Source organism: Somniosus microcephalus, chromosome 10 (genome assembly GCF_052327205.1).
Source record: "Somniosus microcephalus isolate GS21.2 chromosome 10, FLI_Smic_1.0, whole genome shotgun sequence".
NCBI classification, from domain to species: Eukaryota; Metazoa; Chordata; class Chondrichthyes; order Squaliformes; family Somniosidae; genus Somniosus; species Somniosus microcephalus.
Window position 1 is genome coordinate 187698177 of NC_140996.1, and position 288358 is coordinate 187986534.

Genomic DNA, 288358 nt, shown 5'->3' on the forward strand with positions numbered 1-288358 from the left:
TCGCCGCTGCTTTAATTCAGGTCCGGTCTCGGGCCGCTCTTTATCCTCTCACCGCTGCCGCTGCTTTAATTTGGGTCCGCTCTCGGGCTGCTCTTTATCCTCTCGCCGCTGCCTGATACAATCCTAAAGGAATTTTGACTAATCATAGCAATTACTCTCTATCAATTAGTCTACAACAGGCCCAGATATGACATGAGGAAAACTTCAGTGGTGGAGAGCTTTAGGAACCATGGTCTAGAAATTGGGTGGTTTACCACCACCCGTTAATGCCATAATCGGACGGAAAAATGGAGGCAGCCGCTCTTCCGCCAGCTGGCAGTGGCCTCCATTTTGGGGTGGCCAGCAGTGCTGTCAATAGCAGCGATCATGAAAATCATTGTAATGAAGTGAATCGTGATGTCAGTGAGTGTGCAACGCTCACTTGACGCCCGATCTGCGAGTTTGGACTTCGCCGCTCCTCTTACCAGCATGCTGAGCAAGCATTGAGAAACAGGAAGGAGGCTCCAGCAGCAATATTTAAAGGAATCATCAGCAATCACTTACACCTGACATGTTTCTGCAGTTTGCCTGGCTCTGTGCAACTTTCTGCAACTCCACCAGCTTTATTAACTTCGTTCAAGGTTCTAAGGTAACAGGGAGAGTTGTGCAAGTGGAGAATGCCTTCATTATTATTTCCAGGCTTCTACTCACAACATTTGCTCACAGTCACTGGGGATCTACTGGCAGTCCTCCCCAAGTTCGAGTATCTTCGGGAGAGGGAGCGGAGGCAGCAAAGACGAGAAGATACGGAGGGGTAGGAGGAGGAGGACAGCATCGGCGGGAATCCTGAGCGGCAGCAGCGGGGCTATAAAAGTCCCAGAGACCACGTAAGGCCTCAGTGCGTCGGCGGGAATCTCGAGCGGCAGCAGCGGGGCTATAAAAGTCCCAGAGACCAGGTAAGGCCTCAGTGCGTCGGCGGGAATCTCGAGCGGCAGCAGCGGGGCTATAAAAGTCCCAGAGACCAGGTAAGGCCTCAGTGCGTCGGCGGGAATCCTGAGCGGCAGCAGCGGGGCTATAAAAGTCCCAGAGACCAGGTAAGGCCTCACAGCGTCGGCGGGAATCTCGAGCGGCAGCAGCGGGGCTATAAAAGTCCTAGAGACCAGGTAAGGCCTCACAGCGTCGGCGGGAATCCTGAGCGGCAGCAGCGGGGCTATAAAAGTCCCAGAGACCAGGTAAGGCCTCACAGCGTCGGCGGGAATCCTGAGCGGCAGCAGCGGGGCTATAAAAGTCCCAGAGACCAGGTAAGGCCTCAGTGCGTCGGCGGGAATCCTGAGCGGCAGCAGCAGGGCTATAAAAGTCCCAGAGACCAGGTAAGGCCTCAGTGCGTCGGCGGGAATCCTGAGCGGCAGCAGCGGGGCTATAAAAGTCCCAGAGACCAGGTAAGGCCTCAGTGCGTCGGCGGGAATCCTGAGCGGCAGCAGCGGGGCTATAAAAGTCCCAGAGACCAGGTAAGGCCTCAGTGCGTCAGTGGGAATCCTGAGCGAGCGGCAGCAGCGGGGCTATAAAAGTCCCAGAGACCAGGTAAGGCCTCACAGCGTCGGCGGGAATCTCGAGCGGCAGCAGCGGGGCTATAAAAGTCCCAGAGACCAGGTAAGGCCTCACAGCGTCGGCGGGAATCCTGAGCGGCAGCAGCGGGGCTATAAAAGTCCCAGAGACCAGGTAAGGCCTCACAGCGTCGGCGGGAATCCTGAGCGGCAGCAGCGGGGCTATAAAAGTCCCAGAGACCAGGTAAGGCCTCACAGCGTCGGCGGGAATCCTGAGCGGCAGCAGCGGGGCTATAAAAGTCCCAGAGACCAGGTAAGGCCTCAGTGCGTCGGCGGGAATCCTGAGCGGCAGCAGCGGGGCTATAAAAGTCCCAGAGACCAGGTAAGGCCTCAGTGCGTCGGCGGGAATCCTGAGCGGCAGCAGCGGGGCTATAAAAGTCCCAGAGACCAGGTAAGGCCTCAGTGCGTCGGTGGGAATCCTGAGCGAGCGGCAGCAGCGGGGCTATAAAAGTCCCAGAGACCAGGTAAGGCCTCAGTGCGTCGGCGGGAATCCTGAGCGGCAGCAGCGGGGCTATAAAAGTCCCAGAGACCAGGTAAGGCCTCAGTGCGTCGGCGGGAATCCTGAGCGAGCGGCAGCAGTGGGGCTATAAAAGTCCCAGAGACCAGGTAAGGCCTCAGTGCGTCGGCGGGAATCCTGAGCGGCAGCAGCGGGGCTATAAAAGTCCCAGAGACCAGGTAAGGCCTCAGTGCGTCAGTGGGAATCCTGAGCGAGCGGCAGCAGCGGGGCTATAAAAGTCCCAGAGACCAGGTAAGGCCTCACAGCGTCGGCGGGAATCTCGAGCGGCAGCAGCGGGGCTATAAAAGTCCCAGAGACCAGGTAAGGCCTCACAGCGTCGGCGGGAATCCTGAGCGGCAGCAGCGGGGCTATAAAAGTCCCAGAGACCAGGTAAGGCCTCACAGCGTCGGCGGGAATCCTGAGCGGCAGCAGCGGGGCTATAAAAGTCCCAGAGACCAGGTAAGGCCTCACAGCGTCGGCGGGAATCCTGAGCGGCAGCAGCGGGGCTATAAAAGTCCCAGAGACCAGGTAAGGCCTCAGTGCGTCGGCGGGAATCCTGAGCGGCAGCAGCGGGGCTATAAAAGTCCCAGAGACCAGGTAAGGCCTCAGTGCGTCGGCGGGAATCCTGAGCGGCAGCAGCGGGGCTATAAAAGTCCCAGAGACCAGGTAAGGCCTCAGTGCGTCGGTGGGAATCCTGAGCGAGCGGCAGCAGCGGGGCTATAAAAGTCCCAGAGACCAGGTAAGGCCTCAGTGCGTCGGCGGGAATCCTGAGCGGCAGCAGCGGGGCTATAAAAGTCCCAGAGACCAGGTAAGGCCTCAGTGCGTCGGCGGGAATCCTGAGCGAGCGGCAGCAGTGGGGCTATAAAAGTCCCAGAGACCAGGTAAGGCCTCAGTGCGTCGGCGGGAACTCAGCGGCAGCAGTGGGGCTATAAAAGTCCCAGAGACCAGGTAAGGCGTACCAGTCTCCAGTCTGGGAACTCGGAGGGAAGGAGAGAGGTAAAAAGTGATCCAAGTGTGACGTCACCAGAAAGCGGGTAAGTGATTGGTTGGTAAGTATTTCTCCCTTTTTAAGCTTAAATCTCTTTGGTTTATAGTTTCTAAGGTGTGATATTCACCATCTAGAATCGGGGCAGAGGGTATTTAAGAATAATATTAATAAATTTAATAAATTACATAGAATGGGAGATCAGGCGATGTGTTGCTGCTGCAATATGTGGGAGCTGGTGAACACCATTGATGCTCACGGTGATCACATTTGCAGTAAGTGTTGGCTGCTCGAGGAACTCCGGCTCCGTGTTGAAGAGCTGGAGTCCGAGCTTCAAACACTGAGACACATCAGGGAGGGGGAGAGTTACCTGGACTCTGTGTATCACGAGGTATTCACACCAATTAGATTAATTAATTCAGATGTAGTCCGTGGCCAGGGTCAGGATGGTGTGTCTAGAAGTGAGGCAGGTACGGGGATCCAGGAGGTAGTGTTGGAGGAGCCGCAGCCCTTGCACTTGTCCAACAGGTTCAAGGCTCTTACTCCCTGTGAGGACGGGAACAGGGACTGCGGGGAGGATGAGCAACCTGACCACAGCACCGTGGAGCAGGGGGCCATTCAAGTGGGGGGAGTTAAAAGAAATGTTGTAGTGGTAGGGGATAGTATCGTTAGGGGGATAGATAGAGTTCTTTGCAGCCGAGAGCGAGAGTCCCGAAGGCTGTGTTGCCTGCCCGGTGCCAGGGTTAAGGACATCGCCTCTGGACTGGAGAGAAACTTGGAGTGGGAGGGGGAGGATCCAGTTGTCGTGGTCCATGTTGGTACCAACGACATAGATAGGACAAGGAAGGAGGTTCTGCTGAGGGAGTTTGAGCAGCTAGGGGTCAAATTAAAAAGCAGAACCACAAGGGTAATAATCTCTGGATTATTACCTGAGCCATGAGTGAATTTGGCTAGGACAAATAAAATTAGAGAGTTAAATGCGTGGCTCAAAGACTGGTGTGGGAGAAATGGGTTTTGCTTCCTGGGACACTGGCACCAGTACTGGGGCAGGAGGGAGCTGTTCCGTTGGGACGGGTTTCACTTGGCCAGTACTGGGACTAGAGTCCTGCCGGATCATATAACTAGGGCTGTAGAGAGGGCTTTAAACTAACTAGTGAGGTGGAGGTTCCTGGAGAGCAAATAATAAAAACGACAACAGAGAAGGTCATAGACTTAGGTAGCAGTGGGGAAATTAAAAACCAGAGCGTGTCAGGAAGGGGCAGAAGGTATGGAGTAAAAGGTAAAGTAATAAAAAGGGCAAAAGCAGGAACTAAGTGTCACAAAACATATTTGAAAGTTCTCTATCTGAATGCACGTAGCATTCGTAACAAAATAGACGAGTTAATGGCACAAATAACTATATATGGGTATGATCTTGTGGCCATTACAGAAACATGGCTGCAGGGTGACAATGCCTGGGAATTAAACATACCAGGTTATTTAACGATCAGGAAGGACAGGCAGGAAGGAAGGGGAGGTGGGGTGGCTATGTTAATAAAGGAAGGAATCACTGTAATACAGAGAAATGATATTGGGTCAAAAGATCAGGATAATGAAACAGTTTGGGTGGAGGTAAGGAACAATAAGGGGAAAAAAACACTAGTGGGCGTAGTCTATAGGCCTCCGAACAGTGGCAACTCTGTTGGACGGAGTATCAATCAGGAAATAGTTGAGGCTTGTAATAAGGGAACATCTATAATTATGGGGGATTTTAACTATCATATTAATTGGACAAATCAAATTGGGCAGGGCTGCCTTGAGGATGAGTTCATTGAGTGTATTAGGGATGGGTTTCTTGAGCAGTATGTAACTGAACCGACCAGGGGGCAAGCAACCTTAGATCTGGTCCTGTGTAACGAGACAGGATTAATTAAAAATGTCCTAGTAAAGGATCCCCTTGGAATGAGTGACCATAACATGGTTGAATTCCATATTCAATTAGAGGGTGAGAAGGTTGGATCTCAAACAAGCGTGCTAAGCTTGAATAAACGAGACTATGAAGGTATGAGAGCGGAATTGAGTAGAGTGGATTGGGAAAATAGATTAAAGGGTAAGACGATACATGATCAGTGGTGTACATTTAAGGAGTTATTTTACAACTTCCAAAAAATATATATTCCACTGAGAAGAAAAGGGTGTAAAAGAAAAGACAGCCATCCGTGGCTAAGTAAAGAAATTAAGGATAGTGTTCTACTAAAAACAAGGGCATATAAGGTAGCCAAATCTAGTGGGAGGATAGAGGATTGGGAAAACTTTAAAAGATAGCAACAAATAACAAAAAGATTGATTAAGAAAGGGAAGATAGATTATGAAAGTAAATTAGCAAAAAATATAAAAACAGATAGTAAGAGTTTTTATAGTTATATAAAAAGAAAAAGGGTGGCTAAAGTAAATGCTGGTCCCTTAGAGGATGAGACCGGGAAATTAATGGTGGGAAATATGGAGATAGCAAAAACACTGAATGAATATTTTACATCAGTCTTTACAGTAGAAGACACTAAGAATATCCCAACACTGGACAAACAGGGGGCTAAAGGGGGGGAGGAGCTAAACACGATCAAAATCACTAAGGAAGTGGTACTCGGTAAAATAATGGGACTCAAGGCGGATAAATCACCTGGACCTGATGGCTTACATCCTAGGGTCTTGAGGGAAGTGGCGGTAGGGATTGTGGATGCATTGGTAATAATTTTCCAAAACTCCCTGGACTCGGCAAAGGTCCCGGCAGACTGGAAAACTGCTAATGTAACACCCTTATTTAAAAAGGGCAGTAGACAGAAGGCTGGAAACTATAGACCGGTTAGCCTAACATCTGTGGTAGGTAAAATTTTGGAGTCCATTATTAAGGAGACAGTAACAGGACATTTGGATAATCATAATTTAATAGGACAAAGTCAGCATGGTTTTATGAAGGGGAAGTCATGTTTGACAAATTTGCTGGAGTTCTTTGAGGAAGTAACGTATAGGGTGGATAAAGGGCAACCAGTGGATGTAGTGTATTTAGACTTCCAAAAGGCATTTGACAAGGTGCCACACAAAAGATTATTGCTTAAGATAAAAAATCACGGGATTAGGGGTAATATTCTGGCATGGATAGAGGATTGGCTATCTAACAGAAGGCAGAGAGTTGGGATAAATGGTTCATTCTCAGACTGGCAATCAGTAACTAGTGGTGTTCCGCAGGGGTCAGTGCTGGGTCCCCAACTCTTTACAATCTATATTAACGATTTGGAGGAGGGGACCGAGTGTAACATATCAAAGTTTGCAGATGATACTAAGATGGGAGGGAAAGTAGTGAGTGAGGAGGACATAAAAAACCTGCAAGGGGACATCGACAGGCTAAGTAAGTGGGCAGAAATTTGGCAGATGGAATACAATACTGGAAAGTGTGAGGTTATGCACTTTGGCAGGAAAAATCGTAGAGCAAGTTATTATCTTAATGGCAAGAAACTGGAAAGTACTGAAGTACAAAGGGATCTGGGGGTCCTGGTGCACGAATCTCAAAAGGTTAGTATGCAGGTGCAGCAAGTGATTAAGAAGGCCAATGGAATGTTGGCTTTCATTGCTAGGGGGATAGAATATAAAAATAGGGAGGTATTGCTTCAGTTGTACAAGGTATTGGTGAGACCGCACCTGGAATACTGCGTACAGTTTTGGTGTCCATACTTAAGAAAGGACATACTTGCTCTCGAGTCAGTACGAAGATGGTTCACTCGGTTAATCCCGGGGATGAGGGGATGGACATATGAGGAGAGGTTGAGTAGATTGGGACTCTACTCATTGGAGTTCAGAAGAATGAGAGGCGATCTTATTGAAACATATAAGATTGTGAAGGGGTTGGATCGGGTGGATGCGGGGAAGATGTTCCCGATGGGTGAAACTAGAATTAGGGGGCATAGTCTTAGAATAAGGGGCTGCTCTTTCAAAACTGAGATGAGGAGGAACTACTTCACTCAGAGGGTGGTAGGTCCATGGAATATGCTGCCCCAAAAAGCTGTAGAAGCTACATCATTACATAAATTTAAAACAGAAATAGACAGTTTCCTAGAAGTAAAGGGAATTAAGGGTTACGGGGAGCGGGCAGGAATTTGGACATGAGTCTAGGTTCGGATCAGTCATGGCCCTGTGGGTAGCGGAGCGGGCCCAGGGGCCGTGTAGCCTGATCCTGCTCCTATTTCGTGTGTCTAATTCTGTTAGATTCAGGAGATGGTTCTGTGATAGTGGATTGGCGGTTAGGATCAGATCAGCCATGATCTTATTGAATGGCGGAGCAGGCTCGAGGGGCCGATTGGCCTACTCCTGCTCCTATTTCTTATGTTCTTATGTTCAACAGGAGGCCTTACCCACCTGGGGTCTTCCGAGAGCACTTCTCTTATATCCATTTAAGCGAGGAGCAGTGTATCCCCTAGTGGCTGCAGCATGGCTGGTGGAAGGCAGCTGAGCTTCAATGGGGGAGATTTCAGATGGCCTTGCAGGAGAACCTTGAGCAGCTCTGGCCCTAGGGGGCCCGGCTGCAGACTGCACCACCTTGGCATAGGCGGCAGCAGTCTGGGCTGGCTGGCTGAGAGGCAGCGGCAAGGGCAATGGCAGAATGGCAGTGGTGGGAACAGGAATGTTGTCATCTTGAGAGAGGACAGCAGGGTCCTGCTCCACTGACCCACTGCCACTCCCCTGGGGCAGTGCCTCAGCGTTCCTAGCAATCTGTTGCAGCACAGATTGCTGGGCTACAGCGACACCTTGCAAGCCCCGGTCGACAGTGGTAAACCCAACCATAATGGCAGCAGTCAGAGCTTGGGTGGCATCAAGCTGAGACTGCATGAGGGTGGTCTGCGTTTCCACTGCAGCACTAAGACATTGGGTCACTTCCGCCTGTGCTGCAATGGCATCCATGACATCACCCATCACACGCACCATCACGTTTGCGTCGACACAGTCCCTTCGGGAGTCTTCCATTATTTCCAGCCTGGAAATCCTGGGCTCCAAGCTCCTCCACACTCCTTGACATTGCCATGAGGCTCTCTGGTAGGCTTGCCATTGCACCTATCAATTCGGTGTGCATGCCCATACTCGTCATCTGAAGGCCATCCCATCGAGGTCCTCATCTGAGTCCTGTGCAGCAGAACTCATGCGCGAACTCGCCCTCCGGGGCGCTGGCCCCCCGAGCTATTCTTTCTTCCGGTGTTGCTGCAGCCCACTCGTGCCCGGTGCCTCACTCTGTGCAGATCCCACTACTACACTAGCCTCTAAAGTACACGTAGTGCCAGTTTTTGAGCTGGTGTCTGCGAGTGACAGATGCCGTGATGCACTGTCTTCTTCTTCCTCTTCTTCTCCCCCCTCACTCTCTTGCATCAACTCGGGGACAGGCTGCTCTGTTGCTTGTTGGTGATTATCTGAAAGCAGAAAGGCACAACAGTCGGGTTATGGTGGGCGGGGCGGGGCAGGCCGAAGCAAGATATGTATGTATACAGCACCAGCAGCTTGAAAGTGAGAAGAGATTGTGGGATGAGGAGGAAGTGGGATGTGAGAAGAAGGATTAGGAATGACCATACCGTTGTTGTCCCCAAGAGGTTTAACCTCGCCGGTTGCCATGGCCTCTATGATCTGCCGCCCAATGATCTGCAGAATTCTCTTCTCCAGCAGGCTGAGGTCCTGGATATCGGCATGCCCCCCGCCTGTCTTCTACTGCTCCCTCTGATTGTGAGCCACCTTGGCCTGCAAGGCAAAAAAGTGTGAGTGAGTGTGGTACAAAATGTTTGGGTGATGTCCCTGCCATAGTTGAATAGCTGTCAGTGTGTGCGAAGTGTGGGATGTGGGTATGAGTGCTGCAGCAATGGTAAGGTTGTGAAGGTGAAGTGAAGCTATGATTGTGAGGTTTGAGTGGTGATAGGTAGAAATTGTTAGGAGGTGAGTGCTGGGGGTGTGGTGCATTGAGCAGTGTGTGAAGCTTGTAGTGCAGATGGTGAGATATGGCATTTGCTGAACCCTTCACTCACCTTGACCACCCGTGTGAGGTCACTAAACTTCTTTCGGCACTGAATGGCTGACCTTGGCACCACAGTGCTGACCATCACATGTGCGGCTATCGCCTGCCACATCATTCGGGAGGTGTATGGCGAGGTCTTCCTGCCAGTCTGGGGGAAGAGGACAGCCCGCCTCCTCTCCAAGGCCACAGCCAGTGCCTCCAGAGCTGTGTCCAAAAATCTCCTGGCTCTCTCCCTATGAGGACGCTCTGCCATTGCTTTTGAGCTCCTTACTCTCTTCCTTCTTCTTAAACATAACATAAGAGGTAGGAGCAGGAGTAGGCCATACGGCCCCTCGTGCCTGCTCCGCCATTCAATAGGATCATGGCTGATCCGAACCTAGACTCACGTCCACTTCACTGCTCGCTCCCCGTAACCCCTAATTCCCTTATCAGCTAGGAAACTGTCTATCTCCATTTTAAATTTATTTAATGTTGCAGCTTCCACAGCTCTCTGAGGTAGCAAATTCCATAGATTTACTACCCTCGGAGTGAAGAAGTTTCTCCTCATCTCAGTTTTGAAAGGGCAGCCCCTTATTCTAAGATTATGCCCCCTAGTTCTAGTCTCACCCATCAGTGGAAACATCCTCACTGCATCCACCCGATCAAGCCCCTTCACAATCTTATATGTTTCGAGAAGATCGCCTCTCATTCTTCTGAATTCCAATGAGCAGAGGCCCAACCTACTCAACCTTCCCTCATAAGTCAACCCCCTCATCTCCGGAATCAACCGACTGACCCTTCTCTGAACTGCCTTGAGAGCAGTTCTTGAACCAGCTGCAGTTGGAACTGCCTCGACAATGAGGTGCTGTAGCATCAATGCACCTCCCCTTTAAGTACTGAATAAAGCCTGTGCCACACATGACTGGGAATTAGACTGGCCCTGATATTGGTCCACCTGTTGCGCGTTAAGCCAATGAGCTGCAGCTTTTAGCGCTGAAATCATGACTATAATCATGTTAATGAGGAGTGAGCATGAATTTTGCGTGCTAACTAGACCATTTTGCAGTGGTGCAGCTTAACATCATTAGGCCTTAACACTGTCCATTTTGTGACTATATCCAATTTCTAGGCCTATAGGTCCAAAGTCACCTTTTTCCTCCCCAGGAATGCTACATTTAGCACGTCATGTTGCAAATTACTCATATACCGTTCCCCAAATTATGTTTTGAAAGAAAACTATCTGCTAAGTGCCGAAACAGCTTTGCATCCTGAAAATTATTGCCTTCCGACACTAACAGGAGGGCATGACTGGCACAAAGAAACTACCAAGGCAGAATTTATTATTTATTTATTTTTTAAAAACCTCGAGGAACAATTCACTCCCTGCTGGAGTGAGACTCCACAGCTTCATGGCTCGCTTTCTGGACCTCCACAGTTGAGTGTCAAGTCAGGATCATGAATCATGTCATCAACGGGGTCCTTACAACCTGAATTACCAGGCCTAAATAGCTGCGGCGAGATTAGTTTGCATTAACAGCGTAAATACAGCAATTTCATGACATGCAATTTATTTCAATGGAGTGATCACCCATGATGCCAGAAGAGGTGGGGTCGAAGTAAGGGAATTCCCATGCGAGGAGTTTCCTTGCCCTCAGCCTTGACCTCTCTAACGCCAAGAGATCTAGACACTGGGATGAACCCAGCATACAGATCTACTTAGCAGCTGAAGTGGAGCACACTGGGAGGTTGGGAGAGTCCAGGCTTCGGACCTGGACTGGACCCCATTAAAAAAAGTGACTCCCTCAGTTATATAAAGGGGCCTGAAAATTTGTACTGGTGATGCCGGCTGCCGGGAGAGCAGCTAGTAAGCACTACTTTCCTGCCCCCACCCCCCCAGTGCCTTTAGTAGCACGGGCACTTCCCGCTAGCATTTAAATTAGGTCACCATGCCTGATTCTGGGTACTCTGGTGGGGTGAGGTGCAGAGGTCACCAGCGCCTGCTTTGCTACCCTTCCATTGGCAGAATGGGGATGAGGATTTTTTTTCTATTAATAACTAATTACCATTTATAACTGTTTATATGCTTATTTAAACTACATACTTAAAAGTGGACTATCATACAAAGGCTCTTGGTGTAGCACTCTTAAGGGATTTATGAACATACAATTTAATGTTACTACATTATCATAATGTAAAAATGTTTCCAATATGACCCAAGAGTAGCTAATACTATTAATTAATACTGTTGTTAAATATCATATAGCTATTGTCTGAATAAATTAGTATCACATTGCTAAGTAATAAGCATTGCGAAGTATAATATCTTCAGATGAGTCATATGCCATCTTATCAGTTAATTCACGATACTGTACCATGCTTAAACATTCCCACACAATCATAATCTGGATATCGCTTCCTGTTGCCAAGTCCTCAGTAAGATTCTTTGTCACTTGAAAAATTACAACTTGCATTTATATAGTGACTTTAATGCAGCAAAACATCCTAAACTGAAAGTGCTGTTGAAAAGGTAGGTTTTAAGGAGGGTTTTAAAGGGAGGGAGAGCTGTAGCAAGGCAGAGGAATTTGGGGAAAGAATGCCAGAGTGTGGGAGAAAGAGCTCTGAAAGCTGTTTCATTGATGGTAGAGTAGTAGGAAGGGAGACACAGCAGACCAGAGTTGTAACACTGGAGGATACAGGTAGCGACATGGGCTGGAGAAGGTTGCAGAAGTAGGGAAGATAGAGACCATGGAAGATTTGAAGAAGATGAGGATAAGGATTTTTAAATCAATGTGTCGAGGAACAGGGTGCCAATGGAAGTTTACAAAGATTGTGGAGATAGGTGAGTTGGACAGAATGTAGCTGGAGGAGTTCTGGATTAGTTGGAGATTAGGTTGGGTGAAGCTCAAGAAGTCACTCTCTCTGTGATTCAACCAATAGGGAACAGACAATTGAAATACAAAGATCTGGATAGGTTGGGAAAGTGGGTTGACGACTTGCAAATGCATTTAATGAGGACAGATGTAAGGTACTGAGACTGGGGATATAAATTAAATGGCTATAGGCTACAGGGCACAACACAAGAGAGTGATCTAGGGGTATTGTTGGATAGTTCACTGAAACTAACATCGCAGGGTGCAGCAACAGTAAGGAAACCTAACCAGGTCTTGGGACATACAGCCAGAGAGATGGAGCACAAATCCAGGAGGCTATAATGAGTCTGTAAAAGGCACTGGTACAGCAACACCTGGAATAATATGTATAATTCAGGACACTTTACTAGAGTAAGGATATCTGGGCATTGGAAGCAAAGCAGAATAGGGTAGCCAAATGAATGTCCATCAAGGCATCTGGGCTCCGAGGAGAGGTTCAAGAATCTGGGATTGTTCCCTCTGGAGAAGAGAAGGCTCAGAGGAGAGATCAGTCAACTATTTGAAATCCTTATGGGAAAAGATAAATTGAACCCCGATAATATTACCAAAAACTCTGGAACTGAGGATAATGACTCAAGCTTAGAAGAGGAAAGGTGCACTGACAGTCAGATTGAACTACTTTGCACAGTAGGTGATGACCATGTGGAACAAATTGCCCAGGGTGACAGTTGAAGTACATAGTTTAGAAAATCTAAAGGGGAGTTGGATGGGCCTTTGAAGGAGAGGGTGATGTAGGAGAAATGCTCCATGAATTGTATTAAATGTGTCCTCAGAATGGATTCAGTAGTCAGAAGAAGAAAAGGGTGAATGCTAATTAAACACTGAAGGTGTATACAAACAAAATATTCCTCATCAGGGATAGAAAATAAGCAATTAAAACCATAGGCCTGGAGGCAGCTTGTGGGAGACATAAATATGTGCTCCCTTATGTGGACCTGTGTGATGCCCTCTGTTAGCAAAGACTTGAGAAGCTGAGGACAGAATGCATGATCCAGTGGTGGTGCTTTGTTGATTTGGAGGTCATCAAGTGTACCAACAGTGTGAGGTATTTAACGCCAGAAGGGCTGAACTCTTCTAACACATGTCACTCAGATTGGTCAATAGAAATGAGATTTATTTGGAAATTAAGGATATACACGATGGTGTTTCTGACACAGAAATATTTAGTCCTCAGTCTTTAGTTTAGTTATAGTCCTTTTAGTAATTATTGTCGTAGTCGTTGCAGTGGAATGGTAAGAGTTCTTTTCCTAGTATATGTAATTTGGTGTCTCTATAAAATTGGAAATTGCTTCTCTGACAGGGAGTGAAAGGTTACAGAAGTTAAGATTGCATGACTATAATGGCCAGATACAAGCAGAGATAAGTCTGTCACTTAGATGTACTCATTTTCCTGAGAGCAAAAGAAGTGAGATTTAAGCCAACTAGTCCAGATAACAGCCATCAGCGTGGAAGGTGAATTTCCCCAGGAACAGAGGATCCAGGAGGAATGGATAGCACCTCTATCAATAAAGGATTATCACCCTGACATCTCAGCAGGCTAACATAACTTTCCAGGAGAAAGGCGAGGCATCCTGAAGATCATCATCGCCAGCTCATAAGGACAAGGTCTTATAAGTCCTGGAAACATTGCTAACTATGAGCATATAACTTTAAATCTATTTAATAGACTGGCAATCTAATGTTGTTAACTTGTGAGCTATCTAAGGAGTCTAATTCTAAATGAATCATACTAATTTATTTCAATCACAGGCTCTGGTCTCAATTAATTTATAGTCAGCAAGCAGGAGAAATGTGAAATTATCCACTTTGGTAGGAAAAATAGAAAAGCGGAGTATTTTTTAAATGGTGAGAGATTGGGAAATGTTGGTGTTTGGAGGGACCTGGGTGTCCTTGTACATGAATCACTGAAAGTTAACATGCAGGTACAGCAAGCAATTGGGAAAGCAAATGGTATGTTGGCCTGTATTACAAGAAGATTTGAGTAGAAGAGTAAAGACATCTTACTGCAATTATATAGGGCCCTGGTGAGACCACATCTGTAGTATTGTGTACAGCTTTGGTATCCTTAGCTAAGGAAGGATATGCTTACCATAGAGGAAGTGCAACAAAGGTTCACCAGACTGGTTCCTGGGATGGGGGGATTGTCCTATGAGGAGAGATTGAGTAGACTAGGCCTATATTCTCTAGAGTTTAGAAGAATGAGAGGTGATCGCATTGAAACATACACAATTCTTACGGGGCTTGACAGGGTAGATGAAGGAAAGATGTTTCCCCTGGCTGGGGAGTCTAGAACCAGGGGTCGCAGTCTCAAAATAAGTGGTCAGTCATTTAGGACTGAGATGAGGAGAAATTCTTCACTCAGAGGGTGGTGAATCCTTGGAATTCTCTACCCCAGAGGACTGTGGAGGCTCAGTCATTGAGTATATTCAAGACAAAGATCGATAGATTTTTGAATATTAAGGGAATCAAGGGATATGGGGATAGTTCAGGAAAGTGGAGATGAGGTAGAAGATCAGCCAAATGGCCTACTCCTGCTCCTATTTCTTATGCTCTTAATGCTGAATTACTGTGATGTAACTGAACTGCCTTTGTTATCATTCCTACTTATTTCGTCATTTAACTCTATCTACTAATTATTTGTCTACACAATGTTTACGTTTAAGTGTTGCTAACCATGATTCTAAGGTTAATAAACAATTGTCAGCTCATGAGTTTGTTGTCCGATTTCTTCTATGATAATTAACAAGAAAGCATTAATTCATGCACTCAGTAACTTGTGTGGATCCTAATGGGAGGTTGTTAGTGTTAATGCTAATAGAAGCCAATCTACTTGATGCAAGTCAAGTTTAGGTATTGTTAACTCCTCGGCATAGACTGGGTGGTAAACTCTAGACGGTTCCTTGATAAGCAGTTACGGTGAAGGGATTAAGGATTCATCTGGTGAATATTGATGATTACTCTTGTCAGGCTATTGATCCCAGTGTTCTTACGCTAATTGAGAAATATTAAGTTTTGTGACCGACTATAGTCCTACATAGTCTTTTCAGGTCCTGTTTTTTCCTATGTCCCTATGAGACGTGCTATGTATATTGGGGTAGGAAAGACTAGACGAGAACCTTAGTTTCATGAAGGTGCACTATAGAGGAGAAACAGTGGAGAGGAATGATGCCATTGACTTGTCGAAAGCCAAAAAGAGGTACAGGAGCACATGAAAAAATATCGTTGGTGACTTTGTTTGGCATGGTCTGTGTTGGGACAGGATGGAAATCAGACCAAAGGTAATCAAACAGGGAGTATTATAATACATTAAATATGTTTTAGTATATAAATTCATTGTGCTTTACACCATATATTTCATCATTGCAAGTGAAGAATACAAACAGTTCCGTGGGGCTTTCACAACAAGTTGGCCTTACCCTAGAATTACAATTTCAGAAGATAGTTTCATTAATAGTTTGTGACTCACCCTGTTATTCTGCTCTGCTGAACCTCATCAACAGATACAATAGGACTTTCATGCACTTGCAGTTTGTTATCACAGTTAAGATCTTGCATAAATCAGATGTATTCAGTGACTAATTATATTCCCATAATACACTTTATCCTTCTTAGGCAGTCCCTCGAAACCGAGGATGACTTGCTTCCACATTAAAAATGACTTTGCAGGTGACTGATGAGTCCAATGCGGAACCTACAGTCTCTGTCACAGGTGGGGCAGGCGATGGTTGAAGGGGCGGGTGGGTGGGGTGCTTGGGTTGACGTGCGCTCCTTGTGCTGCCTGCACTTGGCTTCCGCTTGCTCCCGGCGAAGAGACTCGAGGTGTTCAGCGCCTTCCCGGGTGCGTCTCCTCCACTTTGTGTGGTCTTGGGCCAGGGATTCCCAGGTGTTGATGGATGTTACACTTTTTCAAGGAGGCTTTGAGGGTGTCCTTGAAGTGTTTCCTCTGCCCACCTGGGGTTCTCTTGATGTGCCGGAACTCCGAGTAGAGCGCTTGTTTTGGGAGTCTTGTATCGGGCATGCGGACAATGTGACCCATCCATCGGAGCTGATTGAGCGTGGTCAAAGCTTCGATGCTGGGGATGTTGGCCTGAGCAAGAACACTGACATTGGTGCGCCTATCCTGCCAATGGATTTGCAGGATCTTGCAGAGGCAGCGTTGGTGGTACCTCTCCAGTGCTTTGAGGTGCCTGCTGTACATGGTCCATGTCTCTGAGGCATACAGCAGGGCGGGTATCACTGCTGCTCTGTAGACCATGAGCTTAGTGCCGGGTTTGAGGTCCTGGTCTTCAAACACTCTCTTCCTCAGGTGACCGAAGGCTGCACTGGCACACTGAAGGCGGTGTTGGACTTTATAGAGCACAGGGGACATCTTCCATTAACAACTTATATTAATATAGCCCCTTCAACATTTAAATTGTCCCAAGGGACTTCACAGATAGGTGTGCTCTTTTTGATGCACACTAAACCAAATAAACTTTAACTAAATTTAAAACATTAAAGGAAACTTAAAAAATTCAATTAAAATTTGGTTGGCTGGGGTGATGATGCACTCCAGTCCCTGCAGTACCCACCGGTCACAGAAGGCCTCGAGTGTGCTGGCGGACACTGCGTGCTCCACCTCCAGGGCCACCCGGGCGCGAACGTGGCCGCGGAAGAGAGGCAGGCAGTCAGGCTGAACAACTCCCTCAACCACCCGCTGCCTGGACCAGTTGATGTCCACTTTGGCCAGGCCCAGGAGCAGTCCTATGAGGAGGTCCCCTGACCTGCCCGCTCCCCTCCGCACCGGGTGACCAAAGATCAGGAGCGTGGGACTGAAGTGCAGCCAGAAATCGAGGAGCAACCCCTTCAAATAATGGGAGAGGGGCTGCAGCCTCTCACATTCGATATATACATGGAACACGGACTCCTCCAGGTCACAGAAAAGGCAGGCAGCCTGGAAGTCCGTGAACCTAGTTAAACCCTTATTGTACGGGACTGCCCCGTGCAACAACCTCCAGGCCAAGTCCCCAATAGATAAAGGGAGGACTCCCGCGTAGAGAGCCCTCCATTGGGGACCCCTGCCTCCACCGGATGGCAAGCACAGATAGGTGTAAGGGAAGTGGAACTGAGCCAGTAATTGAGAGATTAGAAGGAGCGACTGCAAGCTTGGTCAAAGTAGTCCAAGGGAAAAATAATCAAGAAGTGATGAGGTTTGGGGAAGGAATTTTTAAAGTGAGGGGAAATGTAACTCTTCCCGCTTGGCGGGAACAGAAAGGGCAAGCAGTTGAAATGGAACGGTTCCATTTCTGTCAATTTCCCATTTTAATGCCACTGGTTTTGGTGATGGATGAGGCGTCCGCCAGACTCAGGCAGAAGCCTCACATGTAAATACTAATCAAGGTCCTATGATGTCTATAGGACCCCGATGGCAGGTAAACCATAGCGGCTCTCCCACTTGGCACCAGCTGGTCTGCCGACAGAACAGGCCCTTCAAGGTAAGTGTATAACTTTGCTTTGTAAGGCCAGGAGGAGTAGGAGTGCTTCTCTGGGCCCCACAAAAAGTCTAGGCCTCCCCTGCCCCAGGTTCTCCTCTCCCCATCCACAAGACCCTGCTGAACACCCCCACCCCTACCCTGTGATTTACTTGCATGCCAGCAAGCCTTGCTATAGTGCCATGGGTGAGCAGCTGACTGGTGATGTGTAGATGAAGCCCGGGAGTTAAAATCTCTCAGGCCTGAAATTTCTGGTAGTGGCTGGTCAGCAATTATAGCCCCGATTATAACTCGGCTGAAAATAGGGTGGGTAGGATGAGCAGAAAGCTTCCATAATGTCGCCAGCATGAGGCCCGGGTTATTTTAACCCCCAGGCCTTATTTTAATATGATTGACAGCCGATCATGTCAAGAAACGCACCCACTCTCCACGCAATTTCCAACACTCCTCCTGTTTAAAGCAGGAATGCCTCTCTCAAAGTGAGGTTGCGGTCCCTGCTTTCAGATTTTGTTCTTACATTGTGGACACATTTCTGGTAGGCCTAAAGAGTTGGAGGGTTTCCGCCAGGTTTTCTAATGCCTTCTTGTGGAAGAGGTCAGGACAAGGAGGAAGGTCCTGTTCCCCAGTATCTGCAGGAGCACCCCTACGGCCACTATTCAGCAGGCCTGGAGAGAGCTGGCTGACGGGGTGCTGTGCTAGCACGGACCCTAAGACCTGGCTTCAGTAAAAGAAGAAAAAAAAGACTTGCATTTACATATTGCCTTTCGCCGGATGTCCCAAAGCGCTTTGCAGCCAATGAAGTACTTTTTGAAGTGTAATCACAGTTGTAATGTAGGAAATGCAGCAGTCAATTTATGCACAGAAAGTTCCCAAAAACAGCAATGTGATAATGACCAGATAATCTGCTTTTGTTATGTTGATTCAGGGATAAATATTGGCCAGGACACCGGGGATAACTCCCCTACTCTTCTTTGAAATAGTGCCATGGGATCTTTTACATCCACCTGAGGGAGCAGACGGTGCCTCGGTTTAACATCTCATCTGAAAGACAGCACCTCCAACAGCGCTGGACACCCTCAGCACTGAACTGGAATATCAGCCTAGATTTTTGTGCTCAAGTCTCTGGAGTGGAACTTGAACCCACGACCTTCAGGACCCGCAGGCAAGAGCACTACCCACTGAACCACAGCTGACACTAAAGCTGACACAGTGTAGGAAGAGGTTCGACGATCTCACAAGACAGTGAGAACAGCTTTACATCTCTCCATCTCTCTCTCAACAACACCTGGCAACACTCCTTTCAACCCCCCTTCCGTCCACCTAAAACTCACCTCTAGGACCCAGACAGCTCAAGGCTCTGCAACCAATAATGGGCAAAAAGAGGTGGAGATGCCAAAAAGCCTAGAGTCAGAGGAACGGAGAATTTGGGGGGCCCAGTAAGGCTGGAGGAGATTGCAGAGATTGGGTGGGGCGAGGCCAGAGGCATTTATAAATAAGCACTTTTTAAAAAATTTAATGCTCCGGGCAACGGGAGGCCATTATAAATCAATGAGGACAGAGTAGATGAATGAGTGTGACTCAGTACAGCACAGGATATTTGTAGTAGAGTTTTGGACAAGTTTGAGTTTATGAAGAGTAAAGCTTGTGAGGCCAGCAAGGAGAACATTGGAGTAGTCTTTGGGTGATGAAAACATGTGTAAGTTTTCAGTAGGAGCTTAGGCAGGGGCAGAAGTGGGCAATGCTGTGAAGGTGGAAGTAAGTTGTTTTTGTGCTGGCGAGGATCTGGGGTACGAAGCTCAGCTCCAGGTCGATGGGATTCCAAGACTGCAAACAGGCTGGTTCAGACTAAGACAGTGGCCAGGGAGGGACAGGGTGGAATAAGTGGTAAGAAAGCGGAGTTTGTGACAGGCTGACCTTGTCAGCCATCTCTGTCCAGGCCTGTTGAATAGTGGTCCTAGGGATGCTCTTGCAGATGCTGGGGAACAGGATCTTCCTCCTTGCCCTGACCTCCTCCACAAGGAGGCATTAGAAAACCTGGGGGGAGCCCTCTGACTCCTTAACCCTACTAGAAATGTATCCAGTGTTGGAACAAAATCTGAAAGCAGGGGCTGCAACCTCACTTTAAAAGATGCACTCCTGCTTTAAATATTTTATAATGGAATTTATAATGGGGAATGAGGAAATGGCAGGGAAATTAAATAAATACTTTGTTTCTGTCTTCACGGAGGAAAAAACAAAAAACCTCCCAGAAATACAAGAAAACCAAGGGTGTGGCGAGAATGAGGAACTTAAAGAAATTATTAGTAAAAAACAGCACTAGCAAAATTAATGGGACTAAAAGTCGATAAATCCCAAGGACCAGATGACCTACATCCTAGGGTTTTGAAAGAGGAGGCCATTGGAATAGTGGATGCATTGGTTGTCATCTTCCAAAATTCTATAGATTCTGGAACAGTTCCTGCAGATTGGAGGATAGCAAATGTAACCCCGCTATTTAAGAAAGGAGGGAGAGAGAAAACAGGAAACTACAGACCTGTTAGTCTCTCATCAGTAGTTAGGAAAATGCTGGAATCTATTATAAAGGATGCAATAACTGGGCACTTAGAAACTAATAGTAAGATTGGGCAGAGTCAACATGTATTTATGAATGGGAAATCCTGTTTGACAAACCTATTGGAGTTCTTTGAGGATGTAATTAGTGGAGTAGACAAAGAGGAACCAGTAGATGTGGTGTATCTGGATTTTCAGAAAGCCTTCGATAAGATTCCACACAAAAGGTTGGTGAACAAAATTAGGGCACATGGAATTGGGGGTAATATACTAGCATGGATTGAGAATTGGTTAACAGACAGAAAACAAAGATTAAGGATAAACAGGTCTTTTTCAGGATGGCAGGCTGTGACTAGTGGGGTACCTCAAGGATCGGTGCTTGGGCCCCAGCTATTCACAATCTATATCAATGATTTAGATGGGGGGACTAAATGTAACATTTCCAAATTTGCTGATGACACAAAGCTAGGTGGCAGTGTCAATTGTGAAGAGGATGAGAAGCGGCTTCAAGGGGATCTCGACAGGCTCAGTGAGTGGGTGAGAACATGGCAGATGGATTATAATGTGGATAAATGTGAAGTTATCCACTTTGGTAGAAAAAACAGAAAGGCTGAGTATTTCCTAAATGGTGAAAGATTGGGGAATGCAGATGCTCAAAGGGACCTGGGTGTCCTTGTACATGAGTCACTGAAAGTGAATGTGTAGGTGCAGCAAGCCATTAGGAAGGCAAATGGTATGCTGGCCTTCATTACAAGAGGATTTGAGTACAGGAGTAAAGAAGTCTTACTCCAATTATATAGGGCCTTGGTGAGACCACACCTGGAGTACTGTGTATAATTTTGGACTCCTTATCTAAGGAAGGATATACTTGCCATAGAGGGAGTGCAACGAAGGTTCACGAGATTGATTCCTGGGATGGCGGGACTGTCGTATGAGAAGAGATTGAGTAAACTAGGCCTGTATTCTCTTGAATTCAAAAGAATGAGAGGGGATCTCATTGAAGCATACAAAATTATTACAGGGCTTGATAGGGTGGATGCTGGGAGAATGTTTCCCTTGGCTGGGAAGTCTAGAACCAGGGGCCACAACCTCTCAACCATTCAGGACTGAGATGAGAAGAAATTTCTTCACACAGAGGGTGGTGAATCTTTGGAATTCTCTACCCCAGAGGGCTGTGAAGGCTCAGCCACTGGTATATTCAAAACAGAAGTCGATAGATTTCTGACTAGTAAAGGCATCAAGGGTTCCTGGGACTAGGGACAGGGTCACTGGCAAGGCTTGGAAACTAAGCAGAGCCTGGCCTGGTTAGTACCTGGAGGGGTAACCATCAGGGAAGACCAGGTACGGAAGGAGCCCCGAGGAGGGGTGGTTGGTGAGAAGGTCACGGAAGGAGGAGCGACTGGTGAGCAGGCCCAGGCATTGGGCTGAAGATTGTCAGACAGGAGGAATGGTGGAAATGGAATGGCAGTGTGCACCGACGCAGCAGCTTTGCTTCTCCCAGTCATGGGAGCTTGCAAGATCACATTTTGTTGTTCATGTACTTGTGCAATGACAATAAAGTTGAATTATTATTATTATTATTATCTGGTGATAGGGCCGGTGAATGGAATTGAGGCAGAAGATCAGCCATGATCTCATTGAGTGGCGGAGCAGGCTCGAAGGGCCGAATGGCCTACTCCTGCTCCTATTTCTTATGTTCTTATATGTAAATAAAAGGACTGCCGGAAATTGCGTGGAGAAAGTGAGGCAAGGTGATGGCTCGGTCTTTCTAATGTTGAGCTGGAGGAAGTGATGGCTCATCCAAGACTGAATGCTAGGCAAGCAGTCGAGGGGTCAAAAAAGGTGGTCAATGCATACATGTGGCAGCTGATCCTGTTCCTGCAGTTGAGGGATGGTATATTGATGAGGAAGGGGGGATGGCCAAGGATAGATCCTTGGGGAACTCTGAAGATAACATTGCAAGGGAGGAAAGTGAGGCCATTGCTGATGATGCACGTTCAAATAGATAGGAATGAAACCAATCAATGGCAGTTCCATGATGCTGAACAACAGGATGGAGGATGGAGCAGTCAACCATGGTGAATACTGCAGAAAGGTTAAGGGGGAAGAGGAGAGATAATGTACTTCAAAAACAAACAGTCACAGAGGATGTAGTTTATGGCTTTGGTAAGGCCAGCAATTATAGCCCTGATTTTAACTGGGGGGCGGGGGGCGCAATTAGTGTGGGTGGGATGAGCAGAAAACCTCGATAACATCATCAGCATGAGGCCCGGGTGATTTTAAAACACAGGGTTCATTTTAATATGATTGACAGCCTGCCCATCTGATTGCGTCAAGTCCAGTTTCTCCACACAATTTCCAGCAGTCCTTCTATTTAAAGCAGGAATGCATCTCTTAAAGTGAGGTTGCAGCCCCTGATCTCAGATTTTGTTCCAACACTGTGAACACATTTCTGGTAGGACTAAGGAGTCGGAGGGCTTCCCCCAGGTTCTGACGAAGGTCTTCGACCTGAAACGTTAACTCCGTTTCTTTCTCCATGGATGCTGCCCTGGCCTGCTGAGTTTTTCCAGCGTTTTCTGTTGTTATTTCGGATTTCCAGCATCCGCAGTGTTTTGCTATGGTAGTGTATGGATTAGCCCTGGCGAACAGGGCACCACATGAAAAAAGAAAAAGAAACCATGACCTGCTTAATGCAGCGATGCACTGCAGACTGGGAGATACAGGAGATGTGCCCTGTAGCAGACTGGAGCCAATGGCAAAGAAAGGCTATGGTGACTTTGACAGCCACTGCAAAGCATGGCCCCCTAATCCAGCAGGCAGCATGTCTTGTTGCAGGAGGCTGTAGAGGTCTGCAACAGCCTGCCTGGAGAAGTGCAGCCTCCTGATGCAGCGCTGTTCGGAGAGATCTAACAAACTCACTCTTGGCCTGTACACGCTGTGTGCTGGGTATGGTTTCTTACGGGCACCCCTCCCCAACCACCTCACCTGCTGTCTTCTAATAGGCACAGCCACAACTGGTCGCTGAGGCTCCTCTTCCTCCAATTGGTCCTCAATCCAAATGAAACTAGCAATAATAGTACCCATGCAAGCAGATAAAACTTACTGAGGGTAAGTAAAGCAAAAATCATGAGAAAGAAATGAGAAACTCTCCTCACAATCCAACCATCACAATGGCACACCGAATGCTGCCTTAAATGTTATTTCAGAAGTTCTGACAGACCAATCCTACTAGGTTTTATGCAGGGTTGGGAACTGGGCGGGACTTCCACGTTAAAATGGCATCAGGGTCTTAATTGCCTCATAGTACCTCGATTTGCACGTCTCAAGAAGGGTTCGACCCGAAACGTCAACTCAAATTTTTCTCCACGGATGTTGCCTGACCTGCTGAGTTTTTCCAGCATTTTCTGTTGTTATTTCATGAGGCCCCTGCCTGCCTCTGGCGAGCGCCTCGGCCAACGCAGGAAACGGAACCATGCTGATGGCGGTGGCCGAGGGCGGCGGGTTAGAATCGGCCCTTCTATTTCCAAGACAGTTAATCGGTCACTTAGACTAACAATAGAAGAGAGGTTAAAGAGACATTAGCACATTGTCCTTTCACCTCTGGGACCAGGGTTTGAGTTTAACTCAATTGATGGGGATACAAGTTCCATTTCTCTTCTGAGGGTTAAGGTCTTAATTAACATGAGTTCAAGCAATGTCGACCCAGTGCCCAGGGATACACATTCCAACACGACACCAAATTTGGTTCCTCAGCCCAACAGCTCTCAAGCTCTTAAGAAGCACAAAAAAAATTAACATCCAAATGAACAAATTTAGAAACAGCAAGATATGTTTCAAAATTGTAACAAATTTTGGAATGTACATGCGTTTCTAAACTGCTCAGGCTTCACTTCTGATTAACGATGTCCTCCAAATCCGCTGCGGCATTACAACTCTGTAAAGTATCTGATCCTATATTTAACAACATGTGAGATTGTTTTTCTTTCGTGTTATTGAGATAGCTGGTAAATACCCAACTAATGTCTTGATGTTATTTGATGCAGTATCTGAAAGGACAGGTCGAAATACCTTCCAGACTGTGCCTGCGGAACATTCTGTAACATTTGACCAATCAGTCCACTACAATTATGATGTTCTCAAGACTTTAAAGATGTCACCCGAACTGCATCTTCGAGAGAATCGAAGAAGCCCTTTCTGTTGTGAATGAACCACACGTCATTGGTACCACCGTGTTAACCTTAATTTAAATAAAAAGACTTTCAATTAAATAGAAAGAACTGGATCCAGTGCACCTTTAAGGAGGATCTACAATTAGCAGCTGCACATTTCAGTGGGCACCTTATAGTAGCGACATTTCTTTTCTCGTTACGTTTCTTCATCTCAGATGTAGCAGATAGTGTTTGATTTCCCTAGAATGCTTTAATTCCCTGTGTATTTTTGAATGTATGATCCAGCTTTGCGCCTGGTAGTAAACTCGGGGAAGCGGTATTTTAATCCGAAGTGTGGTGGTGAAAGGAGGTGTTTAAATGACAGCAAGGCATTGATTCGGCTCAAACTAATCTTTAACAAGCAGCCGCAGAGTCGTGGTCAGATAGCACGCCCTGTCACTACTGTTTCCTTCTCTCTGTTAAAGTAACGGAGACTTTCCGACTGCTATTCAACGTCCGGTGCAGTTAGCGCGCAGTCACTTCTGGAAATCGCAGAACTGTAAGAAAAGTGGCCAGACCATGAAACTTGAACACGCTTTCCCGGGGCAGCGGGGAGCTGCGGATTAAAGGGAGAGTGCCTGGACACTCCGGAGGTGCATTGGTTCAGCACGAACAACTCCAATATTCAGCAGACAAATCTCCCCCAACCTCCGGCTGATTCCTCGGGTCTGTCCCCGAGTTGTTTGAAAGCCCCTGTGCAGCTCCCGGGATTCAACAGGCAGTCTGACTGAAATCTGCACCAAAAACTTACACTTTCATGATTTCCCGTCACTTTCTTTTTTTTTTAAAAGGGATCTTTTTTGGGAAAGTTCGAATGACGCACGGGCACATCAGGAAGAAGATGACACGACTCTCCGTGACATTTCCTTCGATGCGTACAAAATAAAAAACAGTAGATTGTACCATTTCCGAATGTGTACCTGAGAGGAACAGAACAGAACAAACACCAGGAGCCTGTATGTTCGCACGCTGCTGCGTCTCTTGAATTAGCAGAACTCTTCGGGGTATTTAGTGGGCAGTATTATCAGCTGCTCTCTCTCTCTCTCTCTCTCGCTCGCTCGCTTTCTCTCTGCCCCCAGGCTGTTGGTTCAGAGCAGTCAGTGGGTAATTATTAATAGATGTCCCTGGATGGAGGTGCCCGTGCTTTGATGAGCCTTACGATAAACCTGTGCGAGTGTAATGTGGGCATGTTACGTGTGTCATAGCAAAGAGCTCCCTTTCCCAGCCAGATCACCCTGCACATAGACCACAGCACTAATCCAGCCATGTCTACCACGCAGCGGGCAACAGCATGAAGCCACCAGCGCTTTCACTTCTCATCCTTTGCCCATGGTTAGTGTCTCTGAATGGGGATCCTGGGGCAGGAGAGGGGACCTGGGCCAGGTTTGCCAGCCTGCCCTACCCGGATGACAACCTGTTCCTGCATGACACTTTCCCCGAGGGCTTCATGTGGTCTGTGGGGACATCAGCTTACCAGACAGAAGGTGGTTGGCAGCAGGATGAAAGAGGACCGTCGGTCTGGGATACCTTCACCCACAAGCAACTCAGTGCCAACGGGGATGTGGCCAGTGACAGTTATCACAACGTAGAGAGGGATATTTCTGCCATCCAAACTTTGGGTGTCACACACTATCGATTCTCCATCGCCTGGTCCAGGATCTTTCCAGATGGTCTGGTCTCAAGTCGCAATGAAGCTGGGCTGAGGCACTACATCCACTTGATCCAAAGACTCCGAGATGTAGGTGTTGAGCCCATGGTGACTCTGTATCATTGGGATCTGCCCCAGGCTCTCCAGGACATGTATGGAGGTTGGATCAATGAAACCTTGGTGGATCGCTTTAGTGAATATGCAGAGTTCTGTTTCAAGGCTTTAGGAGACCGAGTGAAGTATTGGATCACCATAGACAACCCCTACGCACTGGCTTGGCACGGTTACGGCACGGGCAAGCTTGCTCCTGGTGTCCACGGAGCCCCAAATGTACCATACATAGTGGCACATAATCTGATTAAGGTAAGGCGCTCCATTAAACTGAATGATGCCTCGGAATCGGTATTAGATATAGCCCTGGACACACCATGTTTAACAGGGAATACCAAATCCTAATAGGATGCGATCTGATTTGAAGAAAAGTTGATCACAAAAGGAAGCCAACTTTTATCAGAGTTAAAACTATCTGTTAAGCTGATCGTTGGAAGGAAGCAGCCCACGGTACCGAGTAACTACATGGACAGATACTTCTGTATTTTGTCTTTTTTTAATTTTGGCCGTAAAACGTAAGATAGTTTAAACTGACAGCTCGGATATGTTCAACTGAACTCTGGCAAAGAGAAAATAAGTTTCTCCGTGAGGAGTTTTGAATCAGACATTTGATTTATTTGCGTAAATCTATGTGATCGAGTTTAGCTCTAAAGTGATTTGTAAACGATTACTCTATCTCCCCTTGCACAAAATAAAACCAAATGATGGCGTGTCACTTATTTTGCTTATCTTCATAAAAGTAATAAAAATACTTCTCCTAAACTCAATATCCGCAGCAAGCTGGATGGGTGGAATAGTCCAATGGAAATGTATTACCTAGCTGGGTGAATTAATCCTTAAACAGAAAGCTATAAGCTGCAAACATGACACAGCCGCTGAATTAAACTTCAGAAAGATGATAATTACAAACGGACGCAATATTACATAGGGAAGAATTAGAGCATAAACAGTTGGAAGGATAAACAGATATAAACACTGCATAGAATAATGAATTCACTCTAATGCACAGAAAACGATAGATAGTTAGAAAAGTATTACAAAAATCATCATTTGAATGAAAACAAAGACATAAAGAAATATACTTTGGCAGGAAAAATCGTAGAGCAAGTTATTATCTTAATGGCAAGAAACTGGAAAGTACTGAAGTACAAAGGGATCTGGGGGTCATGGTGCACGAAACTCAAAAGGTTAGTATGCAGGTGCAGCAAGTGATTAAGAAGGCCAATGGAATGTTGGCTTTCATTGCTAGGGGGATAGAATATAAAAATAGGGAGGTATTGCTTCAGTTGTACAAGGTATTGGTGAGACCGCACCTGGAATACTGCATACAGTTTTGGTGTCCATACTTAAGAAAAGACATACTTGCTCTCGAGTCAGTACAAAGAAGGTTCACTCGGTTAATCCCGGGGATGAGGGGATGGACATATGAGGAGAGGTTAAGTAGATTGGGACTCTACTCATTGGAGTTCAGAAGAATGAGAGGCGATCTTATTGAAACATATAAGATTGTGAAGGGGTTGGATCGGGTGGATGCGGGGAGGATGTTCCCGATGATGGGTGAAACTAGAACTAGGGGGCATAGTCTTAGAATAAGGGGCTGCTCTTTCAAAACTGAGATGAGGAGAAACTACTTCACTCAGAGGGTGGTAGGTCCATGGAATATGCTGCCCCAAAAAGCTGTAGAAGCTACATCATTACATAAATTTAAAACAGAAATAGACAGTTTCCTAGAAGTAAAGGGAATAAAGGGTTATGGGGAACGGGCAGGAATTTGGACATGAGTCTAGGTTCGGATCGGTCATGGCCCTGTGGGTAGCGGAGCGGGCCCAGGGGCCATGTAGCCTGATCCTGCTCCTATTTCATGTGTCTAATTCTGTTAGATTCAGGAGATGGTTCAGTGATAGTAGATTGATGGTTAGGATCAGATCAGCCATGATCTTATTGAATGGCGGAGCAGGCTCGAGGGGCCGATTGGCCTACTCCTGCTCCTATTTCTTATGTTCTTATGTTAACTCTCACATGGATGAAAGGATAGACCGACAGAAACATATTACACACATCAATTAACTTTTATGGGACCGCAGTGGCATTTCTATAAGAAAATAATACAACACACTTGATTTAAACTATTTATTTCACTGTGATCTCAATATCACAAAATATGTGGCATAAGTGAGGTAAACTGCTTCTGAACAGTAGATTATGCACAAATGAACCAGGTGCCATTGTGCTGGATATCCCACTTATCCATTGGTTTGTAGTTATTGTATATCATTTATCTTTCAATGCACTCTAGGCAGGTATGGACCTTTCAGTATCAAATGTTCTTTGTTGCTTTCAAGGTATAATATATAGAGAACCATTGCACAAATCTCTAATATTGAATATTATAAGGGCACTGGCATAGAACAGCTACTGCTTTCGCATTGGTTACTGTTTTGACTGATACAGGACAGGCAGGCCTGAGTTACATTGTCAGTTTGTTGTCACTTCTTACTCAGAGACAGTGGGATGCTTGCACTAAAGCAAAACACTGCAGATGATGGAAATCTGACATAAAAGCAGAAAATGCTGGAAATACTCAGCAGGTCAGGCAGCATCTGTGGAGAGAGAAACAGAGTTAACATTTCAGGTTGACGATCTTTCATCAGAACTGGAAAAAGTTAGAGATGTAACAGATTTTAAGCAAGTGCAGAGGCAGGGAAAGGGGGAGGGGAGGAAAGAACTAAAGGGAAGGTCTGAGCTAGGGTGGAAGGCAGGAGAGACTAAATGACAAAAGGGATGATGGTGCAAGGACAAAGGGGGTGGTAATGGGACAAGTAAAGAACAGAAGATGGGTGTAGCAGAACCATTACCAGCACCTGCTGTTTCACCTGGAAGGAATGTTTGGGACCCTGGATGGTGGGAATGGAGGAAGTGAAAGGGCAGGTGTTGCATCTTCTGCACTTGCAATAGAATTACATTTCTAAGTCCTACCCCAGAGACTTAAGTACAAGGTCTAGGCTGAAACTCCGCTGCTGTACTGAGAGAGTGCTGCGCTGTTGGAGGTGCTGGATGAGATGTTAAACCCAGGCCCTGTCTGCTCTCTCAGGTGGACGCAAAAGATTCCATGGCACTATTTCGAAGAAGAGCAGGAGAGTTATCCCCGGTGTCCTAGCCAATATTTATCCCTCAATCAACATAACAAAAACAGATTATCTGGTCATTATCACATTGCCATTTGTGGGAGTTTGCTGTGCCAGTCTGGGTTTGCAGCAGGTGGTGAGAGAACCAACACTAGGGAAAAACATACTTGACCTTGTCCTCACCAATCTGTCTGCATGACATTATTGGTAGGAGTGACCTCTGCACAGTCATTGTGGAGACGAAGTCCAGTCTTCACACTGAGGACACCCTCCATCGTGTTGTGTGGCACAGACCATGCTAAATGGGATAGATTCAGAACACATCCAGCAGCTCAAAACTCGGCATCCATAAGGCGCTGTGGACCATCAGCAGCAGAATTGTATTCCATCACAATCTGTATCATCATGGCCCAGCATATCCCTCACTCTACCATTATCATCAAGGCCGGGGACCAACCCTGGTTCAATGAGAAGTGTAGAAGAGCATGCCAGGAGTAGTACCAGGTGTACCTAAAAATGAGCTAAACAGCGGAAGCAGCATGCTATAGATAGAGCTTAGTGATCGCACACCAATGGATCAGATCAAAGCTCTGCACTCCTGCCACATCCAGTTGTGAATGGTGGTGGACAATTAACTAACAGGCTCCATGAACATCCCCACCCTAAATGATGTCGGAGCACAGCACGTAATGATAATTATGATATAATTGGGATTACGGAGACATGGCTCCAGGGTGACCAAGGCTGGGAATTCAACATCCAGGGGTATTCAATATTCAGGAAAGACAGGCAAAAAGGGAAAGGAGGTGGGGTAGCATTGCTTGTTAAAGAGGAGATTAACACAATAGTAAGGAAGGATATTAGCTCTGAGGATGTGGAATCTGTATGGGTAGAGCTGAGAAATACCAAGGGGCAGAAAACGTTAGTGGGAGTTGTATACAGACTCCCAAACAGTAATGCTGAGGTTGGGGATGGCATTAAATGGGAAATTAGAGATGCATGCAATAAGGGCACAGCAGTTATCATGGGTGACTTTAATCTACATATAGATTAGGCTAACCAAATTAGTAATAACACTGTGGAGGAGGAATTCCTGGAGTGTATACGGGATGGTTTCCTGAACCAATATGTCGAGGAACCAACTAGAGATTAGGCAAGCTTAAGACTGGGTATTATGTAAAGAGAAAGGATTAATTAGCAATCTTGTTGTGCGAGGCCCCTTGGCACAGGGCGATCATAATATGATAGAATTCTTCATTAAGATGGAGAGTGAAGTATTTGACTCAGAGACTAGGGTCCTGAATTTAAATAAAGGAAACTACGATGGTATGAGGCGTGAGTTGGCTAGGATGGATTGGGGAACGTTACTTAAAGGGTTGATGGTGGATAGGCAATGGCAAACATTTAAAGATCGCATGGATGAACTACAGAATTTGTTCATCCCTGTTTGGCATAAAAATAAAACAAAAAAGGTGACTCAACCGTGACTAACAAGGGAAATTGGGGGTAGCATAAGATCCAAGGAGAGGACATATAAATTGTCCAGAAAAAGCAACAAACCTGAGGACTGGGAGCAGTTTAGGATTCAGCAAAGGAGGACAAAGGGATTAATTAAGAGGGGGAAAATAGAGTATGAGAGTAAGCTCTCAGGGAACATAAAAACTGACTGTAAAAGCTTCTATAGATATGTGAAGAGAAAAAGATTGGTGAAGTCAAGCGTAGGTCCCTTGCAGTCAGAACCAGGGGAATTTATAATGGGGAACAAAGAAATGGCTGACCAATTAAATACATACTTTGGTTCTGTCTTCAGAAAGGAGGACACAAATAACCTCCCAGAGATGTCGGGGAACATAGGGTCTAATGAGAGGGAGGAACTGAATGAAATCAGTATTTGTAGGTGTGGTAAACCACTGCTATTGTTGTTCACCGTTGTTGTTGTTGTTGCACACTGTTGTATCTATGCATGCCTCAGCATGCCTCTGCTGGCTCCGCCCCTGGCTCCACCCACAGGCCCAGGTATAAAGGTGACTGCTCTGCAGCCCCCTGCCTTCTTGGAACCCAGTCAACCACGAGAGGCATGCTCTGTTCTTTGCTAATAAAAGCCTTTTAGTTACTCTCCTAACTCTCCGTCTTTTATGAGTAATTGATAGCGCATCAATTTTATTAGCAAAAACAAAATGTTGGCACCAAACGCTGAGCAGCAGGCTGCTGCACCAAATGCTGAGCAGCAGGCTGCTGCACCAAACGCTGAGCAGCAGGCATTGCAGCAAACGACGGCACCAAACGCTGAGCAGCAGGCGCTGCTGCATGCCCTCAGACCAACATGCCCGGACCTAGACCCTCAAGAGGCGGGTTTGTCTACCAAGTTCGCACAGTGGCTGCGTTGCTTCGAAGCTTACCTGGAAGCCTCAGCCGTGACACTAGATGGAAACAAACTAAAAATCCTGGCCTCCAAGGTGGGCCACCAAGTCTACACGCTCATCCAGGACGCGACTACCTACACGGCGGCTATCGATCTGCTAAAAGGACAATACACACGCCCGGTAAATACGGTTTATGCCAGACACCTCCTGAGATACCGCAAACAGCAGTCCAGGGAATCGGTGGAGGCATTCCTACGGGCACTACAGATACTCGGCCGAGCCTGCGATTGTAAAGAGGTATCGGCGGCGACACACGCGGAGGGACTTATCCGAGATGCCTTCGTTGCGGGCCTCAAATCCGACTACTCCCAGCAGAGACTGCTGGAGAAGGGCGAAATCGACCTGAAGAAGGCAGTGTCCCTCGCGCTCTCGCTAGACGCGGCCCACCGGAATATGGACGCATTCTCCCCTAACCGCTCCGCACCGTGGACGCCGCAACCTTGGGTCATGGGACCGCCACCCCCGGCACCAACTGCTGCAGTGATGTCCAAGGGCCCGAAATGTTACTTTTGTGGCCAGGCAAAACACCACAGAGCACGCTGCCCGGCGAAAAACGCTACCTGCTCTGGCTGCGGGAAGAAAGGACACTACGTCAGCACCTGCAAAGGTAAAACCGCTAACGCCAGCAGCACCGCGTGTGAACCGTGGGGGCAGCCATCTTGTCCGCCATCTTGGACACCTCCAGCCGCGTGGGGATCGGGATCATGGGCGCAGCCATTTTGTCCGCCATCTTGGACGCCTCCAACTCCAATCGCGGGTGACCCGGACTCAACCACCGCCTCGTCTGACGACCACAGCGACTCGCTCGACCATACGCTGGCCTCCGTGACGCTGGACCAATCTCTCCCTCACCAACTGTCCAGGTCCATGATGGACATTACGGTAAACGGCCGCGCCACTACCTGCCTTTTCGACAGTGGGAGCACGGAGAGCTTCATCCACCCCGACACGGTGCGCAGTTACTCTCTCCCGGTCCTGCCAACGCGCCATCGGATCTCTATGGCTTCCAAATCCCATTCAGCAGACGTCGGTGGCTACTGTGTAGTGACCCTTTCAGTAAGGGGCACAGAATACAAAAATGTTAAACTTCTTGTCCTGCCCCATCTCTGCGCTGCCGTTCTACTGGGGTTGGATTTTCAGTGCCACCTTAAAAGTGTCACATTAGCGTACGGCGGACCCCTCCCCCCACTCACAGTCTGCAGCCAGCAGCTTTTAAATCGCCCGCCGCACACCATTTGCAGCCTCTCCACGCTTAAAGTCCCCCCCCCCTTGTTCACTAACCTCACCCGCGACTGTAAGCCCATCGCTACCAAAAGCAGGCGGTGCAGTGCCGGGGATAGGAGCTTCATTAAATCCGAAGTAGCAAGACTCCTGAAGGAAGGGATTATTGAGGGTAACACTAGCCCATGGCGAGCACAAGTGGTGGTAGTGAAGACTGGCGAAAAACAGCGCCTAGTTATTGACTACAGCCAGACGATCAATCGCTACACCCAGTTAGATGCATACCCGGAGTCATCGGCCCCGACCCCGACAGAATGCGCCCCCTTATGGAGCTCCCCCTCCCCCACTGCCAAAAAGCACTGAAGAGATGCCTAGGGTTTTTCTCTTACTATGCTCAGTGGGTGCCCAACTATGCGGGCAAAGCCAGACCCCTCATCAAGTCCACCTCCTTCCCCCTGACAGCAGAGGCATGTGCAGCCTTCACTCTCATAAAAAAAGATATTGCGAAGGCCACAATGCACGCAGTGGATGAGTCCATCCCTTTCCAAGTGGAGAGCGATGCATCCGACTTCGCCCTAGCTGCAACCCTTAACCAGGCGGGGAGACCCGTGGCCTTTTTCTCAAGGACCCTCCAGGGCCCCGAGATTCAACATTCCTCTGTCGAAAAGGAGGCCCAGGCCATTGTGGAAGCGGTGCGACATTGGAGGCATTACCTGGCCGGAAAACAATTTACCCTGCTCACTGACCAGCGTTCAGTAGCTTTTATGTTTAATAATAATCAGAGGGGCAAAATCAAGAACGACAAGATCTTGAGGTGGAGAATTGAACTCTCCACCTACAATTACGATATCTTGTACCGGCCCGGGAAACTCAATGAGCCCCCAGATGCCCTATCACGTGGTACATGCGCCAATGCGCAGGTCGATAGACTGCAGACCCTCCACAATGACCTCTGCCACCCGGGGGTCACCAGGTTCTTCCATTTCATCAAATCCCGTAACCTGCCCTACTCCATCGAGGAGGTCAGGACCATGACCAGGAACTGCCAAATCTGTGCCGAGTGCAAACCGCATTTTTATAGGCCAGACAGAGCAAGCCTGATCAAGGCCACTCGCCCCTTCGAGCGCCTGAGCGTCGATTTTAAAGGGCCCCTCCCCTCCTCTGACCACAACGTGTACTTCCTCAACATAATTGATGAGTACTCCCGTTTCCCGTTTGCCATCCCGTGCCCGGACATGACCAGTACCACGGTCATTAAATGTCTGAATGACCTTTTCGCCTTGTTCGGCTTCCCTAGCTATATCCATAGCGACCGGGGCTCATCCTTTATGAGCGACGAACTCCATCAGTACCTGCTCACGAGAGGTATTGCTACAAGCAGAACCACCAGCTACAACCCCCGGGGGAACGGCCAGGTGGAAAGAGAGAACGCGACGGTTTGGAAGGCCGTCCTCTTAAACTTAAAATCTAAGGGCCTTCCAACCTCTCGCTGGCAGGAGGTCCTCCCTGCGGCGCTCCACTCCATTCGGTCACTGCTTTGTACGGCCACCAATGCCACCCCCCATGAAAAAATGTTCACTTTCCCCAGGAAGTCCACATCGGGGACCTCGCTACCGACATGGCTGACGTCTCCAGGACCCGTCCTACTGCGGAAGCATGTGTGGTCCCATAAAATGGACCCCCTGGTCGAGAGGGTGAGCCTCCTCCACGCCAACCCCCAGTATGCTTACGTGGCGTACCCGGACGGGTGGGAGGACACAGTCTCCATACGAGACCTCGCACCTTCGGGTGCCCCTGAAACACTACCATTGCGGGAGGACACAGTCTCCATACGAGACCTCGCACCTTCGGGTGCCCCTGAAACACTACCATTGCCATCCACCACTACCCACAACCCAACCCCAGTAGACGGCATGCCGCAGCCCCAGGACCCGTCATTGACCACCCAACCACTCAATGAGACGCCAGATTCAACGTTGGATGCTGCACCATCACCGCCGCCACCACGACGATCAGGACGGCATACAAGGCCACCTGATAGACTTACTTACATGAACCTTTAGTACACTTCACCCCGCCGGACTCAATTTTAAACAAGGGGTGAATGTGGTAAACCACTGTTATTGTTGTTCACCGTTGTTGTTGTTGTTGCACACTGTTGTATCTATGCATGCCTCAGCATGCCTCTGCTGGCTCCGCCCCTGGCTCCACCCACAGGCCCAGGTATAAAGGTGACTGCTCTGCAGCCCCCTGCCTTCTTGGAACCCAGTCAACCACGAGAGGCATGCTCTGTTCTTTGCTAATAAAAGCCTTTTAGTTACTCTCCTAACTCTCCGTCTTTTATGAGTAATTGATAGCGCATCAGTAGGGAAATGGTGTTGGGGAAATTGATGGGATTGAAGGCCGACAAATCTCCAGGGCCTGATAAGCTACATCCTAGGGTACTTAAGGAAGTGGCCCTAGAAATAGTAGATGCATTGCTGGTCATCTTCCAAAATTCTATAGACTCTGGAACAGTTCCCATGGATTGGAGGGTAACTAATGTAACCCCACTATTCAAAAAAGGTGGTAGAGAGAAAACGGGGAATTATAGATCGGTAAGCCTGACATTGGTAGTGGGGAAAATGCTAGAGTCCATTATAAAAGATGTAATAGCAGAGCACTTGGAAAACAGTGACAGGATCGGACAAAGTCAACATGGATTTACAAAAGGTAAATCGTGCTTGACTAATCTCCTGGAAATTTTTGAGGATGTAACTGGTAGAATAGATAAGAGAGAACCAGTGGACGTGGTGTATTTGGACTTTCAGAAGGCTTTCGATAAGGTCCCGCATAAGAGATTAGTGTGTAAAGTTAATGCACATGGGATTGGGGGTAAGGTATTGACTTGGATAGAGAACTGGTTGGCAGAGAGGAAGCAAAGAGTTGGAATAAACGGGTCTTTCTCCGAGTGGCAGGCAGTGACTAGTGGGGTACCGCAGGGATCGGTGCTAGAACCCCAGCTATTCACAATATGTATTAATGATCTAGATGAGGGAACTAGATGTAATAGCTCCAAGTTTGCAGATGACACAAAGCTGGGTGGGCGTGTGTGCTGTGAGGAGGATGCCGAGAAACTCCAATATGATTTGGACAGGTTGGGTGATTGGGCAGAAGCATGGCAGATGCAGTATAGTGTGGATAAATGCGAGATTATCCACTTTGGTGGCAAAAGCAGGAAGGCAGATTATTATCTGAATGGCAATAGATTGGGAGAAGGGGAAGTGCAATGAGACCTGGGTGTCCTTGTGCACCAGTCGCTGAAGGTAAGCATGCAGGTGCAGCAGGCGGTTAAGAAGGCAAATGGTATGTTGGCCTCCATAGTGAGAGGATTCGAGTACAGGAGCAAGGATGTCTTGCTGCAGTTGTACAGGGCCTTGGTGAGACCACACCTTGAGTATTATGTGCAGTTTTGGTCACCTTATCTGAGGAAGGATGTTCTTGCCATGGAGGGAGTGCAGCGATGATTCACCAGACTGACACTGGAATGGCAGGAATGACGTATAGGAGAGCTTGGGTCGATTGGGCTTATACTCGCTGGAGTTTAGAAGAATGAGAGGGGATCTCATTGAAACTTATAAAATTCTAAAAGGACTAGACAGACTATATGCAGGAAGGATGTTCCCGATGGCGGGGGAGTCCAGAACCAGGGGTCACAGTCTAAAGATAAAGGGTAAGCCATTTAGGACAGAGATGAGGAGGAATTTCTTCACCCAGAGAGCGGTGAACCTGTGGAATTCTCAACCACAGAAGGCAGTTGAGGCCAATTCATTAAATATATTCAAGAAGGATTGAGATATATTTCTTAAGGCTAAAGGGATCAAGGGATATGGGGAAAAAGCAGGGACAGGGTACTGAATTTGGATGATCAGCCATAATCTCATTAAATGGCGGAGCAGGCTCGAGGGGCCGAATGGCCTACTCCTGCTCCTATCTTCTATGTTTCTATGTTTCTATATAAGTGCAAAAGACTAGGCTGAAGCGTTTGTAACCACCTCCAGCCAGAAGTGTCGAGTGGATGATCCATCTCCTCCCTCTGAGGTCCCCACCATGACAGAAGCCAGTCTTCAGCCAATCCGATTCACTCCACGTGATATCAAGAAACAGCTGAGCACCCTGGATACAGCAAAGGCTATGGGCCCCGAAAACATCTTGGCTGTTGTGCTGAAGACGTGTGTTCCAGAGCTAGCTGCGCCTCTAGCCAAGCTATTCCACCACAGCTATAACACTGGCATCTAATTGACAAAGTGGAAAATTGTCCAGGTATGTCCTTTCCACCAAAAGCAGAACAAATCCAATCCGGCCAATTACTGCCCCATCAGCCTACTCTCAATCATCAGCAAAGTGATGGAAGGGGTCATCAAAAGTGCTATCAAGTGGGTCTTACTTACCAATAATCTGCTCAACGATGCTCAGTTTTATTTCCGCCAGGACCACTCAGCTCCAGACCTCATTACAGCCTTGCTCCAAACATGGACAAAAGAGCTGAATTCCAGAGGTGAGATGAGAGTGACTGTCCTTGATATCAAGGCAGCATTTGACCGAGTGTGGCACCAAGGAGCCCTAGTAAAATTGAAGTCAATGGGAATCAGGAGGAAACATTTCCACTGGCAGGAGTCATACCTAGTACAAAGGAAGATGGTTCAATCACAGAAATCACAGAAACCCCACAGTGCAGATAGAGGCCATTTCAGCCCATCGAGCCTGCACCGACACATATCCCACCCGATCCCCGTAACCCCTACACCAACACATATCCCACCCTATCCCCGTAACCCCACGTATTTAATCCCCCTAACACTAAGGGTCAATTTATCATAGCCAATCAACCTAACCCGCACATCTTTGGACTGTGGGAGGAAACCGGAGCACCCGGAGGAAACCCACGCAAACACGGGGAGAATGTGCAAACTCCACACAGACAGTCGCCCGAGGCCGGATTCGAACCCGGGTCCCTGGCGCTGTGAGGCAACAGTGCTAACCACTATGCCACCGTGCTGCCATCATCACAGGTCAATCATCACAGCCCAAGGACATTGCTGCAGGAGTTCCTCAGGGCAGAGTCCTAGGCCCAACCATCTTCAGCTGCTTCATCAATGACCTTCCCTCCATTATAAGGTCTGAAGTGGGGAGGGATGTTCGCTGATGATTGCACAGTGTTCAGTTCCATTCGCAACTCCCCAGATAATGAAGTCATCTGTGCGCACATGCAGGAAACCTGGACAACAGTCAGGCTTGGGCTGATAAGTGGCAAGTTACATTCACGCCACACAAGTGCCAGACAATTACTATCTCCAACAAGAGAGAGACTAACCACCTCCCCTTGACTTTCATTGTCATTACCATCATCGAATACCCCAAAATCAACATCCTGGGGATCACTATTGACCAGAAACTTAACTGGACCAGCCACATAAATACTGTGGCTCCAAGAGCAGGTCAGAGGCTGGGTATTCTATGGCGAGTGACTCACCTCCTGACTCCGCAAAGCCTTTCCACCATCTACAAGGTACAAGTCAGGAGTGTGATGGAATACTCCCCACTTGCCTGGATGAGTGCAGCTCCAACAACACTCAAGAAACTTGACACCATCCAGGACAAAGCAGCTTGCTTGATTGGCAGCCCATCCACCACCTTAAATCTTGGGCCGGATATCCTGATCCCTATGGGTGGGTATGCGCTGTGTACCCACCCGTAGGAACATCGGAAATGCCAGTTTTAGGCATGCACTGCGCATGCGCTGGAAACCGGCATTTCCGATCTGTCAAGAAAGCTCTTGACAGATCCTCTGGCTGCCCGGGAGAAGGGCCTCTGCTGGCGGATAGTTCCGCTTTTTGGAGATCTTCCGCCCGCAGAAAACCCTTACAATTCTTGCGCCTGGTAAAAGCAGGCGTAAGACCTGCCTTTGCCAGGATAAGAGTTGAAAAAAGTATTTTTTTTTAATTTCCACTGATTTATCATTTAAAAATACTTTAAAAAAAGGTAAGTTTATTTTTAGCCCCATAAAAAACTTTATTATTTTTTTGAAAAATTTAAAGTTTTGTTTAAAATAGTTAATTTATTGTACTTTCAAGTCATTTTAAAAATGTGATTTAAAAAAATGTATTTAAAGTTTTACTATGTTTTGGGAGTGATCTCCATTCATATATTTGACAGGTCTTCCTGTCAAATGTGTGAAGGGAGATTCCCTTCTTTGATTGGCTCCCCATGGCCCACGTGATCCCAGGGATGCTGCGAACTACCTGCGCCTCTGGGATACGTGGGCCCTGCACACCTGCAGTTTGGAGAGGCCCAGCATCGGAACTGTGCGCCTCCCGGAAGCCCTCAATTAAGGGCGCAGATTTTTCCAGATCGCAGGCCTCCGCCCGCGGGAGGCCTGCAATCGGAAAATACGGGCCCTTCACTCCCTCCACTACTAGTGCACCGTGGCCACAGTGTGTACCATCTACAAGTTGCACTGCAGCAACTTACCAAGGCTTATTCAACAGCACCTCCCAAACCCGCAACCTCTTTCACCTAGAAGGACAGCGGGTGCATGGGAACACCAAGTTCCCCTCCAAGTCACACATCATCCTGACTTGGAAATATATCGCCGTTCCTTCATTGTCACTAGGTCAACATCCTGGAACTCCCCACCTAACAGCACTGTGGGAGTATCTTCACCACAGGGGCTGCAGCAGTTCAAGAAGGCGGTTCACCACCACCTTCTCAAGGGCAATTAGGGATGGGTAATAAATGCTGGCCTTGCCAGTGACACCCACATCCCATGAACAAATAAAAAAACATAAAATCCTGGGATTTTCTCATCTGTATTGTTCAGCTACCCACTGGGGAAACTTGTTGAACCATTGGGGGAGCATGGTGTATTTACTATTTTGTAAATATTTTACCAGCATGCTTGCAGTACTCAGACTTTAGATACTGGTGCAGGTAAATGCAAATTACAAATAAAAGTATTAAATCACGATGGGAAAGAAGCATTCATGTCAAGGCTGCCTGATGGCTACCAAAGATAGATCGGACTTATAGATAAGCCCTAAATTATTATTCAGTTAACTTATTACTAAAAACCTTTATTTTATTAATTAGGTTAGTTTAGTTGGGCTAAAGTTCATTCCATTTCATTGAAATACAAACTCTATCAGAGAAATATCAAGTTTTGATAGTCATGCTTCCTGTTGCTATACACCTTTCTTTTCCCATTAGTATGTTGTATGCTGTGCCCTTGACCGAATGGAACTCTGCTACTTAGATATTTCGTTTATGATCCACACATTTGGAAAATAAAGCAATAACTTCTCATCCAACCTTTAAGGTAGTAATCACATGATTATTTGTTTGAAGGCTAGACTGTCCTCTCAATTTAAGTAAATAAATAAACCAAGCAATCTGTCACAAACTCCACTGGTACTGCAGTATGGTATCTGTATATAATATATCACTACATAATAAAGACTGTTGATTTTCCATGAAATGCTATTTATTCATTGTTTCATCTATTGAGCAATGAAGGTAGTAATTCAGTTTGACTGTTTATCTTTCATTTATTGTTGGTTACATTTTCCTTTGTCTATGTACTCAGTCTGAGAAATAATTAGTGTTTTGAATTCAAAGGCTACTGACTGTTCTCATAAATTGACATATTGCAGAACCTTTACTGCTTTGCATCTGCCTGTCACAAAATGCGTTCACAAAGAGCTTAGTGATGAGCTGGTTCATATGGTGGAGCAACAGTTTCAGAATACACTGCTGTAACAGTGCTTCAACCTTCCTAGGTTTAGAAGTACAAAAAAACAGTAATGTTGCAACCTCTGATAACACACGTCTAAATTTTACACAATGTTACAAAGTTCTTTAATTAATACTCTATTTCCTTTCAACCTAAAGTCGACAGCAGTGTTAGTGACTAAGATGTTCAACAGTTCCAATCCCCACTTTATCTAATTTTCACCTTTCTTGAAATTAGAATGTTAAAGGCATTTGTTTATTTTTTAAACTTAAACTTAACCTTTAAAAAGTATAAGCTAATTTCACCCCCCTCCTGAAAAATGTTTTAAGGTTTCTAGTTTTACTGTTTTCCTGCTTTAACAATGGACATGCATATGTTGTTCAAAATTACACTTGTAGTATTTGTTTCAAGACTGTTAGATTGCTACTGAACATAAAGTAGGTGGTGGTAAATTGAACTCTGTTGCTTGGAGCAATCTTGCATTAATTGCAAACATAGGTAACCTCACAGCTTTTAATAAAGGTTACTTATTGCTCTGACACTTCCTCCTACCTCCACCTGGACCATGACCCCACTACCAAACATCAAGCCATCGTTTCCAAGACTGTCACTGACCTCATCTCCTCTGGACATCTTCCCTCCACAGCTGTCAACCTCATAGTCACCTAACCCTGCACAACCCGCTTCTACCTCCTTCCCAAGATCCACAAACAGGGCTGCCCTGGTAAACCCATCGTTTCAGCCTGTTCTTGCCCCACGGAACTTATCTCTTCCTATCTCGAATCTATTTTTTCTCCCCTTGTCCAGTCTCTTCACACCTACATTCACGACTCTTCCGACGTCCTCCGCCACTTTAACAGTTTCCAGTTTCCTGGCCCCAACCACCTCCATTTCACAATGGACGTCCAATCCCTCTACACCTCCATCCCCCACCAGGATGACCTTCGGGCGCTCCATTTCTTCTTTGAATAGAGGCCCAACCAGTCCCCATCCACCACCACCCTCCTCCACCTGGCTGAACTTGGTCTCACAATGAACAACTTCTCCTTTGACTCCACTCACTTCCTCCAAATTAAAGGTGTTGCTATGGGAACCCGCATGGGTCCTAGTTATGCCTGCCTTTTCATGGGATTTCCAGTCCTGCTCGGGTCCCCTCCCTCACCTCTTTTTCCAGTACATTGATGACTGTATTGATGCCGTTTCTTGCTGTCGCCCTGAACTAGAAAATTCCATTCACTTTGCTTCCAATTTCCACCCTTCTCTCACCTTCACATGGTCCATCTCCGACTCTTCCCTTCCCCACCTCAACTTCTTTGTCTCTATTTCTGGGGTTAGGCTATCGACAAACATCCACCATAAGCCCACTGACTCCCACAGCTACCTGGACTACACTTCCTCACACCCCGCTTCCTGTAAGGACTCTATTTCATTCTCCCAGTTTCTCCGTCTCCGCCGCATCTGTTCTGACGATGGCATCTTCCATACTAGTGCTTCTGATATATCTTTTTCCTCAACTGAGAATTCCCCTCTACCATGGTTGACTTGGCCCTCGACCACGTCCATTCCATTTCCCGCATTTCTGCTCTCACCCCTTCCCCTCCCTCGCAGAACCACGATAGGGTTCCCCTTGTCCTCACCTTTCACACCAGCAGCCTCCACATTCAACAGATCATCCTCCGCCATTACCGCCAACTCCAGCGGGATCCCACCACCAAACACATCTTCCCCCCCCTCCCTTTTCAGCATTCTGAAGGGACCGCTCCCTCCGCAACAACCTGGTCCACTCCCCAATTACCCCCAACAGCTCCTCCCTCCTCACGGTACCTTCCCGTGCAAGCACAGGCGATGCAACACCTGCCATTTTAACACCACCCTTCCCACTGTCCAGGGCCCCAAACACTCCTTCCAGGTGAAATAGCGATTTACTTGTACTTCTTGCAAATTAGTATACTGTATTCGCTGCTCATGATGCGGTCTCCTCTACACTGGGGAGACCAAATGCAGATTGGGTGAGCACTTTGCAGAACACCTCCGTTCAGTCCGTAAGGGTGACTCCGAGCTTCTGGTTGCCTGTCACTTTAATTCTCTGCTCCACTCCCACTCTGACCTCACCGTCCTCGGTCTCTTACACTGTTCCAATGAAGCTCAACGTAAGTTCGAGGAACAGCACCTCATCTTTCAATCAGGCACTTTACATCTTTCTGGACTCAACACTGAGTTCAACCATATCCTCTGCCCCTATTTTTTCAGATAGCCGCTGTTGATGATTCTGCCATCCCCATTTGCAGCATTTAATCACTCTTGCCTTCCACCCTATCACAGACTGCCCCTTTTGTTCTTTCCTCCCATCCCCCCTTTCCCTGTCTCTGCACCTGCTTAAAACCTGTTACATCTCTAACTTTTTTCAGTTCTGACGAAGGGTCACAGACCTGAAATGTTAACTCTGTTTCTCTTTCCACGAATGCTGTCTGACCTGCTGAGTGTTTCCAGCATTTGCTGTTGTTATTTCAGATTTCCAGCATCCGCAGTATTTTGATATTGGCCCAGAAATTCGGGTCGGGGGCTTCCCGCGGGTGTAAGCCCCTGAACTGCACTTACCTTGCGCGCCGGCAGTTGAGCTGTAGGGCCCCGTGGAATTCCGCTCCAGGGCCTGGCCCAGCTGCCGGCGCGCTGTGCTTGTGTGTCCCAGGGGCGTAGTTAGTGCAATGCGTCCCCTGGGATCACGTGGGCCATGGGCAGCCAATCAGAGGAGGGAAAAGCCCATTCATAAGATTGACAGGAAGACCTGTCAAAACTTATAAATACTACGGGCCCCAAAATAGCAGTAAACCTTCAAATAATTTTTTTTTTTTAAATCACACTTTTTAAATAAACTATAAATTACATTAAATAACTATTTTAAACAATAATTTTAATTTTTGAAAAAAGTAATTTTATAATCTAACGGGGCTAAAAATAAACTTACCTTGGCTTTAAAGTATTTAAAAATAATAAACCTGTGGAAAAAATGTTTTAATTTTAATTAATTGACCACTTACCTTGTAAAAAGCAGGCCTTACGCCTGCTTTTTAAATGTGTAAATCCTGCAGGCTTAACCTCGCGTGAAAACCTGCAAAAAAAACGTAAGTTTGATGTGCACGCGCAGCCTCTCCTGCGCGCGCGTTCGACCTCTGAACCCCTTCGTTCAGAGGATCGGAAGTGCCGGTTTCCCGCGCATGCGCAGTGCATGCAGAAAACCGGCACTTCCATTCGGCCTACAGGTGAGTACCCCGTGCGTACTCACCCGTGGAGACCCGAATTTCTGGGCTATTGTGTTATTTATTGCTCTATGCTTACTGCATTTAAGTATCAGCCTTGGCTCAGTGACAGTACTTGCATCTCTGAGTTGGAAGGTTGGCTCAGAGGTACCGCTGTTATCACTGATTAAGAAAGTTGTGAATTCAAAATCCCACTCCAGGATTTGCATATGTCATCTAGGCTGTCGCTTACCTAGAAACATAGAAGATAGGAGCAGGAGTAGGGCATTCGGCCCGTTGAGCCTGTTCCGCCATTTAATGAGATCATGGCTGATCATCCAAATTCAGTACCCTGTCCCTGCTTTCTCCCCATATCCCTTGATCCCTTTAGCCTTAAGAAATATATCTAACTCCTTCTTGAATATATTTAATGAATTGGCCTCAACTGCCTTCTGTGGTAGAGAATTCCACAGGTTCACCACTCTCTGGGTGAAGAAATTCCTCCTCATCTCAGTCCTAAATGGCTTACCCCTTAACATTTGACTGTGACCCCTGGTTCTGGACTACCCCGCCATCGGAAACATCCTTCCTGCATATAGTCTGTCTAGTCCTGTTAGAATTTTATAAGTTTAAATGAGATTCCCCTCTCATTCTTCTAAACTCTAGCGAATACAAGCCCAATCGACCCAATCTCTCTTCATACGTCATTCCTGCCATCCCAGGTATCAGTCTGGTGAATCTTCACTGCACTCCCTCCATGGCAAGAACATCTTTCCTCAGATAAGGCAACCAAAACTGCACATAATACTCAAGGTGTGGTCTCACCAAGGCCCTGTACAACTGCAGCAAGACATCCTTGCTCCTGTACTCGAGTCCTCTCGCTATGAAGGCCAAAATACCATTTGCCTTCTTAACCGCCTGCTGCACCTGCATGCTTACCTTCAGCGACTGGTGCACAAGGACACCCAGGTCTCGTTGCATTTTCCCTTTTCCCAATCTATTGCCATTCAGATAATAATCTGCCTTCCTGTTTTGCCACCAAAGTGGATAATCTCGCATTTACCCACATTATACTGCATCTGCCATGCATCTGTCCAATCACCCAACCTGTCCAAATCATACTGGAGTTTCTCTGCATCCTCTTCACAGCACACACGCCCACCCAGCTTTGTGTCGTCTGCAAACTTAGAGATATTACATCTAGTTCCCTCGTCTAGATCATTAATATACATTGTGAATAACTGGGGTCCTAGCACCGATCCCTGTGGTACCCCACTAGTCACTGCCTGCCACTCGGAAAAAGACCCGTTTATTCCAACTCTTTGCTTCCTGTCTGCCAACCAGTTCTCTATCCAAGTCAGTACCTTACCCCCAATCCCATGTGCTTTAACTTTGTACGCTAATCTCTTATGCGGGACCTTATCGAAAGCCTTCTGAAAGTCCAAATACACCACATCCACTGGTTCTCCCTTATCTACCAGTTACGTCCTCAAAAATTCCAGTAAATTAGTCAAGCATGATTTACCTTTTGTAAATCCATGTTGACTTTGTCCAATCCTGTCACTGTTTTCCAAGTACTCTGCTATTACATCTTTTATAATGGACTCTAGCATTTTCCCCACTACCGGTGTCAGGCTTACCGGACTATAATTCCCCGTTTTCTCTCTACCACCTTTTTTAAATAGTGGGGTTACATTAGTTACCCTCCAATCCATGGGAACTGTTCCAGAGTCTATAGAATTTTGGAAGATGACCAGCAATGCATCTACTATTTCTAGGGCCACTTCCTTAAGTACCCTAGGATGCAGATTATCAGGCCCTGGGGATTTATCAGCCTTCAATCCTGTCAATTTCCCTAACACCATTTCCCTACAAATACTGATTTCATTCAGTTCCTCCCTCTCATTAGATCCTATGTTCCCCGACATCTCTGTGAGGTTATTTGTGTCCTCCTTTGTGAAGACAGAACCATTTCTTTGTTCCCCATTATAAATTCCCCTGATTCTGACTGCAAGGGACCTACGCTTGATTTCACCAATCTTTTTCTCTTCACATATCTATAGAAGCTTTTACAGTCAGTTTTTATGTTCCCTGAGAGCTTACTCTCATACTCTATTTTCCCCCTCTTAACTAATCCCTTTGTCCTCCTTTGCTGAATCCTAAATTGTTCCCAATCCTCAGGTTTGCTGTTTTTTCTGGCCAATTTATATGTCCTCTCCTTGGATCTTATGCTATCCCTAATTTCCCTTGTTAGCCACGGTTGAGTCACCTTTTTATTTTTATTTTTATGCCAAACAGGGATGAACAAATTCTGTAGTCCATCCATGCGGTCTTTAAATGTTTGCCATTGCCTATCCACCGTCAACCCTTTAAGTAACGTTCCCCAATCCATCCTAGCCAGCTCGCGCCTCATACCATCGTAGCTTCCTTTATTTAAATTCAGGACCCTAGTCTCTGAGTCAACTACTTCACTCTTCATATTAATGAAGAATTCTATCATATTATGATTGCTCCTCCCCAAGGGGCCTCGCACAACAAGATTGCTAATTAATCCTTTCTCATTACATAATACCCAGCCTAAGATGGCGTGATCTCTAGTTGGTTCCTCGACATATTGGTTCAGGAAACCATCCCGTATACACTCTAGGAATTCCTCCTCCACAGTATTGTTACTAATTTGATTAGCCCAATCTATATGTAGATTAAAGTCACCCATGATAACTGCTGTGCCCTTATTGCACGCATCTCTAATTTCCCATTTAATGCCATCCCCAACCTCAGCATTACTGTTTGGGGGTCTGTATACAACTCCCACTAACGTTTTCTGCCCCTTGGTATTTCTCAGCTCTACCCATACAGATTCCACATCATCAGAGCTAATATCCTTCCTTACTATTGTGTTAATCTCCTCTTTAACCAGCAATGCTACCCGCCTCCTTTTCCTTTTTGCCTGTCTTTCCTGAATATTGAATAACCCTAACCCTAACTCTGGATGTTGAATTCCCAGCCTTGGTCACCCTTGAGCCATGTCTCCATAACCCCAATTATATCATATCCATTTACATGTATTTGCGCAGCTAATTCATCCGCCTTATTATGAATGCTCCTCGCATTAAGACACAAAGCCTTCAGGCTTGTTTTTTTAACACTCTTAGACCTTTTAGAATTATTATTTACTGTGGCCATGTTTGATTTACACCCTTGATTTCTCTGACTGCCACTTTTGCTTTTCACCTTCCTGTCTTTTGCTTCTATCCTTGCTTCTCTTTCCTCTTTCTCCCTGCACAGGTTCCTAACCCCCTGCCATTTTAGTTTAAACCCTCTTCAACAACACTAGCAAACACTCCCCCTTGGACATTGATCCCAGTCCTGCCCAGGTTAGCAAACCGTCCAGTTTGTACTGGTCCCACCTCCCCCAGAACCAGTTGCACTGTCCCAGGAATTTGAATCCCTCCCCCTTGCACCATTCCTCTAGCCATGTATTCATCTGAAATATCCTTGTATTTCTACTCTGACTAGCATGTGGCACTGGTAGCAATCCTGAGATTACTACCTTTGAGGTCCTATTTTTTAATTTACCTCCTAACTCCCTATATTCAGCTTTTAGGACCTCATCCCAATTTTTACCTATATCGTTGGTACCAATGTGCACCATGACAACTGGCTGTTCACCCTCCCCCTCCAGAATGCCCTGCAGCTGCTTAGAGACATCCTTGACCCTTGCACCAGGGAGGCAACATACCATCCTGGAGTCTCGTTAGTAGCTGCAGAAACGCCTATCTATTCGCCTTAAAATAGAATCCCCTATCACTATAGCTCTCCTGTTCTTTTTCCTCCCGTCCTGTGCAGCAGAACCACCCATGGTGCCAGGAAGTTGGCTGCTGCTGCCTTCCCCCGATAAGCCATCTCCCTCAACAATATCCAAAGCGGTATATCTGTTTGAGAGGGGGATGGCCACAGGGGACCCCTGCACTACCCACCTGCGCTTAGTACTCTGCCTGGCGGTCACCCATTCCCTTCCTGCCTGTGCCGCCTTTACCTGCGGTGTGACCAACTGATCAAATGTGCTATCCACGACGTCCTCAGCATCACAAATGCTCCAGTATGTATCCATTCACAGCTCCAGTGCCGCAATGCGGTCTGGCAGTAGCTGCAGCTGGATACACTTCCCTGATTTCCCACATAGTCCAAAGATGTGCGGGTTAGGTTGATTGGCTATGATAAATTGACCCTTAGTGTTAGGGGGATTAAATATGTGGGGTTACAAGGATAGGGTGGGATATGTGTTGGTGTAGGGGTTACGGGGATCAGGTGGGATATGTGTCAGTGCAGGCTCGATGGGCCGAAATGGCCTCTATCTGCACTGTGGGGTTTCTGTGATTCTGTGATAGTGCAGGAGGAGCATGCCACGGGGCCGAGCTATGCTGCCATGACTTACCCTTTAATTAATTCAAATTAAATTAAATCAAATCAATACCACTAATTACACTACAATTAAATGATATACTCAAGGGCCCTTGTTTCCTAGCACTCCCCGCTACACAACAGAGACCTTAGAAACTATAACCACAAAAATTAAGACCATCTAAACTTTATAAACTATTAACCTTAACTGTCAAACTATAGAGTAGTATAAATACTCACCTGGCCATACTCACCCAATCAGCTGCCTCCTCTTGCCCGCGTCACTTTGAATTGTGACGTGGCTCTGGAACATTGCCGCCGGTCTGCGAGATTGGTAATCTGCTGAAAAAAACCTGCAAAAGTGAGTTTAAATACTCACTGTACTCTCCTGCTGCTCCTGACATCGGCCTCTTCCTACATTGCTAGTACTGAAGGGGTGCTGTATTGTCAGAGATGCTGCCTTTTGGAAGAGATGGTAAACCAAGTCCCTGTCTGTCCATTCAGGTGGATGTAAAAAAAACAATGAAATATTTGAAATTGAGAAAAACTGCAACAAAAAGTTGTATTTATAAAGCACCTTTAATGTAGTAAAACATCCCAAGGCGCTTCACAGGACCATTATCAAACAAAATTTGACAATGAGCCACATAAGGTGATATTAGGGCAGATGACCAAAAGTTTGGTCAAAGAGGTATGTTTTAAAGAAGGAGAGAGAGGTAGAAAGGCAGAGAGATTTAGGGAGGCAATTCCAGAGCTTAGGGCCTTGGCAGCATGGTCGCCAATGGTGGAGCAATTAAAATCGGGGATGCTCCAAGAGGCCAGAATTGGAGGAGTGCAGGTATCTCAGAGGGTTGTAGGGCTGGAGGAGGCTACAGAGATAGGGAGGGATGAGGGCATGGAGGGATTTGAAAACAAGGATGAGAATTTTTAAATCGAGTCATTGCTTAACCGGGAACCAATGTAGGTCAGCGAGCACAGGAGTGATGGGTGAACGGGACTTGGTGTGAATTAGGATACAGGCAGCAGAGTTTTGGATGATCTGAAGTTTACGGAGGATAGAAGATGGGAGGCCGGCCAGGAGTGCATTGGAGTAGTCAAGTCTAGTTGTAACAAAGGCATGGATGAGGGTTTCAGTAGCAGATGGGCTGAGGCAGGGACAGAGTCGGGCGATGTTACGGAGGTGGAAGTAGGCTGTCTTAGTGTTGGTGTGGATATGTGGTCAGTAGCTTATCTCGGGGTCAAATATGCCACCAAGGTTGTGAACAGTCTGGTTCAGCCTCAGACAGTTGACAGGGAGAGGGATGGAGTCTGTAGCTAGGGAACAGAGTTTGTGGCGGGGACCGAAGATAATGGCTTCGGCCTTCCCAATATTTAGTTAGAGGAAATTTCTGCTCATCGGGTACTCGATGTCGGACAAACATTGTGACAATTTAGAGACAGTGGAGGGGTTGAGAGAGGTGGTGGTGAGGTAGAGCTGGGTGTCATCAGCGTACATGTGGAAACTGATGCTGTGCTTTCAGATGATGTCGCCAAGGAGCAGCATGTAGATGAGAAATAGGAGGGGGCCAAGGATAGATCCTTGGGTGGGGGTCCTGGCTAATATTTCTCTCTTAACAAACAAGATGAAAAACAGATTAACGGTTCATTTATCTCATTGCTGTTTGTCGGACCTTGCTGTGTGCAAATTGCCTGCTGCATTTGCCTACAAGGTGTCAGCCACAGCTCAGTTGGTAGCACCCTTGCCTCCGAGTCGGAAGGTTGTGGGTTCTAAGTCCCGCTCCAGAGACTTAAGTACAAGATCTAGGCTGAAACTCCGCTGCTGTACTAAGAGAGTGCTGCGCTGTTGGAGGTGTTGAATGAGATGTTAAACCAAGGCTACGTTTGCTCTCTCAGGTGGACCTGAAAGATCCCATGACACTATTTAAAAAGAAGAGCAGGGGAGTTCTCCTCGGTGCCTTGGCCAATATTTCTCCCTCAACCAACATCACCAGAGCAGAGTATCTGCTCATTATCACATTGCTGTTTGTGGGAGCTTGCTGTGTGCAAATTGGCTGCCACGTTGCCTACATTACAACAATGACTACATTTCAAAAAAACTTCATTGGCTGTGAAGCACTTTGGGACATCCTGAGGTCACGTAGGCGCTATATAAATGCAAGTTCTTTCTTTTCATAACAGTGATGACTACAGTCCAAAAGTAATTGATTGGCTGTAAAGGACTTTGGAATGAAAGGTGCTATATAAATGCAAGTTCATGCTTAAAAGGAATTTTGGTTTGGAAGCACTATACTAATACACCTATACTAAGTGATAACAATAACCAAATACAGAATAAGGAATATTGGTAATGACATAAGGACATCCATTGGAAAACATTTATGTTACTTAAAACCTTCTTACCCAATAGCTCAATTAGACTGCAATCAGCTAGCTTATGATAAGAGACCTGTTAATAGTGTCAAGGTTGATATATACTCTTTTATAGTATTGTTTGTTTTTCATGGTCCGGACACCATTTATACTGCTTCAAAGGGTAGGTCTAAAAATATCTAATTAATTGAAAAATAAAAAATAGAGCTCCAGTAACCAATGGTTCTGCTTTTCTGAATGAGATCTTCAATATTACTATGCTGAAACTAACATTACAGCACCAAATGGAGGTATAAGAACATAAGAGACCCTGGAGCACAAAAGGACATTCAGCCTATTGTTGTGTATGTACCTTTAAGAGAAGAACTGATTCTATGCTGCAGTACCGGCAGTGACCACCCCTGTATATAAAGCCATAGCAGGCTTCTGTACTTCAGTCTTGAATTACTCTCTGTTCAGTAAATACCTGTTTTATTGCTCTCCTGCAGTCTGAGTATTATTGATCCTCGGGCACTACACTGGCGACAGGCAGGTTTGAACTCACCTGCAGTACTGCATCACCTCACGGGGATCTTTTCCCTGAAGAGAAGCTTCTTGGAGGTCGAAGTCAGAACGGTGGGCGTCGACCGCGGGCAACTGCCCAGGGATCCATCAGAGAGTTGCAGGGGAGGCTGTGGAGAGCTGGGCATGGCTCCCCAGTCGAGGTGTTCCAGCAAGTCGTGCTGGTAGCAGGTAGTGCGCTGACCCGTCCGGACTGCGGCGGGCTCGGGCTCGATCGAGCAGCTCTGCAAAGGGGCCGTGCAGCGTCGTCGGGAGGAAGAGAGAGAGAGAGGGTGGAGCGCACAGGGCGCGGTCGGTGCTCAAGAACAGGGCAACGTGGAGAGGATAGAATGAGGCGAAGGAAAAGTGAGACGCGCCGAAGCCGCGGGTCGCCGCCATTACCCTGTAGAACGCTAGGAGCAGCGTGGCAGCAAGGGGAAGAAGGAAAAGCGCGGGAGGCGCCATTTTATTTCATTGGGGAAGAAGGAAAAGTGCGGGAGGCGCCATTTTATTACATTGGGGAAGAAGAAAAAGCGCAGGAGGCACCATTTTAAATCACCCAAGATGCCGAAGAGTGGCAGTATCACTGCTTTCGACAACGAGGTAGAAGACTGGACCACGTATGTGGAAAGAATTGAAGTGTACTGCAATGCCAATGAGGTGGCCAATGGAAAGAAGGCGTCGGTATTATTAAATTTGATGGGCGCGAGAACGTACGGCCTATTGCGGAATTTAATTACCCCAGCTAAACCAATGGAGAAAAGTTTTGAAGAGATTGTTAATACCTTACAGGAACACCTAAACCCTACACCGCTGCTGATAGCAGAAAGATTCAAGTTCCATAAAAGAAACCAGCACAAAGATGAGAGCAATGCTGACTATCTTACGGAACTACGCAAGTTATCGAAGCACTGCCAGTTCGGAGCAGGACTGGCAGACACTTTACGGGATAAGTTTGTCTGCGGGCTCCAGAGTGAAGGAACCCAGAAACGACTACTTTCGGAAAAGGACCTGACACTAGAACAGGCTTTCAGTGTGGCAGTATCCTACGAAGCAGCAGCACAGGGAGCTGCGGAAATACAACAGAAACCACAAAAATACAGCGCTAACGAAATGGCGTATGGAGCAGAAAAGTGCTATCGCTGCGGCAGAACAACCCATGATCAGAAGGACTGCTGGTTTAAGGACAAAGTATGCAGGCAACGTGGGAAAATGGGACACATAGCAAGAGTCTGCATGTCGGGAAAGAAAACCAACACTACAAGAACTACTAAGGAAAAGTACAAGAAAGTAAAGAAATTGACAGACAGTAGTTCAGAAGATCAGGAGAGTGATAAGGACTCCGGGAGCAGGAGACTAAGTTGTCTAAAGTTACACAACGTGATTGCAAAGGAGGATCACCGAACCATTTGGGTCATCCACATGATAGCAGGGTCCCCAGTAAAGATGGAATTGGACACAGGATCAGCCCTAACTGTCATGAATCGACGAGACTATGAGCGGCTATTCACACACATACCCTTGAAGGACACGTCCATTGTATTGAAGACATACACGGGGCAAAAAGTCTACCCCAGAGGAAAAATAAGGGTGCCAGTTGAATACAACGGCAAGGAAACACAGAAACTGTATCTACATATACTACCAGATGGAGGACCACCATTATTGGGAGGTGAATGGATCCGAAAAATACAATTGGATTGGCATTCCATTCAGGCGCTAACTGTGACTGATAAAAAGGACGATGACGTCACACCTGGACGACTGTCAAAGATTCTAACTGACGTGAAAGAGGTGTTCCAACAAGGACTTGGGACTCTAAAAGGAGTAACGGCAACGATAAAAATCGAAGATAACGCAAACCCAAAATTTTTTAAGGCCAGACCGGTACCTTATGCGATCCGCCCAGCCGTTGAAGCAGAGCTGGAGAGTCTGGAGCGTTCGGGTGTGCTGTCCAAGGTGGACTGGCGCGAGTGGGCCACACCCATCGTTCCTGTAATGAAGAAATCATTGAGCAGCACGCCTGGGGAACCGAAGAAGGTTCGCATCTGTGGGGACTTCAAGGTAACTGTGAACCTAGTCCTGCACACAGTACAATATCCACTTCCACGGATAGAAGATATTTTCGCCTCACTATCTGGAGGGAAACGCTTTACAAAGATTGATCTGGCCCAAGCGTATCTACAAATGGATATGGAAGAAGCATCTAGGAAATACCTCACGATAAACACTCACAAAGGCCTTTACCAGTACAATCGACTGGTATTCAGGGTAGCATCAGCCCCGACTATTTGGCAGAGGGCGATGGAACAAGTCCTGCAAGGGATCCTGGGGACCCAGTGTTATTTAGACGACATCCTGGTTACGGGCGAAAATGACAGTGAACACCTTGCCAACCTGGAGCAGGTGCTCACGAGATTACAGGAAAATGGGCTACGAGCCAACCGCCCCAAATGCGAGTTCTTCAGGAGACAAATCTCGTATTGTGGCCACATGATTGATGAGGAAGGGTTGCATAAGTCGCCGGACAAGATTGAGGCTGTAGTCAAGGCTCCAGCACCGGAAAATGTGTCGCAACTGAGGTCGTTCCTCGGGTTGGTGAACTACTTCTTGCCGAATTTATCTACAATTCTGCGCCCACTGAATGCCCTACTGCAAACTGGAGTAACATGGAAATGGAGTGATGAGTGTAAGCGTGCCTTTCAGAAATGTAAATGCCTAATCACTTCAAAAGAAGTATTGGCCCACTACAATCCAACACTACCGATTCGGTTAGCATGTGATGCGTCTCGCTACGGCATCGGAGCGGTGCTGTCACACAAATTCCTTGACGGTTCAGAGAGGCCAATAGCCTTTGCGTCACGCTCGTTAACCTCAGCCGAGCGTAACTACGCCCAGATTGACAGGGAGGCCCTCAGCCTGGTGTGGGAGGTAAAGAAGTTCAATCACTATCTGCACAGGCAGAAATTCACCCTACTGACTGATCATCAGCCCCTGGTCTCCATTTTTATCCCAAAGAAGGGCGTTTGTGTGGTGGCCGGGAATCGATAAAGAAATCGAGGATATGACCAAGAGATGCACAGGATGCCAGAAGGTCCAAAACGCTCCACCACAGGCCCCGCTACATCCATGGGAGTGGCCCTCATCTCCATCGCAACGGGTGCACATTGATTTTGCTGGTCCATTTATGGACTCAATGTTCCTAATCGCTGTGGACGCCCATTCAAAATGGCCAGAGGTCATCAAAATGTCCTCCACCACCACGAAGAAAACTATTGCAGTCCTACGGACCATCTTCACCAGGAATGGCTTGCCAGAACAGATTTGCTCCGACAATGGGCCACAGTTTGTGTCCGAGGATTTCTGGAGGTTTCTGAGGAATAATGGGGTGAAACATTACACATCTGCCCCATATCATCCAGCCACAAATGGATTGGCTGAGAGGTTTGTTCAGACCTTTAAAAAGGCAATAAAGGCAATGCATAATGATGACATACCACTACAACACAAGGTGGATAATTTCTTGTTTGCTTACCGGAATGCGACACATGCAGTCACCAACCAAACTCCAGCCATAATGTTCTTCAACCGAAGGCTAAGATGTCGCCTGGATTTGCTCAAACCAAACATAAGACGAGATGTTGAGGATAAGCAATTCCAGCACATAAATGAGAAGCCAACCAGGAGCTTCAAGATAGGGCAACCAGTCTTGGCCCGCGACTACCGAACAGAAAAATGGCAGCCAGGAACGATATGCACACAGCAGGGACCACTAATGTACACAGTGGACGTTGGAGAGAGCATCGTGAGATGCCATGCTGACCAGATTCTAGAGTCACAGGAACAAGCCAAACCCATACCACGAGCAGGTGCACCTGGTAATCAACCCGAAGTAGAGACTGCGTCTCCCTCAGAAGCAGTGGTATTGGAAGCTGACGAACCAACCAATGACAATGGGCCAGAATCAACTCCACCGCAAGAACAGGCTACTCGAGAAAGGCGTTATCCAGTCAGGATCAGGAAGCCTCCTCAAAGACTGAACTTATAAATGATTATTTCAGTTGATGTATATAGTACAGAGAAAATTGTAATTGTAAATAGTTATTATTTAGTTGTTAAATGAATGTTATGTACTGTTTATCTAAAAGGGGAGGAATTATTGTGTATGTACCTTTAAGAGAAGTACTGATTCTATACTGCAGTACCGGCAGTGACCACCCCTGTATATAAAGCCATAGCAGGCTTCTGTACTTCAGTCTTGAATTACTCTCTGTTCAGTAAATACCTGTTTTATTGTTCTCCTGCAGTCTGAGTATTATTGATCCTCGGACACTACACCTATCACGACCTATCATGACCTCCACCTAACCCAATTCAAATATATCTTGAGGAAGACAATTTAAACCAGCTAAAATGTTCTAAAACAACAAATTTCTTCCAAATATTCTTGCCAAATACTGGATACCACACTACAAATGTTCCATTAACTAATCAGCAATCATGCCCTTGTTTATCATTCTTAGATTGGTGGGGAATGTGATGTATGGGCTCGATTTTGCCAGTGTGGGCGGGCTGGGGCATGTCAGGTGGGATTCGTGTCAGGACCCCGACTCCGAAGTGAAGTGTTGAAAAATTGCGATTTTCTCCTAATTAGGCAATTGATTTCCAGCGTGTGGGAACCCCTGGCCCAATGAGTCTTTTCATACAGAAAGTCGCCTCTGAAGACGTCATCAATGCTGCTGGATTTAAGGCCTGCAAGCAGCCTTGCTTATTCTAGAGACTGGAAACACTTTGGAAATTGTATGAAGGACTTCATTTACTGACCATGTCCACCAGCAAGCAAAAGTGTGCACCTCGCTTTGATGAGCCCTTCCTGCAAGCTTTGGTGCAGGGAGCAAGATCTAATAAGGAGGTGCTCTTCCCTTCCTCAGGGAGAAAAAAGCCACTCCAGCAGACTAAAGCTGTGAGGCTGCAAGTGGCCGAGGAGGTCAACTCCATATCAATGAGCCGCAGAACCTGGCTGCAATGCAGGAAGAGTTTTCATGACCTTCTCCGCACAGGAAAAGTGAGTATGACTTTCCCATCAACCTCAATCTGATCCCCATCGCCTCTCCTCACCAGCACTCTGCTTTGCCAACCTCTTCCTCCACATCCCACTTGACACTTACATCCCTGCACCTTTACCCATTCCCTCTCTCTCTATGGTCACATTCACTTAATTATTTGACCATGCAGCCCTCACACTCTCTATCACTGTGATGCAATGACAACAACTTACAACACACAGGGAGGGTCTTTTGTCTCCTTCTAAGCATCTATGCTATGGATTCTCTACACTCACCCCTTCATTCTCACTCAAACTCCACTTGTGTCCCTCATTGCAAGAAAAGAGGGCCCACAATAAGAGGGAAAGAGCCATGGCAGGAGGAGGGCCACCCTCAGTAGCCCAGCTCACCACCTGGGAGGAGGCAGCCCTGGAAATCACCAGGATCGAGGAGGATTCCCAAGTGGGGGACGGACAGATGGGCGCATCACAGCAAGCTGGTGGCAGAATAGTTTGGCATCTCTCTCATTGACATTGCATGAGTCACTGATAATGAATCTGATGCTCTAACAGATTGACTTATGATCAGCTGCACTATTCAATGTGCATGTAACCTTGACCTCACATCTCTAACTCTTTCCTTTACTCCCCCACAGGACCAACGAAAGCCCCCGTCCCCACTGTCCAGGAGGAAGAGCCTGAGCTTCCAGACTCCTCAGAGGAAGCTGCAACCACTGAGGGCGCAGCGTCAGCAGAATTAAGCGCACACATCACCAGCGCAGACACTCACACCTCGGTGGGACCTTCGCAAGACAGAGTAGTGTTGGCACCTGGTGTATCACAGCTCACAAGTGAGCATCAGCAGATGGTGGAGACAGGGTCAGCAGTGGAGAGTCCTCATCGGAGGGCGCAGGACTCTGCCAGCTTGGTTCAGCTGCATGTCGACCCTGTGCCTCTGGGTCCATCCAGAAGGAGAGTGCTGGAATTTCAGGAACAAGTGCAGGAGTTTCTGGCAGGTTTTGTCTCCAGGGTCATTGCGAGTGTGGAGCAGATGGAGGAGTCCATCGCGAACATGAGCAGAGCCTTTGTGGAGTCAGTGGCGCATGAACGCATCACAGCGGAAAGGATGGCAACCTCTGTGGAAAGGATAGCTACCTCCATGGTAAGGCTGGCTACTGTAGAGGAGATGAAGGCTACAGCCATGGAGGAGCTTTGTCGCCAGGGTATGGAAAACATGGTAATTTTTCAGAATAGAATGACATCTCTTGAGGAGCGATGGTCATCTATTGAGCATACAAACCAGACCTTCATGGAAGTCCTCTGGAGTAGGACTTCCAGTGCAGAAACGGGTCCTCATGGCCCCCCTGAAGTGCAGCAAGGTGCTGTCAAGCCACTTGCTAGCTCTGAAGTGGGGCTGACCCATGAGAGGGATGTTGGTGGCAGAGAACAAGAGAGTGGGGGCTCCTCTCCGAGTGCTCATACAATCATGCCACTGCAGAGCACTCGGTCAGAGCCCCACATGAGCCCTCACCAAACTGAGATGGGCGTCTCAGCCCCTGCACAGCCGTAGGAGCAGCAGACTGTTGGCAAGCCTGCACAGGTTCGCCGCCCCAGAGGACGCCCGCCAAAGGCATCGAGACAGGAACAGCAAGAAGGTGAGCAAGGGGCCTCCACATCTGCTGAAACCACAGGGGAAGCACCACGTAGGAGCACACGTAAGAGGAAGATAAAGCACAAATAGTCACAAGGGTAGTCACTTGGGTGCTATGATGTTTTCTTTTTGGACCAGCCATCATTGTCATTGTATTATAAGCAGATTTGATGGCAAACTGTTGACGTTGTGGCCTGTGCCATTTCGCAAATGGGACTTTCACATTGAGGGCTTATGGCGCCTTGCAATTGTCAGTATGGTGGTCAGAGTGATAGGAATTCGCAGGTTCTTGTCCATTGTGGATGCTCTGGTAAGAGGTGCGAGATAAAAGTGTTTGATTGTGCAGGTTCACCAAATCTGGCCAAGGTGAGTGCGTCCCTTGCATCCCAGCAGCAATGTTGTCGCACACTGGCACCTTCTGGCCTGTGCAGCTTCAGGTGGGTGACTTGCAGCTTGGCGCTCCTGTTGATGCTCCTGCTGTTGGTGCTGCTGTTGTTCATGGTTCTGCTGCTGCCGTGGCTGGTCTTTATCCGAACCTGATGTCCAGGAGGAAAGGAATTAAATGGTTGCCATGCTTCTGGTATATGCCTCAGTTGAGGAAGCGCTCAGTCAAGGTGGGGAGAGGAGTTTCACAAGAGGTCACGCTGGAGATGGGCGTCAGGCTCCAAACTTCCACAACAATGAGTAGACTTGCTAAAAGTTTGCCCAGAGCTGAGGCAACAAAGTTCTGCCACCTGCAAATGATCATCGGTGAAAACTCCTTTGTAATGGTGGAGCTGCAGCTGTTAGTAAGCAATCCAATTGTGAGGCCGCCAAGATTACCTGGCGTGTTCCAGAGGAGGCGTGTAGGATGGGGGGGAATGTCTAAAAATCAGAAAGGCCTCTCAGAATGGGATAATAGAGGCAATTAAGTGGCTGTTAAGGGCCTTAAGGGCCTATCCCGCCTCTTGGAGGCGGGATGGAAAGGGGGTCAGAAAACACGCATGTGGGAAAATTGCTCGGAGGCGGGATGGAGGCGGGATCAGGCCCGCCCGCCATTTTTTGCGATTTTAACAACTCACACACCTCCAATCCCACCTCTTCGGGCCTAGCAAAATCAAGACCTTTGTGTTTCTCCTGGCATAGAGAGTCTTGGTCATCTCCCTTATACAACTGTGCACAGCAAACTGGGAGATGTCGCTGGTGTCACCTGCTACAACCTGGAATGACCCCATGGCATGAAAGATGAGAGCCATGGTGATCTTAATAGCCACGGGCAGTGCATTCATGGACTGCTTTGGGGCTCCAGTTGTGGCTGCAGCAGGTAACATAGCTCGGAGGCAGCCTCCTTGTTGAAGAGCAGACACCTCACACATTGCTCCTCAGTGAAGCTAAGGCATGATAAGTACTCCCTGAAGACCTACTGTGGGTATAACCTTCTACGCAGCGCCCTCCTCCTCCCCTTTGTCCAATTCATCAGGATGATATCTGTGATAAAGGGATTGGGTAAACTTAGACTATATTCCCTGGAGATGAGGAGGTGATCTGATTGAGGAGTTTAAAATAATAATGAGAATTGACAGGGTAGATGACTCTTTCCTCTAGTACAGGAATCCAGAACAAGGGAGGCATCATTTTGGAATTTAAGCTTAGTCAATTAAAAGCAAATGCACAAAAACTTGTTCACATATAGGGTCGTGAGGATGTGGAATGTACTTCTCCAGAAGGCTATTGAAGGAGAAACAATTGAAGTGTTTATAAAGGATATTCAACACTTAGTTGGGAAGTAAAGCTTGTTACAATTCAAACTTTCTCTCAACTCTTAACTCGTGCTCACAGCAAAAAGGAAATTTTCATGAGTTAGCCTAATTCTCTAATGAACGGAAACTTGCAATCTTCCGCATGATGTGAATGGCATAGTATGCCATAGAACTAACAATTTCCATTTCACTATGATAAATTGCATTGCAGACTGCATAGACTGTCTACCAGATTCTCTTTTTCACTTTGAAAGGTACTGCTCTGGCTAAAACTAATAGTCAAATTAATTTACAAATGAACTAATTATACAGAAGCAGAAACACACAGCAGAAAACTAGCAGTACAGTACAAACTTTATACTAGCGGTATGAAGGCTTACTCAATATATAAAGGCCCTGAAATTTGATGGGGGTTCTATTTGTTTCCTACCAAATTCTGGTGCAATCCCCAGGGAAAAAGAAAAAAAAAGAAAGACTTGCATTTCTATAGCGCCTTTCACGGCCACCTGACGTCTCAAAGGGCTTTACAGCCAATGAAGTACTTTTGAAGTGGAGTCACTGTTGTAATGTGGGAAACACGGCAGCCAATTTGCACACAGCAAGCTCCCACAAACAGCAGTGTGATAATGAGCAGATAATCTGTTTTTGTTATGTTGGTTGAGGGGTAAATATTGGCCAGGACAGCAGGGCTGACTCCCCTGCTCTTCTTCGAAATAGTGCCATGGGATCTTTTACATCCACCTGAGAGAATAGATGAGGCCTCGGTTTAACGTCTCATCTGAAAGACGGAAAGGGTATAAATGGGGTTCCGCCAGTCTCCCACTGGAGTTATGGCAGGTGACTAGTAGAACCACTGCAGAATTTCAGGGCCAAACTATTTTCAAAGCAGTAAAATTCTCAGAATCTTCAGCAGTTCAGCAGTGTATACTAATGTACATGGTCAGCGTCTTAAACCTGCCAAAGCCTAAAACAATGGGCCAACATTTACGATCGGAGGCTTCCCGCAGGCGGACGCTTCTGATCTGCAAAATGTCTATGAATTTACCTGGTGGTCCATGGAAGAGTGGTCGCTTGCGCTCCTGGGCCTCTCCGGGTCCACGTGGGCAGAGCCCCATGTATCCCAGGGGCGCCTGCGGTTCGTAGGCGCTCCTGGGATCACGTGGGCTGGCCCAACCAATGGAACTGTCAAAAGTATGAATGGGGATCACCTAAAAAATACACCAACATATTAAATAATTTTTTTTTTAATTACATATTGAAAATGAATTAAAATGACATTTAATTAAATATTTTAAACAAAAATGTAATACTTTGAAAAAAAAGTTAAACGTTTTTACAGGGCTAAAATAAACTTACCTTTTTCAAGAGTATTTTTAATTTATAAATGAGTTATCAAATTTCATTTTTCTATTTTTTTAAACTTTTAAGCTGGTAAAAGCAGGCCTTTCGCTTGCTTTTACCAGGCGTAAGCATTTGACAGTCATTCAGCAGGCAGAAGTTGTGCAAAAAGCTCAACTCTCCACCCGCAGAGGCAGTCTTCTTGGGCATGCGGATGATCTGTCAAGAGAATTCTTAACAGATCGCAAGTGTCGGTTTTCAGCACCTCGTATGCACCCATAGGGGTCGCAAAATCCGGCACAATGTATCTTGGAACTGCAACTAGATGGTTCTGCCATTAGAGATCATCGTTGGAACTTGCAACTTCAGCAGGGTGCAAAATGGGCGATATGAGCTCGGCCCCCCATTATACACCCCGCCCAGTTTTCCTTTTCATTGAGTTAGCCTGATATCAGTAGTAGGGAAAATGCTAGAATCTATTATTAAGGACATATTAACAGGGCACTTAGAAAATAATAATATGATTGGGCCGAGTTAACACAGATTTATGAAAGGGAAATCGTGTTTCACAAATCTATAGAATAGATAAGGGGGAAACCAGTGGATGTGCTGTATTTAGATTTTCAGAAGGCATTCAATAAGGTGCCACACAAGAGGTTATTAAACAAAATTAGGACTCATGGGATTGGGGATAATATACTAGCACGGATTGAGGATTGGTTAACAGACGGAAAACAGAGAGTAGGAATAAACGGGTCATTTTCAGGTTGGCAGGCTGTAACTAGTGGGGTGCCACAAGGATCAGTGCTTGGGCCTCAGCTATTCACAAGCTATATCAATGATTTGGATGAGGGGACCAAATGTAATATATCCAAGCTTGCAGATAATACAAAGCTAGGTGGGAATGTAAGTTGTAAGGAGGATGCAAAGAGGCTTCAAGGGGATATAGACAGGCTAAGTGATTGGGTAAGAACATGGCAAATCGAATATAATGTGGAGAAATGTGAAGTTATCCACTTTTGTAGGAAAAATAGAAAAGCAGAGTATTTTTTAAATGGTGAGAGATTGGGAAATGTTGGTGTTCAGAGGGACCTGGGTGTCCTTGTACATGAATCACTGAAAGTTAACATGCAGGTACAGCAAGCAATTAGGAAAGCAAATGGTATGTTGGCCTTTATTACAAGAAGATTTGTGTGATCTCATTGAAACATACAAAATTCTTACAGGGCTTGACAGAGTAGATGCAGGGAGGATGTTTCCCCTGGCTGGGGAGTCTAGAACTAGGGGTCACAGTCTCAGAATAAGGGCTCGGCCATTTAGGGCTGAGAACAGAAGGAATTTCTTCACTCAGGGAGTGCTGAATCTTTGGAGTTCTCTACCCCAGAGGGCTGTGCAGGCTCAGTCGTTGAGTATATTCAAGACAGAGATCGATAGATTTTTGGATATTAAGTGAATCAAGGGATATGGGGATAGTGCGGGAAAGTGGAGATGAGGTAGAAGATCAGCCATGATCTCATTGAATGGCGGAGCAGGCTTGAGGGGCCGAATGGCCTACTCCTGCTCCTATTTTTTATGTTCTTATAGTGTCAATCCGATAATGCCTGTTTAACAACCCGACTAAAGTTGAAAGTTCCACAAAATAAGACCAAGTTCGGGTACAGACCGAGTGTATTGAACTAGAAATACGGGGGAAAACAGTCACAACTGATTTTCACCCACTTTGTCCTGTCTGGTTTTACAATGGGCTTTGTAGCCCTGAACATTTTTCCCTCTGGCTCCTTCACGATTGCCACAGGGGACAATATTAGCTAATCTACAGTCGATATAAACAGGTGACAGTCGCCCTCTTTGCAGGAGTTGACAACATTGGGCCGGATGTTCCAGTAGAAATAACGATGAGACTAACAGCGCTCACCGTTATTAATGTGGAAATCAGACAGCAACTTCTGGCGAATGTACATGTGCAGTTAAATGCGGAAATCCGGAAGCTGCTGTCCCAGATGCCCTGCTCCTCCAAAAGCTTCCTGAAAATGGCATCTCATCATCTGACTCACCATTCAAATACATTGAATGGCATGAAGTTCATGTACTTAAATAATTCAGCACAGAAACAGGCCATTTGGCCCAACCAATCCATGCCAGCATTTATGCTCCACTCGAACCTCCTCCCATCCTTCCTCATCTAACTTTTATCAGCATAACCCTCTATTCCCTTCTCCCTCATAAGCTTATCTAGCTTCCCCTTAAATGGATCTATACTATTCATCTCAACCACTCGCTGTGGTAGCGAGTTCCACATTCTCCCCACTCTGTGGGTAAAAAAGTTTCTTCTGAATTCCCTATTGGATTTCTTGGTGACTATCTTATATTGATGGCCTCTAGTTATGTTCTTCCCCACAAATGTAAACACTCTCTCTGTATCCACTCTATCAAAACCTTTCATAATTTTAAAGACCTCTATTAGGTCATTCCTCAGCCTTCTCTTTTCAAGAGGAAAGAGACCCAGCCTGTTCATCCTTTCCTGATAGGTATAACCTTGCAGTTCTGGTATCATCCTCGTAAATCTTTTTTGCAACCATTCCAGTGTCTCTATATCCTTTTTATAATATGGCGACCAGAAATGTACACTACTCCAAATGTGGTCTAACCAATGTTCAATAGAAGTTTAGAATAACTTCTCTACTTTTCAATTTTATCCCTCTAGAAATAAACCATTATACTTAGTTTGCTTTTGTTATGGTTTTATTGACCTGCGTTGCAATGTTTAGTGATTTGTGTATCTGTAATCCGCGAGCCCTTTGCTCCTCTACCCCATTTTCCTTGTTTTCCAAGTAATATGTGACCTCCTTATTTTTCTCACCAAAATGTAAAATGTTATCTCATAGATACAAACTAAACTCGCCACAAAAAGTTAGGGCTTGTCCATCCAAGTGTAAGTACCCTTTCAGCAGCATGATAAGTCTTAATTACTGCCAAACAACCTTTCTGGCACTGAAAATTAACTTTTACAAATTTGGAGTCTCATTCCTTCAGATTAGTGTTAGAGATTTATTTCTGTCTCTTTTATATCTCTCTCTTAATCCAATCTTTCTTTGCCTCACTTTATTTCACTTTCTGTACCTGATTTGACATTGAATTCAATATTCTAACTGGTACTTTCTAGTTCAGACTCTGCGCTGCTCATTAATGATTCTTCAATCTGATTGGTTAAGGAGATACACAGTTACTTGCTCTGTTCACACAGGTCCCAGATGCCCTGTAGAGGGCGCAGTGTTTTTTGGATGGTTGGCTGACAGGAACTTCCAGTGCAAAAGCCCATAGAGAGTCTATGGGCAAGTGCAAGTCTATTTGTTTGCCGCTCAGACCATGATAATTTTGGAGGTGATCTTAACTCTATTCACTTGGAGGAAACTGGGCGGATTAGGCAGTTAAAATTGCCCAGGTTACTTACCCACCCTCGAGCTGCCTGGATCCCTCCGACCGTGATTTGTACGCAGGCTTCAGGACTGGGGGCTCGGCCACCCACCCAAAGCCATCAGGGTCTGTCTTTAAATACACAGATCAGGGTCCGAAGACATCACCTTTTGTACTTTACTATATGGAGCCAGTTGGAGTGGTGATTCACTTGTTCTGATACATTAAAAAGGCCTTCATTCATTAAAAAGGTCTTTATTTTCCTTCTTTACATATTAGTTAATATAGATGTTCTTTTTATTTCTCCTTCATAATTGTTACTTCTGTATGCTCTGCAATGAATACAATTACAGGTATAGATTAATTTGGTGATTTCTTGTTTAATAGCCATAAAATCAGTTCTCTTATTAGCAAGTTTTGCCATCTGTAAGCTTTTTTCATTTTCCCTTGTTGCATTTGACAGGGATTTACTGTAGTTAAAAGTGTAAACATTCTGTGCTGCCAAATTGATAAAGATTACCTTCACTTTATTGAATTGCACTGAGGTTTCCTTCAGGGATGTTACAAAGGTTCATTGATTCTTAATGGGGAATTAGATATTTAGCTAGCACATACAGACTTAATCATAGTGACGCCAGCATTGACGTCAGGACTTGTGTCATTCTCTTCGGACTATAACAAGGCATCGTGATTTTGAAGTGTCATAAATCCTGTGTGATTTTATTTACAGTTGGCTAATCCAACAATAACAACTTGCATTTATAAAGCACCTTTAATGTAGTAAAACATCCCAAGGTGCTTCACAGGAGCGTTATCAATCAAAATTTGACAGCAAGCCACATAAGGAGCTACTAGGACAGGTGACCAGAAGCTTGGTCAAAGAGGTAGGTTTTAAGGAGCATCTTAAAGGATGAGAGAGAGCTAGAGAGACGGAGAGATTTAGGGAGGGAATTCCAGAGCCTAGAATACTCAACAGAAAATAACAGTGATCTGTTATTAACTCATAGTAATTCTTCTGACCTTTCTTTAATATTGAATATTTCCACTTCATGTCAATTAATTTCTATGGTAATTGCTTATCAATCACCTTTAGTGTATGTAAAAAGACAACTTTCTAAAATAGGATTTGTTCTTAACTTGTCTTGTGCAAATAATGCAAACAGAAGTCAAAACAATCCTTTTTCATTATATACAATTATTATCTTTCAAGTACAGGCACACAATGTATTGTATATACTATATATTTTAATTACAATAGGTAATGCTACCTTTTTAATGCATTTCTTCGACCCTCAAAGCTGTTCCATGATTCTGTTGACATGAATCATGTTACTTGAATGTGTCTTTTTCCTTGCAGTAGTTCATCCTCAATAGTTCTTGGTATGCCAGTTCAGTACTGATTAAATTCATTTTTAAGATTAAGAATTCAGGTTAATTTGAGCAAATGCTGAAATCTAAGTTCAACAATTTCAGACCATAATCTCTGCCCCTATTTTTTCACATGGCAGCTGTTGATGATTCTGCCATTCCCATTTACACCTCTGCTAGATTCATCTTTGGTTTCTTTACTTGTCCCAATACCATCTCCTTTTGCTTTGTACAATCTTACCTTTTGTCATTTAATCTCTCCTGCCTTCCACCCTATCACAGACCTTCCCTTTTGGTCTTTCCTCCCCACCCCCCACCCCTTCCCCTGCCCCTGCACTTGCTTAAAATCTGTTACATAAATCTGTTACATCTCTAACTTTTTCCAGTTCTGACGAAAGGTCATCGACCTGAAACGTTAACTCTGTTTCTCTCTCCACAGATGCTGCCTGACCTGCTGAGTATTTCCAGCATTTTCTGTTTTTATTACAGCTGAAATCTAAGTGTTGCAATCAGGATATACAACTAAAGTGACATGTACCCAGGCACCTTTCTGTAAATGAAATAATTTTATAAGGGTATAAGATGGTTTCACCAATGCTAAGAAGGATGGTTAATAGAGGAGGTGACAGCGCAGGGTGGGAAGAGAAGCCATTGCTGGTAATGCTCTAGTAATATTCAGAAAAGTAGGAGCATTAGCACGCAAAGGCAATCCCACTGAGCTGGACAATGGAGGAGAGGAGATGGAGCAGGATGTCATGGTCGACTATATCAACCATTGCAGAGATGTTGAGCAGGACAAAGAAAGTTAACCCGCCACAGTCACAGTCACGGAGCATGTCATCCATTTTGAAATACATTCTGAGTTGTTGGGAAGGAGTGAACCTCTTCCCGTCACGTGTATCTGAAGGAACATAGCAACAAGAATAGTGGCGAAAGAGTTAACTTAGAGACGGGAAACCTTGAAGAGATTGTACCATCATTTAAATAAAGAGAAGTGTGTTTAAAAGTCCTATACTTAGATTGTTGGCCAGCCTGTGCCACATCTGCACTTGCCAGCCTAAGATTTTCAATGCATTAAAAAGAATAGTCGAGCACAGAAGTGGAAAACACCGCTCAATATATAAACAAGAGGTGGATTTTCCAAGCCTTGTACCTCACTTCCCTCAGCATGTGTTCATTGGGTGCCCAAGTGGAAGGGTACTCAAAAAAACCTGGCGTTGGGGCTCCACAGAGACCCTCTGCAGACTGAAGGGTCTGCGAGGCCCCAGGAGCAGCCGAAGATCAAAGAACACAAAGGTGCTGGAAGTTTGGGCAGTATTCCAACCGCCTGCCCCCAGGCAGATTTTTGAGCTTTCAGGCCTCTGGCTGGTGCTGTCCAATGGCGGCCAGAAGGCCCTATTGCCAGTGGTCAGGAGTGCAGTGCAAGGCTTTTCCAGGGGGCAGGGCTATGCCAGAAATGTGCCCGGCCCATGCAAAATATGGCTGGTTTGAAAATATAAAGGCCCAGTAATTCCTGTCACAACGCGTGAGTACGGACAGGGTACTCACGCGTGTGCCAGGAGGAATTGCCGGTTTTCAGCATGCACAGCGCATGTGCTGAAAACCGGCATTTCCTGTCCTCTGACCCAAGGGGTTAAGAGGCTGAATGCATGCGCGGTATTGGGCAGCGCGTGCGACTTGGATTTCCTGTATTTTTACAGATTTGCGCATGTGTAAAGGGCTCCGGTTTTTACGCATTGAAAAACCACACGTAAGTACTTAGTTTTACAGGTAAGTGGTCTTTTAGTACAATTTAGAATTTTTTTTTCCACAGGTTTATTATTTTTAAAGAATCTACAGTAAGGTAAGTTTAGTTTTAGACCCTATTTTTTAAAAATTTATCTTTTTCAAAAATTTGATTAATTGTTTAAAATAGTTTTTTAAAGTTATTCATAGTTAATTTAATTATTGGGATGCTTTTTAAAATTTTATTTAAAGTTTAAGTAGTGTTTTGGGGTGCCGTACTTTTCATGAGTTTGACAGTCTTTACTATCAAACTTATGAATGAAGTTTCCCCTCCCCTGATTGGCTGAACAGTGCTCACCTGATCCCAGCCGGCACATCGCACTAACTACGCCGCTGGGTCAGGTTAGCACAGCGCGCCGAGATCAGAACCGGGCCACTGACAGGAAATCCACTGCGGGCCAGGTTTCAGATGTCGGCGCGCCGGGTAAGTGCACATTGGGGGCTTGCACGCGCGGCAAGCCCCCGACAGGAATTACTGGCCCAAAGAAACCAAGTGTTAAAGTGTGAGTAAAAGGTGTAAGTGCAGTAAAATTGATGACAAACCAACCCCAATTGGAATAATAGAAAAGTCCATCATTATTATGTCGGTGTATTAATCCAAATGGTAGAGCAGGGGAAAGGGGTGTGTTTATAAACAATGTAGTCATGGGCAGGAAGTCTTGTTGTATTACCACCTATTTCCTAGTAAAGACCTGTTTTATCTGAAAGTAGCCAGCTGTGAAATGTTTTAAATTATTGTGCTTAATTAGTTTTAGTTAATGAATGGATAAGTGTGTCAATAATAATCTTTATTTTGTGCAATGATGAAGATAGAACTTCCCATCTTCCCAAATGACACACAAGTTAAACATAACTAATATTGCTAAATTTTAATGAGATACAGAAGTTTAATATTTTGTTCATTAGCTGTAGTGCTGAACTTACTCAGGATATTTGGCTTCAGCCACATGAAGCTTTGTAAACAAGTTTATTGTACACTGAAACTATATTGCATTTATAGTAAAGCCGACGTACCCAATGACTGTAGTGATTCAGCAATGTTGTATAAAGTCCATGTACATTAACATCGGTTAATATTTACTCTGGATAAATTATAAAATGATGTTATCAGCTGAGTCAGGAGATTGTAAGTAGGTTGGCTCAGTTACTAAAACAGCCAGGAGCTGCACTACAACCGATATGTTTGCCACAACATGAACTGTTTCAACTACTGTAGTTTAATTTTATAATAAAAATAGTTTCACTGTCAGAAGCCATCAGGAGTTGTGTTGCCGATCATATTGTGATAAACTCACATCTTGATTATTTATTTATTTATTTATTTACAAGACCTTTACCTTAAAGACACCAGCACTTTAATTGTATCTGTTTGCCCTTCCAACTGTGGACAAAGTGAGAATAGCTGAAAGCAACATTGAGGATCTGCATAAAAAGCAGATTGAAAAACAATGCAGATATCAACAAAGGTCACCACTTAATAAAGTTGTGGAGATTCAAGATAAAACCTTTGAATAGATAAGAAGTTGTCTGAAGGATAGGAAGCAGCAGGCACTTGTTAGAGTCCCCGCCACAAACTCCATTTCCTAGCCACCGACTCTATCCCTCTCCCTGGCAACTGTCTGAGGCTGAACCAGACTGTTCGCAATCTTGGGGTCATATTTGACCCCGAGATGAGCTTCCGACCACATATCTGCGCCATTACTAAGACCGCCTCTTTCCACCTCCGGAACATCGCCCGACTCCACCCCTGCCTCAGCTCATCTGCTGCTGAAACCCTCATCCATGCCTTTGTTACCTCTAGTCTTGACTATTCCAACGCACTCCTGGCTGGTCATCCACATTCCACCCTACGTAAACTTGAGGTCATCCAAAACTTGGCTGCCTGTGTCCTAACTCGCACCAAGCCCCGTTCACCCATCACCCCTGTGCTCGCTGAACTACATTGGCTCCCGGTTAAGCAGCACCTCGATTTTAAAATTCTCATCCTTGTTTTCAAATCCCTCCATGGCCTCGCCCCTCCCTATTTTTGTAATCGCCTCCAGCCCCACAACCCCCCGAGATAGCGGCGCTCCTCTAATTCTGGCCTCTTGAGCACCTCTGATTTCCATTGTTCCATCATTGGTGGCCGTGCCTTCAGTTGCCAAGGCCCTAAGTTCTGGAATGCCCTTCCTAAACCTCTCCACCTCTCTTTCCTCCTCTAAGATGCTCCTTAAAACCTACCTCTTTACCAAGCTTTTGGTCATCTGCCCTTATATCGCCTTATGTGGCGTGGAGTCAAATTTTGTTTTATAACGCTCCTGTGAAGCTTAGTTAAAGGTGCTATATAAATACAAGTTGTTGTTGTTGTTGTAGTAGTAGTAGAGGGCAGGGGGAAGTGCTGAGTGAAATGCTCCAGGGATCTTCGTTGGGACCCCTACTGCTTCCAGTTTACATTAACTACCTGAGCAACATTTACATTGGCCTTGAGCTTGTGCTGTTGGTTTCTGTTTCTTTACTGGGTCTTCCTGATGGCTGGTCTTAGCAAATCCACCAAGCTTACATTGAGGAACCAATGGTGTAAGTACCCCTGCTAAGGTCAATAAAGAAACACCTTTGTATTCAGAAGCTCATTGTAAACTGATTAGATTTGCAAGTGATACCAACCTACAAGGTATAATTGGATATGAGGAGGCAGCTTAAAAATGGCAAACTCAGTTAGACAAAATATTTAAGTGGATCGAACAATGGGAGATGAAAGTTAATACAGGCAAGTAGAAATTACTGAACATAAGACTGAGGAATGAGAGGCACGAGTCCTCTATGAATGTGGTGAAATAGCTAAGGAGAAAGCTAAAAGAGATCTAGGAGTTTTGTTCGTTTGGCACTCAACTCAAGTGGTATATAGACCTCCAAACAGTAATGCGGAGGTTGGGGATGGCATTAAAAGGGAAATTAGAGAAGCGTGCAATAAGGGCACAGGAGTCATCATGCGTGACTTTAATCTACATATAGATTGGGCTAACCAAATTAGTAACAATACTGTGGAGGAGGAATTCCTGGAGTGTTTAAGGAATGGTTTCCTGGACCAATATGTCGAGGAACCAACCAGAGATCAGGTCATCTTAGACTGGGTATTATGTAACGAGAAAGGATTAATTAGCAATCTTGTTGTACGAGGCCCGTTGGGTCGGAGTGATCATAATATGATCCAATTCTTCATTAAGATGGAGAATGAAGTAGTCAACTCAGAGACTAGAGTCCTAAATTTAAATAAAGGAAACTACGATGGTCTGAGGCACGAGTTGGGTAGGATTGATTGGGGAATGTCACTCAAAGGGTTGACGGTGGATAGGCAATGGCAAACATTCAAAGACCGCATGGATGAACTACAGAATTTGTTCATCCCAGTTTGGCATAAAAATAAAGCAAAAAAGCTGACTCAACCGTGGCTAACAAGGGAAATTAGGGATACCATAAGATCCAAGGAGAGGACATATAAATTGGCCAGAAAAAGCAGTAAACCTGAGGATTGGGAATAGAGTATGCGAGTAAGCTTGAAGGATACATAAAAACTGACTGTAAAAGTTTTTATAGATATGTGAAGAGAAAAAGATTGGTGAAATCAAGCGTAGGTCCCTTGCAGTCAGAATCAGGGGAATTTATAATGGGGAACAAAGAAATGGCTGACCAATTAAATACATACTTTGGTTCTGTCTTCACAAAGGAGGACACAAATAACCTTCCAGAGATGTCGGGGAGCATAGGGTCTAATGAGAGGGAGGAACTGAAAGAAATCAGTATTTGTAGGGAACTGGTGTTGGGGAAATTAATGGGATTGAAGGCCGATAAATCCCCAGGGCCTGATAATCTACATCCTAGGGTACTTAAGGAAGTGGCCCTAGAAATAGTAGATGCATTGTTGGTCATCTTCCAAAATTCTATAGACTCTGGAACAGTACCCATGGATTGGAGGGTAGCTAATGTTACCCCACTATTCAAAAAAGGTGGTAGAGAGAAAACGGGGAATTATAGACCGGTAAGCCTGACATCGGTAGTGGGGAAAATGCTAGAGTCCATTATAAAAGATGTAATAGCAGAGCACTTGGAAAACAGTCAACATGGATTTACAAAAGGTAAATCGTGCTTGACTAATCTACTGGAATATTTTGAGGATGTAACTGGTAAAATAGATAAGGGAGAACCATTGGATGTGGTGTATTTGGACTTTCAGAAGGCTTTCGATAAGGTCCCGCATAAGAGATTAGCGTGTAAAGTTAAGGCACATGGGATTGGGGGCAAGGTATTGACTTGGATAGAGAACTGGTTGGCAGAGAGAAAGCAAAGAGTTGGAATAAACGGGTCTTTTTCCGAGTGGCAGGCAATGACTAGTGGGGTACCGCAGGGATCGGTGCTAGGACCCCAACTATTCACAATATATATTAATGATCTAGACGAGGGAACTAGATGTAATATCTCCAAGTTTGCAGACAACACAAAGCTGGGTGGGCGTGTGTGCTGTGAGGAGGATGCCGAGAAACTCCAGTATGATTTGGACAGGTTGGGTGATTGGGCAGAAGCATGGCAGAGGCAATATAACGTGGATAAAAAAGCGAGATTATCCACTTTGGTGTCAAAAAACAGGAAGGCAATTATCTGAACGGCAATAGATTGGGAGAAGGGGAAGCGCAACGAGACCTGGGTGTCCTTGTGCACCAGTCGCTGAAGGTAAGCATGCAGGTGCAGCAGGCGGTTAAGAAGGCAAATGGTATGTTGGCCTTCATAGCAAGAGGGTTTGAGTACAGGAACAAGGATGTCTTGTTGCAGTTGTACAGGGCCTTGGTGAGACCACACCTTGAGTATTGTGTGCAGTTTTGGTCGCCTTATCTGAGGAAGGATGTTCTTGCCATGGAGGGAGTGCAGCGAAGATTCACCAGGCTGATACCTGGGATGGCAAGAATGAAATATGCGGAGAGATTGGGTCGATTGGGCTTATACTCGCTGGAGTTTAGAAGAATGAGAGGGGATCTCATTGAAACTTATAAAATTCTAACAGGACTAGACAGACTAGATACAGGAAGGATGTTCCCGATGGTCGAGGAGTCCAGAACCAGGGGTCACCATCTAAGGATAAGGGTTAAGCCATTTAGGACAGAAATGAGGAGGAATTTCTTCACCCAGAGAGTGGTGAACCTGTGGAATTCTCTACCACAGAAGGCAGTGGAGGCCAATTCATTAAATATATTCAAGAAGGTGTTGGATATATTTCTTAAGGCTAAAGGGATCAAGGGATATAGGGAGAAGGCAGGGACAGGGTACTGAATTTGGATGATCAGCCATGATCTCATTGAATGGCGGAGCAGGCTCGAGGGGCCGAATGGCCTACTCCTGCTCCTACCTTCCATGTATCTATGTAACACATCCAATCACTGTGGATTAACAAACCAAATAGGATGCCAATAGAAATCAATAGAAGTCACATGAGGTGCTACCTATGCTATACAGTGCTTCGAGTTGGAGCACACCCTAGTGCAATGTTCCCTGTAAGCTGCACTTTGCTCTGTGCAGCCTGTTTCTTTTAGTGCGCGGTCCCTTTAAATTTCTCCGCATGCGCGGTATTTACAATGGGGAAGCCAGTGAGCGGCCTGCGCGGGGCCTTTCCCATTGCTGCATGGCCGTGCAGCTTAGAGGGAACATTGCCCTAGGGTGCTATGTCTATTTCTGGTCACCAAGATGTAGGGAGATAGACAAACCCTGGAGGTGGTGAAAAAAGAGCCACAAGTCTGAGTTATGAGGAAAGGCTGGATAAACATGAGAATTTCAGCCTTGAAAGGTGGCTGCTTTCATCTTTATGTTGGATATTCTCCTTGGGATTAGCATCATCTATTACTCTTGTAAGTGGAGCTTGTGTTTTTCCTACAAAACAGAGTGTGCCTTTACCTGCTCAATATCTAAGTAAATGTAACAAGTCTCAGGTCGCCATTATACTCCGGCTTACTACAATATACCATATGCGCCCACATTGATCCCCTCAACTTCGGAAGAGGGAAGAAAATAGACTCGATCAGACTGTAGTTCAAGCTATAAACCAACAGACAAATTTATTTAACAATGAACCAAGCTCAGTACAAACAATACATTTACAGTCATTATAAAATTTACTCTTAATATGCTAATGCCTAGCGAATTTAGAGTCCTTGGTGTCATTCTTTCCAGCGGTGTTTCTGATAGTGTTTGGGGGGGAAATTGGCTCGCGGGGCGCGCTAACGGGGCGCAGAGCAACTAGCGTCCGGGCGCGGCGCCGCTAACGCCTCCCACGAAATTCAGCGGGCGGCGGTAGCCGGTAGCACGCCATGGCGCTGCGCCTCCGGCGATGTCGTCATCACCGCGTGCAGCGCCCTGCTCACGGCCCGGCCACAAACTTGGCTGGCGCCCCCTGGCCTACCGCCGAACGGTATGTCCGACAGGGTCAGGGGGGGGCGTTCTTGTGGCCAGGGCGGCGATAATTAAAGGGCAGGTGCCGGGCGGTCATTTTTTTTTGGGACCGCCTGCCAGCACCTGCCCCCCCTGGCCTCCTGCTGCGGGGTGCCGGCCACGATCCGTCAGCCCGGCGCTCCTCTTGAGTGCCGGGCTCTTTTGCTGGCACCCCACTCCCTGGTGGCCCAGCAGGGCCCCAGTGTGTGCTGCGCTAGGCCCCTCCCCTTTAATTTAGACAAGTTGAGTGAGTGGGCAAATACATGGCAGATGCAGTATAATATGGATAAATGTGAAGTTATCCACTTCAGTAGGAAAAACAGAAAGGCAGAGTATTATTTAAATGGTGATAGATTGGGAAAAGTTGATGTACAGAGGGACCTGGGTGCCCTTGTACACCAGTCACTGAAAGCAAACATGCAGTTGCATCAAGCAGTTAGGAAGGCAAATGGTATGTTGGCCTTCATTGCAAGAGGATTTGAGTACAGAAGCAATGATGTCTTACTACAGTTATACAGGGCTTCGGTGAGATCACACCTGGAGTACTGTGTGCAGTTTTGGTCTCCTTACCTAAGAAAGGATATACTTGCCATAGAGGGAGTGCAGCAAAGGTTCACCAGACTGATTCCTGGGATGGCAGGACTGTCGTATGAGGAGAGATTGGGTCAACTAGGCCTGTATTCACTGGAGTTTAGAATAATGAGAGGGAATCTCATTGAAACGTATAAAATTCTGACAGGGCTAAACAGACTGGATGCAGGGAGGATGTTTCCCCTGGCTGGGTGGTCTAGAACCAGGGGTCACAGTCTCAGGATACAGGGTAGGATATTTAGGACTGAGATGAGGAGAAATTTCTTCACTCAGAGGGTGGTGAACCTGTGGAATTCTCTACCACAGAAGGCTGTGGAGGCCAAGTCATTGAATATATTTAAGGAGATAGATAGATTTCCACAAAAGGCATCAAGGGGTATGGGGAGAGAGCGGGAATATTGTATTGAGATAGAGGATCAGCCACGATCATATTGAATGGTGGAGCAGGCTCAAAGGGCCAAATGGCCTACTCCTGCTCCTATTTTTCTACGTTCTATGTTCTAATCAGGGGAGGGAGGCCTGCAGTACCGCGGCGCTATGTGCCGGCGCACGTGGCACTGCTGCACGAAGCGCCACGATATTCCATGGGAGCGCCCCAAGAGGGAGGGGGAGCGCTTCCAGTAGTGCCCTGCCTCCGGCTTGGGCGCTACCATTGAATTTTGGGCGCGGGGGGCACTAACCTTTTCGTGGCGCTAAAAGTAGCGAGCCAATTTTCCCCCCTAACACTATCAGAAACACTGCTGCAAAGAATGACACCAAGGACTCTAAATTCGCTAGGCATTAGCATATTAAACCCTTTTTGTTTGACAAAATCAAACTGGAGCTGCATATTAATGCATTTGGCACACTAGACCACAATGTATATTCTCTGTGACCTGCACAAACAGCTCGTATGACTGGCTTTAACCCCAGTAAAGAGTACATTAATGAGTACACTGAAATCACAACATTATTTGGCAACATTGTGGTAGAGCAGTGAGCTAGTGTTCCAACATATTGTGGCACAATGTGGACGAACCTGCATTTGTGCACCTGTAGTTTGTGACATATTTAGTACTTAATGTTATCTACAAGAGCAGGCACTAAACACAGTCCTACTTCCTCACAAGGAAGGGAAGTCAGAGGGGACATGGGACTAACTGACTTCCCTCTATTTCACATCTGGGGAGATTTTGGGAGACCTGGTGAAACAGGAAGAAATTCAAATGCATAAAATTGGAACTAATGGAATTAATATGTTTTTAAGCTTTAAAGTGTAGTGTGTGTGTTGTCTAACAAAATAAATGTCTCTTTGACCATGATCAGGTTGAATTTATTATAATATAATTAACCTTACGTTTAATATGTTGATTACCAGGCACACTCCAGGATTTGGCATATCTACAATGACCATTTCCGCCAGGCTCAGCAAGGTCATGTGTCAATTGCTTTGGCTTCCCATTGGGTTGGGCCAAAGAATGGGGCCATTAATCCTGAAGCTGAGCAGCTATGCCAGTGCTCCGTCGACTCTGTATTAGGCTGGTTTGCCAAACCGATATTCATGGATGGCGATTATCCAGTGTGTATGAAAGATAACCTCAAATCTTTGCTGCCAGTTTTTGACGATGGAGAGAAAATGGAAATAAAGAAAACAGCTGACTTCTTTGCACTTTCATTTGGGCCACTGAGTTTTCGACTTTTGGACTCAAATCTGTTATTTAACCAATCAAAAAAATACCTTCTGAGACAGCTTCTCTCTTGGATTCACATGGAATACAACAACTCAAAAATATTCATCGTGGAGAATGGCTGGGACGACAGCAGCAGCAGCACAAAGACTGAGGATGTTTATAATATGTATCCTTTAAAGAGCTTTCTCATGGATGTGCTGAAAGGTAATGTTTTTCTACCATTTTACTATTGTTTTTAAAAGTTCTGGCTTAAAGAAGTTTCATTTATAATACCACAACAAATTTGATATTTTAAAATTAACTATGACCATTATTAAATCTTTGCAAGCAGAAAATAAGTCACATATACCACCTCTGATGAGAAATACTTTGCCTGCAGGAAGATCTGAATCCACTAGATTTAAACACTCTTCATACTACCAGATCAAAAAAAAACAAAGAACTTGCATTTATATAGCACCTTTCACAACCTCAGGCTGTCCCAAAGTGCTTTACATCCAGTGCAGCACTTTTGAAGTGTAGTCACTGTTGTAATGTAGGAAATATGACAGTCAAATTGCCTACAGTGAAGTCCCACCAAGAGCAATGAGATAATGACCAGATAGTTTGTGTTAGTGACATTGGTTGAGGGATAAATATTGGCCAGGACACTAGAGAAAACTCCCCTACTCTTCTTCAAATAGTGCCATGGGATCTTTTACATCCACCCTAGAGGGCAGACAGGGCCTTGGTTTAATGTCTCATCCAACAGATGGTACCTCTGACAGTGCAGCACTCCATCACTTGGACCCACAACCTTTTGACTCAGAGATGAGAGTGCTACCACTGAACCAAGGCTGACATCTAAATTGAACAGTCAACAACGTGTAGTGAGAGAATCATTACCTGTTCTGCTGCAGCGCATATACAGCTCATGATAGTGATGAACAAAGGTTTATTATGTTTTCAGAATAAATCATTTCACCAGAACAGTGCTTCGCTGAAATAAAACAAAACTTTTACACATTAATGAACAGAAATTCAAAGCTATTCAATGTGAAAGTATGTTATGGGGATATTTGTATGAAAATGTTCAACATCACCTTAGAGCAGAGGAGGTTATGGAGAGATTTAATAGAGGTGTTCAAAATTATGAGGGGTTTTGATAGAGTGGATAGGGAGAAACTGTTTCCACTGGCAGGAGGATCAGAAACTAAAGGACACAAATTTAAGATAATTGGCAAAAAATCCAGGGGGGAAATGAGGAGAATTTTTTTTTTACACATGAGTTGTTATGATCTGGAATGCACTACCTGAAAAGGTGGTGGAAGCAGGCTCAACAATAACTTTCAAACTTTTATAATTGAAAAGGAGAAATTTGAAGAGCTATGGGGAAAGAGCAGGGGAGCGGGACTAATTAGTTAGCTCTTTCAAAGAGCCGGCACAGGCACGATGGGCCGAATAGCCTCCTTCTGCGCTCTGTGATTCTATGATAATCGTATACAATTTCCTTGTTCATTATTTTAAAAGAATCATGGTTAATGCCTTCATTAAAATAGACAGAAGAGTTGCAATGAGATTTCAAGACTATCAATTTTAAACCCAATATTCTCCCTTTTTGAAATGTTTTAGAAAAGAAAAACATGCCAAGAGTACACTTACATAACCAAATGAATCATCCAAGTTCATACAATTCACATGAAAGTTATGAAAATGCATGAAGAGTGTTGATAAGGCCTGAGATGAAATGTTCCCGTGGATCTTTGAAGCTAAAAACTATTCAACGGTGATGAAATTACTCATGGAGGAACAAGATCAAAGGCAGCAGAGGCATAAAGAACTAGTGACAGGAAACTCCTGCAAGCCCTGAGGAGGACTGCAACCACAATAACAGCAACACCCAGCAAAAAAAATAAAACATGGGTGGGAAGGTAAATAGAGCACTAATCCGAGTTGGCAGAAAGGCAGAAACAAAGGGTACCTCGAAGAGTATTCAACAAGGTATAATTCACAACCCGCCCCACCCCTCCACCCCCCGCAAGCTAGTCACCTACGGGGAGTTCTGTGAGATGAAGATGTTGCTGCTGTTGAGACAGCAAAAAAAATAATGAAATGGAATGTCAGAAAGAATATCCGTACACAGAAGATGGTTAGAATGTGGATTTCTCTGCCACAAACCGTTTTTGTGTGGCATAAATGCTTTTTTTAAAAAGTAGGAATATTAAAGGGTGTGGAGAACGAGCAGGAGAATGGAATTAGACAATGCGGCTCATGTGGACAAAAACAGCACCGCAGACTTGATTGATCAAAAAGTCTGTTTCTGTGCTGTAACATTCGATGATTTTCGTTCTCTTCTTTCCCCCATAAGCTACCTGCTACTGGCAGCTTTATTTGACTGAAGAGGGTAGGATAATTTTCAGAGTTCCTCCACGACCACAGCCCGTGTACCTCTGTCATTGGCCAGCAGGAAGCATATTTCCACAGGGGCAATATCAGTATCAGTTACCCCAAGATAGAAGGGGTAGATTCTCAACTTGCCACCTGGGTGTAAAACTGGCATTGTGGTTCCTTATAGAAACTGTCCAATTTTCATTTTCATTGGTGAACCGTAGCACCAGTTTTACACCCAGGCAGTGAGTTGAAAATCTACCCCAGCATAGTGCAGGGCTCCATCTATTAACCTTTCTCAGAACTGACTTATGCAACTGCTCAAAGTCGCCACTTTTGTGATGAAAGCCTGATGACAGGACTCACACTACAGCCAGGGAGTTTAAGTGAAACCTAATTAGTACAAGTTTACTTAATAATAAACTTCTCATTAAAAAAATTCAAACAGAAACTCCACTGTGAGCAATAGAAGAGTTCAAATCCTTGAAACGCGGCTGCCAATTTGCGCACAGCAAGCTCCCACCATCAGCAATGAAATAAATGCCCAGATAATCTGTTTTAGTGATGTTGGTTGAGGGATAAATGTAGGTCAGAATGCCTTCTTTGAATAGTGCCGTGCGATCTTTTATGTCCACCTGAGAGGGCAGACGGGGCCTTGATTTAACATCTCATCTGAAAGACGGCACCTCCGACAGTGCAGCACTCTCTCAGTGCTGCACTAAAGTCGTACCTACGTCTGCTGAGATCAAGAGGAGGTTCTGCCCTGGGCCTAGTGTAGGTGCCACAACCGAGGAATTGCAATCAATCCTAGAAGGATTAATTATCATTCTGGATTGTCCTCTATCAGAGGAAGCAGTTTTAAAACATTTTTGCCCACCTTTATCTTCTGGCCAGCCAGGCCTTTCTCTGGCGCCCCCTATTGGAGCAGTATGATGTCGCTCCAAGATTAGAATTCCTCTGTAGGGCAGGTGCTCCTGTAGTGCTGCCACACACACAAGCACCTGCCCGTATTATTTAAATGACCCTGTCCCTGGGATTTGGAATGGGGTTCGCAGCCAGGTCAAAGCAATAGGTGGAAGTTCCATTGGTGGTACAACAGTAATGGGGGTTGGTCGTTTGGTAGCTTTTGAGTGAGTGTCCTGGGGAGCTGGACACGTAGCGAGACAGACAGAGAGAGACAGAGAGAGCATAATACAGCGCATTGTAGGGTGTTTTTGCATGCCCCGTGTCTCTATGACTCTCCCTTGAGTCGACATGTGCCACAAAAACTCCCCGGTTTGGGTTGTTTCCCTTGGACGGCAGGAGCTTATGCCAATAGTCCCTGCCCAGCCCGTCGATTAGCAGGTAATCCCACACAGAGAGAGAGACCAAGGCCAGATAGGTCTTCTCCTATGCCCGATGCGCAGCGTCCCCAGCGGGATTACTGTGTAACCCGGCCATGACTGGATGCCACCCGGTTGGTCTTCCGAATTATACCGCAAACCAAAAGCCCCACAACCCCCAAGTTCAGACCCAAGGAGTTACTATGGATAGATTATAAATGATTCAGACAAAACGAAATGGTTCAGGTTGGTCAAAGATCGATTACTTTTATTACACTCACAAAAATGACAATCCCTACTCCTCTCACTTACAGCAGAACGAGTAGGTAACCGTGGACACTAGCTTATAACTTTAGACTAAAATACCCACCCTGTTGGTTACGCCGAACCAAACCCTTCCCAGAATCTAAGCCTAGATAATGGAAAAACCCTTCTAACTAAACCCCTCTCCCGGTTTGGTCAGAACCCACAGTTGGAAGCCTCCTCACACACACACCCGTGTTAGCCTGCGTCTTGGACACTTGCAGTTCCTCAGCAGCAAAACACGCGGGCGGTCCTGGGGATTTCTAGAGGTGTATGCTGGATATAATTACCAGCCCTTGTCATTGATTCACGTGGCCCCGGCTCCGTTCGACTCCAGAGACAAAACCGTCCCTAACAGAGGCATGCGATGAGGCCTAGAGAGTTACGTTCAGGTGATACGACGAGGCACTCATTTCGGGCGTTCCTGGAGAGTTGATGGACGCATAGTTATGCGAAGAACCCCCGTCCCAGATGGTAGAGGAAAAGCAAGCAAGCAACCCCTGCATCCCCAAAGTTCAGCATGTTTGTACCCAGTATAATACACAAAACTTGCTGGGTGATTCCTGGTTACCATGGTCGCAGAGATGCTAGTTGGCTTACCTGGTGATGTCTCTGTCTTGGATTGGTCATCTTGAAGAAAACAATGGTAGGCCATTACTGTAGATGAGCAGTTCTCCAAGTGCTAACTCCTTCATTGAAAGAGTCCAGAGGTGTTACTTTTGGCCTGCAAACTATTATGTCCATGTATAATTGAGACACGGACTGCAGGAGTTGGTTATAACAGGTCTTTACTGAATGGAGGCAACCTGGAACTACTATGCAAATGTTACTACACAGGCTTATATACAGGGGTGGTCACTACTGGTACTGCAGTATACAGGGGCTGCAGAATATAGTTCCTTCTGCAAAGTACATACACTACAATTCCTCCCCTTTTAGCTAAACAGTACATAACATTCAATTAACAATGAAATAACATATTTACAATTACAGTTGCTTGATACATTAGTTGAAGTTAAGCAATTATAAGTTCAGTCTTTGAGGAGGCTTCCTGATTCTGTCTGGATAACGCCTCTTTGGGGTATCAGGTTCTTCTGGCAACGTTGAGTCGGGATCAACGTCGTTGTTTGGTTCGTCTGCTTCCAATATCACCGATTCTGAGGTAGATGCAATTGGTACTTCGGTTTCATCGCCAGGTGTATCAGATCGTGGTGTGGAGTTGACGTTTCCCAGTGACTTTAGAATCTGGTCAGCATGGCGTCTTACAATGCTCCCTCCAACGTCCATGGTATACATTAGAGGTCCTTGCCGTGTACAGATCGTTCCTGGCTGCCATTTCTCTGTGCGGTAGTCCCGGGCCAAAACTGGTTGACCTATCTTAAAACTCCTGGTCGGCCTTTCATTCATATTCTGAAACTACCTGTTCTCCACATCTCTTCTGATGTTTGGCTTAACCAAATCCAAGCGGCATCGTAGTCTTCGATTGAAGAACATCATGGCTGGAGTTTGGTTGGTAACCGCATGTGTCGCATTCCGGTAGGCAAACAAGAAGTTATCCACCTTGTGCTGTAGGGGTATATCTTCAATACACAGTGCCTTGATAGCCTTCTTGAATGTTTGAACGAACCTCTCGGCCAATCCATTAGTGGCCGGATGATATGGGGCGGATGTGTAATGCTTAACACCATTGTTCTTTAAGAACCTCCGGAACTCTTCAGACACAAACTGTGGTCCATTGTCGGAGCAAATCTGTTCAGGCAGCCCATTCCTGGCGAATATGGTTCGTAAGACTGTGATAGTTTTTTCTGTGGTGGTTGAGGACATTTTTATTACCTCTGGCCACTTTGAATGTGCATCCACCGCAATTAAAACATCGAGTCCATAAATGGACCAGCAAAATCAATGTGCACCCTTTGCCATGGAGATGAGGGCCACTCCCATGGATGTAGAAGGGCTTGTGGTGGGGCGTTTTGGACCTTCTGGCATCCTGTACAGCTCTTGGTCATCTCTTCGATTTCTCTATCGATTCCCGGCCACCACACAAATGCTCTGGCTAAGTTCTTCATTTTTACCCCTCCCAGATGACCCTCATGAAGCTCATTGAGCACTCTATCCTTCAATTTGGGTGGAATTACTACTCTGGATCCACACATCAAGGTTCCTCTGCACACTGACAGCTGTTCTCTTCTCGGCGAGAATGCTGGCAGCAGTGGTTCGCCATGTGCTGGCCATCCCTTCACCGTTAAATCATAGACCCAGGAGAGTGTCGGGTCATTTCGTGTTTCCTTTTCTATGTTTGCATTCGTCACAGGGAGACATTCGACTATGGTCGAGTGGAATATCTCCACTGGATCCACTGCAAGTTCTTCTTCCACCGTCGGCAACGGTAGGCGCGACAATCCATCAGCATTCCCATGCTGTTTAGTTCCTTTGTACTCGATGTCATATTGGTGTGCCCCTAGGAAAAGGGACCACCTCTGTAGCCGTTGTGCTGTCATTATCGGTACGCCCTTCTGAGGGTTGAAAATGGAGACAAGAGGTTGATGATCAGTAAGTAGAGTAAATTTCTGACCATGCAGGTAGTGATTGAACTTCTTCACCCCCCACACCAGGCTGAGGGCCTCTCTGTCAATCTGGCCGTAGTTACGCTCGGCTGAAGTTAACGAGCGTGACGCAAAAGCTATCGGCCTCTCTGAACCATCAAGGAATTTATGTGACAGTACCGCCCCAATGCCGTAGGGAGACGCATCACACGCCAGTCTTATCGGTAGTGATGGGTTGTAGTGAGCCAATACTTCTCTTGAAGTGATTAGGTCCTTACCCTTCTGAAAGGCCCGCTTACATTCATCGCTCCATTTCCATGCTACTCCCGTTTGTAGTAGGGTGTTCAGTGGGTGCAGAATTGTGGACAAATTCGGCAAAAGCTTATGGTAGTAATTCACCAATCCGAGGTATGACCTCAGTTGCGACACATTTTCAGGCGCTGGAGCTTTAACTACCGCTTCAATTTTGTCAGGGGACTTATGTAACCCCTCTTCATCAATCACGTGGCCACAATACGATATCTGTTTCTTAAAAAACTCGCACTTGGGGCGATTGGCCCGTAGCCCATGTTCACGTAGTCTAGTGAGCACCTGCTCTAGGTTGGCAAGGTGTTCACTGTCATCTTCACCTGTCACTAGGATGTCGTCCAAGTAACACTGAGTCCCCGGAATTCCTTGCAGGACTTGTTCCATCGCTCTTTGCCATATCGCCGGAGCTGATGTTACTCCGAATACCAGTCGATTATACTGGTAAAGACCTTTGTGAGTGTTTATCGTGAGTACTTCCTAGAGGATTCTTCAACCTCCATCTGCAAATATGCTTGTGCTAGGTCAATTTTTGTAAAACGCTTCCCTCCAGATAGTGAGGCGAAGATATCTTCTATCCTTGGAAGAGGATATTGTACTGTGTGAAGGACTGGGTTCACCGTCACCTTGAAGTCCCAACAGATGCGAACCTTCCTTGGCTCCTCAGACTTATTGTTTAACATTTTCTTCATGACAGGAACGATGGGTGTCGCCCACTCGCTCCAGTCTACCTTAGATAACACGCCTGCATTCTCCAGATTCTCCAGCTCTGCCTCGACGGCTGGGCGAATTGCATATGGTACCGGTCTTGCTTTGAAAAACTTGGGAATTGCATTCTCTTCTATTTTTATCGAGGCGGTTACGCCTTTAAGAGTTCCCAGTTCTTGTTGAAATACCTCTTTGGCGTTAGCTAAGATTGTTGACAGTCGTCCAGGAGTGACGTCATCATCCTTTTTACCAGCCACCGTCAGTGCCTGAATGGAGTGCCAGTCTAAAATCTTTCTGATCCATTCACGTCCCAATAACGGTGGTCCACCATCTTGCAGTATGTACAGATACAATTTCTGTCTTTCCTTGCCGTTGTATTCGACAGGCACCCTTATTTTTCCTCTGGGGTATACTTTTTGCCCCGTATACGTCTTCAAGACAATGGATGTCTCTTTCAAGGGTATGTGTGAGAATAGCCGCTCGTAGTCTTGTCAATTCATGATGGTTAGAGCTGATCCTGTATCCAATTCCATTTTGACTTGGGACCTTGCTATCGTGAGGGTGACCCAAATGGTTCGGTGATCCTCTTTTGCGATTACATTGTGAAGTTTGAGACAGCTTAGTCTCTTGTTCCCGGATTCACTATCGCTCATCTGGTCTTCGGAACTACTGTCCGTCATCTTTTGTACTTTCCTGTACGGTTCCTTAGTAGCCTTTTTGTTGTCATTGGTCTTCTTCCCAGACCTGCAAACTCGTGCAATGTGTCCCATCTTTCCGCATTGCCTGCATATTTTGTCCTTGGACCAGCAGTCCTTCTGGTCATGGTTTGTTCTGCCGCAGCGATAACATTTTGCAAATTCCCGTGTCATTTCGTGGGTGCCGTATTCCTGTGGCTTTTGCTGTATTTCCGCAGCTCCCCTTGCTGCTGCTTCGTACGATACTACCACGCTGAAAGCCTTATCTAGCGTCAGCTCTTTCTCTGAGAGTAACCTCTTCTGGGTTCCTTCACTCAGGAGTCCACAGACAAATTTGTCCCGTAAGGTATCTGCCAGTCCTGCTCCGAACTGGCAGTGCTTTGATAGCTTGCGTAGTTCCGTAAGGTAATCAGCATTGCTCTCATCTTTATGCTGATTTCTCCTGTGGAATTTAAATCTTTCTGCTATCAGCAGCAGTGTAGGATTTAGGTGTTCCTGTAGGATAGCAACAATTTCGTTAAAACTCTTCGCCTTCGGTTTGGCTGGAGTAATCAGGTCCCGCAATAGGCCATACGTTCTTGCGCCCATTAAGTTTAGCAGTACCGATGCCTTTTTCTCATCGGCTACTTCGTTTGCCTCGCAATATACCTCGACTCTTTCCACATACGTGGTCCAGTCTTCCATTGCATTATCGAAGGCAGTGATATTGCCAGTCTTCGGCATCTTGGAAATCTAAGATGGCGCCTCCCACGCTTTGCCTTCTTCCCCGATTTAACAAAATGGCGCCTCCCGCGCTTTGCCTTCTTCCCCGCTGGATTAAGATGGCGCCTCCCGCGCTTTCTGTCTTCTCCGTTGTTGCTGGCGCTGTTGCTGGCGTTTTATGCCTTGATGGCGACGCCCTATGGTCTTCGCGCACTTCCCCCCGCGCTGCTGCTAATGCCGCTCTCCGCGGTTCCCGTGACAAACTGCAGCTCCTCGCGGCTTTCTGCGCGTTTAATTTTTATTATTTCCCCGTCGTCGGAACAACCCTGTGGACTCTTGCCTCCCTCTTCTCGGGTCTGCGCGCTGCCCGGCTTCGTAGCACCGGCCGCGCCCTGTGTGCTCCACCCTCTCTCTCTCTCTCCTCTTCCCGACAACGCTGCTCGGCCCCGTTGCAAAGCCACCCGCTCAAGCTCTAGACCGCCGCAGCCCAGGAAGGATCAGTGTACTACCTGCCACCAGCCCGATTAGCTGAAGCACCATCGACAGGATAACCAAGCCCCGCTCTCGACAGCCGCTCCTGCAATTCTTCAACTCCGCTGACTCAGAGGCGGATGCCCACGGTCAACGCCCGTTTCTTCTGTTTCTTTCTTCCTTCTGGCCTCGACCTCTGATAACTTCGCTTCAGGGATGGATCCCCATGAGGTGGTGCAGACTGTAGGTAAGTTCATATCTGCTCGTCGCCAGTATTATGCCCGTGTATAATTGAGACACGGACTGCAGGAGTTGGTTATAACAGGTCTTTACTGAATGGAGGCAACCTGGAACTACTATGCAAATGTTACTACACAGGCTTATATACAGGGGTGGTCACTACTGGTACTGCAGTATACAGGGGCTGCAGAATATAGTTCCTTCTGCAAAGTACATACACTACACAAACCTCATTGTCCATCCAGACATCCCGGCTCCATGGACAAAGGGTGGTTTTCCCCAAATCACACAAGTTCAAATATGAAAAGGCTCCTGCCTTTCATGATGTCAGCATTGAGACAGGTCCCATGGCAACCCAAAAGACAGACAGTTCCTGCTATCTTCACAGAAACCAAAAGGCAGTCCGTCTAAAGTCCAAAAGTCCGAACTCCATTTTTAAAATGCAGCCCACATGCGTCTCCATTTTAAAAGGGTACATATCCATTTTAAAAGTCCCAAAACCCTTGAGGAACATGCACCCACTGATGTTGGCACTGGCCAAACCCTACAGCATTCTCAAAGTAACATGAATGGCTGCACTGCATCAATTTAGGGGTGTGTGTGTGTGTGTGTGCAAAAAACAGCTGCGAGGCAGCCAAAGTCAGCCAGAGTGGAGGTGAAACATAGAATTACATAGGTGAGCAAAATCTCGGCCTTGGCGGGTCCTGTGCGGCCGGTGGCGGTGATGGGTTGCAGCCCCCCTGCTGGCTCCAAATCAAATCAAATCAAATCAAATCAAATCAACTTTTATTGTCATTGTAGTGCACAAGTGCAGTACAACAAAATGTAGGCTTGTGGCTCCCGAGAGTGTACATTTGGATTAAGACATTTAAACATTCAACATACATTTGGCTTGTAGTATATTAACATAAATATAACCATAATAAAGTGCATCGGCAGATGTGCAGGCTTTAGGGTTTATTTGTGGAGTTCAGTAGGATGACAGCCCTGGGAAAGAAGCTGTTCCTAAATCTAGTCGTACGGGTGCGAATGCATCTGTAGCGTCTCCCAGATGGCAGGAGGGCGAACAGACTGTGGCTGGGGTGGGTAGGGTCTTTGATGATGGACCGTGACCTCCGTAGACAGCGTTTCTGGTATATGTGCTCTATGGTCGGTAGCCGGGTGCCGGTAATGCGTTGGGCAGTTTTGACTACCCGCTGCAGGGCTTTCCGGTCATAGTAGCTACAGCTGCCATACCATACTGTGATACAGTTTGTCAGGATGCTCTCTATAGTGCAGCGGTAAAAGTTAGAGAGGATCAAGGGTGACAGATTACATCCCTTCAGCCTCCTTAGGAAATATAGGCGCTGCTGGGCCTTCTTCACCAGAGAGGAGGTGTTGAGGGACCAGGAGAGGTCTTCCATGATGTGGACTCCGAGGAACTTAAAGCTGTCCACCCTTTCCACCACAGCCCCATTGATGTGGATGGGGGTGTGACTTCCACCTTTGGACTTCCTGAAGTCCACAATGATTTCTTTTGTTTTCTTGGTGTTAAGGGCCAGGTTGTTATCGGCGCACCACTTCACGAGATGCTGGACCTCCATTACACTGCCTAAAATGAACTTACCTTAATGGGGCTTGTTAAGCCCGCCCAGCAGGTTTCCCAGCCCAATTAGATGGAGCGGGTCTGGTGACGTCATTCATGATGCGTCTTGAGCCGGTTTCCTTAAAGGGACCATGGCCACCTTACTTTTGACATTTGTGCTGTCAGTGTTCTACAGCATTGAAGTGCTGCAAACACTGACAATCACTGCACAGAGGTGCAGGGCTGCACCCAGGATCTCCCATGACTCCCTCTATATGCTTATGGAGGGAGTCAGAGCTCGCAGGGAGGTTCTCTTCCCTTCCAATGAGCGGAAGAGACCTTCCTAGGGACCAACACAGCCTGTTTGCACATTGCAGAGGAGGTCACGAGCAGAGATGTGGTCAGGAGGACCTGGGTGCAGTGGTGCAAATGTTTCAATTATCTCATTAGATCACGAAACGTTAGTACAAAGCCACACTCACCTTCATCCTGCTGTGCCTCTCATCACATCCCCATCACTCTGCCTTCCCTACCCTACTCCTGCACATCCTTACTCACACCAACTTACCTTGCACCTCCACCCGTCCCTCTCTCTCTATCTACATTATCACTTCCTCATCTCACTAGCCTACCCTCACACTCACCCTCATCCTAGTGCAATCATACCAACTAACAGCACACAAGGGTAGGCACTTGGGTGTTTTATCCAATGTTCATGTAAAGTTTCTGTTAATGTGCTGTCAAACATTGAAATCTTTATTTTCAACACTTTGCGTTCTTGGACAGATTTGTGTGCACCTTTGGAAGTGGCTTAGTGAGACATAACGGTACCCCCCGCAATGGTCATGAGTGTGAAAGGAATGGCTTGGGCATTGTGGGGATGCTTTACGGTGTTGGTGTGGGGTGGTGCCAACCTGGCGCATCATGTGGCAGCCAGGGCGTACAGTGTCAAGTGAAGTAAATCTGGCCATGGTGAGGCCATTCCTGGCCTCCCGGGCAGCAATGTGCTCAGGTGCTGATGCCCTCTGTCCCGTGCAGCATCAGGTGATTGCGGAGAAGGTTGGTGTTGTTGTTGGTGCTGCTGGTGTTGGGGCCGATCGTAGTCAGATTCTGAGGATCAAGGTGAGGGAGTATCAACGGTACCCATGCTGATGGAATAGTTGGCAGATGAAGTTGTGATGACAGAAGCAATCTGTCAATGGTGAGTGAGGTTGATCCAATGAGGTGACACTGGATAGAGAGTTTGCTCCAAACACTTGCAACCTGCAAAAAGCTCAATCTGCCTTCCAAATGCAACAAGCAACAGCTTCTGCGCTTGGAAAGTGAACAGCTGTGAGGTGGGAGCTTTTATAGTACATTTCAAGCTGTCAACGAATTAGCTGATTCAACGGCCAAAAAAAAAAATCAAATTTCCCACCTGGCCCACCACTGATCCCGCCCGCTGACCCAGTGGAAAAATCCAGCCATAGAATTTACAGCACAGAGACAAGCCATTCGGATTGTGCCCATTATTATGCTCCACACGAGCCTCTTCCCACCTTACTTCATCTGGCTTTATCAGCATAATCTTCTATTCCTTTCTTGCTCATGTACTTACCTAGTTTCTCCTTAAATGCATCTATTCTATTCAGCTCAACTACTCCAATGTGGCAGTGAGTTCTCAACAAGAGTGAGAGACACATACTGGGTAAGAACAGGCAAAGGAAGGTTGTGGGAGAGGGAGAAAAACACAAAGCACTGGAAGGATAAGTATGGAAAAATAGGAGACAGGAAGAAAAACTATAAAAGGGAGTAGCAGGAGTGACTTCCTATGGTGAATCCTGTGAGATGAAAGTGTTGCTTCTGTCAGAGCGATCACAAAAATAATTAAATGTTAGAAAGGGTTTCTGCACGCAGAGGTGGTTAGAATGTGGAATTTTCTTCAATTATAATAACTCTCTCTCTTTCAATAAATATGGAACATGAAAAACATTTTGGATATATTTTTGCTCCCAACAATAGTACCTGCAACTGAACAATTCTTACCTGGTCATGAGAACCCCATTTCTGGTTATTAGAGGAGAACAAGCTAAAACGGCAAGGTTGACCTTTTTACAAAGAAATATTCAAAATCTTACAAAAGTTAATGCAGGAGTTTTGACCAACAAGGACATTTATTGATATTTGCATATCATGTTACACACTCCTATCTGGAATTTAATTTAAGAACTTGAATGTTACTAATCAATTCCTTCTTCGTACAAACTGCTTTCTGTTATTTTATGTAAATTATACAGTGGTGCAGGCCTAACAGGAGCTGTTCAATGAAGAGTAGGAGAAGATGTGGAAGTTGAGCCAAAGCATAGCACTTTATATAGATCATAGGATTCACAGCTCAAGTAATTGCATAGTGCATATTACACACCTTCTAGGTTTCATCACAGGAGAGGTTGTGCTGCTATTAATACTCTCCTCCGTATGTTCTGTACATGTGTCCCTGTGAAAACATTCTGCCAGTAAGGCACCAGAACCACCATTTGAAGAGGTGGTCGAAGCAAACACCTGATGAATATCTTGGTGGTCAGTGGTAGAAAAAGATTGGACATTTCTAAACTTGCTCAAAATAACCTCCTATTTCACACATGATGCATGTTGATGTATAATTATTGTTTATAAAAAAAAGCTTGATCAAAATGTTAAACTTAGCTGCATTGCCATTCCCTGTGAATTTATAATGGTTTGATTGTACTTGATTAAATATATGTGGATGAAGGATAAATAGTTAGCTTCAAATTATTGTTTTCCATATAAGTGTTATATGTTTTTTCTAGTGATTACATAAATTTTTAATTTCTTGTAATGCCCACTTGGATGCAGCTCAATATTATTTTCTCATGAAATATTGAAAGGCTCTATTGCCAGTGTTGCTTGATAGCCATTTTTCCACCAACAAGGGTAAAATCTTTGGGGTCTAACACTGGAGTTTAGAAGAATGTGAGGTGATCTCATTGAAACATATAAGATTCTGAGGGGGATTGAAAAGGTAGATGCTGAGAGGTTGTTTCCCATGGCTGGAGAGGCTAGAACTAGGGGGCATAGTCTCAGGATAAGGTGTTGGCCATTTAAGACTGAGATGAGGAGGAATTTCTTCACTCAGAGGGTTGTGAATCTTTAGAATTCTCTACCTCAAGGGGCTATGGATGCTGAATCGTTGAGTATATTCAAGGCTGCGATAGATAGATTTTTTGGCTCATGGGGAATCAAGGAATATGGAGACCGGGCGGGAAAGTGGAGTTGAGGTCGAAAATCAGCCATGATCTTATTGAATGGTGGAGCAGGCTTGAGAGGCCATTTGGCCTACTCCTACTATGTTCTTATAATACGTGAGCTAGAAAATTACTTTACCTGAAAAGACAAACAAAAAAGCTGCTTTGAAACTAAAATCAACATGCACATACAGATATGTCACAATGTGTTGCCAATTAAGGAGCTCTCCATCAAATAAGCAGCACATTGTGAAATCTTGCCAGTAAGTAATGAGCCTTTTACTCTGATAGAGACCTGCTCTCTGTGGATGAATGCTGACCAGCCAATTAAGCGTCTAAATACTTGAAGCATTTCTCCATTTCCAATCTGTGAATTTTTTGATAGCTGTCATTCATGATGACATATTCATGATGTGCAAATTTAGCCTCTTCCATCTTCATAATATTAAGCACCGTTAGACGAATGGATCAAAAATCCAAACTGATTATCTGTCATGTATTGGAAAATGTTGACCTCCAATTGAAAAAGAAATAATGGAGCCCAGCTTATTTTCTGACATCTCCAAGCATGGAATTTTTTTGCAACACACTTGCCTTAATTTTTAACCATTAGCCTTTGAATCCCAGCCATAACTGACATTAGTAGTCCAATTTTTCCTACGGGCTCAATTTTGCTTATATTAGCTAGGGCATAGGTTTTTAAAAGTGTTGAATATTGTGTTTATAGTAGTTCTCCAGTTGATCAACATAACAAGCTACTGATTTTTGCAAAGCAATTAGGTGCAACAAAATAGTCCTAGAAGATAAATGTTTCCTGTAAAGCAGATGCATGCCATACATTAGGTCTATATAACATTTCAACATTAACATTTTTGGTCCTTGTACTTTCACAGCAATTAAGTATGATGGAGTCGATGTAATTGGATACACAGCGTGGTCACTGGTAGATGGCTTTGAATGGGATGCTGGTTACAGTACCCGACGAGGATTGTTTTACATTGACTTTCAAAGCAAGGAGAAAGAGAGGCTGCCAAAATCGTCTGCTTTTTTCTATCGGCAAGTGATAGAAGAGAAGGGATTCCCACCAGTACCAGAAAACAAACCTATCACAGGAACCTTTCCCTGCAGTTTTGTATGGGGCATTTCTGAAGATGTCTTACAGGTATTTTTTTTGCCGAAACATTTTTAAAGTTAATGTCATTATTTGGTTAACACAATACATGTGAAGTCAGCACAGCAATTAACTCTGATTATAATATCCAAATCAGTCTCATCCCTCCACACTCGATGGTTTTCCTTTGTTTACAATTTCTTCTTTTCTTGAATTGGGACATTTTCCAACGAGTGTGGAACATTCTGCACCACAGAAGTAACCACATTATTTGATTCTCCCTATATATGATTCCATCTTTTCTGTATCACACGCTCCCATCCTAACTTCAAATATCATCCTCCAAGTATTATTTCACACACAATGCTAATGTTGAATAATGTGATTCTGTTCAAACATTTCCCTGGCACTTAAACAAACCGAGTGAAGGACATTATCTGTTGCGGAGGACGTCCTTTTTAACCAGAGTAATACCTATTTCGAGAAGGTGAAATATATTTTGTTTTCATTTAAATATTGAATGCCTCATTTTATGTGAGGAGGTGGGCTTTTACTTATTTATTTTAATTTTAGGGTAATGTGCCTTGGAACAACTGGAAGTTAGTTAACATGCAATGCGATTCCCAGGAGACAGGTTAATTGTTCTATATTAAGGAGCCTATAATATTCAATTGGAGCTTGCAGTTTCAGGGAGAGATGGCTTGAGCTGTAGAAGGATGTTCAGGGTATCTTCCCTTCCCTTCTTCTTCCCTAACTACCCCATGCCCCCCAGTAAGTGAAGACTAACTATTGCACCCCATAATATTGTGGGCTCCTATGGAGATTTTGCACTCCTAATCCTTGCAACAAACTACTGTGATTAGACATCTTTAATGCAAAAAAATTCCAAGCTAACAATAAGGGTTTTCTACAGATCAACAGGTCAGCATGAGAAATAAGACAGTTTTCTCTATGAAGAAAGATCAAGTTCAATATGACCTGAGTTACAGAAGTACCAAAGACAAGAGGAACACATTTAAAGACATGGGAGAGGTTTCTGTGTCCTGACTGCCCCATCTGCGCTTATAAAAGGAACATTAGTAGGACTAAACTAGCACATGGAATGGAAGCGTTGACTGTGGTTAAATAGTGAAAGACTGTTTCCACTGGTGGGTGAATGAGGAACTAGGGAACAGAAACCAAGGATTCTCACTGGAAGAAAGAACGGGAAAGGGAAGAGGAAGGTTCTTGAATGAGGGATATTAAATCATGGGATACTTCACCATATCTGGCTATTGAGGTAGAGTCATAGTCATAGAGTCATAACAGCACAGAAGGAGGCCATTCGGCCCATCGAGTCTATGCCGGCTCTCTGTAGAGCAATCCAGTCAGTCCCATTCCCCCGCTCTATCCCCGTAGCCCTGCAAGTTTATTTCCCTCAGGTGCCTATCCAGCCTCCCCTTGAAAACATTGAGGGGGAAAAATTCAGTTGGTATCGCCACCTGTTAGCGCCTTAAGAGGGCGCTAAGTGGGGCGCAAAGCAACTAGCGCCCGGGCGCGCCGATATCTGCGCCTCTCGTGAAATTGACCGGATATTTTGTGGCGGCGCTAAACAATACCGCCACGATCTCCTGCGCCGGCAGATCATGACATCAGTCGAGTGCGCAACGCCCCGTTAGCGCCCCGGACCGGAAATTGAGTGGTGACCCCTGCCTTACCGCCTGCTGCTAGCAACGACAGGTTGAGGGGAGCGTTATGCTGTCAGAAAGGGACTAGGGGAGCGCTATTTAAAGGCAACCACTTCCTGCCTTTTTTTGTCGGTGACATTTTTGCACCACGCATTCTGAGAGAGAGAGAGAGAGAGACTTCTGGAGAGATTCAACCCTGTGTGAAGGAGTTTTGGGTACTGAGCAGCACTTTGCAGGTTGGTTTTGATTTGCCCTTCCTTGTATCGATTTAGAAGAGACTATGGGGTCTGCACTCTGAGCTCTTCCCCTGGTTCTCTCCATTGTTCTTTCCAGCAGATTTGATGTACAGGTCTCTCCAGGCTGAGATTCAGGCCGAGATTTAAGGCTGCAATGAGCAGGATGTGATGGAGAGCAAGTTCAACCCTCCCCTTTAAGATAAAAACAGAAAATGCAGGAGAAACTCAGCAGGTCAAGCAGCATCTGTGAAGAGAGAAACAGATTTAACGTTTCAGGTCGATGACCATTCGTCAGAACTCCCCTTTAAGAATTGGAGGGTGCCAGTGTGTCTGTGTTCCATTGCTGACTGAAATCACATGAGCTTCGCCAGCGCTGTGAGGTAGCGCCTCGCTCCTCTGCCTTAGCGCCTTAAGAGAGGTGTGTAGCGCCTGATTTAGCGCTCCAATCACCTCCAGGGACGATAAAAGCCAAGTTTGCTGTCGGAAGCGATAATTAGCACCAAGCGCTAAACTTTGCGCACCGCCAACAATAGCGCCCCAAACGGGGCGATACTGAATTTCTCCCCCTGAGTGTCTCCGCTTCCACCGCTTCTGTTGGCAGTGAGTTCCAGGTCCTCACCACTCACTGCATAAAAAAGTTTTTCCTCATGTGCCCCCTGTATCTCTTGCCCAAAACCTTAAATCTGTGTCCCCTAGTCCTTGTACCATCAACTAGTGGGAACAGCCTTTCCCCATCATAATCTTGTACACCTCTATCAAATCACCCCGCAACCTCCTTTGCTCTAATGGAAACAAATCCAGCTTCTCCAACCTGTCCTTGTAGCTAAGATCCCCCATCCCCGGAACCATTCAAGTAAATCTCCTCTGTACCCTCTCAAGGGCCTTCACATCCTTCCTAAAGTGTGGTGACCAGAACTGGATGCAATACTCCAGTTGTGGCTTACCAGCGCTTTATAAAAGATTCAGCATAACTTCTCTACTTTTGTACTCAATACCTCTATTTATGAAGCCCAAGATCCCATATACTTTGCTAACCACGCTCTCAATATGTCCTGCTACCTTCAGGGACCTATGCACTTTAACTCCCGGGTTCCTCTGTCCTTTCACACTCTTCAAAATGTGCCATTAAGTGTATATTACCTCTCCCTGTTCCTTCTGCCAAAATGCTGCACCTCACACTTCTCTGTATTAAATTCCATCTGCCACTTGTCTGCCCATTCTGCTAGCCTTTCTATGTCCTGTTGTGGTCGATTGGAATCCTCCTCACTGTTTGCCACACCCCCAATTTGGTGTCATCGGCAAATTTAGAAATTCTACTCTGTATTCCAATATCCAGGTAATTTATATATATCAAAAAAAGCAGTGGCCTCAGCACTGACCCTTGGGGAACACCACTGTCTACCATGCTCCAGTCTGAAAAACAACCATTTACCACAACTCGCTGTTTTCTGTCCTTAAGCCAATTCCTTATCCAAGCTGCCACTGACCCACCTATTCCATGAGCCTCAATTTTGTTAACCAGCCTTCTATGTGGTACTTTGTCAAACGCCTTCTTAAAATCCATGTAGACAACATCCATTGCATTCCCTTCATCAATCCTCAAAAAATTCAATTAGAGTAGTCAAACATGATCTGCCTTTTACAAATCCGTGTTGGCTCTCCTTAATTAGCTTAAACCTCTCCAAGTGCCCATTAATGTTTTTCTTGATTATTGTTCCTAAAACTTTACCCACCATTGATGTTAAACTGACCGGCCTGTAGTTACTAGGATTGTCCTTGCACCCTATCTTGAACAATGGTGTCACATTTGCCACTTTCTAATCCTCAGGCAACCCCCCCCCCCCACCCCGCATCTAGGGAAGATTGGAAAATTATGGCAAGCCCTTCCACTAACTCCTCCCCCAATTATCTTAGCAACCTGGGATGCAAGCCACCTGGACCAGGCAACTTGTCTACTCTAAGCATACCCAGCATTTCTAGTACATCCTGTCTATCAATTTTCACCCCTTCCATTGCTTCTACGTTTTCCACTTCTACCGATATTTTGTCAGCATCCACCTCCTTAGTAAACACTGATACAAAGGATTCATTGCGTATTCTAGCCTTGCCCTACGCCTCTAAGCATATATCACCTTCTTTGTCCCTAATAGGCCCCACCCCGCCTCTTACTACCTGCTTACTGTTTACATGCCGGTAGAAGATTTTTGGGTTCCCTTTTATGTTAACCGCCATTCCACTCTCATATTCTCTCTTTGCCAATCTTATTTTCATCTTCACTTCCCCTCTCAACTTAGTGTATTTGGTTTGGTTCTCCCTTGAAGAATTCCCTTGAAGAAGGGTTTAAACTAAAATGGCAGGGGGTTGGGAACCTGCGCAGGGAGATAGAGGAAAGGGAAGCAAGGATAGAAGCAAAAGACAGGAAGGAGAAAAGCAAAAGTGGCAGTCAGAGAAATCAAGGGTGTAAATCAAACATGGCCACAGTAAATAATAATTCTAAAAGGTCTAAGGGTGTTAAAAAACAAGCCTGAAGGCTTTGTGTCTTAATGCGAGGAGCATTCATAATAAGGTGGATGAATTAGCTGTGCAAATAGATGTAAACGGATAAGATATAATTGGGATTACAGAGACATAGCTCCAGGGTGACCAAGGCTGGGAATTCAACATCCAGGGGTATTCAATATTCAGGAAAGACAGGCATAAAGGAAAAGGAGGGTGGGTAGCATGGCTGGTTAAAGAGGAGATTAACACAATAGTCAGGAAGGATATTAGCTCTGATGATGTGGAATCTGTTTGGGTAGAGCTGGGAAATACCAAGGGGCAGAAAACATTAGTGGGAGTTGTATACAGACCCGCAAACAGTAATGCTGCGGTTGGGGATGGCAATAAACGGGAAATCAGAGACGCGTGCAGTAAGGGCACAGCAGTTATCATGGGTGACTTTAATCTACATATAGATTGGGCTAACCAAATTAGTAACAATAGCCCAGAAATTCGGGTCGGGGGCTTCCCGCGGGTGCAAGCCCCCAACCTGCACTTATCTACCGCGCCGGCCGTTGAGCTGTGGGCCCCCGTGGAATTCTGATCCTGGGCCTCCTCCAACTGCCGGTGTGCAGTGCTTGTGTATCCCAGGGGCGCAGTTAGTTCGATGCGTCCCCTGGGATCCCGTGGGCCATGGAGAGCCAATGGTAACAGGGAATGCTTCATTCATAAGTTTGACAGGAAGACCTGTCAAACTTATAAATACTATAAGCCCCAAAAATCACTAAATCTTCAAATAAATTTTAAAAACCATCACATTTTTAAAATAAGCTATAAATTACATGAAATAACTATTTTAAACAATAATTTAAATTTTTGAAAATAATAATTTTATTTTCTAACAGGGCTAAAAATAAATTTACCTTTCTTTAAAGTATTTAAAAATAATAAACCTGTGGAAAAAATGTTTTAATTTTAATTAATTCATCACTTACCTTGTAAAAAGCAGGCCTTGCAACTGCTTTTTACATGTCTAACTTCTGGAGACTTAGCTTCCCGGGAAAACCTGCAAAAAAAATGTAAATTCAATGCGCACGCGCTGCCTCTCCTGCACACGTGTTCCACCTCTTAACCCCTTCTTTCAGGGAGACTAGGTACCTGAATTTAAATAAAGGAAACTACGATGGCATGAGGCGCGAGTTGGCTAGGATGGATTGGGGAACGTCACTTAAAGGGTTGATGGTGGATAGGCAATGGCAAACATTTAAAGATCGCATGGATGAACTACAGAATTTGTTCATCCCTGTTTGGCATAAAAATAAAACAAAAAAGGTGATTCAACCATGGCTAACAAGGGAAATTAGGGCTAGCATAAGATCCAAGGAGAGGACATATAAGCTGGCCAGAAAAAGCAGCACACCTGAGGATTGGGACCAGTTCAGGATTCAGTAAAGGAGGACAACGGGATTAATTAAGAGGGGGAAAATAGATTATGAGAGTAAGCTTGCAGGGAACATAAAAACTGACTGCAAAAGCTTCTATAGATATGTGAAGAGAAAAAGATTGGTGAAGTCAAGCATAGGTCCCTTGCCATCAGAATCAGGGGAATATATAATGGGGAACAAAGAAATGGCAACCAATTAAATACATACTTTGGTTCTGTCTTCACAAAGGAGGACACAAATAACCTCACAGAGATGTCGGGGAACATAGCGTTTAATGAGAGGGAGGAACTGAATGAAATCAGTATTTGTAGGAAGTGGTGTTAGGGAAATTGACAGGATTAAAGGCCGATAAATCCCTAGGACCTGATAATCTACATCCTAGGGTACTTAAGGAAGTGGCCCTAGAAATAGTAGAAGCATTGATGGTCATATTCCAAAATTCTATAGACTCTGGAACAGTTCCCATGAATTGGAGGGTAGCTAATGTAACCCCACTATTTAAAAAAGGTGGTAGAGAGAAAACGAGGAATTATAGATCGGTAAGCCTGACATCAGTAGTGGGGAAAATGCTAGAGTCCATTATAAAAGATGTAATAGCAGAGCACTTGGAAAACAGTGACAGGATTGGACAAAGTCAACATGGATTTACAAAAGGTAAATCATGCTTGACTAACCTACTGGAATTTTTTGAGGATGTAACTGGTAGAATACATAAGGGAGAACCAGTGGATGTGGTGTATTTGGAACTTCAGAAGGCTTTTGATAAGGTCCCGCATAAGAGATTAGCGTGCAAAGTTAAAGCACATGGGATTGGGGGTAAGGTACTGACTTGGATAGAGAACTGGTTGGCAGACAAGAAGCAAAGAGTTGGAATAAACGGGTCTTTTTCTGAGTGGCAGGCAGTGATTAGTGGGGTACCGCAGGGATCGATGCTAGGACCCCAGTTATTCACAATATATATTAATGATCTGGACGAGGGAACTAGATGTAATATCTCCAAGTTTGCAGACAACACAAAGCTGGGTGGGCGTGTGTGCTGTGAGGAGGATGCCGAGAAACTCCAGTATGATTTGGACAGGTTGGGTGATTGGGCAGATGCATGGCAGATGCAGTATAGTGTGGATAAATGCGAGGTTATCCACTTTGGTGGCAAAAACAGGAAGGCAGATTATTATCTGAACGGCAATAGATTGGGAAAAGGGGAAGTGCAACGAGACCTGGGTGTCCTTGTGCACCAGTTGCTGAAGGTAAGCGTGCAGGTGCAGCAGGCGGTTAAGAAGGCAAATAGTATGTTGGCCTTCATAGCGAGATGATTCGAGTACAGGAACAAAGATGTCTTGCTGCAGTTGTACAGGGCCTTCGTGAGACCACATCTTGAGTATTGTGTGCAGGTTTGGTTGCCTTATCTGAGGAAAGATGTTCCTGCCCTGGAGGGAGTGCAGTGAAGATTCACCAAACTGATACCTGGGATCCAGGAATGACGTATGAAGAGAGATTGGGTCGATTGGGCTTGTATTTGCTAGAGTTTAGAAGAATGAGAGGGGATCTCATTGAAACTTATAAAATTCTAACAGGACTAGACAGACTAGATGCAGGAAGGATGTTCCCGATGGCGGGAGAGTCCAGAACCAGGGGGTCACAGTCTAAGGATAAGGGGTAAGCCATTTAGAACTGAGATGAGGAGGAATTTCTTCACCTAGAGAGTGGTGGACCTGTGAAATTCTCTACCACAGAAGGCAGTTGAGGCCAATTAATTAAATATATTCAAGGAGGAGTTAGATATATTTCTTAAACCTAAAGGGATGAAGGGATATGGGGAGAAAGCAGGGACAGGGTACTGAATTTGGATGATCAGACATGATTTCATTAAATGGCGGAACAGGCTCGAGGGGCCGAATGGCGAACTCCTGCTCCTATCTGCTATGTTTCTATGTTTCACCTGACATGCATTATACACCCTCTTTTTTTGTTTGAGCATCTTCTCTATCTCCCTCATCATCCAAGGAGCCCTTGCTTTGGTTCCCTTACCCTTCCGTCTTGTTGGAATGTACCTAGCCTGTACTTGGAACATCTCCTCCTTAAAGATCACCCATTGTTCTGTTACAGTTTTTCCTGTCAGTCTTTGGTTCCATTTTACTCTGGCTAGATCCTTTCGCATCCCATTGAAGTTAGCCCTATTCCAGTTTAGAAGTTCCACTCTAGACTGTTCCTTGCTCTTCTCCATTGCTAATCTAAATCTTATGATACGATGATCACTCATACCCAAGTGTTCTCCCACAGACACTTGGTCGACCTGGCCCACCTCATTCCCCAGCACCAGATCCAGCAATGCCTCCTTCCTAGTTGAGCCAAGAACATACTGGTCAGGGAAATTCTCCTGAACACATTTCAGTAATTGCTCCCCGTCCTTTCCCTTTACTCTAGCATTATCCCAATCCATATTTGGGTAATTAAAGTCCCCTAATATCACAACTCCATAGTTCTTGCATATCTCTGCAATTTCCCTGCAGATTTGCTCCTCTACCTCCCTCTCGCTATTTGGAGGCCTATAGAATACCCCCAATAGCGTGATCATACCCTTATTGTTCCTCAACTCTAGCCAAATGGATTCTGTCCTTGTCCCCTCAAGAACATCCTCCCTTTCCAACACTACAATGTCGTCCTTAATCAGCACTGCCACCCCACCTCCCTTTTTTCCTTACCTATCTTTTCTGAACACCTTGTACCCTGGAATATTAAGTGCCCAGTCCTCACCGTTTTTAAGACACGTTTCCGTTATTGCCACAACATCATATTGCTACAAGGCTAATTGTGCTTGTAGCTCACCAACCTTATTCACCACACTTTGTGTGTTTACATACATGTATTCTAAACACATTTTTGAATTATAAGGGGAAAAAATAGGGTTGCTTTGCACCTCACGTTAGAATGGGATGCAAAGCAACTAGCACCCGGGCGTGGCGCCGATAACGCCTCCTGCAAAATTCAGTGGGAGGTTAGTGGCAGCGGTAGCCGGTACCGCCCCGCGGCGCTGCACCTCCGGCGATGACGTCATCTTTTTCATCTTACCCACCCTTGCTTTCCCCTCTTCCCCGCCCTCACTTTCCCCTCTGCCACACCCTCGCTTTCCCCTCTTCCCCACCCACGCATTCATCTCTTCCCACCCTCGCTTTCCCCTCTTCCCACTCTCGCTTTCCCCTCTTCCTCAGCCACTCATTCCCGCCTTCCCGCCCTCGCTTTCCCCTCTTCACCACTCTTGCTTTCCCCTCTACCCCACCCTCACTTTCCCCTCTTCCCCACCCTTGCTTTCCCCTCATCCCCACCCTCGCTTTCCCCTCTTCCCCACCCTCGCTTTCCCCTCTTCACCGCTCTTGCTTTCCCCTCTACCCCACCCTCACTTTCCCCTCTTCCCCACCCTTGCTTTCCCCTCATCCCCACCCTCGCTTTCCCCTCTTCCCCACCCTCGCTTTCCCCTCTTCCACACTCTCGCTTTCCCCTCTTCCCCACTCTTGATTTCCCCCTTCCTCACTCTCGCTTTCCCCTGTGCCCCATCCTCCCTTTCCACTCTTCCCACTCTCACTTCCCCTCTTCCCCACTCTCACTTTCCCCTCATCCCCACCCTCGCTTTCCCCTCATCCCCACCCTCGCTTTCCCCTCTTCCTCACTCTCGGATTTCCTTCTTCCCACTCTCGCTTTCCCCTCTTCCTCACGCTCGCTTTCCCCTCTTCCCCACCCTCGCGTTCCCCTTTTCCTGCCCTTGATTTCCCCTCTTCCCCACCCTCGCTTTCCCCTCTTCCCACTCTCGATTTCCCCTCTTCTCCACCATTGCTTTCCACTCTTCCCATTCTCGCTTTCCCCACTTCCCCACCCTCGTTTTCCCCTTTCTCTCCCTCAATTTCCCCTCTTCCCCACCCTCCATTTCCCTTCTTCCTCACTCTCGCTTTCCCCTCTTCCCCACCCTCGCTTCCCCCTCTTCCCCACTCTCACTTTCCCCTCTTCCCCACTCTCGCTTACCCCTCTTTCCCGCCATCGCTTTCCCCTATTCCCACTCTCGCTTTCCCCTCTTCCCCACCCTCGCATTCCCCGTTTATCTCCCTCAATTTCCCCTCTTCCCCACCCTCACTTTCCCCTCTTCCCACTCTAACTTTCCCCTCTTCCCCACCCTCACTTTACCCCCTTCCCCACCCTCAATTTCCCCGCTTCCCCACTCTCACTTTCCCCTCTTCCCCCCTCTCGCTTTCCCCTCTTCCCAGTCTCGCTTTCCCCTCTTCCCAGTCTCGCTTTCCCCTCTTCCCCGCCCTCACTTTCCCCTCTTCCCCGCCCTCACTTTCCCCTCTTCCCCACTCTGGCTTTCCCATCATCCCCGCCCTCACTTTCCCCTCTTCCCCGCCCTTGCTTTCCCCTCTTCCCCACTCTTGCTTTCCCCTCTGCCCCACTCTCACTTTCCCCTCTTCCCACTCTCGCTTACCCCTCTTCCCCACTCTCGATTCCCACCCGCGCTTTCCCCTCTTCCTCACCCTCGCTTTCCCCTCTTCCCCACTCTCACGTTCCCCTCATCCCCACTCTCGCTCTCCCAACTTACCCACCCTCGCTTTCCCCCGTTCTCTCACTCACTTTCCCCTCTTCCCCACCCTCCCTTTCCCCTCTTCCTCACTCTTGCTTTCGCCTCTCCCCTGCCCTCACATTCCCCTCTTCCCCACTCTCGCTTACCCCTCTTCCCCACTCTCACTTTCCCCTCTTCCTCACCCTCGCTTTCCCCTCTACTCCACTCTTGCTTTCCCCTCTTCCCACCCTCGCTTACCCCTCTTCCCCACTCTCACTTTCCCCTCTTCCCCGCCCTCGCTTTCCCCTCTTCCTCACTCTCGGTTTTCCCTCTTCCCCACTCTCGCTTTCCTCTCATCCCCACCCTCGCTTACCCCTCTTACCCACTCTCGCTTTCCCCTCTTCCCCGCCCTCGCTTTTCCCTCTTCCCCACTCTCGCATTCCCCTCTTCCCCACTCTCGCTTTCCCCTGTTCCCACCCTCACTTTCCCCTCTTCCCCACTCTCACTTTCCCCTCTTCCCCACTCTCCATTTCCCTTCTTCCTCACTCTCGGTTTTCCCTCTTCCCCACACACGCTTTCCCCTCTTCCCGCCCTTGCATTCCACTCTACCCCACCCTCGCTTTCCCCTCTTCCCCACCCTCCATTTCCCCCCTTCAACACTCTCGGTTTTCCCTCTTCCCCACTCTCGCTTTCCCCTCTTCCCCACCCTCACTTTCCCCTCTTCCCCACCCTCGCTTTCCCATCTTCCCCGCTCTTGCTTTCCCCTCTACCCCACCCTCGCATTCCCATCTTCCCCACCCTCGCTTTCCCCTCTTCCTCACCCTCGCTTTCCCCTCTTCACCGCCCTCATTTTCCCCTCTTCCCCACCCGCGCTTTCCCCTCTTCCCCACTCTCGCATTCCCCTCTTCCCCACCCTCCATTTCCCCATTTCCTCACTCACGCTTTCCCCTCTTCCCAACCCTCCATTTCCCCATTTCCTCACTCACGCTTTCCCCTCTTCCCCGCCCTCGCTTTCCCCATTCACCACCCTCGCTTTCCCCTCTTCCCCACCCTCAGTTTCCCCTCTTCCCGCCCTCGCGGTCCCCTCTTCCCCACCGTCGCTTATCCCTCTTCCCCACTCTCGCTTTCCCCTATTCCCCACCCTCGCTTTCCCCTCTATTCCACCCGCCATTTCCCCTCCTCCCCACCCTCGCTTTCCCCTCTTCCCCACCATCACTTTCCCCTCTTCCCCACTCTCCATTTCCCCTCTTCCGCACTCTCACTTTCCCCTCTCCCCCACTCTCACTTTCCCCTCTTCCCCACCCTCACTTTCCCCCCTTCCCCACTCGCGCTCTCCCCTCTTCCCACCCTTGCTTTCCCCTCTTCCCCAATCTCACTTCCCCTCTTCCCACCCTTGCTTTCCCCTCTTCCCCACTCTCACTTTCCCCTCTTCCGGCCCTCGGTTTCCCCTCTTCCCCACTCTCGCTTTCCCCTCTTCCCACTCTCGCTTTCCCCTCTTCCCCACCCTCCATTTCCCCATTTCCTCACTCACGCTTTCCCCTCTTCCCAACCCTCCATTTCCCCATTTCCTCACTCACGCTTTCCCATCTTGCCCGCCCTCGCTTTCCCCTATTCCCCACCCTCGCTTTCCCCTCCATTCCACCTGCCATTTCCCCTCCTCCCCACCCTCGCTTTCCCCTCTTCCCCACCATCACTTTCCCCTCTTCCCCACTCTCCATTTCCCCTCTTCCGCACTCTCACTTTCCCCTCTTCCCCACTCTCACTTTCCCCTCTTCCCCACCCTCACTTTCCCCCCTTCCCCACTCTCGCTCTCCCCTCTTCCCACCCTTGCTTTCCCCTCTTCCCCAATCTCACTTCCCCTCTTCCCACCCTTGCTTTCCCCTCTTCCCCACTCTCACTTTCCCCTCTTCCGGCCCTCGGTTTCCCCTCTTCCCCACTCTCGCTTTCCCCTCTTCCTCACCCTCGCTTTCCCCTCTTCCCCACCCTCGCTTTCCTCTCTTCCCCATCCTCGCTTTCCCCTCTTCCCCGCCCTCGCTTTCCCCTCTTCCCACTCTCGCTTTCCCCTCTTCCCCATGCTCGCTTTCCCCCTTTCTCTCACTCACTTTCCCCTCTTCCCCACACTCCCTTTCCCCTCTTCCCACTCTCACTTTCCCCTCTTCCCCACCCTCACTTTACCACCTTCACCACTCTCCATTTCCCCTCTTCCTCACTCTCGCTTTCCCCTCTTCCACACCCTCGCTTTCCCCTCTTCCCCGCCCTCGCTTTCCCCACTTCCCCACCCTCGCTTTCCCCTCTTCCCCACTCTCGCTTTCCCCTCTTCCCCACCCTCACTTTATCCCCTTCCCCGCCCTCGCTTTCCCCTCTTCCCACTCTCGCTTTCCACTCTTCCCCACCCTCGCTTTCCCCCTTTCTCTCACTCACTTTCCCCTCTTCCCCACCCTCCCTTTCTCCTCTTCCCACTCTTGCTTTCCCCTCTTCCCCACCCTCACTTTCCCCCCTTCCCCACTCTTGCTCTCCCCTCTTCCCACCCTCGCTTTCCCCTCTTCCCCAATCTCACTTCCCCTCTTCCCACCCTTGCTTTCCCCTCTTCCCCACTCTCACTTTCCCCTCTTCTGGCCCTCGGTTTCCCCTCTTCCCCACTCTCGCTTTCCCCTCTTCCCACTCTCGCTTTCCCCTCTTCCCCACTCTCGCTTTCCCCTCATCCCCAACCTCGCTTTCCCCTCTTCCTCACCCTCGCTTTCCCCTCTTCCCCACCCTCGCTTTCCCCTCTTCCCCATCCTCGCTTTCCCCTCTTCCCCTTTCCCCTCTTCCCCACCCTCATTTTACCCCCTTCCCCGCCCTCGCTTTCCCCTCTTCCCCACCCTCGCTTTCCCCCTTTCTCTCACTCACTTTCCCCTCTTCCCCACCCTCCCTTTCCCCTCTTCACACTCTCACTTTCCCCTCTTCCCCACCCTCACTTTACCCCCTTCACCACCCTCCATTTCCCCTCTTCCTCACTCTCGCTTTCCCCTCTTCCTTACCCTTGCTTTCCCCTCTACCCCGCCCTCGCTTTCCCCATTCCCCACCCTCACTTTCCCCTCTTCCCACCCTCCCATTCCCATCTTCCCCACCCTCGCTTACCCCTCTTCCCCACTCTCGCTTTCCACTCTCCCCCACCCTCACTTTCCCCTCTTCCCACTCTCGCTTACCCCTCTTCCCCACTCTCGATTCCCACCCTCGCTTTCCCCTCTTCCTCACCCTCGCTTTCCCCTCTACTCCACTCTCGCTTTCCCCTCTTTCCACCCTTGCTTACCCCTCTTCCCCACTCTCACATTCCCCTCTTCCCACCATCACTTTCCCCTCTTCCCCACTATCACTTTCCCCTCTTCCTCACCCTCGCTTTCCCCTATACCCCACTCTCGCTTTCCCCTCTTCCTCACCCTCGCTTTCCCCTCTACTCCACTCTTGCTTTCCCCTCTTCCCACCCTCGCTTACCCCGGCACCACAGTCTCACTTTCCCCTCTTCTCACCATCACTTTCCCCTCTTCCCCACTCTCACTTTCCCCTCTTCCCCGCCCTCGCTTTCCCCTCTTCCTCACTCTCGGTTTTCCCTCTTACCCACTCTCGCTTTCCCCTCTTCCCCGCCCTCGCTTTTCCCTCTTCCCCACTCTCGCTTTCCCCGTTCCCAGCCTCACTTTCCCCTCTTCCCCACTCTCACTTTCCCCTCTTCCCCACTCTCCATTTCCCTTCTTCCTCACTCTCGGTTTTCCCTCTTCCCCACACTCGCTTTCCCCTCTTCCCGCCCTTGCATTCCCCTCTACCCCACCCTCGCTTTCACCTCTTCCCCACCCTCCATTTCCCCTCTTCAACACTCTCGGTTTTCCCTCTTCCCCACTCTCGCTTTCCCCTCTTCCCCACCCTCACTTTCCCCTCTTCCCCACCCTCGCTTTCCCCTCTTCCCCACCCTCGCTTTCCCCTCTTCCCCACCCTCGCTTTCCCATCTTCCCCGCTCTTGCTTTCCCCTCTACCCCACCCTCGCATTCCCATCTTCCCCACCCTCGCTTTCCCCTCTTCCTCACCCTCGCTTTCCCCTCTTCACCGCCCTCATTTTCCCCTCTTCCCCACCCTCGCTTTCCTCTCTTCCCCACCCTCCATTTCCACATTTCCTAACTCTCGCATTCCCCTCTTCCCCACCCTCCATTTCCCCATTTCCTCACTCACGCTTTCCCCTCTTCCCAACCCTCCATTTCGCCATTTCCTCACTCACGCTTTCCCCTCTTCCCCACCCTCGCTTTCCCCTATTCCCCACCCTCGCTTTCCCCTATTCCCCACCCTCGCTTTCCCCTCCATTCCACCTGCCATTTCCCCTCCTCCCCACCCTCGCTTTCCCCTCTTCCCCACCATCACTTTCCCCTCTTCCCCACTCTCCATTTCCCCTCTTCCGCACTCTCACTTTCCCCTCTTCCCCACTCTCACTTTCCCCTCTTCCCCACCCTCACTTTCCCCCCTTCCCCACTCTCGCTCTCCCCTCTTCCCACCCTTGCTTTCCCCTCTTCCCCAATCTCACTTCCCCTCTTCCCACCCTTGCTTTCCCCTCTTCCCCACTCTCAATTTCCCCTCTTCCGGCCCTCGGTTTCCCCTCTTCCCCACTCTCGCTTTCCCCTCTTCCCACTCTCGCTTTCCCCTCTTCCCCACTCTCGCCTTCCCCTCATCCCCACCCTCGCTTTGCCCTCTTCCTCACCCTCGCTTTCCCCTCTTCCCCACCCTCGCTTTCCTCCCTTCCCCATCCTCGCTTTCCCCTCTTCCCCATTCTCACTTTCCCCTCTTCCCCACCCTCACTTTACCCCCTCCCCGCCCTCGCTTTCCCCTCTTCCCACTCTCGCTTTCCCCTCTTCCCCACGCTCGCTTTCCCCCTTTCTCTCACTCACTTTCCCCTCTTCCCCACACTCCCTTTCCCCTCTTCCCACTCTCACTTTCCCCTCTTCCCCACCCTCACTTTACCCCCTTCACCACTCTCCATTTCCCCTCTTCCTCACTCTCGCTTTCCCCTCTTCCTCACCCTCGCTTTCCCCTCTTCCCCGCACTCGCTTTCCCCTCTTCCCCACCCTCGCTTTCCCCTCTTCCCCACTCTCGCTTTCCCCTCTTCCCCACCCTCACTTTACCCCCTTCCTCGCCCTCGCTTTCCCCTCTTCCCACTCTCGCTTTCCACTCTTCCCCACCCTCGCTTTCCCCTTTCTCTCACTCACTTTCCCCTCTTCCCCACCCTCCCTTTCTCCTCTTCCCACTCTTGCTTTCCCCTCTTCCCCACCCTCACTTTCCCCCCTTCCCCACTCTCGCTCTTCCCTCTTCCCACCCTCGCTTTCCCCGCTTCCCCAATCTCACTTCCCCTCTTCCCACCCTTGCTTTCCCCTCTTCCCCACTCTCACTTTCCCCTCTTCTGGCCCTCGGTTTCCCCTCTTCCCCACTCTCGCTTTCCCCTCTTCCCACTCTCGCTTTCCCCTCTTCCCCACTCTCGCTTTCCCCTCATCCCCACCCTCGTTTTCCCCTCTCCCGCACCCTTGCTTTCCCCTCTTCCCCACCCTCGCTTTCCCCTCTTCCCCATCCTCGCTTTCCCCTCTTCCCCACTCTCACTTTCCCCTCTTCACCACCCTCACTTTACCCCCTTCCCCGCCCTCGCTTTCCTCTCTTCCCACTCTCGCTTTCCCCTCTTCCCCACCCTCGCATTCCCCCTTTCTCTCACTCACTTTCCCCTCTTCCCCACCCTCCCTTTCTCCTCTTCCCACTCTTGCTTTCCCCTCTTCCCCACCCTCACTTTACCCCCTTCCCCACCCTCCATTTCCCCTCTTCCTCGCCCTTGCGTTACCCTCTTCCCCACTCTCGCTTTCCCCTCTTCTGCACTCTCACTTTCCCCTCTTCCCCACCCTCACTTTACCCCCTCCCTGCCCTCGCTTTCCCCTCTTCCCACTCTCGCTTTCCCCTCTTCCCCACGCTCGCTTTCCCCCTTTCTCTCACTCACTTTCCCCTCTTCCCCACCCTCACTTTACCCCCTTCCCCACCCTCCATTTCCCCTCTTCCTCGCCCTTGCGTTACCCTCTTCCCCACTCTCGCTTTCCCCTCTTCCCCACCCTCACTTTACCCCCTCCCCGCCCTCGCTTTCCCCTCTTCCCACACTCCCTTTCCCCTCTTCCCAATCTCACTTTCCCCTCTTCCCCACCCTCACTTTACCCCCTTCACCACTCTCCATTTCCCCTCTTCCTCACTCTCGCTTTCCCCTCTTCCTCACCCTCGCTTTCCCCTCTTCCCCGCCCTCGCTTTCCCCTCTTCCCCACCCTCGCTTTCCCCTCTTCCCCACTCTCGCTTTCCCCTCTTCCCCACCCTCACTTTACCCCCTTCCCCGCCCTCGCTTTCCCCTCTTCCCACTCTCGCTTTCCACTCTTCCCCACCCTCGCTTTCCCCTTTCTCTCACTCACTTTCCCCTCTTCCCCAACCTCCCTTTCTCCTCTTCCCTCTCTTGCTTTCCCCTCTTCCCCACCCTCACTTTCCCCCCTTCCCCACTCTCGCTCTCTCCTCTTCCCACCCTCGCTTTCCCCTCTTCCCCAATCTCACTTCCCCTCTTCCCACCCTTGCTTTCCCCTCTTCCCCACTCTCACTTTCCCCTCTTCAGCACCCTCGCTTTCCCCTCTTCCCCACCCTCGCTTTCCCCTCTTCCCCATCCTCGCTTTCCCCTCTTCCCCACTCTCACTTTCCCCTCTTCCCCACCCTCACTTTACCCCCTTCCCCGCCCTCGCTTTCCCCTCTTCCCACTCTCGCTTTCCCCTCTTCCCCACCCTCGCTTTCCCCCTTTCTCTCACTCACTTTCCCCTCTTCCCCACCCTCCCTTTCCCCTCTTCACACTCTCACTTTCCCCTCTTCCCCACCCTCACTTTACCCCTTTCTCTCACTCACTTTCCCCTCTTCCCCACCCTCCCTTTCTCCTCTTCCCACTCTTGCTTTCCCCTCTTCCTCACCCTCACTTTACCCCCTTCCCCACCCTCCATTTCCCCTCTTCCTCGCCCTTGCATTCCCCTATTCCCCACTCTCGCTTTCCCCTCTTCCGCACTCTCACTTTCCCCTCTTCCCCACTCTCACTTTCCCCTCATCCCCACCCTCACTTTCACCTCTTCCTCACTCTCGGATTTCCCTCTTCCCACTCTCGCTTTCCCCTCTTCCCCACTCTCGGCTTTCCCTCTCCCCCACCCTCGCTTTCCCCTCTTCCCACTCTTGCGTTCCCCTCTTTCCCACTCTCGGTTTCCCCTCTTCCCCACCCTCGCTTTCCCCTCTTCCCACTCTCGCTTTCCCTTCTTCCCCGCCCTTGCTTTCCCCTCTTCCCACTCTCGCTTTCCCCACTTCCACACCCTCATTTTCCCCTTTCTCTCCCTCAATTTCCCCTCTTCCCCACCCTCCTTTTCCCCTTTTCCTCACTCTCACGTTCCCCTCTTCCCCACCCTCGCTTCCCCCTCTTCCCACTCTCGCTTTCCCCTCTTCCCCACTCTCGCTTTCCCCTCTTCCCCACCCTCGATTTCCCCTCTTCCCCCTCTCACTTTCCCCTCTTCCCCACTGTATTGGCCGCGCTAGACGTGCTCCTATCTAGTTATCCAGCAAGTTAAACACTCATTCAAAAATAATTCTTCTGAAGCCGGTTGCTGTTTTGAAGCTTTACTTGAACAAATTTGTGAAACTGTAAACAAAGACAAAGTATGTTTTGTACATAAACTGAGTACTATACATTCGATATTACATAAGATATAAACAGTATAAACAGATATTTACAACAGTAGAATAGACTAATTGTATAACTAACTAACATTTGGACTAACTTCTATAACTATCAAATATTAACCTTTTATAAACATAGTATTATCAAAATATTACTCTGACAACGTTGCTATTATGCTAAGGAACAAAGATACTCACAGATATTGCGCTTGGCCTGACATATGAAATCAGATTACATTGGATTGTGAATGGAACCTCTCATGGCAGATTCTCCATTACTCAAGTCAGGTTCTTCCTAGCAAAACTGCTTCCTGGGGTCAACAGGAAGAAAGGTAGGAAGGTCAAATGACCTCTCACAGGAAGAAAGGAACAACGTTCAAATGACCTCACACAGGAAGAAAGATCAGATGACCTTTCCAGCATACAAACTGTTAACACAATAACCACCACCAGAGGGTGCTATCTGCACACATAAAATGTTCATTGGTCCAGAACACTCCCCGTCTGGGGTCGTTAACGACTCCACATAGTCCGAACTCTACTTGTCACTGGAGTCCTCTGGCGACAAAAGAAGAACCACCTCAGAGACGGTCCATCAATGTCAATGATAGGATGCAGCTTCCGTAGACTGCTGTGAGGGGGTAGGTTGCGTTCTGCTACGCACAGTTCCAACCTGGGTATGGTGAGGTCTGGCTGGGGCGCCAACTTGCCTCTATCAAAGACGAAGCCGATTTTGCTTTGTCCTTCTTGAGTGGTGACCTTCAGATAAGCCACACTTGCAATGGCCTTAGCGGATGCGTCTGCAAAGACACAAAGGCCTAGAAATTGGGTTGGTAGCACCGGCGCTGAGCGCCTAAAGCGACCTAGAATTGGGGCGAAGCCCTATGTTGGGGCGGACGCTATGAAGATAGCGTCGACTCAGAAATTGACTATACATTTAGCGCCTGCGCTAAGTGTTTGCGCACGCCCGGGAGCGCAAGCAGCTCATGACGCCATTTCAGTGTGCAACGCCTTTTAGGAGCGCCTGAGCGCATATTGGGTGGCGCCCGGAGCCTTAGCGCCCAGCGCTATTAGTGACAGTTCGAAGGAGGTCTAACAGGCCCTTCTCGGAGTAGGGCGGCGCTATTTAAAGGGGACAGCTCTAGTGCAGAATCTTCTGCCACTTGGCCTGCTCATTGCGATCGCTGTTAGAGAGAGTTGGCGAGCTAATGTGGAGCGGAGTTCTGGGATTTGAGCTACACAGTACTTGGGACCCTCAACCCTGTCCAAAGCACTTGCAGCACTTCACCTAAAAGCCTTTTGACCAACTGGCATCGGAATGGGAGCTTGTTCGGGGGGTGACGGCCTCATCGCCCAACACTGTGAAGGGGCAGAGAGACGGCGGGAGAGAGGGCAGGGATTGGCCAGAAGGAGGAGGGGCAATCGAGGTCATCCAATCCGACAGGATGCTGCGAGGGTCTTTAGGCAGCAGGTGACAAGCCTTGACATTTCGGTGGAGCAGTGTTGGCGATGGCTCCGAATCTGGAGGGACATTGTTACTGATCTGTGCCACCTGCCTGGTCAGGATCTGCAGCCGCGTGAACGCTGCAGAGCCTCTCTGTCCGTGATGACTACACTGACTGATGGCCTCCATTTTTATGCAAACGGATCCTTTCAGTCAGCCATTGGGGACAATGCGACTGACGCTCTAGGCTGCAGTCCGCTGTTGCATCCGGCAAGTGACAGAGGCCCTTATAGGCGAACGCTTCCATTCATTACCTTCCCTCGGACCCTACACAAGCAGGCGGAGGAGGAGGAGGTGTATAAACAGGAGGAGGAGGAGGAGGAAGAGCAGGCGGAGGAGGAGGAGGAGGAAGAGCAGGCGGAGGAGGAGGAGGAGGAGGAAGATGGAAGGGCTGCTGAAAGTGAAAGATCCATACGTCAGAGGCTTCTCTGGACTCGTCTCGACACCCCTGTGGCGGAATGATGAGAGTCTTACCTCATGCGCACTTTGGATATGTTTGAGGGCCTCTGCATGTCAGCATCACTGAAAGTAGTCACATGCACCAAGCAACATTGAAACTTCTGTTTATTAACACAAAAGTCTTGCATTACAGCTAAACAACGTAAAGTGAGCAGAAACCATAACTTACAAAATAAATGTGACCTGTTCGGCCAAGCCGCAAAACTCAACCAAAATCTGCAACTATAACAGCAGCTGAGGGTGTCCTTCAATTTGGACAAACAAACGTCTCAGCACCTCCCTCTACAACTGGCCCCTTGAGGGAGAACGACTTCTCTTGCGCGCCCGGCCCCTTCCCTCCCTGCTGCTCCTACGTAATTGCACCCCAGTGGCGGCCTCAAGGCTGGGGGACGCTTGCTGACTGTCTGGATGCGCAGAAGCCCCTGAGGTACGGCCTGGCCGACCTCTGGGCTTGGAGGGTGCGGATGCAGGATGCTTGCTTTGAGCATGGCTGGAAGCAGTGTGGGCTGCAGGTGGTGGCAGCTGCAATGCAGGCGTCCCAGCGCTGGCATGTGGAATGGTCTCCTGACGAGAGGGGACACCTGCACCACGGTCGGACGACACACTGGCTATCTGAGGGGAGCGGTTCGGCTCATCCGGCACAATCGCAGGCTCCACGGATTCCTGGCATTGTACGGGAGTGGAAGGGCCCGGGGTGATCCTATCTGATGCAGAGAGGGTGGCTGCAGTCAGACATCGCGTTGCGTCAATCTGGCTGTGGAGGAGCCCAGCAAGTGACTGCGTGGCAACAGTGAGGACCTGTGTGCCAGGTGCCAGAGCTTCAGAGAACGCCTGGACAGTTCTATCCAGGGCTTCGGGGCCACAATGGACAGTTCTTCCCATGGCTTCGGACAAGGCAGGAGCCGACCGCTCCACTGCCTCGGACAAGCCCTGCACAGACCTTTCCAGGGATTGTCCGAAGCCCTGAACAGTCCTTTCCATTGCCGACTCAAAGCCGTGGACAGTCCTCTCCATTGTTGGGCCGAAGCCCTGGATAGTCCTGTCCATTGTGGCCCCGAAGCCCTGGATAGACCTGTCCATTGTTTCCCCGAACACCTGGAGAGACCTCTCCATTGTTGCACCAAAGCCCTGCAGAGTCCTCTCCATTGTTGCCCTGAAGTCCAGCATACTCCTAGCCAATGAATCTATTGACTCAGGCATCTTCTCCACTGCAGCCATCAGCTCCGTGTGTCTGACCCGGGCCTGTTTGCTCATCTCTGCCAGGCGACGGACCTCATCTGCACTCTGTGCAGCAGTCATGACGACCTGCCTTGCCCTGCGGGGAGACGGTGGCCGAACTTGCCTATCCCCCCTGCGTTGCTCCATGCCGCTTGGTCCGGCAACTGGTTCATCCTCAGAGCCACCCCCCCTCCCCTCCAGGGGACTACTATCCCCAGTCTGCAGATGTCTCAGCTCCCTGGATTCTGCAGCGGCTGGTCCGGATTCCTCCTGGTCCTCACCTCCGGTGGCATTGGCACTGGCAGCTTCAGCACGTTGAGCCCGAGTTGGTGCTGCTTCATCTGAAAGTGGGAGGTGGAAGAGTGGCTTTAGCAGAAGGACAGGTTTGCTGAAAGGCATGCCAGATTGCGGCAAGGCTCTGACATGGCTGCACACTGAGGATGCATGCTGGCGGGGGGACCAAGTGGAAGGCAACAGGTGGAAAAGGTGAGAGTCTTACCCTCGCTGTCGGTAATGGGGTCGGCAGATGCTGTGGTGACAGGACCAGACAGACGTCCTCCAAGTATCTGGTGCACTCTCTCCTCCAGATCCGTTAGAGTGACCACTGGTGCAGGTCCGCCACCGGTTCGACGCTGCTCCTTCTGGATCTGCGCCATCTTGGACTGCAGGGGAAAGAAGGGGAGGTTCTGTTACCTGAGGCCTTGAGACCTCCTCGCATCCCCCCATTGTGCAAGAGCCCTTACATGAGGCCTTGAGACCTTCTCGCATGCCCCCTATTGTGCAAGAGCCCTTACATGAGGCCTTGAGACCTCCTCGCATCCCGCCATTGTGCAAGAGCCCTTACATGAGGCCTTGAGACCTCGCATGCCCCCCATTGTGCAAGAGCCCTGACATGAGGCCTTGAGACCTTCTCGCATGCCCCCCATGGTGCAAGAGCCCTTACATGAGGCCATGAGACATCTGTCCATGTGTGTGCCCAGAAAGGGCCATGGGTGCATAATGACAGATGGCCATTGGCGCATCATTGCAGCAGGGTGCCCGAAGTCAGATGCAGATGGAGGGAAGCACAAGTTTGGTAAACCATCACTCACCCTGACGATCCGTGTGAGGTCGTTGAATTTCTTCCTGCACTGAACAGGGGTCCTGGTCGCCATGCTGATGGAGTTCACCCTCACAGCAACCTCCCTCCAAGATCGTCAGTAAGCCTTCTGATTTGGCCTCTTGCCATTATCCGGGTACAGGACCTCCCGACGGTGTTCAACTGTAGCCACCAAGTGGTCCTGAGCCTCAGCGCTGAAGCGCTCTGCTCTCTGCCTAACCTTCTCCATAATGATCACCTTGTACCACCAGACAACGGCGAGCGCCGAATCTGAGGCCAGCAGAGCGTTGGGTGTTGAAGCTCAGTCTGACTGACCCACCCCTTTAAGAGCCGGCCGGCGCCTGTAGGTCTCGTGCTTTGCCGTAATTGAGTTCACCTGCGCTGCGCCCGTCCGCGTCGATATTGAGTAGCGCCTGACCTTTTGCGCCTTAAGAGCACCGTGCAACGGCTGATTTAGCACCTCAATCCCCTTTGGGGGCGAAGCAACCCAATATCGCGCCAGGCGCAGATAAGTCTCGTCTGGCTATAAACTTTGTGCATCGCCAGTTCTAACACCTCAAGCGAGGCTATACCCAATTTCTAGGCCAAAGCTCTTTGAATTGGGCATTTAAGGGAGAGAAAGGCGAATAGCAACGAGGTATTCGGATCTCCTGTAAGTCTTGGAGTGAGTCTCTCCATCTGTCCCACTCTGCTTCCATCTCTTCAGGGAGAGGTGAATCCCACTCTTCAGCGCATGTGGAGAGTTCCCTGAGGAGCAGCCTGCCTTGTATGGTGACAGGGGCTAAGAAGCCGAGAGGGTCGTATAGGCTGTTGACTGTAGAGAGCACTCCTCTACGTGTGAGGGGTTTCTTGGCGTCTAGGACTTGGAATGTGAACGTGTCTGTTGCTATGTTCCACGACACCCCTAGGCTACGCTGTAGGGGGAGGTCATCAGTGAAGAGGTCTAGGTCCTTGACGTCCTTAGCACGATCTTCAGGGGGGAATGCCTCCATCACTGCTGGTCTGTTAGAGGCTATCTTATGCAGCCTGAGGTTGGATAGTGCAAGTAGTTCCTGGGCTCGTCCGAGGGTACTGATGGCCTCTGCTTCGGTCGGGAATGACTTCAGTGCATCGTCGACATAGAACTCTCGTTCGATGAACCCTCTCACATCACTGCCAAAGTCGTCGTCTTCTTCCTTGGCAGCCCTCCTTAGTCCGTATATGGCGACAGCAGGGGATGGGCTATTCCCAAAGACATGGACACGCATTCTGTAGTCCACAATGTCTCTATTGGGGTCATTGTCCCGATACCACAGGAAGCGGAGGAAGTCTCTGTGGTCTTCTCTCACCACGAAGCAATGAAACATGTGCTGGATATTGGCAGTGATGGCGACGGGCTCTTTCCTGAATCTCATGAGCACTCCCAAGAGGCTGTTGTTAAGATCGGGCCCTGTGAGGAGTACGTCGTTGAGAGAGACGCCCTGATATGGTGCACTGGAGTCAAACACCACGCGGATCTGTCTACTGCATGGGGTAAGGTAGCTTGGACGACCATTCTCCAAGATGGAAGTCTTGAGTGTGCTCACCTGAGATGGCTTTCTCTCAGATTCTTGGCGCCGTCCTACAGGGTACACATTGACGAGGCATATCTTGGAGCATGCTCTTGCGCTCACTCCTTCTCCACACACCTCGGTGCACCTGGATGTAATCTCCAGACCAGCAGCTCCCTCTCTCTCCCCGCCGTGCTCTGATGCGGGAGGAGGCGTCTCTGACTTCCAAGGAGCTGGGCCTGGGTGAAGTGCTGAAACGTGCCGATCACTTTCACATTCAGTGCATTTTGCATCCACCTTGCAGTTCTTGGCGAGATGGCTCGTGGACGAGCAGCACCTGAAACATATAGAGTTCTCTTTAAGATATTGTTTCCGATCTTCCAGGGACATCTCCCTGAAGCCTCTGCACTTCTTTAAAGGATGAGGCTTGTTGTGGATAGGGCATTGTTTGCTCATATCCTCAGGTTTCTTCTGAATCTTTGTGTGCTCAGTTGAGGACACTTGCATTCTGTGGACAGATATTGGTGTCTTTCCATGTCTGTCGAACTTGTCTCTTCTGGCAAGTGCTGGGTGGGAGGAGAAGAAGTTGAAGCTGGGGTCGTTCCTGGCTTTGGCTTCTTTACAGATGAATTTAATGAACGCAGAGAATGGTGGGAACGCCACGTTGTGCTTTAGCTTGAACTTTGATCCAAACGTTATCCACTTCTCCTGCAGGTTAAATGGAAGCTTCTCAATGATGGGACTTACCCCTCTGGAAGTGTCTAAGTACGATAGACCGGGTAGGTAGCCGTCCTGCTTTGCGGCTTCGAGTTCCGACAGCAGATCTCCAAGGTTGCGGAGCTTCTGGGGTTCCTTACTCGTCAACCTCGGAAAGTTCTCCAACCTGTCAAAGAGAGCCCTTTCAATGGCTTCGGGCGAGCCGTAGCTTTCTTCCAGCCTCGCCCAAGCCTTCTTCAACCCCTCTGGCAGCTGTCCCACATTGGCCGCTTTTATCCTGCAGGCCTCTCCGGCGGACTCTGGGCCGAGCCATTTGATAAGGAGGCCGAGCTCTTCTCCTGCCGACAGGTCTAAGCCCGATATGGCATCGTGGAAGCAGGACTTCCAAGCCCGATAATTCTCCGGCCTGTCATCAAACTTGATTAACCCCGAAGTCACAAGCTGGGTGCGTGCAAGGTATTTGGCGAGGTCGTAGGTGCTGGGACCTGTGCCAGGGTTGCCTTGGCTGGGGGCTCTGTTGGGGGTCTCAAGGAACCGAGAGGGGATTTGCCTCTGACTTTCTCTATTCGGCGTCCTATTCCTTTGCACCGTGTCTGCTGGCGGAGACTCTGCGGCTTGAGGCACGCCGTCTGCTTTGACCTTGGTTGGCAACTTGTGGCATGTTATACGAAGTGTTTGCGTCTGTAGAGATGTGCGGGCCTCCATCCCTTTCTCCTGTAAACTGTATGTCGGCATGGTCGCTCACGTAATCTATGGTGCGCTGTCGTGGACTCTGCCACGGAACGGGAATTAAAGGTTTGTAACTGTCTTGGGATCAGCTCCCTCCAAAATTGCCTCGAATACTTGTGTCTCGGTTAATGCAGCATCTATCTCTTTTTGTTGCTGCAGAGCATCTAATGTGGCTTGGAGACGGGCCTGTTCCACTTGGCGTTCCACTTGGTGATGGGCCAGGTCAGCTTGGAGCCGGGCCTGTTCTGCTTGGGGTTCAGCTTGGAGACGGGCCTGTCTTACTTTTATTTCTATTTCACTGTCCGTATGCGCAGCTCTGGCTTGAGCTGCTACTAGTTTAGCCCGTGCTTTGGCGATGGCTATGCTTACTCTAGAACCACCCGATGACCGTGAACCAACTTGCGATCTGTAGTAACCGGAGCTTATAGACCGATTGTCACGTTCTACAGTTTCGTCTGACTGTTTAAGGTCTTCTACTTGCTGCAAAGCATTTTCGTTATTATCTTCTGACATGTTGATGTGAGGTAGATGTGCTCTACAAGATTAAGGCTTACTCTGGGTTCCTCCTGCTCCGCTCTTCACAGCTAGCCGTATTGCTATCTTTTCACTGTATTGGCCACGCTAGACGTGCCCCTATCTAGTTATCCAGCAAGTTAAACACTCATTCAAAAATAATTCTTCTGAAGCCGGTTGCTGTTTTGAAGCTTTACTTGAACAAATTTGTGAAACTGTAAACAAAGACAAAGTATGTTTTGTACATAAACTGAGTACTATACATTCGATATTACATAAGATATAAACATATTTACAACAGTAGAATAGGCTAATTGTATAACTAACTAACATTTGGACTAACTTCTATAACTATCAAATATTAACCTTTTATAAACATAGTATTATCAAAATATTACTCTGACAACATTGCTATTATGCTAAGGAACAAAGATACTCACAGATATTGCGCTTGGCCTAACATATGAAATCAGATTACATTGGATTGTAAATGGAACCTCTCATGGCAGATTCTCCATTACTCAAGTCAGGTTCTTCCTAGCAAAACTGCTTCCTGGGGTCAACAGGAAGAAAGGTAGGAAGGTCAAATGACCTCTCACAGGAAGAAAGGAACAAAGTTCAAATGACCTCACACAGGAAGAAAGATCAGATGACCTTTCCAGCATACAAACTGTTAACACAATAAGCACCACCAGAGGGTGCTATCTGCATACATAAAACGTTCATTGGTCCAGAACACTCACTCTCACTTTCCCCTCTTCCCCACTCTCGCTTTCCCCTTTTCCCACTCTCGCTTTCCCCTCATCCCCGCCCTCGCTTTCCCCTCTTCCCACCCTCGCATTCCCCCTTTCTCTCCCTCACTTTCCCCTCTTCCCCACCCTCACTTCCCCCTCTTCCCCCCAGTCTCGCTTTCCCCTCTTCCCCAGTCTCGCTTTCCCCTCTTCCCCACACTCGCTTTCCCATCTTCCCGCCCTTGCGTTCCCCTTTTCCCCACCCTCGCTTTACCCTTTTCCCCACCCTCCATTTCCCCTCTTCTTCATTCACGGTTGTCCCTCTTCACCACCCTCGCTTACCCCTCTTCCCCAATCTCGCTTTCCCCTCTTCCCCGCCCTCGCTTTCCCTTCTTCCCGCCCTCGCATTCCCATCTTCCCCACTCTTGCTTTCCCCTCTTCCCCACCCTCGCTTTCCCCTCTTCCCCACCCTCGCTTTCCCCTCTTTGCCGCCCTCATTTTCCCCTCTTCCCCACCCGCGCTTTCCCCTCTTCCCCACCCTCGCTTTCCCCTCTTCCCCGCCCTCGCTTTCCCCATTCTCCACCCTCGCTTTCCCCTCTTACCCACCCTCACTTTCCCCTCTTCCCGCCCTCGCGTTCCCCTCTTCCCCACCTTCGCTTACCCCTCTTCCCCACTCTCGCTTTCCCCTCTCCCCCACCCTTGCTTTCCCCTCTTCCCCACCCTCCCTTTCCCCTCTTCCCACTCTCACTTTCCCCTCTTCCCCACCCTCCCTTTCCCCTCTTCCCACTCTCGCTTTCCCCTCTTCCCACCCTCGCTTTCCCCTGTTCCCCACTCTCACTTCCCCTCTTACCACCCTCACTTTCCCCTCTTCACCACCCTCGCTTTCCACACTTCCCCACCCTCGCTTTCCCCTCTTCCTCACTCTCACTTTCCCCTCTTCCCCACCCTCGCTTTCCACTCTTCCCCACTCTCACTTTCTCCTCTTTCCCACCCTCCCTTTCCCCTCTTTCCCACCCTCCCTTTCCCCTCTTCCCACTCTCGCTTTCCCCTTTTCCCACCCTCGCTTACCCCTCTTCCCCACTCTCACTTTCCCCTCTTCCCACCATCACTTTCCCCTCTTCCCCACTCTCACTTTCCCCTCTTCCCCACCCTCGCTTACCCCTCTTCCCCACCCTCACTTTCACCTCTTCCTCACTCTCGCTTTCCCCTCTTCCCCACCCTCGCTTTCCCCTCTTCCACACCCTCGCTTTCCCCTCTTCCGCACCCTCGCTTTCCCCTCTTCCACACCCTCGCTTTCCCCTCTTCCTCAACCTCGCTTTCCCCTCTACCACACCCTCGCTTTCCCCTCTTCCCCACCCTCGCTTTCCCCTCTTCCCCACTCTCACTTTCCCCACTTCCCCAAGCTCGCATTCCCCTCTTCCTCACTCTTGCTTTCCCCTCTTCCTCACCCACGCTTTCCCCTCTTCCCCACTCTCACTTACCCCTCTTCCCCACCCTTGCTTTCACCTCTTCCTCAATCTCGCTTTCCCCTCTTCCCCACTCTCACTTACCCCTCTTCTGCTCCCTCGCTTCCCCTCTTCCCCACCCTCGATTTCCCCTTTTGCCCACTCTCGCTTTCCCCTCTTCCCCACTCTCGCTTTCCCCTCTTCCCCATCCTCCCTTTCCCCTCTTCCCCACTCTCACTTACCCCTCTTCCCCTCCCTTGCTTCCCCTCATCCCCACCCTCACTTTCCCCTCTTCCCCAAGCTCGCTTTCCCCTCTTCCTCACTCTTACTTTCCCCTCTTCCCCACCCTCGCTTTCACCTGTTCCTCACTCTCAGTTTCCCCTCTTCTCCACCCTTGCTTTACCCTCTTCCACACCCTCGCATTCCCCTCTTCCCCACTCTCGCTTTCCCTTCTTCCCCACTCTCACTTTCCCCCTTCCCCACCCTCGCTTTCCCCTCTTCCCCACCCTCACTTTCCCCTATTCCTCACTCTTGCTTTCCCCTCTTCCCCAGACGCACTTTCCCCTCTTCCCACCTTCGGTTTCCCCTCTTCCCCACTCTCGATTTCCCCTCCTCCCCGCTCTCAATTTCCCCTCTTTCCCATTCTCACTTTCCCCTCTTTCCCATTCTCACTTTCCCCTCTTCCCCACTCTCACTTTCCCCTCTTCCCGCTCTCGCTTTCCCCTCTTCCCCACTCTCAATTTCCCCTCTTCCCACTCTCGCTTTCCCCTCTTCCCCACTCTCACTTTCTCCTCTTCCCCACTCTCACTTTCCCCTCTTCCACACCCCCGCTTTCTCCTCTTCCCACTCTCGCATTTCCCTCTTCCCCACTCTCGCTTTCCCTTCTTCCCCACTCTCACTTTCCCCCTTCCCCACCCTCGCTTTCCCCTCTTCCCCACTCTCACTTTCCCTTCTTCCCCACCCTCGATTTCCCCTCTTCCCCACTCTCGATTTCCCCTCTTCCCCACTCTCACTTTCCCTTCTTCCCCACTCTCACTTTCCCCTCTTCCCCACTCTCACTTTCACTTCTTCCCCACCCTCGCTTTCACCTCTTCCCCACTCTCGCTTTCCCCACTTCCCCACTCTCACTTTCCCCTCTTCCCCTCTCTCGCTTTCCCCATTCCCCACTCTCAATTTCCCCCTCTTCCCCACTCTCACTTTCCCCTCTTCCCCACTCTCGCTTTCCCCTCTTCCCCACTCTCGCTTTCCCCTCTTCCCCACACTCGCTTTCCCCTCTTCCCCACTCTCGCTTTCCCCTCTTCCCCATCCTCGATTTCCCCTCTTCCCGCCCTTGCTTTCCACTCTTCCCCACTCTCGCTTTCCCCTCTTCCCCACCCTCGTTTCCCCTCTTCCCCACCCTCGATTTCCCCTCTTCCCCACCCTCGCTTTCCCCTCTTCCACACCCTCGCTTTCTCCTCTTCCCACTCTCGCATTCCCCTCTTCCCCACCCTCGCGTTCCCCTCTTCCCCACTCTCTATTTCCCCTCTTCCCCACTCTCGCTTTCCCCTCTTCCCCATCCTCGATTTCCCCTCTTCCCGCCCTTGCTTTCCCCTATTCCCCACTCTCGCTTTCCCCTCTTCCCCACCCTCGTTTCCCCTCTTCCCCACCCTCGATTTCCCCTCTTCCCCACCCTCGCTTTCCCCTCTTCCACACCCTCGCTTTCTCCTCTTCCCACTCTCGCATTCCCCTCTTCCCCACCCTCGCTTTCCACTCTTCCCCACTCTCACTTTCCCTTCTTCCCCACGCTCGCTTTCCCCTCTTCCGCACGCTCACTTTCCCCACTTCCCCACTCTCACTTTCCCCTATTCCCCACTCTCGCTTTCCCCATTCCCCACTCTCACTTTCCCCTCTTCCCCACTCTCACTTTCCCCTCTTCCCCACTCTCACTTTCCCCTCTTCCCCACTCTCGCTTTCCCCTCTTCCCCACTCTCGCTTTCCCCTCTTCCCACCCTCAGTTTCCCCTCATCCCCACCCTCGCTTTCCCCTCTTCCCCACTCTCGCTTTCCCTCTTCCCCACTCTCACATGCCCCTCTCTCCCGCCCTCGCTTTCCCCTCTTCCCCACTCTCGCTTTCCCCCTTCCCCACCCTCGGTTTCCCCTCTTCCCAGCCCTCGCGTTCCCCTCTTCCCGCCCTCGGTTTCCCCTCTTCCCGCCCTCCCTTTCCCCTCTTCCTGCCCTCACTTTCCCCCTTACCCACCCTCAATTTCCCTTCTTCCCCGCCCTCCCTATCTCCTCTTCCCTGCCCTCACATTTCCCTCTTCCCCACTCTCGCTTTCCCCTCTTCCTGCCCTCGTTTTCCCCACTTCCCCACCCTCTCATACCCCTCTTCCCTACTCTCGCTTTCCCCTCTTCCCACCTTCGGTTTCCCCTCTTCAAGCCCTCGCTTTCCTCTCTTCCCCACTCTCGCTTTCCCCTCTTCCCCACCGTCGCTTTTCCCTCTTCCCACTCATGCTTTCCCCTCTTCCCCAATTTCGCTTTCCCCTCTTCCCGCCCTCGCTTTCCCCTCTTCCCCACCCTCGCTTTCCCCTCTTCCCCACTCTCACTTTCCCCTCTTCCCCACACTCGCGTCCCCTATTCCCCACCCTCGCTTTCCCCTCTTCCCGCCCTCGCTTTCCCCTCTTCCCCACCCTCGCTTTCCCCTCTTCCCCACTCTCACTTTCCCCTCTTCCCCACACTCGCGTCCCCTATTCCCCACCCTCGCTTTCCCCTCTTCCCGCCCTCGCTTTCCCCTCTTCCCCACCCTCGATTTCCCCTCTTCCCCACCCTCGTTTCCCCTCTTTCCCACCCTCGCTTTCCCCTTTTCCCCAGCCTCGCTTTCCCCTCTTCCCGCCCTCTCTTTCCCCTCTTCCCCACTCTCACTTTCCCCTCTTCCCGCCCTCACTTTCCCCTCTTCCCCACCCTCGCTTTCCCCTTTTCCCGCCCTCGCTTTCCCCTCTTCCCCACCCTCACTTTCCCCTCTTCCCCACTCTCACTTTCCCCTATTCCTCACTCTTGCTTTCCCCTCTTCCCCACACGCACTTTCCCCTCTTCCCACCTTCGGTTTCCCCTCTTCCCCACTCTCGATTTCCCCTCCTCCCCACTCTCACTTTCCCCTCTTTCCCATTCTCACTTTCCCCTCTTCCCCACTCTCACTTTCCCCTCTTCCCGCTCTCGCTTTCCCCTCTTCCCCACTCTCACTTTCCCCTCTTCCCACTCTCGCTTTCCCCTCTTCCCCACTATCACTTTCTCCTCTTCCCCACTCTCAGTTTCTCCTCTTCCACACCCTCGCTTTCTCCTCTTCCCATTCTCGCATTCCCCTCTTCCCCACTTTCACTTTCCCTGTTCCCCACCCTCGCTTTCCCCTCTTCCCCACTCTCGCTTTCCCCTCTTCCACACCCTCGCTTTCTCCTCTTCCCACTCTTGCATTCCCCTCTTCCCCACGCTCGCTTTCCCTTCTTCCCCACTCTCACTTTCCCCCTTCCCCACCCTCGCTTTCCCCTCCTCCCCACTCTCACTTTCCCTTCTTCCCCACCCTCGCTTTCCCCTCTTCCCCACTCTCGATTTCCCCTCTTCCCCACTCTCACTTTCCCTTCTTCCCCACTCTCACTTTCCCCTCTTCCCCACTCTCACTTTCACTTCTTCCCCACCCTCGCTTTCACCTCTTCCCCACTCTCGCTTTCCCCACTTCCCCACTCTCACTTTCCCCTCTTCCCCTCTCTCGCTTTCCCCATTCCCCACTCTCACTTTCCCCCTCTTCCCCACTCTCACTTTCCCCTCTTCCCCACTCTCGCTTTCCCCTCTTCCCCACTCTCGCTTTCCCCTCTTCCCCACACTCGCTTTCCCCTCTTCCCCACTCTCGCTTTCCCCTCTTCCCCATCCTCGATTTCCCCTCTTCCCGCCCTTGCTTTCCCCTCTTCCCCACTCTCGCTTTCCCCTCTTCCCCACCCTCGTTTCCCCTCGTCCCCACCCTCGATTTCCCCTCTTCCCCACCCTCGCTTTCCCCTCTTCCACACCCTCGCTTTCTCCGCTTCCCACTCTCACATTCCCCTCTTCCCCACCCTCGCGTTCCCCTCTTCCCCACTCTCTATTTCCCCTCTTCCCCACTCTCACTTTCCCTCTTCCCCACCCTCGCTTCCCCTCTTCCCCACTCTCACTTTCCCTTCTTCCCCACCCTCGCTTTCCCCTCTTCCGCACGCTCGCTTTCCCCACTTCCCCACTCTCACTTTCCCCTATTCCCCAATCTCGCTTTCCCCATTCCCCACTCTCACTTTCCCCTCTTCCCCACTCTCACTTACCCCTCTTCCTCACTCTCGCTTTCCCCTCTTCCCCACTCTCGCTTTCCCCTCTTCCCCACTCTCGCTTTCCCCTCTTCCCCACCCTCCCTTTCCCCTCTTCCCCACTCTCGCTTTCCCCTCTTCCCACCCTCAGTTTCCCCTCTTCCCCACCCTCGCTTTCCCCTCTTCCCCACTCTCGCTTTCCCCTCTTCCCCACCCTCCCTTTCCACTCTTCCCCACCCTCCCTTTCCCCTCTTCCTCAACCTCGCTTTCCCCTCTTCCAACTCTCGCTTTCCCCTCTTCCCGCTCTCGCTTTCCCCTCTTCCCCAACCTCACTTTCCCCTCTTCCTGCCCTCACTTTACCCATTCCCCACCCTCGCTTTCCCCTGTTCCCCACTCTCGCTTTCCCCTCTTCCCCACACTCGCTTTCCCCTCTTCCTGCCCTCACTTTCCCCTCTTCCCCACCCTCGCTTCCCCTCTGCCTCGCCCTCGCATCCCCTCTTGCTGCGCTCGCTTTCCCCTCTTCCCCACTCTCGCTTTCCCCTCTTCCCACCTTCGGTTTCCCCTCTTCTCGCCCTTGCTTCCCTCTCTTCCCTACACTCGCTTTCCCCTCTTCCCCACCCTCGGCTTCCCCTCTTCCCCACACTCGCTTTCCCTTCTTCCCCACCCTCGCTTTCCTCTCTTCCCCGCCCTCGATTTTCCCTCTTCCCCACCCTCGCTTTCCCCTCTTCCCCACCCTCGCTTTCCGCTCTACCCGCCCTCGCTTTCCCCTCTTCCCCACCCTCGCTTTCCCCTCTTCCCCACCCTCCCTTCCCCCTCTTCCCCACCCTCACTTTCCACTCTTCCCCACTCTCACTATCCCCTCTTCCCCACTCTCGCTTTCCCCTTTTCCAGCAGTCGCTTTCCCCACTTCCCCACCCTCGCTTTCCCCTCTACCCCACTCTCACTTTCCCCTCTTCCTCACTCTTGCTTTCCCCTCTTCCCCACCCTCGCTTCCCCTCTTCCCCGCCCTCGCATCCCTTCTTCCTGCGCTCGCTTTCCCCTCTTCCCCACTCTAGCTTTCCCCTCTTCCCCACACGTGCTTTCCCCTCTTCCCCACTCTCACTTTCCCCTCTTCCCACTCTCGCTTTCCCCTCTTCCCACTCTCGCTTTCCCCTCTTCCCCACTCTCACTTTCCCCTCTTCCCCCCCTCGCTTTCCCCTTTTCCCGCCCACGCTTTCCCCACTTCCCCACCCTCCCTTTCCCCTCTTCCCCACTCTCACTTTCCCCTCCTCCCCACTCTAGCTTTCCCCTCTTCCCCACTCTCGCTTTCCCCTCTTCCCACTCTCGCTTTCCCCTCTTCCCCACCCTCGCTTTCCCCTCTTCCCCACCCTCACTTTCCCCTCTTCCCACCCTTGCTTTCCCCTCTTCCCCACCCTCGCTTTCCCCTCTTCCCCACTCTCGCTTTCCCCTCTTCCCCACCCTCACTTTCCCCTCTTCCCACCCTCGCTTTCCCCTCTTCCCCACCCTCGCTTTCCCCTCTTCCCCACCCTCACTTTCCCCTCTTCCCACCCTTGCTTTCCCCTCTTCCCCACCCTCGCTTTCCCCTCTTCCCCACTCTCGCTTTCCCCTCTTCCCCACCCTCACTTTCCCCTCATCCCACCCTCGCTTTCCACTCTTCCCCACCCTCGCTTTCCCCTCTTCCCCACTCTCGCTTTCCCCTCTTCCCCACCCTCACTTTCCCCTCTTCCCACCCTCGCTTTCCCCTCTTTCCCACTCTCTATTTCCCCTCTTCCCCACTCTCACTTTCCCTCTTCCCCACCCTCGCTTTCCCCTCTTCCCCACTCTCACTTTCCCTTCTTCCCCACCCTCGCTTTCCCCTCTTCCGCACGCTCGCTTTCCCCACTTCCCCACTCTCACTTTCCCCTATTCCCCACTCTCGCTTTCCCCATTCCCCACTCTCACTTTCCCCTCTTCCCCACTCTCACTTTCCCCTCTTCCCCACTCTCGCTTTCCCCTCTTCCCCACTCTCGCTTTCCCCTCTTCCCCACTCTCGCTTTCCCCTCTTCCCCACTCTCGCTTTCCCCTCTTCTCCACCCTCCCTTTCCCCTCTTCCCCACTCTCGCTTTCCCCTCTTCCCACCCTCAGTTTCCCCTCTTCCCCACCCTCGCTTTCCCCTCTTCCCCACTCTCGCTTTCCCTCTTCCCCACTCTCACATTCCCCTCTCTCCCGCCTTCGCTTTCCCCTCTTCCCCACCCTCGCTTTCCCCCTTCCCCACCCTCGGTTTCCCCTCTTCCCCACCCTCGCTTTCCCCTCTTCCCCACTCTCACTTTCCCCTCTTCCCCACACTCGCGTCCCCTATTCCCCACCCTTGCTTTCCCCTCTTCCCGCCCTCGCTTTCCCCTCTTCACCACCCTCGCTTTCCCCTCTTCCCCACTCTCACTTTCCCCTCTTCCCCGCACTTGCGTCCCCTATTCCCCACCCTCGCTTTCCCCTCTTCCCCACTCTCGCTTTCCCCTCTTCCCCACTCTCGCTTTCCCCTCCTCCCCACTCTCGCTTTCCCCTCCTCCCCACTCTCGCTTTCCCCTCTTCCCCACCCTCCCTTTCCCCCTTCCCCACTCTCGCTTTCCCCTCTTCCCCAACCTCGCTTTCCCCTCTTCCCCACTCTCGCTTTCCCCTCCTCCCCACTCTCGCTTTCCCCTCTTCCCCACCCTCCCTTTCCCCCTTCCCCACTCTCGCTTTCCCCTCTTCCCCAACCTCGCTTTCCCCTCTTCCCACTCTCGCTTTCCCCTCTTCCCCACTCTTGCTTTCCCCTCTTCCCCACCCTCGCTTTCCCCTCTACCCGCCCTCGCTTTCCCCTCTTCCCACTCTCACTTTCCCCTCTTCCCAACTCTCGCTTTCCCCTCTTCCCTGCCCTCGCTTTCCCCTCTTCCCACTCTCACTTTCCCCTCTTCCCGCCATCGCTTTCCCCCTTCCCCAGCCTCGGTTTCACCTCTTCCCGCCCTCGCATTCTCCTCTTCCCACCTTCGGTTTTACCTCTTCCCCACCTTCGCGTTCCCCTCTTCCCACCCTCGGTTTCCCCTCTTCCCGCCCTCCTTTTCCCCTCTTCCCACTCTCGCTTTCCCCTCTTCCCCACCCTCGCTTTCTCCTCTTCCTACCCTCACTTTCCCCCTTCCCCACCCTTGCTTTCCCCTCTTCCCCACTCTCGCTTTCCCTTCTTCCCCACACTCGCTTTCCCCTCTTCCCACCTTCGGATTCCCCTCTTCCCGCCCTCGCTTTTCTCTCTTCCCCACCCTCGCTTTCCCCTCTTCCCCACCCTCGCTTTCCCCTCTTCCCACTTTCACTTTCCTCTCTTCCTGCCCTCACTTTCCCCTCTTCCCCACCCTCGCTTCCCCTCTTCCCCGCCCCCGCATCCCCTCTTCCTGTGCTCGCTTTCCCCTCTTCCCCACTCTCGCTTTCCCCTCTTCCCACCTTCGGTTTCCCCTCTTCCCGCCCTTGCTTCCCTCTCTTCCCTACCCTCGCTTTGCCCTCTTCCCCACACTCATGTTCACCTCTTCCCCACTCTCACTTTCCCCTCTTCCCGCGCTCGCTTCCCCCTCTTCCCCACTCTTGCTTTCCCCTCTTCCCCACCCTCGCTTTCCCCTCTTCCCACCCTCGCTTTCCCCTCTTCCACACCCTCGCTTTCCCCTCTTCCCACCCTTGCTTTCACCTCTTCCCCACCCTCGCTTTCCCCTCTTCCCCACCCTCGCTTTCCCCTCTTCCCGCCCTCGCTTTCCCCTCTTCCACTCTCTCGCTTTCCCCTCTTCCCCACCCTCGGTTTCCCCTCTTCCCTGCAGTGTATGTGCTTTAAGTCAGAACTACTTTTTACAGCTCCTGTATACTGCAGTACCGGCAGTGACCACACCTAAGCTGTGCGCATGCCTCTATACCCCAGTCTAGAGATCACCCTCCTCCAGTAAAGACCTGTTATTTGTTTATGTACAGCATCCGTGTAATTATTTATCCACTGAACCACGGATCTAACAGTGGCGACGAGTGTTGATGCGAATCTACCTGCAACATAAAAAAAATAAAAAATAGTCGAGTCCAGGAACACGGGCGTCGACCGCGAGCAACCGCCCAGCAGTCAGGCAGAGATCCAACTTCACTGGGTAGGCTGTGGAGAGCCGGGCTTGGTTCCCCAGCCACAACGAGCAGTAAGAGACCGACGGCAGGTCCAGAGCAGACCCTTCCCGAGCAGCGGCGGCTGGAGCCGACCGACGGCAGAGAGAGAGAGCCGGGCAGCGCCGACGGGGTAAGAAAGAGGGTGACGAGAGCAGGGCGCAGCCGGGGGTTGATCACCGAGCGGCGTCGAGGGAAAATACTGCAAACCGGAGAGAGAGAGGGTAAGAAACAGCCGGGTTCTAGACTGAGCGGCGTCGACAAATATCAAGAGAAGAACACGCAGAGCACAGCCAGGGATCACGGGCTGATCAGGGTCCACGGGGCGAAGCAAGGGGAGACGCCATTGAGCCGCGGAGAAGCAGGGAGAGCGTGGGAGGCGCCATTGAGCCGCGGAGAAGAAGGAAGAGCGCGGGAGACGCCATTTTGTGAAGCCGCAGTGGAGAAGGCGGGCGAGCGCGGGAAGGAAGGAAAGCGCGGGAGACGCCATTTTGTGCCAGCGGAGAAGAAGGGGAAGCGCGGGAGGCGCCATTGGGGATAGTTAACGCACAACCAAGGATGCCGAAGAGTGGCAGTATCTCTACATTCGACAATGAAGTCGAAGATTGGGCGACATATGTGGAACGTATTGAGGTGTACTGCAGGGCGAATGAAGTGCCAGATGCTAATAAAGCACTGGTTCTGTTAAATTCCATGGGTACAAAAACTTATGGGTTACTGCGAAATCTAATAACCCCAGAGAAGCCGGTAAACAAGAATTTTGAAAGCATAGTAGAAATCCTACATGACCACTTAAACCCCACACTGCTGCTGATAGCAGAACGATTTAAGTTCCATAAAAGGAACCAACACAAAGACGAAAGCAATGCTGAGTACCTAACGGAACTGCGCAAGCTATCGAAATACTGCCAGTTTGGAGCGGGACTAGCAGACACGTTAAGGGACAAGTTTGTGTGTGGGCTACAAAGTGAAGGAACCCAGAAACGGCTTCTATCAGAAAAGGACCTTACGCTGGACAAAGCTTTCAATATGGCAGTATCACATGAAGCAGCCGCAAGGGGCGCTGCAGAGATACAACGGAGACCGCAAGAATATGGCACCAACGAAATGACCTATGGAACAGGGAAGTGCTATCGCTGCGGCAGAACAACACATGACCAGAAAGATTGTTGGTTCAAGGACCAAGTGTGCAGACACTGTGGGAAAGCAGGACACATAGCAAGAGTCTGCAGGTCTGGGAAGAAAACCAACAGTAAGAAATCTCCACAGGAGAAGTACAAAAAGGTATACCAGGTGATGGACAGTGGTTCAGACGAACAGAAAAGTGACACAGACTCCGGAAGCAAGGAGCTGGGTTGTCTGAAACTACATAATGTAACCGAAATGGAGGATCACCAGACTATCTGGGTTACACTCAAGATAGACGGAGTCCAAGTGGAAATGGAATTGGACACAGGGTCAGCTCTAACAGTCATAAATCAAAGAGACTACAAGCGGCTATTTTCACACATACCCTTGAAAGCTACAGAGATTGTCTTGAAGACGTATACGGGGCAAAAAGTCTACCCCAAAGGAAAAATAAGGGTGAAAGTGACATATAAAGGTCAGGAAATACCTAAAATGGATATATATGTATTGCCAAATGGAGGACCACCACTGCTAGGACGTGAATGGATCCGGAAGATACATTTAGATTGGCATTCCATACAGGCACTGAAGGTGGAGGCCAAAAAGGATGACGACGTCACACCTGGACGACTGTCAAAAATGCTAACTGACGCAAAAGAAGTGTTCCAGGAGGGACTAGGAACACTAAAAGGAATAACAGCAACAATTAAAATAGAGGATAATGCAAGCCCAAAGTTTCTGAAGGCCAGACCAGTGCCTTATGCGATCAGACCAGCGGTTGAAGCAGAGCTGGAAGGGTTGGAACGTTCAGGAGTACTGTCCAAAGTGGACTGGAGCGAGTGGGCTACACCCATCGTTCCTGTAATGAAGAGGTCGTTGAGTAATACGCCTGGGGAACCAAAGAAGGTCCGCATCTGTGGGGATTTTAAGGTGACAGTGAACCCAGTCCTTCACACGGTGCAATATCCGCTTCCACGAATTGAGGATATTTTCGCCTCGCTATCTGGTGGTAAACGCTTCACCAAAATTGATCTAGCCCAGGCGTACTTGCAAATGGAGGTAGAAGAAGCTTCGAAACATTACCTTACGATCAACACCCATAAAGGTCTCTATCAATACAACCGGCTGGTGTTTGGAGTAGCCTCACTCCGGCTATCTGGCAAAGGGCGATGGATCAGGTCCTGCAAGGGATTCCAGGGACCCAGTGTTATTTGGACGACATCTTGGTCACGGGCGAAAATGACGGTGATCACCTCGCTAACTTGGAGAAGGTGCTCGCCAGATTAAAGGAATATGGGCTACGAGCTAATCGCCACAAGTGCGAGTTTTTCCAGAAACAGATCTCGTATTGCGGCCACGTCATCGATGAAGAGGGGTTACATAAGTCCCCTGACAAGATTGAGGCAGTAGTCAAGGCTCCAGCACCGGAAAATGTGTCACAACTGAGGTCGTTCCTCGGGCTGGTAAACTATTACCACAAGTTCTTACCAAATTTGTCTACGGTATTACACCCGCTGAACACCCTACTGCAAACAGGGGTACCATGGAAGTGGGATGACGAACGTAGACGAACTTTCCAGAGTGTAAAGAATTGATCACATCAAAAGAGGTGTTGGCCCATTTCAACCCAGCACTACCAATTCGTTTGGCATGTGATGCATCGCCCTACGGCATTGGAGCGGTGCTGTCGCACAAATTCCCAGACGGGTTGGAGAGGCCAGTAGCCTTTGCGTCTCAGTCACTAGCCTCAGCCGAGCGCAACTACGCCCAGATTGACAGGGAGACCCTCAGCCTAGTATGGGGAGTAAAAAAGTTCAACCATTATCTGCATGGGCAGAAGTTCACCTTGCTGACTGACCACCAACCACTTGTTTCCATCTTTAATCCTAAGAAGGGCATGCCAGTAATGACTGCACCGCGGTTACAAAGATGGTCCCTGTTTCTAGGGGCGAATCAATATGAAATAGAATATAAAGGCACGAAACAGCATGGGAACGCTGATGGGCTATCGCGCCTGCCACTGCCTACGGTGGAGGAAGCACCAGCAGTGGACCCTATCGGGATATTTTATTCGTCGATAATTGAACGATTGCCAGTAACAAACGCGGATCTAGAGGAGGAGACCCGCAATGATCCGACGCTGTCACGGGTATATGAATTGACGGTGAGGGGATGGCCAACACATGGCGACTCACTGTTGCCAGCATTCTCATCCAGAAGAGAACAGCTGTCAGTATGCCAGGGGACAGTGATGTGTGGATCCAGAGTGGTGATTCCACCCAAGTTAAGGGAGAGAGTGTTAAAGGAGCTACATGAAGGTCATCTGGGGGGAGTGAAAATGAAAAGCCTTGCTAGGGCTTATGTGTCATGGCCGGGAATCGATCAACAAATCGAAGACCTAACTAAGAGCTGCTTAGGATGCCAGAAGGTCCAAAATGCACCACCATATGCCCCTCTACACCCATGGGAGTGGCCCTCCTCTCCAGGGCAACGGGTGCACATTGATTTCGCTGGTCCATTCATGGACTCAATGTTCTTAATAGCAGTGGATGCTCATTCAAAGTGGCCTGAGGTGATAAAGATGTCTTCAACCACTACAGAGAAAACGATTGCAGTCCTACGGACCATATTTGCCAGAAACGGTTTGCCAAAGCAGACCTGCTCTGATAATGGACCACAGTTTGTGTCCAACGAGCTCCAAAAATTCATGAAAAGGAATGGGGTAAGGCATTACACATCCGCCCCGTATCATCCAGCCACCAATGGATTGGCTGAGAGGTTCGTACAAACCTTTAAGAAGGCGATAAAGGCCATGTGCGATGAGGAAATTCCACTACAGCATAAGATGGACAATTTCTTATTAGCCTACCGAAACGCGACACATGCAGTTACCAACCAGACCCCGGCCATGATGTTCTTTAACTGAAGGCTGAGATCTTGTCTGGACTTGCTCAGACCAAATGTGCGAAGAAATGTTGAGGACAAACAATTCCAGCACATCAACAAGAAGCCGACAAGGAGCTTCAATGTAGGGCAACCAGTCTTGGCCCGTGACTATCGAACAGAGAAGTGGCAACCCGGAATGATATGTACAAGGCAGGGGCCATTAATGTACACAGTGGATGTCGGAGAGAACATTGTGAGACGCCACGTCGATTAGATCTTAGCGTCACAGGAAGGCGTCAACCCCATGTCTCGAGTACCTGGGGATGAACCCGACATGCCGGTAGCATCTACTTCAGACCCAGTAGCAGTGGAACCCGATGAACTACCCGATGAAAAGGAGTCAGAATCGCCTCTGCACCAAGAACAAGAACCTCCGGAAAGGCGCTATCCCGAAAGGGTCAGGAAGCCGCCCCAAAGACTGAATCTATAAATGGACTTTTGTTATTGAATGTACATGTAAAAATGTAATTGTTATTTGAATATTAAGGGGGTATTATTAATCTAAAAAGGGAGGAATTGTAGTGTATGTGCTTTAAGTCAGAACTACTTTTTAAAGCTACTGTATACTGTAGTACCGGCAGTGACCACACCGGTACATAAGCTGTGCGCATGCCTCTGTACCCCAGTCTAAAGATCACCCTCCTCCAGTAAAGACCTGTTATTTGTTTATGTACAGCATCCGTGTAATTATTTATTCACTGAACCACGGATCTAACATTCCCCACTCTCGCTGTCCCTTCTTCCCCACCCTCGATTTCCTCTCTTCCCCGCCCTCGGTTTTCCCTCTTCCCCACCCTCGCTTTCCCCTCTTCCCCACCCTCGCTTTCCACTCTTCCCGCCCTCGCTTTCCACTCTTCCCCACCCTCGCTTTCCCGTCTTCCCCACTCTCGTTTTCCCCTCTTCCCCACTCTCGCTTTCCCCTCTTCCCCACCCTCGCTTTCCCCTCTTCCCCACCCTCGCTTTCCCCTCTTCCCCACTCTCACTTTCCCCTCTTCCCCACTCTCGCTTTCCCCTCTTCCCCACTCTCACTTTCCCCTCTTCCCCACTCTCGCTTTCCCCTCTTCCCCACTCTCACTTTCCCCTCTTCCCACTCTCGCTTTCCCCTCTTCCACACCCTTGCTTTCCCCTCTTCCCCACTCTCGCTTTCCTCTCTTCCCCACCCTTGCTTTCCCCTCTTCCCCACTCTCGCTTTCCACTTTTCCCCACTCTCGCTTTCCCCTTTTCCCCACCTTCGCTTTCCCCTCTTCCCCACTCTCGCTTTCCCGTCTTCCTCACTCTCACTTTCCCCTCTTCCTCACTCTCACTTTCCCCACTTCCCCACTCTCGCTTACCCCTCTTCCCCACCCTCGCGTCCCCTGTACCCCACCCTCGCTTTCCCCTCTTCCGCACCCTCACTTTCCCCTCTTCCCTACCTCGCTGTCCTTTCTTCGCCACTCTCGCATTCCCCTAGTCCCCACTCTCGCTTTCCCCTGTTCCCCACACTCGCTTTCCCCTCTACCCCACCCTCATTTCCCCTCTTCCCCACCCTCACTTTCCCCTCTTCCCCACCTCGCTTTCCCCTCGTCCCAACTCTCGCTTTCCCCTCTTCACCACTCTCGCTTTCCCCTCCTCCCGTCCTCGCTTTGTTCCCCGCCCTCGCGTCCCCTCTTCCCCACCCTTGCTTTCCCCTCTTCCCCACCCTCGCTTTCCCCTCTTCCCCACCCTCGATTTCCCCTCTTCCACGCCCTCACTTTCCCGTCTTACCCACCCTCGCGTTCATCTCTTCCCACTCTCGCTTTCCCCACTTCCCACCCTCGCTTTCCCTCTTCCCCACTCTCGCTTTCCCCTCTTCCCCACCCTCACTTTCGCCTCTTCCCCTCCCTCGCTTTCCTGTCTTCCCGCCCTCGCTTGCCCCTCTTCCCCACCCTCGCTTTCCCCTCTTCCCCACCCTCGCTTTCCCCTCTTCCCGACCCTCGCTTTCCCCTCTTCCCCACCCTCGCTTTCCCCTCTTCCCCACCCTCCCTTTCCCATCTTCCCCACTCTCACTTTCCCCTCTTCCCCGCCCTCGGTTCCCCTCTTCCCCACTCTCCCTTTCCTCTCTTCCCCACCCTCGCTTTCCCCTCTTCCCCACCCTCGCTTTCCCCTCTTCCCGACCCTCGCTTTCCCCTCTTCCCCACCCTCGCTTTCCCCTCTTCCCCACCCTCCCTTTCCCATCTTCCCGCCCTCGCTTTCCCCTCTTCCCCACTCTCACTTTCCCCTCTTCCCCGCCCTCGGTTCCCCTCTTCCCCACTCTCCCTTTCCCCTCTTCCCCACTCTCGCTTTCCCCTCTTCCCCACCCTCGCTTTCCCCTCTTCCCTACTCTCGCTTTCCCCTCTTCCCCACCCTCGCTTTCCCCTCTTCCCACCCTCACTTTCCCCTCTTCCCCACCCTCGCTTTCCCCTCTTCCCCACTCTCGCTTTCCCCTCTTCCCACCCTCACTTTCCCCTCTTTCCCACTCTCGCTTTCCCCTCTTCCCCTCCCTCGCTTCCCATCTTCCCGACCTCGCTTTCCCCTCTTCCCCACCCTGTTTCCCCTCTTCCCCACCCTCGCTTTCCCCTCTTCCCCACTCTCACTTTCCACTCTTCCCCACTCTCGCTTTCCGCTCTTCCCCACCCTCGCTTTCCCCTGTACCCCACCCTCGCTTTCCCCTCTTCCCACTCTCGCTTTCCCCCCTTCCCAACTCTCGCTTTCTGCTCTTCCCCACTCTCACTTTCCCCTCTTCCCACCATCACTTTCCCCCTTCCCCAGCCTCGGTTTCCCCTCTTCCCGCCCTCGCTTTCTCCTCTTCCCACCTTCGGTTTCCCCTCTTCCCACCCTCCCTTTCCCCTCTTCCCCACACTCGCTTTCCTCTCTTCCCCACTCTCGCTTACCCCTCTTCCCGACCTCGCTGTCCCTTCTTGGCCACTCTCGCTTTCCCCTAGTCCCCACTCTCGCTTTCCCCTATTCCCCACTCTCGCTTTCCCCTGTTCCCCACTCTCGCTTTCCCCTAGTCCCCACTCTCGCTTTCCCCTATTCCCCACCCTCGCTTTCCCCTCTTCCCCACTCTCGCTTTCCCCTCTTCCCCACCCTCGCTTTCCCCTCTTCCCCACTCTCGCTTTCCCCTCTTCCCACCCTCACTTTCCCCTCTTTCCCACTCTCGCTTTCCTCTCTTCCCCTCCCTCGCTTCCCATCTTCCCGACCTCGCTTTCCCCTCTTCCCCACCCTGTTTCCCCTCTTCCCCACTCTCGCTTTCCCCTCTTCCCACCCTCACTTTCCCCTCTTTCCCACTCTCGCTTTCCTCTCTTCCCCTCCCTCGCTTCCCATCTTCCCGACCTCGCTTTCCCCTCTTCCCCACCCTGTTTCCCCTCTTCCCCACTCTCGCTTTCCCCTCTTCCCACCCTCACTTTCCCCTCTTTCCCACTCTCGCTTTCCTCTCTTCCCCTCCCTCGCTTCCCATCTTCCCGACCTCGCTTTCCCCTCTTCCCCACCCTGTTTCCCCTCTTCCCCACCCTCGCTTTCCCCTCTTCCCCACTCTCACTTTCCCCTCTTCCCCACTCTCGCTTTCCCCTCTTCCCCACCCTCGCTTTCCCCTCTTCCCCGCCCTCGCATTCCCCTCTTCCCACTCTCGCTTTCCCCTCATCCCCACTCTCGCTTTCCCCACTTCCCAACTCTCACTTTCCCCTCTTCCCACCATCACTTTCCCCCTTCCCCAGCCTCGGTTTCCCCTCTTCCCGCCCTCGCTTTCCCCTCTTCCCACCTTCGGTTTTCCCTCTTTCCCACCCTCGCGTTCCCCTCTTCCCGCCCTCGGTTTCCCCTCTTCCCCACCCTCGCGTGCCCCTCTTCCCCACTCTCGCTTTCCCCTCTTCCCCATCCTCGCTTTCCCCTCTTCCCCACCCTTGCTTTCTGCTCTTCCCCGCCCTCCCTTTCCCCTCTACCCCACACTCGCTTTCCCCTCTTCCCACCTTTGGATTCCCCTCTTCCCGCCCTCGCTTTCCTCTCTTCCCCACCCTCGCTTTCCCCTCTTCCCCACCCTCGCATTCCCCTCTTCCCCACTTTCATTTCCCCTCTACCCCACCCTCGCTTTCCCCTCTTCCCCACTCTCGCTTTCCCCTCTTCCCCACCCTCGCATTCCGCTCTTCCTGCCCTCGGTTTCCCCTCTTCCCTGCCCTCACTTTCCCCCTTCCCCAGCCTCACTTTCCCCTCTTCCCCACTCTCGCTTTGCCCTCTTCCCCCTCTCGCTTTCCCCCTTCCTCACCCTTGCTTCGCCGCTTCCTCACTCTCTTTCCCCTCTTCCCCACTCTCGCTTTCCCCTCTTCCTCACTCTCTTTCCCCTCTTCCCCACTCTCACTTTCCCCTCTTCCCACACTTGCGTCCCCTCTACCCCACCCTCGCTTTCCCCTCTTCCCCACCCTCGCTTTCCCCTATTCCCCGCCCTCGCTTTCCCCCTTCCCCACCCTCGCTTTCCCCTCTTCCCCACCCTCGATTTCCCCTCTTCCACGCCCTCACTTTCCCTTCTTCCCCACCCTCGCTTTCCTCTCTTCCCACTCTCGCTTTCCCCACTTCCCACCATCGTTTTCCCCTCTTCCCGCCCTCGCTCTCCCCTCTTCCCCACCCTCGATTTCCCCTCTTCCACGCCCTCACTTTCCCTTCTTCCCCACCCTCGCTTTCCTCTCTTCCCACTCTCGCTTTCCCCACTTCCCACCATCGTTTTCCCCTCTTCCCGCCCTCGCTTTCCCCTCTTCCCCACTCTCGCTTTCCCCTCTTCCCCGCCCTCGCATTCCGCTCTTCCTGCCCTAGGTTTCCCCTCTTCCCGTCCTCCCTTTCCCGTCCTCCCTTTCCACTCTTCCCCACTCTCGCTTTCCCCTCTTCCCCACTCTCACTTTCCCCTCTTCCCCACTCTCACTTTCCCCTCATCCCGCCATCGCTTTCCCCCTTCCCCAGCCTCGGTTTCCCCTCTTCCCGCGCTCGCTTTCTCCTCTTCCCACCTTCGGTTTTCCCTCTTCCCCACCCTCGCGTTCCCCTCTTCCCGCCCTCGGTTTCCCCTCTTCCCGCCCTCCCTCTCCCCTCTTCCCGCTCTCGCTTTCCCCTCTTCCCCACCCTCGCTTTCCCCTCTTCCCCACTCTCCCTTTCCCCTCTTCCCACCTTCGGATTCCCCTCTTCCCGCCCTCCCTTTCCTCTCTTCCCCACCCTCGCGTTCCCCTCTTCCCCACCCTCACTTTCCCCACTTCCCCACCCACAGTTTCCCCTCTTCCCCACCCTCGCTTTCCCCTCTTCCCCACTCTCACTTTTCCCTCTTCCCCACCCTCGCTTTCCCCTCTTCCCCACCCTCAGTTTCCCCTCTTCCCCACCCTCGCTTTCCCCTCTTCCCCACACTCACTTTCCCCTCTTCCCCACTCTCGCTTTCCCCTCTTCCCCGCCCTCGCATTCCGCTCTTCCAGCCCTCGGTTTCCCCTCTTCCCGTCCTCCCTTTCCCGTCCTCCCTTTCCCCTCTTCCCTGCCCTCACTTTCCCCCTTCCCCACTCTCGCTTTGCCCTCTTCCGCACTCTCGCTTTCCCCTCTTCCCCACTCTCGCTTTCCCCTCTTCCCCACTCTCACTTTCCCCTCGTCCCCACACTCGCTTTCACCTCTACCCCACCCTCGCTTTCCCCTCTTCCGCACCCTCGCTTTCCCCTCTTCCCCACCCTCGCTTTCCCCTCTTCCCCACTTTCATTTCCCCTCTTCCCCACCCTCGCTTTCCCCTCTTCCACACCCTCAGTTTCCCCTCTACCCCACCCTCGCTTTCCCCTCTTCCCCACTCTCGCTTTCCCCTCTTCCCCACCCTCGCATTCCGCTCTTCCTGCCCTCGGTTTCCCCTCTTCCCTGCCCTCACTTTCCCCCTTCCCCAGCCTCACTTTCCCCTCTTCCCCACTCTCGCTTTGCCCTCTTCCCCCTCTCGCTTTCCCCCTTCCTCACCCTCGCTTCGCCGCTTCCTCACTCTCTTTCCCCTCTTCCCCACTCTCGCTTTCCCCTCTTCCTCACTCTCTTTCCCCTCTTCCCCACTCTCGCTTTCCCCTCTTCCCACCCTTGCGTCCCCTCTACCCCACCCTCGCTTTCCCCTCTTCCCCACCCTCGCTTTCCCCTATTCCCCGCCCTCGCTTTCCCCCCTTCCCCACCCTCGCTTTCCCCTCTTCCCCACCCTCGATTTCCCCTCTTCCACGCCCTCACTTTCCCTTCTTCCCCACCCTCGCTTTCCTCTCTTCCCACTCTCGCTTTCCCCACTTCCCACCATCGTTTTCCCCTCTTCCCGCCCTCGCTTTCCCCCCTTCCCCACTCTCGCTTTCCCCTCTTCCCCGCCCTCGCATTCCGCTCTTCCTGCCGTAGGTTTCCCCTCTTCCCGTCCTCCCTTTCCCGTCCTCCCTTTCCCCTCTTCCCCACTCTCGCTTTCCCCTCTTCCCCACTCTCACTTTCCCCTCTTCCCCAGTCTCACTTTCCCCTCATCCCGCCATCGCTTTCCCCCTTCCCCAGCCTCGGTTTCCCCTCTTCCCGCCCTCGCTTTCCCCTCTTCCCACCTTCGGTTTTCCCTCTTTCCCACCCTCGCGTTCCCCTCTTCCCGCCCTCGGTTTCCCCTCTTCCCACCCTCCCTTTCCCCTCTTCCCCACACTCGCTTTCCTCTCTTCCCCACCCTCGCTTTCCCCTCTTCCCACCTTCGGATTCCCCTCTTCCCGCCCTCGCTTTCCTCTCTTCCCCACCCTCGCTTTCCCCTCTTCCCCACCCTCGCGTGCCCCTCTTCCCCACTCTCGCTTTCCCCTCTTCCCCATCCTCGCTTTCCCCTCTTCCCCACCCTCGCTTTCTACTCATCCCCGCCCTCCCTTTCCCCTCTACCCCACACTCGCTTTCCTCTCTTCCCCACCCTCGCTTTCCCCTCTTCCCCACCCTCGCATTCCCCTCTTCCCCACTTTCATTTCCCCTCTACCCCACCCTCGCTTTCCCCTCTTCCCCACTCTCGCTTTCCCCTCTTCCCCACCCTCGCATTCCGCTCTTCCTGCCCTCGGTTTCCCCTCTTCCCTGCCCTCACTTTCCCCCTTCCCCAGCCTCACTTTCCCCTCTTCCCCACTCTCGCTTTGCCCTCTTCCCCCTCTCGCTTTCCCCCTTCCTCACCCTCGCTTCGCCGCTTCCTCACTCTCTTTCCCCTCTTCCCCACTCTCGCTTTCCCCTCTTCCTCACTCTCTTTCCCCTCTTCCCCACTCTCGCTTTCCCCTCTTCCCACCCTTGCGTCCCCTCTACCCCACCCTCGCTTTCCCCTCTTCCCCACCCTCGCTTTCCCCTATTCCCCGCCCTCGCTTTCCCCCCTTCCCCACCCTCGCTTTCCCCTCTTCCCCACCCTCGATTTCCCCTCTTCCACGCCCTCACTTTCCCTTCTTCCCCACCCTCGCTTTCCTCTCTTCCCACTCTCGCTTTCCCCACTTCCCACCATCGTTTTCCCCTCTTCCCGCCCTCGCTCTCCCCTCTTCCCCACCCTCGATTTCCCCTCTTCCACGCCCTCACTTTCCCTTCTTCCCCACCCTCGCTTTCCTCTCTTCCCACTCTCGCTTTCCCCACTTCCCACCATCGTTTTCCCCTCTTCCCGCCCTCGCTTTCCCCTCTTCCCCACTCTCGCTTTCCCCTCTTCCCCGCCCTCGCATTCCGCTCTTCCTGCCCTAGGTTTCCCCTCTTCCCGTCCTCCCTTTCCCGTCCTCCCTTTCCCCTCTTCCCCACTCTCGCTTTCCCCTCTTCCCCACTCTCACTTTCCCCTCTTCCCCACTCTCACTTTCCCCTCATCCCGCCATCGCTTTCCCCCTTCCCCAGCCTCGGTTTCCCCTCTTCCCGCGCTCGCTTTCTCCTCTTCCCACCTTCGGTTTTCCCTCTTCCCCACCCTCGCGTTCCCCTCTTCCCGCCCTCGGTTTCCCCTCTTCCCGCCCTCCCTCTCCCCTCTTCCCGCTCTCGCTTTCCCCTCTTCCCCACCCTCGCTTTCCCCTCTTCCCCACTCTCCCTTTCCCCTCTTCCCACCTTCGGATTCCCCTCTTCCCGCCCTCCCTTTCCTCTCTTCCCCACCCTCGCGTTCCCCTCTTCCCCACCCTCACTTTCCCCACTTCCCCACCCACAGTTTCCCCTCTTCCCCACCCTCGCTTTCCCCTCTTCCCCACTCTCACTTTTCCCTCTTCCCCACCCTCGCTTTCCCCTCTTCCCCACCCTCAGTTTCCCCTCTTCCCCACCCTCGCTTTCCCCTCTTCCCCACACTCACTTTCCCCTCTTCCCCACTCTCGCTTTCCCCTCTTCCCCGCCCTCGCATTCCGCTCTTCCTGCCCTCGGTTTCCCCTCTTCCCATCCTCCCTTTCCCGTCCTCCCTTTCCCCTCTTCCCTGCCCCCACTTTCCCCCTTCCCCACTCTCGCTTTGCCCTCTTCCGCACTCTCGCTTTCCCCTCTTCCCCACTCTCGCTTTCCCCTCTTCCCCACTCTCACTTTCCCCTCGTCCCCACACTCGCTTTCACCTCTACCCCACCCTCGCTTTCCCCTCTTCCCCACCCTCGCTTTCCCCTCTTCCACACCCTCAGTTTCCCCTTTACCCCACCCTCGCTTTCCCCTCTTCCCCACCCTCGCATTCCGCTCTTCCTGCCCTCGCTTTCCCCTCTTCCCTGCCCTCACTTTCCCCCTTCCCCAGCCTCACTTTCCCCTCTTCCCCACTCTCGCTTTGCCCTCTTCCCCCTCTCGCTTTCCCCCTTCCTCACCCTCGCTTCGCCGCTTCCTCACTCTCTTTCCCCTCTTCCCCACTCTTGCTTTCCCCTCTTCCTCACTCTCTTTCCCCTCTTCCCCACTCTCGCTTTCCCCTCTTCCCACCCTTGCGTCCCCTCTACCCCACCCTCGCTTTCCCCTCTTCCCCACCCTCGCTTTCCCCTATTCCCCGCCCTCGCTTTCCCCCCTTCCCCACCCTCGCTTTCCCCTCTTCCCCACCCTCGATTTCCCCTCTTCCACGCCCTCACTTTCCCTTCTTCCCCACCCTCGCTTTCCTCTCTTCCCACTCTCGCTTTCCCCACTTCCCACCATCGTTTTCCCCTCTTCCCGCCCTCGCTCTCCCCTCTTCCCCACCCTCGATTTCCCCTCTTCCACGCCCTCACTTTCCCTTCTTCCCCACCCTCGCTTTCCTCTCTTCCCACTCTCGCTTTCTGCACTTCCCACCATCGTTTTCCCCTCTTCCCGCCCTCGCTTTCCCCTCTTCCCCACTCTCGCTTTCCCCTCTTCCCCGCCCTCGCATTCCGCTCTTCCTGCCCTAGGTTTCCCCTCTTCCCGTCCTCCCTTTCCCGTCCTCCCTTTCCCCTCTTCCCCACTCTCGCTTTCCCCTCTTCCCCACTCTCACTTTCCCCTCTTCCCCACTCTCACTTTCCCCTCATCCCGCCATCGCTTTCCCCCTTCCCGAGCCTCGGTTTCCCCTCTTCCCGCGCTCGCTTTCTCCTCTTCCCACCTTTGGTTTTCCCTCTTCCCCACCCTCGCGTTCCCCTCTTCCCGCCCTCGGTTTCCCCTCTTCCCGCCCTCCCTCTCCCCTCTTCCCGCTCTCGCTTTCCCCTCTTCCCCACCCTCGCTTTCCCCTCTTCCCCACTCTCCCTTTCCCCTCTTCCCACCTTCGGATTCCCCTCTTCCCGCCCTCCCTTTCCTCTCTTCCCCACCCTCGCGTTCCCCTCTTCCCCACCCTCACTTTCCCCACTTCCCCACCCACAGTTTCCCCTCTTCCCCACCCTCGCTTTCCCCTCTTCCCCACTCTCACTTTTCCCTCTTCCCCACCCTCGCTTTCCCCTCTTCCCCACCCTCAGTTTCCCCTCTTCCCCACCCTCGCTTTCCCCTCTTCCCCACACTCACATTCCCCTCTTCCCCACTCTCGCTTTCCCCTCTTCCCCGCCCTCGCATTCCGCTCTTCCTGCCCTCGGTTTCCCCTCTTCCCATCCTCCCTTTCCCGTCCTCCCTTTCCCCTCTTCCCTGCCCCCACTTTCCCCCTTCCCCACTCTCGCTTTGCCCTCTTCCGCACTCTCGCTTTCCCCTCTTCCCCACTCTCGCTTTCCCCTCTTCCCCACTCTCACTTTCCCCTCGTCCCCACACTCGCTTTCACCTCTACCCCACCCTCGCTTTCCCCTCTTCCGCACCCTCGCTTTCCCCTCTTCCCCACCCTTGCTTTCCCCTCTTCCCCACTTTCATTTCCCCTCTTCCCCACCCTCGCTTTCCCCTCTTCCACACCCTCAGTTTCCCCTCTACCCCACCCTCGCTTTCCCCTCTTCCCCACTCTCGCTTTCCCCTCTTCCCCACCCTCGCATTCCGCTCTTCCTGCCCTCGCTTTCCCCTCTTCCCTGCCCTCACTTTCCCCCTTCCCCAGCCTCACTTTCCCCTCTTCCCCACTCTCGCTTTGCCCTCTTCCCCCTCTCGCTTTCCCCCTTCCTCACCCTCGCTTCGCCGCTTCCTCACTCTCTTTCCCCTCTTCCCCACTCTCGCTTTCCCCTCTTCCTCACTCTCTTTCCCCTCTTCCCCACTCTCGCTTTCCCCTCTTCCCACCCTTGCGTCCCCTCTACCCCACCCTCACTTTCCCCTCTTCCCCACCCTCGCTTTCCCCTATTCCCCGCCCTCGCTTTCCCCCCTTCCCCACCCTCGCTTTCCCCTCTTCCCCACCCTCGATTTCCCCTCTTCCACGCCCTCACTTTCCCTTCTTCCCCACCCTCGCTTTCCTCTCTTCCCACTCTCGCTTTCCCCACTTCCCACCATCGTTTTCCCCTCTTCCCGCCCTCGCTCTCCCCTCTTCCCCACCCTCGATTTCCCCTTTTCCACGCCCTCACTTTCCCTTCTTCCCCACCCTCGCTTTCCTCTCTTCCCACTCTCGCTTTCCCCACTTCCCACCATCGTTTTCCCCTCTTCCCGCCCTCGCTTTCCCCTCTTCCCCACTCTCACTTTCCCCTCTTCCCCGCCCTCGCATTCCACTCTTCCTGCCCTAGGTTTCCCCTCTTCCCGTCCTCCCTTTCCCGTCCTCCCTTTCCCCTCTTCCCCACTCTCGCTTTCCCCTCTTCCCCACTCTCACTTTCCCCTCTTCCCCACTCTCACTTTCCCCTCATCCCGCCATCGCTTTCCCCCTTCCCCAGCCTCAGTTTCCCCTCTTCCTGCGCTCGCTTTCTCCTCTTCCCACCTTCGGTTTTCCCTCTTCCCCACCCTCGCGTTCCCCTCTTCCCGCCCTCGGTTTCCCCTCTTCCCGCCCTCCCTCTCCCCTCTTCCCGCTCTCGCTTTCCCCTCTTCCCCACCCTCGCTTTCCCCTCTTCCCCACTCTCCCTTTCCCCTCTTCCCACCTTCGGATTCCCCTCTTCCCGCCCTCCCTTTCCTCTCTTCCCCACCCTCGCGTTCCCCTCTTCCCCACCCTCACTTTCCCCACTTCCCCACCCTCGCTTTCCCCTCTTCCCCACTCTCACTTTTCCCTCTTCCCCACCCTCGCTTTCCCCTCTTCCCCACCCTCAGTTTCCCCTCTTCCCCACCCTCGCTTTCCCCTCTTCCCCACACTCACTTTCCCCTCTTCCCCACTCTCGCTTTCCCCTCTTCCCCGCCCTCGCATTCCGCTCTTCCTGCCCTCGGTTTCCCCTCTTCCCGTCCTCCCTTTCCCGTCCTCCCTTTCCCCTCTTCCCTGCCCTCACTTTCCCCCTTCCCCACTCTCGCTTTGCCCTCTTCCGCACTCTCGCTTTCCCCTCTTCCCCACTCTCGCTTTCCCCTCTTCCCCACTCTCACTTTCCCTTCATCCCCACACTCGCTTTCACCTCTACCCCACCCTCGCTTTCCCTTCTTCCGCACCCTCGCTTTCCCCTCTTCCCCACCCTCGCTTTCCCCTCTTCCCCACTTTCATTTCCCCTCTTCCCCACCCTCGCTTTCCCCTCTTCCACACCCTCAGTTTCCCCTCTACCCCACCCTCGCTTTCCCCTCTTCCCCACTCTCGCTTTCCCCTCTTCCCCACCCTCGCATTCCACTCTTCCTGCCCTCGGTTTCCCCTCTTCCCTGCCCTCACTTTCCCCCTTCCCCAGCCTCACTTTCCCCTCTTCCCCACTCTCGCTTTGCCCTCTTCCCCCTCTCGCTTTCCCCCTTCCTCACCCTCGCTTCGCCGCTTCCTCACTCTCTTTCCCCTCTTCCCCACTCTCGCTTTCCCCTCTTCCTCACTCTCTTTCCCCTCTTCCCCACTCTCGCTTTCCCCTCTTCCCACCCTTGTGTCCCCTCTACCCCACCCTCGCTTTCCCCTCTTCCCCACCCTCGCTTTCCCCTATTCCCCGCCCTCGCTTTCCCCCCTTCCCCACCCTCGCTTTCCCCTCTTCCCCACCCTCGATTTCCCCTCTTCCACGCCCTCACTTTCCCTTCTTCCCCACCCTCGCTTTCCTCTCTTCCCACTCTCGCTTTCCCCACTTCCCACCATCGTTTTCCCCTCTTCCCGCCCTCGCTCTCCCCTCTTCCCCACCCTCGATTTCCCCTCTTCCACGCCCTCACTTTCCCTTCTTCCCCACCCTCGCTTTCCTCTCTTCCCACTCTCGCTTTCCCCACTTACCACCATCGTTTTCCCCTCTTCCCGCCCTCGCTTTCCCCTCTTCCCCACTCTCGCTTTCCCCTCTTCCCCGCCCTCGCATTCCGCTCTTCCTGCCCTAGGTTTCCCCTCTTCCCGTCCTCCCTTTCCCGTCCTCCCTTTCCCCTCTTCCCCGCTCTCGCATTCCCCTCTTCCCCACTCTCATTTTCCCCTCTTCCCCACTCTCACCTTCCCCTCATCCCGCCATCGCTTTCCCCCTTCCCCAGCCTCGGTTTCCCCTCTTCCCGCGCTCGCTTTCTCCTCTTCCCACCTTCGGTTTTCCCTCTTCCCCACCCTCGCGTTCCCCTCTTCCCGCCCTCGGTTTCCCCTCTTCCCGCCCTCCCTCTCCCCTCTTCCCGCTCTCGCTTTCCCCTCTTCCCCACCCTCGCTTTCCCCTCTTCCCCACTCTCCCTTTCCCCTCTTCCCACCTTCGGATTCCCCTCTTCCCGCCCTCCCTTTCCTCTCTTCCCCACCCTTGCGTTCCCCTCTTCCCCACCCTCACTTTCCCCACTTCCCCACCCACAGTTTCCCCTCTTCCCCACCCTCGCTTTCCCCTCTTCCCCACTCTCACTTTTCCCTCTTCCCCACCCTCGCTTTCCCCTCTTCCCCACCCTCAGTTTCCCCTCTTCCCCACCCTCGCTTTCCCCTCTTCCCCACACTCACTTTCCCCTCTTCCCCACTCTCGCTTTCCCCTCTTCCCCGCCCTCGCATTCCGCTCTTCCTGCCCTCGGTTTCCCCTCTTCCCATCCTCCCTTTCCCGTCCTCCCTTTCCCCTCTTCCCTGCCCTCACTTTCCCCCTTCCCCACTCTCGCTTTCCCCTCTTCCCCGCCCTCGCATTCCGCTCTTCCTGCCCTAGGTTTCCCCTCTTCCCGTCCTCCCTTTCCCGTCCTCCCTTTCCCCTCTTCCCCACCCTCGCTTTCCCCTATTCCCCGCCCTCGCTTTCCCCCCTTCCCCACCCTCGCTTTCCCCTCTTCCCCACCCTCGATTTCCCCTCTTCCACGCCCTCACTTTCCCTTCTTCCCCACCCTCGCTTTCCTCTCTTCCCACTCTCGCTTTCCCCACTTCCCACCATCGTTTTCCCCTCTTCCCGCCCTCGCTCTCCCCTCTTCCCCACCCTCGATTTCCCCTCTTCCACGCCCTCACTTTCCCTTCTTCCCCACCCTCGCTTTCCTCTCTTCCCACTCTCGCTTTCCCCACTTCCCACCATCGTTTTCCCCTCTGCCCGCCCTCGCTTTCCCCTCTTCCCCACTCTCGCTTTCCCCTCTTCCCCGCCCTCGCATTCTGCTCTTCCTGCCCTACGTTTACCCTCTTCCCGTCCTCCCTTTCCCGTCCTCCCTTTCCACTCTTCCCCACTCTCGCTTTCCCCTCTTCCCCACTCTCACTTTCCCCTCTTCCCCACTCTCACTTTCCCCTCATCCCGCCATCGCTTTCCCCCTTCCCCAGCCTCGGTTTCCCCTCTTCCCGTGCTCACTTTCTCCTCTTCCCACCTTCGGTTTTCCCTCTTCCCCACCCTCGCGTTCCCCTCTTCCCGCCCTCGGTTTCCCCTCTTCCCGCCCTCCCTCTCCCCTCTTCCCGCTCTCGCTTTCCCCTCTTCCCCACCCTCGCTTTCCCCTCTTCCCCACTCTCCCTTTCCCCTCTTCCCGCCCTCCCTTTCCTCTCTTCCCCACCCTCGCGTTCCCCTCTTCCCCACCCTCACTTTCCCCACTTCCCCACCCACAGTTTCCCCTCTTCCCCACCCTCGCTTTCCCCTCTTCCCCACTCTCACTTTTCCCTCTTCCCCACCCTCGCTTTCCCCTCTTCCCCACCCTCAGTTTCCCCTCTTCCCCACCCTCGCTTTCCCCTCTTCCCCACACTCACTTTCCCCTCTTCCCCACTCTCGCTTTCCCCTCTTCCCCGCCCTCGCATTCCGCTCTTCCTGCCCTTGGTTTCCCCTCTTCCCGTCCTCCCTTTCCCGTCCTCCCTTTCCCCTCTTCCCTGCCCTCACTTTCCCCCTTCCCCACTCTCGCTTTGCCCTCTTCCGCACTCTCGCTTTCCCCTCTTCCCCACTCTCGCTTTCCCCTCTTCCCCACTCTCACTTTCCCCTCGTCCCCACACTCGCTTTCACCTCTACCCCACCCTCGCTTTCCCCTCTTCCGCACCCTCGCTTTCCCCTCTTCCCCACCCTCGCTTTACCCTCTTCCCCACTCTCACTTTCCCCTTGTCCCCACTCTCACGTTCCCCTCTTCCCCACCCTCGCTTTCATCTCTTCCCCACTCTCACTTCCCCTCTTCCCCACCCTCGCTGTCATCTCTTCCCCACCCTCCCATCCCCTCTTCCCCACCCTCACTTTCCCTTCTTCCCCACCCTCGCTTTCCTCTCTTCCCATCTCGCTTTCCCCACTTCCCACCCTCACTTTCCCCTCTTCCCCGCCCTCCCTTTCCCCTCTTCCCCACTTTCACTTTCCCCTCTTCCCCACTCTCACTTTCCCCTCTTCCCGCCCTCACTTTCCCTCTTCCCCACCCTCGCTTTCCCCTCTTCCCCACTCTCACTTTCCCGTCTTCCCCACTCTCACTTTCCCGTCTTCCCCACTCTCGCTTTCCCCTCTTCCCGCCCTCGCTTTCCCCTCTTCCCCTCCCTCGCTTTCCCGTGTTCCCGCCCTCACTTTCCCCTCTTCGTCACCCTCGCTTTCCCCTCTTCCCCTCTCTCGCTTTCCCCTCTTCCCCACTCTCGCTTTCCCCTCTTCCCCACCCTCGCTTTCCCCTCTTCACCACCCTCGCTTTCCCCTCTTCCGGCCCTCGCTTTCCCCTCTTCCCACCCTCACTTTCCCCTCTTCCCCGCCTTTGGCAAATTTTTTAAAACAAATGATTACATGTGTCAGGGACAAATGTGGAAATGCAGAAGCGACGCAAGAGAACAAATGTCACATTGAGCATACATCATGCAAATTCTGACAAGGACAAGCTATTTTGAATTGGAATAGTTTGAACTTGCTCAACATTTCAATTCATTTTTTTCAATCAGCAAATTTGGCCCAATTTAATTTGCAGAATATCTTAATCTTGCTCCAGTTCAACTTCATTTGAATTAGAAAAAAAGCACTTTGTCCCTTATACTTCCTTTGTCCCTCAAACATTCATAGAGAAAATACAGCGCAGAGGAGGTCTCACAGCAGGGATCCACCCTGCCCTGCAACACACTGCCCTGCAGTGCAGCTCCCTCCAGTGGCCACATTCATTATCACACCTAATTGATTGTTTTGAAAGAGAAGATTTTCTCAGTTAGCGACAATTGCTATCTATGCGCCAGTTATAGATTTGTAGCATTTTTGGACAAGGTACCCTTGAGAAATTAAGAAACTAGATTCAGAGTAGTATTAGTATTGTTCAAAATGCATTCATAAAATAATAAGTGTAATACTCGACTCTAAACAAATTATAACAATTTTAAGATTCTGCAGTCCAAAGATAATGTCCTGAATTTGCATATTGACTAATAATAATTTTAAGTATCCTCTTATCATTTTGCATTTTGGTTTCACAAAACCACCTGAGATTTAGTTTTAGGTGAATTTAGTGCTTACCAAGGAAGGGACCGTCAGTGCTGGGGATCAGGACACTTTTTCACTGAGTATGGTGGACATTGAGGCTGGGAATTTCCATTGTGCTAAGTTATGCTGATGTTGCAGGAGTAGCTCTGAGGAAATTCCTGGCCCTAGTATTTCCAGGTCCGGCATAACATAGGCCAGGTGTAGAGGAAAAACTCCCTAACCTGGAGTTTCCACCACTGATTTTGTATTGCTAATCGGATGGTCTAAGGTGGGAAATGGGAGGGGGATTAACAGATCTCCGTACACTTTCGCGTCAACCCTATTTTCTACTGTCATTTCCTGCAGCCGGTAGAAACGAGGGTGGTGCCAGAGGACTGGAGAATTGCAATTGTTAGACCCTTGTTCAAAAAAGGGTGTAAGGATAAACCCAGCAACTGCAGGCCCGTCAGTTTAACCTTGGTAGTGGGGAAGCTTTTAGAAACAATAATCAGGGACAAAATTAACAGTCACTTGGACAAGTGTGGATTAATTAAGGAAAGCCAGCATGGATTTGTTAAAGGCAAATCATGTTTAACCAACTTGATCGTGTTTTTTGGTGAGGTAACAGAGAGCATTGATGAGGGCAATGCGATTGATGTGGTGTACTGTACATGGATTTCCAAAAGGTGTTTGACAAAGAGCCACGTAATAGGCTTGCCAGCAAAGTTGAAGCCCATGGAATAAAAGGGATAGTGGCAGCATGGATACGAAATTGGCTAAGTGACAGGAAACAGAGAGTAGTGGTGAACGGTTGTTTTTCGGACTGGAGGAAGGTACACAGTGGTGTTACCCATGGGTCGGTTCTAGGGCCACTGCTTTTCTTGAATTATATTAATGACTTGGATGTGGGTGTACAGGGCACAATTTCAAAATTTGCAGATCACACAAAACTTAGAAGTATAGTGAACAGTGAGGAGGATAGAGATAGACGTCAAGAGGACATAGACAAGCTAATGAAATGGGTGGACACGTGGCAGATGAAATTTAATGCAGAAAAGTGCGAAGTGACACATTTTGGTAGAATGAAGAGAGAAAATATAAATTAAAGAGTACAAACCTAAAGGGGGTGCATGAACAGAGAGACCTGGGGGTATATGTGCACAAATAGTTGAAGGTGGCAGGGCAAGTTCAGAAAGCGGTTAAAAAAGCTTACGGGATCCTGGGCTTCATGAATAGAGGCATAGAGTACAAAAGTGTGGAAATTATGATGAACCTGTATAAAACACTGGTTCGGCCTCAACTGGAGTATTGTGTCCAATTCTGGGCACCGCACTTTAGGAAGGATGTGAAGAGAGTGCAGAAAAGATTTACGAGAATGGTTCCAGGGATGAGGGACTCCAATTACATGGATAGACTGGAGAAGCTGGGGTTGTTCTCCTTAGAGCAGAGAAGATTGAGAGGAGATTTGATAGAGGTGTTCAAAATCATGAAAAGTCTGGATAGAGTAGATAGAGAGAAACTATTCCCATTGGCAGAAGGGTCGAGAACCAGAGACACAGATTTAAGGTGATTGGCAGAAGAATCAAAGGCGACATGAGGAAAAATATTTTTACTCAGCGAGTGGTTAGGATCTGGAATGCAATACCTGAAAGGGTGGTGGAGGCAGACTCAATCACAGTGTTCAAAAGAGAATTGGATAAGTACCTGAAGGAAAAAAATTTGCAGGGCTACAGGGAAAGGGCGGGGGAGTGGGACTAGCTGAAGTGCTCTTGCAGAGTGACGGGATGGGCTCGACAGGCCGAATGGCCTTCTTCCGTGCTGTAACCATTCTATGATTCTAAGTGGCCATGCATTTTTGGATGGTGCATGTAAATGAGACTGTAATGATGTTGAGGCATTATAAGCCCTATTTCCTATCATTTCTGCCTCACTTCCGCTGATTTATAATAACGCCAGTATAAAACCAAGAGCCTAGCCACTGCCTTAAAGGCAGAAGTGAGTTTAAAGGGGCAAGCTTACATATTTACGGGTGCTGTTGAAATCTTGTTACTGTAGCATTTTTGTTTTGTTATTGTTTGCTCGTGACACCTAATTTTGTTCCATTTGCTGAGGGGCTGCCATTTACTCCTTCCCTTTTCAGACAGGGCACAATGGCATTTCTATTGAGGATTCCCTTCTATCTCTATGTCTTGGGCGAAGATGAGGAGCAAATAAGAGAGGCCCAGGGTGATGAGGCTGCACTGCAGGTGCATGACCCTCACCCACCAATACCTTCACACCAGAGTATACAGACAGAGGCACTCTTACCTGCATTTGACTGAGGAGCAATAACCTTGCTTTCCAAAGGAAGCTGTCACAGAGTTATGTGCCATGCTTCAAGCAGAGCTGCTTTCCTCATAGAGACTGCTTTGCCAGTGGTTATTAAGGTCACAATGGTAGCGTAATGGTTTTTGCACTGGACTAGTAATCCAGAGTTAAAATCCCACTATGACAAGTTGTGAAATGGAATTAAAAAACTGGTAATTTGTTGGCTAGCACCAGAATAAAAATGACCATGAAAGTTGCCACATTGATGTAAAACGCCCACTGATGCACTAATTTCCTTTAGGGAAGGGGACTTGCCCCCTATACGGTCTGGCCTACATACGACTCCTGTCCCACCCTGGCTGACTCTTAATACCCTCAGGGTAATTAGAAATAGGTAATAAATATTGCTTTTCCAGTGTTGCCTACATTTAAAAAAAACTTCTATGCCATAGGACAATTCCAGGCTGCCACCAGGGACATCAGTAACAGAATCCAGAAAGCCATGCACATATACATCAAGCAAGTTATGGATGCATTATTTGACAGAGCGAGTAGTTTCATTTCTCCGTGGACAGCCAGCGGTAACATGTCAGGGCGCTGCAATATTACCAAATAGCAGGATTCCCCAAGATCCAGAGAATCATAGATTGCACCCACATGGTCATATTAGGATCTGGATCAATGTACGTCAACAGGTAAAGGTATCAGCTTCTGAATGTGCAGCTTGTTGGTGACCAACAGCACACCATCATACAAGTGAATGCTCACATGCCAAGGAGCTACCACAGGGCTTTATTTTAAGGAACTTCATCATGCCAGCATTCTTCACCACAGAACGGCAAATCTTGGGTGGATTCTTGGAAATCAAGGTTATCTTCTACAGCCAAGGCTGATGACATCTGTGCGCTTTCCCAGAACTCCAGTTGAGCAACTCTACAATAAGGTCCATTTATCCCCCAGAGTTAGGTTGAATGTATGCTTTTGGCACCTGCATGGACCTAGGAGCATTCTTCAGTACAGTTTGACCGGGTCTGAGGATTTCACCTTACAAAGAGGCTTCCTCATGGAGGTCCAGAGGATGAAGGCCCCCATAGGGAGTGAGGGCAACAGGTAGCAGAAGTGAAACAGAAGATGTGGTGGACAATCCATTGGCTGCAAGATATATTCATGCCAATCTGATACAGGAGTCTTTCAGATCCTATGCATCATCAAGTAAAGTATTGTCTACCTAAACAGGAGAGGACAGTTGATTTGTTCACATGTTCCATCAAGCTGTCCAGTCTCTGGAGTTGGCACCCTCTAATCTGCTGAGTACAAGTATTAATCTGAGACAGATGCACTTTCAGAGGCATGCTTCCATGCTTCGATCTCAGTCTGCTGCCCCCCAAGAAAACTTATTTCCTTTGGTTTGTAACTCACTGACATTGTCCTCAAGCTTCCCATTAAGGTGTATTCACTAATGATCGGTTTAAGAAAGATCCCACTTTTGGTGATGAAATAATACAGTACAAGTTCTTCTGAGGATACTTCTTGCAAGACCAATATAACTATAATTCACCTGCCATCCTTATCCGGTCTGGCCTATACGTGACTCCAGTCCCACACCAACATGGTTGACTGTTAATTCCTCTCTGAAGTGGCCTAGCAAGCCACTCAGTTGTATCAAACCACTACAAAGAATACCACATGGACTTTACCACTTCAAGGAGGCCCACATCCATGTTCTCACAACAACTAGGGATGGGCAATAAATACTGGCCTTCCAGCAACACCCACTTCTCAATAATGAATAATTTAGACCTTAGACTTTCTTTGAGAATTTCTAAAATAGGGTGCTTCCCATTAACTAAATCTCCTGAATCTCTGACTTTCCAGCTCTGGTATCGAGAGCTGGTTAAAATAGAATTGATTGCATTTTAACCTCAGGGAACTGATGTCTCAAATAAATCCTTGAAGTAACAATGACTCTTCTTCAAGCCAGAAAGGATTCTATTGATGAAACTTATATCAGAATCTTTAGAGAATTACTCAAATAGACCATGTCTGTCTATCAATTCAGATTTGAAGGCTAATTTTATAGTTGTCAGTTTTCTTGATTGTAGATTTTCTTTAGGTCTCAAGGCATCTACTAGCATATCTTCTTCGGGGGTTGGTGGGGGGGAGAATGTCAGACTTAAATGATGCGAAAGGAAACCCAGTGGATTCTGTGAGCAGATGAATGTGTGGAACAGCAGCCGTTCCCCTTTCTTCAGGGATGGCTAAGGGGACATGCAGCTGCATGAGGTGGGTGTGAGACGGACTGCCCAATTTGGGACTTCAGAGCACCCTTCCCAGAGGGCACCAGAGCACAATTCATGGCAGCAGGTAGTAAGCAGGTTCAACAATATGGATGCTACCTACAGGAACTAGGACCAGATGGGGAAGAAGCCTCCACTTGAAGGAATCTGGCAAGGAAACATTACCCTACTATATATCTGATCGACATCCAAGGTTTGCTTACCGCAAAAGTGTTGCTTGTCACACCCATTCCAAGTCCCCAGCAGCCTTTCAGCTAGTTATTTGCATCTCATATACAACCATGCCTCAGGATGGCACCCCTACACGATGCACTTTACAAGTGGAAATTTTCCCACACTCACATCTTTCAAGGCCCTAGCACCTCAAGTCATCATAGAATAACCTAACTGCAAAGATCACATACTGACACCCAGGTTGGCATGCAAGTTATGCACATATCTGTCAATGCGCACATACTCCTACACTTTCCAACCTCTATGACATCCAGATGCCACCTGAGGGCTCAATTCCAAAATATAAAGCAACCTCCCTCATCTAGTCTCCTGTGGCATACCCAAGAAGACCTGGTGGGACCAGGGTAATGATGGATCTGTGCCACCTGCCTCAGCTATAAGCAGACGCCAGACATCCCTCTGCTGAATCCTCTGTAAATCTAACTTGTCTTCCAGCTCCCAGAGGGGTTCCAAAGGAATACCCATCCTACCAGCAGGGGACGGTGCATATTACAATGAAGCAACCATGAATAGTAGGGTCAAGTAAAAATATAACAGTAACTGAAAAAGCCTCCCAAAAGTTTCAAAACCAATCTAACAGAAGGAAGCCACAGTGTAAATAATCGAAGTATAATTGTACCGATCAATTTGAGAGCGATGCAGGTTTAAGGGGTTCAGGGAGGCACTCCCTGTTGCTGTGTGCCAGCAGTTCTCACCTTTGCTCACTTGGATGAGCTTGCTTTAATGAATGAAGCGACCCAATTTCCAGAGAAGACAAATCACACCCCTGGAGCTCCCAGGCTTGCCCTAGTGCAGACTCATTGATCCGGCGAAGGGGTCAAAATCTGGATTTTCCTCTCTCTCTATTTGACACTAACACGTGTGCCAAGAGAGTGCATTTCAAGGCTCATTGAGGCTTAACTAATAAGTGAGCTTCATTCTTCACGTATTTTAGGCATCTAGAGTTTCAGATCATTGCCTTCTGAAGATTACTAATCTATGGACTCCTAACCTTTCTTGTCTGAACAAAATTATCCACGTATCTGAGAATCCTGATCGGCTCCATTTGATATTCTTCAGAATTCTTCAGAGCTTGAATGTGAAATAGCTTCTTGCTGAAGGAAATGTTGGATAGCTTCTTCCTGTCAAGAGAGACCAAAGTACATGTTTTTGGTTTTAGCGCTAGTCTCACAACATCAATCCGACTATTAGGTCTTGATTCCAGCAGGTAAAGATATTTCTCAGTTTGGATCACATGGTATGGGGATGCTTCAATCACCAAACCTGCCAGTCTGCAACTTGATACTGCCGTCATTTTGAACGTTTCTGGATGGTCAATTATTCAACCCTCTGCAAATTTTGCTGGAGACTTAGTACCCATTAGAGGTTTTTTTTTTAACCAAAATGGTTGTCAGATTAGTGCACAGTTGGACATCACATTTTAAAACCTATTTATTTAGCAATGATTCACCATTGCATTATAAGAGAAATTGAGTTTTACAATGGATTCATGCAATTGTAAACCTTTCTTCTTTTAAATAAAATGGTGAATCACCATTCCCCTGTCTTCTGGACAGGGAACAGTGGTAGCCCTATTTTGTTTGGCTGGTCCTTTTACTTTACTGACATCGTCTTCTATTTTGTGTCTCCTACCAGGAAGGAAGTCCAGTCAACAAGAAAACTACTTCTTTGTAAAGAATACATCAGGTAGATCTGCCACTGTCTAATCATGAAGGAACTCCTCTGGATCAGCTGGTTTTCCATTGTTGAATCCTTTCTTCAACCCCCTTGGATTTAATTTTCCATTCAGTAGTTGCTAAACTTGTAATTGGTTTACTTCATTCAGTACAAAACTTTACTTTCTATTTCCCATTTTAAAAATTCATTATTGAGAAGTGGGTGTTGCTGGAAAGGCCAGCATTTATTGCCCATCCCTAGTTGCCCTGAGAACGTGGTGGTGGGCCTCCTTGAAGTGGTAAAGTCCATGTGGTATTCATTGTAGTGGTTTGATACAACTGAGTGGCTTGCTAGGCCACTTCAGAGAGGAGTTAAGAGTCAACATGACTGGAGTCACGTATAGGCCAGACCGGATATGGATGGCAGGTTTCTTTCCCTAAATGACATTAGAGAACCGGTTAGGTTTATGGTCACATTTACTGATGCCAGCTTTTTATTTTCAGATTTGTTAAACTGAATTCAACTGCTCAAACTACTATAGTGGGATTTGAACTCACACTCCCGAACCCATGATAGATTTTCTTTTTGTTATGTTGATTGTAGAAATCTTCAGTTAATGTTCCTGCTTCATGTATTCCTTGCCTCTCCTGGACCTGGACCTGGACCTATTTCAATAAACCTGTATCAGCTCCACTGTCATGAAGTCAAGTGATAGGAAATGGCTGATGCTTTTTTATGTGGCTTATGTTTTCCTCTCTGATATCGGGCCTAGAGGGTTAAATCATGAGGGCAAGTTGCATAAACTTGGCTTCCCTTGAGAATAGAAGATTGAGGGGTGATCTGATCAAGGTGTTTGAAATGTTAAAAGGATTTGATAGGGAAGTTACGGAGAGACTGGGGGTGAAATTGGGTATAGCCCCGCTTGGGGCGCTAGAATTGGCGGTGCGCAAAATCTATCGCCAGGCGCAACTCATCGCCACCTCGAGCGATATTGGGTTGCATCGCCCCTAAAGGTGATTCCGGCGTAAAATCAGGCGCTGCACGGGACTCCTAAGGCGCTAACCTGGCGGCGCTACTCAATATCTGGGCGGCCGGGCGCAGCGCAGGTGCTGTCAATAATCGATGACCACGAGACATGCTGGCGCCGGCCAGCTCTTAAAGGGGCGGGTCATTTAGGATCAGCAGCCACACTCATCGCCCTGTAGGCCTCAAAATCGGTGGTGTGCAATCTGTGGCGTTCAAAATTTTGACCAGATGGAGAGGGTGAGGCAGAGAGCGGAGTGCTTTACCAATGGGGCATTGGATGCTTTGGTTGGCGCAGTGGAGCGCCGGCGAGCAGTGCTGTACCCTGACAATGGCAGGAGGCCTCATCAGAACGAGTACCGCAGAGCTTGGAGGGAAATTTTGCAAATAGTCAAATCCAGCAGCGTGGTGGCCAGGACTCCTGTGCAATGCAGGAAGAAGTTCAATGATCTCACTCGGGTCATTAGGGTGAGTGGGTTGTTGGCAATCTTCTTCATCCCTCCATCTGCACCTGACTTTATGGCCAGAGGGTGCGCAATGCCCCAATGGCCACCTGTCAGCCAGCACCCTTGTCCCTTTCTGGGAACACACACGCACATTCCACTCAGGGCATACTGTAAGGGCTGTTCCACCATGGGGGGCATGAGATGACCACTCAGGGAATACTGTAAGGGCTGTTCCACCATGGGGGGCATGAGATGACCACTCAGGGCATACTGTAAGGGCTGTTCCACCATGGGGGGCATGAGATGACAACTCAGGCCAGCATGTTTCATCACTTCCCGTCCTTTCTCCTGCAGGCCAAGCTGGCCAGGAACCAGAGGGAGCAGCTTTGTACCAGAGGAGGCCCTCCTCAGCTGCAGACACTGACGGACCTGGAGGAAAGAGTCCACCAGATTGTTGGAGGCCGGATGAGTGGTCCTGTCACCACTGGAGCTGCCGACCCCATTGTGCACAGCGATGGTAAGGTCATCACCTTTTTGAGCTGCCTCCTTCCACTTGTTCCCCCCACCAGCATGCTTTTTCACTCTGGACCCATGTCAGAGCATTGCAGCACTCTTGCATCCCTTGCTGCCACCCTGTCCTTTCGCTAAAGCCACTCTTCAACCTCCCTGCTTTCAGATGCTGCATCACCAGCTCGGGAGCCGGGCCATCAAGCTGCCAGGGACACTGACTCCGGAGGCGACGAGCAGGAGGAAGCCGGACCATCCGTACCACCCTCAGGCAAGCCAGCCCATCTGCAGACTGGGGATAGTGCTTCCCTGGAGGGGAGCGGGGGGGGGTGGCTCTGAGGAGGAACCAGTTGCAGGAACCAGCGGGCTCCAGCAACACAAGGGGGGGTAGGGAAGCTCGGGAGCCATCTCCCCGGAGGCCGAGTCAGGCCACGATGACTGCTGCACAGAGCGCGGAAGAGGTGCGTTCCCTCGCAGAAATGAGCGCCCAGGCTCAGCTCAGGCACACTGAGCTGATGGCTGCAGTGGCAAGGATGCCTGAATCCATCGAGACACTGGCAAGGAGTGTGCAAGACTTCGGGGCAGCACAGGCGAGGAGTGTACAAGACTTCGGGGCAGCCCTGGAAAAGACTGCCCAGGGCTTCAGGGCAGCACAGGAAAGGAGTGCCCAGGGCTTCGGTACATCACTGGAAAGGACTGTCCAGGGCTTCGGTGCATCACTGGAAAGGACTGTCCAGGGCTTGACTGAAGCACTGGAAAGGACTGTCCAGGGCTTCACCGAAGCACTGGAAAGGACTGTCCAGGGCTTCACCGAAGCACTGGCACCTGCCACGCAAATGCTGAGTGCTGCCACGCAGTCACTCACTGGACTCATGCAGAGGCAGATTGAGGCCACGCAAGCACTGACTGCTGCCACCCTCGATGGATCAGGCAGGATTACCCGGGGCCCTTACAGCACCACAGCAGGCCAGCAATCTGTGGACCAGACGATTGGTTCGCATGCTGCGGTGCTGCCCTGTCAGAGTGCCAGTGTGTCAGCTGACCAGGGAGCTGCTGTCCGCTCTCAGGATGCCAGCATTCCTGATGTCACCGCTGGCACGTCTCCACTGCAGCTGCCATCACCTGCAGGACAGACTGCTTCCACCCATGCCCAGTTGGAGCAGTCAGCATCCGGGCCCTCGAAGCCCAGAGTCCGTCCAGGCCGTCCCTCAGGGGCATCTGCGCTTTCGGACAGTCAGCAGGCGTCCCCCAGCCTTCATGCAGCCACTGGGGTCCCATTACGGAGGAGCTGCAGGGAGGGAAGGGGCTGTTCTCGCAAGAGAAGTAGATCACCATCAAAGGGGAAAGAGTAGAAGGTGCTGCTGAGACATCTAGAAATCAAGGCCGTGGACACTTGGTCTGAATGTTAGTAATGTTTTGGATAGTTTCCCGGGTGTGCGAGATACTTATGTGTTAGTTTGTTAGTTAAGCTTTCTGGTGCCATTGCTTTGTCATGTTGGAAGGAAGCACATTTTTCAAAATAAACAAATTATTTTATTGACATTGGCCATGTCTGCTCTTTAAATTCATGCTGGCCTTCATAGGCTTTGGGTTATCCGAATGGTTCCATTCCTGGTGTTCGATTGGCACCAAGCATTCCGTCAGGGGGGCCAGAACCGACTCCTTATCAGCCTCTGACGGACGGCCCTTCCAGTTTCTGGGACCCTCCCGTCTTGGTCCTCCTCCTCCTCCTCCTCCTCCTCCTCCTGCTCCTCCTCCTCCTCCTCCTCCTCTGCTGGTCCTTCAATGTCTGCTGGCATTGGCTGGGTGCGCAGGGTGGCGAGGTTATGGAGCATGCAGCAGACAACGACGAAGTGGGAGACTCGCTCTGGTGAGTACTGCAAGGCGCCCCCCGAATGGTCCAAACAGCGGAACCGCTGCTTCAGCACGCCAATTGTGTGCTCCACAGTGTTCCTCGTCGCCTGATGGCTGACGTTGTAGTGCTCTTCTGCAGGGGTGCTGGGCGAACGGAGTGGGGTCATCAGCCATGGGCACAGAGGATAGCCCTTGTCACCGAGAAGCCAGCCTTCTGGGTGAGCCGGGGCCTCGAAAAGGTCTGCTACTGAAGTTTGGCGCAGGATGAATGCGTCGTGGCTGCTGCCTGGGAACTGAGCATTGACCGCGAGGATCAGCTGCCGGTGGTCACAGACCAGCTGCACATTCAAGGAGTGGAACCCCTTGCGGTTGCGGAAGTCCTCCGGATTCAAAACAGGCGCCCGCAAAGCCACGTGCGTGCAGTCAATGGCGCCCTGCACCATGGGGAAGTCCGCTATTGCCGCGAAGCCCTTTGCGTGCTCCCGCTGCTTCTCCGGTGTCACAGTGAAGGAGGTGTACTGCCGCCACCTTTTAAACAGGGCATCTGTTACTTGCTGGATGCAGCTATGCACCGCAAACTGGGAGATGTTGGCAATGTCCCCAGTTGCTGCCTGGAAGGAGCCGGTCGCATAGAAATTCAGTGCTACTGTAATCTTGACAGCACCGACAGAGAGGTCCTGCACCTTATCTGCGGCTGAAGATCTGCCTGAAGCAGGTGGCACAGCTCAGTCACCACCTCCTTTCTGAATCGCAGCCTCCTAAGACACTGTTCCTCCGACATGTTGAGGTAAGAGAACTGCTGCCTGAATACCCTGGCAGCGTAAGGTCTGGTGTGGCGACGTCTGTTGGCCCTCCTCCGTCTGGCCATTCCTGGCCCTCTCTCCCTCCGGCTCTGTGCCCTTTCCAGATGGTCGAGCATCAGGACATTCCCCTCCAAAGCAGCCCCCTTAATAATAGGTAACAAGAAATTATACAGGGTGTAAAGGCTCACCAGCAGCAGGGTGATGGTCTGAAGGTCCTCTGGCAGCGCTGGGTCACTAGTGATATGGCTCTCAGAGTGCAACTCTGCAACTCTGTGAAAATCCCAAAGAAGTTGTGCTCCCAAAATGGCTGCCGCTTTTATACCCTTTAAAGAGCGCCCCCCTAAGCCCGAGACTGACTGGGGAACATTCCAGTAAGCTGTCCTTATTAGCGGCAGGCGGAACGAAGGGGCGCACCACTGAATTTCCGGTCCGGGGCACCAAAAAGGCGTTGCACACTGAAATGACGTCATGATCTGCCTGCGCCCGCGAGTGGCTGCTAAGTTTTAGCGCCGGTGCTAAAAGCCACTCAATATGGCAAGAGGCGCTGGGTTCACTGCGCCCGGCCGAAAATTGGCTAACGCCCCACTTCTCGGCCTCTTTAGGCGCTAATCGCTGGCGCTACCAATCGAATTTCTCCCCCACTATTTCCTCTTGTGGGGGAATCAAGAACAAGGGGACATGGGCCTAGAAATTCAGTATAGCCACTTTTGGGGCGGTAAAGTCGGGCGGCCGCTAAAGTTTGCGCCCGGCGCAAAGTCGCGCCCCCTTCGCCAATATTCAGTCGCAACGCCCCAAGAGGTTGCTGCTGCGCTAAAACAGGCGATGCACCACTATCTTTAGGCGCTAAGCCGGCGGTGCTGAGCGATACCACCGAGGCCGGGCACAGCGCAGGTGCGGCGAGTTTTTGATTGACGGCAGACACTCTGGCGCCGGTCAGCTCTTAAAGGGGGAGGGTCGATTTGTTTGCCTGCCACGCCCTGCACACTGCAGCCCTCAACCTAGGCCTGACCACTTCAGCTTCACCTGTACACGCCCAGGACTATGGAGAAGGCCAGGGAGAGAGCGCAGCGCTTCAGCGACGGTGACCTGAGGGTGCTGGTTGGCGGAGTGGAGCGCAGGCGCCATGTTTTGTACCCAGAAGGTGGCAAGAGGCCACTGCCCAGCGCCTACCGGAAAGCCTGGAGGGAGGTGTCCAACAGGGTCTCTTCCAACAGCGTGGTTGCCAGGACTGCTGTGCAATGCCGGAAGAAGTTCAACGACCTCACTCGGGTTGTCAGGGTGAGTACCCTTTCCAGTGTCCTCCTCATCCTTGCATGTGCACCTCACATTATGGGCAAAGGGACCTGAAAGCCCTAATGGCCAGCCCTCATCCAGCAGCTATGGGACTGGCATGAAAATCACTTGCACATTCAGCACTTTACACACTGTCCAAGCTATTCGACCATGGGAGGCAGTGCAGACAAGATCAGGGCTACACACTGTCCAAGCTATTCGACCATGGGAGGCAGTGCAGACAAGATCAGGGCTACACACTGTCCAAGCTATTCGACCATGGGAGGCAGTGCAGACAAGATCAGGGCTACACACTGTCCAAGCTATTCGACCATGGGAGGCAGTGCAGACAAGATCAGAGCTACACACTGTCCAAGCTATTCGACCATGGGAGGCAGTGCAGACAAGATCAGGGCTACACACTGTACTTAGAGGCCGTCCTTTCTCTTGCAGGCCAAGGTTGCGCACAACCGGCGCAACCAAACTGAGGCCGGGGGAGGCCGTCCTGACATCAAAGAGCTCTCCGACCTCGACCAGCGTGTGGAGCGCATTATGGGAGGCCGGCTGATTGGCCCCGTCGCCACTGGAGATGCCGACCCTGTTCTGGGCACCAATGGTAAGGGCATGACCTTTTGGGCCTCTCTCGTTCCACTTGCGCATCAGATCAGCATCCTTTGTCACTGTCCGACCAATGCGGTGAATGGCACCACTCATGCCTCCCTCGCTGCCGCCCTGTCCTCACTCTAAAGCTACTCTTGTGCCTTCCTGCTTTCAGATGGTGAATCGCCAGGTGAGGAAGCGGGCCCTCAAGCTGCCACTGTCAGCCCTTCGGAAGACGAGGAGGAGGAAGAGGAAGCCGGCCCATCAGTGCCACCCTCAGCCGCGCCAGCCCATGCCGATGTAGGGGACACGTCTTCCCTGGAGGGAAGCCAGGGGGAAGGGTCGGAGGAGAGTGAAGCTCCGGGGCCCAGCGGCCTGCAGCAACGCGGGAGGGGTGGGGAAGCTCGGCGGACTTCTCCCCAGAGGGTGAGTGTGGCCTCCAGTCCTGCGACGGTCAGCGCAGAGGAGGTGCGCCTCCTAGAGGAAATGGCCGTCCAGGCTGAGCGCAGGCACACTGAGCTCATGGCTGCAGTGGCACGGATGCCTGACTCCATAGAGTCACTGGCAAGGAATGTGCAGGAATTCGGGTCAGCACAGGCCAGGAGTCTGCAACAATTCAGTGCAGCACAGGCCAGGAGTCTGGAACAATTCAATGCAGCACAGGCCAGGAGTCTGGAACAATTCAATGCAGCACAGGCCAGGAGTCTGGAACAATTCAATGCAGCACAGGCCAGGAGTCTGCAGGACTTCACGGCAGCACAGTCGGCTTCTAGCCAAGTGCTCAGTCGTGCCGCACATTCACTGGCTGGTGTATTGCGGACACAGACCAGGGTCACACGGGCACTAACTGCTGCCACCCTCGCTGGATCAGCCAGGCCTCGCCAGGGCACTCGCCGCGCAGCAGCAGCCCAGCAATCTGTCCTTCAGCTGGTTGCTGCGCATGCTGCACTGCTGGCCCGTGCGAGTGCCAATGTGTCAGGCGACCAGCGAGCACCTGCGATCTGCCAGGTTGCCACCATTCCTGCAGCCGACACTGCCACTCCACCATTGCAGCTGCCACGAGCTGCTGGACAGACTGCTGCCGCCCAGCCACAGTTGGAGCAGTCAGCAGCCGGCCCCTCCAAGGCCAGAGCTGGTGCAGGCCGACCCCCAAGAGCATCTGCCGTCTCGCCATCTGCCCCTCAGCAGCCTTCCCCCAGCCTTGCTGCAGCCACTGGGCTCCCATTGAGGAGGAGCAGCAGGGCGGGCAGGGGCCAGGCAAGGATGCGCAAGGCATCGCCCTCGCAGGGCAAAAAGTAGAGGTATGCACAAATGCCTGGTGCTTGTTGGAAGGCCGACACTTGTGCAGTTGTTTGGGTGTAAGGCCGAGACTGGTGTCTATCTATTTTTGTGTAAGGCCGAGACTGGTGTCTATCTTTATTTGTGTAAGGCCGAGACTGGTGTCTATCTTTATTTGTGTAAGGCCGAGACTGGTGTCTATCTTTATTTGTGTAAGGCCGAGACTGGTGTCTATCTTTATTTGTGTAAGGCCGAGACTGGTGCCTATCTTTAGTTGTGTAAGGCCGAGACTGGTGTCTATCTTTATTTGTGTAAGGCCGAGACTGGTGTCTATCTTTATTTGTGTAAGGCCGAGACTGGTGTCTATCTTTATTTGTGTAAGGCCGAGACTGGTGTCTTTCTTTCTTTTTGTAAGGCCGAGACTGGTATTTTTGTGTTTTTGGAGGGGGCTTCTCCACATGAGCATGTAATGTGGGAAGGGCAGAGGTTTTCAATACACTTTTGTTGTTAAATTGCAGTGTGCATGGTTTTTTGGTTAAGTCCTGGTTGCCCTGCTCGGCTGAGGGCTTGTGGAGCGGCTACATTCATCTGCTGACATTGGCACAAGCCAGTCCCTGAGAGGGGGCCTAGAACCGACGTTCAATAAGCCGGCGACGGGCGGCCCTTGCACTTTGTGCCTCCCTCCTATGCTGGTCCTCCTCCTCCTCCTCCTGCTCCTCCTCCTCAGGTGGTCCTCCAATGTGTGGTGGCAGTGGCTGAGTCCTGCGGATAGCCAGGTTGTGCAGCATGCAGCAAACGACGACGAAATGGGAGACTCGCTCCGGCGAATACTGCAGTGCTCCCCCGGAACGATCGATACAGCGGAACCGTTGCTTCAGGACGCCGATTGTTTGTTCGATGATGTTCCTGGTCGATTGATGGCTCTCGTTGTATCGCTCTTCAGCAGGGGTGCTGGGCGCACGGAGCGGGGTCATCAGCCAGGTACGCAAAGGATAGCCTTTGTCCCCGATAAGCCATCCTCGTGGGTGAGGCTGGGCCTGGAACATGTCTGCCACAGAAGTCTGTCGGAGGATGAAGGCATCGTGGCTGCTGCCTGGAAAGCGGGCATTGACAGCTAGGATGAGCTGCCTGTGGTCACACACCAGCTGTACGTTCAGCGAATGGTAGCCCTTCCGGTTGCGGTAATCCTCGGCATTCTCCAGAGGTGCCCGCAAAGCCACATGCGTACAGTCAATGGCGCCCTGCACCATGGGGAAGCCCGCGAATGCTGCAAAGCCCATTGCACGCTGTTGCTGCTTGGCAAGGGCCATGGAGAAGGAGATGAACTGACGTCTCCTTTTGAAAAGGGCATTGGTGACCAGGCGGATGCAGCAATGCACGGCGAACTGGGAGATGTTGGCAATGTCGCCAGTAGCGGCTTGGAAGGAGCCGGTGGCATAAAAGTTGAGAGCCACCGTCACCTTCACTGCCACCGACAGAGACGTCCTGCACCTCAGCTGTGGCTGCAGATCACCGGCAAGCAGCTGGCAGATCTCTGTGACCACCTCCCTTCTGAATCGCAGCCTCCGAACACACTGCTCCTCAGACATCTGGAGATAGGAGAACTGCTGGCGGTATACCCTGGGTGGGTAAGGCCTCCTTTGTCGACACCTGTTGCCCCCTCTCCGTCTAGCCAGGGCTGCCAGTCTCTCATGGCGTCTCTGAGCCCTTTGGATGTAATTGAGAGAGCCAGCGTTTACACCCATTGCAGCCCCCATAATATGCTGGCAAACAATGAGATGTCAATGAAGGCAAAAACTTTTTGAAAGCTGTGGCCTGAAGCCAGAAGTACCTGTCCGAGTGTTGGGCCAAAGCAGAAAGCTATCTACCTTGGTCTCTCTCCAAAGATCCGTTTCGTAAGAAGGTGTGCTGCAAAATGGCAGCGTTTTATATTGCAGGATGAGTGCCCTTTAATTTGCGCCCCCCGCGCCCCGCATCGGCTGAGCACCGTTCCACTTCACAGTCGCTAGGGGCGCCAGGCGCACAATGGGGCGGCGCGACTGAAGTTCTGGTTGGGGGCGCACAAAGGGCGTTGCACGAGGAAATGACGTCATGATCTGCGCGCGCAGCTGAGCGCGCGCAAAGACTTTGCGCCGCCGCTAAATCTCTAGTGAAGTTGGGGCGAGGCGCAGTTCGCGCTTCGCCCGGGCGCAAGCCGCCTCGCGCCCGGAATCTACTCCTCCTAAGGCGCTAACGGCTGGCGCAACCAACTGAATTTCTAGGCCATGATCTTAAAATGAAAGCCAAGTCATTCAGGAGTGAAATTGGGAAGCACTTTTTCAGGCAAAGGGTAGTAGAAATCTAGAACTCGCGCCCCCAAAAGACTGTCGGTGCTGGAACAAGTAGAGTTTTCAAGACTGGGATAGATAGGTTTCTGTTAGGTAAGGGTCTCAAGGGGTATGAAACAAAGATAGGAAAATGGAGTTAAGGCGCAGATCAGCTATGATCTAATTGAATGGTGGAGCAGGCTCGAGGGGATGAATGGCCGACTCCTTTCGTAATGTTCCTAAGTTCCTATGATAGTTCGGATATGTAGATTCACTGTACAGGATAATACTTAAATTTTAAATTTATTTATATAATGGTAATTATAATTGCATTTTAAAGAAAACAATGTTTACATTCACTGTAAAACTCAGCTTATAAATAAAAACTAAAATTGTCAGAGCATCCTGAGCACTAAAGTAAAAAGGAAGAAGCATTAAGCATGAATAATAGATAACCCATGAAGGAAATAAACAGATGTGTCACCGAATGGCAAAATATTGTCATTATTGTTTTCTAATATAAACCTCACCAGCATAAGTGAAAGGTTCCTGTCTCTAGAGATCCACAACAACAGAGAGCCCTTGATTCAAAAGCTGTTTGAAGTACTGGTTGCCGTGACAGAAAAAACATATCTTAAATAAAAACAAGGGTTAGGGCTTTTTTATATAACATACCATAGAGTTTCACAAGCTATAACATAATCATATTTAAGATTTATTTATTGGTTAAAAATGATTTTGGAAAACAAATCATCTTTAGCTGGTAGCTCAATGTTAGTTTGACCCAATTGGTGGCCCCTTGCCTCTGGGTCAGAAACTCCACTGCAGAACCAGTGGAGTTACTAATTTAGAGGATGGAGACCCATAATCTAGTCTGACACTGCAGTTTAATACTGAGTGTGTGCTGGAGGTGTCATCCTTCGCATTCATTGTTAAACCAATGACCTGTCTGCCAGTTTCAGGTGACTCGGGAGGACATTAAATAACTCATGGCATTATTTAAAGAAGAACAATATCTTGGCCAACATTCCTCCCTCAACCAACACCTCAAGTAAACAGAATAAATAATCATTCATTCCATTGCTGTTTATGAGATCTGACTGTGTGCCGAATTATGCCCCCATTACAAAATGATTGCATTTTAAAGTAATTCATTGTTTGTTAAGCACTGGAGACGTTTCTGAGAATGCAGTAAGGTTCTATATAACTGAAGTTCTTTATTTCTTTAATCAATCAAACCTGTCATTTTCTATTAATTCTGTGTTTGTAGCAAGATAGGGGCATTCAGGAGCGACATCTCACCATAGCCTAATTGTGTCAATTTATCCCCCACACTTCTTCTTCTTCTTAGGCAGTCCCTCGGAACTGAGGATGACTTGCTTCCACATTAAAAATGAGTTCGCAGGTGACTGATGAGTCCAATGTGGGACCTACAGTCTCTGTCACAGGTGGGGCAGACGGTGGTTGAAGGGGCGGGTGGGTGGGGTGCTTGGGTTGACGTGCGCTCCTTGCGCTGCCTGCGCTTGGCTTCCGCTTGCTCCCGGCGAAGAGACTCGAGGTGTTCGGCGCCTTCCCGGATGCTTCTCCTCCACTTTGTGCGGTCTTGGGCCAGGGATTCCCAGGTGTCGGTGGGGATGTTACACTTTTTCAAGGAGGCTTTGAGGGTGTCCTTGAAACATTTCCTCTGCCCACCTGGGGCTCTCTTGCCATGCCGGAGCTCCGAGTAGAGCGCTTGTTTTGGGAGTCTCGTATCGGGCATGCGGACAATGTGACCCGTCCATCGGAGCGGATTGAGCGTGGTCAGAGCTTCGATGCTGGGGATGTTGGCCTGAGCAAGAACACTTCAACGCCAGAGTTGGAAAGGACACAGACCTCTGGGGAGGTGTGATCGGCAGAGAGGGGGTAGGGGCAGCCAACTCCAATGGTACCCTCCTCCTGTCGAAATGCTTAGAACATGGCCTCGTCATAACCAACACTTTGTTCTGTCAGAGAGACAAGTACAAGGCTTCATGGCAGCACCCTCGTTCCAAGCACTGGCATCTGCTGGACTACGTCATCGTCTGAGTGAGGGACCGCAAGGACGTCCGCATCACCCGCGCCATGACAGGAGCTGATGACTGCTGGACAGACCACCGCCTAATCCGCTCTGTCATCTCCATCAATGTAGCCCCAAAACAGCGGCGGCAACAGAAACAATGCCGCAGGAAAATTAACGCTGGAGCACTCAAAGACCCCCCACACTGCTGCCTAGTCTAATCACCTTTCAAGGCTGTTTTTAAAATTCCTTGTGGAATGTACTTTTTGAAGAATTAAAAAATGACTAAATTTTACTATCCTGAAACAATGGCCCAGAAATTCGGGTCGGAGGCTTCCCGCGGGTGTAAGCCCCCAACCTGCACTTACATTGCGCGCCGGCCGTTGAGCTGTGGGCCCCCGTGGAATTCCGATCCTGGGCCTGCTCCAAATGCCAGTGCGCAGTGCTTGCGTATCCCAGGGGCGCAGTTAATTCAAAGCATCCCCTGGGATCACGTGGGCCATGGGGAGCCAATCGGAGCCAATCATAAGTTTGACAGGGAGGGCTGTCAAACTTATACATACTACAAGCCCCAAAACATCACTAAATCTTCAAATAAATTTTTAAAAAATCACATTTTTTAAATAAACTATAAATTACATGAAATAACTATTTTAAACAATAATTTAAATTTTTTGAAAAAAATAATTTTATTTTCTAACGGGGCTAAAAATAAACTTACCTTTCTTTAAAGTATTTAAAAATAATAAACCTGCGGAAAAAATGTTTTAATTTTAATTATTTCACCACTTACCTTGTAAAAAGCAGGCCTTGCGACTGCTTTTTATATGTGTAACTTCTGGAGACTTACCTTCTCGGGAAAACCTGCAAAAAAAGTAAGTTCGATGCGCACGCGCAGCCTCTCCTGCGCATGCGTTCGACCTCTTAATCCCTCCTTTCAGGGGAACGGAAGTGCCGGTTTCCCGCGCATGCGCAGTGCATGCAGGAAACCGGCACTTCCATTGGACCTACGGGTGAGTACCCCGTGCGTACTCACCCGTGGAGACTCGAAGTTCTGGGCTTGTTCTTTCCAAGCTCCAAAGAAACCATCTCACAGGCTCTTGCTCTCTATACCCTCACTGTGTTGAAATTAAGACTCATTACACTGTCTTCTACTCTAGCGCATTCTTTTGCAGGACCTCAGAACTGTGGAACTCTTCCTCTTCCTCAATATTCCCTTCCCCCATCACCTAATCTTGATTTACTTTGTCTTGTGTCCTGTTCATATTAACTTTGGTGGTGCCCTTCACTTAGAATTCTCAATTTAAATAAAGGCTTACGTCACCAAGTTGACAGTCAATAAGGTCTTCGCCAACGACCTATATTTATGTAGTGTTTCTAAAAAGGAAAACCACTGAAATAGCTCAACAAAGGAGTCAAAAAGAGGCACTGAGTATTGGTAGTAGAAGAGTTAGGGAAAATGGCATGGTCAAAGGGATTTTGAAGTTGGGGCATGAAGCAGCAAACTCAAAGCTTTAGAGAGAAGATGCTACCACAGTTTGATCCAATAAGTTAGCCACTATCTACATCTGGCAAATTGGGAATCCAGATGTGGAGAATTGTATTTCCGATAAGTAAATAAAAATGAGTAATAGACACTTATGTCAGCCATGTGATCACAATACTCATATCCACACGGCAGATGCATGATTACTTTAACTTTTTTGTGAATTTATTGGTAAAATGGTAAGACGAAAAGCAGAGTGTACAGGTGTTTTCCACAGACAAGCGGATAGTTTCAATCTTAGATGCAGAAAAGTCCATCGGCTCCAATTCATAGAATCATAGAATCGTAGAAAGTTACAGCATGGAAGCAGGCCATTTCAGCCCATCGTGTCCACACCGGCCAACAAAGAGCTATCCAGCCTAATCCCACTTCCCAGCTCTTGGTCCGTAGCCCTGCAGGTTAGAGCATCCCAAGTGCACATCCAAGTACTTTTTAAATGTGGTTAGGGTTCCTGCCTCTACCACCCTTTCAGGCAGTGAGTTCCAGAACCCAACAACCCTCTGGGTGAAGAAATTTCCCCTCAAATCCCCTCTAAACCTTCCACCAATTACTTTAAATCTGTGCCCCCTGGTTTTTGACCCCTCTGCTAAGGGAAACAGGTCCTTTCTATCCACTTTATCTCAGCCCCTCATAATTTTATACACCTCAATAAGGTCTCCCCTCAGCCTCCTCTGTTCCAAGGAAAACAGACCCAGCCTATCCAGTCTTTCCTCATAGCTAAGATTCTCTACTCCCGGCAACGTCCTTGTAAATCTCCTCTGTACCCTCTCTAGTGCAATCACATCCTTCCTGTAATGTGGTGACCAGAACTGCACGCAGTACTCTTGCTGATGCCAAACTAGTGTTTTATACAGTTGAAGCATAACCCCCTTGCTCTTGTATTCTATGCCACGGCTGATAAAGGCAAGCATTCCGTATGCCTTCTTAACCACCTTATCTACCTGGCCTGCTACCTTCAGGGATCTGTGGACATGCACTCCAAGGTCCCTTTGTTCCTCTACACTACTCAGTGTATAAAGGGAGGGGTGGGTCACTTTATTGATTAAAGAAACTATTACAGCTGTGAGGAGGGATGATATGTTGGAGGGATCATCAAACGAGGCCATATGGGTCGAATTGAAAAACAAAAAAGGGGTGATCACACTGCTGGGAGTGTACTACAGACCCCCAAACAGTGAGAGGGAGACAGAAGAGCAATTATGTATACAAATTTCTGAGAAGTGCAAAAACTATAGGGCAGTAATAGTAGGGGATTTCAACTACCCCAATATTAACTGGGATAAAATTAGTGTGAAGGGTATAGAGGGTGCGGAATTCCTAAAATGCATCCAGGAGAACTTTTTTAGCCAGTATGTAGCAAGCCCAACAAGGGAGGGGGCGGTTCTGGACTTAGTTTTAGAGAATGAAGCTGGGCAGGTAGAAGGTGTATCAGTAGGCGAGCATTTTGGCACTAGTGACTATAATTCTGTTAGATTTAAGGTAGTTATGGAAATAGACAAGGATAGACCTTGAATAAAAATTCTAAATTGGGGAAAAGCAAATTTTGCTAAGCTCAGAGGGGATTTAGCCATAGAGGACTGGAAACAGCTACTTGAAGGTAAATCAGTGTCAGAGCAGTGGGAGGCGTTCAAGGAAGAGATCCAGAGGGTTCAGACCAAATATGTGCCTTTAAAGAAAAAAGGTGGGACTAACAAATCTAGAGCCCCCTGGATGTCTAGGGACATACAGGGTAGGATAAAGAAAAAAAGGGAGGTGTATGACAGATACTGAGGGTTAAATACTCCAGAATCTTTAGAGGAGTACAGAAAGTACAGGGGTGCAATTAAAAAGGATATTAGGAAAGCAAAGAGAGAGCATGAAAAATTCTTCGCAAGTAAAATCAAGGAAAACCCAAAGATGTTTTATAAATATATTAAGAGTAAGAGGATAACTAAAGAAAAGGTAGGGCCTATTAGAGATCATGAGGGTAATCTGTGTGTGGAGGCGGGAGATGTCGGTAGGGTTCTTAATGAATACTTTGCGTCTGTTTTCACAAAGGAGAGGGGCGAAGCAGACATTGCTATCATGGGGGAGGAGTGTGAAATATTAGATGAAATAAACATAGTGAGAGAGGAAGTATTAAGGGGTTTAACAGCTTTAAAAGTGGATAAATCCCCAGGCCCGGATGAAATGTATCCCAGGCTCTTAAGCAAAGCAAAGGAGGAAATAGCAGAGGCCCTGACCATCATTTTCCAATCCTCTCTGGCTTCAGTTGTGGTGCCGGAGGACTGGAGGACTGCTAATGTGGTACCCTTGTTTAAAAAGGGAGAAAAGGATAGACCGAGTAATTACAGGTCAGTCAGCCTAACCTCGGTGGTGGGAAAATTATTGGAAAGAATTCTGAAGGACAGGAGAAATCTTCATTTAGAAAGACACGGATTAATCAAGGATAGTCAGCACAGATTTATTAAAGGAAGGTCGTGTCTGACAAACTTGATTGAATTTTTTGAAGAGGTAACAAGGAGGGTGGATGAGGGTAGTGCGTTTGATGTAGTGTATATGGACTTTAGCAAGGCTTTTGATAAGGTTCCACATGGCAGACTGGTCACGAAGTTAAAAGCCCATGGGATCCAGGGCAAAATGTCAAGTTGGATTCAAAACTGGCTCGGAGGCAGGAAGCAGAGGGTAATGGTTGATGGGTGTTTTTGTGACTGGAAGGCTGTTTCCAGTGGGGTTCCGCAGGGATCAGTACTAGGTCCCTTGCTTTTTGTGGTATATATCAATGATCTAGACTTGAATATAGTGGTATGATTAAGAAGTTTGCAAGGGCAACTAGGGATGGGCAATAAATGCTGGCATTGCCAGCGACGCCCTGATCCCATAAACAGATTTTTTTTAAAGATGATACTAAAATCGGCAATTGGTATTGGAGATAAGGATGAACAGAGCGGAAGGAGGAGTTCAAGGAGGAGACAAGTAAACTATGTCAGGCAGGCAGTGATAGCAAAAGAAACTGCTCCAATCAACTTAACAGCACAAGAATCCACCACCAACAAATCACTTGAGGGGAGCCACAAAATGCAATAAATTAGCTTTGCTGCCAGGTCTAGCCCTCAGTCATCTAGCGGGTCCTACATTTGATTCCTTGCTGACCTCAGCCAGGGCCTTAATGTCCCTGGGGAAGGAAAAAGAGCAACCAGGCTTCCTGCTCTTAATTGCTATCCATTAATTTCTGCTGGAAAGTATGTGCATGTGGATGTCTGGTGAGAACAGGATTGGGTATGACTATGGTAGTGGAACAGAGTAACATATTAATGAAATGGTCTTTGGTATACAGGGCTTAATTTCAAAGTTTGCAGATGACACAAAACTTGGAAATGTAGTAAACAATAAGGAATATAGTAATAGACATAGACAGACTGGTGAAATGGGCAGACACATGACAGATGAAATTTAATGCAGAGAAGTGTGAAGTGATTTATTTTGGTAGGCAGAATGAGGAGAGGAAATATAAATTAAATGGTACAATTTTAAAGGGGGTGCAGGAACAGAGAGACCTGCGGGTGTATGCACACAAATCTTTGAAGGTGGCAGGACAAATTCAGAAGGCTGTTAAAAAGGCATATGGGATCCTTGGCTTTATAAATAGAGGCATAGGGCTGGAGTTTCATTCAGGGGCGGGTTGGGGTCGTGTAATCCGCATTTCGTGTTATCCACACAAATCTAATTCGATGTGGGAGATTGATGCTATTTTAACTAAATTGCCCAATTGAGTTCCAGCGTGTGGGAACCCATGGCAAATAAGTTTCTCCAGTCTGAAAGTCGCCTCCGATGACGTCATCATTGCTGCTGCATTTAAGGTCTGCAACAAGCCTTCCTTCTTCTGCAGGCTGCCAACCTTTTGGCATTTGCTGATACACTGAGCTGGAAGCAGAATGGCCAGAGAAAGACCGAGGTCTGCACCCCGGTTCGACGACGTTGCCCTGCAAGCTTTAGTGGAGGGAGCAAGAGCTCACAAGGAGGTGCTCTTCCCTTCATCAGGGAGGAAGAAGCCTCCCCAGCAGACAAAGGCTGTGTGGCTGCAAGTGGCAGAGGAGGTCAACTCCTTATCGGCTACCCACAGAACCTGGATTCAGTGCAGGAGGAGATTTCATGACCTTCAGCGCACTGGAAAAGTGAGTATGAATTTCCCATCACTCTCAATCTGATCCCCATTGCCTTTCCTCACCAGCACTCAGCTTTAGCAATTTCTTCCTCCACATCCCACTTGACACTGACATCCATGCACCCTTACCCATTCCCTCTCTCTCTATGGTCACATTCACCTAACTATTCGACTATGCAGCCCTCACACTCCCTATCACTGTGATGCTATGAAAACAACTGACAACACACAGAGAGGGCCCTTGGTCTTGCCACCTCACTCCATCTTTGTCTCCTTCTAAGCATCTATGCTATGGATTCTCTACACTCACTCCTTCATTCTCACTCAACCTCCACTTGTCTCCCTCATTGCAGGAAAAGAGAGCTCACAATAAAAGAGAACGAGCGAGGACAGGAGGAGGGCCACCATCAGTAGCCCACCTCACCCCCTGGGAGGAGGCAGTCCTGGAAATCGCAGGAGTGGAGGACGATGCGCATGTGGGGGACGGACAGATGGGTGCATCACACCAAGCTGATGACAGAATAGTTTTCCATCTCTCTCATTGACATTGCATGAGTCGCTGATACTGTTTCGGAAGCTCTAACAGATGGACTAATGATCATCTGCAATATGCAATGTGCATGTAACCTTGGCATCACATCTCTGACTCTTTCCTTTACTCCCCCACAGGGTCATCGCAAGCACCCATCCCCACCTAGCCAGGAGGAACAGACTGAGCCTCCAGACTCTTCAGAGGAAGCTGCAACCTCTGAGGACACAGCGTCAGCAGAATTCAGCGCACCCAGCACCAGCGCAGACACTCACACCTCGGTGGGACCTTCGGGACATAGAGTAGTGCTGTCACCTGGTGTATCACAGCTCACAAGTGAGCATCAGCAGATTGTGGAGACAGGGACAGCAGTGGAGAGTCCTAGTCGGAGGGCGCAGGATTCTGCCAGCTCGGCTCAGCTGCATGTCGACCCTCTGCCTCTGGGTCCATCCACAGTATCAGCGGTGATGGCACTCCAGGAAAAGATGCAGGAGTCTCTGGCAGGTTTTGTCTCCAGGGTCAATGCGAGTGTGGAACGAATGGAGGAGTCCCTCGCTAACATAAGCAGAGCCTTTGTGGAGTCATTGGCGCATGAACGCATCAACATGGAAAGGATGGCAACCTCCATGGAGGTGCTAAGTCGCCAGAGTGTTGAAAACATGGTGAGTGTTCAGAATAGACTGACATCTCTGGAGGAGCGATGGTCAGCTATTGAACAGAGAAACCAGACCTTCATGGCAGTCCCTCTGAGTAGGGCTGCCAGTGCAGATACGGGTCCCCATGGCCCCCCTGATGTGCAGCAAGGTGCTCTCAAGCCACTTGCAAGCGCTGAGGGGGGTCTGACCCATGAGAGGGAAGTTGGTGGCAGACATCAAGGAAGTGGGGGCTCCTCTCCAAGCGCTCACACTTCCATGCGGCCCTCGGTCAGAGCCCCACCAGAGTCCACAACCAACTGAGATCGGCGTCTCAACCCCTGCACAGCCGCAGGAGCAGCAGACTGTTGACGAGCCCTCACAAGTTCGCCACTCCAGAGGATGCCCTCCAAAGGTGTCGAGACAGGAGCAGCAAGAAACTGAGCAAGGGGCCTCCACATCTGCTGAAGCCACAGGGGAAGCATCACGTAGGAGCACGCGTAAGAGAAAGATACTGCACAAATAGTCACAAGGGTAGTCACTTGGGTGAAATTTGATGTTTTATGGGTAAAAGCCATCATATGAATCATCTACATTTTAATAATCTGATAGCTACTGCTATAGTTGTGGCGTGTGTCATTTCGCGAATGGGACTTCCACATTGAGGGCTTAGGATTACTTGCAATTGTCAGTATGGTGGTCAAATTGCTAGGAATCAGCTAGTTCTTGGCCATTGTCGATGCTCAGGTAAGAAGATGCGAGGCAAAAGTGCTTGAGTGGCTAGGCTAAGCAAATCTGGCCAAGATGAATGCGTTCCTTGCATCCCGGGCAGCTATGTTCTCGCGTACTGCTGCCGCTGGTTGATGGGCCTCTGCAGGATGTTCGTTTTCACTCTCCTCCTCCTCCTCCTCCTCCTCCTCCTCATCTGAGGAGGATATGTGAGGAGCCACTTGGTCCTCAGGAATCTGCAAGCCACGACGCTGTGTCATGTTGTGAAGTGCACAGCAAACCACAACGATTCTGGAGACCTTGGCTGCTGAGTACTGCAGGGCTCCACCTGATCTATCCAGGCATCTGAAGTGCATCTTCAGCAAACCAATGGTTTGTTCGATTATGGCTCTGTGGCTGGAGTTGTAGCTCTCCTCAGCTTCGTTGGATGGGCTCCTCAACGGTGTCATTAGCCACGTCCTCAGGGGATAGCCCTTGTCTCCAAGTAGCCATTCGTTAAGTTGGTCTGGCGGACTGAATAGTGGAGGCACACTAGACTGGCGCAGTATGAAGGAGTCATGGCAACTGCCAGGGTACTTGGCAGAAACATGCAAAATTTCCTTCTTGTGGTCACACACCAGCTGAACGTTAAGGGAGTGGAAGCCTTTGCGATTGACAAAAATACCTGGATTGCGATGGGGTGCCTTAAGGGCCACATGTGTGCAGTCAACAACACCCTGCACCCTTGGAAAGCCTGCCAGATGAGCTAATCCAACCACACGTGCCGTGACATTTGCTCGATCCTTGGTGAAATGGATGTGATTGTGCGCGAAGGCAAAGAGGGCATCGGTTACCTGCATGATGCAAGTGTGTGCGGCCGCCTGGGAGACGCCACTGATGTCTGCTGCTGATCCCTGGAATGAGCCTGAGGCAAAAAAGTTGAGTGCGGTGGTGACTTTGACGGACATTGGTAAGGGTTGTCCACCTGGTCCTCTGGCCTGCAGGTCTTGTTGCAGCATTGTGCAGATGTCTTCCACTACCTCTCGCGAAAGTCAGAGCCGCCTTTGGCACTGCTGCACAGACATGCTGAGATAGCTGACCCTGTGTCTGTAGACCCTGTTTGGGGGGTATCTCCTGTGCCGACAGGCTTCCATGCGCTGGCCCCTTCTGGCCTGTCCATCTTCAGGTGGGTGAGCAGCAGCTTGGTGCTCCTGTTGTTGCTGCTGCTGTTGGGGCTGCTGTTGTTGTTGCTGTTGCGTCCGTGTATAATAAGACACAGACTGCGGAGAACGGTACAACAGGTGTTTACTCAACGTGGCTCACACTGCAACTGATCTGTACAGATTACTACTCAGTGCTATATACAGGTGTGGTCGCTGCCAGTACTACAGTATACATGAGCTGTACAAAGTAGTTCCCCCCCTTAAAGGTATATACATTACAATTCCTCCCCCTTCAGATTAACAGTACCATAACACTCATTTAACAATTAAATATCAAACTAATTACAATTAACACTTTTAACATGCAACATTAGCTGAAAATAGTCTATTTATATATTCAGTCTTTGGGGAGGCTTCCTGATCCTTTCTGGATAGCGCCTTTCCCGAGTGTCTTGCTCTTGGTGCGGAGGCGATTCTGGCCCCCTGTTGTCGGTTGGGTCATCAGCTTCCGATGCTACTGTTTCTGGGGTAAATGCGACCTGTACGTCGGGTTCATCACCAGGTACGTATGGGCGAGGCATGGGGTTGACTTGTTCCTGTGACTCTAGGATCTGGTCAGCATGGCGTCTCACGATGCTCTCCCCAACGTCCACTGTGTACATTAGTGGGCCCTGCCGTGTGCATATCGTTCCTGGCTGCCACTTTTCTGTTCGGTAGTCGCGGGCCAAGACTGGTTGCCCTACATTGAAGCTCCTTGTTGGCTTCTCATGGATATGCTGTGTAATGTATGTACCTTTAAGGGGGGAACTACTTTCTACAGCTCATGTATACTGTAGTACCGGCAGTGACCACACTTGTATATAACGCTGAGTAGTAATCTGTTGTTTCAGTTGCAGTCTGAGCCACGTTGAGTAAACACCATTGTACCGTTCTCCGCAGTCTATGTCTGATTATTACACGGACGTAACATTGGCGACGAGGCAGGTTTGAACCTACCTGCAACTCTGCATCACCTCCCAGGGATTCGTTCCTGGAGACCAGTGGATTGGAGGTCAAGGCCAGAGACTCGGGCGTCGACCACGGGCAACCGCCCAGTCATCCAGCAGAGACTCGAGAATTGCAGGTGAGGCTGTCGAGAGCCAGGCTTGGCTTTCCAGTCGAGGTGGTCCAGCGAAACGGGCTGGCAACAGGTAGTGCGCAGACCCTTCCCGGACAGCGGCGGGCTAGAGCCTGACCGAGCGGCACAGCAAAGGGCCGAGCAGCGTTGACGTGGGAGAGAGAGAGAGGGCAGAGCGCACAGGGCGCAGCCGGTGTTCAGGGGCCGAGCAGCGTCGGAGAGAGGGAGAGAGAGAAGCACGCGAAACCTACAGGGCGCCGCCATTGCCACGAGAACTGCCGGGAGCGGCGTCAGCAGCAGCGGGGGAGGAAGGAAAGCGCGGGAGGTGCCATTTTAAGCCATTGGGAGATGCCATTTTAAACCACACCCAAAATGCCGAAAAGTGGCAGTATCACCGCATTTGACAATGAAGTCGAAGATTGGACTACATATGTCAAACGAATAGAGGTGTACTGCAAGGCAAATGGGGTGTCAGATGACAAGAAAGCGTCGGTATTGTTAAATTTAATGGGCGCAAAGACGTATGGTTTATTACGAAATCTAGTAACCCCAACGAAGCCAATGGAAAAGAGTTTTGAAGACATAGTAACGATACTAAAGGAACATTTAAACCCCACACCGCTGCTGATAGCAGAAAGATTCAAGTTTCACAAACGGAACCAGCATAAGAATGAAAGCAATGCTGATTATTTAACAGAACTGCGCAAACTATCGAAACACTGCCAGTTTGGAGCGGGACTGACAGATGCCTTAAGGGACAAGTTTGTGTGTGGGCTTCAAAGTGAAGGAACCCAGAAACAGCTTTTATCTGAAAAGGACCTTACGCTAGAAAAGGCTTTCAGCATTGCGGTATCATATGAAGCAGCAGCATGGGGCGCTGCAGAGATACAACAGAGACCACAAGAATATGGCACAAATGAAATGTCATATGGAACAGAGAAGTGCTATTGCTGCGGCAGAACAACACACGACCAGAATGATTGCTGGTTCAAAGACAAAGTGTGCAGACAGTGTGGAAAAGTAGGACACATTGCACGAGTCTGCAGGTCGGGAAAGAAAACCAGCAATAAGAAACCTACCAAAGGAAAGTACCAGAAGGTACATAAGATGACGGAGAATAGTTCAGACGAACAAAAGAGTGATAACGACTCCGAAAGCAGGGAACTGAGTTGTCTGAAACTACATAATGTGATCACAACGGAGGATCACCGAACCATTTGGGTCACTCTCAAGATAGCAGGAGTCCAGGTAAAGATGGAATTGGACACAGGATCAGCCCTAACAGTCACAAACCGACGGGACTACGAGCGGCTATTCTCACACATACCCTTGAGAGACACAAAAATTATTTTGAAGACGTACACGGGGCAAAAAGTCTACCCCAAAGGAAAAATAAGGGTGACCGTTATATATAACGGTAAGGAAACACCAAAACTAGACCTGCATGTATTGCAAGATGGAGGACCACCATTACTGGGACGTGAATGGATCCGGAAAATACAACTGGATTGGCATTCCATACAGGCACTGACTGTGGCTGACAAAAAGGATGACGACGTCACACCTGGGCGACTGTCAAAGATCCTAACTGACGCGAAATAAGTGTTCCAGCAAGGACTCGGAACACTAAAAGGCATGACAGCGACGATTAAAATTGAAGAAAACGCAAGCCCAAAATTTTTTAAGGCCAGACCGGTACCTTATGCGATCTGCCCAGCCGTCGAAGCAGAGCTGGAGAGTCTGGAACGTTCAGGTGTACTGTCCAGGGTAGACTGGAGCGAGTGGGCTACACCCATCATCCCTGTGATGAAAAAGTCATTGAGCAGCACGCCTGGGGAACCAAAGAAGGTTCGCATCTGTGGGGACTTTAAGGTAACAGTGAACCCAGTCCTTCACACCGTACAATATCCACTTCCGCGGATTGAAGATATTTTCGCCTCACTATCTGGAGGGAAACGCTTCACTAAGATTGATCTGGCCCAGGCGTATCTGCAAATGGAGGTAGAAGAAGCATCAAAAAAATACCTCACAATCAATACCCATAAAGGTCTCTACCAATGCAACCGGCTGGTATTCGGGGTAGCATCAGCTCCGGCTATTTGGCAGAGGGCAATGGAACAAGTCCTGCAAGGGATCCCAGGGACCCAGTGTTATTTGGACGACATCCTGGTCACGGGCGAAAATGACAGTGATCACCTTGCCAACCTGGAGCAGGTGCTCACTAGATGGCAGGAATATGTGCTCCGAGCTAACCGCCCCAAATGCGAGTTTTATAGAAAACAGATCTCGTATTGTGGCCACGTTATCGATAAAGAGGGGTTACATAAGTCCCCAGAGAAGATTGAGGCAGTAGTCAAAGCTTCATCACCGGAAAATGTGTCACAACTGAGGTCGTTCCTCAGGCTGGTAAACTACTACCATAAGTTCTTGCCAAATTTGTCTACAATACTTCACCCACTGAACACCCTACTGCAAACTGGGTTGCCATGGAAGTGGAGTGACGAATGTAGACGAGCTTTCCAGAAGAGCAAGACACTAATCACATCGAAAGAGGTATTGGCCCATTACAACCCAGCATTACCAATTCGGTTGGCATGTGATGCGTCGCCCTACGGCATTGGAGCGGTGCTGTCGCACAAATTCTTGGACGGCTCAGAGAGGCCAATAGCCTTTGCGTCACGATCACTAACCTCAGCCGAGCGTAACTACGCCCAGATTGACAGGGAGGCCCTCAGCCTAGTGTGGGGAGTGAAAAAGTTCAATCACTATCTGCATGGGCAGAAATTCACCTTGCTGACTGATCACCAGCCTCTTGTCTCCATTTTTAATCCGAAGAAGGGCGTTCCGGTGATGACTGCGCAACGACTACAAAGATGGTCACTTTTTCTAGGGGCGCACCACTATGAGATTGAATATAAGGGCACGAAACAGCATGGAAATGCTGATGGGCTATCACGCCTGCCACTGTCTATTGCGGAGGAAGCACCAGCAGTGGATCCTGTCGAAATATTCCATTCGACTATAGTTGAATACCTACTGGTAACTAACGCTTGTATCGAAAAGGAAACCCGAAATGACCCGACACTGTCTCGGCTGAGGGCCTCCCTGTCAATCTGGGCGTAGTTACGCTCGGCTGAGGTTAGTGATCGTGACGCAAAGGCTATTGGCCTCTCTGAGCCGTCCGAGAATTTGTGCGAAAGCACCGCTCCAATGCCGTAGGGTGACGCATCACATGCCAACCGAATTGGTAATGCTGGGTTGTAATGGGCCAATACCTCTTTCGATGTGATTAGTGTTTTGCTCTTCTGGAAAGCTCGTCTACATTCGTCACTCCACTTCCATGGCACCCCAGTTTGCAGTAGGGTGTTCAGTGGGTGTAGTATTGTAGACAAATTTGGCAAGAACTTATGGTAGTAGTTTACCAGCCCAAGGAACGACCTCAGTTGTGACATATTTTCCGGTGATGAAGCCTTGACTACTGCCTCAATCTTCTCTGGGGACTTATGTAACCCCTCTTTATTGATAACGTGGCCACAATACGAGATTTGTTTTCTAAAAAACTCGCATTTGGGGCGGTTAGCTCAGAGCCCGTATTCCTGCAATCTAGTGAGCACCTGCTCCAGGTTGGCAACGTGATCACTGTCATTTTCACCCGTGACCAGGATGTCGTCCAAATAACACTGGGTCCCTGGGATCCCTTGCAGGACTTGTTCCATTGCCCTCTGCCAAATAGCCGGAGCTGATGCTACCCCGAATACCAGCCGGTTGTATTAGTAGAGACCTTTATGGGTGTTGATTGTGAGGTATTTTTTTGATGCTTCTTCTACCTCCATTTGCAGATACGCCTGGGCCAGATCAATCTTAGTGAAGCGTTTTCCTCCAGATAGCGAGGCGAAAATATCTTCAATCCGCGGAAGTGGATATTGTACGGTGTGAAGGATCGGGTTCACTGTTACCTTAAAGTCCCCACAGATGCGAACCTTCTTTGGTTCCCCAGGCGTGCTGCTCAACGACTTTCTCATCACAGGGACGATGGGTGTAGCCCACTCGCTCCAGTCTACCTTGGACAGTACACCTGAACGTTCCAGACTCTCCAGCTCTGCTTCGACGGCTGGGCGGATCGCATAAGGTACCGGTCTGGCCTTAAAAAATTTTGGGCTTGCGTTTTCTTCAATTTTAATCGTCGCTGTCATGCCTTTTACTGTTCCGAGTCCTTGCTGGAACACTTCTTTCGTGTCAGTTAGGATCTTTGACAGTCGCCCAGGTGTGACGTCGTCGTCCTTTTTGTCAGCCACAGTCAGTGCCTGTATGGAATGCCAATCCAGTTGTATTTTCCGGATCCATTCACGTCCCAGTAATGGTGGTCCTCCATCTTGCAATACATACAGGTCTAGTTTTGGTGTTTCCTTACCGTTATATATAACGGTCACCCTTATTTTTCCTTTGGGGTAGACTTTTTGCCCCGTGTACGTCTTCAAAATAATTTTTGTGTCTCTCAAGGGTATGTGTGAGAATAGCCGCTCGTAGTCCCGTCGGTTTGTGACTGTTAGGGCTGATCCTGTGTCCAATTCCATCTTTACCTGGACTCCTGCTATCTTGAGAGTGACCCAAATGGTTCGGTGATCCTCCGTTGTGATCACATTATGTAGTTTCAGACAACTCAGTTCCCTGCTTTCGGAGTCGTTGTCACTCTTTTGTTCGTTTGAACTATTCTCCGTCATCTTATGTACCTTCTGGTACTTTCCTTTGGTAGGTTTCTTATTGCTGGTTTTCTTTCCCGACCTGCAGACTCGTGCTATGTGTCCTACTTTTCCACACTATCTGCACACTTTGTCTTTGAACCAGCAATCATTCTGGTCGTGTGTTGTTGTGCCGCAGCGATAGCACTTCTCTGTTCCATATGACATTTCATTTGTGCCATATTCTTGTGGTCTCTGTTGTATCTCTGCAGCGCCCCGTGCTGCTGCTTCATATGATACCGCAATGCTGAAAGCCTTTTCTAGCGTAAGGTCCTTTTCAGATAAAAGCTGTTTCTGGGTTCCTTCACTTTGAAGCCCACACACAAACTTGTCCCTTAAGGCATCTGTCAGTCCCGCTCCAAACTGGCAGTGTTTCGATAGTTTGCGCAGTTCTGTTAAATAATCAGCATTGCTTTCATTCTTATGCTGATTCCGTTTGTGAAACTTGAATCTTTCTGCTATCAGCAGCGGTGTGGGGTTTAAATGTTCCTTTAGTATCATTACTATGTCTTCAAAACTCTTTTCCATTGGCTTCGTTGGGGTTACTAGATTTTGTAATAAACCATACGTCTTTGCACCCATTAAATTTAACAATACCGACGCTTTCTTGTCATCTGACACCCCATTTGCCTTGCAGTACACCTCTATTCGTTCGACATATGTAGTCCAATCTTCGACTTCATTGTCAAATGCGGTGATACTGCCACTCTTCGGCATTTTGGGTGTGGTTTAAAATGGCGTCTCCCAATGGCTTAAAATGGCATCTCCCACGCTTTCCTTCCTCCCCCGCTGCTGCCAACGCCGCTCTCGGCGGTCCTCGTGGCAATGGCGGCGCCCTGTAGGTTTTGCGCGCTTCTCCTGCGCTGCTGCCAACGCCGCTCTCGGCGGTCCTCGTGGCAATGGCGGCACCTCACGGGTTTCTGCACTTCTCTCTCTCCCTCTCTCCGATGCTGCTCGGCCCCTGAACACCGGCTGCGCCCTGTGCGCTCTGCCCTCTCTCTCTCTCCCCCGTCGACGCTGCTCGGCCCTTTGCTGTGCCGTTCGGTCTGGCTCTAGCCCGCCGCTGTCCGGGAAGGGTCTGCGCACTACCTGTTGCCAGCCCGTTTCACTGGACCACCTCGACTGGAAAGCCAAGCCTGGCTCTCAACAGCCTCCCCCGCAATTCTCGAGTCTCTGCTGGATGACTGGGCGGTTGCCCGTGGTCGACGCCCGAGTCTCTGGCCTTGACCTCCAATCCACTGATCTCCAGGAACGAATCCTCGGGAGGTGATGCAGAGTTGCAGGTAGGTTCAAACTTGCCTTGTCACCAATGTTGCGTCCGTGTATAATAAGACACAGACTGCGGAGAATGGTACAACAGGTGTTTACTCAACGTGGCTCACACTGCAACTGATCTGTACAGATTACTACTTAGTGCTATACACAGGTGTGGTCACTGCCGGTACTACAACAAGCATGAGCTGTACAAAGTAGTTCCCCCCCTTATATATAGGTATATACATTACAGTTGCTGCTGTTGTTCGGCCTCATCTAATATCCAGAAGGGAAAGAAATAAATGGCTCCCATGCTTCTGGTAGATGCCTCATTTGAGGAAGCGCTCAGTGAAGGTGGCGAGAGGGGTTTCCCAAGAGGTCACACTGGAGATGGGTGTCAGGCTCCAAACTTCCACAGCTGTGGTTATGTCTTCTAAAAGTTCCCCCAGACCTGAGACTACAAAGTCCTGCCACCTGCAAATAATGGCTGATCAAATCTCTTCTTTAATGGTTGACCTGCAACTGATAGTCAGCAATCCAATTGTGCTCCCGCCAGGTTTCACCATCGTGTTTCAGAACAGACGTGTTTCACATGGGAAAAGGGTTAAAATCGCAATGGCCATTCAAAATGGCATTATAGAGGCAATTTAGTGCTTGTTAAGGGCCTTAATGGCCTATCCCACCTTTTGGAGGTGGGACGGAGACGGGACCATCAGACATGAATTTTTGAAAATTGAGTGGAGGTGGGATGGAGGCGGAGTCGGGCCCGCCCGCCAGTTTTGCAATTTTATCCACCCGTACGCCTCCAATCCCGCCTCCACGGCCCAATGAAAATCCTGCCCATAGAGTACAAAAGCAAGCATAGAGTACAAAGCACTGGTTAGGTCCCAGCTGGAGTATTCTGTCCAATTCTGGGCACCACACTTTAGGAAGGATGTCAAGGCCTTAGAGAGAGTGCTGAGGAGATTTACTACAATGGTACCAGGGAGAGACAAGAGAAACTGGGGTTGTTCTCCTTAGAGCAAAAAAAGCTAAGGGGAGATTTAATAGAGGTGTTCAAAATCATGAAGGGTTCCAATAGAGTAAATAAGGTGAAACTGTTTCCAGTGGCAGAACAGTTGGTAACCAGAGGACACAGATTTAAGGTAATTGGCAAAAGAACCAGAGACGACATGAGGAAACTATTTTTTTATGCAGTGAGTTGTTATGGTCTGGAATGCACCACCTGAAAGGATGATGGAAGCAGATTCAATAATAATTTAAAAAGAGAACTGGATAAATACTTGAAGCGTAAAAATTTGAAGGGCTATGGGGAAAGATCAGCGGAATGGGAGTAATATAACTTTTTCAAAGAGCCAGCACAGATACAATGGGCGAATTGGCTCTTTCTGTGCTGTATGATTCTATGATTAATAGCCAGACCATCTCCAGCAATGACTTTCTCTTCCCACCTCAGTACCATTATCACCCCAAGGGTCTCTTCTTCATCTACATGCTGCCCCTTTGCAAATCATCCAAAGATATGGGATCAGATTCCACATGTACACTGAAAATACCTAGCTCTACCTCACCACCAATGTTCCCTCTAAGCTGCGCGGCCACGCAACAATGGGAAAGATCCCTTACAGGCCGCTCACCGGCTTCACCATTGTAAATACCGCACATGCACGGAAATTTAAAGGAACCGCGCACTAGAAGAAATAGGCCGCGCAGACCAAAGCGCAACTTACAGGGAACATTCCTCGCCACCATCTCCCTCAGCCGCTCCACACCCTCTGTGTTGTTAGACTACGGGCTGAAAATTCAGTAGGGTTAGCGCCCATTTTGCGGCGCTAGAGGGCCTAGCGCCGCAATGATAGCCGTTTCTGAAATTCACTTCGGCGCTGCCATCGGCGTTAGCCGGTTGCGCTGCACCGGCACCGATGACGTCATCGGTGTGCGCAGCGTCCCGGTTGCCGTGGCAACGCGCCCGAACGCCGAAATTCAGTTGCGGCCGCCTCGCCCGTGGCAGCCGCAACTAAGACTCTGGCAACCGAGTCTTACACAAGTTAGCGCCGGCGCATTAAGGTCGCGCGGCGGCCGGCCGCTTTCCCGCCGGCCGCCTGCCCGCACCTCCCTCCCCGGACTCCTCCACCACCCCCCCCCCGCGGAACAGATGCATCTGGCCTGCAAGCCCGGCACTTGTCCGAGGTGCCGGGCTCATTTTTGAAAAAATCAAACGGCCAGCGATCGGGTGAAGGCAGCGCCTCCTTAACGGGAGGAGGAGGCCTGCACTTCCCCAGCCTGCCGCACCGCATCGGGTGCCGCAGCGCCGGATTAGCGCCGCAATGCGGCACTCAGCGCCCATTGGGAGGCACTCACGCCCACCAGTAGCGCCGGCAGCCGTCTGGGCGCGGCGCTACTGAATTTTTGGTGCGCGCAAGGGAATTAGCGCCGGCGTTAAATTTCCGGCGCTAAAGCCCTGGCGTGGCGTCAACTCAATTTCTAGGCCAACATGTCCAGTATCCACTTCTGGATGAGCCAAAATTTCTTTGAGTTAAATATTGGGAAGATTAAGGCCATCGGGGGTCGAAGTTCACCTCCTTTGTGTCCGCCGTTAGCGCCTCCGGGGGGCGCTAATGAGGTGCAAAGGGCATATCGCCTGGGCAGGGGCGCGACTGAGGCGCTAACTGATAGTGCCGCGCCCCCGCCGGTGGCACCCCGGGCCGCTGCACCGCCAGCGATGACGTCATCACCAATGAACGTGACCCCTTAGCACCCTGCCGCAGCCCCTTAGCGCCCCACAGTAGAAATTCGGCTGTGCCCCCCGCGTCACAAACTGGGCTGCACACCACTGGTGGGGCGGTAATTTAAAGGGTGGTCTGGCTGCGGCCTGCGTTGACATTTTTTTTTTGGTCGACCTCCAGCTCGGCCCCTCTTGGTGGTGTTTGGCGTGGTCCGTGGCCACTATCGCACCGTCCGGCCCCATGTCTCGCTGCCGGGCTGCGGCCACGGCACCATGCCGCCCTGGTGGGCTAGTGGAAGCCATCAAACAGCCCACAGAGTGTCCAGCGGCCCTCCCCTTTAACGGAAGGGGCGGGGTGCTGAAACGTGTTAGTTTACGTGGAGTGGCTGTGTAGTGCTGCGCCCCAGACACCACCCCGAGAGGAAGTGGAGCGCCTGAGATAACTGGGGCGGTAAGCCCAATTTAGCGGCCGGGGCGGTACTCCCGCCCCGGGCGCTAAATGTCCAGCGCTAATTTGGTTACTGCCCCAAATGGGGCGTAACTGAATTTCGCCCCAATCATCTTCGGCCCCACGACAAAATCTGTACCTTTGCCACCAACTCCATCCCCCTCCCTGGCCACTGTCCCAAGTTAAACCAGACTGTTCGCAAACTTGGAGTCCTATTTGACGCCAAGCTAAGCTTCTAACCCCATATCCTCGTCATTGAAAAGACGGCCTACTTCCACCTCTGTAACATCACCTGTCTACACTCAAACCTCAGCCTATCTGCTGCTGGAATCCTCATCTGTGTCTTTGTCATCTCCAGACTCGACGATTCCAATGCTTGCCTGGTCGGCCTCCCATCCTCCACCCCCCATTAACTTCAGTTGATCCAAATCTCTGCAGCCTGTATCTGATCCCACACATCCATCACCCTTGTGCTTGCTGACCTACATTGGCTCTTGGTTCCCTAATGCCTCAAATTTAAAATTCTGATCCTTGTGTTGAAATCCATTCATGATCTTACCCCTCTCTTTCTTTGTAACCTTCTCGAGCCCTACAGCCCTCCAAGAACCCAGCGCCCCTCCAACTCTGGCCTCTTGGGCATCTCTAACTCCCTTCGGCCCACCTTTGGTGGCTTTGTCTTCTGCCGTCCATGTCTTAAACTCTCAGATTCCCTCCCTAAACCTCTCCACCCTTCTACCTCACTCTCCTCCTTTAAGACCATCTGTAAAACCTCACCTCTTTGACCAAGCTTTTAGTCACCTCTCCTAATACACCTTCTCTGGCTCTGTATAGATTTTTGTTTGATTACGCTTCTGTGAAGCACCTTGGGAAGCTTTTCTATGTTAAATGGGCTATATAATCAGTTGTTGATGATGATGCTTTTGATCAATTTTTTTCTGGAATAATTGGATAGCTCTTTCAAAGAGCTGGCACAGGCATGGTGGGCTGAATGGCCTCCTTCTGTGCTATTCACATTAGGGCCAAGGTGCTTTTAACTGCCTACGCCCTAAGCTCTGGAATTCCCTCCCTAAACTCCGTCTCTATACCTCTCCTCCTTTAAGACGCTCTTTAAAACCTACCTCTTTGACCAAGCTTTTGGCCATCTGTCCCAATATCTCCTTATGTGGCTCAGTGTCAAATTTTGTTTTATAACACTCCTGTGCAGCACCTTGGGACGTTTTACTATGTTAAAGGTGCTATATAAATGCAAGTTGTTGTTGTTGTACAATTCTATGATTTCCTTAGGTCCCTTGCATAATTTTCTAGCCAAGGGGGATTGGTAGAGTGGGCCCGCTGTCTGGCCTACGCTAGTCTATGGATGATTAGCGTGCAAATACTTACATTCGAAGGAATGGTACTTGGGCAAAGTAATAGAGGGCTGCTGGTTGCCATAATACTGTAGCACAACAAGAATCAATGGCTTTCAGAGCAGAGGGTAGAAAATTGGAACTATAATCCAAGTAATATAAAAAGTTTACTGGAAAAGGATTACAGACAGAAATTAAATCTCGAGGTTCATTTGACTAACAAACTGCATTAGTCTTACGGTACATGCAGTCATCTTAATGCTCCAGTTAGATTATTGGATGCTGAAATTCTGGGGAGTTCTCCCTGTCTCTTGTTTGATTCCGGCAGGAAACTAACAGATTCCACAGGGATTTTCAGTCATATAAGCCACTTCTCAGGGTTCAACTGGTCTCCTGCTGGACCAGGAGAACCCCCACAGAATTTCATGGTCCTGTTATTTGATCTATTTCCATCCATCCAAGTATCCTCTATTTATCTAATGGCTATATCCAGTTAGGGCTGATTATATATTGCTGTTACCCTGACAGTGTTTATTTGAAGGGTGATTTTACAAAATTGTGCTCCCGTCATTGATCCTCGCCCACCAGGACTACTTATCAGGAATTTGGATGTAGGCTCCCCATGATTTTTATGAAATTCATAGAATCATAGAATCATAGAATAGTACAGCACAGAAGGAGGCCATTCGGTCCATCGAGTCTGCGCTGGCTCTTTCGAAGAGCAATCCAGTTAGTCCCACTCCCCCGCTCTTTCCCCATATCCCTGCAATTTTTTCTCCTTCAAGTATTTATCCAATTCCTTTTTGAAGGCCACTATTGAATTTGTTTCCACCATCGGGCAGTGCATTCCAAATCTTAACCACTCGTTGCGTAAAAAAGCTTTTCCTCATGTCGCCTCTGGTTCTTTTGCTAATCACCTTAAATCTGTGCCCTCTGGTTATCGATCCTTCAGCCATTGGAAACTATTTCTCTTTATCAATTCAATTTCAATTTTATTTGCCATATATAACTAGTACAATGGAATGCTTACTCCCCGATCACTCCCACAATAAGCTGTGGGAGCTCACAGAGACACGTCGCTATTCTCCAGCGCCATGTTCAGAAAACTCAGTTCAATGGCATCCAATGGCAGTGGGAACACGATGTCCCTCAGCCGCTCCGTCACCGCGGCCTCCTCCTCACTGTTGCCGGCTCCATGATGTGGTGGCCTGCTTCTCCCGCTCACGGTCCGGCCTCTGACCACCATGCCCGGCTCTCCCTCCTCCCAGTCGGACCGCGAGCTTTCCGCCGAGGAGCTGCCGGCCGACGTGCTGTAGCGGGTCGTCGTAGCTGCTGCTGCTGCTTACTGCTGCTGCGCTGCCTCCGCCCGACTCGCCAAACACATCGTCGAGATGTATAAGCTCCGGTCGCCGCGGTCTCCTCCTCACTGTCGCCGGCTCCACGGTCCGACGGCCCGGGGCCTGCTTCTCCCACTCACGGTCCGGCCTCTGGCCGCCACGCCCGGCTCCCCTCCTCCCAGTCGGAATGCGAGCTTCCCGCCGAGGAGCTGCCGGCCGACGTGCTGTAGCAGGTCATCATGGCTGCTGCTGCTGCTTGTTGCTGCTGCGCTGCCTCCGCCCGACTCGCCGAACACATCGCTCCGGCAGCGGGAGCAGGCAACGGGGGAGCTGGCCGTCCAAAGCAGGGAGAGCGCTTACCTCCGGACCGCCTCGGTCGCCATCTTGACTCTATTTACTCTATGTAAACCCGTCATGATTTTAAACACCTCTATCAAATCTCCTCTTAGCCTTCTCTGCTCCAGGTTCCCAAATTACCTCTATGTTGCATATATACAAGTACAGAGAGAGTGTTAACTTCAGGATTCCTTAAAAATACGATCCCATTATGGGGTTTGCCATCTAATCATGCCAACAATGCTTAATTGACTTTTAAGAATTGAAAAAGAAAAGCTTTGAAACCTTCTCAGTGGCTGAAAAACACTTTGTTCATTGAATGGGGTGTGGAAAATGGAAATAATCCATACCCCCTACAAACTAAACATCAATGGAACATGCTGGCTTCCATCAGGAGGTCAGACGTGGCTGAGTGAGTTTTAGTGATTTAAACAAGTCAATAAGTATAATAATGGGCAATGTGTAGTGACTCTATGTTATAGCCAGGGAAGCTTGAATAAGGCCACCTTAGAGCAAATCTTAGTGCATCACATAATGTGGTGTTGCATCAGTACATGTATACAGTAAAGAAATAAACATAGTATGAAAATACAACTGGAATAGAATGAAAGCAAATTATTGTCAGTACAGATTCATTCAAGTTTTATCATTTTCTCCCCTTTCTGTCTCCTTGTTTCTCCCTTCTCTACTGCCATACATCCTCTGCAATGTATAATAATAATTTCTATATTTTATCCCTTTTTTAACTGGTTTGCCTTGCACACTATTAACACCCAACAATTCTTTCAATGCAGATTCACTGCCACCTTCATCAATTCAAAAGAAGATGTTCCAGCCACATATAACATCATTTTTCTAGCCCTCCTTAGACCCCTTGCTGCTTGCACCATTTCCTAGCCAAGAGGATGGGCAGGCATCTTGTGACCTTCCCTCTATCAAAGCTGCTCTGTAATTGACTGCTGGGGGCTGCAAAAAAGCATTCTGTTGTGACTCACCTGATGAATTTCTTTTCTTCGCTGTGGGGTGTAGACTCAATTTTAGGCACTGAAAGGCAAACCACTCACATTGAATTTCATGATGTAATATCTAAATCTTCCAACTTTTTGATGAGTATCAGCTTCCTTAAATAGGTTGTGTAAGAGCCATAAAAGCTTAAGAAAATACTTTAAAATAGTGGCTAAATGGCATAATACAGTTAATTTACCTGAACGACTTATTGTATTAAGAAACCCCCTATTTTCTTGCTCCAGTAGTATAGTCCGACACCCCCTTCATTCTTGCCACAATGGAACAGTCCCTAAGCCACACATGGGTGCAGCCATCTTACAGTTTTAAACTGCACGTGGTGAAAGAGGCAGAAGCTGTGAGGTTTGGAGCAGTACAGTTTTTGACCGTGTTCGTTTATACGTGTTTGCTTTGTAATTCTGTTTGTTAAGTGTTATAGTAAACCATTTAAAAGACAAAGCTACGTTTGGGAACGTTTTATTTCGACACGCGTCTACTCGATGTTAAAAGCCCCACAGCCCAGCGGCCTGCCTGTTTGGAAACTAAGAAGCGCCACTACATTAGTCAAAAACTAGCTCCCTAAGAAGGAAGGGACGGAATCGTCGGCGAACGTATACATGAATGGTCACGGAGCCAGACGACAATTTAAGAAAGCGAAGGTACAGTGACTGTTACTTGCTTTGTTCATTCTGTTGAGAAGCTAAATAAGAGCTGCGGGTAAAATGGCCGAGGCCTTAAGGAGCCAGGAGCTTCCCCCAGCCAGAAGGATTGCTGGCCAAAAGAGGGAAATAAAGCTCACCCCAAAGGCAAGGGAAGAGAAGTTACATAGAAGCATAGGTGCAAGGAAGGCTAAATTAGTTCAGATAACTGGAAAAATGAAGATAATTGATCGTTTCATGGAAGATAATGCTAATATTAAGAAAGCTGAAGACATGATGTATTACGATTTCTCCAAGCTGCATGAAGAATTTAATATACTCAATGAAGATGTATTAGCACTTCTGTCTGAAGAAGAGGGAAACACTGATCAGCACGACTGGTTTGATCTTAAATCAACCAGCATTAAGGACTATATCAAGGCCACGGAGCAGTGGATGTTAAAAATTCGTCAAGATGCTGATACAGCAGAGAAAGATAAGGTTGACGATGAAGTCAGACCAGACGATAGCATTTCAGAGACTTCCGCCAGACCGAGCAAAAATCGAAAAGAAGGTAGCTCTGTTTCTGGACGCAGGTCAGTCGCTTCTACCACAAGCTCGGCGCGACGCATGAGAGCGGAGGCTGAACGGGCGGCGTTGATGGCACGCGCAGCATCTTTAGATGAGAAGCAAGCTCTTGAACGGGAAGAGGCCCAACTGCAGGTCCAAGAGGCCCAACTGCAGGCCCAACTGCAGGCCCAACAGGCCCAACTGCAGGCTCAACTGCAGGCCCAACAGGCCCAACTGCAGGCCCAAGTGCAGGCCCAACAGGCCCAAGTGCAGGCCCAGCGGGCCCAGGTGCAGGCAAAGAAAGAACGGCTGGAGATGAAAACAGCTATCGAGGTCTCAGATGCCAGGTTGAGTGCGTACGAAGATTATGAAGGCTCACGGGACGGCGGGAGCCACTGCCAGTCAACGTTGCCACATAGAGTTGGATCCAGGGCACCTTCAAGAGTTACAACAGAGCCCGAAAGCAATTCCCCGGCATTACAGCGTGGAAGAGTGGCCTCTCCACTAACAGGAGCATGTGATGCTACCCCAGACGTCAGACGGTCTAGACTAGACCCTGCTGATGACCACCAGAGGCCTGAAGACACAGGGAGAAGCCTATACCGAGTGATGCAACGTCAGAACGAAATTACAGAGATGCTTGTAAAACAACAGAATCTGTTTCGACTCCCTCAAAGAGACATACCAGTGTTCCAAGGCGACCCACTCAAGTATAAGCCCTTCATCAGATCCTTTGAACAAGCCATTGACTCCAAGACAGAGAGCAGCAGTGATAAGTTGTACTACCTGGGACAGTACACCAGTGGTAAACCACAAGACCTAGTCAGAAGCTGTGAACACATGAGACCGGACCGGGGATACATAGAAGCCAGGAAGTTGCTGCAGGAGCACTATGGTAACGAGCTGAAGATAGCCACTGCATATATCGAAAAGGCTACCAAGTGGCCACAGATCAGATCGGAAGACGGAGAGGCATTGAACGCATATGTTCTCTTCCTCATAGGATGTCGCAACACCATGGAGGATGTTGAATTCATGGAAGAGATGGACAATCCTACGACTATGAGAATCGTCATCTCTAAGCTTCCTTACAGGATGAGAGAACAATGGAGAAGAACAGCCTTTGAGATAATGGAGAGACGGAAAAGTAGAGCCAGGTTTGCAGACTTAGTGAATTTCATAGACAAACAGGCTAAAATTGCGAGGGACCCATTGTTTGGAAACATCCAGGATGTCAGCCCGACCACCGATGGAAGAGTGAAAGCCAAGCCTGCTGAATCAAAGACTCTCAGGAAAGGTGGTCCCAGGGGAAGCAGCTTTGCAACTATCGTCACTCAGGCCGAGGAAGAAAGGCCCCAGAACTCATCTCCCAAAAACAGCAGCACAGTGACGCCTGCTAATGCCTTTCAGAAGCCATGCTTATTCTGCCAGAAGAATCATACATTGGATTTCTGCAGCGACATCAAAGCACAGCCACATAAGGACAGAATCGAATTCCTGAAGTACAACGGCCTATGTTTTGGATGTCTCTCTCAGGGGCACCTGAGTAGAAACTGTAAGCAAAGAACAACATGCAGAGAGTGCACTCGGAAACATCCCAGTCTGCTGCATATCCATAAAGAAGAACAAGTCTCTAAGAAGAGTGAAGAAAACAATACCGACGAGAAGGTTGTTTCAAGTGCTCTGGTGTCGCTAGAACCAGAGACTTGTGGACTCACTGGGGCCGGTGACAGTGACTGTATTCTTGCCATCGTACCAGTAAGGATCAAGTCTAAGAGGAGCGAGAAGGTTGTGGAGACTTACGCCTTCATGGATCCAGGTAGTTCAGCAACGTTCTGCACAGAATCACTCATGCGACAGCTGAACGTTAGAGGCAGAAGAACAGAAATCCTATTACGCACCATGGGTCATGAGAAGTCAATGCAAAGCTATATCCTGTCAGACCTAGAAGTGTGTGGACTTGAAGAGAAGGACTTCATAGACCTGCCTAATGTTTTCACACAGAGGGAGATTCCTGTTAGAATAGGGAACCTAGCCCTGCAGAAGGATGTGGATAGATGGCCCTACCTAGAAAAGGTGCGTCTCCCATACATTGAAGCAGAAATTGGCCTATTAATTGGAACCAATGCCTACAAAACTATGGAGCCATGGCAGGTGATAAACAGCAAGGATGACGGACCCTACGCCGTCAGGACAGCCCTTGGATGGGTAATCAATGGACCGGTAAGGAGAGATGATGGCCACAAGTCGAACAAGGAGGAACGACAAAACGTCACAGTTAATCGCATCTCTATCGCAAGCATTGAAGAGCTGTTGATACAGCAGTTCAACGCAGACTTCTCAGAACGCAGCTGTGAGGAAAAGACAGAGATGTCACAAGAAGACCATCAGTTCATGGGTTTGATGACAAGGTCTACACAGTTCATTGATGGCCACTATCACATTGGTTTGCCACTGAGAAGACAGACCGCGAAGATGCCGAACAATCGCTGCATAGCAGAGCAACGCACCATCAGTCTAAAGAGAAAGCTGAACAAGAACCCCGACTTTCACGAAGACTACAAAGACTTCATGAGAAACATCATAGCGAAAGGCTATGCTGTAAAAGTGCCCGAAGAACAGTTGAACAGAGACGATGGAAGGGTCTGGTACATTCCTCATCACGGGGTGTATCACCCAAAGAAGAAAAAGATCCGTGTAGTGTTTGACTGCGCCGCCTCATTCAGAGGAACTTCATTGAATGACCAGCTGCTTCAAGGTCCTGATCTTACTAATACCCTCATTGGCGTCTTGACTAGGTTTAGACAAGAGCTCGTTGCCATGATGGCAGACATAGAATCAATGTTCTACCAAGTCAGAATCCCTGACGAAGATGCTGATCTTCTGCGTTTCCTTTGGTGGCCAGATGGCGACGTTAGTGAAGCGATGGTGGAATGTAGAATGGCCGTACACCTGTTTGGAGCCACATCATCTCCCAGCTGTGCAAGCTACGCTCTCAGAAAAACTGCAGAAGATGGCAAGGGCAAAGCACCATCCGAGGCTGTGGAGACAATCTTCAGAAACTTTTATGTCGATGACTGTCTGAAGTCCGTGTCAACAGAAGACGATGCCATCGCACTGTCAAGAGACCTTAGAACTCTGTGTTCGAATGGAGGATTCCATCTGACTAAGTGGATAAGCAACAGCAGAGCAGTTCTAGCTTCTATCCCAGAAAAGGAAAGAGCCACTGAAGTCAAAGATCTGGACCTGAGCCACGATGTCCTTCCTATCGAGAGAGCTCTTGGTGTACAATGGTGCATCGAGTCAGACACGTTCAACTTCAGGATAATGGTGAACGAAAGACCATCCACAAGACGAGGGATTCTCTCCGTGGTCAGTTCCATCTACGACCCTCTCGGATTCCTGGCACCACTCATTCTGCCGGTGAAGCTGATCCTACGAGAGCTGTGTAGAGACAAGAGAGGATGGGATGAAGATATCCCAGAAGGTCAAGCTCAGAGATGGCACAGATGGCTGACAGATTTGCAACAACTTTCTAGCTTCAACGTCAGTAGATGCATCAAGCCCGCGAGTTTTGGAGTTACAAAGACGGCTCAACTACATCATTTCTCGGACGCCAGTGAGGACGGCTATGGCACAGCTACCTACCTCTTGCTGACAAATCAACAGGGCCAGAAACATTGTGCCTTCCTCATGGGAAAATCCAGGGTGGCTCCGCTGAAGCAGGTCACCATCCCGAGACTGGAATTGACGGCAGCAGTTGTTGCAGTTAAAGTTGACCAGGTGATGCGTAAAGAGTTACAGCTCCCATTAGAAGAATCTGTCTTCTGGACGGATAGCACGACGGTGCTGAAGTATATAGAGAATGAGAAGATACGCTTCAAGACCTTCGTAGCAAACAGAATCTCATCCATTAGAGAAGCTACACAACCATCTCAATGGAGGTATGTAAACACCTCATTAAACCCAGCAGATCAAGCCTCACGGGGATTGAAGGCTGAAAACTTCATGAGGAGTGAAACTTGGATACAAGGCCCAAGTTATCTGCTGGAAACAGAGAGATCATGGCCAGAAAGACCAGATATGCCAAGTCAGATTACTGAATACGACGTCGAAGTCAAGAGATCAGTCACAGTAAATTTCATAACTACGAAAGAGAACTTTGACACAGTGAACAAGCTTGTTAACCATTTCTCAGGATGGCACCAGTTGAGGAAAGCAGTTGCATGGTTTCTAAGGTTGAAAGAGTTGCTGCTACACCTGAGCGGTAAGAGAAAAGAGTACCGAGCCACTATCAGTCAGTCTGAAAGTAACCCTGATAAGCAGAGAATGCTTCTACAGCAGTATATGCATCAGCACAAGACCACATTGAGCAAGAATTCATTGACCGTGGAGGATTTGGCCAAGGCTGAGAAGGAGATAGTTTGCTTCAGTCAAAGACAAAGATACCCAGAAGAAACCGAAGCTCTACAGCAAAATACTCCAATCAAGAAAGGTAGTCATATCTACAAGCTGGACCCCACACTGCAAGATGGAGTACTGAGGGTGGGAGGGAGACTAAACAAATCTGCTATGCCAGAGGAGGCCAAGCATCCTGCTATCCTTTCTAAGGACCTCCGGGTTGCTACTCTCATTCTTCAGCATATACACCAGAGTATTGGACACAGTGGGAGGAATCACGTGCTTGCGAAGCTAAGACAAAGATACTGGATTCCAGGAGCTAATTCCGTAATAAGAAAAATACTCTCTGAATGTATTGTTTGCAGACGGTTACACGCTAGAGCTGGGGAGCAGAAAATGGCAGATCTGCCTGAAGACCGTTTGTTACCAGACAAGCCCCCATTTACAAACGTAGGGGTGGACTATTTCGGGCCTTTCGAGGTAAAGCGAGGACGGAGCCTTGTCAAGAGATATGGTGTGCTTTTCACTTGTTTGACCATCAGAGCAGTTCATATTGAGGTGGCACACACGCTTGACACTGATTCCTGTATTAACGCCTTGCGGCGCTTTGTCTGTAGAAGAGGACAGGTGTCCATTATGCGTTCTGATAATGGCACTAATTTCGTCGGAGCGGAGAGAGAACTACGGGAAGCTATTGAAGGTTGGAATCAGCTTAAAATACAGGAAGCCATGATGCAAACAGGAATTAAGTGGATCTTCAATCCTCCGGCTGCATCCCACCACGGAGGTGTCTGGGAAAGACAGATACGCACCGTAAGAAAACTACTCAGTTCTGTACTGAAGCAGCAAGCGCTGGACGACGAGGGACTCCAAACCGTTCTGTGCGAGGTCGAAGCCATCATTAATGACCGACCGATAACTAAGACATCAGATGATCCCAATGACCTCGAAGCCCTGACTCCGAACCACCTGTTGTTGTTGAAAACACAGCCAGCCATGCCCCCGGGAGTCTTCAAAAAGGAAGATCTGTATGCCCGTCGGAAGTGGAGGCAAGTTCAGTATATGTCAGACCTCTTCTGGACCAGATGGACAAGAGAATACTTACCTCTGCTACAGGAGCGTCAAAAATGGTCCAAAATAAAGAGAAACTTCATCGTCGGAGACATTGTCTTAATTGTGGATGATTCAGCCCCTAGAAATTCTTGGTTGATGGGAAAAATAATTAAGACCATGCCAGACTCCAGAGGCGTCGTTCGTCGCGTCTGTTTGCAAACCAAGACCAGTACCCTGGAGAGACCGATCACAAAGCTCTGCCTGCTACAAGAAGCAGCGTGAAAAGCTCCTGAACGAAAGAAAAAAGTGGACACTTGTATTGTAAATATGTTGAACTCATTAGTTTATGACTCTTAATGTTTGAGTAATTGATATGCTTCATGTGCCTAGTCAATTAGGGGCCGGAATGTAAGAGCCATAAAAGCTTAAGAAAATACTTTAAAATAGTGGCTAAATGGCATAATACAGTTAATTTACCTGAACGACTTATTGTATTAAGAAACCCCCTATTTTCTTGCTCCAGTAGTATAGTCCGACACCCCCTTCATTCTTGCCACAATGGAACAGTCCCTAAGCCACACATGGGTGCAGCCATCTTACAGTTTTAAACTGCATGTGGTGAAAGAGGCAGAAGCTGTGAGGTTTGGAGCAGTACAGTTTTTGACCGTGTTCGTTTATACGTGTTTGCTTTGTAATTCTGTTTGTTAAGTGTTATAGTAAACCATTTAAAAGACAAAGCTACGTTTGGGAACGTTTTATTTCGACACGCGTCTACTCGATGTTAAAAGCCCCACAGCCCAGCGGCCTGCCTGTTTGGAAACTAAGAAGCGCCACTACAGGTTGTGTCTGTTAAAGAAAGACTTATATTTATTTAGCGCCTTTCACGACCACTGGACGTCTCAAAGCGCTTTACAGCCAATGAAGTAATTTTTTGGAGTGTAGCCACTGCTGTAATGTGGGAAACGCGGCAGCCAATTTGCACACAGCAAGCTTCCACAATGTGATACTGACCAGATAATCTGTTTTTGTTATGTTGATTGAGGGATAAATATTGGACAGGACATCAGGAATAACTCCACTGCTCTTCTTCAAAATAGTGCCTTGGGATCTTTTACGTCCACCCAAGACAGGGCCTCGATTTAACATCTCATCCGAAAGACGGCACCTCCGACAGTGCAGCACTCCCTCAGCACTGCACTGGAGTGTCAGCCTAGATTTATGTGCTAGTAGCCCCTGGCGTGGGACTTGAACCCGCAACCTTCTAACTTAGAAGCAAGTGTACTACCCACTTTTTTTTTCTTTTTTTTATATTACTTTATTGAACATTAAGAACATTTACAACATCGTGATCATTACATTGTATGATACAAATCAATTCCACCGCCCTGCACAGCCATTCCGCCACCACATTTTAACATCAAAACCTGAAGTTTAATTTGTCACCTGTAACATATATTAATCGATTGTACTTTAAAAATTGGTTGTAAAATACTGTCCTTAAATTCCTTTCTGAATAAAACATCCACAGAGCCTTATAATGGTCTTTTAGCTTATATTTAAAATACTCTTTTAGATTGATTCTCCTCCCCTTAAAAAACAGAGCATTCCTTCTTTGCACAATCACGAATCTAGCCAAACTGAACATTAAATTAATTGCTGCTCCGCTAGACTCTGGCAGACTCTCCTGCAATCCCCATCTCAAAATTGAGTCCCACGGGATTCCCATTCTCGCTGTTCGGTCCCCACCCAGCAAAAAAGCTTCACACAACTGTCGAACATAGTACTTAAAGTCATTTAACTGCGGACATAACACCAGTAAATGGGACAGAGTCTCATCCTGTGTCCCACACATTGGGCAAGTTGCCACCTCCACTCGTCCAATCTTGCACAAGGCCGTCATGGTAAAAATCCGGTTATGAGCCAATTTGAAATCCAGTTCAATCCATTCTGGGCATTTAAAATTCGCCCACACTCCCTTCCAAATCCTGTTGAAGTCCAGCTGTGGGTATATACTCTGCCAAAACTCCTGACCAGCAGGTGTCTTGAATCTCCATTCTCTGAATACCTCATAGAAATCTCGAGTATTACAGTTGTCAAATTGGACTAACTCTCCCCCTTTCTCCAGTACAAAGCTTGGAAAAGCAGGACGCATTTTACTTCCTTTGGAGATTTCCGCATTTATTTCTTCCATCCAATCCTGTGGCATTGCCCTCACAATCTTCTCATACATGATTTCTATTGCTTTTCCTTCTACCTCCTGATCCTCCTCCCACACCATGTCCCTCACTATCGCTTCCGGCAACCAACCTGGAATCACCTCATATAATACATCTTTCACCGATATAATCCCAGCTTTTATAAAAGCTTGATTAAATAAAACCTCTCCTTCGATGTTGACCCACCTGTTCAAAAATAAAGGCTGTTCTAAAAATTCCTCAGTCCCCTTGGGCATAAACTGCACACTTTTTAAAAATTGAGCCCAAGTCTCTACAACCCCCTTATAAAACCTAGGGAGAAGCTTAATTGATTTCAAAAACATATTATTGTATTCCATATACAATATCCCCTGCCCTCCTATCCCACTTTGTTTTAAAAAATGCTCAAAACAACTCTTCCAAAAACTTGAATTTGACTTCTGAAGAAATCTCTTCACCCATTTGATTCTAAAGGATTTTTTCTTCAAATCAATATCTGGGAAGTTGAGTCCTCCCTGATTTCTCCGTCCAATGATGGTATTGTAAGCCACCAAGGCTGGTTTCCCTTCCCATAAAAACCTCACACAAGCCTCTCGGATGGACTTTTCTGCCCACTCAGGAATATCCTCCATCGTCAATAAGTACCATAGCTTAGATAGCAGGAGAGCAGACACCACTGTCGCTCTTCCTTGCACTTTCAACCACCTTCTTTCCCATCTTCCCAAAATCTTTTTAATTTTCCTAACCTTCGGTTCCCAATTTAATCGATCCACTTCTTCCCTGTCTTTCTTGCACCCCATATGCACCCCCAGAACTTCCAAAACCTCCACCACCTTAAAGGGACATTCCCCCAACCATTCCCCCCTACCCCTCCCTGCAACCAGGCATTGGGACTTACTATAATTCACTCTGTCACCTGAAGCTCTACAATATTCCTCCACTACCTCCATAGCTTTCCTCACTGACTCCCCATTTCTCAATGTTAAGGTTGTGTCATCTGCATATTGGTGTATCACCGACACCAGCCCGGAACTGGGTACCACAATCCCAACTACACCTTGTTTCTTTCGCATCATGTAACCTAATGGTTCTGCTACCAATGTGTACAGCAGTGGGGACAGGGGACAACCCTGTCTCACTGATCTCTGTATCGGAAAATACTTAGATAAAAAACCATTACATTTAACACAGCTAAATATGCTTGAATAAAAAATCCTTATTCACTGAATGAAATTTTCCTTGAAACCAAATGCTTCCAAAACCTTCAATAAAAACTCATGAGAGACCCTATCAAAGGCTTTCTCTTGATCTATCTTTAATACATAAGCCTCCCTCCCACTCTCTTCCATGAGCTCTATCGCATCTTGGATTGAGACCACAGAGTCTGCGATGTCCCGGCCAATGACTCCATAGGACTGAGAGGGCCAAACTATCTCCGGTAACACCTCCTTCAAACGATTTGCCATAACCCTCGCCAAGATCTTATAATCCACATTTAATAGTGTGATGGGCCTCCAATTCTTCAGATCCCGTCTATCCCCTTTATTTTTATAAGCTAAGCTTATGATACCTCTCCTCATAGATGGGGCCCGGCTTCCCTCAATTTTAATTTCCTTAAAAACTTCTAAGAGCAATGGACTTAAAACCTCAAAAAATTCCTTATAAAATTCTGCACTTAATCCATCGGACCCTGGGCTTTTCCCCCCCTTCATTCCACTTATTGCTATTTTTATTTCCGCTAATCCTACTTCTTTATCACACATGCTTCTCTCATCCTCCTTTAAACCCTTTTCAATAAAAGCAGTAACCTTCTCCATCTCCAAATTGGAAATGTCTTCTTTTGTATATGGCTCTTGATAAAAGCTGCTAGCCGCCTCCAAAATCTCCTCACTTTCATGAATGATCTTCTCCCCAACCTTCAACTCCTCAATTAACGATAATCTCTGTCGCAGCTTCTCTTGCTCTAGAAAATATCTAGTGCATCTTTCGCCCTCCAATGCCTGGAATTTTTTGAGGATGTAACTGGTAAAATAGATAAGGGAGAACCAGTGGATGTGGTGTATTTGGACTTTCAGAAGGCTTTCGATAAGGTCCCGCACAAGAGATTAGCGTGCAAAATTAAGGCACATGGGATTGGGGGCAAGGTATTGACTTGGATAGAGAACTGGTTGGCGGACAGAAAGCAAAGAGTTGGAATAAACGGGTCATTTTCCGAGTGGCAGGCAGTGACTAGTGGGGTACCGCAAGGATCGGTCCTAGGACCCCAGCTGTTCACAATATATATTAATGATCTGGACGAGGGAATTGGATGTAATATCTCCAAATTTGCAGATGACACAAAGCTGGGGGGGAGGGTATGCTGCGAGGAGGATGTCGTGAAACTCCAGCACGATTTGGACAGGTTGGGTGATTGGGCAGAAACATGGCAAATGCACTATAATGTGGATAAATGTGAGGTTATCCACTTTGGTGGCAAAAATAGGAAGGCAGATTATTATTTGAATGGTAATAGATTGGGAGAAGGGGAAGTGCAAAGAGACCTGGGTGTTCTTGTACACCAGTCGCTGAAGGTAAGCATGCAGGTGCAGCAGGCGGTTAAGAAGGCAAATGGTATGTTGGCCTTCGTAGCAAGAGGGTTCGAGTACAAGAACAAGGATGTCTTGCTGCAGTTGTACAGGGCCTTGGTGAGACCACACCTTGAGTATTGTGTGCAGTTTTGGTCGCCTTACCTGAGGAAGGACGTTCTTGCCATGGAAGGAGTGCAGCGAAGATTCACCAGGCTGATACCTGGGATGGCAAGAATGACGTATGAGGAGAGATTGTGTCGATTGGGCTTATACTCACTGGAGTTTAGAAGATTGAGAGGGGATCTCATCGAAACCTATAAAATTTTGTCAGGCCTGGACAGACTAGACACAGGAAGGATGTTTCTGATGGCCGGGGAGTCCAGAACCAGGGGTCATAGTCTAAGGATAAGGGGTAAGCCATTTAGGACTGAAATGAGGAGGAATTTCTTCACCCAGAGAGTGGTGAACCTGTGGAATTCTCTGCCACAGAGGGCGGTGGAGGCCAGTTCATTAAATATATTCAAAAAAGAGTTGGATATATTTCTTAAGGCTAAAGGGATCAAGGGATATGGGGAGAAGGCAGGGACAGGGTACTGAATTTGGATGATCAGCCATGATCTCATTGAATGGCGGAGCAGGCTCAAAGGGCCGAATGGCCTACTCCTGCTCCTATCTTCTATGTATCTATGTATCTATGCATCTCTAGCCTTTGCACGGAGAATGGCCCCCTTGCATTTTTCAGCTTGCAATAATTCCCACTCTTCCTTTAGCACCCGGAACTTAGTCTCAGCTCCCTTATCCCCTCCGTCAACTGCTTTACAGACATCCGTAAACCTTTTGTTTATATTCTCTTCTCGATACCAGTTAGCTGCCGCCCTCTTTTTCCCATAACGTACCGAAAAAACTTTTACCTCATATTTGAAATTGTCCCACCAAACTCTTCTTTCTTTCAAGAACAAAAGTTCCTTCCGAGCATTCTTTATTATATTTATAATCCCTTCTTTATAAGCACATTCCTTCAGGTATTGATTGTTTAAAATCCACACCCCTGAACCGATCTTAACTCTGCTGTTCCTAATTCTAAGAACCAAAGCCGAGTGATCACTAAAAAATACTTCTTTATAATTAATCTCCATCACCTCCGAACTTAACCCTTCCCGCATTAATGCAAAATCTATTCGGCTCTGTTTTAAAACATCACCCACCCAACCTGCTCTGGAGAACTCCCTTTTTATGGGGTTCCGGTCCCTCCATAAGTCTCTCAAATTTAAATTTGCCATCATTTTTATAATTATCCCTCTGGAGTTATCCTCTTTAAAGGTCATCTGGGCTGAAATGTCCATCTAAGATAAAAATACATTAAAATCCCCCACTATACAAGGATTTTCCACCTCTGCCACTTCAGTGAATAACCCCGAAAAAACTCGCGACGCTTGCAATGGTTGTTCGGTGCATAGATATTAAAGAGATCGCAATTAAATCCCTCCAATTTTACCCTTAGCCGTAAAGGTCTTCCCTCAGTGTCCTTGTCCACGAAGGCAACGTTCTCTTCTATGGACGGACTCACCAAAACAGCCACCCCTCTACGGTTATTGTTTGCACAACTTGCAAACACCTCTCCCTTCCAAACCTTCTGAACTCTTTGTAGAATATCCTCATCCCAAAAGGTTTCTTGCAGACACAACAAGTCCGTGCCTTTACAACCCTGCAACAACTGTTGCAATTTCTTCTCACCCCTCAGTCCGTTCACATTGATCGAGACCAATGTAATCATGGCTCCAAAGAAGAGAAATATGCCCAATAATCTCCCCATCATTTAATCTCTGGCTCCTCCCTCCTCTCATGCTCCTTCTCAACTTTTCGGGCAGCTGTTGCTTTTTCCTGCAGCCTCCGGCTCTTTTTCCCCTCCTGTTTGACCCCTCCCTGCTGTTTCAGCCTCTTCCTTGCCTTAACTTTGGACCCAGGAGCTGCCCTTTCTCCCTCCTTCTGCCCCTCACTAACCTTTCCCTTTCTACATGATGCCACCCCATCCCCGACTTCCATGTCTCTGTCCCCCTCTAATTCCTCACACTCAAGCTCTTCTGCAACCCCCTGTGCCTGCTCCCCGTCAGATACATAATCCTGCTCCCCGTCAGATACTTCATCTCCCATAGAGAGTCTTCCTGCTATCGCAGTTTCTCCCACTGTGCCGCCCCCTTCGACCACATCGCTACCTCTGACCCTTGCACCTTGTTCCCTCACTCCATGGGACAATGGCGCACCTAAATTGTTCCCTTCTGACGTCTCTATCTTGCCGATCCCATTCTGCTGTCCCTTTAAGGCTCCTGCCTCTTGCACCCTCTCCCCACCCTGCCCCCTCCCGCTCACCAAAATATCCGACTCCCCGCCTCTCCCTGGAGTACTCACTTCCACCACACACCCCGCTCCTGCCTCCTCTCCCCCTGCAGACACCAGATTCCCCAGGGGGAGACGAACTGCACTAAGGCTCGAGTCTGCACTCGACCCTTGCTGCCCGCTGCTGTCTTTATTCCTCTCCATAGCACTCGCCGTGTTTTCCGCCATCTCCATCTCGATCTCCGCTCCGCCAACCTCTGCCTCTTCCTGTGCTCCTTTTTCCTTCATTTTACCGGCTGTATCCTCCGACTGCACCGCACCTCCGGCCATTCCACACTCCTCTCCTGCTCCTTCTCCCATCTCCTCATCACTCATTTCGCTCCCTTCTGCCACACACTCACAGCGGGCGGGGCCTTTACGACACACCCCACAGCTCTCCGCCTTGCAGCTCCGTGCGATGTGTCCCGACTCACCGCAATAGTAACAATACAAATCAGGACAGTTTCTTACGAGATGGTCATGTCCCAGACAATAGTAACACACCTTTACTTGGTTATCGTGCAGCACACGAAAGTACTGTACTCCTTCACGTGTCTCGAACTTCATACTGTAAGGCAAAGACCTCACCCCCTCTGGGAACCGCACCTTTACATACCGGGTTCCGTCTGCTACCCGTGTTCCCGGATAGTACCTCCTCTTTATTTCGGAACAGATTTTAATGTCCCACGACTCCAACTTTTTGCTCAGCACTTCGTCTTCAATGTACACAGGCAAGTTCAAAAATGAAACCACCACCTCCTCTGAATATAGCAAAGTCACCTCCAAAAATTTCTCCCCAACTTTCAGACTGAGCAGCAGTTTTTCCATCTCCTCACGGCCACTGACCGTCACCTCAAATCCCACATTTGGTTTTGGTCGGCAGACAAAACAGCTTCCCTCACCACAGTCCTCATGAACCGCCTGGATTATATCCCAGGCTCGAATCTTCTTATCTTCACATTGCACCACCACCATATTTTCTTTACCAAACCTCCTGAGGTCCCGACCCAAATCTTTGGGCCTTTTTTTCCCCTTCCCACCACAGTTTCTTCCCTAATAAAATTCCTCTCGGGAATATTGTCCTCTGAGGGGCCCAGCACTCCGGACCCCTCAGCAGCCATCTGGCTGTTTTTTGTGGGCCAAAAAGGCCCTAAAACCTGAAAACAACACCCCAAAACCCTCCACCAACTTTTTACAAAACTTCCTCCAACACCCAGCTGCAATTAGGCAACCAGTCACACCTGGCTCACTCCTAGCCCCTCCCACCTAGAGAGTGCTACCCACTGAGCCACAGCTGACACAAAGGTCGCTACAATCTGGTTACAGGCCTGGTTGCAGGGGAGTGGGATTAATTGGGCAGCTCTACCAAAGAGCCAGCATAATGGGCAGAATGGCCTCCCTCTGTGCTGTATCATTCAATGATTCTATGAGGTCTAAGTCTGCAGGCCCAGGATTACATGGCAACTCCCATAATGATAGATGGATCTGTAATGAATCATGAGAAACTCTTTTTAATAACTTATTCTTCTTATGGTAACAATCAGTTGAAATCAGGCAATGACTGTGAGAACAGCATTCAAGCACACATCAGAAATTCCTGCATTTGCAGTCTGTGATATTCTGACCTTTAATTTTACTGGTAGAAAATCATGGGGAGCACATGAACAAATTTCCAATACGTGCTGCCAGACTCGTAAAGTTACCGTACAGTCCTATTAATGGGGGAAAATGTTTATTTAGCAAAATAAATTTTTAAGATCTTTTGTTAACTAATACTTGTGAGAGAGTTAGAAAGTACTTACATAGAAACATGGAAGATAAGAGCAGGAGTAGGCCATTCGGCCCCTCGAGTCTGTTCCGCCATTCAATGAGATCATGGCTGATCATCCAAATTCAGTACCCTGTCCCTGCTTTCTCCCCATATCCCTTGATCCCTTTAGCCTTAAGATACTTGCATCTATATAGCATTTTCCACATCCTCAGGACATTCCCAAGTGCTTCACAGCTAATAAATTACTTTTGAAATGTAGTCACTATTTCTTTGTAGGCAAACACAATTTGTGCACAGTAAGGTCCCACAAACACAAAATTAGATAAATGAACAGTTAATGTGCTTTGGCAGTGCTGGTTGAGGGTTGAATGTTGACCAGTATACCAGGAGAAATCCCCCCCACCGCCACTCTTTTTTGAATATTGCCATGGGATCTTTTACATCCACATAGGGCCTCAGTTTAACAGCTGACAATACAGAACTCCTTCACTACAGCACTGAAGTGATAACTAGATTCTGTGCACAAGTACTGGAGTGTGGCATGAACCCACGACTTTCTGACTCAAAATTAAATGCTACCACTGAGTCAAACTGACACTTGTAAGGAGGGAATTAATCCAGTCTGATTGTTGTTTCAAACAAGAAACCAATACTAGCTTTTGTGATTCATAAGATTTTAAATGTTAACAGTTTACTCACAAGCTAAGCCATCTCTGGTACTATTCTCGACATTTTCACCTGATGTTTAAAGAACATTTTACCTGATGTTTTAAATGTCTTCCAGCCCACCAAAACCTATCTCCGCAGCATTCTAATTCTCTCAGCTCAGAATCAAACTTGTACCGCTGTTGTCAGCGGGTTGGATTCCAGGAGTTGGCCTAGCTAATTGGCAGCCTCCTTTGTGAAGTGGAGGCAGTGAAAACACATCTGCTGTAACATGCCAAGGAATGATTGCCTGGGCAATGAATATGGGCCCTGGTGGTAAGGAAGGTGCATATAAAACATGTGACATATAATGGCCACTGAAGCCTTACAAAATCAGGGCTGTACTAAATAAACACACCTTTCTCTTCTTTGCCTGATACGGAAATCTGCTTTCACATTTTTTCTAGCTATTAAATAATTAAGAAGAAATTCTAGTTGTATCCAGAGACTAAAATCATATTCTGTTGTTCAGTTCCATTGCACTGTGGTTGTCTCTTTTTTAATTCTCAGGTAGAAACAACTCCTACAACTCCCCAATTTGTTGATCACAATATTTACACATGGGATATTAATGGCACTGGAAAGCTGGTGAAAGTCAAAGGAATAATTGGCCAACCTCGCAAAGCTCAGTGCACCGACTACACCACCATCCGGCAAGAAATCCAACTGTTGCAGAATACACATGCCACTCACTTCCAGTTCTCCCTCAACTGGTCACTAATCCTCCCAAGGGGCAACGCAACTCAGGTCATCGGAGCAAGCCTACGCTATTACAAATGCTACGCCAGCGAGCTTCTACGGGTGAATGTTACTCCGGTTGTTGTGTTGTACCATCCCACTCTTGAGGATCAGCGGCTGCCTTCAGTCTTGGAGGACAATGGGGGCTGGATGAACCCAGCAACTGTTCAGGCTTTTGTGGAATATGCCAGGTTATGTTTCAGGCAGCTGGGAAGCAAAGTGAAATTCTGGATAACGATGAGTGAGCCAAATGGCATAAAGCACTTAGTGGGATACAAAACAAACTTCACCATTGTAGGCCACAATTTAATCAAAGCACATGCTTTAGCCTGGCATCTCTACAATGATGAGTTTCGCAAGACACAAAATGGACAGGTCTCTGTTTCCCTTCATGCTGATTGGGTGGACCCAGCTGACCCTTTCTCTAGGGATGATATAGAAGCAGCTGCCAGGACTTTAGAGTTTGATATTGGCTGGTTTGCGGAGCCTATTTTTGGTAGTGGGGACTACCCTTTCATTATGCGGGACTGGCAGAGCCAAAAGCAAAATGTTGGATGGCACAATTCTTATTTGCCCTACTTTACCAATGAAGAGAAAGAACTGATACGAGGCTCTGGTGATTTTGTGGCACTGAACCACTACACAACTCACATTGTACATCTGGAAGGCCAAGCTGAAGCCCAGGCTGGTTATGAGTTCAAAGTACAGCACCTGAAGGATACTACCTGGCTGGCATCACCAGATGGAAAAGCAGTTGTGCCATGGGGTTTACGCAAACTCTTAAGGTGGATAAAGTCAAAATATGGCAACGTTCCAATCTATATCACATCGAACGGAATTGATGACGACTCACCCTCCAAAGACAAGTTACGCGTTTACTATATTCAGAGTTACATTAATGAAGCTTTGAAAGGTAAGCCATTCTTGATCACCCATACTTAACAAATGTACAAGTTTTGATGGGTATTTAGTGTTTGTGTTGCCTACTATTTGGAAAATTGGTCTTTATCAGTGCTCCCATATCATTGTCAGATCTTTCATGTATATCCCACATTTTTTTCTGTATTTTCTGGTGATTTCTTCTGTATACAAGAGTGTAAAAAATATAAACAAATGTAGCTGTTTTCACGCTTTTCTCAATGTGCTTTTATCCACGTCTATATTAGATATTTATATTTTTTTGTTTTTGTAATACATTAGCTGTGAAGTGCTTTCGTTCATCCCAAGGGTGTGAAAGGCTTTTTATAAATAAATGTCTTTCTTTCTCTTTGCTTCTCCTGGCTGCTGGTTTTCCTGCTTTCTTTCTATTTTCCATCTTATTTTCTTCTTTGTTTCTTGTGTTTTCCTTTTATCTGGATGGGTGATCTAAAGTTATCAATTGGTCTTCCTCATCTGGTATCAATCATGTGATTGTTCATTTCTCAATTTCTCACTTGCTCTACCTTTACAACAACAGCAACTTGCATTTATATAGTGCCCCTAACTGGAGGAACATCTCAGAGCACTTTACAAAGGGTAAAGGCACGGGCACCAAGATGTGTTTTAAGGAGGCTATTCTGGAGAGGACAAAGGTAGGAAGGCAAAGTGGTTTTAGAAAGTTCCAAAGAGTAGGAAGATCAGATGAAAAATTATCTCCACTGATGGAGCAGAGAGTGCAGAATAGAGGATCTGGGACATGCAGCTGGAGAAGGTAAGGTGGAGCAAGACCATGGAAGGATTTGTAAATGAGGACAAACACCTTGAAATCGATAGATTCGAAGAAGAGGAGCTAGAGGGGCTTTACCAGTGATAGGAGTGATGGGTATCTAGGACTTTGTGTGAGAGAACAAGCAATACAGAGTCTTAGATGAGCTGAAGTTTGAGAAGGTTGGAGGATGGGAGACCAGTGATGAGAGCATTTGAGAAATCAAGGAGATGAAGACGTAGATTAGGATTATGGCAGCAGCAGGGGAAATTATGGCATAAGTTGTGCTGTGTTATGCTGAACCTTTATAAAGTGCTGGTTAGGCCACAACTGGAGTATTGCATCCAGTTCTGGTCACCACACTTTAGGAAGGATGTGAAGGCCCTTGAGAGGGTGCAGAGGAGATTTACCAGAATGGTTTCGGGGATGGGGGATCTTAACTACAAGGACAGGTTGGAGAAACTGGATTTGTTTTCATTAGAGCAAAGGATGTTGAGGGGTGATTTGATAGAGGTGTACAAGATTATGACGGGTTTGGTTAGGCTAGACAGGGAAAGGCTGTTCCCACTAGTTGATGGTCCAAGGACTAGGTGTCACAGATTTAAGGTTTTGGGCAAGAGATACAGGGGAAGATGTGAGGAAAAGCTATTTTATGCAGCGAGTGGTGAGGACCTGGAACTCGCTGCCGACAGAAGTGGTGGAAGCGGACACACTCATACACTGGATAGGCACTTGAGGGAAATAAACTTGCAGGGCTATGGGGATAGAGCGGGGGAATGGGACTGACTGGATTGCTCTACAGAGAGCCGTTATGGTCTCGATGGGCCAAATGGCCTCCTTCTGTGCTGTTATGACTCTAAGTGGATAACATTATGGAGGTGGAAAAATGCATCTTGGCAAATGACAAGATGTGGAGTAAGAAGGGTGGCTTAATGTTGAATAAAATGTAAAGTTGATAAAGCTGGAGCCAGATGCATGCAGGTGCTGGCATGAACCGAAGAGGATTCTTCAGTGTTTGTGAGATTCTTTGCTTACTCACTACTTAGTTATTTTTTCATTTCTTTCTATCACTCCCCTCTTCTTTCTCATAAAAAGACACAGTGCTCAAAATTCCTGGGGGTCCGCTCCAGGATTGATTAATTTTCCCTAGTAATGTTTTCAAACCTTTTTACAGGCCTCAGTAGGACTCATGCGAGCTCTCAGTTGACGTGAGTCCCAAGGAGGACATTAAGGGAGTAGTAGACATGTCCTCTTGATGTGTGGGAGGGGATTAGGTGGTGAGTAGAATGTCTGCCAACTGGGAAATGGCTGCAAGCAAAAAATGAGAACCTGGTTCCATCTCAAATTCCATCTGCAGTCTGAAGTGCTGCCTTCCATGTGAGTTGTTAAACCGAAGCACTGTTTGCCGGTTGAAGTGGAAGTAAAAGATCCAATAACTGCATTCAAAAAAGAGCAGGAAGTTCTTCCAGTGTCCTACCCAGCATTCATTGCTCAACTAACTTTACCAAAACAAACACATTACCTCATCGAGCATCTCAACTGCTGATTGTGGGACCTTGCTATGTACAAATTGATTGCCGCATTTACCGCTCTATCAATAGTGACTACACTTTAAATGCATTATATCGGAATCGAGAGGGAGGTAAAATTCAACGTCGGTGGTGTGGGTGTTAGCAGATTGGCCGCCCGTTATACACCCTGCCCCATTGAAGTCAACAGGAAAGGAAAATCAGGCACGGTGTATAACAGGCGGCTGATCTGCTGCTGCCTGTTTCGTGCCCCTGCCAAAGTTAAATTTTATTCCTGGGATGTCCCGAAGATGTGATAAGGCAGTATATAAATTCAAATTAATGGCCATTTTTCACAAATTTAGGCTATCGTTGCAGACATCATGAAATTTACCTTGTCTTTCATTCAATTTATTTTCCAGCCTTAAAACTGGATGGAGTGAATATCTGTGGATATTTTGCTTGGGCCTTAAGAGATATCGACGAACCAAACTATGGCCTCTACAGTTCCAATCGAGCAGCTAAACTCTCTGTTGAATATTACAGGAGAATTGTGGATAATGGTGGATTTCCTACATCAAAAACACCCAGTACAAAGTGCTATCAAGACTTATATTGTTCTGCACAATGTAATCCTTTGTACTTTAGAAAACAGTTATTGATTTTCGCATTATGTACCTTAAGTGTTTTTACGGCAACTATGTTTTTAGTTATTTATTATTCTACAAAAAAATGCAGAAAATATAAGTAAAGAAACCTAGTTGTGAGGAAGGGGGTCAGTTATAGGGTAACAAGGGTGATATTTAAAGTAATGTTCTGTCTGGTCAGCGCCCTGGTGTTAGTTTTAGGTTCTAGCCTTCCTTTTCTTTCTTAAAAATGTTCTCCACTCCTGTCCTGAAGGCAGTGACTCAAGGTTGCAGCCATCAATACTCAACATGACTGAGTCTGGACAGTGAGCACCTATTTGACAGTGGAGGAACATCACAGTTATAGAGTCATAGAGTCATAGAATTATACAGCACAGAAAGAGGCCCTTCGGCCCATCGTGACCGCGCCGGCCATCAAGCCCTGTCTAATCTAATCCCATTTTCCAGCATTTGGTCCGTAGCCTTGTATGCTATGGCATTTCAAGTGCTCATCCAAATGCTTCTTGAATGTTGTGAGGGTTCCTGCCTCTACCACCCTTTCAGACAGTGAGTTCCAGATTCCAACCACCCTCTGGGTGAAAAAGTTCTTCCTCAAATCCCCTCTAAACCTCCTGCCCCTTACCTTGAATCTATGCCCCCTTGTTATTGACCCCTCTACTAAGGGGAAAAGTTCCCTTCTATCTACCCTATCTATGCCCCTCATAATTTTGTACACCTCAATCAGGTTCCCCCTCAGCCTTCTCTGCTCCAAGGAAAACAACCCCAGCCTGTCCAGTCTTTCTTCATAGCTGAAGCGTTCCAGCCCAGGTAACATCCTGGTAAATCTCCTCTGCACCCTCTCCAAAGCAATCACATCCTTCCTGTAGTGTGGCGACCAGAACTGCACACAGTACTCCAGCTGTGGCCTTACCAGCGTTTTGTACAGCTCCATCATAACCCCCCTGCTCTTATATTCTATGCCTCGGCTAATGAAGGCAAGTATCCCATATGCCTTTTTAACCACCTTATCCACCTGTTCTGCTGCCTTCAGGGATCTATGTACATGCACACCAAGGTCCCTCGGATCCTCTGTCTTTCCTAGGGTCTTACCATTCATTGTGTATTCCCTTGCCTTGTTAGCCCATCTAAAATGCATCACCTCACACTTTTCAGGGTTAAATTCCATTTGCCACTGCTCCGCCATCTGACCAACCCATCTATATCGCCCTGTAGCCTGAGGCTTCCCTCCTCGCTATTTACCACCCCACCAATTTTCGTGTCATCTGCGAACTTACTGATCATACCTTTTACATTCACATCCAAATCATTAATGTAGACCACAAACAGCAAGGGACCCAGCACTGATCCCTGCAGTACCCCACTGGACACAGGCTTCCAGTCACAAAAACAACCTTCGACCATCACCCTCTGCCTTCTGCCACTAAGCCAGTTCTGGATCCAATGTGCCAAGGCACCCTGGATCCCATGGGCTCTTACTTTCCTGACCAGTCTCCTATGCGGGACTTTATCAAAAGCCTTACTGAAATCCATGTAAACCACATCCACTGCACTACCCTCATCCACACACCTAGTCACCCCCTCGAAAAATTCAATCAAATTGGTCAGACATGATCTTCCCTTGACAAAGCCATACTGGCTATCCCTAATTAATCCTTGCCTCTCCAAGTGGAGACTAATTCTGTCCCTCAGAATTTTTTCCAATAATTTCCCTACCACTGATGTTAGGCTCACTGGCCTGTAATTCCCTGGTTATCCCTACTACCCTTCTTGAATAATGGTACTGCGTTGGCTGTTCTCCAGTCCTCTGGCACATCCCCTGTGGCCAGAGAAGTTCTGAAAATTTGTGTCAGAGCTCCTGCAATCTCCTCCTTTGCCTCACATAGTAGCCTGGGATACATCTCGTCCGGTCTTGGGGATTTATCCACTTTTAAGCCTGCTAAAACCGCTAGTACTTCCTCCCTCTCGATGCTAATATGTTCAAGTATATCACAGTCCCCCTGCCCGATTTCTATGTCCACATCGTCCTTCTCCATCGTGAACACAGATGCAAAAAATTCATTTAAAACCCCACCTACATCTTCTGGCTCTATACACAGCTTGCCACTTTGGTCCCTAATGGGCCCTACTCTTTCCCTAGTTATCCTCTTACCCTTAATATACTTATAAAATACCTTAGCATTTTCCTTTATTTTGCTCGCCAGTGTTATTTCATGGCCCCTCCTCGCTCTCCTAATTTCTTTTTTAAGTATCCCCCTGCAATTTTTATACTCCTTTAGGGTTTCCTCTGTCTTTAGTCCTTTGTATCTGCCAAAAGCCCCCCTTTTTTTCCTAATCCATTCTCGTATATCCCTTGACATCCAAGGTTCCTTGGGCTTGTTGGTCCCACCCTTGACCTTTACGGGAACATGTTGCCATTGTACTCTCTCAATTTCCTTTCTGAAAGACTCCCATTGCTCCGATGTGGATTTTCCATCAAGTAGCTGATCCCAGTCCACATTGGCCAGATCCTGCCTTATCATATTAAAATCGGCCTTCCCCCAATTTAGAACCTTTATTTCCGGTCCATCCTTGTCCTTTTCCATGACTACTTTAAATCTCACCGAGTTGAGCCCAATCTTGTCTTCACCCTACAGCCACACATGCAGGGGGTCATTTTGACTTTGTGCGAGAGTGTAAAATGGGTGATAGCGAATCGGCAGCCCATTTTACATCTCCCTCGATTTTTATTTCCATTGAAGTCAATAAAAATCAGGAAAGATGTAACATGGGCTGCTGATTCGCTGTTGCCCGTTTTACACTCTCGCACAAGGTTATAATGACCCCACACTCTTTTCAGCACTACATAGCAGTCAGGAGCAGGACATCTCCTCCCTCATACAGGGCTAACTCTGGCTTTGAAACGAACAACCTAGTTAAAGTCAGCTAACTCAGGACAGATTAGAGATCAAATGTGGATATGTTCTAATCTGCATGACCCAGTACTACACCAGGCAATGAATTTAACCAGTGAGACATTGGCAAGCCACCTATAACTCTTCCTTTCAATTTGAAGTGTGAATTAAATTTGAAGAACACCATGAATATAGTATGAAACCACTTTGAACACAGCAAGTAGCGCCATTACCAAAAAAGTGACAGGAATACAACTTTAAGGCAAACTTTCATCTTTAGTGCTCCCGGGGGAGCAGATATCAGAAATTTGGGTGTACATCCAATTCACGGCTCCACTTTTTTTTGTCGTCCATTCATTTCATTATACGGGATATAGTGGGCCTGCGAATCAGGTGTGCTCCCAAATTTCCAATATGCATTCCCAGCGAGGGAAGCTCCGCGTCAGGAGCATTAAAGAAGATAATTTGTCTTTGTTTACTGCAAGAAAACAATAGGCTAAGAAATTCAGAGAGGCCCGCTCTGCAGAGTGCGGTGGAGCAGAACTCCCGGCTGCCTACGATGTCTGCCATAGATCCAGGCCCAAATTGTGGGAGTGGTGTCCTAACCATACTCCGGGTGGGCTGCCAGCACCTGTAAGGGAGCATCAGTGACATCTACCCCTGGTCTTTGCACTTCTCTAGTTCTCCCTTTACTACATTAATCATCAGAAATGTACAGAAAGGTCCCCCATTCACAGAGTGCATCAGTGTATGACTATGCTGTGCTGCGGGATGGTAAGATAGGAGCTTCCTTCTGCAGTTTCTCATCTGATCAGTTCCACGTATTGGGCAGGCTGTCAAGGACAAGGATTCACTGATTGGAGAGAGAGAAAATGAGAGTGAGTCAGCTTTGTTCATACTTATGTGCATCCTAGTGGCTGGTTATTGATGGAGACTTTGAAGTAGTTCAATCGGTTCCAGGCTGGTGCTGGAGAATGAGATGCTGTGCAGAGAGGTATCAAACAGAGGGTGAAAATATAATGCATGTATCAGAAATTTACTGGCAAATATATACTGCTATATGATAGGTGATTGCCATTCTGATGCTTGTGTACATCTACCAGCACTCAAAAGTGCCAAGTCTTCTAGCTTTACGCAAAACAGCATTTATTTTGCTTTCTCCTATTTCTGTTTCATAAAAATGTTGATAACAATAGTATTGTTTAATTTAACAATCCACATCTTTACAAATGCGAGTCCATTGAGCTTGCCAATCATCCCGTTTTCAAGATCCACTTCAGATTAGGTAGTGAAAAGATTTTTAGTTTAGGCAGCTCTTCTGCATGGTCCTGTTATAGAAAAAATGTTTAACAGACATTTGCAAACAAACTGATATTTGTTCTTTAGCATCCTTTTTCTACTGACTCCTATTAAGTGTATATTTCTGATAAATGTTATACACTTGATGGAAGTACACTATAATTTGAAGAGATAGAGAAACCTCAGACACAGGCAGCTCTCAAAAAAGTCTGGAAACCAAGTGAAGTTTAAAGGTTCTGACACAGCAGGGTATCATTCTAAGTAGAAATGAAAAGAGCTTAAAATTTATTTTTAGATGTGCATATTTTTGTGAGTGTTAATATACAGAGTTTGGTGATTGTAATGATGACTATGCTATTTGTAAATAAAGCATGCAGAAAATTTCTTTGTAGAAGATGCGTGTGACAAAATTTAATTACTGAATAGTGCTCATTAATTAAAAAGTGCAGTAGCAGACATTGCCATCTGTTCTCTTAGCTTATTTCTTTGAAATGGTTATCAAGTTGCTAATTGACTTGTGACTTATAACTACCTGATTGTCCCAGCCATTCAGTGTAGCTATGGGCATCACGGGGGCCATTTAAAACTTAAATGGTCCAAATCTATTTTTTAAATGTTGCATTATCACCAAGGCCACTGGGTAATGCTGTGTTGCAACAGGCCTGAGGCTTGTCATAACCAATCTCCACGCCGCTCCCTCCCCCTAACTTCATGCAGACTCTGTCAGAGAGGCTGGGAGTGCAGCAAAATTATATAAATGACCCTGAGGCTGAATAATTGGCCAGGCTCAAGGGTGCATCTTTGTGCTGAAAATGTGCCCCAATTCTGTAAACTCACAACAGTTAAGCTATGGTGCAAAAATGGGTGAGTTAATATGGTCTTATATGTAATAGGACAACAAATGTTGTTGATTAACATTACATTCATACCAACACTACAGATGGACAAAGGCACTTTAGCTACTGTTTTATCAGGGGGAACCTGACAGCGGGAGAGGGGTTGGGGTTTACAAACCATCAAGTTTGTGTTGGTATTTTTCTCAATATGAGTCACCTAGTCTAATCTCGATTTCCTGTTTGCTCTCCTTAACTTTCAACTTTCCTCTTTTTGAAACAACCATCACATTCACTTTTAAAATAATTCATAGGCTCTGTTTCAGCCACATTTTGTGGCAGAGAATTCCACATTCTAACCACATGTGTAGTGAAAAATTACTGGACTCTGGGAACTATTTAAGAAAAAGATTTAGGGGGAAAAATTCATCCCGTTAGCGCCACTAACGGGTGCTAGAGCAGTATCGCCGGGGCGAGACGAGGCAAATCCAGTGGCGCACGCCAAATCCTGCCCCACCATAGCGCCGCAGGTAAGAGTTATCACTGGGACCGTCAATGCCAGGTGGATCATGCTGTCAGTGAGCGTGCAACGCTCACTGACCACCTGACCTGCTAAATTGATTGTCGCCACCTACCTTAGTGCCTTAGTAAACAGCGACAGGGAGAGCTGGCGTGAAGCACCAGGAAGCCAGTTCCAGGGATGTTATTTAAAGGGATCAGGGTGACCATGGCTCTCCCAGTGGCCGTCGAGGTCACCGTTGCCCTCAATTTCTTCGCCAGTGGATACTTCCAGTCTGTAACAGGAGACATATCTAACATCTCGCAGTTTGCTGTCCATCGCTGCATCTGAGAGGTCACAGAGGCTCTCTACAATAGAAGGGGCTACATTTCCTTCCCTATCACCAGAGAGAAACAGGACGAATGTGCATGTGGCTTTGCCAGAATAGCGGGCTTCCCCATGGTGCAGGGCGCCATTGACTACACCCACGTGGCTTTGCAGGCATCGCATAACAATCCTGAGATCTTCCGTAACCGCAAAGGCTACCACTCACTTAATGTGCAGTTGGTGTGTGATCACAGACAACAAATCCTCAATATCAATGCCCGCTATCCTGGCAGCAGCCACGATGCCTTCATCTTATGCCAGACGATCCTATGCCACCACTCTTCCAGCCACCATGGCCTGCTCGCGGCTGGCTGCTCGGAGACAAGGGCTATCCACTATACACGTGGCTCATGACTCCCTTCCCCAACACTCCTGCCCAGCACTCATATAATGAGAGCTATGCTGCCACCAGGAACATCATCCAGCAGACCATCGGCCTGCTGAAGCAATGGCTCTGCTGCCGTGACCGCTCGGGAGGAGCCCTCCAGTCCTCGGCTAAACGGGTGTCCAATTGCGTGGTGATCTGCTGCATGCTCCACAACTTGGCCATCATGAGGGCCCAGCCCTTGCCACCAGGGATTATGGGACCACCTCAGGAGGGGAAGAGGAGGATGAGGAAGAGGAGCGAGGGAGGAGGCAACCACTCAATTGGCCTTCCGGAAGGGCGGTCCATGGAGGAGCAATCATAATATGATAGAATTCTTCAGTAAAATGGAGAGTGAAGTCGTTGACTCAGAGACTAGGGTCCTGAATTTAAATAAAGGAAACTATGATGGTATGAGGCACGAGTTGGCAAGGATGGATTGGGGAATGTTACTTAAAGGGTTGATGGTGGATAGGCAATGGCAAACATTTAAAGATCGCATGGCTGAACTACAGAATTTGTTCATCCCTGTTTGGTATAAAAATAAAACAAAAAAGGTGACTCAACCGTGGCTAACAAGGGAAATTAGGGATAGCATAAGATCCAAGGATAGGATATATAATTTGGCCAGAAAAAGCAGTAAACCTGAGGATTGGGAGCAGTTTTGGATTCAGCAAAGGAGGACAAAGGGATTAATTAAGAGGGGGAAAATAGATTATGAGAGTAAGCTTGCAGGGAACATAAAAACTGACTGTAAAAGCTTCTATAGATATGTGAAGAGAAAAAGATTGGTGAAGTCAAGCGTAGGTCCCTTGCAGTCAGAATCAGGGGAATATATAATGGGGAACAAAAACATGGCAGACCAATTAAATACATATTTTGGTTCTGTCTTCACAAAGGAGGACACAAATAATCTCCCAGAGATGTCAGGGAACATAGGCCTAGAAATTCATTAAGGCGCCGGCAGCTTTGCGGCCAGTTACCGCCTAAAGAGGGCTTCTGCGCCAATACAGGAGCTTGCGCTGATATTCAGCACAGCGGTAATGGCGGCGGTAGCCGTTAGCGCTGCGCCAGCACCGATGACGTCATCGGTGTGTGCAGTGCCCCGGTTCCGCCCCGATATCGGCCCGATCCCCATATTTAGTTGCGGCCGCCTCTTCCGCAGCGGCCGCAAACAGCGACCAGAAAACGGGGCCGTACTGTAGCCTTAGTGGGGAGCTTTAAGGTGGAGGTGCGGCCGGCCGCTTTTTCGGCGGCCGCCTGCCCGCACCTCCTTCCCCGGCCTCCTCCACCTCCCCCCCCCCCCCGCGGCAATGCCGGCTGCTTTCCGCGAACCCGGCACTTATCCGTGGTGCCGGGCTCATTTGCCGGCACAATCCAGCGGCGATCTCCCCGTGGCAGGCACCTCCCCCTTAAGAGGAGGAGGCCTGCAGTACCGCAGCCTGCCGCTCCGCAGCGGGTGGCGCAGCGGCGCCTAGAGCGCTGAAATTCAGTTTCAGCGCCCCAAGCGGGGGCGGGCACACCCTGGAATAGCGCCCGGTTCCGACTTGGGGCGCAAAAACTGAATATCTGACGGTCGCAACTGGCTCCGCGCCCAGCGCTAACTTTTGGGCGCTAGCCAGCTGGCGGGGCCATAGTGAATTTCTAGGCCCTAGGGTCTAATGAGAGGGAGGAATTGAATGAAATCAGTATTTGTAGGGAAATTGACGGGATTGAAGGCCGATAAATCCCCAGGGCCTGATCATCTACATCCTAGGGTACTTAAGGAAGTGGCCCTAGAAATAGTAGATGCATTGCTGGTCATGTTCCAAAATTCTATAAACTCTGGAACAGTTCCCATGGATTGGAGGATAGCTAATGTAACCCCACTATTTAAAAAAGGTGGTAGAGAGAAAACTGACATCAGTAGTGGGAAAAATGCCAGAGTCCATTATAAAAGACGTAATAGCAGGGCACTTGGAAAACAGTGACAGGATCGGACAAAGTCAACATGGATTTACAAAAGGTAAATCATGCTTGACTAATCTACTGGAATTTTTTGAGGATGTAACTGGTAGAATAGATAAGGGAGAACCAGTGGATTCCAAAGTATTTGGACTTTCAGAAGGCTTTCGATAAGGTCCCGCATAAGAGATTAGCGTGCAAATTTAAAGCACGCGGGATTGGGGGTAAGGTACTATCTTGGATAGAGAACTGGTTGGCAGACAGGAAGCAAAGAGTTGGAATAAACGGGTCATTTTCCGAGTGGCAGGCCGTGACTAGTGGGGTACTACAGGGATCGGTGCTAGGACCCCAGCTATTCACAATATATATAAATGATCTAGATGAGGGAACTAGATGTAATATCTCCAAGTTTGCAGATGACACAAAGCTGGGTGGGCATGTGTGCTGTGAGGAGGATGCAGAGAAACTCCAGTATGATTTGGACAGGTTGGGTGATTGGGCAGATGCATGGCAAATGCCGTATAATGTGGATAAATGCGAGGTTATCCACTTCGGTGGCAAAAACAGGAAGACAGATTATTATCTGAACGGCAATAGATTGGGAAAAGGGGAAGTGCAACGAGACCTGGGTGTCCTTGTGCACCAGTCGCTGAAGGTAAGCATGCAGGTGCAGCAGGCGGTTAAGAACGCAAATTGTATGTTGGCCTTCATAGCAAGAGGATTCGAGTACAGGAGCAAGGATGTCTTGCTGCAGTTGTACAGGGCCTTGGTGAGACCACACCTTGAGTATTGTGTGCAGTTTTGGTCACCTTATCTGAGGAAGGATGCTCTTGCCATGGAGAGAGTGCAGTGAAGATTCACCAGACTGATACCTGGGATGGCAGGAATGACGTATGAGGAGAGATTGGGTCGATTAGGCTTATATTCGCTAGAGTTTAGAAGAATGAGGGGGGATCTCATTGAAACTTACAAAATTCTAACAGGACTAGACAGACTAGATGCAGGAAGGATGTTCCCCATGGCGGAGGAGTCCAGAACCAGGGGTCACAGTCTAAGGATAAGGGGTAAGCCATTTAGGACAGAGATGAGGAGGAATTTCTTCACCCAGAGAGTGGTGAACCTGTGGAATTCTCTACCACACAAGGCAGTTGAGGCCAATTCTTTAAATATATTCAAGAAGGAGTTAGCTATATTTCTTAAGGCTAAAGGGATCAAGAGATATGGGGAGAAAGCAGGGACAGGGTACTGAATTTGGATGATCAGCCATGATCTCATTAATTGGCGGAACAGGCTCAAGGAGCCGAATGGTCTACTCCTGCTCCTATCTTCTATGTTTCTATCAGACTGCGGTTCGAATGAATAAAACCCCAGATCCCTGTTGCTCACCACATCCCCATCATTCCATCCCTGTCGCAGGCCATAAGACAGCGCAAAGCTGAATTGAGACACACGACAAAAGAATTAATAAATACATTTGTCAAAAATCAGTGAACACATATTTGCACCAAAAATATTAACTATTTATCCTTGGTTTTATTTTATATTCGTTCATGGAACTATATACGTCACTAGCAAGGCCAGCATTTATTATCCATCCCCAGTTGCCCTTGAGAAGGTGGTGGTGAGCCACCTTCTTGAACCGCTGCAGTCTGTGTGGTAAAGGTACGCCCACAGTGCTGTTAGGGAGGGAGTGCCAGGATTGTGCCGTCCCTTAGTGCCTGTCATTACTGTGCCTTTGCCTACTCTAGAGCTCCTACAAAGTGTTGGCACAGTGGCTGCAGCAGGGCTGGTGGAAGGCTGCTGAGTGTCCATGCGGGAGATTTCAGATGGCCTTGCAGGATGCCCTCAACTAGTTTTGGACCTGGAAGGCCCGGCTGTAGACTGCACTACCTCAGCATGTGCGGCAGCAGTCTGGGCTGGCTGGATGACAGGCAGCGACAAGGGCAATGGTAGAGTGGTAGTGGTAGGAGCAGGAATGCTGTCATCCTGAGAGAGGACAGCAGGTTCCTGCTCCACTGACCTACTGCCACTCCCCTGGGGCAGCACCTCATCATCCCTAGCAATTTGTTGGAGCACAGATTGCTGGCCTGCTGCGACACAGTCGACAGCAGTAGACCCAGCCATGATGGCAGCAGTCAGAGCTTGTGTGGCATCAAACTGAGACTGCATAAGAGCAGTCTGAGATTGGATGCCACCAATCATAGACTGCATTACAGCACTAAGACGTTGCCTGTACTGCAATGGAAGCTGCCAGATCGCCCATCACACGTGGCATCAGGTTTGGCTCACCACGGTCTCTCTGGGAGTCTATTATCCTTTGCAGACTGGAAATTATGGGCTCCATGGTGTGCACAGAGCTAATTCTCCAACATTTCTACTGATGCCGCCCAGTCCTTGGCTATAATGAATTTCTAGCCCATTGTTATTTTTTAAATCATGATTAAATGGGGTATAGTTTCACACGTTAGCTCTCCTCATACCTCCTGCACATGGCTGCTCTTTATAGGGTAAATGTACTGATCCCACACTCGTAACGGGGAGCTGCGCTGGAATGGAGCATGGGGCGGAGAATTGCAGACGTATCTCATTCAAGCTGGGAGAGTGGGTTCTGTGAATTTACACTTTCAAGCGGCAAGTTGAAAATCTACCCCAGTAAGTTAGAGAATGTGGTCTTTCTTGTACTTGTCTCAGTGGTAGCACTCTTGCCTCCAAGTCAGAAGGTTGTGGGTTCAGGTCCCACTCCTGGGGACTTGAGCACATAATCTACTGAGGGAGTGCTGCACTGTCTGAGGTGCTGTCTTTTGGATGGGACATTAAACCGAGGTCCTATCTTCCCTCTCACAAGTACATGAAAGATCCTATGACCCATTTTGAAGAACAGGGGAGATGTCTCGGCGTCCTGGCCAACATTTATTCCTCAACGAATGATACTAAAACAGATTATCTGGTCAATTTCACATTGTTGTTTGTGGGAGCTTGCTGTGTGCAAATTGGCTGTCACTTTTCCTACATTACAACAGTGACTACACTTCAAAAGTATCTTCATTGATTGTAAAGCGCTTTGGGACGCCCCAAGGTTATGAAATGTGTTTTATAAATGCAAGTCTTTATTTTTTTGTCTTCATGTTGCGGTCTCTCTCTTTAGTTTTGCCAGTTCTTGTTCTTTTTCTTCTTTTAGGAGGAGGAGGTGGTGGGTGAGAATGTTCCCTTTAAGCCATGAGGCCGCTCAGCGCTCCAAGGGTCCCATGTAGCCAGGGAGCCAGCTTTTAAATTGAAAAAACAAGCATATGCATACCGCTAAAGGGGTCGCGCAGCCCAAAAAAATTACAGCGAACATTGGTGGGCGGTATCGCATGGTTTGGCAGGAAAAGGAGCCACCAATGACAGCTGGCTGTATTTGGGTGGTGGCTGCAGGGAAAATATGGCCATCAGTGACTCACTTCCCATCTCCTCCATCACATTCTCTGTCTTTCACTTTCCCACTATCCCCTCCCCTTCATATCACACCCTTACAGCCCTCGCTACCCCTACCTCTTCACCTTTGAACCACCGACTCAACCCCTACATCCTCCCCTCCCCCTTGCTCCACTGTCACCCACATCACCCTTGACCCCCCATTCACTTCTTTTCCATTAGCTCCCATCCCTGTTATCCAACTGATGCTACATTTATAATAAAAATGAAAAAAATACACATGGCAAATCACAGTTATGTCACTGTCTGCAGTATACAAACAGTGCATCATCTGAAGAGATTATCAAGTGGCATTTCAGTATATATGTGAAGACACCAACAAAATCTTCCATGTGAGCACCAATACAAGAAAGCCCTTACTTAAATGATGTAATCTTTATTAGTGCATTTCATAATATGATGAGGAAAAAATAAACTTTTTGTACAAGAAATAATGAAAACTTTAACCACAAATATTTTTTTAAAATGTATCAGAATTTCTCACTCTAAATATTAGGTAAACATATTTACAGTCAACAAAAATCCAGCAAATGAGGTAAAAATGAGGTATAAATAGTTACATCCTTAAATAAAATTCCTTGTCATACTAAATCCCAGTCAGCGGCATAATACTATGTTGAGAATATGGCCCAAGTACCAATGAAAGTACAACCGCTTGACTCATGCACATATAAAGTGACTACACTCATCAAGGATATGATTGCGATTAAGTATGTGACGCTGACATAGCATTTTTTTCACTGTTGTTTACGAGTAATTGCACCTTGTATGTTGCATATGAAAATAATACTGTGAAAATTATAATGTGCTTTAAAACATGCCCAGTATAATAGTGAAGAAGTACAATCAAGACTGTATTCTCCTCAGGAAAGTTCTTAATAAGCTTCCAGTACAAATTCCTGTTTTTGCTAATCCAGAGTGAACAATAAATTACTGAAATGAATAATTACTTTTTAAATACATATTTGCATGTTGGCGGGAGGGAGGGTCCAAAGACTTGGTGAAACCATCTACTCTATCTACACATGCACATTATTTTCAGCTCTGTTGGTTTTCTCAACTATTTCCATCACAGGTATAGTCAAGCTACAACTGTGTCAAAGCAAATCTGACCTCACCAAAGGTCATTGTTGAATTGGCCTCATTGTGCAAACACCCAGCTCACAATAGCAAAATCTGCTCAAAATTCTATGGCAAGATGTTGGGATCCAAGTGACAGGAATATCAGCTAGTCAGCCAGGCATCACAGCTGAATGTTAAAGGCTTAAAATATAGATACAGAATATATATATTTATATTTATACTTCATATATATCTTTATTATCTACATATATATATATATATAAAATAAAAATGCAGATGCTTCTCAGAAGCATTTATTCCTCAGACTGTGCAAAGCACAGATTAAAATTCTGTATAGATTTATGGATCTCAACTTTTGTATACGAGGCCCACCATAATTACCTGGAACCTAGGCTTGGTATACATGGATAAATTCAAAATAAAAATGTTGAAAGTGTGACTTTCTGAACAGCTCCAGATGCATGGTCTTATCTGAATCGATCTGGCAATGGGCCCAGGAGTTGCGCAAAGATTGGATCAGGGCACAAAGGGAGGGATTACAATGTTATAAAAGCTTGCCGTGGATGATGCAGGTCAGCACCACTGTGTATCTGCAACGCAGAGGAACACCATGGCAACCAGTACAGTACAGTACCATGAGGGCCCTTGGCAGAGATATCACTCAATACAAGGAGATTTTACCTATGTCTTTGCCGAGAGGAAGCCATTCACCATTTGTGAAACATTTAACCACCCTTTTGTCCATTTTCATTTCTGCCTCGAGGGATCAGCTTTCCCAGAAAATGGCTTCCCTGTTCCTTCTTCAAATGTACCCCTTCCGATAAAGGCTTTTCCGTTTCAGATTTTGGTTTCAGGTCCCTCTGCATTTAAAGGTTGAAATGAGTTTCTGATTCTAGCAACATCTGCTGCACAGAGATACCCAAAGGCTTTGTTGTACCATTCTGGAGTCCGGCCCCTAAAAAAATGAACACATTTGGACATTAGTGTGATGCATTCCCACAGACTGAGACAAGCACCCACAAACATCTGGGTGTAAAACACACTGGCAGTCTGCGGTGTTATTTTATGAATTTACAGCATCTGTACCCAGCCACGTGGATAGACCACAAATACCTAATACACATTACATACCAGCAAACAATTCCATTAGCATCGGAGAAAAACAAAACTTAAATTTTTTGAAAGAAAAGTTGGTGCCTTTTTTAATCTCCAGAATATCTGCGCAGTTTTAATATGCCACTGAAAAGACACGCAACTGTAATGGAGAAAATAATAAAAACAGAAAATGCTGGAAATACACAGATCTGTCTGTACATAAAAAAGAAAGACAGGTTCAGATTTTGGGTACACTTCATCCCTAGTGCTAATGAAGAATATGACCAGAAATGCTGACCTATTTTCCTCTATCAGATGCTGATTCATTAGCTGTGTGCTTCCAGCAGTCTCAGTTTCTAGTCCACTTAGATAGTAATGCTACATTCAATAATAGATGGCCGACAGTTACAAAGCAGTAATTCAATCGCGCAGTACGATCACATCATTAATCAGTAGAGTGAAGCTTGAGCAGTTTATGAAAATCAGCAGAATTACAAGGCTGAATTACTGCCTTGAAACTCAATGCATGACATCTTTCTTGCATTGTGTTATTTTGAGATTTCTTACCTTGATGTGCAAGCTCAGTACGAGAGGCACGTGAAGGTGGTGAAAAGCTGGTAACATGAGTGAGGTAGGATCTAACACACATTTCTTTTCTTTATTATAGTTATATCAGGTTTTTTATGAACAATTTTTCATTTTCCAGCCTCAATGAGCACATTTAATAGATAGAAAATTGGGTGGGCTGTTACACTAATGCTATCCTCCCTGCCCAATTTTCCTTTATGTGCTGTCCTCAGATAATCCTTTATGCCTAATTACAATAAGAAGAAAATTTGCCCCTGTAGGTTTTGTTTGGCATTTTTAATCAAGCTGATATTTCCATGTGATATCAGGTAAACAATAATCAAACCTCATTTTCTTGGGAGAGATTTTCAACCAAGTACTACTTAGTGAAATGAAACCAGCAGAATATCATAACATTGATCGGATTTCTAGGTATAGAAAGATACCTTTTCCAAATAAATTCTAAGGGGGAGAAATTGAGTATAGCCCCGTTTGGGGCACCAGCCTCGCCAGGGCGCTAAAAGTAGCGCCCCGGAAATATTCGCGCCCCCGCACCGGAAATTGAGTGGTTGAGCCCCAAAGGGAAGCGCGGCGCTACTGGAGGCACCCCGCATCCCTCTTGGGGCACTGTGAGTGAATATCGTGGCACAACATGCCGCAGCATGTCGCGCTGCGGTATTGCAGGCCTTCCTCCCCCTCTTAAAGGGGAGGGGCCTTGTGCAGCGCGATCTGGGGCCCAGCTGGGCCCCCGAGGATCGGGAGTGCAGGCAAAAGAGCCCGGCACCGAGGAGAAGTGCCAGGTTCTTGGAGCGCAGCCGGCACTCCGTGGGGGGGGTGGGGGGGGTTCAGGAGGCAGGGGACGGGAGCACAGGCAGGTGCTGGCAGGCGGCCAACAACAAAAATGGCCGCCCCGCACCTCGCCTTTAATTTGCGCCTCCCCAGCTGCAGGTAGGCCACCCTGACCCTGTCGGACATAGCGTCTGCCGATAAATCAGGGGGCGCTGCCGATTATCGCGGCCGGAGTGTCAGCGGGGCGCTGGGCACACTGATGACATCATCGGCAGCAGCACAGCGCTAACGGTTAGCGCCACCACTAATGTCCCGCGGAATTTAGGAGGCGTGGGCAGTGCCGCGCCTGGGCGCGAGTTGGCTTGCGACCCACTTAGCACCCTCTTAAGGCGCTAACAGGTGGCGCAACCAACTGAATTTCTCCCCCTAAATCTTTAGAAAAGTTGAATTATTGGACATCTTTTACTTGGAGTGCTCCCATTCACTGTCCTTTCTTACATAAAGAGAGGAAGAATCAGAGACAAACAGAGACAAGAGGAGAAAATATGGGCGAGCCAGAGAGAGAGAGAAAGAGCGAGAGCGAAACAGTGAGACAGTGGAAGACAAAACTGAAAGACAATGAGAAGGTGATAGAAGGATTAGAGAATGAGGACTGGCCGACAGAAAGACTTTGTTTTACTTTTCTCCAGAAGCAAAGCCATAGGAGATTAATTATTTATTATATATGAATATTTTTTTCGCTGGTAAGAGAATGGGGAGTTCTTTAAGGACAAAGCTATCCCCCGCAAGTCTTCTCTCCCCCTTTGTTACTGTAGGCAAATGTTAACATTTAAAACTCAGATTAACAAAAGAGTGTGCCACTGGTACAAGAGTTCATTTACCTCAGGTCAGCTCTGCTGATGTGCGTCATTCTGGATTTCCCAGAGCCACATGGCTCAATCAGACACTGACTGTCCATGACCATGGCTCGGACTCCACCCACCAAAGGTGCCTCGTCGTGTTCTATGGAAATGGCCACCAGCGCACATGTTCCCTTTGGTAAATCTGTCCTCCATGTTCTGAAAGAGCCAAAGACAGAAACAACAGAAGGTTATTTTATCCTGAGTTTACAAGGGAAAGATAGAAACGTAATAGCCCTAGCAGAGTGTCAAATATGCAAAGAACCTCACGAGCATGACTGAATCTCACGGTGGCCACAGAGGAACAAATCTAAGCGGTTAAATGGAAAATAAATCTTAACTAAGTAAGCACAAGACTCAAGAGCACCAAGTATTTTATTTTAGTTTCATTGAATGTTCAAATATCTAATTTAGTAATAACGTGTGACGGTTTGTCATGTATCTTGGTTAAAATCACCACAGTGCTGAGATACGTTTCATGCATCAATGCTTGACCATAATGTTGTTCAGCAACAAACCAATTCTCTTGTGGATTGCCTATGGTTTGTTACTGATGTTTGTGAGAATGAAGTCATAGAACTCTAAATAGTGATGGTGATATCCTTGGTGATACAAGCGCTTTGCATTCTTGGATTATTTGCATTTGTGGAACCTGGGCCACACTTTCTGCAAAAATGATGCTAACCTGGTTTGAATGCAATGACATTATTTTGGCTAAAATTTCAGTCCCTTAAGTTTAGTCAAAAAAGTAGATGCAAGTTAAATGAGACATTCCATCAGTTTTTTTTTTAAACATACGTCTTTTTTTTTCTTAAAGTTCCCGAAGGCAGAAATGATGGCCCTTTAGTGTTTGCATTGAGACGTAACAGTGGCGTTTTCACTAGCTAGTGTTCTTAATGTTTGCAAATGGTATGCCTGCAAAGAGGCCTCCATGTGCTCCGGCATCTGCTGCATTGATAGCACCTCTTTGCTGAAGATGCAAGCCCGCTATTTGGATTAATCGAATCAGATAAAGCCACACACTTTATTACGCTATGTGGTAACATCAGATCTGACAAGTTGCTTGCTTCCAGTAGTACTGAATTTTCCATGAAAAGGAGTCTCAACCTGGTGTACTGGGAAAAATTCAAAAACAATAACCTCATATTCCCCAGAAAGCCAGCCCACACATATCTCACAGATGGGAACCAGTGAAGATAAAAGAGGAAACACACTTTTGATTACATTCATGGGGAGTCTCAGTGAGCACGAGTCAAAAATTAAAAAGGAAAATTAGGTGGAATTTCCAAGAGTAAGAGAGTTATGGAATAAATAATGAGGAAGACGACCACTGAGGCATGTCATATAAATGGGTAGATTTCTGGAGAGAGAAAAGATTGAGGAACATGATAAGAAGTTGGTGTGAATAAAAGAAGAATTTTACACACTGGTGATAGATTACTGGTGAATGACTCATTTTCAGATGCTAGTGTCTGGTATATGGTGCATTCTGTATTCAAAACTCACCTCAGTGTGACAAAGTCCCTGCTGGGGTGAGGAGCCATGCTGTTCAAGACATACTGGAAGATTTCAGTCTGCTTATCCGGGGATTCTATGATTTTCCACTGGAGCAGGTCATCATCCCACAGGTGGCGCTCTCGTAGTACTCGATTCAGAACTACAGAAGGTGGTGCCTCTACTTCAACGTTCACCTTCCACAGACGAAGAGGGTGACCATCACCAACCTACGATAAAAGAAGCAATGACTTTCATTACTGGAGGCACTTGGTGCAAACAGTGGGATACGCAGTTTATTCCATAAGTGAGTGGAAGGGTGCATAATCCACAAGTGTTAGGTGTGGGTGTTAGGCATGGCTAAGTGGGTAGCACTCTCGCCTCCGAGTCAGAAGGCTGTGTGTTCAAGCCCCATTCCAGAGACTTGAGCACAAAATCTGGGCTGACACTCCAGTGCAGTACGGAGGGAGTGCTGCACTGTCGGAGGTGCCATCTTTCGGATGAGATGTTAAACTGTCTCGGGTGGACGCAAAGGATCCATGGCACTATTCGAAGAAGAGTAGGGGAGTTTTCCCGGTCAATATTTATCCCTCAATGAACACCACTAAAACAGATCATCTGGTCATTATCACATTGCTGTTTATGGGACCTTGTGCATAATTTGGCTACTGCATTTCCTACATTACAACATGAATACACTTCAAAAGTACTTCATTGGCTGTAAAGTGCTTCGGGACATCCTGAGGTCGTGAAAGGCGCTATAGAAATGCAAGTTCTTTCTTTCAAGTGACAATACCACCAATCATGGCTTCACCATGAATCTGTCTGCAATACTTGTATTAATTCTATGTAACTCAAAAAAGTGTAAAATCAAAAACAAGAAAACTTCAAGTCACACAATTGAAATAAAAACAAAAAATGCTGGAAATACATAACAGGTCAGTCAACTTCTGTAAAGAGAAATGGTGACATTTCCACTGCTGAAGGGAACAGACCCAAAACATTATACCCTGCCTGTGGTGTATGTAACCTGTTCCACCTTAAGAGAACTTAAGCCTGTTCCACCTTAAGAGATGTACTACTTTCTCTGGCTGCTGTATACGTAATACCGGTGGTGACCACACCGGTATATAAGCACTGTGTAGTAATATTGTATTCAGAATAGTCCCGACCTCCAACCAGTAAAGACCTGTTGAATTTACTCTTGTAGTCTGTGTAGTAATTATCACTATAACACACAGACTTAACAGTGGCGACGAGTCCGATTCTTACCCTGCGGCAGTTATTTCCACGGCGGCTTCGTCCACAGACAGGACGTCGAAGAGAGGTTTCCACCCTCATCACCCTACTGGAAGACACGTCGAGCGGCAGGCATCGAGAAATCTGAGTGCAGAAGACATCCTGACCTCGAAGCCTCCATCAGCGACTGTCAGCTTTCTTCTTTCTACCTCGGTGGTGGGTAAGCCGGGAAGCGACGCAACAGAAAGTCAACCGCGTTGGCTGTACAGACGGGGCTGGGAAGACGGAGGAATAAGGGCGGTGAGATCGATCGCGACCGGAGATAAGGGCCGGGCCGCTTTCGAGCGAGAGGCGCAGCGCGGGGACATCGATCGCGACCGGAGATAAGGGCCACATTCGGGCTAAAAGGCGCAGCGTCTGGGGAAACTGAAGGCGCGAGAGCTGCGGTGAAGCGGAGACAGCGTCGGGGGACGGTTGAAGACCGCCAAGCGCGGGAAAACCACCATTTTGTGGGCGGAGGACGACGACAAGAGCGGGAAGCCGGCATCTTGGATAACATAAAAATACAATAAATTGCAACGATGCCTAAACATGGGAACATTAATACCTTTGATAGTGACATCGAAGATTGGGCCATGTATGTAGAACGCATACAAAATTATTGTAAGGCAAATAAAATTCCTGATGCAGATAAAGCACTAACATTATTAAATTTAATGGGTGCGAAGACATACGGGCAATTGAAACACCTGTTATCACCAGATGAACCGGCGGATAAGACGTTCGATGAGATTGTTACTGTCCTGAAAAATCATCTAAACCCCACGCCGCTGATGCTAGCGGAACGATTTAAATTTTACGACAGAAGGCAGCTGCAGAATGAAAGCAATGCTGAATATTTGATGGAATTACGTAAGCTAGCAAAATATTGTCAGTTTGGAACGGGACTGACAGAGGCACTACGAGATAAATTTGTGTGTGGTTTATTTAAACAGGATACACAAAAGCGACTGCTCGAGGAGAATGAGCTGACGCTTGAGAAGGCGGTCACTATGGCAGCAGCACACGAAGCCGCAGCGAGAGGCACGGCAGTAATGCAGCTACGGTCACCGGAACTCAGTACAAACAAATTGGGTTTGAGTTCTGTCAAATGTTATCGTTGTGGAAAGACAACGCACGATCAGAACCAGTGTTGGTTTAAAAACCAAGAATGCAGAACGTGTGGCAGGCTTGGCCACATAGCTAAAGTATGCTGGTCAGGAAAGAAGACCAGCAACAAAAAGTCACCGCAAGGAAAATACGCAAAGGTACACAAGGTGACAAAGAACAGTTTGACCGAACAGAAGTCAGATTCAGATGCTAGCAGTAATGAACTGGATAGCTTAAGAGTACACAACGTTGGTAAGGATGCAGATCTCCAGACAATTTGGGTCACTCTTCAGATAGCAGGAGTCCAAGTAAAAATGGAATTGGACACTGGATCGGCATTGACGGTCATGAATAAGAAAGATTACAAAAGGTTATTCCAACATATTCCCCTACAGGATACAGAGATTATATTGAAAACATACACGGGGCAAAGAGTGTACCCCATCGGAAAAATAGTGGTAGAAGTGGTCCACAAGGGCGAAGAAAGCCAAGTAATGGACTTATATGTGCTACCTGAAGGAGGTCCACCACTACTAGGACGGGAGTGGATTAGGAAAATTAATATGGACTGGCACTCCTTGAAGGCACTAACGGTAGATTCCGGGGAAACAGATGTCAAACCTAAACGATTGTCCAGAATATTGGATGATGCTAAAGAGGTGTTCCAGCAGGGACTGGGAACACCGAGAGGAATTACGGCAAACATCAAGATTGATGAACATGCACAACCAAAATTTTTTAAAGCCAGACCGGTACCCTATGCAATACGACCTACTGTTGAAGCGGAACTGGAAGCACTAGAATGTTCAGGTGTACTGTCTAAGGTAGATTGGAGTGAGTGGGCTACGCCCATTATTCCCGTTATGAAACGTCCTGCGAGCAACAAGCCAGGAGATCCAGGGAAGGTTCGCATCTGTGGAGATTTCAAAATCACCGTTAATCCGGTGCTTCACACGGTGCAGTATCCGCTTCCATGGATTGAGGATATTTTCGCTTCATTGTCTGGCGGGAAACACTTCACCAAGATAGACCTGGCGCAGGCGTACTTGCAGATGGAGGTTGAGGAAGAGTCACGCCAATACCTCACGATCAACACGCATCGAGGGTTGTACCGGTACAATAGGCTGGTTTTTGGAGTGGCATCGGCTCCAGCAATTTGGCAGAGGGCCATGGAGCAGGTATTACAGGGAATTCCAGGCACACAATGTTACCTGGACGATATTCTGATCACAGGTGATGGTGATGAACAACATCTCGCAAACTTGGAACTGGTGCTCAACAGACTGAAAGAGTATGGACTTAGAGTAAATCGGCAGAAATGCGAGTTCTTCCAGAAGCGGATCTCATACTGTGGCCATGTCATTGACCGGGAGGGGCTTCATAAGTCTCCTGACAAGATTGAGGCAGTTGTAAAGGCTCCCGCTCCGGAGAATGTCTCTCAGTTGAGGTCGTTTCTAGGATTAATTAACTATTACCATAAATTTCTGCCAAATCTATCCACGGTACTGCACCCGTTAAACGCTCTTTTGCAGAAAGGGGTACCATGGGAATGGGGCGAAAACTGTAAGAAGGCATTTCGCAAAAGCAAAGAATTGATCACCTCAGAGGAAGTGTTGGCTCACTTCAACCCGACACTGCCTATTCGGTTGGCTTGTGATGCTTCTCCATATGGTATTGGGGCAGTACTCTCACACAAGTTGCCAAATGGCACGGAAAGGCCAGTCGCGTTTGCATCCAGATCATTGACCTCCGCTGAGCGCAACTATGCGCAGATCGATAGGGAGGCTCTTAGCCTTGTATGGGGAGTGAAGAAGTTTAATCATTACCTGCAGGGCCAAAAATTCACACTTCTGACAGACCATCAACCGTTGGTATCCATTTTTAACCCTAAGAAGGGTGTTTCAGTGATGACAGCGCAGCGTCTCCAGAGATGGTCTCTTTTCCTAGGGGCACATCAATATCAAATAGAATTCAAAGGTACGAAACAGCATGGCAATGCTGATGGGCTGTCGCGCCTGCCACTACCTGAAGAAGAAGACACGACGAAAGTTGACCCTGTTGAGTTATTTCATTCGACCATCATCGAGTGTTTACCAGTCACCAATGCAAGTATTGAAAGAGAAACCAGGAACGACCCGACACTGTCCAGAGTCTACGAGGTGACAGTGAAAGGATGGCCAACACGGGGTGATCCTCTGTTACCGGCATTTTCGGCAAGGCGAGACCAGCTGTCCGTCTGCCATGGTACCTTGATGTATGGGACAAGAGTGATTATTCCTCCCAAGTTAAGGGAAAGAGTTTTAAACGAACTGCATGAAGGTCATCTGGGGGGAGTTAAAATGAAAAGTCTTGCTGGGGCTTATGTATGGTGGCTGGGTATTGACCAACAGATTGAGGAGTTAACGAAAAGCTGCGCTGGGTGCCAAAAAGTGCAAAATGCACCTCCGATAGCACCGCTACACCCATGGGAATGGCCTTCAGCCCCATGGCAACGCGTACACATTGACTTTGCTGGTCCATTCATGGACTCCATGTTCCTAATCGCGGTGGACGCACATTCCAAATGGCCAGAAGTCATCAAGATGGATACCACTACTTCAGAAAAGACAATTGCGGTGTTAGGAACAATATTCGCAAGGAACGGATTGCCAGAACAGATCTGTTCGGACAACGGACCACAGTTTGTATCGGAAGAATTCCGACAATTCTTAAAGAAGAATGGAGTAAAACATTATACCTCTGCCCCATATCATCCGGCGACAAACGGGTTGGCTGAAAGATTTGTCCAGACATTCAAAAAGGCAATTAAGGCCATGAACGATGATCAGATTCCGCTGCAACACAAGGTCGACAAGTTCCTGATGTCATATCGAAACGCCAATCATGCAGTGACTAACCAAAGTCCTGCCATGATGTTTTATAACAGGAGGTTGCGGTCCAAGTTGGACTTGTTAAAACCAAATGTGCGGAGGGAAGTGGAAAACAAACAGTTTCGGCATATTAACAACAAGACCACTCGAACTTTCGACGTAGGACAACCAGTGTTGGCAAGGGGCTATGGAAATGAAAAATGGCAGTCCGGAACAATTCGGGCCAGACAAGGACCTCTGATGTACACAGTAGATATTGGTCATAATGTGATAAGGCGTCATGCGGATCAACTGGTAGAGTCGAGAGCAAGGGTCGAACCCATGGTTGTGACAGAGACAACTGTGGAAGACGTTAATGAACCTGAAGCATCTACCTCGGCAGGGAATATACTTGATGATGATGACACCCAATACATTGGAAACCAAATAGAGGAGGCACCTCAACAACAAGAATCAGAGACTACTGAGAGGCGTTATCCAAGCCGCATCAGAAAGCCTCCTGAGAGACTGAACCTTTGAACTGTTATACCTGAAGTTATATATGTATATATGTTATTATGTTATGTTAAATGGGGATATGACTGTTAAGCTAAAAAGGGAGGATTGTGGTGTATGTAACCTGTTCCACCTTAAGAGAACTTAAGCCTGTTCCACCTTAAGAGATGTACTACTTTCTCTGGCTGCTGTATACGTAATACCGGTGGTGACCACACCGGTATATAAGCACTGTGTAGTAATATTGTATTCAGAATAGTCCCGACCTCCAACCAGTAAAGACCTGTTGAATTTACTCTTGTAGTCTGTGTAGTAATTATCACTATAACACACAGACTTAACACTGCCCTTTCTCTTTACAGATGCTGATTGACACGTTGTGTATTTCCAGCATTTTCTGTTTCTCCTTTTTATAAAAGTAGTTGAACACTGAAAAGGATTAATAAGCTTTATGATGTCAGGAGGAAGCTGTTATGACAGAAAATTGTTATTTCAAAATATATACAAGATCGGAGTTCCTCGCCATGCGATATAAATAAAAGATATCTCACGCAGATAGTAAGTAACAGCAGCGCTTCAAGCAAAGTGAACAATCTATGGCCGAGCACTGGATACATGACTGAATATCAATTTCTTTTGCACAAATGCCTGCACTTTGTCAGCATTAGTAAGAAGCCGGTCTGCTTCTTCTTTTAGTTTTGAAGAAGGGTCTGCACCCAAAACAATGGGCCGGATTTTGCGGTCGGTATGGCGGCGTAGAGTACGCTGCCGTACCTCCTTTGAAATCCACCGCAAGTTTGGGATTTCCGCATGCGCTCGCGTGAAATCCGGAGCTCGTGGTCGGTCAACATGCGCGTTGACAGGCCATCTGCACAGGCCATGAAAAGCAATTGCTGGTGCAGAGTTGGGCTATTTGCCCACTGACTGGCCGTAATTGTGCACGGAAATGTTACAGTTGTAATTAAATCTGATTTCGGGATTCGATTATATCTCATTACGGGATTCCCTTCAGAAATGATTAAAATCAAATTCTGCATTTGCGATTGGAGGACCAGGCCCACGTGATCCCAGGCTTCCGCACCGCCTGCGTCCCTGGGATCCATGGGCAATTATGCTGCCCTCCGCCTCGCAGTCTCAGACCGCAAGTTTTCACAGCCTCGCCGCCATCAGATAGGTGCATAATGCTTTCGCGGGTCGGAGGTGTACTCTGGAGGTATGCCTCCAACCGCAATTTTTGGCCCATTATTTTTTCTGCTCTCTCCACAAATGCTGACTTGCAGTTTGTTTCCAGTAGTTTCTGTATTTGTTTACCATTATTAGTAAGGTTGTGATATTGTGAATGGACAGTTTTTAGTTGAACACAAATTTCTCCAGCATTGCTACACTTTCCAAGTTGTTCTACCTCTGTCTCGTTAGATCTCCCCTACTGCTGATTGTTCGTGACTAAGAGGATAGATGGGCGACCTGCTTGCAGGCCTTTTTAATCTGGCTGTTAGAAGAGGTGCACGAGAGTGGTGCAGTTCTATTGCAGTCTTCTCTCCTTCTCCTCACCGAAGTGGCTTCTCCTCCACTCCATCCCTTTCTTAGACTGCCTGGCAGAGATTGGGCTTCAGCCTATGGGGAATCATTGTAGTGGAGGGTGTTAGAGAATCCACATTAAGTGACAATTTGGCCTATGCCACAAGAGCACCACTTAGACGTTTTTGCATTTTATTTGCACTTACAACCACTATCTGTTGCTGACAATGTTTTAAATATGTAAATGTTGTGATGCTGATACAGATGAAATACCATTCCTGCAGGCAGTGAAAAACACAACCATGTGCATAGAAGATACAAATAAATTACTGATGAATATTTAGAGGACATAGTTCAAACTGATTTTATATTTTTTTTATCAACTAAAGAAGCATGTAGGTTTTTATTTAATCATAAAAGTATTAAAATATAGCAGAAGTACTTATGTACAAATGTACCTTTTTGTAAGCAAGTTCAGTGTTATCAGGGCACGGACACGAAACCCAGCCCTTAAATTTCTCCCTGGCTTCTTTCTGGAGGTTCTGGACCACATTCTCCAGGTAAGTCTGATAATTTGCCCCGTCATCATCCAGTTGCTTTCCGAGCTCCTCTAGTGTCAGTGGGTGGGCGTCGGCTTCAACATAGGAGTTCCGGGACTGCGTCATCATATCTTGAGGGATCTGTTCCAAACAGATGGATAACTGGGTAAAGGTAAACCACAGACAGTTTTCTGTTCTATCCATGAGCACCTTATGTCATAATGGCTTCACTGACAGCCCAGCACATTACTGTGAGCCAGCTGTGTCCCTAGACCCGAAGGGAGAAAAAATTGGGTGCTGCCCTGTTTGGGGCGCTAACGTCGCCGGGGCGCTAATGTTAGCGCCTGCCGCTGGAAATTCAGTGGTAGCGCCCCAAGCAAGAGATGAGGTGCTAATGGAAGGGCCTCACCTCCTTCTTGGGGCACTACTACTGAAGTTTGCAGCACTACGTGCAACAGCGCCATGCGCGGCGGCACGTAACGCCGCGTCATTGTAGGCCTCCACCCCTGATTAAAGGGGAGGATCCTAGCGCTGCGTGCATCGGGGCCCTGCTGGACCACTGGGAAAGCGGGGTGCCGTGAAAACAGCCGGCACCCCGCATAAAAAAGTGAAAGGGGGCAGGTGCTGGCAGTCGGCCAAAATAAAAATGGCCGCCTGACACCTGTCCCTTTAACTTGCACCGCCACTGCAAAAATGCCCCCTGACCCTGTCGGACATATCGTCCGGCGATAGGTCAGGGGGCGCAAGGGACATTTGCGGCTGGGGCTGATGACGTCATCGTCGGCGACGCAGCGCTGCTACCGGCTACCGCTGCCGCTAACCTCCCGCTGAATTTCGCAAGAGGTGTTAGAGGTGCCACACCCGGGGGCGCTAACGAGAGGCGCAAATCAACCCAATTTTTCCCCCTAAAGAAATAGTCCCAGGTTCTCAGCTTTTAGTTAAGAGCTGGAGAAAATTATTAAATATAAATTCATAAAAACTATTGTGCTTGCCTGTATGTGAACAGACACCCCTCATTGATGTAGTTCCATGAGGGGTCAGTATTATTTGAACCACAGGGGCTATTTCTTTTCAAAGTGCTTGTCTCCAGCTCAGAACAGGAGACTGCTGGGGGCGGGGTGGTGCGAGATGGGGATAGAAAAAAGCAGATGCCAGCAATTTCATCAGGGGTTCTCCTGATCAGTCGCCACAACTTTGGCGGACATCTTGTTTACGCAGTTTATCCAGGGTTTCCACTGATCCTCTGCCGAAGTTCCGGTGGCTAATCGGGACAACCCCCGAAGAAATTATTCACATCCTTCCGATAGTGTGGAGCCCAAAACTGCATACAGCATGCCAACTATGGTTTTACTAAGGTTTTATATAGATTCTATAGCTTCACTTTTATATTTGACATCTTTTTGCCATTATATCCAATATTCCATTACTTTAATGGCCTCATCCACTTGAGATGCTGCTTTTAATGTCTTGCGAACCTCAACCCCAAAATCCTTCTGCTCTTTCACATCACCCAGTTTTCCACCAAACTACAATTACAAGTGTTTCTTTTCCTTTTTAAATCAAAATGTACCACCTCACATTTACTGACATTGAATTCCATCCGTCACTTTGCAGCCCATTGAAGTATCTTATCAAAATATCTCTGCAGTTTCCTTTGATCCTCAGAATGATTTACTATGCCTCCTATTTTGTTAGTCTGCAAATTTGGACACCACTCCCTCTAGCCCTATTAACCAAATTATTGATATACAAAGTGAACACAAGCAGAACCCTGTGGGACACCACTACCCATTTCTAACCACACTGAGAAACTGCCCGTAACTCCTGATCTCGGATTCCTCTATTCTAACCAGTTTAGAGTTAAATTTGCTGTACTCCCTCTATTTCCAAACCCCTTAACTTTCTCCAGTAGTCTCATGTGTGATATCTTGTCAAAGGCTTTCTGAAAGTTCATATACACTACATCCACTGCATTTTCCCTATCCACCATAACTTTCACCTCCTCAAAGAACTCTACTCCCTTGGCTGAGATCAGCCTACGGAGCACGAATTTAGGTTAAAGGTTACTATATAGTAATGAAATATGGAATATAGTTATGGAAATTTATTGTACTTTATCATTTTTATATGGATTATGCAGGCCATGCAGTAGTGATACAGCAATTATCAAAATATGTTCTCTAAATCATCGCAGATTTGAAAATTCTTCAGTTTAGCTGCTCTGAGCAGACTCACCTGGAAAAGTTTGTTGCATTCTGTGATCATCTGGGCCAGACCCTGTGTTGCTGCCAGGTTTTCATTCAAATCTTTCTGATCAGGTTTTCCTGATGCATATTTACGATGCATTACCCTATTGCAATTAAATAGGAAAAGGCATGTCATCAGTCAATATTAAACTGAAAATATTAGGCACACACAAGCATGGCGCCGCAGGGACAGAAGACGCTGCCCATAAATTAGCAAAAAATATAAAAACAGATAGTAAGAGTTTTTATAGTTATATAAAAAGAAAAAGGGTGGCTAAAGTAAATGTTGGTCCCTTCGAGGATGAGACCGGGAAATTAATGGTGGGAAATATGGAGATGGCAAAAACACTGAATGAATATTTTACATCAGTCTTTACAGTAGAAGACACTAAGAATATCCCAACACTGGACAAACAGGGGGCTAAAGGGGGGGAGGAGCTAAACACGATCAAAATCACTAAGGAAGTGGTACTCGGTAAAATAATGGGACTCAAGGCGGATAAATCACCTGGACCTGATGGCTTACATCCTAGGGTCTTGAGGGAAGTGGCGGTAGGGATTGTGGATGCATTGGTAATAATTTTCCAAAACTCCCTGGACTCGGCAAAGGTCCCGGCAGACTGGAAAACTGCTAATGTAACACCCTTATTTAAAAAGGGCAGTAGACAGAAGGCTGGAAACTATAGACCGGTTAGCCTAACATCTGTGGTAGGTAAAATTTTGGAGTCCATTATTAAGGAGACAGTAACAGGACATTTGGATAATCATAATTTAATAGGACAAAGTCAGCATGGTTTTATGAAGGGGAAGTCATGTTTGACAAATTTGCTGGAGTTCTTTGAGGAAGTAACGTATAGGGTGGATAAAGGGGAACCAGTGGACGTAGTGTATTTAGACTTCCAAAAGGCATTTGACAAGGTGCCACACAAAAGATTATTGCTTAAGATAAAAAATCACGGGATTGGGGGTAATATTCTGGCATGGATAGAGGATTGGCTATCTAATAGAAGGCAGAGAGTTGGGATAAACGGTTCATTCTCAGACTGGCAATCAGTAACTAGTGGTGTTCCGCAGGGGTCAGTGCTGGGTCCCCAACTATTTACAATCTATATTAACGATTTGGAGGAGGGGACCGAGTGTAACATATCAAAGTTTGCAGATGATACTAAGATGGGAGGGAAAGTAGTGAGTGAGGAGGACATAAAAAACCTGCAAGGGGACATCGACAGGCTAAGTAAGTGGGCAGAGATTTGGCAGATGGAATACAATATTGGAAAATGTGAGGTTATGCACTTTGGCAGGAAAAATCGTAGAGCAAGTTATTATCTTAATGGCAAGAAACTGGAAAGTACTGAAGTACAAAGGGATCTGGGGGTCCTGCTGCACGAAACTCAAAAGGTTAGTATGCCGGTGCAGCAAGTGATTAAGAAGGCCAATGGAATGTTGGCTTTCATTGCTAGGGGGATAGAATATAAAAATAGGGAGGTATTGCTTCAGTTGTACAAGGTATTGGTGAGACCGCACCTGGAATACTGCGTACAGTTTTGGTGTCCATACTTAAGAAAGAACATACTTGCTCTCGAGTCAGTACAAAGAAGGTTCACTCGGTTAATCCCGGGGATGAGGGGATGGACATATGAGGAGAGGTTGAGTAGATTGGGACTCTACTCATTGGAGTTCAGAAGAATGAGAGGCGATCTTATTGAAACATATAAGATTGTGAAGGGGTTGGATCGGGTGGATGCGGGGAAGATGTTCCCGATGATAGGTGAAACTAGAACTAGGGGGCATAGTCTTAGATTAAGGGGCTGCTCTTTCAAAACTGAGATGAGGAGGAACTACTTCACTCAGAGGGTGGTAGGTCCATGGAATATGCTGCCCCAAAAAGCTGTAGAAGCTACATCATTACATAAATTTAAAACAGAAATAGACAGTTTCCTAGAAGTAAAGGGAATTAAGGGTTACGGGGAGCGGGCAGGAATTTGGACATGAGTCTAGGTTCGGATCGGTCATGGCCCTGTGGGTAGCGGAGCGGGCCCAGGGGCCATGTAGCCTGATCCTGCTCCTATTTCGTGTGTCTAATTCTGTTAGATTCAGGAGATGGTTCTGTGATAGTGGATTGGCGGTTAGGATCAGATCAGCCATGATCTTATTGAATGGCAGAGCAGGCTCGAGGGGCCGATTGGCCTACTCCTGCTCCTATTTCTTATGTTCTTATTACATTTCCCAATGAAAAACAGTTAAAATATTGTTTGTCCTCTTAAAAGCCTCCAGTTTGTCTGCTTGGTGAGTCACTTAGACGGCCTCTGCTTCTGATATACCCACTTGCTAACTGTGGCGAATGATTCATGGTGTCAGCCACTGCTATAGTTTAAAACTTTCTCAAGGCGTACAGATGACAATGCTCCTTTAAATCCTGGACCATAACAAATTATAAAAGTTCCTAAAATAATTTATTAATGTTACAGAATGAGAAACGTCCACTTGGCCCATCAAGGCTGCCAACAGACCACATGTAATTTTCTCTGGTATGCATTTCCCCCCAACTTGCTTACACCTCTGAGGGAGAGGAATAACTGGGTAAAACTTCCAAGAAAATTAAACTCGTGAAATTTGTCTCTGACCTCCAAAAGTTAATTGAGTGAAAATTCTAGGATATCAATTTGTTGTTACAGCTTGGATGCATGTGTCTATATACATTTGTTGTTTTACCCCAAAAATAAATATACTTAGCTCATTAAACAATGTAATCAGTGAAGGGGAAATGAAAAGCTTCAGTCAAGTTTAGCAGTGCCAGGTTATAAAGATATGATAAATCACATTCACGTACAAAAACAAACACCAAGAAATAAAGTAATGGATGGCTCAACTTATATTTTTTAGGTTCTAAGTTTAGGTTTTACAGTTTTATTGAATAATCTGATAAACGTCTAGCTTTTTCTTTCATCAATTAATGACTTTTGGGAAGTGAATGATCCAGTGTTATGATGATTCATTTTGTTAAAGCTAGTCAGTTTATCAATGTCCACATTATCTTGATATTTCTGTTAATCAATTTGTTGTGATGAGCTCCAATAACACTAGCTCCAGCATTTCACATTTATAGTTGAAAACAATATTCATTGTAAGATTTTACATTAAATATGCCATGTTCCTCCCATCCTTATTGTTGCTGATGAGGATGAAAATAATACTAAGCATTTAGAAACAAATTTTATTCAAGGACAGACTGCATGGACTTGCTAAAGGCAGGGTTCTGTTCTTTTCAGCAGTGGATATTGAATAGATAAAGAGAATGCAGTAGATGTAGTGTACATGGATTTTCAGCAGTCGCCCGATTGAATATCTCACGGGCTTTGCGAGAAAAATATAAGCGTATGTTAGAAGAGGAAATTTAGCAGCATGGTTAGCAGCAAAGTGGTCCACCCCAGGAGTCAGTGCTGGTTCCACTTTTGTTCTCGGTACATACAGGCGATTTGGACTTGAGTATAAGGAACGCAATCTAGAAATTTGCAGACGACACAAAAGTGAGGTTTGGCAAACAGTGAGGAGGACTGTAAAAGATTTCTGGAGGGCATAGGTAGGTTAGTGTAACAGGCAGATAAGTGACGGGTGCAATTTAATGTGGATAAGTATGAGATAATGGCCTAGAAATTCAGTTGCTTGCGCCAGCCGGTAGCGCCTTAGGAGGAGGAGATGTTGGGCGCTAGGCGGCTAGCGGCCGGGCGCAGCGCGATCTGCGCCTCTCCCCAACTTCACTAGAGATTTAGCGTCGGCGCAAAGTCTTTGCGTGCGCTCAGCTGCGCGCGCAGATCCTGATGTAATTTCATCGTGCAACGCCCTTTGTGCGCCCCAAACCGGAACTTCAGTGGCGCCGCCCTTCTTTGCGCCTGGCGCCCCCAGCGACTGGTAGAGGGGAACGGTTCCCAGTCGCTGCGGGGTGCGGGGGGCGCTATTTAAAGGGGACTCCTCCTGCATTATAAGTGACAGCCATTTTGTGCCAATCCTTCTGTGTGAGAGACAGATATTTGGAGAGAGACAAAGGCAGAGAGCTTTCTGCTTTGACTCAGCACTCGCACAGGTACTTCTGGCTTCAGGCCAGAGCTTTGCACTTGGATTTCACTTTCAGTGCCATAGCCTTGAGTTGCCACATATACTGTAATGGGGGCTACAATGGGTGGAAACGTTGGCTTTCTGCATTGCATTCAAAGGGATCAGAGACGCCGTGAGAGAGTGCCAGTCATGGCCAGACGGAGAAGGGCCAACAGGTGTCGGCACAGGAGGCCTTACCCACCCAGGGTATACCGCCAGCAGTTCTCATATCTGAACATGTCTGAGGAGCAGTGTGTTCGGAGGCTGCGATTCCGAAGGGAGGTGGTCACTGAGATCTGCCACCTGCTTCGCAGAGATCTGCAGCCACAGCTGAGGAGCAGGACGTCTCTGTCGGTGGCAGTGAAGGTGACGGTGGCTCTCAACTTCTATGCCACCGGCTCCTTCCAATCCGCTACTGGGGACATTGCCAACATCTCCCAGTTCGCGGTACATTGCTGCATCCGACAGGTGAACAATGCCCTTTTCAGAAGGAGACGTCAGTACATCTCCTTCCCCATGACCCTGGACAAGCAGCAAGAGCGTACAATGGGATTTGGAAGAATAGCGGGCTTCCCCATGGTCCAGGGCGTAGAACTGATGAACCAGCATTGGTCAGGCCTTGCTTCAGGGCTGCAGTGCGCAGGGCATGGCAGCCAGACAAGTCCACCCTCCCCCTTTAAGAGCTGACCGGCGCCAGAGTGTCTGCCGTCAATCAGCAACTCGCCGCACCTGCGCTGCGCCCGCCCTCGGGGGTATCGCCCCGGACCACCGGCTTAGCGCCTAATGATAGTCGTGCATCGCCTGTTTTAGCGCAGCAGCAACCTCTTGGGGCGATGCGACTGAATATCGGCGAAGGTGGCGGGAACTTGCGCCGGGCGCAAACCTTAGCGGCCGCCCGACTGTAGCGCCCCGAACGTGGCTATACTGAATTTCTAGGCCAATACATTTTGGGAGAGAAAGACACAAGGAATGGGAGTATCCCACTTAATGGAAAAATACTGAAGGGCATTGATGAACCAAGAGACCCATGGGTTTAAATACATAGGCCGGTAATTTGCGGTCAGTGGCGAAGCAAAGGCATTCGCCGCTGGCCCCGAAGTAAGCTTCCCACAAAGGTCTCGCGATCTCTGTGGCGAGAATGCTGAGAGGTTGTTTCCCCTGGCTGGAGTGTCTAGAACTAGGGGGCATAGTCCCAGAATAAGGGCTCGACCATTTAAGACTGAGATGAGGGGGAATTTCTTCACTCAGAGGGTTGTGAATCTATGGAATTCTCGGCCCCAGAGGGCTGTGGAAGCCGAGTCTTTGAGTATATTCAGGACAGAGATAAATAGATTTTTGGACTCTGGGGGAATCAAGGGATATGGAGATCAGGCGGGAAAGTGGAGTTGAGGTCGATGATCAGTCATGATCTTATTGAATGGTGGAGCAGGCTCGAGGGGCCGTATGGCCTACTCCTGCTCCTATTTCTTATGTTATGAGAAGTTCGGCTTTTCCGACTTTTAGTTGAAATCAGTGCAAGATAATGGGGAATCCCTAATGCAAGCTGCTGTGACGTCAACAAGCTGTCTAAGCAGCCAATCACAATGCAGAATTCACACACACCGGGAACCAGGAAGTGAATAAGCTCCTTTTACTCTAACTTTTTAGAGAGCAAAACAAAGATTGGGGCTCTCACATGGGGAAAAGGTAAACCTGAAATAAAGATGATCAAACTTTTAAAAAAAAAAACTTTTTATTTTTATTTTTTTTTAAAGTTTCTTAAAAATTGTAATTTATATTAAAATGAATAAATTTGACACTCCACAAAAATAAAATTAGTTTTTCAGAGCCATAATGCTCGTTTAGCAGTCAAGACACTGTTAAAACCCCAGCTACACCTAATCCAAAAGGGTCTAACTTTTAACGGGGAATTTATCAGCGATATTACCGCAGAAAGGCCCAAGTTTTCGTCAATTTCCTCGATTTCACAGATTTCACTGATTGCTGGCTGTGAGGGGTGGGGGAATCACAGCATAGCCAGTGTCGGAGCAGTGAATGACTGACCGCAACTTCAGGATTCCTGCGTTAGGGTGCGCATGTGCAACATCCTGAAGTTGCGCACAATTTCAAAGGTTCGTCCGCCGTTATTACCCACCGCAACTTCCGACCCAATAGTCCCTGAAAGTGAGTGTGCAGGTAGATAAAGCCATAAAAAAAGTGGAAATTTGGGGCTTGTAAATAGGGGCACAGAGGATAACAGTAAAGAAGTATGATGACTTTTTACAAAATATTACTTAGGCCAAAGTTAGAGTATCATGTGCAGTTTTAGGAACAAAGGACATTAAGACCATAGAGCATGTACAGAGTAGATTCGCCAGGATATTGCCAGGGATGGAAAACTATTGTGAGGAGAGACTTAAAATACTGAGAGTTTAAAAAAGTGAAGTATTTTAATGGAGTGAATAGGGAAAGACTCGTTAAGGATTCAGGGATGAGGGGTTATCAATTTATAACTGACACCAAGAGAAGAATGAGAGACAATCGGAGAAATTTCTTCACACAGGGGTTTATTGGAACATGCAATGCATTGCCACAGGGAGTAGTTGAGGTAGAAATCATTGCATCTTTTAAAGGAAAATTGGATAAATATTTGAAAGAGGAAGAAACAAGACTATGGGTGAGGACAGGGCAGCGGGATTAGCTTTGCTCACTCTAGCAAAGATTTGGCACAGACACAATGGGCTGGATGGCCTCATTGTGTACTGTAAAGTTCTATGATTCTAATCAGATCGGGCTTTTGTTTTCTGATCTGAAACAGCATTTATAAATTTAGATATTTAAATGCATTGGCCTAGAAATTCAGTATAGCCACTTTTGGGGCGGTAAAGTCGGGCGGCTGCTAAAGTTTGCGCCCGGCGCAAAGTCGCGCCCCCTTCGCCGATATTCAGTCGCATCGCCCCAAGAGGTTGCTGCTGCGCTAAAACAGGCGATGCACCACTATCTTTAGGCGCTAAGCCGGCGGTGCTGAGCGATACCCCCGAGGCCGGGCGCAGCGCAGGTGCGGCAAGTTCTTGATTGACGGCAGACACTCTGGCGCCGGTCATCTCTTAAAGGGGGAGGGTGGATTTGTTTGCCTGCCACGCCCTGCACACTGCAGCCCTCAACCTAGGCCTGACCACTTCAGCTTCACCTGTACAACGCCCAGGACTATGGAGGAGAAGGCCAGGGAGAGAGTGCAGCGCTTCAGCGACCTGAGGGTGCTGGTTGGCGGAGTGGAGCGCAGGCGCCATGTTTTGTTCCCAGAAGGTGGCAAGAGGCCGCTGCCCAGCGCCTACCGGAAAGCCTGGAGGGAGGTGTCCAACAGGGTGTCTTCCAACAGCGTGGTTGCCAGGACTCCTGTGCAATGCCGGAAGAAGTTCAACGACCTCACTCGGGTTGTCAGGGTGAGTACCCTTTCCAGTGTCCTCCTCATCCCTGCATGTGCACCTCACGTTATGGGCAAAGGGACCTGAAAGCCCTAATGGCCAGCCCTCATCCAGCAGCTATGGGACTGGCATGAAAATCACTTGCACATTCAGCACTTTACACACTGTCCAAGCTATTCGACCATGGGAGGCATTGCAGACAAGATCAGGGCTACACACTGTCCAAGCTATTCGACCATGGGAGGCAGTGCAGACAAGATCAGGGCTACACACTGTACTTAGAGGCCGTCCTTTCTCTTGCAGGCCAAGGTTGCGCACAACCGGCACAACCGAACTGAGACCGGGGGAGGCCGTCCTGACCTCAAAGAGCTCTCCGACCTCGACCAGCGTGTGGAGCGCATTATGGGAGGCCGGCTGATTGGCCCCGTCGCCAGTGGAGATGCCGACCCTGTTCTGGGCACCAATGGTAAGGGCATGACCTTTTGGACCTCTCTCGTTCCACTTGCGCATCAGATCAGCATCCTTTGCCACTGTCCGACCAATGCGGTGAATGGCACCACTCATGCCTCCCTCGCTGCCGCCCTGTCCTCACTCTAAAGCTACTCTTGTGCCTTCCTGCTTTCAGATGGTGAATCGCCAGGTGAGGGGGCGGGCCCCCAAGCTGCCACTGTCAGCCCTTCGGAAGACGAGGAGGAGGAAGAGGAAGCCGGCCCATCAGTGCCACCCTCAGCCGCGCCAGCCCATGGCGATGTAGGGGACACGTCTTCCCTGGAGGGGAGCCGGGGGGAAGGGTCGGAGGAGAGTGAAGCTCCGGGGCCCAGCGGCCTGCAGCAATGCGGGAGGGGTGGGGAAGCTCGGCGGACTTCTCCCCAGAGGGTGAGTGCGGCCTCCAGTCCTGAGACGGTCAGCGTAGAGGAGGTGCGCCTCCTAGAGGAAATGGCCGTCCAGGCTGAGCGCAGGCACACTGAGCTCATGGCTGCAGTGGCAAGGATGCCTGACTCCATAGAGTCACTGGCAAGGAGTGTGCAGGAATTCGGGGCAGCACAGGCCAGGAGTCTGCAGGACATCGCGGCAGCACAGGCCAGGAGTCTGCAGGACTTCGCGGCAGCACAGTCGGCTTCTAGCCAAGTGCTCAGTCGTGCCGTCCATTCACTGGCTGGTGTCATGCGGACACAGACCAGGGCCACACGGGCACTAACTGCTGCGACCTCGCTGGATCAGCCAGGCATCGCCAGGGCACTCGCCGCGCAGCAGCAGCCCAGCAGTCTGTCCTTCAGCTGTTTGCTGCGCATGCTGCAGTGCTGGCCCGTGCGAGTGCCAATGTGTCAGGCGACCAGCGAGCACCTGCGATCTGCCAGGTTGCCACCATTCCTGCAGCCGACACTGCCACTCCGCCATTGCAGCTGCCACGAGCTGCTGGACAGACTGCTGCTGCCCAGCCAGAGTTGGAGCAGTCAGCAGCCGGACACTCCAAGGCCAGAGCTGGTGCAGGCCGACCCCCAAGGGCATCTGCCGTCTCGCCATCTGCCCCTCAGCAGCCTTCCCCCAGCCTTGCTGCAGCCACTGGGCTCCCATTGAGGAGCAGCAGGGCGGGCAGGGGCCAGGCAAGGATGCGCAAGGCATCGCCCTCGCAGGGCAAAAAGTAGAGGTATGCACAAATGCCTGGTGCTTGTTGTAAGGCCGACACTGGTGCAGTTGTTTTTGTGTAAGGCCGAGACTGGTGTCTTTCTTTCTTTTTGTAAGGCCGAGACTGGTAGTTTTGTGTTTTTGGAGGGGGCTTCTCCACATGAGCATGTAATGTGGGAAGGGCAGAGGTTTTCAATAAATTCTTGTTGTTAAATTGCAGTGTGCATGGTTTTTTGGTTAAGTCCTGGTTGCCCTGCTCAGCTGAGGGCTTGTGGAGCGGCTACATTCATCTGCTGACATTGGCACAAGCCAGTCACTGAGAGGGGGCCTAGAACCGACGTTCAATAAGCCGGCGACGGGCGGCCCTTGCACTTTCTGCCTCCCTCCTGTGCTGGTCCTCCTCCTCCTCCTCCTCAGGTGGTCCTCCAATCTGTGGTGGCAGTGGCCGAGTCCTGCGGATAGCCAGGTTGTGCAGCATGCAGCAAACGACCACGAAATGGGAGACTCGCTCCGGCGAATACTGTAGGGCTCCACCTGAACGATCCAGACAGCGGAACCGTTGCTTCAGGACGCCGATTGTTTGTTCGATGATGTTCCTGGTCGCTTGATGGCTCTCGTTGTATCCCTCTTCAGCAGGGGTGCTGGGCGCACGGAGCGGGGTCATCAGCCAGGTACACAAAGGATAGCCTTTGTCCCCGATAAGCCATCCTCGTGGGTGAGGCTGTGCCTGGAACATGTCTGCCACAGAAGTCTGTCGCAGGATGAAGGCATCGTGGCTGCTGCCTGGAAAGCGGGCATTGACAGCTAGGATGAGCTGCCTGTGGTCACACACCAGCTGGACGTTCAGCAAATGGTAGCCCTTCCGGTTGCGGTAATCCTCGGCATTCTCCAGAGGTGCCCGCAAAGCCACATGCATGCAGTCAATGGCGCCCTGCACCATGGGGAAGCCCGCGAATGCTGCAAAGCCCATTGCATGCTGTTGCTTCTTGGCAAGGGCCATGGAGAAGGAGATGAACTGACGTCTCCTTTTGAAAAGGGCATTGGTGACCTGGCGGATGCAGCAATGCACAGCGAACTGGGAGATGTTGACAATGTCCCCAGTAGCGGATTGGAAGGAGCCGGTGGCATAGAAGTTGAGAGCCACCGTCACCTTGACTGCCACCGACAGAGACGTCCTGCTCCTCAGCTGTGGCTGCAGATCACCGCCAAGCAGCTGGCAGATCTCTGTGACCACGTCCCTTCTGAATCGCAGCCTCCGAACACACTGCTCCTCAGGCATGTTGAGATAGGAGAACTGCTGGCGGTATACCCTGGGTGGGTAAGGCCTCCTTTGCTGACGCCTGTTGCCCCCTCTCCGTCTAGCCAGGGCTGCCACTCTCTCACGGCGTCTGTGAGCCCTTTGGATGTAATTGAGAAAGCCAGCGTTGACACCCATTACAGCCCCCATAATATGCTGGCAAACAATGAGATGTCAATGAAGGCAAAGACTAGTGGAAAGCTGTGGCCTGAAGCCAGAAGTACCTGTCCGAGTGTTGGGCCAAAGCAGAAAGCTATCTACCTTGGTCTCTCTCCAAAGATCCGTTTCGCAAGAGGGAGTGCTGCGAAATGGCAGCCTTTTATATTGCAGGAGGAGTGCCCTTTAATTTGCGCCCCCCGCGCCCCGCATCGGCTGAGCACCGTTCCACTCTGCAGTCGCTAGGGGCGCCAGGCGCACAATGGGGCGTTGCCACTGAAGTTCCGGTTGGGGGCGCACAAAGGGCGTTGCACGAGGAAATGACGTCATGATCTGCGCGCGCAGCTGAGCGCGCGCAAAGACTTTGCGCGCGCAAAGACTTTGCACCGCCGCTAAATCTCTAGTGAAGTTGGGGCGAGGCGCAGTTCGCGCTGCGCCCGGGCGCTACCCGTCTAGCGCCCGACATCTACTCCTCCTAAGGCGCTAACGGCTGGCGCAACCAACTGAATTTCTAGGCCATTGTCTCATAGCATTATCAATACCAGCTATCAACACCGATTCTGAATATGGTGCAAAGCTTCCTTCCTTAGCTTTTAAGCTAATTGAATAAAGCTCAGAAGGCTTTAGTTTAGGACTGAAGCTTTTACTAACTGCCAGTGTTGTTATTAAACCATTCTGAACTTCTATGGATAGTGAATAGTGGCAAAATGCCTAAATTCAGATTATACCAGTAAAGAGGCCAACCTTGGTGAGGAGCTTCCTTTCTTAATTAAATTCAGGTGGAAGAGGGACGGTGCCAAGCAGACAGCAAGGTTCATGGCAGTCATCTGATTTTCTGTTACGGAAGTCACGTCACTAAGGAAACAAAGAAGCGTTTGCAGGACTTCGCGGTTTTCGTCTGCCATCAGCATACTGGCTGCCTGCACTGCCTGCAGGCGCTGCTCTTTGGGAACATCTGCACATCAGAGGGCAACAGACACAGTTAGGGAACATTCAAGAAATAGCAAATACTTCATGACAGATTTTTTAAAATCACTTAGATTTAGTGGATTGTCTCAGTCGTTCTATATCTGTTTATCAAAGGATTACATTTATGCAGATTGAAAAGATTCTATAATCTATGTTTTGTAGTTTACGAATCCCCTACTATCTCTAGTAATGGTCATGTATTCATTCTCTCTACTAGCCTCCCTAGCTTTAATAATATGAGTGTGAATAAATAGTATATGGATCATGGCATAAATTAAGACAGTACTTTAAGGCACATTCTTCACTTCTGGAGATCAGAGTTCAGGATGGAGAGGCAGACGGGGTTCTGTTCACAAAACCCCATATGATGAGCACTGAGTGAGGGTGAGGGCTTCCCTCAGTGGAAGTGGAGTAAAATCCTTGCTATTGATGTGCAAATTACACCATACCATTCAAGGGAGGCACCGGCAGACCTGGACATGGGTCACTTGGCCAGCCCGCAGTGAAAAACTGATGCATGTCCTGTAAGGCTAGGGGCAAAATGTATACAAAAGAAACTAATGAAGTAAGTTACAAAATGGGGGAGGATGAAATTAAGTTTTAAGAATACAGAACTCTAAGGATTATTGTTCCCATCACTCAGCCACTCGTTGCTTAATTTTGATTCCCTACCAGTGTACCTTCTTCAATGGGTGCATTTCTATTTCTGTCAACGACAATGGAGAACTCATACTAGATAGCAGAGTGCACCAATATGATTCCAAGATTCACTCCTCTCACTGCTTCCTTCCAGTTTTCATCTCTTCTACTACTACAGGTAGGCTATCCTTTATCCGAAAACCTCGGGACCAGCCGTGTTTCGGTTTTCGGAAAATTTCGGATTTCGGAAGGTATTTTATAAGACTGGAAAATTTGTCAGGGGTGTGGGTCGGCAGGGGGTCGGGGTCGGCGGGGGGTCGGCGTCGGCGTCGTGCGCACGACTTACGCTGAACGAAAACACTTTCGGTTTTCAGAGGATTTCGGTTTTCGGAAGTGCAGATAAAGGATACACTATCCCTTATCCAAAAGGGTGGGGGTCGGCGGGGGGTCGGGGGGGGGAGAAAAGAATATTGGACAGGCCGCTGCAGCTATCGGACGGGCCGCTGTATTGTTGGGTTGGCTCGGCCTGCAATCTCCTACCCAGGAGGGAACTCAGTGACCCTCTGCCCTGCTCAGCGTAAGTCGTGCGCCACTCTGGTCATGTCGTGCGCACGACTTACGCTGAACGAAAAAACCTTCGGTTTTTAGAGGGTTTCAGTTTTCGGAAGTTCGGATAAAGGGTAGTCTACCTGTATTTCATTTCTTCATTCTTGGTGCTTCCATATATATGTATGTGTCTAACCATTATTTGCCCTTTCTAGTTACCAAGCATCCCTTTACTTCTAGTTTCTCCCCACAATGGGGATACTTTACAGTAATAACTAGTAATTACCCTCTTTGGGGCTTATAGCCTATATTTTTAACTATGAGCCGAGGATGGGGAAGCTATATAAGCCAATGAGGGAGAAAGGGACAGGAGGTAATACTGATAGGGTAGATGAAGAGGGGTGGGAGGAGGCTCGTGGGGAGCATAAACACCGGGATGGACCAGTTGGGCCGAATGGCTTGTTTCTGTGCTGTACATTCTATGTAATTCAAAATCAGCAGCTACTTTATGGGGTATCTGACACATCAATACCTGAAATTATGAATCTACACAACACATTTGGAATAAATCCTTACTGAGGTCATTTCAGTCCACACTTTCATTCTTTATTTGTACCGAAACAGAAGTGAAAGTTTTCACATTTATTTCAAATCCATTTGATCTTGTCTTGGTTAAAAAAAATGTTTGTAATTCAGCTTATGTAGTATAATCACTAAGAGAATTTTACTATTTTATTACTTTATCTTTGTTAGTTATTCATTACTTCCTATTGGATATATTGTTTTCATTTGGTTCCATTGTAAATGAAATAAGGACTGAGCACTAGTCACAGGACATGAATTAGGAAAGCTCCATTAACTGATCTAATCAAAATTCACAATGGATAATATGATGCTCACATTGATAGATATGAAGGAAGGTTTCCCCTAGCTTGCTGGTCAGGAGAGGATCAGGAAGATCTCGAAAGAACTGCTTCAGCATATCAGCTACATCATACGCGCATTGATCTTCATAACTGACATTATCTGGAGAAGCCTCGTTCATCTGTCGAAGAGCTTGAATTCGGGATTTGGCTCCAGACTTCCTAAAGAGACCCACCTAGAAGAACATACAAATATAAGAATGGGAAAAAACCCATCAGCACAGCTGGTCTGCTGCAAGATATTAGATTCACTGACGGTCAGGAATAGAACCGATAGTTTTAAAATAATACTTAACATCTGCAACACTAGGCCACAGGATTAATTAACATCAAATCCACATGGCAAATTATTGAATCTCTCATTCTCCATCTCAACCATCTGTTCATTAGAATTACTCTGTAAATCTATGAACACCGCGCATAATTATAAAAATATACAAGCTGTGTCTAAAATGAGTTTTTAAATATCTACATTAAAAATGCATGAAAGTACAAGCTACGTAGCGAATTTAGGCCATATAATAATGCTCTATATTCTTCAGCAGAAAAAAAATTGTCCTATTTCTTAAAATGAAAGAACAGTTCCCCTTTGATTATCACATACCCATCCTCTTCCTGAAGAAAATGGAGGTTGGAGAAAGTCCCTACTATGAATATGAACCAATATTATTTCAAGCCAATTCAGCAGACCAACTAATCTGAACTCTTGTTACTGATCTTAAAATGGAATACAAGATTCATCATGTGGACATGTCCACGACCATATGAGACTTTCACAATATGCAATGCAAGCTGAATTTTTGGTGGCATCAGAATTTCAAATCTAAGTGAAGCACTGGATCTGATTTATTTGACAACACTGGCATGGCCCACTAATTTCTGAGCTGTTTGAAGTGAAAAACTGTGTTTAATCATCATCTGCCATCTAGGTATATTTTTGTTTGCAGATGGCTGTACTTGCATCAGCGGGTGCACTTCCGATGCCTCAGTCTGCTGAACTATACTCACATTGATTAGTCAATGCCACATCCTCTGTTAGCAAAACTAATACCTAGGTTTGCTTTTGTATGTTGCCAGTCAACCAAAGTTTAATAACTTTCCATTTTAATTAAGAAAATTGACAATAAATATTTCTCACTCCAGACCAGCAGTTAGGCCCATGCAATTATTGCCAAATTGGCTATTCAGAATCCCATGAAAACTGACATTACATGAAAGCCAGCTCCTTCAATATTAGTACTTCGAAATCTATATTTGGCCTAACAGGTAAATGTGACAATTAAAGCCATCTATGTCAATGATAAATGCAGCAAGATCTAGTCTGTTTCAATGTATTCATTCATGTACCTGATCCAGACACTGGCTCCTCAGATAGCGCATGGCTTGCTGAATGCTCTGAGGGAGAGGCTGTCCTGTCCTCTGTACATGAACTATCAAAGGCACACCAAAGACATTCTTGTCTTTGTAGTCAGGCACTTTCATCCTCTTCATGAATTTTGGCACAGACCTGCAAGAAACCATTTCACATTACTTGCAACAGGAGATGTGACCGACCTCAGCACCAACATGACATCCTCTTCACTAAAGGGTTCATTACAGAAAAGCTGATTATTTTTTGAACCAATGTCAAACCAAGCTATTTCTACAAAATATACAGAAGTATGATTTTTTTAAACCTTTTTTTTTTAAATAATGAATGTGCAATTTCTTTTCATTAACAACATTCTCTTCATGTCAGTGGCTACTATTATGGCCGTGAAGTCAGGGGGAGCAGACGTACTTTGAAAGTGTTTAACCCAAAAAGTGCACTTTGTGCAAAATGCACAGCCTGAATTACAAATGAGTAAAAACTACACGTGAACACTTTCCTAATTCAGCGGCAGACTGTTACCAAACATGAAAAATTCATCAGACTGTGCTTTCATAGAAACAGCTATGAAATGTCATGAAAGCTCAAAAATAACAAAAGTAAATAAAAAAAATTTGAATTACAAGACACATTCTAGCCCACTATCCCATTGCCAAAAAATGTACAGCATAATGACAGCACACACAGGAACAGGAATAGGCCATTTAGCCCCATGAGCCTGTTCTGCCATTCAATTAGATCATGGCTGATCTGTATCCTAACTCCATTTACCCGCCTTGGTTCCATAACCCTTAATACCATTGCCCAATGAAAATCTATAAATCTCAGTTTTGAAATTTTCAATTGACCCCCAGCCTCAACAGCTTTTAGGGGGGGGAGAGTTCGAGATTTCCACTACCCTTTGTGTGAAGAAGTGCTTGCTGACATCACCCCTAAACTGCCGAGCTCTAATTTTAACGTTATGCCCCCACAACCGCCACATTCCTCCTCAGTGATGAGCATCATATTAATGGAGTCAATGACAGGAACCCCAGCCTTTAGCAGAAGAAATGTAATATTGGTCAGGATGAGTTGAAATATAAAAGGAATAGAACACTTTTTTCTTAGTATCCAGCACGGTTTGCACCTGGACAGGGCCGGGACCGATGTCCTAGGGGGAGTGTTAGCTAGTGCTCTGGGGGAGGGTGTAAACTAAAATGGCAGGGGGTTGGGAACCTGAGCAGGGAGACAGAGGAAAGGGAAACAAGGATAAAAGCAAAAGATAGAAAGGAGAAAAACAAAAGTGGCAGTCAGAGAAATCAACGGTTTAAATCAAACATGGCCACAGTAAATAATAATTCTAAAAGGTCTAAGAGCGTTAAAAAAAACAAGCCTGAAGGCTTTGGCCTAGAAATTCAGTGGGCTGCGCCACCCATTAGCGCCTTAAGAGGGCGCTAAGTGGGTCGAAAGCCACTGGCCACGCCTCCCGCTAAATTTAGCGGGACGCTAATGGCGGTGCTAGCCGTTAGAGCTGCGCCACTACCGATGACGTCATTGATGTGCGCAACGCCCCGCTACCACCCCGATCACAATATTTAGTTGCGCCCCCTGCTTTAACGCCAGACACTATTTGCGAACGGTTCAGGGGGCCTACCTGCAGCGGTAGAGGCGCTAATTAAAGGAGAGGTGCGGGGCGGCCATTTTTTTTGCTGGCCACCTGCCAGCACCTCTCCGCGCTGCCGTCCCCGGCCTCCTGAGCAACCCCCGCGCGGAGTATCGACTGCGTTCCAAGAGCCCAGCACTTCTCCTCGGTGCCGGGCTCTTTTGCCGGCACTCGCGATCCTCGATTGCGCTGCACAAGGCCCCTCCCCTTTAAGAAGGGGAGGAAGGCCTGCAGTACTGCAGCGCACCGTGCCACAGCGTGTGGCGCTGCGGCACGTTGCGCAGCGATCTTCAGCTGCAGCACCCCAAGAGAGATGCGGGGCGCCTCCAGTAGCGCCGCGCTTCCCTCTGGGGCGCGCAAAGTGAATTTCCGGCGGGCGGCCGCGATTACTTCCGGGGCGCTACCTTTGGCGCCCTGGCGAGGCTGGCGCCCCAAAGGGGGCGCTACTGAATTTCTAGGCCTTTGGCCTAGAAATTCACTATGGCCCCGCCAGCTGGCTAGCGCCCAAAAGTTAGCGCTGGGCGGGAAGCCTATAGCGATCGTCAGATATTCATTGTTAGCGCCCCAATTCGGAAGCGGGCGCTATACCAGGGTGTGCCCGCCTCCACTTGGTGCGCGGACACTGAATACCAGCGCTCTTGGCGCCGCTGCGCCAGGCGCTGCGCAGCGGCAGGCTGCAGTACTGCAGGCCTCCTCCTTCTCTTAAGGGGGAGCTGCCTGCAATGGGGAGATCGCCGCTGGATAGTGCCGGCAAATGAGCCCGGCACCACGGAGAAGTGCCGGGCTCGCGGAAAGCAGCCGGCAATGCCGCGGGGGGGGGGGGGGGGTGTGGAGGAGGCCGGGGAAGGAGGTGCGGGCAGGCGGCCGCCGCAAAAGCGGCCGGCCGCACCTTCCGCTTTAAAGCGCCCCACTAAGGCAGCAGGACGGCCCCGTTTTCTGGTCGCTGTTTGCGGCCGCTTCGGAGGCGGCCGCAACTAAATATGGGGATCGGCGCGGTTTCGGGGCGGAACCGGGGCACTGCGCACACCGATGACATCATCGGTGCCGGCGCAGCGCTAACGGCTACCGCCGCCAATACCGCTGCGCTGAATATCTGCGCAAACTCATTTTTGGCGCAAAATCATCCTTTAGGCGTTAACTGGGCGCAAAGCATTCGTAATAAGGTGGATGAATTAGCTGCGCAAATAGAGGTAAACAAATATGATTTGATTGGGATTACGGAAACATGGCTCCAGGGTGGCCAAGGCTGGGAACTCAACATCCAGGGGTATTCAATATTCAGGAAAGATAGGCAAAAAGGAAAAGGAGGTGGGGTAGCATTGCTGGTTAAAGAGGGGATTAACACAATTGTAAGGAAGGATATTAGCTCTGATGATGTGCAATCTGTATGGGTAGAACTGAGAAATACCATGGGGCAGAAAACGTCAGTGGGAGTGGTATATAGACCTCCAAACAGTAATGCGGAGGTTGGGGATGGCATTAAAAGGGAAATTAGAGAAGCGTGCAATAAGGACACAGCAGTTATCATGGGTGACTTTAATCTACATATAGATTGGGCTAACCAAATTAGTAACAATACTGTGGAGGAGGAATTCCTGGAGTGTTTACAGGATGGTTTCCTGGACCAATATGTCGAGGAACCAACTGGAGATCAGGCCATCTTAGACTGGGTATTATGTAATGAGAAAGGATTAACTAGCAATCTTGTTGTACGAGGCCCCTTGGGTCAGAGCGATCATAATATGATAGAATTCTTCATTAAGATGGAGAGTGAAGTAGTTGACTCAGAGACTAGGGTCCTGAATTTAAATAAAGGAAACTACGATGGTATTAGGCGCGAGTTGGGTAGAATTGATTGGGGGATGTCACTCAAAGGGTTGACGGTGGATAGGCAATGGCAAACATTCAAAGACCTCATGGATGAACTACAGAATTTGTTCATCCCAGTTTGGCATAAAAATAAAACAAAAAAGGTGACTCAACCGTGGCTAACGAGGGAAATTAGGGATAGCATAAGATCCAAGGAGAGGTCATATAAATTGGCCAGAAAAAGTAGCAAACCAGAGGATTGGGAGCAGTTTAGGATTCAACAAAGGAGGACAAAGGGATTAATTAAGAAAGGGAAAATAGAATATGACAGTAAGCTTGCAGGGAACATAAAAACTGACTGTAAAAGCTTTTATAGATATGTGAAGAGAAAAAGATTGGTGAAGTCAAGCGTAGGTCACTTGCAGTCAGAATCAGGGAATTTATAATGGGGAACAAAGAAATGGCTTACCAATTAAATACATATTTTGGTTCTGTCTTCACAAAGGAGGACACAAATAACCTCCCAGAGATGTCGGGGAACATAGGGTCTGATGAAAGGGAGGAACTAAAAGAAATCAGTATTTGTAGGGAAATGGTGTTAGGGAAATTGACGGGATTGAAGGCCAATAAATCCCCAGGGCCTGATAATCTACATCCTAGGGTACTTAAGGAAGTGGTGCATTGCTGATCATCTTCCAACATTCGATAGAATCTGGAACAGTACCCATGGATTGGAGGGTAGCTAATGTTACCCCACTATTCAAAAAAGGTGGTAGAGGGAAAACGGGGAAATACAGACCGGTAAGCCTGACGTCGGTAGTGGGGAAAATGCTAGAGTCCATTATAAAAGATGTAATAGCAGAGCACTTGGAAAACAGTGACAGGATCGGACAAAGTCAACGTGGATTTACAAAAGGTAAATCTTGCTTGACTAATCTACTGGAATTTTTTGAGGATGTAACTGGTAAAATAGATAAGGGAGAACCAGTGGATGTGGTGTATTTGGACTTTCAGAAGGCTTTTGATAAGGTCCCACATAAGAGATTAGCGTGTAAAGTTAAGGCACATGGGATTGGGGGCAAGGTATTGACTTGGATAGAGAACTGGTTGGCAGACAGAAAGCAAAGAGTTGGAATAAATGGGTCTTTTTCCGAGTGGCAGGCAGTGATTAGTGGGGTACCGCGGGGATCGGTCCTTGGACCCCAGCTAGTCACAATATATATTAATGATCTAGACGAGGGAACTAGATGTAATATCTCCAAGTTTGCAGACGACACAAAGCTGTATGGGCGTGTGTGCTGTGAGGAGGATGCCGAGAAACTCCAGTATGATTTGTACAGGTTGGGTGATTGGGCAGAAGCATGGCAGATGCAATATAACGTGGATAAATGCCAGGTTATCCACTTTGGGGTCAAAAACAGGAAGGCAGATTATTATCTGAATGGCAATAGATTGGGAGAAGGGGAAGTGCAACGAGACCTGGATGTCCTTGTGCACCAGTCGCTGAAGGTAAGCATGCAGGTGCAGCAGGCGGTTTAGAAGGCAAATGGTATGTTGGCCTTCATAGCGAGAGGGTTTAAGTACAGGAACAAGAATGTCTTGCTGCAGCTGTACAGGGCCTTGGTGAGGCCACACCTTGAGTATTGTGTGCAGTTTTGGTCGCCTTATCTGAGGAAGGATGTTCTTGCCATGGAGGGAGTGCAGCGAAGATTCACCAGGCTGATACCTGGGATGGCAGGAATGACCTATGAGGAGAGGCTGGGTCGATTGGGCTTATACTCGCTGGAGTTTAGAAGAATGAGAGGGGGTCTCATTGAAACTTATAAAATTCTGACAGGACTGGACAGACTAGATGCAGGAAGGATGTTCCCGATGGTCAGGTGTCCAGAAACAGGGGTCACAGTCTAAGGATAAGAGGTAAGCCATTTAGGACAGAGATGAGGAAGAATTTCTTCACCCAGAGAGTGGTGAACCTGTGGAATTCTCTACCACAGAAGGCAGTAGAGGCCAATTCATTAAATATATTCAAGAAGGAGTTAGATATATTTCTTAAGGCTAAAGGGATCAAGAGATATGGGGAGAAAGCAGGGACAGGGTACTGAATTTGGATGATCAGCTATGATCTCATTGAATGGCGGAGCAGGCTCGAGGGGCCGAATGGCCTACTTCTGCTCCTATCTTCTATGTTTCTAACAAGCATACCTAGCTTAGTTACACTGGCCGGTTTTGCAGTCAGCGGCTAATGACACTAGCTGTTCATTACACTTACATTTGCCCACAAACTTTCTATGGGCTTTTGCACTGGAAGTTGTGGCTATTAGGAATCAAAAACAGTGCGGCACCCTCTACAGGGGATCTGGGACCTATGTGTGAACAGAGCAAGTGACTGTTCGTCTCCTTAACCAATCAGATTGAAGAATCCTTACTGAGGCACACAGAGTCTAAACCAGGAAGTGTCAGTTAGAATAGTTAATTCAATGCCAAATTCTGTTCAGGTAGCGAAATAGAGGGAAAGAAAGATGGGATTAGGAGAGAGAGATATAAAAGAGACAGAAAGAAAAAGTTAAAAAAATTTTTTTTAAAAATCTCCAACAATAATTAAAATCTGAAGGAATGAGACTCCACACATGCTAAAGTTAATTTTCAGTGCCAGAGATGTCATTTGGCAGTAATTAAGACTTACCACACCATTAAAAGTTCACTTACACTTGAATGGATATGCCCTAACCACCTCTGCCGTGTTTAGTGGATATCTATCATGCAAGTACCCCAACTTCACACCATTGCATGTATTTCAACACTGATCTCTTGGCGAGATACCGTTATAGTGCAGCTTCTGGAAGTGCAGGGCAACTTGGACAGGCAGTTCTTGATTTCAGTATTTAACTGCGCATGTACAGAAGCTAGATGTTGCTGCCCGATTTACACTTATAATAACGGTGAATGCTGATACTCTCACCTTTATTTCTACCGCAATATCTGGGCCAATACAGATTGCATGTCGTGCAAAAGTCCAATTACACTGTCCCAAGCTCAGAAAATTATTCCCACTATACCCACTGATATTTCCATTTCTTCCACACCAGAATCCAGGTGACTTACCTCAATTGGTATCATTAAGGGCCTGTTTTTTGTTAATAAAGTGCGACTTGCACGGTTTTCATGGGTTACCAACTTCTGCCAGTTGCACTCACATCTTTTTTGTAAAAACTAAACACACAGGAGAATAAATGGCCCTAATTATCACCAATTTTGTGCTATTTTCATTGGTTAAAATGCCTACTGAGGAAGGGATTAAAGCTCTATAAACTCATTTTACTTAGGTCCCTTCATTCATTCCCACTAGAGCAGATATTTTCCTCCAATCAATCCAACCAGCTCCCAAAGGTGAAGGGACAGCATTCTCTTTCAGGCTACTAATTTAATTTCACATTTCTAATTACCTAGTCAAGAGACTAATAGACGACTGTAAATGCTAACAGTGCTTGAAGACGGGTACATGTGAACTCTGTCTTACTCGGTTCAACAGGATGTGAACAGTGGAGACAAACTTCCACCTTGTACAGGTCAAAGCACAGCACACTTCCTACAACAAAGCTTTTCCTAGACATATTCTGGACTCCCACAAACAATGCGTCTTCACCTCAACCCCTGCAGATGCAATTAAGCACCAATATCCTGTGGGTGTTGTTTTAACTTTAAACACTGGTATGTAACCCGTGGTGAGCACTGAAAAACAAGACAATCTTTCCTTTAATAGATCAGGTGACTCCAATGTTTGCTTATTTTTCTCTCAAGGAGTCATGCTGTAAATAGCTTTTGCAGCTAAATAAGAACTCAGTTCAACTGTTGCCCTACTAGGCCAGTAAGTAATCTGATACTAACTAACTGCAAAATAGCTTTTCCTTACAATTATTTTCTTTCATTAGTCGAGTAAAGCCATAGCTAAGAAGACTGGATGGTGTAAGGAATCAGCACACTGTCTTTTTATCTCTGAGTTCATAATCCAGGCATGACTAATCAGTAGTTTCTGTTTTATGGTGATCATTACATTCTTTTTCCTTCATATTATGAAGATTTCTCTTCTGCATTATAAGTGCACTCTGTGAAATGTGTTTTGGTCGTCTCAATCCAGTTCCTACAGGATGTAGTCCTCTCTCGCACCAAATATGGCCCTAATCTAGCACTTAAATAATTGGGGAGTTAAATTCAGGAGTGGCGCAGTGTTATTCCCCCCGCACACAAATGGTGAGGTCCAAGGGGCCCTGGATATTGGGCCTCGGACCTCATCATAATGAGGACGGCCTGGAGGTTGCTTTTCCTTGCAACTGTTTCGGGGCAAACCAAAGTTGCAGCTGGGGGAGGGGGGGGGCGGGAGATATGCAAAGGGCCTGACACCTGCTTCAGGCGTGGGTAAAGGGCACCTCTTGTTTGTCGTTACCCAATATGGCGGGCGGCGCACATCCGTTCAGAAGCGGGCGCATGTTTCCTGCCCGCCATTTTGGAACCTTGGGAGGCCGCAGAGCGCCTGAAAAATGGGCCGTAGGCGGCCCAGTATAACTCCCTTGGTGTGGGATGTAGAAATGTTCCTTCAAAAAAGAGAGCTATATCCATTTCTGATCACTAATTTCCAGTTTTTAAAAAATCAACTATTGAACTGTTTCTAGCTTCACTCTTTTCTTTGGTTTTTATGGTTAATGGTAACTCACCAGGTCCAGCCATGTTTGTTTGACATGGAGTATTTCTCCATTATAGCTGTGAGACGAAGGAGGGAGAACTTCTGCAGCAGGTTGAGCTGAGCTGCTGACTGGTTGCTGATCTGCAGTGAAGCTAAAGTGAGGCTAAGTCGATGTGAAATCTGGAAACTGTGCCACCGTAACCTCTGACGCCTGTGAAAGATATTGAACAAATATGAAAACAGAATAAAAAGCCAAAGTGAAGCTGAGTCAATAAGAAATTTGGAAATGGGATGTAATAAAAGGAAAAGCAAATTATTAACTATGTATTATGACGCAGCAACTTAATGCTGATTAAAGAAATGTTACTTTATAACATTGCATTGGTGGTAGAATCGCTAATATAACATTCAACTAAAACTCCCTGCCTTGTTCCAATAAAACACCATCCAACAGAACTGATCCTGGACCTTTGTAGATGCTGCCATTTTGGACTGGCTGTGTATTTCTGGCCCAGCTGCAGCCTGATCCCACTTCCAAAGCAATCCGGTATACAGATGTTAGGAGTCCACCTTGAATTTTGTCCCCGTGATTGAATAGGGAAGGGGAGGTTCAAGACCAGCGACAACAGCCAAACTGAGGGCGCAGTACCCTAATCACGTTGACAAATATACAACATTTAGAAGACAATACCATCCAGATTGATATGCATACGTAATAATTTAATTTTGCAATAATCCTATAAAAGAATGATGATCTACTTCATTCTGGGGAACAAATTTAAAATCAGGGACATTGTATCAATTTTTAGTAATTATTCCTCTTCAGCTACAAAATGCAGCACCACTAACTACCAAGATCGGTGCAGAGATCCATCAGAGGACACTGAATGGGTGGGATCAGATTGCTGCCTGTAATTCTCTGCACACCTCTAGTAGCTTTGATTGTTTATTAAATCTCTGCCACTGCTGATTCTTCATCACTCCCAATGTTGGGTAATGGAGCAAAATGACATGGGACTTTACAAGGAATTATACCAGCATTACAAAATGGCACAGAGCCTCACAGGGTCTAAGACCAGTGATGCAAAATGGCACAGAGCCTCACACATGTATCAGGACATGGAACCTCGGAGTATCAGGTGAGTGACACATGTTAAGAACATAAGAAATAAGGGCTGGAGTAGGCCATTTGGCCCGTCGAGCCTGTTCCAACATTCAATAAGATCATGGCTGATCTTCTACCTCACACTCCACCTTCCCGCACTATCCCCATATCCCTTAGTTCTCAAAAATTGAATATACTCAATGATTGAGCAGGCACAGCTCTCTGGGGTAGAGAATTCCAAAGATTCACAACCCTTAGAGTGAAGAAATTTCTCCTCATCTCAGTCCTAAATGACCGACCCCTTATTCTGAGACTGTGACCCCGTATTCTAGATTCCCCAGGGAGGGGAAACATTTTCTCAGCATTAACTCTGTCAAGCCCCTTAAGAATTTTATATGTTTCAATTAGATCACCTCTCATTCTTCTAAACTCTAGGGAATATAGGCCTAGTCTACTCAATCTCTCCTCATGGGGCAATCCCCTCATCCCAGGAACCAGTCTAATGAACCTTCGTTGTACTCCCGCTAAGGCAAGTTTGTCTTTCCCACATCACAACAGTGACTTCGCTTCAACAGTTCTTCATTGGCTGTAAAGCGCTTTGAGACGTCTGGTGGTCATGAAAGGTGCTATATAAATGCAAGTCTTTCTTTCTTTCCTTAGGTAAGGAGACTAGAACTGTACACAGCACTCCAGGTGTGGCCTCACCAATGCCCTGTATAATTGTAGTAAGACTTCTTGGGCGAAAAATTGAGTTGCGCCCCCTTTGGGGCACTAACTTCACGGAAAAATTTGCATCCCCGCGACCGAAATTGAGTGGTTGCGCGACCCGGGGCCCAGCTGGGCCCCCGGGAATCGGGAGTGCCGGCAAAAGAGCCCGGCACTCAAGAGAAGTGCTGGGCTCCTGGAGCGCAGCCGGCACTCCGCGGGGGGGGGGGGGGGGGTATGAGGCCGGGGACAAGAGCGGAGGCAGGTGCTGGCAGGCGGCCAGCAACAAAAATGGCCGCCCGGCATCTCGCCTTTAAATAGCGCCGCCCCGGCCGCAGGTAGGCCCCCCCCTGACCCCGTCGGACATAACGTCCGGTGGTAAGTCAGGGGGCGCTGCGCATGGCGATGATGTCATTGCTGGTGGCACAGTGCCGCAGGGCACTAACAGTTAGCGCTGACGCTAACCTCCCGCTGAATTTCGCGGGAGGCGTTGGCAGCACCGTGCCCGGGCGCTAGTTGCTTTGCGCCCTGATAGCACCTTCTTAGGGCGCTAACGGGAGGCGCAAAGCAACCGAATTTTTCCCCCCTTTACTCTTATACTCTAATCCCTTTGTAACAAAAGCTAACATACCATTTGCTTTCTTAATTGCTTGCTGTACTTGCATGTTAACTTTCTGTGATTCATGTATAAGGACACCCAGGTCCCTCTGAATGCAAACATTTCCCAGTCTCTCACCATTCAAAAAAATTCTGCTTTTTTGTTTTTCCTACCAAAGTGGATAACCTGTTGTCATGGAACCTCACGGAATATTAGGTCAGTGATAGAAAATGGCATAGAACCTCACAGGATACCAGACCACTGGCACATAAAGACACAGGACCTCAGAGAATTGGACGAATTTGAAAGGAATTCATCATCTGGACCAGAATATAAAAGAATTTGAAGAATCAAAGTTACTGCTCTCAGGTAACCGTTAAAACTGCTTGCTGGTTACTGCTGCCATAACCATCAGCAATGTTGCTCTCTCTTGATCAGAGGATGAGAGACTGCAACACAGTCCTGATGATTTTTACTCTCCAGTAGTAACTGCCATGAGTCATTTTTTTTTTTACAATCTCTCAAGCTGGCAACCTGACCATTTCTGATATCATCATTGCCTATTCTCCTTCTTCTCTTCCCTTCTATCATGTTTTTCACTAGACTATAGTAATTAACTTGACATATTGCTTTTAGAATTGACCGTGTCACAAAGCTGTCACAAATCACAAAAAGGAAATTGGATTTATTGAATTTCATCAAAGCATCACCAAGCTATACCAATAGATGAAGAGGTAACAATTAGAAGCAGCCAACTGGGAGTTCAGTAAGGAAAAGTGTGATCGACAAACCTGATAGAATTTCTTTGAGGAAGTGACATATATGGTTGGGGGGGGGGGGGGGGGGAAGTGCAGTGGATGTGGTGTACATGGACTTTCAGGCATCACACATTAGACTACTGGAAAAGATTAAGGGGTATGGAATTCGGGGAGGGCAGAAACATTGTTTATGGATTTCTCATCAATATAGAGACCATATACACTCCAAATAGCTCAATATTTACATAAAATACTACTTTTCAAGATTTCTAGTCAAGGTTTCCGCTGGAAATAAATTATTTACGTACATTTTGTATCATTAAGTTTTAGCAATTTTATTTCTGAACCAACACCGTTCTTCAGCTGTGTAGTAAAATTACTACAAAATAAACTATCTGGGCGCAGGTTTAACTGGTGGGATCAGGTGCAATGCTGATTTTACACCCTGTCCGATTTTATCCTCCATTGAAGTCAATGGAGAGCACTATTGGTCAGAGATCAAAACTTACATTCTAGCTGATCCCAGAGGTTTCCTGCCTGTCGAGTTAGGTTAAAATGAACCCCATCATTTCTGCCTATTTTGTTAAGGTATTTGTGTTTTTGATTATCACAAATGAACCACCAAGTAGATAAAAACATCAATTGTTACATCTATTGACAGTTTAATTGAATGCCTAACTAAAGCGGTATGATTCTACCATTATTTCTGCAAGTCTCAGGTTTATTATCCAATTGAAAATAGAGCTTCAGCCTTTTAATTCGGATCCCCAGGTGACAGATTTTCCTTAATGGGAATAAAAATAGTATATCAGTACCGATCATCAGCTGCTTCAGAAAATACTCCCTGATGCACCTAGCAATCACATTCATATTGATAAGCTTCAGTTGAACATGCAACAAGGTCTGAGTTACCATCAGAAAGCAGACAGTAAGAGAATGTTAAGGGAAAAGAACAGTAGGCTGTCTCATTGACATTTCAGCTACGGATTGCTTTATATCGGTTGACATTCCCAAATTGTCAATAAATTAATTGGCAGACACTTTTAATTGGGACTTGCTTTCCATTTGTACCAGTATAGTTCACCTTCTAGGCCTGAATAAACCAGCATATTTTGGCTACCAACCTGCTAGGTCTGGTTAAAGATGCACCTACTCCCGAGTCCCTGCGGTCTCTCATTCCCACTGCATCAGATTCATTGAGGGATTGACCGTCTCGATCCAGGTCACTGGGAGTAGTCTGACCATCTGACATAGAATGCCTTTCAAAGTCAAGCATTATCTGATTGGATGAGTGGAATTGGCGTTCACAGACTGAGAGCTCATCATCCTGTATTTCAGGTAACACGTTTCTTGACCAATGGTCTACAATCTGTTGCAGTCCATTCACATGCTGCAAGATATCATCCAAGTGAGGAAAAATATCTTCTTTTTCCAAGTCCATCAAATCGCCAGTACTGGCATATAAATGGGATCCAGGTACGTTGTCATAAATACTGATTCTACTTCCTCTTGGGTAGCAGTTCTTGGGTTTGTTAATGCTGCACTTCTGTTTTCCCAGAGAGATACTTCCGGTCCGCCAGTTTACAGGATTATAGTTGTCAGTAGGAGAAAGGCTTTCAATGGAAAGTGCCTTTGGAAAGGTTCCTGGTTTGTGATCCTTTGGAATGTGAACAACAAGGTTTTCCTGGGAACGAAATTCATTTCTACGATTCTGATCTGCCACCTGCTTTATTGTTGTTCCTGACATGATGTCTACATCCTCGAGGTACATGCCACTACGCTTGTTGGCAAAACGTCTCTTTCGTGATTTTAAACATGGTGTACTTACAGCGCTACTGCTGGTTTCTGAGTGACTATCACTACTGGACTGAGTGGATGAAGAAAATCCACTCTTGGTCGAGTCTTTTGCTAAAATATTAAGGTTTCCATTGACTATCTCCACACATTGCATGGTCTTCAGTGACTCAGGTTCCTGTTGCAGTACAGGTGAACTAATAACCAGGGCTCCAGATCTCATAGATCCCTTTAACTTACTCTGAGAAGCTCTTGGTCTTAATGTTTCCATACGTTTCAGTAGATTCTTAGCCTTCGTTTTTGCATTCTTTTCAGTTTTTAGACCAAAACTGTAGTTGGTAATGTCTTTTGGAGTCTGTGGGAATGAACTATTCAGCGAGGTGGAGTCTGGCATTACTGTGGTTTCAGCCCAGTTCCGTAGAGAACTTTCTGGGCGTTCTGTGGTTGCACAGTTTGTTTCGACAGTTCTACCAGCTAAGCTCCTGCTGTCACTTCCTCCGCTGCTTTCACTGTGAATGGAGGAGACCTCAGGCTCGCTGAGGTCTGTGAGCACACTCTCACTGCTAGTCGTATTTTTCAGTTTCATGCCACCTGCAGAAAGATGGCCGTCTTGCCTGGGAAACAGTACATCAATGTCATCCAGTCGTGACCATCTCTTACTACTCCTTTGAAAGGTCCACTTGTCACTAATTGCACACAAGTCGTCTTCATCGGAGTCTTCACTCTGAAAGATCAATGCAAATATATGAGTTATATTTTTTCCCCATTTATTAAATGAATGGCAGAAACCACGTACTTCAATTCTTTCTCCTCGTTCACCATGTTATAAATTTTGCAAGATAAGAATGCTCTCTGAGGTTTCATCAGTTGCTGTGCATGCAGGAAGTTGTGATAAAGAACTGTGTCTTATGAAACAACTTAAAATGATGGACAAACTTGCATAAAGGCTTTTGGATTTGACGATTCTTCAAGCCATTCCTATTGGGTGACAGCCAGTAGGACTACACATGTAGGTCCAGGGTTTTGAAAAAGTACAATTAACTAGAAAACGGTCATCTCTGTAAAAAAAAAAAAAAAAAAAAAGTGGGTAGAACCTCAAACCTTCCCCCTCCCCCGCCCCCCCCCACCATTACTGCCTCCCACTCCCAGTGACCCCGAGGCAGACTGTGGCTCAGAGATTAAACCCTATTCGTCTCTAACTCTTGAACTCACTGCTTTGTTCACAATTCGTGCTTCACTGGCAAAATTAATGGTGTCAGCCGGAATTATGCAAGTCATTTGCCAACTGGCCTCTTGTGCATCCCCGATTTCCACTGCCCCACCATTGGCAGCTGTGCCTTCAGCTGCTCAGGCCCCAAACTCTGGAATTGTCTCCCTAAATCTCTCCGCAGCTTTGCTTTTCTCTTCTCCTTTAAGACACTCCTCAAAACCTATCTATTTGACCAAGCTTTTGGACACCTGTCCTCATACCTCATGTGGCTTGGTGTCAAATGTTGTCTGATAATGCTCCTGTGAAGTGTTTTGGGACGTGTATCTACGTTGAAAGGCGCGAGATAAATGCAGGTTCTTGTTGTTGTATGCCTCATTATTCACATGATCATTAAAAATCAGGCACGTGCCTTTGACAAACAAGGAAGGTGCAGATATATAGAACATGCAGCGTCTTCTTTCGAAAATATGCTCTTTTAGTTTCCTCATAACAGGAAATAGTAAAAAATTACATCGCCCAGCCCTCTTCTCAGCACACAAAATCTTCTGATTCGCTGCGAGTTAACAGCCAGACCAAGCTGCTAATTTCTTATTCACTGAATAATAGCAAATTCCCAAAGTGAAGGACTGCAACAAGATAGTTGTGTGCAGACACACTTTTAAACTATCAGAGTGTAATAATCACTATCCTCTACTCCAGCTGAGAACGAGTGGCAGGCTGAGTACAAACTCCATACTTTCTTTCTTTCAAATCTAACGGATAGAACATTCAATCAAATCGGCAGTGTTTAAAACTCATTCCTCAGCTTTATTTTTTTCTCTTGATAATTTATTTTTTCCCCCTGCAATAGACTATTAGCTCATTAAAATTCATCTCTTGATGCCACATCTCTGTAAGGAGGGTACTAAGCAGGTACATGCAGAGACAGAGCATGGTGGCACCAAGAGGGCGGAGAGCATGGTACTGTCAGAACAACCAAGAGCATGATGCTTTCAGGATGAACGAGAATTTGATTATATAAAGTATTCTCTGAGCATGGTGATGTCCGGGCAAGTGAAAGTTATAAAAAATCATGAGTGATCTATCTGGAGAGGTCTATTCAAATTAAACGAATAACAATTTTCATAGGGAGTGTCAGTGACGCCTGAAAATACATTACCTACCACTTACACGTCCCTGCTTATCCCGCACAGCCGCCTATAGCGGGCAAATGGTGCTGATCGTTTGTCATTACCACAGGAGTCAATTACAAAGGTGCCGCATAAACCGTATTGAGCGCTATTTCGGATAGTTCAAGCAGCTGTTCGCAACTCTCTTTAGTCCCAGTCACAGCATCCTGTAACAGGACACATTCCAGCTCCATTTTAAAATTAACAAATTATAAATTTTTCTGTTATCAGTGACACCTTCCATCCGCCACCGTCACAGTCTGACCGCCTCAAACAGTTCCAGGGCTTGCAGTGAATGTAGAGTCTAGTTATACGAGGCAGTGAGTAACTGCACTGGGGCAATTAGACAGTAAATGGAGTGTCGGAGTACTAAGCTGTCCCATTTCCTCTGGCTATCACTAAGCCTGTTATACTTTCAGAGCAATAATTAATTGTAAACTTTATCTCATTGTTAATTATGCAAAACTGAATGCTATTTACTTTGACAAATCTCAGTCATCAGTAACAAGTCAAATAAGAACAAGGTTTACAATGGATGTAAAGCAGGGCTCCAGTAATGGTAGGAGCAACAGCAGCAGGGGTTGTGATATCAAAACAATCCACTTTATATAAAGGTTGATGATTTAAATAAACTGGGTTAAGACAGAACAACACAACTAGAGAGAGACTGACTGACTGAGAAACTGAATAAAATAACTTTACACAGGTTTCCCCCCCTCCTTAAGTTAGGAAGAGAGAAACCCAACCAGATAGACAGCATAAAGAAAAGAACCTGAAAAGATGGACTTCGCCAACAAATGACTTCTGTTAAAATGGCTTTCTTCTAGAAACTGGCAGTGATAACTAAATACTGGTGAAATGCAATGTCTTTAAGAAACAGTTCTGTTGCTGTGGTTATATATCACACTGTGAGAGGGTGAATGATTTTGTATTCTTCAACCTTGTTTTTTAAGCTAACAGCCCTGACTGGCACATGTCAGCGAGTTGCATACATGGCTGTATCAGTGAGTCTAATGCATACTGTGGAAGGGTTCGGCTTAAATGAGCTGAAATGCACTGTTCTCCTTCAATAATCTTGAAATGGTTAAAAAGAAATGTGATGTTACACTTCATTCATTATAATTGCTTTTTATACTAGTATCCAGAAGTGCATCTGAAAACAAACAAATTCTCTCATCACCTCAACGCAACTTTTCAATATAGCCTATTGAAACCAATTTCAAAAGCAGCTATTGGACAGTTATATGCAGGATATTTATAGAGGAAATATAGTGGGTCTAATTGAAACTATGAACAATAGGAGGGTGCTGGGGGCAAATGGTTTCTTGGGAGACCTGCAAATCTTTTACTCTGATTAACTCTGCCTCTCCCAATTAGATGGCATCCCTTAACATGAAGTAAAGCTTAAAAAATATTGGGACAGACTTTGCAGTAGAAATAATGGTGAGGCTAACAGTGCTCACCATTATTTACGTGGAATCGGACAGTAACTTCTAGCGATCGCACATGCGCAGTTAAACGGGGAAATCTGGAAGTTGCTGTCCGAGATGCCCAGCTTCTACAGAAGCTGCGTGATAGCGGTATCTCGCTGTCTGACTCACTATTCAAATACATTCAACGTGTGAAGTTCCTGTACTTACCTCATAGATATGGACTAAACTCGCCAGAACAAGTTAGGGCTTGTCCATTCCAGTGTAAGTACCCTTTTAACGGTGTGATAAATCTTAATTACTGCCAAACAACCTCCCTCGTACTGAAAATTAAATTTTACAAGTATAATCCTTCCAATTTTAATTATTGTTGGAGTTTTAAACAAATAAATACATTTAAATAAAAAATGTTTTTTTTAAACTTTGTTTCCTGTTGTTTTTCTCTCTCTTTTAATCCAATCCTTCTTTCTGTTGCTATTCTGTTTTCTGTACCTGATTTCACACTGAATTCAATATTCTAATTGACACTTCCTGGTTCAGACTTTGTGCTGCTCATTAACGATTCTTTAATCCGATTGGTTAAGAAGATACACAGTTGCTTGCCCTGTTCACACAGGTCCCAGATGCTATGGAGAGAGTGCTGCAATTTTTGGACAGTTGGCTGACAGGAACCTCCAGTGTAAAAGCCCATAGACAGTCTATGACCGTGTGTAACGAACGGCTAGTGCCATTCGTTCACTGCCGACCGCAAAATCTGGCCCATTCATCCTAAAAGGATAGCCTCTTTGTAAATAGGGTTCTTAAAGGGTTTGGCAAAGTGAGTAAAATGTTCATGTAAATCCTTGAAAACAAGAACTTGTATTTAAATAGCACCTTTCACATCCTCCGGAATATCCAAAGTACTTACAGCCAATGAAGTACTTTTGAAGCGTAGTCACCGTTGTTTTTCAGGCAAACGCAGCCAATTTGCACACAAGGTCTCACAAAACAGCAATGAGATAATGACCAGTTAATCTGTTTTCATAGTGTTGATTGAGGGATAGATATTGGCCAGGACACCGGGAAAACTTCCCTACTCTTCTTCAAATATGACCATAGGATCTTTTGCCTCCATGCAAGAGGGCAGATGGGGCCTCGAGTGAGACCCAACATTGTTACCAGGCCTTCCGCCACCACATGCAGCTTTCTGCGAAGAACTAATGGCGCATTTATACTCGAAAGCTTGCGCTATGTTCTACAGTGCTGGCCCCCATTCTCACCGCTGATGCAAGTGCCCTGAAACAAGATGGACTTTAACAGCTGTGTATGCAGATGCTATGCATTTGTTTTAAATTTACTGTTCGTGACTATTTTCTTTGGTCCCAGTAGTTTCCTCAGTGGCTGTGAAAAGACTGTACGGGCCAATGGGAGCAAAACCAACCTTCTGCAGTATGAAAGTGGGTAGGAGTTGTTGGCTGCCTTGGTTTCTGCCTCTGATGTTGCTTAGAGAAGCACGATTTAAAACCACTGCCTGGTTTGCTTTACAGCAATGCTGCCAAGTTAGGTTTTTGGCAGTGACGGGAATGATGTTAAGGTACCATCTGTTTCTGGTTAGTTTGGTTCCGGGAACGATAGCATAGTGGTTATTTTACTGGACTAGTAATCCAGAGGCCTGGACTAATGCTCCAGAGACGCAAGTTCAAATCTCGCCAGGGCAGCTGGGGAGTTTAAATTCAGTTAATTAAATCAATCTGGAATAAAAAGCTAGTATCAGTAATGGTGACCATGAAACTATCGGATTGTCGTAAAAACCCATCTGGTTCACTAATGTCCTTTAGGGAAGGAAATCTGCCTTCCTTACCCGGTCTGGCCTATATGTGACTACCCTCTGAAATGGCCTAGCAAGTCACTCAGTTGTACAAAACTGCTATGAGAAACAATAATTAGAATAAAACCGGACGGACCACCTCGGAACTCCCTCCCGAACAGCACTGTGGGAGTACCTTCACCACAAGGACTGCAGCGGTTCAAGAAGGTGGCTCAAGACCTTCTCAAGGGCAATTAGGGATGGGCAATAAATGCTGGCCTTGCCAGCGATGCCCACATCCCAGGAATGGTACCAGGCTAGCAATCCAGAGGCCTGGACTGATGATCCAGAGACGCGGGTTCAAATCCCACCACGGCAGTTGGGGAATTTAAATTCAGTTAATTAAATAAATCTGGAATAAAAAGCTAGTATCAGTAATGGTAACCATGAAACTATCTGGATGTACTCTTCAATGTCCATCACCAAGAGTGGCTTGGTAGCACCACCACTGACCGAGCTGGCCGAGTCCTGAAGGAGATAGCTGCCAGTCTGGGCCTGCGACAGGTGGTGAGAGAACCAACTCGAGGGAAAAACCTACTTGACCTCGCCCTCACACAAGTGCCAGGGGATGACTATCTCCAACAACAGTCTAGCCACCACCCTGTGACATTCAACAGCATTACCATCGCGAAATTCGTCACCATAAACATCCTGGCACTGTGGGAATACTTTCACCATATGGACTGCAGTGGTTCAAGAAGGCGGCTCACCACCACTTTCTCGAGGGCAATTAGGGATGGGCAATAAATGCTGGCCTTGCCAGCGACACCCATATCCCAGGAACGAATAAACAAAAATGATGCTCGTGGGAAGAAGAAAAATACAGAGAAACGGAGTCCACCATAATTGACACTTAAGGCTAAGGACACAGATATTGAAATAATCATTTCAGTCCCAGAACTGAGATCTTTAGAACTTATACACACTCGTAACATTTTATTTGATATAATTTAATGATGGCACATTCAAAAGCCTGTTTCATGGAGTCATGCTGAACGAATAGAAAAATGGTCCCAAATTTAATTTTAGTTATAATGCTGTCTTTCAGTATAATTCTGGCTGCTGTGATTGAAATTGTTTAATGAATAAATAAGACTGTATGGTGTAACCCAGTATTTGCTTTCATTTGAGTCCGTGTAAACACAAGGGCGTTGGAATGATTTCCATGATAACCCTCCCTCTGGACCTTCCTGCCAAACCCCTCTTCATGTCATTCAAGTCAGCTGTGCATCCACACAGATCTCAAGACTGACAACACAGTCGCTTTTATAAATTCCTCAGAGGAAAGACAGTGCTCATAAAAAAGCTTCAAACTCCATCTCTCAGCTTATTTGCACAGTAATTGTAACAGCTGCACAGATGTAATGTTCGTTTTCAATCAGATTCCTGTATCAGAATGAGCCAACCAAGCCTCTAGTTATTGCAGTCAGACAAGGAGTTATACAGAGACTCATTAAAAGCTGAAATAAATGGTTGCCGAAAATCTGCAGCTGCCTTACAAACTGTGAATTTCCAGCAGGGCGGCAATCAGGAGTGAGTACGATTTTTCCCCTTCCTTAAACTATGGGAGCATAGACCAAATACAGTGGTCCCAACGCTACTGTGACTAATACGATAGCAAAATACTGCGGATGCTGGAAATCCGAAATAACAACAGAAAACGCTGGAAAAACTCAGCAGGCCAGGGCAGCATCCGTGGAGAGACAAACAGAGTTAACGTTTCAGGTCGATGACCTTTCGTCAGCTAACGGAAAACATGCTGGGGGTTGATCTGAGCTCAGCTACTCACTGAATACACTCACTGAGCCAGTCGGCAAGTAGGGTAAGGGAGTCGAACACAGTTACAGCAGAAGAGAAAATGGGTGAATGGGGTAGGAGCAATTTTCTCTCTTTTCCCCTTCCTTCACATCTATATCTCTCTCTTCCCCTTCAATTCTCTCTCTGCCCCCTTCATTTTTCTCTCTTCCTCTCCACTTGTGTGTCTCTCTCTCATCCCTTTGTCTCTCTCATCCGTTTTTATTTCCCTTTTCTGTCAGCAGTAACCATTTATCTCTGCTGCCTCCAGAGGCACAGATTGAATTACTTCCTCAGGACTACTTGGCATCTGAGCCCTAACTCTGTACGATAAAGGTATTAAAGGCAGTGTAAGTGGCCAGTTCTTCCATTACATCAGTCCATGTGGCACAACATAAGAAATTGGAGCAGGAGTAGGCCATTCGGCCCCTCGAGCCTGCCCTGCCATTCAATAAGATCATGGCCGATCTGATCTTGGCCTCAATGTCACTTTCCTGCCTGCTCCCATAACCCTTGACTCCCCTGTAGCTCAAATATCTGTCTATCTCCGCCTTGAATATATTCAATGACTCAGCCTCCACAGCTCTCTGGGGTAGAGAATTCCAAAGATTCACGACCCTCAGAGAAGAAATTCCTCCTCATGTCCATTTTAAATGGGTGACCCCTTATTCTGAAACTATGCCCCCAGTTCTAGATTCCCACACGAGGGGAAACATCCTCTCTGCATCTACCTTGTCGAGCCCCCTCAGTATCTTATATGTTTCAATAAAATCCCCTCTCATTCTTCTAAACTCCAATGAGTATAGGCCCAACCTGCTCAACCTTTCTTCATAAGACAACCCCTTCATCTCATGAATTAACCTAGTGAACCTTCTCTGAACTGCCTCCAATGCAAGTATACCCCTCCTTAAATAAGGAGACCAAAACTGTACGCAGTACTCCCGGTGTGGTCTCGCCAGTGCCCTGTACAGGTGTAGCAAGACTTCCCTACTTTTATACTCCATCCCCCTTGCAATAAAGGCCAACATTCCATTTGCCTTCCTAATTACTTGCTGTACCTGCATGCTAACTTTTTGTGTTTCATGTACCTTCAACCTTCCTCCGTGTCCCTTTAATACAGGAACACATTGGCCATTCTAATAAATCTGCAAATGAAAAGCAAGGTTAGAAAGGCTGGATAGTGTAGTGTGTTAGCAGATCTTCTCTAGCTGAAATTCAGCCCAGACAAATGGATTGGAAATCTCTTCTCTTTACAGACTCCCAGCATTCTACACAATCAGTTTGGATAATCTAATGGTGTTTTATCTCAGTGTGGGCCTGGGGAAAGTTGCAGTCCAGTGAAGACCTGCAACATCTGTGCCTCACTCTTCCTGATTTACATTGAAATTTGCTGCTGCACAGATGCATGGAACTAACTGTGTGTGATTAGCAGGCAAGGATAGACCGTGGCCAGATAGCAGTTTGAAAGACCCAAGAAAAAGAGGCTCTGCGATGGTGTCCTAACTCTGGAGACCGTGGCCTGGAAATTAGATGGTGCTCCAATGCGGGCACGATCCGAATGCAGCACATGCTGCAAGCGCCTAATGAGGCTGGTGGCAGGACCACGTGAAATGTGTCCACTGCGGGTGCCAGTCGCTGACCCAGGGAAGCTTGCTGGTCCCAGGAAGAGCTTCGATGTCGGCCAGGGCAGTAAGCAGAATCTGAGGGGATGGTGAGGGGAGCTTTGGGAGGGGTGCAAATGGGGGCCGGCAGTGGCCCACGAATTTAAATGTGGAGCCAGGAGGAGCACACTTGCTTCTCCCAACGCCACAATAAGACAAGTAAAAAAATAGAAAACATACCTTTCTGGAGCTGTCAAGGGGCTTGTGGTTGTTTCCCCTTGTTTACCTCTAAATAAATTATTTAACAAAAGGGTAGGGAGTGGCACAGTAATGAACGTGGTCTCCATCACTAAGTGGAAAGGACCGATAACATCCTATAACAAGTACAGAAGCAGCAAAGCCATTTTTTATTCAAAAAGCTAAAATTAAAGACATTTCTCATTTGTTCCTTGAGACAGGCAAGTCCCAATTGAAACCTAACCCGCCCGGCAAGAATGGGCCAGGTGCTGGTCGGACACCAGTTTTACACCCTGCCTGATTTTACACTCTATTGAAGCCAGGCAGGGTGTAAAGTGGGCGTCTGACCTGAGCTCGCCTTATTGCTCCGGACGGGTTAGCTTAAAATCAGGTCTATAGTGCTGAACAGCAGCTCTGAAAGCTGTAGGACCTTTTTATTTCAAACCTGTGTGAGGAAAAAAAAATGTGCTGCTTCATGTAATAATTGTAAATGTTGCTCACTCATCACTACAAAATGGCTGCTGACATCATTAACAAGCAGCATGGACCACTTCTAACACTCTGGTACACAACTGGTATATTTTAAGATTAGGCGTTGATTTGAGAGGTACCAGACATTGCCTGAAGCTACACGTGCATGTAGAAAATTAAACAAGAGATATGTCCTTACTTTTTTCTTGGGAAGGTTGACGTCTATTTTCAGAGAGGTGCACTTGTTCAGAGTATTCAGTCGCCTGGAAATAAACCAAAATCCAATATATTAGAAGTCCAATTTGACCTGCAATTATCCTCAGCCATTAGCAGTCTAATGACAGGACTTAAAAACATTTCTAGACGATTAATTGCTATTGTTAACTGCAAGACACACCGTCCTTTTTTTCAACAAAAAATAAATAAAACAACGAATTCCGGAGGAAAATCTTCAGCTGGACTGTAGCATTTCAGGCTATAGGCTGCAGGAGCACAGATCGCAGGTCTGCATAATAAGCCCGTCTGTGTAGATACTGATAAGACATCCCATTTACCATTCTGTTCAGGTACTTTCATTTAAACAGCAGCACTGTGTGCGTGCAGTTCTCTAGCCTATCCCTTCAACAAACATGGATCAGCTGGTACCTTTATTGTAACTGGAGCTGCTAAATGTCATTGGTTCTCTCTGCCTATTGCCTTGCAGTGTGTGTGTGTGGTTGCCATGCAGCCTACCTAGGTCAGTCCAGTCGATTTACTGAGTGTTTACTGAGTGACAATGGTGTTTTACACTGTGTGATAAACATTAAAAGTGATGAACTGATAAGCACCTCCTTTTCAGGCTTCTCAGACATACTGATGTCATCACAGAGCACTCTTAACACCCAATACAATTCGAGTCCATCCGATCCATATAAGCCAGTTATTGCGGTTGAATAAACATTGTGGCTGTACGGAAACATCTCCCGAGAACTAGTCACAAGGACATTTATAGTTGCATTTGAAATGTGTTTAATAAAAATGAGCTTGAATTCAGGCAGTTCAGCTTAATTTGGTGAACCTCAAATTCTGGGCCCATATCAGAATCTAAACAGATCTGTTTATTTTAAGAAAAGGATAAAGTGGGCAGATGCTTCCCCTCTGTGGCGGAACCCAGTCCATCAACAGATTAATAGATGTGAGCAATGTGCTCCCCCCTGAACCCTATTGCTGCTGCTGCTATGATCCTCACCTTGATTACAGTATTTATATCTGATTCTGTGCGATATGATAGTACAGGTCCAAAGCCCATGAGGGTACGGACTGGTGGTGGGGAAGCTTGCCCATTGCTAGCGCCTGTGTAGAACCTTGTGAGGCGAGCAGCGTGAACTCACCAAAGCAAGGCAGAAATTAAATTCAACAAATTTAAAATTCTGGCTTACTAAAGGCACACGTGCATGTCATCAGGAGAAAATGAGATTATGGGAAACTGATTCCAAGGTGAAAAGATTTACTAACTGACTGCTTAGTGCAATGAAAGGTGGCAGCAGAAATCTGCCAGACAGACCCATCAAGCCTCAGTTATTTGGAGTGACACTCAGCCTTTAGCTTAAACAGGTTATCTTTTCTGATGGATGTTACTCTGAAAAATAAGCACAATTCTTGTTTAAAAGGCTATCATCTGTCTGGGGTAGAAATTGCTTCTAAGTGCACTGGCCTGCCTGCCAGCGAGCTTGCCACTGAGGAACCACCTTGTAGGTGCACTAGGGTAGGTAAACAAGCACACAAGACAGGCAGTAAATGTTTGCACAAGAGTGATTTGTAGATATACATGATTCATGTAAGCATTTGTTAAATCAAGACTGGAGGAGTATTCTGGAGTAGTGAAGTATAATGTTTTGTTTTGATACTGTATGGCTGAGAGTCTTCATAATCTTAGACACACAACAGGAACACCCATGAAGTTGTACTGTTTGAGGGCATGGATATAGCGAGTGTTAGGACTGGGCCAGATGGAGGGAGGGACTGTTTGGTAGTCTGGAGAGGGGAGGGATGGTTCGGGAGAATCTCTCCAATAATTGGCTGCCTTACAGCTCTGGCAGCTCGCAGCACTGCTGAGCTGTGCTCTTCCTCTGCATCCTCCAGTATCTGATCCTCCTCTTAAATCTTTCCTCCACTTGTTCCCCAGGAAGCTCCATAGCAACTCCTTTTTGTATTGCAAGATTGTGGAGCATGCGTCAAACGATTCTGAATCCTGAAACTCGCTCTGGACTGGACTGAACGACTCTGTCTGAGCTGTCCAGACAGTGGAACCCTCGTTTCAGGCCGCCAATTGTTTGCTCAATCAGAACGCTTGTTGTTGCATGGCTCTGATTATATTGGCAAGAGCCATGAACCAGCTGGTGAGGGGATACCCCCTTTCCTCTGGCAGCCTGCTTATCACCAGATAGTCTGAATGGAACAGAGAGGGTTGTCGCAGTAATGAAAGTCATGACCACTACCAGGACACTGGCACAAACCCGCATCACCTACTGCCTGTGGTCACAAACAAGTTCAACATTGAATGAATCGAAGCCTGTTCCTGTTGAAAACTGTTGGTTCCTGCTGGGGAACACGCAAGGCTACGTGTGTGCACTGTATGATGCCCAGCACCTGCTGGAATCCAGCAACGTGGGCAAATAGTTTCTTCCTGCTTGTCGGCCTCCATGGGCAAGCTAATATCAGCTGTGGCTCAGTGGTAGCGCTCTCACCTGCCTGATCAGCGTCTGCACAGCAAGCTAACTGACGTTGCTAATATCACCAGCAGCAGTTTGGAAGGAGCCAGAGGCATAAAAGTTTAAATCATGATGACCTTCACTGCCATAGGTAGTGCAGTGCCTGGCCTGGTGCTGGGCTCCAATTGATGGCACAGCTAAGTGATCGTTTTCCTACTGACGTGCAGCCACCTTACACACTGCTTCTCGGAGAGGTTCAGATATGGTGTTCTGTTCCTGAAGACCCACATGCTGTACAGCCTCCTGCGCACTTTCCTCCTTCACCCTCTTCTTGCAGCATCTGCAGGTCTTTCCCACTTTCCTTACTGCTGCTCTTCCTCCTGATTTGGGAGCCGCAAGATTAAGCCCAGCAGTGTTCCCCTGTTCAGCAACTGAGAATGAGCAAATCCTGAGAAAGAGTTCAGGACCTCCACAAACTCTCTCTTCCAAAATGTTTTACAGCCAAAGCCGTCAAAAACTTGGCTCAAAAGCACCCTAGAAGCCTAAAACGATTAACCACAGATTTACCTTCTGGAGATGAGGATCCCTTTAAATAATACTTGTGAAGGCTGCTTCCCGACTGTTCCCGCCAAGATTTGCTGGATGTTTTTAGGAAGTGACGTATCAGGCGTGCTCGGACAACAATTTCTCAAAAAGGTGCTGATTCAGGCCCAAGCCCCTTAACATATTTTAATGATGCCTGTGTTTCTTTCAGGCGGTCACCAGGGATGCCGAACGAGCGCCTGAACCAATATGGCGTTGGGAGCACTTCTGACGCTGCTCCTTCGTGTGACGCTGCGCTGTACAATTTGACTTTGTGGCGCCGATTTTGGACTTGGCGATGACGTCAGCGGTGTGCGCAGCGCCCCGCTCACGCCCCGGCCGCGATCTTCGGGAGCGCCCCCTGATTTACCGCCGGACGCCATGTCCGACAGGGTCAGGGTGGCGTACCTGCGGCCGGGGAGGCGCAAATTAAAAGCGAGGTGCGGGGCGGCCATTTTTGTTGTTGGCCGCCTGCCAGCACCTGCCTGCGCTCCCATCCCCGGCCTCCGGAACCCCCCCACCCGCGGAGTGCCGGCTGCGCTCCCAGAGCCCGGCACTTCTCTTGGGTGCCGGGCTCTTTTGCCTGCACTCCCGATCCCCGGGGGCCCAGCTGGGCCCCAGATCGCGCTGCACAAGGCCCCTCCCCTTTAAGAAGGGGAGGAAGGCCTGGAATACCGCAGCACGACGTGCCGCAGCGTGTTGCGCTGCGGCACGTAGCGCCACAATATTCACGCGCAGCGCCCCAAGAGGAAGGCGGGGTGATATACCTATCAATTCGTCCAATGAAAAGCGACGAGTTAAGAAAGTAACTATAGGTTTTTATTGACTAAATAACAGAGCCCACCCTCGTGGGTGATCGGATCCAAGAAGGAGGAATACCAGCCAGTCGACCACCTTTATACCCGGGCAGGTAGGTGGAGCCATGGGCGGAGTCGGCAGTGGTCAGCCCAGGTATAGCAGCGTGACAAGAGGCGACCTCGTACAGTGATACAACAATGTGAACAGTGATAACTATAGGGAAACGATCTAACAGTGATAACTATAGTGTAATGATAGTAAACGGTAAAAGTGGTTTACCACATTCACCCCTTGTTTAGATTTGAGTCCGGCGGGGTGAAGTGTACTACCAGTTCTGGTATGTCAGTCTGTCCGGAGGCCTCGTAAGCCTGTCTGATCGTCGCAGCGGCGGTGTTGCGTTCTCCGGTGTTAATGCTGGCGTCTGCGAGGTAGGCGAAGGCTCTTGGGGTTCCGGCGTACCGTCTACCTGGGCTGGAATTGGGGGGGGTGGTGGGGGGGGGGGGTAGCGGTGGTGTCTCCGGAGTGCCCGAGGGTGCGAGGTCTCGTAAGGAGACTGTGTCCTCCCGCCCGTCTGGGTATGCCACGTAGGCGTACTGGGGGTTGGCGTGCAGGAGGTTCACCCTCTCGACCAGGGGGTCCGTTTTATGGGCCCTCACGTGCTTTCGCAGCAAGACAGGCCCCGGAGAGGTCAGCCAGGTTGGTAGCGTGGTTCCCGTAGTCGACTTCCTGGGGAAAAAACATTCGTTCATGGGGGGTGGCGTTAATGGCAGTGCAAAGTAGTGACCGGGTGGAATGCAGCGCCGCCGGGAGGACCTCCTGCCAGCGAGAGGTTGGGAGGCCCTTAGACTTTAAGGCTAAGAGGACGGCCTTCCATACCGTCGCGTTCTCTCTTTCCACCTGGCCGTTCCCTCGGGGGTTGTAGCTGGTGGTCCTGCTAGTGGCGATGCCTCTCGCTAGTAGGAACTGACTGAGTTCCTCGCTCATGAAGGAGGCGCCCCGGTCACTATGTATATAGTTTGGGAACCCGAACAAGGCAAAGAGGTCGTTCAGGCATTTAACGACCGTGGTGCTGGTCATGTCTGGGCAGGGGAAGACAAAGGGGAAACGGGAGTACTCATCAACAATGTTGAGGAAGTACACATTACGGTCAGAGGACGGGAGGGGCCCCTTAAAATCGATGCTCAAGCGCTCGAAGGGGCGGGTGGCCTTGATCAGGCTTGCTCTGTCCGGCCTAAAGAAGTGCGGTTTGCACTCGGCACAGGTCTGGCAGTTCCTGGTCATGGTCCTGACCTCCTCGATGGAGTAGGTCAGGTTGCGGGCCTTAATGAAGTGGTAAAGCCTGGTGACCCCGGGGTGGCAGAGGTCGTTGTGGAGGGTCTGAAGTCTATCAATTTGCGCGCTGGCGCATGTAATTCGCGATAGAGCGTCAGGGGGTTCGTTCAGCTTACCAGGCCGGTACAAGATATCATAATCGTAGGTGGATAGCTCGATTCTCCACCTCAAGATCTTGTCGTTCTTGATTTTACCCCTCAGCTTGTTATTAAACATAAAAGCGACCGAACGCTGGTCGGTGAGGAGGGTAAATCGCTTGCCTGCGAGGTAATGCCTCCAGCGGCGTACCGCCTCCACAATCGCCTGGGCCTCCTTCTCGACCGAAGAGTGTCGGATCTCAGGGCCCTGTAGGGTCCTTGAGAAGAAGGCCACCGGTCTCCCCTCCTGGTTGAGGGTAGCGGCTAGGGCGAAGTCGGATGCATCGCTCTCCACTTGGAAGGGGATGGACTCATCCACTGCGTGCATAGTGGCCTTAGCAATGTCTCCCCTGATGAGGGAGAAGGCTGCGCGCGCTTCTTCCGTAAGGGGGAAGGAGGTGGACTTCATGAGGGGTCTGGCTTTGTCCGCATAATTCGGCACCCATTGGGCATAGTAGGCGAAGAGCCCCAGGGTTCTCTTCAGCGCCTTTGGACAGTGGGGAAGGGGTAGCTCCATGAGGGGACGCATTCTTTCGGGATCGGGGCCGATGATTCCGTTCTCTACTACGCAGCCGAGGATGGCAAGGCGCGAGGTGTTAAACACACATTTCTCCTTATTGTAGGTGAGGTTCAGCCGTTGGGCCGTACGGAGGAATCTTTCCAGGTTAGCGTCATGGTCTTGCCGGTCGCGGCCGCAGATGGTGACGTTATCTAGATAGGGGAACGTGGCTTGCAGCCCGTTCTGGTCAACCATCCGGTCCATCTCCCTTTGGAAGACCGAAACCCCGTTGGTGACGCCGAAGGGGACCCTAAGGAAGTGGTAGAGGCGGCCATTCGCCTCGAAGGCGGTATACTGGCGGTCCTCGGGGCGGATAGGGAGTTGGTGGTAGGCCGACTTAAGGTCGATGGTAGAGAATACCCGGTATTGAGCAATCTGATTGACCATATCAGATATGCGGGGAAGGGGGTATGCGTCCAGCTGGGTGTACTGGTTTATGGTTTGGCTGTAGTCGATGACCAGGTGGTTTTTATTGCCGGTCTTAACGACTACAACCTGGGCACGCCAGGGGCTGCTGCTCCCCTCGATTATGCCCTCCTTCAGGAGACGCTGCACCTCAGAGCTAATGAAAGCTCTGTCCCCGGCGCTGTACCGCCTGCTCTTGGTAGCGACGGGTTTGCAGTCGGGGGTGAGGTTAGCGAACAGGGAAGGTGGCGGGACCTTGAGGGTGGATAGGCCGCAGGTGTTACGCGGTGGGCGATTTAAAGGCTGCTGGTTGTCGACTGTGAGCGGGGGGAGGGGTCCACCGTATGCTAGAGTGACGCTTTGGAGGTGGGATTGAAAATCCAGCCCTAGTAGGACGGCAGCGCATAGCTGGGGCAGGACGAGGAGCTTAAAGTTTTTATACTCCGTGCCCTTAACCGACAGGGTCACAACACAGTAGCCGCTGATGTCTGTGGCGTGGGACCTCGATGCCATCGAGATCCGGTTGCGCGTTGGCTGGACAGTGAGGGAGTAGTGGCTCACTGTGTCTGGATGTATGAAGCTCTCCGTGCTTCCGCTGTCGAACAGGCAGGTCGTGGCGTGGCCGTCTACTTTGATGTCCATCATTGACTTGGACAGCTGATGCGGGCGAGCTTGGTCCAGTGTGACGGAGGCTAGTGTGTGGCTGAGCGGGTCGCTGTAGTCTGTAGGTGAAGCGGTCGTCAGGTCTGGAGGTAAGGTGGCGGTCGAGCGTGGTGGGTAAAATGGAGGCGCCCACGAGGTGGGGCAAAATGGCGGAGAAGATGGCTGCCCCCACAACCCACATGAGGCACTGCTGGCGTCGGTTGCCTGGATCAAAGATGGCCACCCCCATTGCTCATCTGTGGCCTTGATAGAAGATGGCCGCCCCCACAGTTCGCATGAGGCACTGCTGGCCTCTGCTGCTCTCCCTCTGCAGGCCTTCGCGAAGTGGCCTTTCTTCAGGCAGCTGGAGCACGTCGCGTTTTTGGCTGGGCAGCGCGACCTCGGGTGTTTCGCCTGCCCACAGAAGAAGCAGCCGGCGGCCCGGTCGCGGGGGTCCGAAGTCGCAGCCGGTGCCGGGGGTGGCGGTCCCGATCGGGTCCGGGACGCCGACGCTGAGGTAGGTCCCGGGGGCGGCGCTACGAGGGGTATTGCGGTCGGGGTCGGGCCCGAGTCCCAGAGTCGCGAACTGTACCTGGAATACACCTCGAGGTCCCGCTGGGTCACTTCTAGGGAGTAGGCCAAGGCTGCAGCTGTGTTCAGGTCGAGGTCCTTCGATTCCAGCAGTCTCTGCCGTGAGTAGTCGGACCGAAGGCCTTTCACGAAGGCATCGCGGATGTTATCTTCAGTGTTTTCTGCAGCCGATACTGCTTTAAAGTCACAGTCCCTGCCGAGTGTTCGTAGCGCCCGTAAAAATTCAGCTACAGACTCTCCTGGCTGTTGCGGGCGGGATCTTAGGAGGTGTCTGGCATACATGGAATTTACCGGGCTCCGGTACTGTTGTTTCAGTAGGTTGATAGCGGCCTTGTAAGTAGTAATGTCCTGGATGAGTGCGTATACTTTAGGGCTCGCTTGGGCGGTCAGAACTCTTAGTTTGGATCTCTGAGGGACGCCGGATTCTTCCAGGTAGGATTCGAAGCAGCACAGCCAGTGTTTGAAGTCGAGGGCTGCGTTTGGTGCTTGTGGGTTTAGATCCAGGTACGGTGGTTTGAGGGCTCGCAGCCAAGCCGGCTGCTGTGGCTGTTGTAGCTGGGCGTCTGGCTGGTCGTTTGGCTGCTCCGTTGACTGGTTGTTTGGCTGCTCAAGTGATGACATTTTAAAATTTAGTCAATAAAATTGATATACCTATCAATTCGTCCAATGAAAAGCGACGAGTTAAGAAAGTAACTATAGGTTTTTATTGACTAAATAACAGAGCCCACCCTCGTGGGTGATCGGATCCAAGAAGGAGGAATACCAGCCAGTCGACCACCTTTATACCCGGGCAGGTAGGTGGAGCCATGGGCGGAGTCGGCAGTGGTCAGCCCAGGTATAGCAGCGTGACAAGAGGCGACCTCGTACAGTGATACAACAATGTGAACAGTGATAACTATAGGGAAACGATCTAACAATGATAACTATAGTGTAACGATAGTAAACGGTAAAAGTGGTTTACCACACAGGGCGCCTCCAGTAGCGCCCCGCTTCCCTTTGGGGTGCAACCGACCAATTTCCGGCGCGGGGGCGCTTATTTTTCGGCGAAGTTAGCGCCCCAAACGGGGCTATACTGCATTTATCCCCCTAAGTGGTTATTGAGTGCTAAATCAATAATCTGAATACTGACAATGTTTTGCATCTTTCAGAATACACACATTTTGTATCATGGAGCAGTTACAATTATAAGGACTGCAAATCCTGCAAATAAATAGTAGAGATCTTGTACAAATCTAACTTTATTGGCTGGTGCCTGATTTTGTGGAGTGCACTGATGATTGTAAGCAACACACTGGAATGCCTCATGTTGAATTACTGGACCCACACTGATCAAAACAGGAGGCAGAGCTCTCAACATTTACACCTCTGGTAAGATGCAAGTCCAAATAACCAGACTGTTTGAGTGGATCAGGCTACTGGAGGCTCTTTGGTTTTCTTCAGACTCTGTGGAGAATTTGTATTCCCTTTTAACTAATCCTCGGAGACCCAGCTATCACCTGTAGTCCAATCATTAAATCCGCCACAGTCCTGCTGGGACTATTACCAGCTAGAAATGCAAGTGTCAGGTGAACTTTAGATATGTGATGTTGAGGAGGTCAAGTCTCTGGGGAAAGCAACATACAGTATAGGAGGGAGACCAAATTAAGAAGACACGGTCACATACTTTGCCACTGGAACCACCAGAGTACTTAACTGGAATGGATGAGTTGCACTTTCAACTTACTCTTTCTTTTATTTCTCTGTAACCTTGAAGGCCCTTTGCTGGCATATAATGAGGAATGCTTTTGGATGGATATCGGATTTCAAAACCAGCCCAGCACTAGCCACAAGCAATTAGGATGGCAAACAGTATGTTAGCCTTTATTGCAAGGGGGTTGGAGTATACGAGTAAGGAAGCCTCACTGCAATTATATAGGACTTTGGTGAGATCACACCTGGTGTACTGTGTACAGTTTTGGTCACCTTGCCTAAGGAAGGATATACTTGCTTTGGAGGCAGTGCAACAAAGGTTCACTAGATTGATTCCTGGGGTGAGGCGGTTGTCCTATGGAGGAGGGATTGAGTAGAATGGGCCTATACTCTCTGGAGTTTAGAAGATTGAGAGGTGAGCTCATTGAAATGTAAAACATTCTTAGAGGGCTTGACAGGGTAGATGCTGAGAGGCTGGGTCCCTGGCTGGAGAGTCTAGAACTAGGGGACATAGGGGTCGATTTTTGTGGAGCCGTCAGGCGGGGTTTCAGGCGTGTGTTGGGGGGTAAATCCCGATTTCGGGGGTCCCGACACCATCCCACCCAAAACCCCGCTCCACACAACTTTCAGAGGCAGTGGGTACCCACCCCGCACTGGGACCCGCCGACCCCAGGCGGGAAGGGATTAGTGCCAATTAACTGCCTGTTAACAGGCAGTTTTGAGCCTAATCCCTATTTTGAGGGGTTTCGTGTGGGTTTCCCGACGGCTCCAAACCACGCCAGGTTAGAGCAGGCGGGCCGTCGGGTTGAAGGAGTTGGAGGGGTCGCGATGTCAGCGCTCAGGTGAGCGATGGGTGCATGAGTGCAAAGGTAAGTGTGTTTGGTGTGTCTAAAGTGTGTAAAGAACTTTTACTTACCTGTACTTACCATCACAGCCTTTCTTCCTGTAGCCGTCGGGAGCCCATCACTCAGCCGGCACTTAAAGCTGAACGGCTGCGATCTGTGAAAAGTGACAGCCTTCAGCTTAGAGTGCCGATGTGAGTTCTAACTGAGTCTGTGCAGAAGGACTCATGTCAGAACTCAGACTGTCAGTGTTTCACAGCTTCAAACAGCTGTGAGACACTGATATTTCATCTGTCAAGAACTCTTGACAGATGAAATTGTAGTCTGTGACGTCACCTGTTGCCGGGTGGCCCTTAATTGGCCTGCTGAGCCCGCTGGGCAGGCTCAACAAGGTCAATCAAGGGAAAATCGCACGGATTGGCCGGACGTCGAAGTAGGCGGGTCAAAAACCCTAAAGGGGAAGTCCCGCCTTCTTCCCGACAGCTTTGGGAAAATCGACCCCATAGTCTCAGAATAAGGGGTCGGCCATTTAGGACTGATATGAGGAGGAATTGCTTCACTCAGAGGGTTGTGAATCTTTGGAATTCTGTATCCCAGAGGGCTGTGGATGTTCAGTCAGTCACTCAGTCAATGAGTATATTCAAGAATGAGATCGATAGATTTTTGGACACCAAGGGCTGGATTTTACCAATCTTGGTCGGTGGCGGGTCCCGGCCTCACTGCAGGCTCCAGCCTGCAGTCCAATGATTTTCCCCTGATTGGGCTTGTTAAGCCCAACCAGCGCGTTTCCCGGCCAATTGAAGGAAGCGGATCTGATGACGTCATTGGATGACGCGTCATCAGCTGGTTTCCTTAAAGGGACCATGCGCAAATTAATTTCGACATTTATGCTGTCAGTGTTCTACAGCATTGAGCTGCACGCAGGCTCTCCCATGACTCCCTCCATATGCTTATGGAGGGAGTCACAGCATGCAGGGAGGTTCTCTTCCCTTCCAATGGGCAGAAGAGACCTCCCCAGGAGATCAATGCAGCCTGGTTGCACATTGCACAGGAGGACATGAGCAGGGATGTCGTAAGGAGGACCAGGCTGCAGTGGTGCAAACCTTTCAATGATCTCAGTAGATCACAAAACTACTGTAAAGCCACACTCAATCTCATCCTGCTGTGCCTCTCATCACATCCCCATCACTCTGCCTTCCCTACCCTATTCCTGCACATCCTTACGCACACCAACTTACCTTGCACCTCCACCCATCCCTCTATCTACATTATCAATTCTCCATCTCACTAGGCACCCCTCACACTCATCCTAGTCCAATCATACCAACTAACAACACACAAGGGTAGCCACTTGTGTGTTTTAGTCGATGTTCATGTGACATTTCTGTTAATGTGCTGTCAAACATTGAAATCTTTATTTTCAACATTTTGCATTCTTGGACAGATGTGTGTGAACCTTTGGAAGTGGCTTAGTGAGCTGCAGTGAATAGTGAGACATAACGGTACTCCCCGCAATGGTCATGATTGTGAAACAAATGGCTTGGGCACTGTAGGGATGCTTTATGGTGTTGGTGTGGGGTGGTGTCAATCTGGTGCATCATATGGCAGCCAGGGTATACAGTGTCAAGTGAAGTAAATCTGGCCATGGTGAGGTCATCCCAGGCAGCAATGTGGTCAAGTGCTGATGCCCTCTGTCCTGTGCAGCATCAGTTGATTGCAGAGAA

General features: G+C 48.3%; 2 protein-coding genes across 4 annotated transcripts in view; one reads left to right on the top strand and one right to left on the bottom strand.

Annotated features, from left to right (window-relative positions):
* The first annotated feature begins 24452 nt into the window (after positions 1-24452).
* kl (klotho) lies at positions 24453-215477 on the top strand. Its single transcript, XM_085999341.1, has 5 exons — positions 24453-26235; positions 75808-76324; positions 91480-91748; positions 206759-207899; positions 210601-215477. Exons 1-5 carry the CDS (start codon positions 25516-25518, stop codon positions 210927-210929), a joined length of 2976 nt encoding a protein of 991 aa, XP_085855467.1. The 5' UTR covers positions 24453-25515; the 3' UTR covers positions 210930-215477.
* A 7399-nt stretch (positions 215478-222876) lies between these two features.
* Positions 222877-288358, bottom strand: part of stard13b (StAR related lipid transfer domain containing 13b) — a 730982-nt gene continuing 665500 nt past the window's right edge. For all 3 annotated transcript variants that reach the window (XM_085999342.1, XM_085999344.1, XM_085999343.1), the window contains 11 exons: positions 276567-276630; positions 265940-267333; positions 261681-261860; positions 253499-253658; positions 252129-252327; positions 249819-250029; positions 238489-238603; positions 236173-236394; positions 228456-228673; positions 226932-227108; positions 222877-224554 (listed from right to left, as the gene is read on the bottom strand). In XM_085999342.1, the coding sequence (XP_085855468.1) occupies positions 224437-224554; positions 226932-227108; positions 228456-228673; positions 236173-236394; positions 238489-238603; positions 249819-250029; positions 252129-252327; positions 253499-253658; positions 261681-261860; positions 265940-267333; positions 276567-276630 (3058 nt within the window). In that variant the 3' untranslated portion in view covers positions 222877-224436. The remainder of the gene's footprint in view (positions 224555-226931; positions 227109-228455; positions 228674-236172; positions 236395-238488; positions 238604-249818; positions 250030-252128; positions 252328-253498; positions 253659-261680; positions 261861-265939; positions 267334-276566; positions 276631-288358) is intronic.

Coding starts and splice junctions, on each gene's coding strand:
- kl (XM_085999341.1), top strand. CDS start 25,516: ATGAAGCCACCAGCGCTTTCACTTCTCATCCTTTGCCCATGGTTAGTG. Junction 76,325..91,479: donor TCTCATGGATGTGCTGAAAG/GTAATGTTTTTC, acceptor GTACTTTCACAG/CAATTAAGTATGATGGAGTC. Junction 207,900..210,600: donor CATTAATGAAGCTTTGAAAG/GTAAGCCATTCT, acceptor TTTATTTTCCAG/CCTTAAAACTGGATGGAGTG.